The 214,860-nt window shown below is 60.3% G+C and overlaps 12 protein-coding genes across 35 annotated transcripts; 6 read left to right on the top strand and 6 right to left on the bottom strand.

The window, feature by feature from the left end:
* The first annotated feature begins 1,170 nt into the window (after positions 1-1,170).
* On the top strand, positions 1,171-17,326 carry LOC135190864 (uncharacterized). 5 transcript variants are annotated; one of them, XM_064172622.1, is made up of 4 exons: positions 1,171-4,429; positions 14,418-14,564; positions 15,232-15,304; positions 15,591-16,075. In XM_064172622.1, exon 1 carries the CDS (start codon positions 2,825-2,827, stop codon positions 4,013-4,015), a length of 1,191 nt encoding a protein of 396 aa, XP_064028692.1. In that variant the 5' UTR covers positions 1,171-2,824; the 3' UTR covers positions 4,016-4,429; positions 14,418-14,564; positions 15,232-15,304; positions 15,591-16,075. The 5 variants fall into 5 exon arrangements, with proteins under 5 accessions (XP_064028692.1, XP_064028688.1, XP_064028689.1 ...); XM_064172618.1 differs by lacking the exons at positions 15,232-15,304; positions 15,591-16,075 and adding an exon at positions 16,085-17,326; XM_064172619.1 differs by lacking the exons at positions 15,232-15,304; positions 15,591-16,075 and adding an exon at positions 16,082-17,326.
* A 3,805-nt stretch (positions 17,327-21,131) lies between these two features.
* On the top strand, positions 21,132-79,844 carry ARID1A (AT-rich interaction domain 1A). Its single transcript, XM_064172646.1, has 20 exons — positions 21,132-22,834; positions 44,743-44,955; positions 45,579-46,034; positions 47,361-47,474; positions 63,346-63,586; positions 63,916-64,005; positions 64,654-64,821; positions 65,531-65,846; positions 66,927-67,072; positions 67,159-67,268; positions 67,925-68,134; positions 68,946-69,153; positions 72,374-72,506; positions 73,195-73,367; positions 73,465-73,615; positions 73,714-73,848; positions 73,936-74,032; positions 75,740-76,613; positions 77,069-77,199; positions 77,891-79,844. Exons 1-20 carry the CDS (start codon positions 21,677-21,679, stop codon positions 79,613-79,615), a joined length of 6,849 nt encoding a protein of 2,282 aa, XP_064028716.1. The 5' UTR covers positions 21,132-21,676; the 3' UTR covers positions 79,616-79,844.
* Positions 74,867-139,346, top strand: NUDC (nuclear distribution C, dynein complex regulator). 3 transcript variants are annotated; one of them, XM_064172658.1, is made up of 10 exons: positions 74,867-74,870; positions 131,433-131,548; positions 132,296-132,373; positions 133,739-133,939; positions 134,657-134,740; positions 135,134-135,247; positions 135,765-135,959; positions 136,151-136,234; positions 136,768-136,886; positions 138,527-139,346. In XM_064172658.1, the coding sequence occupies exons 2-10, from the start codon at positions 131,453-131,455 to the stop codon at positions 138,576-138,578; spliced, it is 1,023 nt and encodes a 340-aa protein (XP_064028728.1). In that variant the 5' UTR covers positions 74,867-74,870; positions 131,433-131,452; the 3' UTR covers positions 138,579-139,346. The 3 variants fall into 3 exon arrangements, with proteins under 3 accessions (XP_064028728.1, XP_064028727.1, XP_064028725.1); XM_064172657.1 differs by lacking the exon at positions 74,867-74,870 and adding an exon at positions 131,039-131,042; XM_064172655.1 differs by lacking the exon at positions 74,867-74,870.
* On the top strand, positions 83,396-91,777 carry PIGV (phosphatidylinositol glycan anchor biosynthesis class V). 5 transcript variants are annotated; one of them, XM_064172653.1, is made up of 5 exons: positions 83,772-83,840; positions 88,242-88,393; positions 89,306-89,983; positions 90,191-90,460; positions 91,232-91,777. In XM_064172653.1, the coding sequence occupies exons 2-5, from the start codon at positions 88,307-88,309 to the stop codon at positions 91,538-91,540; spliced, it is 1,344 nt and encodes a 447-aa protein (XP_064028723.1). In that variant the 5' UTR covers positions 83,772-83,840; positions 88,242-88,306; the 3' UTR covers positions 91,541-91,777. The 5 variants fall into 5 exon arrangements, with proteins under 5 accessions (XP_064028720.1, XP_064028723.1, XP_064028719.1 ...); XM_064172650.1 differs by lacking the exon at positions 83,772-83,840 and adding an exon at positions 83,396-83,557 and having other exon boundaries at positions 89,306-90,460; XM_064172649.1 differs by having other exon boundaries at positions 89,306-90,460.
* Positions 92,174-106,417, top strand: ZDHHC18 (zinc finger DHHC-type palmitoyltransferase 18). Of its 8 annotated transcripts, XM_064172535.1 has the most exons (10): positions 92,174-92,458; positions 95,493-95,653; positions 98,002-98,151; positions 99,079-99,216; positions 99,629-99,677; positions 100,068-100,170; positions 101,552-101,661; positions 102,595-102,694; positions 104,811-104,902; positions 105,711-105,800. In XM_064172535.1, the coding sequence occupies exons 1-9, from the start codon at positions 92,202-92,204 to the stop codon at positions 104,850-104,852; spliced, it is 1,110 nt and encodes a 369-aa protein (XP_064028605.1). In that variant the 5' UTR covers positions 92,174-92,201; the 3' UTR covers positions 104,853-104,902; positions 105,711-105,800. The 8 variants fall into 8 exon arrangements, with proteins under 8 accessions (XP_064028605.1, XP_064028600.1, XP_064028599.1 ...); XM_064172530.1 differs by lacking the exon at positions 102,595-102,694 and having other exon boundaries at positions 95,568-95,653; positions 105,711-106,417; XM_064172529.1 differs by lacking the exon at positions 102,595-102,694 and having other exon boundaries at positions 105,711-106,417.
* SFN (stratifin) lies at positions 108,434-109,916 on the top strand. The gene has a single exon (XM_064172666.1). It carries the CDS (start codon positions 108,651-108,653, stop codon positions 109,614-109,616), a length of 966 nt encoding a protein of 321 aa, XP_064028736.1. The 5' UTR covers positions 108,434-108,650; the 3' UTR covers positions 109,617-109,916.
* GPN2 (GPN-loop GTPase 2) lies at positions 115,239-120,513 on the bottom strand. Of its 2 annotated transcripts, none has more exons than XM_064172615.1 (6): positions 120,412-120,513; positions 119,457-119,884; positions 117,861-118,017; positions 117,036-117,196; positions 116,270-116,400; positions 115,239-115,818 (listed from the first exon to the last, which is right to left on the bottom strand). In XM_064172615.1, the coding sequence occupies exons 2-6, from the start codon at positions 119,871-119,873 to the stop codon at positions 115,746-115,748; spliced, it is 939 nt and encodes a 312-aa protein (XP_064028685.1). In that variant the 5' UTR covers positions 119,874-119,884; positions 120,412-120,513; the 3' UTR covers positions 115,239-115,745. The 2 variants fall into 2 exon arrangements, with proteins under 2 accessions (XP_064028685.1, XP_064028686.1); XM_064172616.1 differs by lacking the exon at positions 120,412-120,513 and adding an exon at positions 120,306-120,405.
* On the bottom strand, positions 121,586-126,332 carry GPATCH3 (G-patch domain containing 3). The gene is made up of 7 exons (XM_064172654.1): positions 125,441-126,332; positions 124,386-124,801; positions 123,013-123,187; positions 122,639-122,698; positions 122,258-122,379; positions 121,981-122,108; positions 121,586-121,884 (listed from the first exon to the last, which is right to left on the bottom strand). Exons 1-7 carry the CDS (start codon positions 125,793-125,795, stop codon positions 121,680-121,682), a joined length of 1,461 nt encoding a protein of 486 aa, XP_064028724.1. The 5' UTR covers positions 125,796-126,332; the 3' UTR covers positions 121,586-121,679.
* On the bottom strand, positions 126,634-129,517 carry NR0B2 (nuclear receptor subfamily 0 group B member 2). The gene is made up of 2 exons (XM_064172667.1): positions 128,547-129,517; positions 126,634-127,848 (listed from the first exon to the last, which is right to left on the bottom strand). The coding sequence occupies exons 1-2, from the start codon at positions 129,070-129,072 to the stop codon at positions 127,568-127,570; spliced, it is 807 nt and encodes a 268-aa protein (XP_064028737.1). The 5' UTR covers positions 129,073-129,517; the 3' UTR covers positions 126,634-127,567.
* Positions 139,347-141,639: 2,293 nt separating the features above from the next.
* Positions 141,640-154,458, bottom strand: KDF1 (keratinocyte differentiation factor 1). 6 transcript variants are annotated; one of them, XM_064172661.1, is made up of 6 exons: positions 153,762-154,458; positions 150,536-150,937; positions 148,720-148,879; positions 145,774-146,881; positions 144,313-144,384; positions 141,640-143,745 (listed from the first exon to the last, which is right to left on the bottom strand). In XM_064172661.1, exons 4-6 carry the CDS (start codon positions 146,861-146,863, stop codon positions 143,663-143,665), a joined length of 1,245 nt encoding a protein of 414 aa, XP_064028731.1. In that variant the 5' UTR covers positions 146,864-146,881; positions 148,720-148,879; positions 150,536-150,937; positions 153,762-154,458; the 3' UTR covers positions 141,640-143,662. The 6 variants fall into 6 exon arrangements, with proteins under 6 accessions (XP_064028731.1, XP_064028730.1, XP_064028732.1 ...); XM_064172660.1 differs by having other exon boundaries at positions 153,771-154,458; XM_064172662.1 differs by having other exon boundaries at positions 153,976-154,458.
* Positions 154,459-175,814: 21,356 nt separating this feature from the next.
* On the bottom strand, positions 175,815-182,605 carry TENT5B (terminal nucleotidyltransferase 5B). Its single transcript, XM_064172568.1, has 2 exons — positions 182,197-182,605; positions 175,815-178,501 (listed from the first exon to the last, which is right to left on the bottom strand). The coding sequence occupies exons 1-2, from the start codon at positions 182,362-182,364 to the stop codon at positions 177,482-177,484; spliced, it is 1,188 nt and encodes a 395-aa protein (XP_064028638.1). The 5' UTR covers positions 182,365-182,605; the 3' UTR covers positions 175,815-177,481.
* A 6,538-nt stretch (positions 182,606-189,143) lies between these two features.
* SLC9A1 (solute carrier family 9 member A1) lies at positions 189,144-213,229 on the bottom strand. Its single transcript, XM_064172516.1, has 12 exons — positions 212,868-213,229; positions 196,126-196,586; positions 195,145-195,395; positions 194,462-194,679; positions 193,976-194,178; positions 193,353-193,442; positions 192,920-192,990; positions 192,509-192,682; positions 192,221-192,335; positions 191,690-191,791; positions 191,299-191,371; positions 189,144-190,229 (listed from the first exon to the last, which is right to left on the bottom strand). The coding sequence occupies exons 1-12, from the start codon at positions 213,190-213,192 to the stop codon at positions 189,907-189,909; spliced, it is 2,406 nt and encodes an 801-aa protein (XP_064028586.1). The 5' UTR covers positions 213,193-213,229; the 3' UTR covers positions 189,144-189,906.
* Positions 213,230-214,860: the final 1,631 nt, after the last annotated feature.

Genomic DNA, 214,860 nt, shown 5'->3' with positions numbered 1-214,860 from the left:
AGCCCCTCTCTGCCGTCCCGAGGAGAAGGTGGAGCCCTGAGCTGGGCGCTGCTATCTACTGAGTGTCAGTCACGTTAATTTCAAATTACTTTTGTACAGCTTGGTGTCAGAACGATTAAAGCATGGAAGGGAAAACTGAACTAGAGGGAGGGAAGGGGGAGGGCAAGAGAGAGACTGAATAATTTACCTTGCATTCACAGCAAGGACACTGCCACTGCTTTGGCTCCTCGACCCTGAGACGCCTGAAACTTTCCTTCCCAACTTGGCCTATGAAGCTAATCACAGAACCCCAGCAAGGAGGGGTTGGAAGGGACCTCTGCAGAGCACCCAATCCAACCCCCTGCTCCAGCAGCTTGCCCAGCATCAGGACAGCCAGGGGGGTTGGGAGCTCTCCAGAAGAGACTCCACAACCTCTGCTGAACTCTCTCCAGCAGTTCCCTGCCTTCCTTGAACTGGAGAGCCCAGAACTGCACCCAGTACTGCAGATGTGGCCTCAGCAGGGTGGAGTAGAGGGGGAGGAGGCTTGAAGTCAGAAGAGCAGCAAAGAGCTGTAAGACAACTTTTGTTGTTCAAAGACAGTTCGGGTAAGCCTTGAACAACCTGGGCTGGGGGGAGGTGTCCCTGCCCGTGGCAAGGGTGTTGGAACTGGATGAGCTTTAAGGTCCCTTTCAGCCCTGATCCACTCTGTGATGCCATGAAGCTCTGTTATCAGCAGGACTGCCAAGTTACTCCCAACTGCAAAATCTTTACACTGTACTGGCAATGAAATGGCTTTGGGTTCTGAGCTGTCTGCTGGCCAGGCAGCAGCGGGACTGGAGCAGCTCTCGGCCAGGATCATTGGGTTACAGCTCAGTGCAGAACCTGGAACTCTTCATGGTCCATGGTCACAGCCCAGAGCTGCACTGAGGGTCCCTGTGTGGGGTGCAGGAGGGACATCACCGCTCACACAGCGCTCAGGAGTGGCTCATGTGAAGGGATCGGCACTGGGGTGGCTGCCATGAAAACAAGAGGGCAAACCAGAAATGGCTGGGACTGGGGTTCAGGCTGGGGCTGGGGTTTCAGGCTGGGGTTCGGGCTGGGGCCAGGGTTCGGGCTGGGGTTCAGACTGGGGCTGGGGTTCGGGCTGGGGTTCAGGCTGGGGCTGGGGCTATGCTCAAAGGACGTTAAGGAATGGATCCATTTTCCTCCATTCTGAGCTGATTAAATCAGGGAGCTGTCAGTTTGCTTCCTCTCCAACCCCTGAATTTCCCCTTGCATTTGGGCAAGGAGAGTTTGAGTTCCTCACCTTAACCTTGGGCCTTTAGGCTTTTTAGGCAATTTTTTAGGCCTCTGATAATCCTCCCATGATAATTTCAACTCTGCAAAGCTTTTCAGTCCAGACTATGGAATCAGCTCTTTGTGGGCAGCCACTTTATCCCCTTGAAGTAGGCAGGATGATTTATTCTTACAGGACATGGAGACAAAGTGACATTTCCCCATCTCCTGCTATGTAAACACACAATTGCCATCACACAGCACCCGGCCGCAGAGCGCTGATCCAGCAGCTTTGCAAGAGCAGCTGCTGCTCAGCTTTCCCCAGGAGCTGCCTTCTTGACTGAGGGGGAAAGCACAAGGAAACAGCCCTAGAATCGAGGAACTGTTTGGGTTGGAAAAGCCCTCTACGGTCGTCCAGTCCAGCCATCAACCCAGCACCACCACAGCCACTAGCCCATGTGCCAGAGTGCCACGGCCACAGGTTTCCCCTCAGCCAAAGCCCTTCGAAGGAGCTGTGTCTGATTTGCTGGGTGGCAGCTCGGGGAGCTGCTGCGGAGTAACCAGAGAGCTCTTGTGGTTTAGTATTTTGGTGGTGGAAGGGAAGCAGTGCAAGGCTGAAGGAATAAACAAATCTCTTTACAAGATGTTCTGAACTGATTGGAGTGCAAAGGCCAAAGTAATACAGGTGCAACAAAGACAGCAGCTGAAAGGGAGCTGAGGTCCGAAGCAGAGCCCAGACCACCTTTGGTGCTGGAAGAAGGCAGAGTCCAGAGGTGCTTCACTCAGACCTGAAAAGCCAGAGGCTGCTCTGTCCAGAGACCCTGAGCCACCTAAGTTTAGATCAAAGCCTGATGCATGAGAAGCAGCTTTGAAGAGATCAGGAGGTCGAGGACAAGATTCAGCTGCAATTTGCATTTGGATTTTAGGTTACTAAACGAAGCCACCTACAGCTTGAGGAACCGTGGTGGGGAAACAGAGGTGCAGGGAAGGGGCCGGGCACCAGGGGCCAGGACATTCCTATGGAAGTGCTTGGCTGCTAACAGGATTTGCAGGCATCTCCCTGCTGCCGTGGAGCTTCCTCTTCCACATAATTTCATTACACGTTGCCTGCTTTTCCCGGGCGGCCTCAGCATCCCCCAAACCCAGGGATTCAGCAGAGGGAAAGCGAAGCCTTTGCATGTCAAAGAGTCTCGTCGCAACAGCAGAGAGGATCAGCAGCTCCACGTTTCAAGGGTGGTAACTCTGGGAAAGAGCAGAGCTGGAGATGAGCTTGTAAAAGGCATCAGGCTGGAGAGGGCAGAGGAAGTGAGCTCCAGCTGTGGGGCAGAGCCACCAAAGCCCACTCCCGATGGCCCATACAGCATTTACTTGCCCTTGCTTGTGTATCACAGGCGTTTAGCAGCCTGCTTTGCCCCACTGCTTTTGCCACTTCACCCTTTGTGTGCCTTGCGCACACGATGCACTTTCACTCTTGCTTCATCCAGTAACGCAAGTGCTTAAGAGCAGACCCCAAAGGCCTCTCCACTTTTAGCTGACTGCAACGGGAAGGACTCTCGGCCTGGGAACGGGAATGAGACCTCAGGCTGCCTGGAAGCGAAGGGCAGAGGAGCGCGTCCACAGCCCGGCAGAAGGAGAACCTTCTGCATTCCAAACACAAGCTGAAGGCAGGTCTGCGAGGCAGGCCGGCGGAGTCCTCACCCGGGCAAAGCTGAGAGCTTCGCTTCTGCCACCCGGAGCGGGAGCTCTGCGGGACCTCGAGCAAGGAGCTCTGCGCTGGGGGAGGACCTGGCTGCCAGGGCAGCCTCCGGGCAGCGCCCTGGCAGCACCGCTGTGCCCATGCGAGCCGCGGAGCGCAGCAGGCCGCGGGCAGCGGCAGGCTGAGCCGGGCCGGGCCGGGCGCGGCGGCAGGCAGAGGGCAGCAAAGGAGCTTTGTACTTTTGTGCTCGCCTCCGGTTTTGGTTTTTTTTTTTTTTTTTTTTTTTGTTCTCAGCTCTTTGCAGTTGGAGCTTTCCAGCCCGATCGTGCTAAACGCTTATGTACCAGTGTTTCCATTTACAAACTCGGCCTCCCCTCCCCCCGGGCCGCTCGGCCCCGCTCTCGCATTCACTCGCCGCTGCCGCTGCCGCCAGCCCTCTCCCGCCGGCCCACGGGGCCCGGGGCGGGGAGCGGAGCGCATTGCATCGCCTCCCCCATGCCAAGGACACACAGCGGGGGCGATTTCGTAGGGTCTTTGTCGTGTCTCTCCCCACACCCCCAGGCTGCTTCTCCTGCCTGCCAAGGCCGGCATGACGGCCTTTTGGTCCCCGAGTACCCCCGTCATGTTCTCCCACCCCTCAGCCTCGGGGGCACGGCAGGGCGATCCCGGGGCTGGGAAGCAGAGGGGCGAGTGCCCATCCTCATCCCCCCTGGCGGCTACGAGGGAGTTTATTCCTCACTTCTCTGCGCTCATCTGCACAGGAAGAGGGGGGTCGTGGGGTGTGGGTTTGAGGCTGTTCAGCGGCCTCGGGGAGCGCCCGGGCTGCGTGTGCTCGGGGTGCAGGGGCTGTGCCGTTGGGGGCTGTGCCGTGCAGCTCCCCCGCGCCGCCCGCTCCCGGCCTGGGACTCTTTCTCTCTCTCGGCCCCCCCTAAGCGGGAGTTTCCAGGAAGCGCTGCGAACAGCCGCAGCACCGCCCAGCCGCTCGCACAGCGAGCTCCTTCCGCCGAGACCGTGGCTGGAACACCAAGTAGTCCCAACCGCTTCTCCTCTCTCATCCAGCAGTAGGCTCCGTCCAGCTCCCCCTTAGTGGGACGCCGTTAACAGAAACGGGGAGAGAAACCTTTCCTCCTCCCGCCCTCACCCCGCGCCCCTGGCCCGGATAAGACAGGAGGAAGCGAGGGGGGAGGGGAGATGAAAAAACCCGAGCGCCGGCTCCGGCGGAGGGATCCGGAGGCGCGGAGGAGTGAGGAGGCGCGGGAGCTGTGCGCGAGGGAGGGGTGAGCGGGAAAACGCGGAGCGGAGCCGGAACCGCGGCCCCTCCCCCGCCCCGGGGGCTCTGAGGGGCGGCCGGCAGCGAGCCCGCGGCCCCCGCCCGCCCCCGCGCCGGCAGGGGAGCAAAGTTCGGGGAAACTTTCCCCGCTGGGTGAGGGTCTGGGGTCGTGCCTCAGCTCCCTCCCCGCCGCGGTGTCTTCCTGGCAGGTGAGCGCCCTCGAAACAGTTTCCACACGGGGCCCGAGGCTGCTCCTGTCTTCCCCCCGCTCGCCCCAGCTCGGTTTTCCTCCCCCTTTCCCGGGGACTCTCGTTTCTGTCAGCACACCTGGGCCGGCCCTCGCTGCCAGCCGCGGAGCTCAGGCTCCCTGCGCCCTGCAGATAAGGAGCTGGGCTCACCCCACCCCGCCGACCGTCACCCCGCGGCTGACTTTTGGCTCCCGCTCCTACAGGAGCAGAGCTGGCAGCTGCCGAGCTGCACCGCCACGTTTATGGAAGTTTGCCCCCGTTCCCTCCCCCATCCCCCACACCCTCCCCGGATGTTTGACTTCGCACAGGACCCCACAAATCTTGAAGCTGCGCCTAGGCGAGAGCTTCACATCCTCCCGTTAACCCTGCGGGGAGAGCAGGGCAAGGCACTGCGATCTAAGGCCTTAACCCCCCCAACCCCTCCCCCTATCCCAGTCACACAGGCTTCGTGTCCTCCTGTTAACCCTGTGGAGAGAGGACAAAAGCCAAACTATGATCCTGCGCTGCTTCCCCCATCCCGTTCCCAGCTACATGAGCTTCACATCCTCCTGTTAACGCTGAAAGGAGAGAACAAGAGCTGCTGCTGATTGTAAGGCCTTGCTCTGCTTCTCCCCACCCCCTCTGCCAGCCCCATCCCCCACTGCAGCTCCCATAGACTTCTATCCCTCCCATTAACGCTGAAAGGGGAGGACAGGAGCTCTGATGGGTTTTTCTCAGGCTTACTCTGTTTTCTCCCCCTCTACCAACCAATACCAGCTCCACAGCCGTGCATAAGTGCAGAGCGTGCATCTGGCTCTGCTAGCACATCGACTGAATGCCCTCTTTCCTCTGAGCTCCACAGCCCTGCCAGGAAAAAACCTCGTTCCCCTCCTTTTGCTTATTCATTGTAAAGGGTTGGTCGTGTGCTTTTTAAAACGTGTGATCTCTTGTTTTTAGAAGCATCTGTGCTTTAAGAATAAGGTTTTGTCTCCTGTCATCTTCAGTGTAGCTCTTCATAATAATCTCTTCAAGTGCTCCATTTTTGTCCTTAAAGTTCTATTTTATTACCTCTTCTGATCAGTGAAGGTCGGTTTAACCCTTTCAGTGTGAAAATCAGCAGCCACTGTAGAAAAAGGTTGTCTCTTTCTTTTCTAATCCATGGTTATGATAATATTTTATCGAGTGAAGGAAGGTTTTGGTTGTTGTTTTTTTTCCAAGCCAGTCCTGATGCTTGCTTAAAGAAGTGTGTGTGCTTCAGCACTGATTAAAGTCATGTATGAGTTAATGAGAAGCTTGCAGAGTATGTGAAGCAAGAGAAAATCTTTAACCAGCTCTGCTGTTCCTTCTACATACCACAAACTTGTAAGCTGTAACCAGGAGGTGGATTGAATCCGTGTGAAATGCTGCAGTAGGAGACTCTTGTCGTTGCATCACAGGTGGATGCTCGTTCAACTCATCTATTATTTGCCAAATACCTTAAAGTTAGGTAGGATTGGGTTGGGTTTTTTGGATTTTATAACATGTTTTGAGACTTTGCATTTCAAAGCACAATGAGAGGTGCTGCAAGCCTGCAGAGGATTATGTCTTGGATAGGGGTTTGTGATTTAACCTTTTTTTTAATCCTGTGCTAGCTGCTTCCCAGGTTAATAAATTGATCAGAGGAGATTCTTAGGTGCTGGAGGAATATTAGTGGTGGTTGTGGGACTTCTATTTTAGGAAACATTGTTGTAAGGAATAATATCAAGACTGAATCCTGCCTGCATTTAGGTCCAAATATAAAACACACTTTGGAAGGAGTCCCCAGTGATCACTGAGAGTAATTAAGTAAATATAAAACCTTTCACTTCACACTCCCCCTCCCTTTCCCCTTTTAAGACAGGCAAGTAACTGCAACATTGTTTTCATTCCACCATTTTCATTACGTGTCCTGATATTTCTTAATTGTGTGTTGCATCTTAAACCCTCCAGTGACTTATTTCTGTGATTTGGGGATATTTCTAGCCCATACTCTCAAAGAAGTCATCTTGCTGTGTCCCAACAGGAGCTATTAAGCAGTCATTCTCCTAAAGCAGGCTCAGCCACTGACAGCTTGGCCTTTCCAAACACCTTTTTTCTCCTGTTTTTTTTCCCCTGTAAATTTCATGCTTAATTCCTTTTTTCCTTACATTAAGCAAATATTTATTACTACCAGTTGGATTTCCCCCCCCTCCCCCCTTCTTTAAAAGAGCAGAGCCCTGCAACCATCCCTTCACACCCTATTGAGGAGATGACAGAGAAAAGGGAATGGAGGAGTCTTGTCTTGTGCTGGGGACGTAAATGCCATTTCCAGAAAACAATGCTGGAGGAAATGGGAATGAAAAATACATTTTGTGCTGGTGGGAACTTGTAATGAGGCTAAGAGAGGATTTGATGCCTCAGAAAAGCAATCATCATGAGGGAAGAAGTGGGACTTTATCATCCCTTTGTAAAAGTTCTCTGCCTGAATGGCCTTTTGGGGAAGAGAAATTTGGCTCCAGCCTGGTTATGAACATCTGTTGAATGGAATTTTAAAAAGGCACAGATTATAATCTTAGTTTCTGTGGACTGGTTAAGAAAATAACACGAAATTAATTTTTCTTTGCTAGCAAACTGCACAGACACTGAACCCACACTGCTGCCAGCCTGCTCTTGGAGATGGCTTCCGTACATCTCTCTGTCGAATGCAGCTCCTACCCCTTCCTCTAGATGTTTAATTCTTAATTTCCTGCTAAGCTTTCAAGTTGTATTTTTTTGGTAGAGGAGACTGATGATTTTAGTGTCTCAGCTCTGTATTCGAGGGGGGATTTGGAGAGCTGCTGGGGGCTCTCCAGAACTGTGGCCCTTGGCTCGGATTCACTTCCTGCCCACCCGGCTGCTGCGAGGTGTCTGTAAAGGCAGTTGCTTTGTGTCCACTGCCTCTGGTCAGGACCACTTCAGCAGCTATTTCTGAGCTCTTTGTGACCTCCAGTTACTCAGGGAGGTCTTCACTGCAATTTTCCCTCCTATTATTTTGCCTCTTTTGCAGCTTGATGTTTCTGCTCTTGTTTTATATTCCAAGTGAGGATCCTGTGAATGCTTCAGCTCAAAATTTAGGTCATCTCCGATGGAAGAGGGAAGACCTAAAAAGTGAAAATAAGATTCCACTGTGCTTTAAAAGTGACAACTCTTGGCAAAAATGGATGACCTGATCCATGTGTCCTGGCTCTTTGGGCTGAGGGGAGTGAAGGGGACATTTCTTGATTCCAGAAGGAAAGTGAAGTCTCCAGGTGTGGTTTCTTCCCTAGGTGTTTTTGTGGTCTCTCTTCATTTTCACACCTGCTTGGAGCTTTAATCACTGTATTCATAGGTTTGCCCTGGAAAAAGAAGAGGGTGACCTCTTTCCATCTGGAGGAGATGGATTTGCCATCAATAATTGTAAATGGACTTGGATGACTTAATAATGGTATTGATGCTTCAACTTTAGAATTCTGTGATTTCCCTGGGTTTAAAGAATTCTGCTCCTGGTCTTTTCCAGACTGGTAAGCTGAGATTTATTTCTTGCAAATGATCTCTTAGCATTGGGCTCCCATCCACGAAGTGCTGATGGTCCCCCATGAGCTGCTGAGTCATCAAAGGCCACACATCTTTCCCAGCAGCAGGCCTGGAAGTTGCAGTCTTCTTTTTTTTCCTGTAATTATAGACAAAGGTTTCTTTCATGGCAAAGAAGCTCAGGATGATTTCTGGTATCAGGAGCCCCTCAGTAGCAGTGCCTCTTGGGGTTATGTCTTCACATTGATTACAGTTTAGCAGTCCCTCAGCCTGAGGGTACCTGAGGGGACTTAGAGCCAACTGCTTGTTGAGAGGTGGCTGTTGCTGTAAGCAGCAAGCTGGGCTTGATAGATATCTGTTGCTGTTGCTTTTCTTGTTACTTTAGTGACTTCATTTAAATTAGTAAGGATCTTGTGAATCAGTTTGGTTTGTTTCCTGCTCTTGACAGCAGATATCAGCAGGTTTGTATTAAATGTGCTGAGCTTCACCTGGCCTAGATGTAAATAAGCACCTTGGTCAATGCAGGGATGTCCAGTTTCCTCCATTAACTCAGAAGAGATTGTCCCTTATCTGAATTGTTCCTCCATGCAGGAGAGAAGCCTTGCATAGCCAGATCCTCCTCATAAATCACCCAGACACACTGACCTTGGGGCAGAGAAGATGCAAAATGAGAATCATTATGATTTTGGCTCAGTGACCTTTGTGGTATTCTGCTCTGGAGATGTGCTTGGCATGGGACAGAGTCACCTGTCACCAAACACACCTTCAGAGAACCTCGGAGAGCTGTGGCTTGGAAGAGACCTTAAAGACCATCTGACCATCTAGTTCAAGTCTCCTACCACAGGCAGGGACACCTCCTGCTAGACCAGGGTGCTCAAGGCCCCATCCAATCTGCCTTTGAGTGCTTCCAGGCTTGGAGCCTCCACAGCTTCTCTGGGCAACCTGTTCCAGTGCCTCACCACCCTTCCAGGGAAGAATTTCTTCCTCGTGTATCATCTCAGTCCAGCTTCTTCCAGTCTGAAGCCATCACCCCCTGTCATCACACAAACATGGAGGGAGTGGAGGAAACTGAGAAGGTTTGCAGGTGCCAACAAATACATTCACCAAACACTCTTGGAAAGAAGCTGCTCAACCCCCAACTATTCCAGAGCTGGAGTCAGTAAGCAATGAAGACATTCTAAAAGAGCTAAGAGTAGAAAATATCCTTGTGTTGGATGGAGGCACAGTGAGCTGTTGAAGTTAGCAGAAAACTAAACAAGGAGCAGCTTGGTAACTAAGTGTTGTCATCACCAGTTTTGGAGGCTTCAAGCCTGGAAGTGTTCAGAGCCAGGTTGGATGTGGCCTTGAGCAACCTGAGCTAGTGGGAGATATCCCTGTCCATGGACCTGAATGGGCTTTAAAGTCCCTTCCAACTCAAACCATTCTGTAGGATGTACTGTAAGGACCCTTCACAACAGTCTCCACTCCCCTACTCACGGTGGCTCTTTCCTTCTAGATCAGAGCTTCCTGTTGGTGTTTGTCATTTCTGAGGAAGGAAAGTCTGAAACCCCTCAGCTCAGTCATTGCTTTGTCTCCTCAGCTCTCCCAGGGGTCTTGCAGGCACTTTCAGTTCTGCCTCCCTGTTTGATTTTGTGTGGTTCCCCATTATTTACATTTCTTCACATCTTTCCTCCTCCTACCATCTGCTACCTTGCACTTTGCTCCTCTCAGAAATTCAGCAACTGGTTTGCATCTGATGTTGTGCTACATCATTTTCTTAACATCTAATTAAAAAGGTCTGGAAGAACAAAGCAAATTAGAATTCCCCCTTTCCATCTGAGACACCTTAAGTGACTCAAATGCCTTGATACAAATGTATCTGTAACCAAAAACCTGCATGGTGCTTATCCAGAAGGTGTCTTGCCAGGCACCAGTAAGGACTGGGGCTCATCCCGCTGGAAAGCAGCTCCACAGAGACAGACCTTGGAGTCCTGACGGACAGCAGCTTCTCCACGGGACTGCAATGTGCCCTTGTGGCCAACCGGGTCCTGTTTATTCCTTGGATCCCCATAACCCTTATTTGATTCATGGAGTGTACCAGGGAAGATCTCTAGGTGATTCTTTATGCACTGCCAAGCTTTATGGCACAGAAGAGCAGCCTCCTCCCCAGATACATGCATTAAAAAGGTCCCCTGACAATATTCTTGAGAGGAAACTGGCCACTTGTCAGGTGGAAGGGCCCAGAGCTGCTGCTCTTCCACAGGTGCTGGCCATGGGCTTCTGCATGTGACACTCTTTGGTTTGCATTCTGCCAGGAAGCAGCTGAGGTCTGCAGGGGTTTCTAGGAATGCAGGTTTGTCACCCTGCGGGTTGGCTGCTCCAGGCCACCCCAGTTCCGCACCAGTACCCTGTGCTATCAGTCACTGCTGGCTGCCTACACCCAGAAACAGCACCACTGAGTAAACTGCTCCAGATAAATCCCACACAGGAGCAGCAGGTTGATCACATCTGACTGCTTCCCTTTGTGCAAAGCAGCAAAAGCCTGACAGAGCTGCAGAGCTAAATCTCTTCACCCAACTGGGAGATGGTTTCTAGTGGCCTTACCAGTTCCTTTTTCATGCAGCCCTGCAGCATTTGGCAAAAGAAGTTGTAAAGACAAAAATCACTGAATGGCAGCAGAAAAGGAATAGGAATCTGTCAGCTGACCCACAGATCCCTCACATTCCTGAGAATTCATAGACTCATGGAAAGGGTTGGGTTGGAAAGGACTTTAAAGATGATCCAGTTGCAACCCACTTGCCCAGGTTGCTCAAGGCCTCATCCAGCCTGGCCTGGAACACCTCCATGAAAGGGGCATCCACGACCACGCTGGGCAACCTGTTCCAGTGTCTCCCCACCCTCACCGACAAGAATTTCCCTGTGAAATCCCTCCCTATGCAGCTGAGCAGCAGAACATGCTCCACGGGAGAACTGCTGGGAATATTTTGAGAGGTAAATTAATACAAGAAAGAAGCAGGCAGCCGATTAACAGTGAAAATACCTTAAATCAGCATAACAAAGTGGGGTGAGTGTTCCTGTGCTCAGTGGAGTTAAATAGCTGTAATTAGATCAAACAAACGAGATTGATGTCTCATCCCTTTGTAGACATGGCCTCCAAGGTAGGTCAGGAGCTAAGTTCAGTGGAACAGTTTTAGCACTGCGGCTTTTATCTAGCAAGGCACAGCCACGCACTCACTGGAAAGTAAATACTGCTTGGCAGAACTGCTGAATTCCCCCAGAAAGAGTTCCTAGAGAAGACAGAATTCTTCCATAATAGCCTGAACTTCTGGCAGTAATCAAACTCACTCAGTTGATTTGATCATAGAATGGTAGGGTGTGGAAGGGACCACCAGAGATCATCCAAGCAGGGGCACCCAGGGCAGGTCACACAGGAACACATCCAGATGGGATTGGAAATTCTCCAGAGGAGACTACACAACCTCTCTGGGCAGCCTGCTCCAGGCCTGCAGCACCCTCAAGCCAAAGAAGTTTCTCCTCATGTTCAGGTGGAACCTCCTGGGTTCCAGTTTGTGCCTCTTGCCCCTTGTCCTGTCCCTGTGCACCTCTGAGCAGAGTCTGGCCCATCCTCTTGCCCCCCAACTTTTTGTTCTTAGTGAGCACTGATCAGATCCCCTCTGGGGCTGCTCTTCTGCAGGCTCTCAGCCTTTGCTCCTCACAGAGCTGCTTCAGGCCCCTCAGCACCTTTGGAGCCCCTGTTGGACTCTCTCCAATACTTCTCTGTCTCTCTAGGAGCCACAAACAAGCCATAACCATCAGCCAACTCAGAGTGATGCTGGAGGAGCTTGTGAAGCCCTTCCCACCCCAGAGTTCCCAATTCAACCCATCCAGGGTGGGAGTTTGGAGCCCGCAAGGTTTTCCTTGTGATCTTCCGATTTCCCACTCTTCCCAGTGCTGTCACTCGTGACACCAGCTCGGAGCTTCCACTGGGTTTGGGCTGGGTGAGCTCAGCCCTCTATTCCTTTACTAGATCTGGATTCTTACCTAAGCAAGCCAACAGATTTGTCTGCCATGGTTGCCCTTCCTAAACGCATCTCGCATTGTATCTCTTGAGTTCCCTCAACATCTTTCTCCCCTCCAGTTCTGCATCTGACTGAGGTCAGGCTAATTAGCCTCATGTTGTCCAGACCTTGCTTTCCAAGCTTTCAGTTTGATTTTGATGTTTTTTTCCCTCCCCATAGCAGGATGTCAATTTTAGATTATTTTTGAACTCTGAAAGTTGTTAGCTGTGCATCACAGCTCAACTGCTGTGCTTCAGGCTTTGTTTGCTGGGGTTTGTTTTGTTGGTTTTTTTTTTTTTTGGGGGGGGGGGGAGTTATAAAGAGATTCTATGTTCAGCCCTTGGCTCATCTTTGTGGCCCTCCTCTGGACCTGCTCCAACAGCTCTGTGTCCTTATGCTGGGGACACCAGAACTGGATGCAGTTGTTGTTTTGTTTTGTTTTGTCAGATATCCTCAATAGTTTTACTTGCAAAGTGTCTTTTAGGATTCTGCAGCATGCCTGGAGCTCAGGACTTGGTTTCCTCTAGAAAGTGACAAATTCTGAGCCATGCTTTGGTTTTGGTGAGAAGTGATGTGGTGGTTCCAGCCTTTATAAAGAGATTACAGCTCCAAGGTTTGACTCTGGGCCTGTTTTTGGTGTCCTGGGTAGCTGTTAGATGAAAATGACCTCGGTTCACAGCTCCAGTGCTGGGCTGCAGAACTGAGTGGAGCTCAGTTTGTTACACTGAGGTGCTCACTTGGGAAGTTCAGAGCCTTATTTCTACGCCATGTCCGTTGGAGCAATATCACAGGATGGAGGCCTTAAAACCCCCAAATGAGTCCCTGGTGGTGCTCCTGGAAAGTCCTAATGCTCCCCACGTGGCTTAGATTACAGAATTCAGATGCCGAAATATACACTGGGGGGGATGGAAGGTAAATAAGTAGATTTTTTGTCTGGCCTTTTGATGCAAGGTTTCCAGGCTGGAGCCCACCTTGTTTCCATGGAATACCACCATGGTTTTGTCCTAGTCAGTTGTCTGTCAGTGTTTTGTGCTTGCCTTTGTACAGCTGACACGAAGGGAGGTTACTAAGTGTTCTCCCCATAGCATCAATATTTAATGGTTTGTGTGTTCTCGCTCTGCGTTGTGGCTGTGCCTATGGAACAGCAACCAAAAACCTCCTGGAATCCTCTTCTGCAAGAGAGTCTCATCCCTTGGCTGAGTCACAGGGCTGAAGCAAGAAAGATGTTGTGGACCTGCACCTAGGATGCTTTGCTGACTTTGCCCAGTGGTGGGTTTAGAGCTCAGCCTGGACTCGGTGAACTTCCCCTGGAGATTTCATTTGCGTTTGATCAGAGACTTTTCCAGTGTGATCTGACTTGCCAGGACTGATGCACCGGTGCTGGATTTCCAAATCAAAACATCTTTAGCCCCTTCCAAGGAAGGTTGTCTTTGTTTTTGCAGACAGCTCCTCATGCTCTTCAGCCGCCCTGAGCGTTCTGGGCGGATCCTGCAAAGTGCTGAGCACACGCTTAACTTTAAGGGAGTATATGCCTGAAATCACGGGGCCGCTGATGCTTAAAATTACACAGAGAGGCTTAAGTACTCTGGTGGCCTGAGGCCAGTGGCTTTTGCATCTTCCAGGACTGAGCCCTAAGGAGACCACAGCCAGCAGCCAGGGCTGAATTTCCTTTTCTTTTTCCCCTTTTAAATATAACATTTAAAGCACAAATCCTGGCAGCTGGTTAATTAAAAAGACTCCTCTGAGCTGCGAGGGATGCACTGATGCAGCCTGGTTTCTGTCTCTCTCTCTGCTAGCACCCAGTTCACTCTACAGCGTTTAGTGCAGGGCTTGCAGTTTTCAGCCGTGCTCCGTTCCTGCCTCATCCTCTTCCAGCTTTTCCATCTGCTTCATTCTGTTTGGAAAATGGCAATGTAGAATGTGTTTGGTGTAACCTTAATCCTGACCAGCATCTGGGCTCCCTAGAAAAAAAAAGGAAAGAAGAACAAGCCTCTACTGCAGGGGAGGTTTCTGCCTGTGCTTCCCTGCTTCAGTGCAACAAAGTTGGGGGGAGGACACCCGAAAACAAGCACAGCCAAAGATGGTTGATGTTAAGGCCATGGACAGGAGTGTGTAGGTAGCAGCGTAGGGTTTAAGATGTTTCCCTGCTACGTGGCCAAGCCTTGGTGCTTGTGCTTCCTGCCTCACCTGTGTCCTGGGGGGTATTGTGGCAGAGGTGGAGCTGCTTTGCCCCATTTTACAGGGGAGGAGAGAAAAGAGAGAGGAGCTCCTCTCTTCTTTTTCCGTTAGTCACAATTATGTGAAAGTTGATGCCACCAAAAGCCCCAAGTGCTGAGCTGAGCTTGCTGGGTGATGCTTTCTGACATTTCCCCGTCGAATTGTTCCAGGCCTCTGGAGGTGCCCAGTGGTGAGCTGCTTTCATTAAAATACTCCAAAAGAATGTCCTGAAGACGAAATTTGGTGATCCAGCCGTGGCTCCCTCCCCTCTTCCAGCCCCCCGCGTCGGACCCGGGCAGAGCCAGGTTGCCCAGCAGGTCGGTAGAGCGCGGTGCCCGCCAGGCTGGCACCCCCGGGGCCGGGCCGAGGGTTGCACCCCGGGAGCTTCTCCTGGGATTTGGGCAGGGCCCAGCGTGTCGGGAGCCTTTGGAAACCCGGCTCTGGCTGTCCCCAGCACCCGGGGAGCGCGCAGAGGCGCGGTAATTGCGCGCCCCGCGGAGCAGCTTTGTGTTCAGCCGCACGTTGAAAGAGCCGCTCCTGAGCCAGTTCCGATGGCTGGGGTGTGACTCCTCATTACCCAGGATAACGCCTGGCAGCCAATTGCGCTTCCCAGCTCAGGTCCCGGTCCCCACCCCCCCTTTCCCATTTTTCTCCCCCGTTTGATTTCCCCGAGCGCGGCGCTCCCGGGGCTGCTCAGCTCTCTCCCCGAGCAGCCGCAGAGGTCGCTTCTGAGCACCATGAAAATGGCTTTTAGAATGTATTTATTTCCTTCCCCCGCCCCCCTCAGCCGAGGCTCTTAGTCCGTCACGGCCAGAGTGGGAAACACGTTTAAATCCCACACCGGGATTCTCCACGTGGAGTCTTGGCTGAGCTGCTGGCGCAGCCGCTGCCCTGCCCGGGAGGTGATGAACATTTTTCATCAAGCCTAGGACCCTGCACTAAACTCAAACTTGGGCAAAAAGCCTGCTCTGCTCCCCTCCTCAGAAAACTCCTGCTCTTTGATCTCAGCATCGTGTGGACCCATAATGAGGAGAATAAAAGTTGCGCTCCACCTCCGGTGGGTGAGGGCTTGAAGTGGTGGATGTTTGTCAGCCATTCGAGGGTTAATCCAGCCAAGTTCCCAGCGCTGGGGTCTATCCACAGGCAGAGAGGGAGCATGGGTGGCTCTGGAGGGGAGAATTAGCAGTGGACTGGGAGGACAAACGATTGCTTATGGGAACATAGGATCTGTCAGATGTCTGGATGCATTACATGGGGGCTCTATGTGTGGTTCTTTTGGTGGAAGGGGATTTGGGGTTTACTTTAAGGGGATTTTTTTTTAGCTGACTTCTCACCCTGCTCAGAAATCGTAGCCATAACCGTGCTGTGCTTCAGCACTTACTGGAGAGAAAAGGAAGCAGAGGAGGCAGCGGAGTAACCAAAGCTGCATCTGGTCCACCCAGCTTGCTGTGATGTCCAAGGGAAGGTGCCCCCCACCTCGAATGATTCAGTTTAAGCAGCCCCAGAGCACGCCTGATCTCCAAGGCCTTTTCCCTGCCGTCTCTAGGAGGCAGCCTTCAGCGAGCGAGCAGATAAAATCTTGGCAAAAAAAGCACTGAAGGATGTGAACCCCTTGGAAATTTCCACTTCCTGCACAGCAACGCTTGTCCTTGGGTCTCTCCCTCATTCCCATGCTCTTACCATGGGATTTCAGCCTGAGGCTACCACACCAACTTTCTAAATAAACCCCACGCTGCTGTGGCAGCTCATCTCGGCACCAGCTCTCCTCTTCTCTCCTCTCTTCTCGTCCTACTTCCCTCCATTTTATTTCTCCGCTGTTTTTTTTCCTCTTCAGCAGACTCCTAACTCTCTCCTGCTGAACTTGTCGGGAACAAAAGGCTCCGTTCCAGATCCAGCCCGCAGTTGCCGTGAGAAACTTCCTTGCAAAAAGCGCTGTCTGTCGCTCTGCTCAGCGCAGCTCAGCTCAGCTCTGCTCTGCCTCCCTCCCTGCCTGGGTAAAATGGCAGTGCAGGATCTCTATGAAAAGCCTGCCCCCCCCCTGCTTTACCAGCGCTGCCTCTCCCCAGCACCCCCCTGCCCCAGTCGTGATGCCTCAACTCCAACTTCTCTAAAAATACACTTTAGGAGGGCACAATATCATGTTTTAGATGTGTAATTGTTGTCTTCCTTTTTCTTTCCCCTTACACTCCATCGAAAAGAGCAGCTGAGGGTGGGAGAGGCGCAGAGGGCCAGCCCTAGCAGCTGGGGGTTTTTCTCTCGTTGCAGGCAAAGCTGCTGCTGTTTCCCCCCCCTCCCTTGCACAGGCATCACCAGTTCCCAAGTCCTTGAAACAGAAAGAATAGTTTTGCTTCAGTGGGAAAATCCAGGCCCAGAGTTGAGGGATTTCTCTTTGCGCAGCTTTCAAAGGCTTTGCTTTAACTCTTCCGAGCGGGGGTTGCAGTTGAAGGAGGTTGCTCTGCGAGCCCACCCAACAGCTCGCAGCTCTGGGGGGATCCGGGAGGAAATGAGACGGCTGGCTCCCGATCCGGGCTGGCTCCCGATCCAGTGCAGGGGTTTTTACAAGCTCCGCTCCGCGTTTTCTTTGAACCCCCCCCCCCCCGCTTTTTTTTTCCTCCTGCTCTAAGTAGATTTACTCTTCTTCCTCCAAGCGCTCAGCAGCACCGAGCTGGTGACCGAGGGCTGCTGCGGCGCTCGGTGTGCATCAAATCAACGCGGTGTGCCCCTTCCCAGCACGTTATCCTTGGCAGCTGTCCCCTTTGCCGACATCACTCAGTTTTGTCTGGATTGATGCTACTCCAGCTCCAGCTTTACTGGCGCTGAGAGCAGCTCTCCTCCACGAGTCCCGAATGATCACACATGTGCCCCCCCCCCAACTTACTCCTGCTCCACTTTGACCACGCTGGAAATGAAGGGTGGGGAAGGTGAAGAAAAGGGCCGCAGGGCAGTGACCCTCCCTGGGGCAGTGAATCCCAGTGGCCCCGACCCCGTTACCCACCCTCGGGGATGGCTCTGGATGCAGGGGGGATGCGCAGGAGCTCGCGCTGCGCGTCCTTCCCCTCCGTAAATCCGCTTCGCTTTTTGCTGCTCCCAGCCCGGGCCGCTAATAATGCATTTCCGTGAGCCAGGCCCGGTCCCCTTCTCCGCTCCTAACGTGCAGCCAAAGTTTTGCAGCTCCCTGTCAGATGTTAGCGGGAGGCTGGAGCAGGACATGGGCTGTGGCCCTTCCCTGCTCCCTTTGGTGGGAAGCAGCAAAATCCCGAGCACGATCCGCTCCTGCCGTGGAGCTGTGCTGCTGGCTGCCTCCTCCAGCGAGCTGACACAAGAGTTCGCTGAGCTGCTCCCGCAGCACGCAGCTCCCCTTCCCTGCCTGCCCCTCTGCCATTGTGAGGGAGCTCGTACAGTATCTCGATGGTTTCTAAGAGGCTAAATCAGCTTTGTCTCACACAATGCCGGCCCACAAATAGTTCCAACGCTGTTAACCTGAGAGGTTATGAAGCTGCCAGGAGAGTGCTTAACCCAGATGTGGCAGTGGCTAAAACACTGCCAGGCAAGGGCTGGGCAAACAGAGAGGTCTTCGCAGGAAATGTAATGCTCTGTAGCAAAACTCCTCTCAGATAAGCAGAGGTGCACCAGATAACCTTTTCTGACTCCACTCCACGTTTTGCAGCGTGCCCCATGGCTTGTAATCGATGGGTCTCTTGTTCTTGGGTCCAGCCTGCATATCTCAGCAGGCTGTGCCTCCCAGGGGAATGGAAGAGCATCCTCCTGCACCCCACCGCACGAACCCCTTCTCGGCCCCTTTCTTCCTCTAGCTGGGTTACTCCAGTCAGTGCTGGATGCTAGAACCTCTACCCAGCTCCTGATTAGCGAATCCAGTCCGCGTTTGTAGCAAGTTGGGAGGCAGTGGATAATGATAACTTGTGTGTGTGTGAGCGGGAGGCAGCGCGGCTGACTTTAGTCCGGTTTCCATGTCAACGATTCAGTCCATATTTGCCATCACACAGTTGGCAGAACCAGAGGAGAAAGGGGGGGGGGGGGGGCGACTACTCCTGTTTCTAGTACTCTAATCTAGACCAGGTTTCCTCAGCTGCCTCGGTGTTGGGTTAAATGGCATGGCCACCTTCGTGAAGGAGACTTCCACTCCGGAGGAGCCAGCCCGGTGGTGGCTGTGGCCTGCAGAGCCATGTGAGAGCGTGGAGCTGCTTCCCCAGCCTATCTGAGCAGGCAGGGGCCGAGCCTGGCGGGGAGGCAAAGCGTGCTCGGTGCTGGGGGAGGTAGGGAGCAGAGCTCTGCTGCCTGGCTGAGGAGCGAGCGGCGATGCCTGGCTGCGAAGTCTCCTGCAGTTGTGCCGTTCCCACACGGGCTGACACGGGTGGTGGGAGGATTTTCAGCTATTAGGTGGAAAAGCTGTTAAGAGCTGCACTGTCAGCTGCTTCCCAAGGCCCGTGGCTGGAATTTCAGCCAATGCCTCAGGACTGAGTGGAGTGCCAGGGGCTCGCCGAGGAGGCATTTTCCCTGGTCTGCTTCCACTTTCACCAGCATTTGGTGAAGTGTCTCCTGCTTGTGTGGGTGGCTGGGAGCCCAGGCTGCTCTGCACCGTGCCGTGGCTCTCTTGGAAGAGGAGTCCAAAAGGCTGACACGTGTCAGGAGGTTGTGAGCCTGTGGCCTTTACCTGGAGGCAGCTGAGCTGCAAGCTAAGCTCCTCAAGTGTGCTCATTAAACTGCTGCAGGGGCTTCCCTTCCTGCAGGAGAGTGGAGCTGTGGAGTTGGGGCAATGGTTGCTCAGGGTGGCTTGGGGATTAAATGGCAGAATTCTCACCAGCTGGGGGATTCTTTTGAGTTTAGCATCAACGAAAGACCTGAAGAGGAACATTTTGGTGCTGCAGTGAGTCAGAGCCCACCAGAAGCATTAATGAAGCCACTGGGCCTCCTTTGTGAGGATCTGGCTTGGTGGGCTGAGGGAGCTTCTCCTGCTGCTTTGTCTTTCTAGAACCCAGGGTTTGATCACGTAACAGAAGCACTTTGGTCAGCTTATTATTCTAGCACATTCTCAAACTCCTCTGGAGATTTGGTGCTTCCAGTGCTCTGTGGTCCACAGAGATATCAGCAGAGCCACAGAACCTCTTGTGTGAGATCCTAGAGCTGTACTGAGATTCCAGCCTTCGTGGAGGCCTTGGAAAAGCATCCCAATGCCAGTGGCATCATGTACTGCCCGTTCCTAGCAGTGTATGGGAGCTGTGGGGAGGGACCAGTGTGCTGAGGTGAAATCTGCTCCTTGTGGCCTGGCCCAGAGCAGGCAGTGGTGAGGCTGCTTTGCCCAGAAGTCTGCAGGGCACTTCAGTGGTCTAGAAGACATTGCAAATTTTGCTCTTTGTTGCCCTGTCCCACCCTCCCCTCCCACTCTCCAGCTTTGGCATCCACCCCTTTGTTCTGCCACTTGCATCCCGAATGATAAATATTTGTGCTTTAAAGTTTATAATGAGGGTGAGGGCTGAGCTGGCAGCAGCAAGTACCAAAACCTTTGGCTGGCCCTTGGCAAGCAGAGAGCACTGAGCATGAATCAGTCCTTTTGCACCTTGCCTCGCCTCTTGCTCCAGCCTCTGCTTCCCCCTGTCACCAGAGCTGTTCAGGTGGGATTTCTGGGGGTGTGCCCCACTGGCAGGCTGGGGCTGAGCCCTGGGGTCTTGTCCCTGCATGGCTGGGGGCTGGGGCTGCTTCTGCCCCCGTTTCTGTTCCCAGAGGATGTTCTAAGCTCCAGCCCTCAGAGGTGTCTCTGGACTCTCCACCCTTTGTTTTCTGCTATTTTCTTTTCCCTTAAAGTTGTATTTACTTAATTTTCACTTCTCCCAATATTTCCACGTTCCCAAGGAGGCACCCATGCAGGGTCAGTACAGGGGACCCAGGTCCAAACCCTCCTGTGGCTGCCCTCTTTGCTAGGCAGCTGTGGCCTCATTTCTGAAAGCCTTTTTTTATGATCAAAATAAACAATTCCTTGTTGCAGCTCTCATGCCCCTCTGCAGCCCAGCACCACCTGAAGCAGCAACAGAACCTGCTGGCTGTATCCAGGACAGGGCTCCAGGTGCTTCTCTTCTCCCTCCTGCTGCTCTGGGAAGGGCCATGAGGATAGAGGTGGGAATCTGGCTTTGAAAGAAGCCAAAGAAAGGTTGCAGGGGTATGGACTAGTTCTGAGTTCACCTCTGGGCAGCTGGGGAGCTTCAGCACCTTGTTGCCCTTTGCGATTGCTGGAGCATCCCGACCCATTGCTCAACGTGTTGTGTCTAGACACGTTCAGGTGGTTTTGCTTCTCCCCATCCAGCTGCCCCGAGGGAGTTCCTGGGTCTGTGCCCACTGCCCAGGCGTTGGCAGGAGAGGCAACCAGGCTTTCTTGGCTGCCCGTGTGTGCAGTTATAGTTCTGGCGCACGGCCAACGCCATTTCCAGAGGGACACAACCAGCCGAGAGGAAATGACAACTGCGAGGAGTTTGCAAAGCCCAATTCTAAATGGAATTTCTAGGGACAAAGCAGAGGCGCTGCGCTAGCCCAGGGGCCAGCGCCTGTCTCCCCGCCGACACCCCACAACCGGCGGCCGCCAACGTGGCCCTGAGCCCTCATCGCCCCGCCGGAGGACTCCCGCTGGAGGCCGTCGCCTCGCAGCCCCGGGAAGTGCCCCGGCGAGGTAAGCGAGGCCAGGCCGCTGCCCCTCCGCCGCCAGCCCCGGCCCGCTGCCGCCCCCTCGCCTCGCCGTCCGCCTGGCCCGGTGCTCGCCGGCCCGGCTCGGCTCCGCAGATCCGCTGCGGGTTTTGCGTGCGGCAGCCTCCGCCGCGCCGAGCCGGCAGCGGCCGGGGCCGGCCCGCTCCTCCTTTGTGACTGGGGGGGAGGCTCCCGTCCGGGCCGCGCTCCGCTCCGCTCCGGGTTTGGCAGGCGGCCGCGGCGCTGGGTAAAATGGCAGTGCTGAGCCTCGTGTCGGAGTGAGCCCCGCTCGGCGGAGCAGAGTCGGGAGCTGCCGCGCGGCTCGCCCAGCCCGGCCCCGCCGCCGCTCGGCCCGGCTCCGGGGACGGCGCCCGCCCGCCCGCCGTGTTCCCCCTCCCTCCCGCCTCTCCCACACCGGGAGCCCCGTCCCGGGTCCCCCCCACCCCCACCCCCCCCCCTCCTCCTCCTTCCCCCCCACTCCCTCCTCCTCCCCTTTCTCCGCCGGCTGCAACCGAGGAGGTACAGCGGGGCCAGGCCCCGGGAAGCCCAGCCCAGCGGAGCCCTCCCCGCCTCGCCAACCAGGCCGGGGGGGAATGAGCCCCCGCTGCCCTGAAGAGCCCGCCGCCGCCTGAGCGGGGAGCAGCAGAGCAGCGAGGCCTCACGCCGGCCGGCCAGGCAGGGAGCAGCTCGGGGGGGACCGGTCCGGGGGGGGGGTGGCTGGGTGGGGAGGGGGGGGATCATGGCTGCTCAGGTCGCCCCCGCCGCCGCCAGCAGCCTGGGCGCCCCGGCTCCATCCGAGCTGAAGAAAGCGGAGGCGCAGCAGCGGGATTGTCCCCCGGAGGAGGCGGGGGGTGAGGCGGCGGCGGAGCGCGGCGGCGGCGAGAAGCAGGCGGAGAGCGAGGGCCCCACGGGGAAGGAGCTGCAGGACGGGGCCGAGAGCAACGGAGGGGGCGCAGGGGCCGAGTCCGACCTGAAGAACTCGAACGGGAACCCGGGCCCCAGGCCCGCCGCTGCCGCCGCCACCCTGAACAATAACCTCCCGGAGCCGCCCGGTGGCGGCGGCGGCAGCAGCGACGGGGTGGGGGCGCCGCAGCAGCAGCAGCCGCCGCAGCAGCCTCCCCCTTCCCACCCGGCCGCCTTGCCCCCGCCAGCCTACGGCTTCGGGCAGCCCTACGGCCGGGGCGCCCAGGCTGCCGCCGCCGCCGCTGCTGCGGCCGCCGCCGCCGCTGCCTTCCACCAACATGGCGGACAACAAAGCCCTGGCATGGCAGCGCTGCAGAGCGGGGGCCTGGAGCAGTCCTACCCGGGGCCGGCGGGAGCCCCCGCGGGGCCGCCCCCTCCCCAGAACTCGCACGGCGGCGCCGAGCACGGCTTCCCCAACCACCAGTACAACTCCTACTATGCGGCCGGGGCCGGACGCAGCGCCGGTTCCTACCCGCCTCCCCCCCAGGCCTACGCCCTGAGCTCCCCCCGGGGCAGCGCGCAGAGCTCCGCTCCGACGGCCACCGGCACCAAGTCTCCCGCAGCCGCCGCCGTCGCCTTCCAGCAGCAGCGCTTTGGGGTCATGGGGCCCTCGGCCGCCGGCGGTGCAGGAGGAGGGGGAGCCACCCCGCAGCCCACGGCCACCCCCACCCTCAACCAGCTCCTCACCTCCCCCAGCTCCGCCCGCGGCTACCAGGGGTACCCCGGGGGCGACTATAGCGGCGGGCCGCAGGACGGGGGAGCCGCCGCCAAGGGCCCGGCCGCAGCGGAGATGGTCTCGCAGTACGGCGGGGGCAACAGTCAGGGCTGGGCCGCGGCGTCCGGCGGGGCCCCGCCGAGGAGCCACCACGCACCCATGAGCCCCGGGAGCAGCGGCGGCGCCGGAGCGGGACAGAGCCTCGGCCGGAGCCAGCAGGTAACGGCGGGGCCGCGTGGGGCGGGCGGCGCGCCGGGGTTGGGGTGGTGGTGGTGGTGAGACGGGACCGGACTGGGACGGGACCGGGGCAGGCCTGGGGCGGCGAGAGGCTCGGGGCTCGGGGTGTCGGTGGTGGGACGCGGTGCCTCTCCCGCGGGTTGCCCCCGCCGGGCCGGCACTGCCGGGGAGCTGCCATTGTCTGTGCTTGCTTGCTCGCTCGCTCTAAAATGGCTGCCTCGCCGCCTTCCCTTCCTCCCTCCCCAGCCTTTGTGCGAGGCTCTCGGAGAGCTGTCGCCGTCCTCCTCGCGGCCCCGGCCCGTTCCGGGGGGCTCTGGTGGCGGAGCAGGTCGGCCGCCCCCAGCGGAGGGCGGCGAGGGGCAGGCGAGGCCGGGCGCGGGGGTCCAGGGCTGCGGGCAGGCCCGTCCGGTCCATCGCGTGGCCCCGGCAGCGCCGCCGCCATCGGTGCCTCCGCCCGGCTCCCCCCTGCCCCAGGTCACCCCCGCTCCGGGGGGCCCGCACCCCTCGGTGAGCACCGGCGAGGTCGACTCGGGCAGCCGCGGCTCGATCGGGGCGATCTGGGCCGTATTCCTTGTGGGGCGAGCGGTGGGGGCCGCGGGGCTGGGGCGTGCGGCTGGGAGCGCTCGGCACAGAGCTCGGTGATGGGAGCAGCGAGTGCAGATCGCTTTGGTTTGGGATTTGAATTATGGAGGTAAAATCCTTCTGTCAAAGCCAGGAGACAGTTGGTCTTAGGTTGACATCCTATCTGTGATCTGATTGGCTCCGCATCTCCTGCTCTTGGCCATTTATAATTGCCTCTGATGTAATGGTACAACCATCCTGATGAGCTCATAAACTTCTACACTCGCCTGTTCCGCCGGCCCCGGACCCGCGCCGGCCCAGCAGCATCCTCCTCGCCCCGCTCCTCGTCCTGCCCCCTGCCTCGGAACCAGCCGTGACCTTGGGGCGGTTGGGTGGCACCGGCGGGAGCGCGGCCCCGGCCGGCCTGCCCTTGCTGCATTGTGCCCGGGACAAAAGCGGCGGCGCTGGCATTGCTGTGTTTGTACCTTGGGTTTGTTTCGCTGCTGGTGCTTCGTGCAGCCTGCGACCGGGGCTGTGTTGCGGGGGCAGCGGCAGGGCTGCCCCGCGCAATGGCCGTGCTGGCAGTTTTGGTTCTGTGGCTTTCCCCCTCGGTATAAATGGATTTCCTTGATGGAGCTGAGGATGGTTTTGTTGCTGCCTGATTTTTTGGTCCCTTCAAACCTAGAGGCTGTTTGGACTCTTTATTGGATGGAGAGTTTCGGGAGGAGGATCTGTGCTGCGTTACAGCCTCGAGGAGAAAGAAGCAACAAAACAACCAAAGCCAAACTTGTGGGAGCACTGAAAATGGTGAAATCTCAATTGACCTGCAGCGGAGCTTTGATAGTTGAACTTTCAATGATCTTAAAGGGCATTTCCAACCAAAAGGATGCTCTGATGTTAGCACAGGGCAGGCCTGAGCCTCCCTCTGTGTGTCTGGGGGCACCTCTGGACTTTGTGAGCCAGCGCTGATGTGTTTGCCTCTCCCGCAGAGAAAGGGACTCGCTGGAGACGTTCAGGTGCTGGTCGTGGTCAGGCTCAGCGGTGCCACAGCTTTTGGCTTTCTGGAGGACTGAAACTAGGGGAGAGGAGGCTGAGGGTGATGCTTGCCGTGGTGTGTGGAGTTAGCTGTCTGCTGGAGGGCAGGGAGTGTGCAGAGCAGCTCGGCCTGAGCATCAGGCATCTTAGGGCCGGGGAGCAGAGGGGCTGCTGTCCGAGCTGGGAACCTCGATTCAGAACTAACTTTCCGTGCACCTCTGAGGGCTGCTGTGGCCTCCTGCAGGACTCTCACCCTCCCTTCTCATCCTTGTGTGCTTTGCTCTAACTTCAGGCCCTGGCCGGGTGACATATGACACCGCCCAGTGTGACACGCAGCCTCCAGAGATTTCCTTCTTGCTCGGTGCTTCTCTTGTGTCCATCTGAGAAAGGTTTCATTTTGGTTCCTTGATTACCGAAGGCAAAGTCTCCTCCAGTGTCTGGGACTCCTCCTGGGCTGTCTTGGCTGTCAGGCGGAGATGCTGCGCTGGGAGGGAGCGGAGCTGAGCTGTGCTGCGCTCAGCAGGCTGCCGCCGCTCACTCGCTTGTCCCGGGTGAGGATTCCACCTCCGCGGGGCTGTGTTCCTGTGTCCCTGCAGCTCGCTCAGGCAGGTGCCACGGATGTGAGGATGTTTACTTGGAGGTGTTTTTCCTGTCCCCCAGAAACTTCAGTTTAGCTACAAGATGTGCTGGGAGAGGCTGTCAGGCTGAACTGTGCAAGCAGGGGGTTGCCACGCCACAGATCTGGCTGCAAGAGGGATTCTGGTAGGAATTGGTTTGAAAGGAGCTTGTTTGGTCTTGGGAAGAAGATTTAACTTGATGGTTTTGCTCTGTGTAGTCTGTAAACAGTTCCTGAGTAACCAGTCCCAGGCGCTGGAATTCTTAATGAGTTGTTCTGAGAAGGAGTTGAGCTTTAGGTTGTCCAAGTAGTCTATATGCAAAGTAACTCAACAACCACCCCTGAGCTGGAAACTGAGCAGCTCCCCCCAGAATCCTTGTGCCAGGCATTACTGAACTCAGACTGACAACTCCCGAGCTCAAACTGACAATTCCTTTTTGTCCTGCTGGAAATGAAAACCCAAACCCAAACCAGTCTTCATCTGGGGTGGTGGAAAGGCTTCTACCTGTCACCTGTGCTGCCCCCAGCAAATGGCTGATTAGTAGTAACACTCTGATCTTAAATTACAGCCTCTGCTTCTTGTGGATGCTGAGAAATGCCCAAGACCAGCAGAATTTAAAGCTTGGTGTCTTGTCTTTGTCTTGCACAGTGATGAGCAGAGTGGGTCCTTAGCATCTGTCTTCTGAGAAGCTCAGGGGGAGCAAGAGGACAGTGCAAAACTTGGGGAGAGGTTGGTCTGCTCTAGCAAGTGACAGGACAAGAGGAAGCAGCCTCAGGCTGTGCCAGGGGAGGTTTAGTTTGGAGATGGACGTTAGGAAAAACTACTTTGCAGAAAGGGTTGCCAAGCCCTGGAACAGGCTGCCCGGGGAGGTGGTGGAGTCCCCTTCCTGAAGGTGTTTGCATGGTGTGTAAATGTGGTGCTGAGGGCTGTGCCATGGCCTGGCAGTGCTGGGCTCACAGCTGGGCTGCCTGAAGTAGAGCTCTCCTCCAGCCTAAGCAGTCTGTGACTCTGAGAGCGAGAGGGGAGCGTGGAGCTGGGGCAGGGCGAGAGGGCAGTGCCATCCATCTGACCAAACACCAGGCAGAGAAGCATCTCTTGGGGCAGGCTTGGAGGAGATGCTTGGGAATCTTGAGAGAGTAAGGCTGAGGTGTGGGGGCCAGGAGGCAGGAAGATGCAGATGAGAGAAGAGCCTTTAGCTGTTGGTGCTCAGGGTGTGTGAATGGTGCCATGGGGACAGTTTGATCACATTGCTCATGCAGAGGCAAAGGAGCTCTTGGAGTGAACGTTGTTGGAGTGTTTCCTGTGGTGAGAGTGCAGAGACTTGCACAGAGGCAGACTCTGCTCTGCAGCCTCACTCACACCTTTGCTCGCTGGAAGGACCCAGGGCTGTGGTGCTGAGCCCCTCTGAAGACAGCCGTGCCCCGTGCTGGGCAGGACTGTGCCAGAGGACTTGGCAGCTTTGGTTCTGACTGCCCTTCCTAGCTGAAGGCAGTGCAGTGGGGTCGGGAGCTCCGGTGGCTGTTGGAGTGTGGGATGAGAAGGCTGTGGTTTGCTGTGGGAATGGCTTGGTGGGCACGGGGCCAGGGATCTGAGCTTTCACATTTTCCAGCCCTGCCATGGATTTATTCCCACCTCCTTTCCTCTCGGAGCGTGGAGCAGTTATTACCAATTTGCTTTCCCAGTGTCCTGGGACTTGGAGGAAGCTGCCTGGGGAAGGGACCTCCCTGCCTTTAGCAGAGGGCATTTCTCACTGTGCACACTGCTGCTGAAGGGAACAGCACCTCCTGTAAGAGGAGATGTCTTTGGATCACATTAAACATTGACATCTTGGATAACCTCCCCACGGGTCCACTGACACCTCTGGGCCTCCAGCAGGACTCGAGCGAAAGCAGTTGCAAAGCTCTGATTAAAAAGAAGCAAGCAGCTTTTGGGCCCCTTGCCATCCAGTAGCTGTTTTTTATTGACTTAGATCTTGACTTCAGCAAACGAGGCATGAAAAATGTTGTTGGAAATATGTTTTTTAAGACTAAATTGGCACCAACTGTCTCTGTGCTGACAGTGAGCTGCGATATCTTGGAATCGGAGCTGGAGCCCTGGCTCCTCTTGGCTCCTGTCTCAGGGTTTTCCTTGCTTGGCACTGTAATGTTAGGAGCTCTTGCACTGCTGCTCAGGTGTGGAGCATGCACCATGTCTTCCCAGCAAAGAGAAGAGTGGGACAGCTCTTTGTGGGGCAGGGTTTGCCTCTGAAGGAGTGATCTTGAGGCTCTGAAAAAGCAGGAGAATGGTCCTGGTTCGATGCTGTCCTCCAGAGGTGGTTAGTGCTGGTGTGGGTGCAGAGGGTGCTGCTGGCTTTGCCTTTCCCAACCGTTTGGAGTTCTCTAGGAGTTCCTCTTTGTGTTCTGGAGTACCATCTCCAGGATGCTTGGTGCTGAGGTGAGCAATGCTTCCAGGCAGGGTAAGTGTAGGATCTAGGACAGCAAACCTCAGTCCTGACTCGCAGCTTTTTCTCCCCTGCTCTTATCACCAGCAGTTTGCTGGGAAACCTGGGACAAGCTCCAGGGCTGCAGTGTGGTGAGATGAGGTTAGCAGGGCTTCAGTACCTGCCTGTGGCCAAGTGCAGGTGAAATGCTCCCTCAGTCCTCACTGCCTGGGCCCGGGAGGGGTTTCTATGACTTCTGGAGGGTTTGTGCATTTGCCTTGCAGGCCTTTGACTGTGAGCTTACTGCTTGCCTCAGGCTGCCAGCCCAGGCGAGTTCCTTAGCCTGCTGCAGCTCCTCTCTCCTGAGCAGCTGCTCCACAGGCAGAACTTCTTCCCTCTGCTGAAAGAGTATCAGAGAGTGAGGCAGGGGCGACCCTGGGAATGCAGTGCAGTGTGGTGCTGTGTGGCTCTGTCCTCCTGACTGCCTAAGCTTGCTGTGTTCATGGAATTCCTGAATGGCTCAGCTTGGAAGTGACCTCAGAGACCATCTCCAGCCTCCCCACCATGGGCAGGGACACCTCTCATCTTACCTGGCTTTGAGCACTCCCAGGCAGGAGGCAGCCACAGCCTCCCTGGGCAGCCTATTCCAGAGTCTCCCCACCCTGATACTGAAGAACTTCTTCAGCTCCAGTCTCACCCTGCTCTGCCTCAGCTCCGAGCCATTCCCCCTTGGCCTGTCCCTAGACACCCTCTGCAGCCTTCCTGGAGGATCCCTTCACCTTGAGAGCACTCTTCAGGGAGCACCACGTCCCAGGAGTGTTCCATGAGACCTCTGCGAGGGTCTTTCCTGCCAGCTGCACGGAGGAACCCAGCAGCAGCTTTTCTTCACTTCAGAGAGGCTGCTGCCCAAAATGAGGCTAAGAGTGCAGCTCTTCACTTGCTCTCTCACCTCTTGTATGGCTTGGGCTGGGGGAGCTTCCAGCCAAATGTGCTCTGTGCTTCTGTGACTTCTCCACCATTCCCCCCACCTCTTTCCAGAGGAACATCCCCAACTGCAGGCTTTTCCCTTCTGGGTGGGGACTGTGGGCTGGGTAATGACAGCATTAGAGGCCGAAGATGCCCTTTGCAGCTTTCACTCCTGGCGTTGGAAGTTCTCTGTCGAGTGGGTTTGGGTTGTTCTTTATTGTTCTGAATTGCACCTCCTGTGTGCTGGGTTGCTCTGGGGAGAAGCTCATCAGATGCCACTGCCCAGTGCCTGCCAAGAATGCTTGAAACTCTCCAGCAGTAGCAAAGCAGAAACTGAAGGCTTCAAAGTCTAATTGCGGAGGGAGTGACAAAGATAACCCTGTTGGTATTTGGCACTGCTGGAAAGGCCTTAACCCATCAGCAAGAATGCAAAATGCCATCTGCCCCTTTGTTCTGGGTGAGAAAGAGAGAGGGAAATTCTGCTTGGGGGGGGAAATGGCTTAGAGAAGTCCTGAGGAGGTTTCTGCGCTGGTGTCAGAGGCTCAGCCTTTAACTCATCCACCCTGGTGGAGCTGTCCTGGCTGCCTGCTGGACAGAGCTGTAAATCTCTGGCTGGGAGTGAGTGACAGGTGGCAGTGGAGGGGAAAGCCTCTTCCTTGGCAGGCTGGAGCAGAGCTGCCTGTGCCCGGGTGGCTGCAGAGGAGCTCCCAGGCCTTTGCGTTCCTGCTCTTGGTGCCTGGGAAAGCAGAGGAGGTGGGCACCTGAGGGCAGCCTCTGTCTGCTCTCTGTGGGCTCAGGAGACCCAGGCTGTGTTTGTAAATCGATTCCAGGAAGATTCCAATCATCAGTCTGATGCCAGCTTGGCTCCGATCAGTGTTTGTTGAAGTTGTGTAGAAGTTGGGTTCCAGGCAGCCCTTTGGCTTGCCCTGCTCTGTAGAGAGAGGAGCAACACAAGGTCTTGGGTTCTTACAGTGACTTTTTGAGTGGAAGCAGCTGAGATGCTGGTGTGGGAACTTGCCAGGGTGAGGCATGAGGGCTGGATCAGGGTGGAGAGTGCAGCCTCATCCTGTGCTGTAAGTGCTGAGAACATCTCCTCCCTAACGTTGTTAAGCCCCTTTAATGGAGCTGTGTGCTTAGGGGAGCAGCAGCCTGGCCTGCCCTCAGAAGCTGGTGGAAGGGAGGAAGCAGGACTGGAACAGGAGGGCTGAGCTCATTGCATGTTGTAGCAGCTCCTGTTGTGCCTTAATCAGATGCTAATTTGTGCCAACATGAGGATGCAGGAGGGGTTCCCGTTTCTCAGCTCCGCTGCTGTGCACCTGCACTGCCAGGGTCAGAGCTCAGCAGCTGAGTCCTGGAACTTGAGCATTTTTGAAGGGTTGTGGGTTTGGTTTTAGCTCCATCAAGAAAAGCACTTCCAGGTTTGCCAGGGTGCTCCTGCTGGAGTATTTCTGAGTTGAAGTGACAGCTCAGTAAGTATTTACACAGTGTGGGCATGAGCTTTCTGTAGCAGAGTGTAGAGGATGCTCCATGATGATAGATAAACTGAATAAAAGCTACTCCAGAGTTGCTCAGCAAATAATCCTTTTGCTTTCTGTGTGCAGAGGAAAATGATCACTGGAGCTGGAATCCAAGTTCTGATGCTTCATTGTTTTGGGGGGCGGCAAAAGGAGCAGAAGTGGGGAGGAGAAAGTGAAAGAGATTAGTTAATTCTGTAAGGATCTCTTCATGAGAGGGTGAAGGAGTGAGGATTTGCTGTCTTAATTCCTAGGGAATTCCCATGAAAACCCAGTCTGTAGATAAGTGTCAGAGCCACTGCTGCGCTACAGCTGCCGGCATGGTGCGGGCACCAGCGTGGCACAGCCCTGATGCCAGCTGGGCTACCTGAGGCTCTCGCAAGGACAAACTCCTGCTCACTTCTGCTTTGGGTTTTTTTCCTCTCCCTTTTCTCCTGGATCATTAAAATGTTCCAACTGCCCCAAAAAGCTGCAAGATTGGACGTGGGGGAGAGTGTTAAGAGGGGAGCTGTGAGGGACCCAACGCAGCTGAGCTCCTTTCTGCGTGGAGCAGAGCTCTGTGGGATGTGATGGTGACGTCCTGGATGTGGCTGGAAGGAGAGAGGGTTTCAGTGCTCACCAGACTCGGGCAGTGTTGGCTTCCCACCCTGAGAGATTCTGCAGCTCTTCTCAAAGATAAACTCTTGAAGGCTGAAGCACTCTGGAATTCCCTCCCTGGAGAATTCCTGTGTCAAACAAGGACTTCCCCTCCCTCCCCCCCTGCCCTCTTGAGCAATTTCATTCAGGTTTGACTAAGAGAAACCCTGAAAATCTCCATTTCCCCTCTGATGTCAGCACCATTCTGGCACCTTGCCTGTGAATAACTGCACAGGAATGTTTGAAATCCTGCACGCAGGCCACAGCTGCAGCTGCAGACACCACGGTGGGAGACCTGCTCTGCCCCAGCCAGGGCTGAGGTCTGGAGTGCCCTTAAACCAGTGCAGTAACAGGGCCAGGTCAAGTGGTTGGCAGTGGTTTGTGCTTTCTTAACAGTGTCAGTGCCCGGAGCAGTGCTTTCAGCCTGGGCATGTGGGCTGAGGAGCAGGAGGCGCAGGAGAGGAGAGGCTCTGAGCGTGGCCATTCCAGGCTGGCAGTGCCAAGCTGCCCCTTCCTGGCTTGGGTTTGGTGAGAGATGTGCAGTGCGGTCTGTGCTGCCCTGCAGCACCTCGCTGGTGGCTCAGTGCCTGCCCTGCCTTTGTTCCTCTCACTGAGCAGAGGTCTGGACCTGGACTGGAAGGGTCATTCAGGCTGCTCGAGGGCAGGCCCAGCTCTACCTGGGGACAAGGCAGGTAGAGACAAAGGCAAGGGAGCTGCCTCAGTCTGTTTCAGAGCTGTTACCCTTGGCAGCTGGCAGGAGGGAGAATGTCCCAACAGAAGCCCTCTTGACTGAGTGTCTCTTGTCCTGGTCTCTCTGGGAGCAGGGAGCAGAAGCTGCAGTGTGGTAACTGCTTGTAAACCTGTGGCTTCCTGCCTGGGCCCTGCGTCTTTGAGAGAAGTTTGCCAGGTAGTGGCAGAAGTCTGCCTGGGCTTGCAGGTGACTGCTGGGGGACTGTGTGGAGGAGGCTGGGCTGTCCTGCTGGGCCACCTTCCAGGCTCCTGGAGCTGACCAGGCTCCCTCTGGAGCTGTGTGGGATCCTTCCTGTAGGCTTCTTTGGAGTTGTACTTCCTAGCAGTCTGATGATGGATTTAAAGTCCAATGAGTGCAGGACTATGCACCCTGAGCAAACTCAGGAGGGACTCTGGTACTCATTAACCCAATGTAAATAATTAAACCAGTGCCAGACTGGAGCTGCTCCTCCCTCAGATGTTCTCCTCGTGAAATGGTTTGCAGGAAAGCTCTTAGCTCCCTGCAGAAGATCTGTGGGAAGAGTGGAAGTGCTGGGGCTAAAGTGACAGATTGGGTTTGCTGTTGAGTTAGAGCTCTCTGGCTCTGGAGCTGGCAGGGCTGGTCCCACTCAGGGGCTGACTGGCATCACACACATGCTGCAGAGCTTCTTCCTCAGCTCCAGTCTTAGCCTCCTCTGCCTCAGCTCCAAACCATTCCCCCCTGGCCTGTCTCTAGACCCCCTCAGCACAAGTCCCTCTGCAGCCTTCCTGCAGGATCCCCTCAGGTACTGGCAGCAGCTGTGGGGTCCCCCTGGAGCCTTCTCTGGAGCAGGCTGCCCGCAGAGGCTGTGGAGTCTCAAAACCCACCTGGATGTGTTCCTGTGTGACCTGCCCTGGGTGAGCCTGCTCTGGCAGGGGGGCTGGGCTGGGTGATCTCCAGAGATCCCTTCCAGCCCCTCCACTCTGTGATTCTGTGGCTTGTGGTGGTGCTTGTGCCAGTGCTGGGTGAGCTCACAGCAGAGGTGGCACAGCAAGCTGCTCTTCACCTCCTGCTCTGGAGCAGCAGTGCCACTCCTGTCTGCCTCTCCTGGGCTGTGCAGGAGGGACCAGCAGACTTCTCCAGCAGCCTGTGCTTTAAGGGTATGGCTGAAGAGCCTCCTCTGGCCTCCCTGCTCAGCTCCCAGGGCATGGCAGCGTAGCCAGGGCTTGTTTCCACGTTAATTGTGATTGATTACCTTGCAATCTAGGACAAGCTTTCCTTTGAAAAGCTGTGTGCTGATTTGGTGTCAGGAATGAAAATCAGATGAAGTGATTAGTGTTCTATGAAACATCCCAGAGCAATCCTGTGCTCTTTGGCTTTCGGCTGTGCCTTGTCCCTTAACCCTTGCCTCCCTTCTCCAGAGCAGGCTTCTCAGCCTCTTGTCTGCAGGCTCAGGAGGGAGCTCCCCAGGCAGGTTGCATCAGGAGCTGCTGGTGTGATCTGCTGCTGAGCCTCAGCGGCTCTCCTGGCACTGAGTGGGGAGCACATGTTCAGGTCAGCTCTCAACCTGGCCACCCTCTGCCTGGCAGTAAGCTGTTGTGAGGTGTCCCTGCTGCAGCCGTGGCTCATCCTCTCTTCTCAGCTGAGTTGTCCTCCAGTTTCTTGTTCTACCTGTTCCTGGAGGCAGGGAAGGTTTGCAGTGTGGCTGTTCCTCCTCCCCCCATGGCACTGGCACAGTGCTGAAGGTTTGTACCTCCTCAGCAGCTGCCAGCACACTGCCTTTAACTTGCCGGGCAGCTCCTCACCTCGTTCAGTGTGCTCTGGAGCGAGCTGGGGGTTCTGCACATGGGTGGAATAGAAGCCCAAGGGTAGAAGCCAGCGTGGGGCAGTGGAGCCAGGCCTCAGTCACCTTCAGCAGGGGCTGGGGGAGTTAGAGAGGTGAGAGTGACCTTGGTCAGTGTGGGGCTGGATTCCAGTGGGGCTTCACAGGCGTGGTGAAAGTGCATCACGCTCTTGTGAGACCTCCATCTCGAATGCTCTGTCCCCAGCTGTGGAGTGAGGCCAGAGGAGGCCACAAAGATGAGCCAAGGGCTGGAGCAGCTCTGCTGTGAGCACAGGCTGAGGGAGCTGAGGGGGTGCAGCTGCAGAGGAGAAAACTTCAGGGGGACCTTGGAGCTGCTGCCAGTGCCTGAAGTGCTCCTGCAAGAAGGCTGCAGAGACTTCTGCTGAGAGTGTCTAGAGACAGGCCAAGGGGTTTGGAGCTGAGGCAGAGCAGGGTTAGACTCAGGTCCCTTCCAAGCTGAGCCATTTGTGGCTCTGTGACAGTGCTGGCCTGATGAAGGCTCTCTTGGTGCCTTTGCTGCCTGCCGGGAGCCGGCTTGGCTGCAGCCCCCAGCTTTTTGCCCCAGCCACCTCTCCTCTGCCAGGGCAGCAGCTCTGCTCCCTGGGTGCGAAGAGATGCTTTGGACTGAATGCTGGAACTTGCTTGTTGCTCGCTAGGAGGTTCCCAAGTGCCTCCCTGCTAGGTGCAGATGGGGACTTGTCATTACTGCAACTCAATAGTTTTGGTTCCATGGAGCTGAAGCAGAGTCCTGAAGGCTGAGTTTTAGGGCTAAAATAAGAGAAGGCTCCATAAACTCCACAGAAATAGCAGCTGAGTTTGTCAGCTGCGGGAGTGAGAAGCCAAAGAACTTTTCTTCTGTTAGCAAAGCAAAGCTTCGCTGCCTTGGGCGGGACCCCTCCTGCGGAGCCCTGGGGCTGAGGGGCGCTGGACAGGGCTGAGCTGTGCCGAGCTGCTTCCTGGTGAGCTGACAGCAGGGCCGAGCCCAGGTCAGACTGCTGGGAAGGTCAGGACCATGTCCAGGTACTCTGAGGTGATTAGCAGATGATGGCCCCAGGGCTCCCGGCTGAGGTGAGGGTGAGCCTTTGGGCAGGGACAGCTGCCTGACCCCTGCAACCCATGCTGAAGCAGAGGTGATGTCCACCACTGACCTCTGAGTGTGAGCTCCGGGTCTGGGAGGCAGAGGTGGAGCAGCAGAGTTGAGTGCTGACTCGCCCTGAGCCTGATCGCCTCTTCCCCGGGCTGACTCCAGAGCTCTTGGATTGTTGCAGTGCATCCTACCTGCTCTGAAATGAACTCAGTTCTGCAGAAGCAAGGGAGAGCTTTGGTGCCTCTGACTGAAGCGTGGCCTGGAGACACTGCAGGCCCCAGCATGCAGCTCTTGAAGCAGCAGGCAGCTGCTCTGGACACGATGGAGCTCTGTGTGCTGAGACGAGCTGGGGTCCAGCAGCTCTGCCTCTGCTTCCCATGAGCATGGCTCTGTCCCTCTCCACCTCAGCACCGAGTTCAGTGGGAGACCTGGCGCCACTGGAGAGCTGTTGTGTTTTAGAGCCATGACCTGGTCCAGAGGAGTTCCTTGGGTGTGCCCCCCCAGCCTGCCATGGTAAGAGGTCGTGGGAACTTGTCTGGCCACTTGGGTTTGTTCAGGCTCCTGCCAGTGCCTGAAGAGATCCTGCAGGAAGGCTGCAGAGGGACTTTTGCTGAGACAGGCCAAGAGGGAATGGTTTGGAGCTGAGGCAGAGCAGGCTGAGACTGGAGCTGAGGAAGAAGTTCTGAAACAGGCTGCCAGGGAGGCTGTGGCTGCCTCCTGCTTGGAGGTGCTCAAGGTAAGGCTGGCTGGGGCCTTGAGCAGCTGAGCCCTGTTGAGAGGTGTCCCTGGGCATGGTGGGGGGAGGTTGGAGCAGAGGAGCCGCAGGTCACAGCTGCCTGGATGTGCTCACAGGGCTGCTGGAGCCCTCTCGGCCTTTCTCTGCTGCTTAGTGCAAGTATTTTGCATCTTGCTGGCTCTGGAGCAGCTGCTCCTGTACCCACTGAAGGAGATCACTTCAGTGGTGGTGACGCTTGGGTTACTTTTGCTGTTCCGTCCTCGCCCTTCTTCCTCTTGCCTTTTTTTCTGGCTTGCTGCTGGCCCAGCCCCGTTTCCGTGCCTCAAGAGCTTGCCTGCTCCTGCTTCTGTGTGAGCAGGCTGGAAGGAGAGACTGCACATCTCTGTGCTTGCCTCCAGTTGAGCGGAGCCAGGCGTAGGAGGTTGGCTAAACTTAAAGCCTGATTTAATATTCAGGAAGGAAGTTTATTTCCATCTTAGAAGGAGCACCACCTCATTACCACTGTGACATGTTCCTTGGGAGCAGCTCCCAGGGAGCCAAGGAGCAGCTCTCTTTACGTCTTGGCCTTGCTTAGCTGTTGGGAGGAGTCAGGCAGTGGCACTGGGGAGATGTTGTGGTGAGTTGGTTGAGTTCTGAGGGCGAGGGACTGGCTGCTTCCCTAACGATCTGGGTAGAAGGGAGTTCTCTTTTGATCCAGGAATGTAAGTTATTGGGGGTGGTGGAGACCACTTTGCCCATCTAAATAGCAGACTGCCTGTGCCATGCCTGGCACTGCTTGCGCCAGGCCTGGCAGTTGCACTCCTGCAGAGGAGTCCTGATCCTGCCTCAATTTTGACTTGCTCTGGTGAATGATGTTTGTCAGAGCCTCCTGCTGGGTTACCCTAACCATGGAAGCTGCCTCATCAGGGTCTGTTTGATAAAGAGGGAACTGCTTGCCCAGCAGGGAGTTGGGCTGTCAGATAGGGACAGCGTGTGGCACCCAGCCGCTGCTGTGCCACGGGCACCCAGCCTAGGCTTGGGCTCCTCTCCTCCCTGCCACCCGGAGTCCCTGCAGAGTGTGACCTGATGGGTCACAGTGTTTGGTCACATCAGTGCTGTGCTGGCCAAAGAGAGCTGGAGACAGAGGGAAACGAGTCCTCTGGTTGTTGCCCAGCTTCTGGGTGGTGAGGATCCCCTGTGCTGTCTGCACAGCCTGCAGAGGTGTCCCTGAGGACAAGGTGCTGGCAGAGCCTGGCTGCGGGCAGGGTTTGACCTGGCGCTAACCACAGGAAGGGTTTCCCCTCTCGCAGCTCAGCTCACCTCAGTGTTTGCAGCATCAGTCTTGTTCCAGGTCCTCGTCCTACATCTTTCCACTAGTCCAGAGAAGGGACCTGCTGCTGCGAGCAGCTCCCTGCCTGGGGTGCCGTGAGCATGCTTCTGCCTCCGAGCAGGTCCTGGAGACTGCAGGAAGCCAGTGGTGTGTTGTCTTTAGATAGGGTAGTGGTTGAAATATTCTATTGAGGGTCATGAGAGATACTCCAGGAGTGGTGTGATAAGCAGGGTGCCCATGTGTCAGAGACAGCAACTGGCTGAGGACAGGAGCTGTAATCCAGTGCCTCCATAAGCTGGATTTGTTGAATTGGTTAAGGAGGGCTTAAAGTCAGGCCGGGAAGGAAAGAGGAGATCAACAAATGCACTTTGCTTAAAACACAGCCAGGCTCAGCAGCTTCCCACCCTGCTCCTCTCAAACAGAACATACCCAGGACCCTGCTTGTGCCTGGGCAGGAGCCCTGGGCCCTGTTGGGTTGTATCCAGTGAGGGTTTGAGGTGGGGCTCCCGTTTTGCTTCCCCCCCAGCTCACCTCCTTTTGATTGATTTCTTTAGGGATCCAGTGTTCCATGGTAACATCCTGTAACAAAGCTCTGGTCAGTTTTAATCAATGTGGAGAATGTCAGGAAGAGTGGTGCTGAGGAAGGTCCTCTGAGAGCTGTGGACTGGCCTCTTGCTGGGAAATGTTAATGGGGTAATGACTGAACTGTGTTTAGCCAGGGAGCAGAGTTCACTCCATGCCTGCTGGGAGAAAACCTGCTCCTCATCCTCCACTGATCCTGGAACTTCAGATCCTGGATGGACAGAAAAGCTCCCTAAAGGAGGGAAGGGATCCTGCAGGAAGGCTGCAGAGGGACTTCTGCTGAGGATGTCTGAGACAGGCCAAAGGGGAATGAATGGTTTGAAGCTGAGGCAGAGCAGGATGAGACTGGAGCTGAGGATTAAGTTCTTCAGTGGGAGGCTGGTGAGAGCCTGGCACAGGCTGCCCAGGGAGGCTGTGGCTGCCTCCTGCCTGGGGCTGTTGCAGGCCAGACTGGATGAGGCCTTGAGCAGCTGAGTCCGATTGAGAGGTGTCCCTGGGCATGGTGGGGAGGTTGGAGCAGAGGAACTCTGAGGTCCCTTCCACCCTGAGCCATTCTGGGATTCTGTGGCAAGAGTGACATTATTTAAGATGCTTCCTGATTTGAGCCTCACAGGAGCTCCAGGTAACTCCTGGCCTGGAGCAGTTCAGCCAGGGTCCTGCTGCCTTGGTTTAAGCTCTTTGTGTTAGGAGATCAGAGGAATAGAAAGTGGCTGGGGTCAAACTCTGACCTACTGGCAAAAGTCAGAAGGCAAAGCAGCATCCCTCTGGTTGCAGAACTGAAACTCAGTTATTTGGGCACTTTGGCAAGCAGTAATTCAAACCCCTCTGGCTCTGGATGCTGCTGCTACATCACCTCTGGGTTGTGTACTCTGCTCTCGGACTCTGGGATCTGTGGAGCTGAGCCAGGTCTGTTCCTCAGTAGCTTACACCAAAGTTAATTTCTGCTGTGACTTTCCCAAGGGTGATGCTTGGAACCTTGAAACCAATTCCACAAGCCAGGGTTTGGCAGCCCGGGCTCGGAGGTGTGAGGCAGAGCAGCCCGACCTGCTCCACTGTTGGGTGGGCCTGGGGGCTCCTGCTGGTGCTGGGCAGTGCTGCATGCGTGGGCTGCTGCTGCCGAGGGAAGTTGGTGGATTTCTCAAGCTTTAAAAAGGGAGGGGAAAGAGAAAAAGGAAGTGAACATTGCTGCCATTCTTGGTAAAACAAACTGCTTGTGTCCTGGCCGGGCAGGATGGGCTTCAGTGTAGTGCTTACCAGGGGGTTTCTAGGTGTGTTAGCTTTTGGGGCCATCTTCACCCACTACAGGAGGATCTTTTTATCTGCATGTTAATTTCCCCACAGCCTCTCCCCCTCTCCCATCTCTTCCAGAGCAGACCACCCCAGGAAGAGAGGCAGTGAAGTGTGACCCAGTGCTGGCCCTTCAGAAGGCTATAAAAGGCAGAGGGTTCAGGCTGGGGTATTGACCTTAGCCCAGGCAGTTGCACCTTAAATAGATCAGATGAAAGAGTTGCTCGCTGGAAGACGAAGCTTGTTTGCTCTCCAAGGGTAACAGTTGTTAGCTGGAGCTCATTGCTCAGCTTGGGCTCTCCAGGCTGGTTACAGAGGAATTAGAGCTACTTGTGCATGGGGTTTCAGGAGATACAAACAGGACCAAAGTGTTTGAAGTGCCAGCTTCAGGCAGGAGAGGGACCTGTGGCTGGAGCGGGGCTTGCCGAAGCCTCTGGGGTTGCCCCTGGCCGTTGCTGTGCCGCCACTGCCCGTTGGTGCCCGCTGGCTGATGTCACAGCGTTGCCATGGTTGGAGGATGCTGTCGGGGACTCAACTGCCTCAGTCCTGCAGTTGGTGTGAGCCGTTGCAGCCTGGCTGCTGGCAGTGGGTCTGGCAGAGCTGGTGGCAGCTCCTGTTCACGATGTATCCTCTGCACCCCCGGTACTGGTGCTGCTTGGGTGGGCAGTGCCATGTCTATTACAGCCTGCTGACGGTGAGTGTCTGCAGAGCTCGGCTTGTCTGACCGGGGCCCTGCTGCCTGCAGGCTGGAGACAAAGTAGCTCTCACGGTGCCCTCTGAGTGTGACAGTAGGGCAGAGGTTCAGTCTAGGGAGAGGGTTTAGAGGTGGGAGGTCAAAACCCTTGTCCCTGGAGGCAGCCTGGACGTGGCCTTTGCTTCAGTGTGCCGAGTGGAAGGACTCTGCTGGCTTTGAGTTGTGTTTTCATAGACCCATGGAGTGGGCTGGGTTGGGAGGGACCTTTAAAGCTCATCCAGTTCCAATCCCCTGCCATGGGTAGGGACACCTCCAGGAGCCGAGGTTGCTTGAGGCTGCGTCCAGCCTGGCCAGCAGGCACCCACAGCCTCCCCGGCGACCTGTGCCAGGGTCTCCCCACCCTGACTGTCCTTCCCAAGCTGCAGTCCATCCCCTCTCGTCCTGTCTCCAGAGCCGTGCGGGAAGCCGCCATCCCCCCGGCGGGACGGCTCGGGCTCCGTTCCCCGGCAGCGTGAGGCGGGCAGGGCAGCAGCTGCGGCCTGGCTCCGGCCTCCCGGGGCCCCCTCGGCCGCTCTTTGTGGCCGCCGGCGGGCAGACAATGGCGGCGCTGGGGCCATGCGGCGCGTCCCGGGCGCGGGGCTGTCGCCGCGGGGTCTGTGCCCATCTGTTCGCGGCGCTGCCTGCGCTGGCAGGCGCGGGGCCAGGCGCTCGCAGGCAGCCAGCTCCGCGGCCGGTATCCTGGCACGGCGCTGCTCCGGTGCAGACGAGCCATGTGCCGCTGGCCTCCGGGCGTGCCGCAGGAAAAGTCGCTTCCTGCGGGCGCTTCTCGGGGGCGGCTCCGGCGGCGGGCCCGGGCCGGCCGTGCGCGGCGGGCGGAGGGCGGCGGAGGGCGGCGGAGGGCTGCGGCCGCCCCGGCGCTGCGTCAGCACAACAGAAGCACGCGGCCCGGGCTGCTGGTGTCATTCATTCGGTGCCAAGATTGCTTTAAAAAATTCCCTTGGCCCCGGTTCAAACAGGAGTACAGCTGGGATGTGTTAGATTTTAGGCAGTCTGCCCTCAATTTGAGATGAGTTATAAATAGCAGTGCCGGCTTCCTTAACTACCACTCTCCGAGGTAAAATGCAGGTTAATTACTGTGGGAATCAATTAGGGCTTCTCTCGGTTAAACAGCCAGGAATGCTTTTTCATTGGCTTTGAGCGTGAAAGAATGGACAGCAGACCTGGTCAGGAGAGGATTTGGGCTCCAAGGTGAGACCTCGGGGCCCCTCTGGCCACTTCTTTGGCCTTTCTGGCTCTTCCGGGGGGGCAGCTGAGGGAGGCAGCTGCGGCTGGTGCCTGCTCTTGCCGGGAGTGGGGTGGTGCTGGTTTGAGACCGGAGGGTCACTAATTGCTGTTCCTCCCTTTTCTCCCTTCCTTATAAACCCCAAACCTGTGCTAAGGTAACTGGGGCGAGGCAGAGCTGCAGTCCTCGGTACAGCTGCGGGGGGTTTGGCTCCTGCCTCTAGCCTGGGGTTTGCCTCTTCTCTTTCCTGGTTGTCTGTTGGGAGCACGGAGCGAGTCCCCTCCAGTCTAACCAAACTGTTCACTCCAGAGCCCAAATTCCTCTTCTGCCGGACAGAATCCGCAAGGACGTTTGCGGACTCCTCTGCTCTGCTTGGGAGCTTCGCTTGGTGCGGGGAGCTGGTGGCGCCCTGCAGCCTGGCTGGGGCTCCAGCTGCTGTTCGCCTGCAGGGGTCTGAGCCCCTCACACCCCACACTCTGCTCTGGGCAGCTCTGGGAGCCTACACTTGGAGCTGGCTCTGCGAATCCCTTTCCGTTTTCTCGAAAGCTGAGCAGTTGCTCGGCTTGGCTTAGGGTCACTTCCACTGCACACCCACCAAATGACTGCTTTGGGAAGCTCTGCCTGGGGACAGGGCTCTGTTTGGCCAAGTTTGGGTAGTTAGCAGCGTTCTGAGCCAGCAGAGACTGGAGCCTGAAGGGAGAATAGAGGCAATTTCTATGAATGCGAGGATGTGTAAGCAGGGGGTCTGGACTTCAGTGATCAAGGAGCAACACTTTCTCTCAATTATGTCTCTCTGTGGCGGGGCCTTTGCTTTTGAAGTGTAATCACAGTAATCTACTCCTGTGGTTTCCCATTGAAAGGATTTCCCATGTATCAGCCCACAGAAGAATCTCCAGCCTTTTGCAGGCAGACTTTGGTATTTCCTTATTTATCCTGAAGGGTTGTTGTGAGCCAGCCGGAGCCGGCAGCGCTTCCCCGCCCCTCTGCACCTCTGCTCCCCCCGCAGCCTCAGCCCGGCCCCCGGGCCCGGCCCTGCCTCGCAGCCTTTCAGCTTGGCTGCTCTCTTCTGGAGGCACCTGAAGTTAACCTGAAAGGATCGAGGTGGGAGATCGAAGGGGACTCGCTGATGGCAGCCGCTTTGAGCTGGAGCAGCACTGCTAGGACGGGAGCAGCCCAAGCCCTGTCGGCAGGAGAGATGTGAGTCTTTAGTGGGAGATCGGAAAGGAAGGAACAATGCATCGGAGCATTAGGGATGTCCAGGGCAGCCCCAGGGAGCAGGAATTAGCCTGTGGGCTTGCAGCGAGCCAGGAGTGGTGTAGGAAATCGTATCTTCATTAGAGATTAATTGGCATTTACGTGCCTGCTGTTTACAGAGTTTTATCTGCGAGGCTGTAATTTGCAGTGATCATCTTCAGGGTTGTTTTTAGCATCCTCTGTGTGCTGGGGCCTTGGGGAAGAGTGGCAGTTGAGAGTGCTCAGCGTGGAGGCACATCCTGTGCTCCTCCACTGAGCAGCAAGGTGACGACTTGGTCACATCCTAGAAGTTTGGGAGTCGTGTTTGGGCCTTTTTGCTTTCTCTCTCTTTTTCCCTAGGTGCTTAGCCAGTTCCACATGTTTCATAGAAGGGACCACAAGGATCGGCCAGTTCCAATCCCCCTGCCATGGGCAGGGACACCCTACCCTAGAGCAGGCTGCCCACAGCCTCATCCAGCCTGGCCTTAAACATCTCCAGGGATGGGGTCTCAACCACCTCCCTGGGCAACCCATTCCAGGCTCTCGCCACTCTCATGCTGAAGAACTTCCTCCTCACATCCAGTGTGAACCCACCCACCTCCAGCTTTGCTCCACTCCCCCCAGTCCTGTTGCTGCCTGACATCCTAAGAAGTCCCTCCCCAGCTTTTTTGTAGCCCCCTTCACCAAGTGTTTGGAGAGTTGTAGCACTTCTGTAGGAGGGATGGAGGAATGGATCTCTGCCGCATCTCTGTCCCTCCTGAAGATGTGGTTGGCTTTGTGGGTGGCCACAGGCAGGACAATCTGTGCAGGGGAGGGTGTGACAGATGAATTACAAACCCCAGACCACCGAGCAGGGAGGGCATTGGAGAAGCTGTTTGAGAAGCTGCCCTTGCTGGTGGGCTGCAGAGGTGAGGGAGGACCAGGAGGAAGCAAGTAACAAGTTGAAGAGCTGCTGGCATGCCGCATGGGGAGCCCCAGAGTGGCACTTTCACAGCTTCACAGGTTGCATGGGGTGGGAAGGGACCCTCCAAGGGAACACCTCCATCTAGATCAGGAGGCCCAGGGTCACATCCAGCCTGATGTTGAATGTCTTGATCAGGTAGAAGAGGAAGGAGATTTGTGTTTGGGAGGAGATGAGGGAGGGCTTTGGCTTACAAAAGCTAGGGCCTGGGAAATGCTCCTGGTGGTATCCTGGCACCTTGTTTCCCTGCCAGAGAAGATAATATGGGGAGGGAAAGGATGTCCCTAATCTGAGAGGTACCTAGGGGCAAGGCTCCTGGAAGCATTAGGGACAATGGCTGGAAAGACGTAAGCACAATTTGCAGGCCTGAGGGTGCAGGAGAGCTCCACTTGGGTGCTGCTGTTCAGGAGATCTGAGAGTTCAGACTGCAGCCACTGAACACAGACCCCTGAATGGAACGTCTGGGGCGCAGGGGTGCAGGGCTCTAGGGCTTCTCTGCTGAGCTCCTGCAGCCTCCGTCCATGGCAGCATCTCTGGTGGCTTGAACATGAGCCACAGAACTTCACTTTTCCAGAAGTGGTTCAGTGTCAGTGTGGATGAAAACAGGAGCAGAGGGCACAGCTGAGCATGGCAGAGCATCTGCAACCTGCCTTGCTGGAGAGGACCCCACTGGTGCCACACACGTGGTCACTTGTGAACAGCTTCACTGCAGGGCTGAACTGGAGCGGTGGAGGGGACCTGGGCCTGGTCCTTAGCTGATCTCTGCCATCCTGGTGCAAGTTCAGGAAACATTTTCCTCTAAGGGTGCTGGAGGCCTGGAGCAGGCTGCCCAGAGAGGTTGTGGAGTCTCCTTCTCTGCAGAGCTTCCAAACCCCCCCAGCCATCGTGCTCCTGGGCAGGCTGCTGCGGGTGCCCTGCTGGAGCAGGGGGGTAGCACTGGGGGAGCTCCTGGCCCCACTGCTGGCATTCTCTGAAGCTTGTCCAAGGGAGCCAAATCTGAGCTGCCTGGGTAGCCTTTCCTTACCAGAGCTGGGGGATGCTCTCCCTGCTGTCTGCTCAGCTCCCTGTCATGGCTCAGCTTCTGCTGCCCCACAGGACCAGCACGAACTGCCCACTGCTGCCCAGCTGGCTGCTGCTTGGCGTGGGCTGGTGGCTGGCAGGCAGCTGGGCAGGCAAAAGCTCTCGGGGCAGTGCTGGCTGCTGGGGCAGGAGGTGCCGAAGTGGAGCGCACTGCACCGAGCTGCTTTTCCTCCTGGGGAGGGTGGATTCTGCAAACCTAACCGAGCTCCTGCTCCGCTCTGCGGGACTCCTGCGGGTTTGCAGCGGGGTTTGTGCAGGCCTGCAGTGCCACTCCTCAGGCACCTGATCGCAGCGCAGAGAGGGTGGATCTGCGCAAATACCACCCCAGGGCTAGTGGCAGGAAGGAATGGTGTAATAGAGAGGCCATTGTCATGGAGATCTGGTGGGAAACATCTAATTGGTATTAGTTAGGTCATCTCATTCAGCCCAAGCGATGGAAGTTAGGGACTGTGCCTGGGATTCATTTAGAGGTCACTACAGCCAGAGAGCCTCGCTCTGGGGTGGGGCTGGGCTGACTGTGTTGGAGGCTGCCTTCTGAGGTGCTCTTTCCAGGAAATTGGAGCCTGCTGTCGTGGCCCCAGGCAGGGGCAGTCCAGCCGAGGAGATAGATGCTGGGAAGGTGCATATATTCACTCCTCTCACGGTGGCTGCTCTGAACAGGGACCTGACTGTCAAGGCTGACAAATCTCTGTTTTTTTTCTCTCCTGCGTGAAGAAATTTGACTTGGCAACCTTTATACTACCAAAGGCAGAGAGCAGACCTGAGAAATAAATAAATGGAAAAAAAGGAAAAGGGAAGCTGCAGCCTTGAGTGCTGCGAGTGTCAGCAGCAGTGCCGTGGTTCCCACGGCAGCCTGGGCTAATTGAGATGCAGAAGTGCAAATGAGCAGCCCGTGGTGTTTTGGGAGCCCTCGTTAGGTGTGATGGGAGCAGGGGTGCTTGTGAACGGTGAAATCTGCAGCCTGGATTCACCCTGGGGTGGACTGCCTGGATGGGAAGCTGCTGGCCACGGCAGAGACAAGCCACTCAGACTGATAATTCATCTTCCTTAATGATCCTCCTCCCCTCCTTCCCTGGGCTCTGGGCCACGAGAGATCTGGCAGCACAAAGTGACAACTTCTGGTTGGGTTTGTGCCTTGTGAAGCGTCTGGAGGTTGGGAAGGGCAGCAGGAACCCTGCTGGGATGCAGTACGGCTCTGTGGTATTTAGCACCCGAGAAGAGACAAAAGAGCTTCTGCTTCTCTGCACCTGCTGAAGGTCTCTCCTGGGGCTTGGGGGCAGTTGGGAATGGCTCCTGTGTGCAGCTGGGTGGACATTGTGTGTCTCATCTTGCTTTGCAGCCTTCAAGCCCGATGGATCAGATGGGGAAGATGAGACCTCAGCCCTACGGAGGAAGCAACCCCTACACTCAACAACAGGGACCTCAGGCAGGGCCCCAGCAAGGACATGGCTATCCAGGACAGCCATATGGGCCACAGACTCCTCAGAGATATCCCATGGGAATGCAAAGCAGGACGCAAAGTACAATGGGCAGCATCTCATATGCACAACAGGTAGAGCACCCAAGCTTCTGTGGTCTCTGTTTACAGCTGGGGCAGGCAGGAGAGCCACAAAGGCTGGGTTCACCTTCAGCCAGCCTGCACTTAGGGCTCCAGTGACATGGAGTTCTTCAGGCTCTCTGGATCCAGGTGGGATTGGTGGCCTGTGGAATCCCTGCTTCCAGGAGAGGCAGTGGCAGAGCACTGACTCAGGGGAAAGCCAAGCAGCAAGGAGAGCTAAGATATTCCTTCCGCCGTGTTCTGGTAAAGACACAGCTCTGCTTTACAGAGGAAATGGCTTCAGGTCACTTTGGGCTCTTACATGGTCCAGTGGCTGCTGCTGGGCTGCTTGCAGCATCCAGAAGGCTGTTTTTGAGGCAAGTAGCCTTCCCTCTCCATGCTCTATCACGGAGGGGTGGTCGGATAGGGATCCCTGAAGACTTTGTCATGGTGTCTGTTAAAATGCTCTTCCCACCAAAAAAAGTGTCATGCACAGGTGGCTTCTGCTGTGCCTGGGAAGGAGCTTCCAGTGCTTTCCACAGGTCTCTGATGTAGGTTTTTTATCTTCTTGAGCAGAATCCTTGTGTGTGTGTAAAACACCTCCCTAACTGCTCTGACTCTGTCCTCTTCTCCCACAGATTCCTCCTTATGGACAGCAGGGCCCCAGTGCATATGGGCAGCAGAGTCAGACTCCATACTACAACCAGCAGAGCCCTCACCCCCAGCAGCAGCCTCCATACTCTCAGCAGCCTCCATCCCAGACCAGTCACTCTCAGCCTTCGTATCAGCAGCAGCAGCAGCCTCAGTCTCAAGCTCCGCAGCTCCAGACCTCACAGCCTGCCTACTCGCAGCAGCAGTCCCAGCCAGCCCATCAGCAGTCCCCAACTCCCTACCCTCAGCAGCAGTCCGCAGCGCAGCAGCACCCTCAGAGCCAGGCCCCCTACTCGCAGCCGCAGGCGCAGTCGCCCTACCAGCAGCAGCAGCCGCCGCAGGCAGCTCCCTCGGCGCTCTCCCAGCAGCCTTCCTCCTACCCCCCGGCGCAGCCGCAGCAGCCGCAGGCTGCCTACTCCCAGCAGCGCTTCCCCCCTCCTCAGGTGGGTACCTGCTGCTTGCTTCCCTCCCGGGTGAGAGGAGTTTGGGCTTTTCTGGCCCATTAGGAGTTGGCTTTGGCCTCATCATGTGGTCTGGGAGTAGCTGAGTTCTTGCAGCTGAGCAGACTGGGCACAGAGGAGCTGGTGGCTGGGTTGTGAGATGCACCCCACCTTGCATGCCTGTCCCTGAGCCAGGCAGAGTGAAAGAGGCAGAGACGTGGTGCTGAGGGCCGTGGTTTAGCACCAGCCTTGTTTGAATCAGAGAATGGTTGGACTCATGATCTTAAAGGTCTTTTCCAAACAGGAGCATCCTGGGATCTGGGGGGTGGTGGTGAGAGGCTGAGACCACAGCCTTGCAGCAGTGCCACTGGTAGGCAGTGCCAGTCTGAAGGACTTCTTATTGGATTGGCTTCCATGGTGTAGTCTGTGGAAGTTCTCCAGGTGGCCTCCAGAGCTCTTTGAATGGAGTTTGCAGAGTGACAAAGATGGTGACAGAAGAGGTTGCTCTTAATGTGAAATGTGGTTTAGGGAGGAGAAATGAAGCAGCGAGGGCCTGGAATTGAAGCTAAAAGCACGAAGCAAATGCATTTGGTTTTTCTTAGCTATGGTCTTTGCTTCCTTCTGTCTCTGAGAGGGGCTTTTTGTAAAGGCCAGAGTGGCAGGACAAGGGGGGGTGCCCTCAGCCTGGGTTGAGATGAGACGTGAGGAAGAAATTCTTGCCCAGGAGGGTGGCGAGGCACTGGAACAGGCTGCCTGGGGAAGCCGTGGAGACTTCACGCCTGGAAGTGTTGGCAGCCAGGCTGGATGGGGCCGGTGGAGGTGTCGCTGCTTGCCGCAGGGGGCTTGGAGCTGGGTGATCTTTGAGGGCTCTCCCAGCCCAACCCAGGCTGGTTGGTTTCCAGCGAGGCCTAACGATGCGTTGGTGGCTGTGTGAGGGGTGCTGGGCCCTGCCCGCAGCCATCGCAGTGCGTCAGAGGCAGCGCGGGGAAAGTTGTTTGTGTAATGAAGGCCTTGGAGCTGTGGCCAGAGGTTAGAGGAGCAAGAAGCTAAGTGAGCAGTCTCCCAGGACAGTCCCTGCTCTTCAGGGTCTCTAATAAGGAGATGCAGAGAATTTTGCCATGGTTTTGGACCTCAGCTCCAAGGCTGAGCAGATTGGGCAGGGGGAGGCTGTGGAGCCGTGGTCCTGCCGGCTCCAGCGCTCTGCTCCCTCGCTTCCTGCTGTGGCCAAACAGAGTTCCTCCACCACGTGAGCACGCAGCAGAGCCCCCCCAGCAAAGCCTCTGCTTCATTCCCATTTCTGGGTTTCTCTGGTGTTTTCTGATGTTTCAGGAGTTATCTCAAGACTCGTTTGGGTCCCAGGCATCCTCTGCTCCCTCAATGGCTTCCAGTAAAGGGCAAGAAGAGATGAACTTGAACCTTCAGTCCAGACCTTCGAGCCTGCCGGTGAGTGGAGAGCTGATCTGGAAGGGAGCGGGGTGAGGGCAGTCAGAAGCACGGCAGGAGAAATTAGCACCGGTTGTATTCCACATGGAAATGGGAATGATGGAGGCTGCCTGTGCTTTCTACAAAGTCATTAGCTTCTGGCTTCCCACTGGAGAGTAAATGTAATTTACAGGAGAATGGATGCGAGAGCCAAGGTTAACCCTGAGTGCTCTGCTTCGCAGCTGCCGCTCCAGAGCCCTTTTCTGGGTGAGCTTTCTGCAGTGCCCCAGGTTGCTGGCAGAGCAGACCCTGACCTTCAGGAGGAGGTCTCTCATTCGGGTTTGACTTTCTTGTTCTCCAGCTCGTTGCTGCTCTGGTGGTAGCAGAGTGGCAGCACAGTTCCCTTTCTGGGTTGTTGGATCCTTCCACTGCTGATTTGAGCTTCTTTGGTCCACTTTACCTGAACAGTTGGTGAAAAAAGTCAAGTTTAGTAGCACCTGGAGCAGGGAAGGTCCCTCACAGGCAGCTCCTTCCTTGACAGGTGGAGGATTGTATTTTCTTTAGCATTCTGACTCTGCTTGCTGCAAAGGGCTGGGTATGAGGTCAGTTCCAGCAGGTTCTGGACCAGAAGAGTCTAACTTTGGGTTAAAACTTCATCAAGAAACAGAGAAGGGTTAAACTTTGGTTGGCACAAGTTAGTCTGGGCCTGACTTGGAGGGAGAGTTCTGAGGTGCTGGGTTCTTGATTTTGCTGATAATTGTGGTTGTAAGCAGTAGGAAGTGGGGGAGGTTTTGCTGCTCTCCTTTAGCCATTCCATTACTTTTTTTTCCCTTTAGCCCTGTCATTTTTTCACTCAGCCCCTGGCTCAGGCAGGCTTGTGAGCTGCAGCTGCATTGGTCAGAGGAGACTGAGCTGTGCATGGAGCAAAGTTATTTCTGCTCTCAGCAAGGAGAGCAGCTTTGCTGTGAGCCCCTTGAAGTAATTCTTATGGATGGTGGGGAAAATACGAAGTGATTCTAGCCCTGACTACCTGATGGGAGTAGTTGTGGGTTGCTTCTTTTTTCCCCCCATTTCTTCTATTTCCCTCTTCTGGACCCTGATTATAAAGGTTTAATTTGTTCTGAGGCCTGGGGGAAAAATCCTTTTAAATAGCATGTTTCTTTCCACTCTGCCTCTCCACAAGTTCTTCCATGTGACCCATCTGCTGGCAAGGAATGTAGGAAAAGTGAAGGCACTGAAGTAATTGAAGCAATTGCTGTAGCTGGGAACGGTGGGAAGTCCTGCTCCGTGGCATTGCTGATGGAGCCTCCATGAATCCTACCAATCAGTGCCCTCTGACTCAGATTATAGGAATTAGTTGCTCTGCTTAGCAGAAGTGGCTCCTTCTCAGCACCACGTGGGAGTTCGGTTTATACCTTGTGGTTAAATGTGTTTGGCCCCTTTCAAGTTTCACCTTTTGCCAAGCAGTTAAAGCAAAGAGATTCAGCTCTGCTGTGGGTGAAGGCACCTGGGGACCAGGGAGTGGGATCCAGCTGAAAAGGGTTAAATTGTGGGATCATGGAATCCTGGAATGGCTCAGCTTGGAAGGGACCTCAGAGCTCATCTGCTCCAACCTCCCCCCACCATGCCCAGGGACACCTTTCAACAGGGCTCAGCTGCTCAAGGCCTCATCCAGCCGGGCCTTCAGTACCCCCAGGCAGGAGGCAGCCACAGCCTCCCTGGCAGCCCTGTTTCAGAACTTCTTCCTCGGCTCCAGTCTCAGCCTGCTCTGCCTCAGCTCCAAACCATTCCCCCTTGGCCTGTCTCAGACACCCTCAGCAAAAGTCCCTCTGCAGCCTTCCTGCAGGATCCCTTCAGGCACTGGCAGGCATCTCTGAGGTCCCCCTTGGAGTCTTCTCTTCTCCAGTCTGCACAACCCCAGCTCCCTCAGCCTGTTCTTGCAGCAGAGGTGCTCCAGCCCTTGGATCATCTTTGTGGCCTCCTCTGGACTTGCCCCAGCAGCACTGTGTCCCCCTTATGATGGGCACAACAGACATATGCCCACCAATTTCTGACCAGGTACTGCAGGGGGTTACTGAAGAGAAATGCAGGGTGCAAAGCATGGCTCCAGCTGTGGGAAGTGGGCAGCTGCAGAGCGCACTGCCCTGGGAACAGACACTGATGCTGCCTGCTTGCTGGCTGTGTGGTTAGGACATCAGGTGTTCTGCTGCTCACCCAGTCCCGGGTGGCTTTTGGGCCTTCTCTTCCCTGGTAGGCAAGAAGTCTCCCTGCAGAAACTCAGCTTCTGTTGCTGTTCATGGTTCATAAGTCCTTGTTGTCTTCTTAGGGTCCTATAGCCACCAGCACCTCTGTCTCTACCTGAGAATTGCAGTGCTGCTGTGGGGTGGTTTGAAGGGGAGGAGCTCTGAGCCATGTGGAAGCCATCTCCTTGTTCAGGAATTGATCTCTTGCACAGCTTTTGGCCTGGGGATGCTCAGAAACAGGAGAGTTTGGTGGAAGGACGCTGGGGATTGCTTTTTGTCTTCCTTCTGTTGCTCGGTCTGGTCGGGAGGGCTCCTGGGTGCCTGTTCAGTTCTGCATCACTTAACAGAAGCATGGTTGGTGGTGGTTTCATGATTTTGTGGAGCTGTGAGCCCTCTGCCAAGCCTCAGTGGGCACTGTGGAGTAGCTCCCTGGGTATCTTGGAATCGGTGCCAATGGTGCCATGCATCATCTGTAATTAAAGAGCAGCTCCAGCAGAAGGAGCTTCCTGCCTTCAAGGTTCGTGGGAGGTGTTGGGTTCATGCTCCCTCAAGTCTTTGGCCTTTGCATGTGAGTGTTGGACAGCAGCTGTGGTGGTGGGATCCTGAGCAGCAGAGGGGCAGAGTGTTCCTCGGGCTGGCCCCATCCCCTGGTCACCTCCTGTCAGCTTCTTGCCACACTGATGCTCTGCCTGCCTTCAAGGTGTCTTCCCAGCCATGACTTTTGTGTCACTACCAAAACTTTGTCCTGATGATTTTGCCACACTCTGAGTGTGAGCAGCAGAAGGTTCAGATTCCTGCTTCATTCAGTGCTTCATCCACCAAAGGGTTTGGTTTTGCATTGCTGCTGCTGTAGCCTGCTCTGGCTCTCTTCCTGCTGTGGTCTTCCCTCCCTGAGGATGCTGAGGTGCTATGTTTTGGAGGAGGATGCTGCTGCTGACCTCCACTCACTGATCTCCACGAGGTGCTGCATCCCTGCCAGTATCCTGCCTGCTGCTTGCTTCCTCCAGCAGTCTGGGAGAAGAATTTCTCTGAAGGATTTGCTGCTTCCCTGGGGAGTCTCCATCAGGATTGCAGCTGAACTGAACTCCGATTGCTGAGTATGGGAGAAGTGAAGTGCAGCCTTCTGTGGCTGCCTGTAATAGAGGAGCAGGAATCCTTGGGACAAATCTGCTCCTCCCAGGAGATTCCCTCAGCTCTTCTCCTTAGCAAAGGGTTTTTCCTGGCGAGTTGGGCCCAGGTTATTCAGTGGCTTTACCTTCTGAGGCTTGGATCCTGAGTCTGTAGGGGTCAGATGTCTGCAGCTGGCAGTTACCTTCTGCTTGGACATGGAAGGTGCTGGGAACACGTAGAGGAGAAGCCAGCAGGGTGCTGGGCATTGCCCAGCTGGGTTTGGGTCACAAAGCAGCTCCACTGCAAGGCTCTCTGGAGTTTGAGGTCTGCTGGGAGGAGCTTTGTGTTTTGTCATGGAACATGCAACAAGGTCGGGCTGGATGAGGCCTTGAGCAGCCAAGCCTGGTTAGGAGGTGTCGCTGCCCCTGGCAGGGAGGTTGGAGGAGATGATCTCTGAGCTCCCTTCCGACCCAAGCTGTTCTGTGATCCTCTGCAGCGCATCTTGCCCCAGTCTGTCCTGTGGGCTGCCCTGGAGGAGCTGAGTGCAAGTTCTTGCTGTCTGTGAGGTGGGTGGGGAGCAGAGTGGTGAGATGGTGGTTGCCACCCCAGGCTGTTTGGACCTCCCCAGCCACAGCTGTTGGTGTCTGTGGTGTTAGGACTTCCAGGTTGGTCCCAGAAGCTGTTTATAAAGCAAAACTGAGCTGATAGCTGTGTGTGCTGCCTTGTGCTTGCTGTTCACTGGACCTTCTGGGATGTCTTCAGGAAGCTTTTTCCTACCTGTGGAAGTCCCAACTTCTGTGGGAGGCACTTCCAGTACTGCTTTGGCAGGAAAGTCTCTGCTTGAGATGAGGCTCCTGGCTGAAGCAGGACAGGTAGCAGCAAGGCTTTGGAGGTCCAGAAATAGTGATGTTGTGTGTTGAGTTGCTCCAGGGAAGGAAGCAGACTGGGGCAGAAGTCTCAGAACTCCCACCCCAGATTGTCCTCAGTTTGGGTCAGTGTAATGTGCAGCCTGAGGCAGAAATCTCATCCCTGTCCTGGGCAGCTTATTTTTATCTCCCTTTGTTGGGGGAGTTGTTTTAGTCTCAGTGTTGGGAACTTCTTTTGCTTATTCAGCTGCATTTCGTTTTGGTTCATCTCTGATTTTTCTCTCTGAGAAGTGTCTTGTCAGTGGCAGAGAGGAATCTAAGCAGCTAAAAACAAAACTCCAGATCCATCTTTAACTTTGGAACGTGCATTCTGCTGCTGGGGCTTGCAGCACGGATTTAGCAGAATCAGATTTTGTGGAGGAGGGAGAGGAATGAGGCTGCAGAGTTTGGGCTTGTGCAGGGAGAGCCTTTCTGTGAATATCCTCAGCAGCTGTGGGGTCTCCTCCTTGGGTTACCTCTCCCTTTCTTAGGGAAGGAAGGGCTGTGGGCACTGGAGGCTGTCACGGGAGCTCCGCTTGGCTTCTCCCTTCTTCCAGAGTGCTTCAAGTGGGGTAAAGTTGAGCTCTGTCAGCTGTGTCCTCTGACCTGAAAATAATCAATGCAACAGGCTGAAGCACAGCAGAAGTCTGCCTGGGAGCTGCTGTGGATGAGCAGGGAGGTGCAGCCCAGGAGATGAAGGCTTCCTTAAAAGTGCTTGGAGCTTAAAGTTAGTCATTTTGGCAATTTTTGGGGGGTGGGAGGAGGGGAAGAGAAGCTTCTCCAGTTGAACCTGCTGAGCACTTGAAGCTCTTCTTTCCTCTTCCACATGGCACTTCCTGCTCGTGTTTGGTTTGTATTTGGCCTTTTGAGCTTGGTTTATTGCTTGCCTTCAGAGGGGGATGAGTGCTGTGCGTGTTCAGAGCAGGGGAGCTGCAGGCTGTGGTGCTTGGGCATCGCAGAGGGTATGCAGATGAGCACTCCAGCACCTGGAGGCCTGCCTGAGGGGCCTGAACCCTGCTCCTGCAGAGATGCTGCCTGCCAATTTGTGCTGACCTGCAGGTTTCTGCCCCAAGCTGTGGTGACACAGGGCAGGTGGAAGGGTTCTGTTTCCTGAGCAGGGCTTTTCCCCGCGTGTGAGGACTCCGCCTTCCCTCCGATGTCTTTTTGGTGTTGCTAACAGTGGGGAGTGTTGGGGGCAGCTCAGGAGGCTGCCCTGGCCCCCAGCTGCTCCAGTGCTGTGGGAGCGGTCGGAGCAAGCTCGTCTCGAAGGTCCCTTCCGTCCCAAGCCATTCTCTGCTGCCTCTCCACGCCTCTGACCTGCTTCTCAGCGCCGCTTCCATCCTCCCAGCCCTGCGCCGGGCTGCAGCTGAGCTGATCCAGCCTGGTATCTGGGAGCAACCTCCCCGGGCAGGCTGCATCACCTCGGAGCCCTTGGCCCTCCCCGGGAGCAGCGAGGCCCTGCCGGAGCCTGCGCCCTGCTGGCCGGAGCCTGCCGGAGCCTGCCGGAGCCTGCGCCCTGCTGGCCGGAGCCTGCCGGAGCCTGCCGGAGCCTGCGCCCTGCTGGCCGCGGCCTCGCTTCCTGTGTCTGTTCTGGTCGGGAGCAGCTCTGCTCCGCTCGGCTCCGCTCCGCTTCCTGCCTGCACGCCCAGCGCAGCTTCCCCCGGCTCCAGCCCGCCCCTTCCCTGGGAGCGCTGCTGGGGAGATAGGAGCCGGAGACGCCTGCCTGGAGGAGGAGAGGGTCTGGTGGGCTTGGGCGGCTGGCAGGCCGGGCTGGGGCAGGACAGCAGGAAATCGCTGTGGGCTGAGCACCTCTGCCCTTGGAGCCCAAACAGCAGCCCCGTGCCCTGTCACAGCATCCTTGCTCTGCTGCTGCTGAAGGCGAGAGGTGATCCTGTGCTTCCCAGAGCGCTGCCCAGAGCCTCGCTGCCGCAGGGCAGGGAAATCAGGAGTTAACTTCTGTTTGCCTGCTGACTTGGTGCCACTGGAGACCCTTTAAAGCGTGCAGAAGCCTCTTGCCAGGCTGGCAACAAACCTGCTGTAGCTTCCTCCTGGAAGGGGCTACCAAAGAGCCAGGAAGGGACTTCTGACAGAGGCTTGTAGTGATAGGAGAGGGGCAAGGGATTGAGGCGTTAAGGAGGGCAGGTTGAGGCTGGGGACTGGGAGGAAGTTCTTGACAGTGAGGCTGGGCAGACACTGGCACAGGCTGTCCAGGAGGACTGTGGCTGTCCCCTGCCTGGAGGTGTTCAGGGCCAGGTTGGATGAGCTGGTGGAGGTGTCCCTGCCCATGGCAGGGGGCTGGAGCTGGATGCTCTTTAAGGTTCCTTCCAACCCATTCTGTGAGTCTTGGCATCCTCTCTGCCCTTTCCATCCAAACTGACCCCTGTTGGAGGTCCCACACCATGCAGAGGGCACAGGGTCCATGTTGTGACCTTCACCTGTGTGTAGCAGTCACAGGGACGAATGAAGGTGTTAGAGGTTGGCTGAGAGGCCTCTGAGCACTGCTGCACCTCAGCTCTGCTCTTACTGCCCTCCAGATGTGCTGGGCTGGCCTGTGTGGAGAAGCTCTCCAGGTGGTGCTCACCCATGGGCCAGGGCTCTGCTCTGCTCTCACCCTGCTGCAGCCACATTGCTCCCATGGGTGCCTGCACCCTGGTGGGTGCCAGGCCTGTGCTGGGCTTTCAGCCAAGGCCTGGTAACTGAGGAGTTGTGGAGTCATTTTTATGTCAGGTTTTACCTAGGCAAAGAGAAACCTTCCTTTGGAAAACAAAAGGTTGCACCTCCTGAGAGGAGCAGCAGAGACACCTCTAGGAATTGCCTCTCCTGTGCCCCTGATCTGGAGGGTGGCACAGGGCCTGCGTCCAGCCCAGCCCGGGCCAGGTTGCCATGGTTATGGCACCTCTCCCCGGGCACCTCGCTGCTGCTGCTCAGCACAGGGGCAGGACTCCCTCAGGTCTTCCCAAAGGTGTTCTCAGTTCCCTGTCCCTCCTGGGCAGGCAGCTCCTGGCCAGGGCTGCTTTCTCTCGAGGTGCCCCAGCTGGCAGTGCTGGGAGCTCGGCTGTAGCCCCTCCTGTGGCTCTGTTGCTGCTTCCCCACAGGCAGGATGGACTTGGGGGAGGAGCTGCCAGCTTTTAGCTGGCACTTGAGCAGCCTCTGCCAGCCAGAGCACTGCCAGGCTCACCAGGTTTGCAAATCCCAACGCTGGGAAAGCTTGGAAGGAAGATTTCCTTCCTCCCCCACCAGAATCTTCCTTCTGCTTCTTTAGGAGTGGATTCTGACCCTCTGAGTCGGTCCAGGGAGGCAAATAACAGCACTGAGGGCTGGGCTGTGTTAAAATGCAAAGTTCTGCCTGAAGAGAGCCTTCTTCATCCTGCCCTGATTCCAGACTGCTGCCTGCCCCTTGCTTTGCCCACCCTCGCTGGTGTGCTGGGCATGGTGGCACCAGCAGGTGCTGAGCTAAATGCTTCTGCAGTCTGACCTGGACACATCAGGGACTGGGAAGCACCTTCCAGAGGAAGCACTGCTGGGGGCCTGGGACATGCTTATGGCTGGCAGGGAGCTTCCTGCCTCTTAGGTGATTTAATGTTTCATAGGACCTGGGGTTCGTCTTCAGCCTGCTGGAGAATACTTCAAACACTTCTGGAAGGGAAGCAAAAGCTCTTTAGATAAAGGGACTGGGATCTGTGATCATGGAGGCACAGAAAAGATTGGGTTGGAGAAGCCCTCTGGGATCATCCAGTCCAACCATCAGACAAACTCCACCATGGCCACCAAACCATGGCCACACCTTTCTTAAACAGCTCCAGGGATGGGGACTCCACCACCTCCCTGGGCAGCCTGCTCCAATCCCTGACCACTCTGGCAGCAAAGAAATTGTTCCTCCAGCCTAACCCTTCCCTGGTGCAACTTGAGGCCATTTCCTCTCATCCTGTCACTTATTCCTTGGCAGAAGAGCCAAACCCCCACCTGGCTACAGCCTCTTCCAGGGAGCTGTAGGGAGCAATGAGGCCTCTCCTGAGTCTTCTGTTCTCTGAACCCCACTAGGTCCCTCAGCTGCACCCCAGTCCTGTTCTCCAGACCCCTCTCCAGCTTTGTTACCCTTGATCTGAGACCTGGTTTCTCACCAAGGTCTGGGGTCAGACCACCTGTTCTGATCCATGTGATGGACTTGCAGGTCTCACTCTGCCTGCATCCCCAGCACCCTCCAGAACACCAGCATTGCCGGGAGTATCCTCAGCTGCTGGTGCCTGGGGTCCTCCAAGCTTCCTTCCTGCAGCCTGTTTTTGGGTCCCTGTTAGCACTGCAGCTGAGGTTCTGCCATCCCATGTGGCTGCACTGCTGCAGGGTGGCCAAGCCAACTGCGCTGGCCCGAGCCCAGCTTCGCTGTCTGCCATCGGTGCTTGGAGCACTTTGATGTTGGATCCGCGCGTAGGTAACCCTGGCAGTGCTGCTGAGCAGCTTCCAGAGGGCGAAATGAAAACTCCCCTGGAGAGTTCTGCTGCTGCATGTCCCAGGCCCTGCAGGAGAGCTCAGCACCCAGCGCTGCTGCCCTGCCACGGGCGAGCTTTCCCTCCGGCATCTCCCTGTGGGGGTGAATCGTGGTCACTGCTGCTCCACTTCGTGCTGCACCTCCAGCTTCGGGCTCTCTGCTCTCCAGAGATGGAGAACGTGAGCGATGGCTGGGCTGGGGGAAGGGCAGGCCCCACCCCCCCCTCCCTGCTAGTTTATTCTTTTAATTTTTATTTGGAGGGGGAGAAAAGGAAGGAGGAGGCAGAGGGCAGGAGCAGGAGATGTGATTAAAGCTGCTGCCGAGCAGCTCCGTGGGAGTGCAGTATCGACCTGGGAGGAATCAATGGCTGCTGCGGGAGCGGCGCAGGCTGCGCTGCCAGCTCTGCCCTTGCAGGAATGTGGCACAGCCAGCGGCGCTTCCCTCGCCCATCCTCCCTCCTGGCTCCTGCCGTCCCCGCTCCCCACCAGGCTCACCTACATTTGCTGAGGTGGATTAGAGCAGCAGCTTTATTTTTGCAGCGGGGGTAGAACTGCGCCTGTGACACTGAGCCCCTCCTCCCGGCAGCCTCCTTTCCAAATGCTCTTTTTTCCTGCAGTGCAGCTACAGCCAGCAGCTTCCACCAGTTTGTCTAAGCCAGCCTGCGAGAGCTGAGCTTCTCAGCTGCTGTTCTGAGCAAGGAAGCTGCACGGAGCTCTCTTGCCTGTTCTAGTCCCCATCTTGGGTTTGTAATTGTTGGTGCTGATGCCTGAGAGGAGCTGAAGCTGCTGGGAAGGGAAGGGAACATGGAGTCCAGGTAGCAGAGGCTGAAGCCTTGCTAGGGTTGCCTGCCTGCTGTATGCTTTTGCGGGCAGGAGGTTTTCCCCTGGAGCAGTAGAAGTCCAGCACTTGTTTCCCTTTGTGCAAGGCCTGCTGGGGTGAGTGCCCTGCTGGAGTGGGGCTGGGAGGGGTTTGTGCTGGCAGGGTTTGTAACCAAGCTCTCAGGAGAGCTTGCTGCAGAACCCCAGCCCTGAGCCTGGCTCCTCACACGCAGGCCCTGCTCAGAGCAGAAGCTGAGCTTCCAGGGACATGTCCAAGGGGCCAAGCTCAGATTTCATTGCACAATGAAATTCCTTTGCTCTTCCAAGTGCTGATCTGGTCCTGCCTGGAAGGACTCTCCAAGAGATGAGGCCACGTGCTTAAAAAGCTCTCCTAGAACACACAAGTGTCCAGGGCAGCTCATGCTGGTGTGGCAGTGACCTTCCTCCTGGCTGTTCCCCAGGAGAAAGTCCTCTAAAGCCAAAGCTCTCAGCACCTCAGGGCTGTGGCAGTGAGGGGAAGCTGTGTGTGGGCACGGGGACAGCAGCTTTGTGCTGCCAGGCCGTGGGGATATTTGGGGACTCTTCAGTCATCTTGGGTGGCTTGAGAATGTGGCTGGATGTGCTTCCTGCCCCTGTGTGAAGCGAAAGCAGGGCCAGGGAACCTGGCAGCTTAAGAAGAGGCATTTCTGGGCTGTACCCCGGGCCTGCTGCAGCAGGACAGGGTGCAGAGCACACGGAGGAGTGTTCACAGCTTCTCCCCCTTCCCGTTCCAGAACTGTTGTAGGTGTGGTGAGAGGTTTCACTGGAGAGACATCCTGCACACACCATTCCTCTTCTTCATCTCCATCCCATGTGTGCACCAAGGATGGTGATGATCTGGGAGCTGCTTTAGGTGCTCTAAAGCTGGACTCCTGCGTCATGCCCGATGGGGCAAGGGCAGAGCGAGGTGAATGGTGCTCTGCTCTGGGACCACCTGGACATTGTGCTGATAGGGCAGGGCTTGGAAATCTGCTTGGGCCTTGGAATAGTTCACTTTCTTCTCATGGCCATGGCAGGTCCTTACATCCCCACCCAGGGTGGCCTGCAGCTGCCCACCAAACACTGCCAGGCAGTGCTCAGAGGCTTCCATGCTGGTGGTGGTCCTGACTGATGGGCTTTGGCAGAGTTTGAGGCCTGGCAAGTTGGAGTTGGGCAGGGGTGATGCAGGGCTTGCAGGAGTGTGGACCCTTCCCAGTGTGCCTCCAGTAACCTGAACCAGTTTGGGGACTGGAAAACTCCATTCTGGCTTTGATTCATCAGCAGGAAAAAGGTCTGGGGACAGCAGGTCCAAGGAGAAGGATGCGCTAGGTGTCTGTGCTGCCCAGCTCCAGCTGCTGCTTTCTCCTGGGAAGCCAAACTGGCAGAGGCAATTCAGTAAGTAGGAAGGTGGTGGCAGAGCCCTGTCCAGACTCTTCTGTCTCCTCTGTGGGAATCTCAAGTCAGCTTTGCCAGGTGTCTGGTCAGATGTGCTGTGAATGTGTAAGTGTGGTGTAAGTGGAGCACGCTGAGGTCTCTGGGCCACGCCGGGTTAGGAGGCAGAGTGCTTTGTGGAGCAGAAGATGGGAAATGAAGCTGCCTGTGCCGTGGAGGCAGGGATGAGCCTGGGCTGGGATGAGCCAGGCAGAGAGCCTGGGCTGGCAGGCAGCTGTGTGGTGCCCGTGGTGGAGAGCACTGAGGTATTCAGGGTGTGGAAGGGCAGGGCCAGCTCAGGACTGTGGAGTGTTGATGGTTCTTGAAAAGAAGCTGCAGAGAAGATGGAATTGTAACAGGAACCCTTTCAGTCAGGGCAGGGAAGAGGCTTTTTGCCTTTCAGGGGATAAATTCAGGCATTGTTCTCTGGTCTTGCTTCGAAGCATCTTCCTGGAGACAACTTCCCTTCCAGGATGTGAGAGCTCCACTGCATGCTCGTCTCCAGATCATCGTTTCCTTGAGTGCCATCCAGTGACCCGACGGTGCCTGCAGCCTCTGCGCCTTCGCTCTGCCCCCACGCTGCTCACATGCGCTTCAGGCCGGGGACGGGCAGAGCAGGGGCAGGCTGCAGTGAGCTCAGTGCTTTCTGGTCAGTCTTCCTGCTCTTCAGATCAGTGGGATGGGCCGGAGTGGAGGCTTGGATCTCTCCTCTGGGGTTTTGTTACCTTGATCTTGAGCGTTTCTCCTTGTTTCATCTCTGTTTGTTTAACAAATGAGCTGCTGGCAGATCCTGCTGCCTGCTCTCCTCAGCCTCTCTGCTCCGGCTCCCTTGTGTCGGCCGTGCCAGGGCTTGCAGCCCCAGCCCTGAGCTGGGTGATCGCCCCTGCCCCCCTGCCTCGGGGACCAGCTCCTCTGCTCCCAGGCCTGGCTGCGTCGCGGTGCGAGGTGGTAGCTGCTGAGCCCTCTCCTGCTGGCAGCGCTGCCAGGGCCGCCTGGCACGGCCGGGGCCGCGCAGCTGGAGCCGCTGTCGTCCCGGGGTCCCCGCGGGCTTCCGCTATCAGGTCACATCCCAAAATAACACTGGGCACTATTTCAAGTGAAGAAACTCAGGCTTTGGGGCTGCAGCCAGCCTGGAGTGTGAGATTCTGTGTGAAATAGTTGGAATCCCTCCAGCGTTTTTGATCTGCATGGCAGATGAGCAATAAAAGGCATAAAAAACACATTGGGAACACGTGAGGAGATCCTCCAGACCCTGACGTCTCCTCGAGTTGGCAGAGTTGCTGCTGTCGAGCCTCACCTCCTGTCTCAGCTCCACTGGCTGTGCTCGTGGGAGGAGGGAAGGGGAGAGCCTTCTCCTGCCTTTCCAGGTCTCCTCCCGACGCTCTGTGGGAGGTAAATAAAACCTCCCTGGCCCTCTCCTCTTGGGCTGGCTCCAGAGCCTGCTGCCGGCAGCAGCTCTCCACTATTTCGAGGAGGGTTTCTGGTTTTTAAAGGCTTCCCTGCTAGGGCTGCCCTGCAAGTGGTCTGGAGAGAGACTGAGGCTTCTTTTCCCCCCGGGCTGTGGTGTGCTCAAGTACCTGAGACAGTGGAGCTGGAAGGTGTCCTTGGGCTCCCTTCAGAGAAGCCAAAGCCCCACTCTGCCTCGGTGCTTGGCATCCTGAGCGAGCCCCTGGCTCGGTGCTGATTAGCTGCATGTGCTTGGGCATTCCAGGCCCTGCCTCTGCTTCTTGCCCTTGCAGGAGTCTCACTTCTGAGGAACTTAGTCCTGCCGAATGCCCTGCTCGGGAAGTGCTGCTCTGCCAGCACTGCTGGGGAGCTGCTGCAGTTCATAAACGTGGAGGTGGAAGTCACTTTATGAGTCCTTTGATTTTTATGGTCCTCTTCCAGTTCATGTCCTGACACCCAAGGAGGGTTGAGAGGAAATCCACTTGTAACAGCTTTCAGCTGATGGTGTGCACGGCTGCTCCGCAGCTCGCTGGTCTGCAGGCTGCTCTTGCCAGCCGTGAGGTCCCTGCCGGTGCGGCAGCAGTGCGGAGAGGCCCTCCCGGCCCAGGCAGCTCTGCAGTCACCTGCTTAATTAGAACTGAATGTTTGCAAATGACTCTGAGCACTCCGGCTGAGCTCTGGTGCCCAGGCCGGGTGGAGACTTCAGCTCGGAGATCCTTATCGAGCTCCTCAGGAGTTAATTTTCAAACAGTTCTAAACCTTGCAGAGATTTTCCTGCCTGCCCTTAGCCAGGGCCTGCCTGGTTCTGTGAGTATGGCTCAGCACACGGAGCAGAGAGTGACCTCCTCAGATCCAGGAGGGAAGCTTGCCTTGCTCTGGGGGAAGATGTCGCACCCAGCCGGGGCAGCAGGCAGCTGCCACCTTTCTCTGGCTCGCTCGCCCAGTGCCGCCTCCAGCGCCAGCATTCAGCATTCTGGCTCAGGTGTCCATTCTAAAAGTCTTCCTCTGAGCAGCTGCAGGCTCTGCCCCTCTGCTCTGGAGGTCTGACTGCCCTGAAGGGCTCACGGTGGGAGGGATTTAAAGCTGCAAAGGGCTTTAGTCTCCATTTCAGTGATGATAACAAATCAGTGTTTGGATGCATTTGATGAGTCAGACTAAAAGTACCTTCACGTATTTAAGGGGAATAAGGTCTGGGAGGGTGACAGAGCCCTGGGGCAGGCTGCCTGGAGAGGATGTGGAGTCTGGAGACATTCAAGACCTTCCTGGATGTGTTCCTGTGTGACCTGCCCTGGGTAACCCTGCTCTGGCAGGGGGTTGGTCTGGATGATCTGCAGGGGTCCCTTCCAGCCCCTCCACTCTGGTTCTGTTGAACCAGCAGCACTGACATTGGGTTTAGGTTGGACTGAGCTGGCTTCTGCACCTTCTAATCCTTCAGCATCTTAGGGGGGACTCTAGAGGTGAATCTCAGCCTGGTGGCTGAAGTTGGCTGCAGTGAGTCTCAGGCAGGGCAGAGCTTTGCTCCTGGTTGTGTTGGTTGCTGCCTCTCTACACCTGCCTCGGGTGGTTTCTGCAGCAGGAGTGTGGAGTTTGTCAGGGTTGTCCTGGGGAAGAAAGCCAAGCAGCTGCATAAAGCAGCAGTGCTCTTGGTGTTGCAGCAGGGAGGCAGTGACCATGGCAAGGGCTCTCAGACTCTATTTTTAGGCTTTTTCTGCAGTTTTTAGCTTTCAGTGAGATAAACCAAAGCTCTTTTTTAAAAGTTCCTCAGGAAGGGAATACTTCAGCAGTAAACAAATATACCTCTGAGACAGCAGTGCAGGAAATGGGCTCTGAGACAGGAGCAGTAATGGGAGGAAGGACACTGTCACCCCAGCAAGTGACTGCTGCTCTCTGCTCCTGTGCAGCATTTGCCATCACTTGTTAGAGCACTTTGATCCAGTTCCACTGCTCAAGCAGACCTGGTACAGCTGGTGCCCAGCTCTCACCTTTGTCCTCCTGACTCTGCCCTGCAAGTGTGATGAGGTGGTTTGGGATTTCCCAGGTTGGTTGCTGTGCTTCTCTAGGTCCAGTTTCCCACTTGCTGGGCCGTGGTGGCATGTGGCTCTCCAGCTGAGATGCTGGGGACGTTGTCAGAGCCTTTTCCCCTTTCCCACACCACCTGGCAGACAGGTGTGAAGCAGTGGCAAGGCTCCTGCTTGCTTCTGAAGGCTGATGACTTGGCAGTGTCTTGTCTGAGGTCCTTCTACCCAGCATGGAGCTGGGCAAGTGTTACCTGACCTGCTGCTGTAGCAGGCAGCATCCTGCCCTTGCAGGGTGTCCAAGGCATTTATCAGTTGGCTCAGCCCTTCTTGGTGGTGTTTCACACTAGGCTGGCTCTGTTGGTGCTGGCCAGCTGAGTTCTGTGCAGAGGGAGCTGATCTGGGGTGCCCTCAGGGACCAGAGTCTGGAACACTCTGAGCCAGGGCTGATTGCTCTGAGAGGCTAACAAAGAATAGGTGAGGTCCTGGTGAGCCTTGCTCTGCCACTTCTGCTCCTGCTGTGATCCTCTGAATCCCTGGCAGAGGTTTTTCCCTTGCAGAGTTACATCCCAGCTTTCCATTCAGGTCTGCCACTGCTGACTCTGCCTTGGGCTGTTTCTTGCTCGGTTACTGCAGGCTGAGCCTGAGGATCTGGGGCAGGTCACTAATTACGGGCTGGAACAGGAGGCCCTGTTGGGTCTGCACATAGCCCCCTGGAGCTGACCCCAGGTTTCAGCCTCACAGGTGATTCTTGGTGCTGTTGCTGTGCAGTCACTGCTCTGGCTTTGGCCTAAGCCTTAAGCTTCTTCAGGATGGATCCATGGAGCAGGAGGGAGGTTCCTAGCTGTGCCTTCAAGAAAAGCTGAGCTTCCCAGGCTGTTTCTTTGCTACCTTGGAAGAAAAGGAAGTGGCAACCCTGAAGAGTATTCCATGGTTTTCTTTTCAATCTCTGTTTACTTTGTTTTTATCCATCTCCAGTGAGCACTTTCCTGCTCACGTGAGCTGTATGCATTAATTATGGTGAGGCAGGAGTTGCTGTCTTGGAGGCTGAGCCATGTTTCTCTTCCAAGCCAAGATCACATGGACTTGTCTCCTCTGTTTGCAGTCTTGTTGATGCATTCTTTACTTGCTCACCTCTAAACTGAAGTAGAAGCAGCAAGCAGGAGAATCAGCCACTCATTGGGACCACCAGTGGGCACTCAGCGTGCCAGGGCCCTCCTGGGTTCAGGGCAGGCAGCAGGATGAGGCAGTTTGGCAGCTGCCTCACTCTGCAGCCACCTTTTGTTGCTGAGCATGATGTGAGCAGAGCTCTTTGGTTTCTGTTTGTGGAGTGCCAAAGGAAGAAGAGCCCCAGAGGGTGTGAGGGAACAGCTCCAGGTCTGTTTTATTCTTGCCTGATGTGTTTCTCTGTGTGTTGCAGGACCTGTCTGGTTCAATAGATGATCTGCCCATGGGTACAGAAGGAGCCCTGAGTCCTGGAGTAAGCACATCAGGGATTTCCAGCAGTCAAGGAGAGCAGAGTAACCCAGCTCAGTCTCCTTTCTCTCCACATACCTCTCCTCACCTGCCAGGCATCAGAGGACCCTCCCCATCCCCAGTTGGATCTCCAGCTAGTGTTGCTCAGTCCCGCTCTGGTCCACTTTCACCTGCTGCAGTACCAGGTGAGGCTACTTGGCAGATGCTGACCTTCTGGTGTGGCTGCCTCCTGCAGCTGGAGAGTGAGTGGCCATGGCCAGTGCCAGAGCTGTGTGGTTCTTGAGCTCCTGGGAGCTCCTTTGTTTGCTTTCCAGTGTCTGAGTTGGGGGGGGTGGCTGGGAGCCCAGCAGTGCCCTTCCGCTGGCTGGCCTTGACTGCTCTTCCTCTTCCTTTTCCTCACTGTGGCTGACATAACCTTCTCCTGGAGCTGTCCTCCTGGCATTGCATGCTGCTGCCTGCTGGGGCTTGTGGTGTGCCAGTCCTGTCATTAACCCCTCTCTTCTTTGTGGCGCAGGCAATCAGATGCCGCCCCGACCGCCCAGCGGCCAGTCGGACACTATCATGCATCCTGCCATGAACCAGTCAAGCATAGCTCAAGACCGAGGTGTGTGACCTGAGGTGAAAGATGTAACTGTGAGGCTGGATGTGTAACTGAAAATGACCTGGCCTGGTGACACGGACTCTGGGGGGGGTGGCATTTAAAAGCTGCCCCAGGTTTACCAGCTGCAAGTGTTGAGGCACCTTGCAGTGACTTCAGCTCTCGGTGGTTTGGCCTCTTGGTGCTCCATCTGAGCTGGTGGTTTGGCTCCTGGGATGTTTTCTCTGGCTCTTAACAAGCTCTTCTGTCTGAATGCTGTGGTCCAAGGTCCATAACTTTAAGCTCACAACAGTGCTGTGTCCTTTTACCTCTGAGAGGATGGGATCAACGTGGGGGAAAATGCAGGGAAGATTCCAGCTCTCACAGCTAAATGAGCCCAAGAGCAGCAGCAGCCCCTGGGGCTTGCAGAGCTGTGCTGTCTGCTGCTGTCACCCGAACCTGGGTGGCTTTTCTCTGGCTAAACCAGGAAATTGGATCTGTTATCTTAGCAGATAGCAGTGGCTCCTTCACAGCCATGCTGGAGATCTGGCCAGGCTGCTGCTGCAAGGGTTCTGTCAGCGTGTCCCAGGGGTTGCTGTGACCTAAGAATGTGGCCAGTGGCAGCTCTGGGTACTTGGCACTAACAATTGTCTGCTCCACTCTCCGGGTGCCCAGGTTACATGCAGAGGAATCCTCAGATGCCCCAGTACAGCTCACCCCAGCCTGGCTCAGCCTTATCTCCTCGTCAGTCTTCTGGAGGCCAGATGCACGCTGGCATGGGGCCCTACCAGCAGAACTCCATGGGGAGCTATGGACCCCAGGGTGGGCAGTATGGACCTCAAGGTGAGGCATGGTGGAAGCCGAGTTCAGCAAATACAAGAGGTCTTTCTCCAGTGTAGCATCTGGGCTCTGATAAACTTTTAGCTTGTCCCCTCTCAGTGTTTGAGTGACACAAGGCAGAGCACTCCTTAGGGCTGGGGGATCTGGGCTTTGCTCATGGTGAGATTGATGGAATCACAGAAGGGGTTGGGTTGGAAAGGACCTTGAAGATCATCAAGTTCCAACCTCTTGCCATGGACAGGGGCACCTCCCATTAGCCCAGGTTGCTTAGAGCCCCATCCAGCCCAGGGTGTTTGCAGGGCTACATCCAGACGTGGATGTCCCTAGGTTAGAAGGGAGGTCATGCCCCCAGTGCAAGCAGAGCCAGGTCAGGTCTCTGAGGAGAAAGAAAATGGGGGGGTGTAAGTTTTGGAAAGGGTTAAAGGGGGTTGTCTGGGGGCTTTCCTCACATTCTGTCCTGACCATTTAGCTCATTGCTTGGCTGAGGCTTTGGAAGGGTTTCAGGCAGCTTTTGGATCGTTGTTGTTCCTTGGCTGTGTCAAAACACATTTTGTGTGGCTTATCTCCAAGCGCTCTGACTTCTGGTGAGGTGTGAGCACTCCCCCTCAGCTCTCTTAGTGATCTTTAAATATTTGCTGATGGAGGGTTTTGGTGGTGATTCATGAACTGCCTGGTTGACTGATCCTGTCTTTCCCCTCTTTTATCTCCCTAGGAGGTTATCCCAGGCAGCCAAACTACAATGCTATGTCCAATGCCAACTACCCCAGCCCGGGGATGGGAGGAAGCATGAACCCCATGGGAGCAGGGAGCCAGATGCATGGGCAGACTGGTGTGCCACCCTACAGTGGGCTTCCTCCAGGGAGGATGACCCATGCCACCATGGGGAACAGACCTTACGGACCTAACATGGCAAATATGCCACCTCAGGTGGGGACAGGGATGTGCCCCCCGCCCGGGGGCATGAACCGCAAAGCACAAGAGGCAGCTGCCGCTGCCATGCACGCTGCTGCCAACTCCATCCAGAACAGGTGAGCAGCAGCATTGCCCTGCTCTCTGCCCAGGTCCCTTCCCTCTGGCATCTCTGGGGTTCAGAGCTCTGGGGTGCTGCTGAACCAGACCCCCTGGAAGGTTTGCTCTTCCTGGGCCCTCGCTCATCAGTCTGAGCCTTGCAGAGCTCGACCATGCAGCTTCTGGGACTCCTCTTTAAGGACATACTTGGGGAGAACTCAGTATGTGTAGATGAAATCTGTTCAAATCTGAGCTCATTTCAGTTGGTTTTGCTTTCTGCTCCTCTTTGTTAATGAGTGACTTAAAAGGCTGCCTGTGTGGCAAGGCCATAAATCCAGCAGCCTTGCAGCTGCATTCAGCTCACCAAGGCACTGCTGGCCCAGGCTGAGTAACTTCTTCCTTTTAGGGCCTTGATGAGCAGCTGTGGGAAAGCAGCTGGAAGTCAGCAGGGAACTTTGCAGCTCTTTTCTGTGGTTGGTTTGGGGTTTATTGCACGTTTCAGAGTAGGTGTATGTGGCCTACAGGAATGCCATGGGAGCCAGGAGCTGGCTTCCAAGCGGGGTTGCCCTGGTGGAGCTGCTGGGTTTGTTGTCTGGTGGCTGTGCCCTTCAGCCTGACTGCAGTCTGCCTGTTAGCCATGGCTGCAGGAGTGAAGGTGGCAGAGCCCTGTCCCTCTGAGGAGAGGCAGCTGTGGAGGAGGTTTTGTGGTGCATTTAAAGTAGTGTAGCTTGTGTGGGGAACAAAAAGGAAAGACAGAAGCAGCCTGAAGTGTGGCTGCAGCACTGCACAGCATCCAGGTCTGAATGCAGTGCTGGCAGATCTGTTCCTCCTCCTGAGGGCAACACAGATGAAGTTCTGTTGGAGGTGAAAACATTTCAGAACTGAACAGCTCTCAAAGATTTGAAGCCATTTTGCTCTTGAGGATGTGGCTGAACCCCTGGGATAGCCAAACTCTAACACAGGACCCAGTCTTTGGTCTTCTGCTTGAAGAGTGAGCTGGAGAAAGTCGTCCTCCAGCTCCCAGACCTGCTGCCTTAGGAGACAAGACCTTGCCACTGACTCTTTGGAGTAAGCATCTGTTTGTTCCTTGCCTTCTCTAGGCCTCCTGGTTATCCCAACATGAATCAAGGGGGAATGATGGGCACTGGACCCCCTTATGGCCAGGGAATCAACAGCATGGCTGGGATGATAAACCCCCAGGGCCCACCCTACCCAATGGGCGGGAACATGGCCAATAACTCTGCAGGTAAGGCAGTGCTGCCTGCTGGGCACTGCATGGCTTTCACTGTACTGCCTTGAAAATCAGTGCTGAAGGTTCTCTGAACTTCCTAGGGATGGCAGCAAGCCCTGAGATGATGGGGCTGGGGGATGTCAAACTGACACCTGCAGCTAAAATGAACAACAAGGCAGATGGGACACCAAAGGCTGAATCCAAGTCAAAGGTAAAATGGTTTGGGTTTTGTTGGCAGTGACTCTTGCAGGATTATTACATCTGCTGATGAGTAGTCTGGGGTGCAGGAGCTCCCCTAGAACCTCCTGCTGAAGTTCTCTGCTTTGGGAGTTCAGTTTTTAAGTGAGTTTGGAGAGGCAAAGCCTTCTCTGCCTTTCCTCCAAGTATGTCTGCTGGAGGTGGTGGAGGACTAAAGAATGTGCTCAGGCACTACATCAAAAGACAAGGGGGGAGCAAGGCGAGGTGCAGGAGCACAGGTTTTGTGTCCAAACACAGCCTTTGAGGATTGGGTGGATCAGGTGTGTAGGAATTGGTGTCTGGAGCTCAGACTTCACAGCCCTCACCTCTGCACTCAGGAATTCCCAGATCCCTGTGGTCTCAGATGCTTCTCTGTCAAGGCTCCTGGAGCTTGGGCTGCTGTCTGTAGCTTTTGGAAAGCTGCAAGCCCAGGCACTGTGTGCCCTCCCTGAGCAGCAGCTGCTGTGTGCTGCCTGTCAGAGGGTCCTTGCCTGGCCCTGCACTGAGCTGTCCCCAGGAGAGCAGCAGAACTTTGAACTCTTTCCCGACTGCTTTGAAACCATCTCAGATATGAACCTTCTGCTCCTGCGCTGCTCTTTGAGCTGCTCTGACAGCTCTGTCCTCTCCTAGAAGTCCAGTTCCTCCACTACAACCAATGAGAAGATCACCAAACTCTATGAGCTGGGAGGTGAGCCCGAGAGGAAGATGTGGGTGGATCGGTACTTGGCCTTCACCGAGGAGAAGGCCATGGGCATGACCAACCTGCCGGCGGTGGGCAGGAAGCCCCTGGACCTTTACAGGCTCTACATCTCAGTGAAGGAGATTGGAGGATTGACTCAGGTGAGTGTCCAGCAGCCAGCTGTGGTTGCTGAGGGCTTGTAGCCTGTCACAGACCGGTGGGCGGCACAGCCCCAGGCTGGCTTTGGAGCTGGGTGTGAGCTGTGGCTTCCAGCTGTGCTTGTTGGCTTGGGAGCCTGAACTTCAGCACCCCTGAGGTGAGCCCCAGGGCTGGGGGGAAACAGTTTGTGGTGAGACAGAGTCACAGAAACATGCAGGCTGGCAAAGCCCCTCAGGGTCGCCAAGTCCAACCTAGAACTGTACAAGATTCACCTAAACCATGTTCCCCTAAGCACCACATCCAAACCACCCTTAAACACATCCAGGGTGGGTGACTCCACCTCCCTGGACTGCCCTGACCTCTCTCCCCATGAAAAACTTCTTCCTATTGTCCAATCTAAACCTCCTCAGCCTCAGCTTGAGGCCATTCCCCCTTGTTGTGTCTCCAGTTACCTGTGCAGAGAGCCCAGCAGCAGCCTCTCCACAATGCCCCTTCAGGTAGCTGTAGACAGCAAACTCGGGTCAAGGAGGTCTTTTCCCTGCTTTGATCAGGGCAGAGGTTGGTGAGCCTTTGTCTTTGCATCTGGCTGTCAGCTGCCCTCATGCCTGATGCCATTTGCAACCTGCCCCTCTCTGAAAAAGCTTTCTGTGGCTGAGGAAGGAAGTCTCCTAGCTTGGGGTTTTGCACACTGCTGTTTCTGCTCAGGTCAGCCCTTGCTGCATCCCCTCTGTTAGCTGGGAGGTGTTCACAGCTTCTCAGAAAGCTTGCTGGAGAAGGTTTTGGGTTTAGAGCCTCTGGTTTGGTGGTGTGCAGGTCAATAAAAACAAGAAGTGGCGCGAGCTGGCCACCAACCTGAACGTGGGCACGTCCAGCAGCGCCGCCAGCTCGCTGAAGAAGCAGTACATCCAGTGTCTGTACGCCTTCGAGTGCAAGATCGAGCGCGGCGAGGACCCCCCGCCCGACATCTTTGCAGCTGCTGACTCCAAGAAGTCTCAGACTAAGATTCAGCCTCCCTCTCCAGGTGAGCTCAGCCTCCCTCTCCAGGTGAGCTCAGCCTCCCTCTCCAGGTGAGCTCAGCCTCCCTCTCCAGGTGAGCTCAGCCTCCCTCTCCAGGTGAGCTCAGCTGCTGCTGGCCGGAGGCGCGCAGGGAGCGTTGGATACAGCAGATCTCTGACACTGTTCACCTGACCCCGTGGGCTCAGACTGGTGCCACAAAGCCCCCTGGGTCTGTCTGCAACCAGGTCCTCCCTGGTTGTGCAGGGTAAAAACCTTTGGAATGTGGCAGTGAATGATCAGAATCATCAGGGAATGGCCTGGCTGAGAAGGGCCTTTGCAAGGTCATTCGGCAGCAAATGAGCAAAGAATGGATTGGATTGGAAGGGACCTTTCAAGGTCATCTGGGCTGCAGCCAGCACAGACATCCCCAGCCAGAGCCCCAGATCACCTGGTCTGGGATGGTTCCAGGCATGGAGCATCCCCCACCTCTCCAGGCAACCTGGGCCAGGCTAAGATGATAGCAGGAGTAAGTCACAGCCCCCTGGGATGGTTCACTTCTTGTGTCCCACCTCTGCACTAAACTTAAGAAAGGAAGATGTAAAAATACCTACACACAGCCCAGTGCTGACTGATCCACAGGCACCCTGCGAGGACCTGGTGGAGAGGTCTGGAGTTAGCCCTGCCAGGTGATCTCTGCTCTCTGCAGCAGCCTTTGGTGCCCCTGCTTAGCTCTGAGAGCCTGCTGGAAGAGTTGTGCTGATTCTGCCCCTGCAGGTGCTGCCTTCTGGCAGTAAGTACTTGCTGTGGGTGTGTGCTACTCTTCCTCAGGAGTTCCTCCTCTCTGTCCTCACCAGGAGGCAGTGAGGACATCCTGAGACTGCACAGAGAGTTGTGAGCCTGTCACAGTTTGGATGCTCTAGAGATGAGCCCCTGGAGACTGAGCTTGTGCTGTCTCAGCCTGGATGGGATGCTCCAGTTTCTGAATACTTAGCCAAATGCAGATTTGTTAAGCAAAAAGCAGAGGAGAAAGCATCCAGGCTGGCCCTGCCTGCTGCACTCTTCAGAGAGCCTCTGATGGTTTCTGTCTCGTTTGCATCGAGTTCAGTGCTTGCATTGCTGCTGGACTTGCCAACCCTTTGAGCTTGTTCTCCAGTTTTTCCTACAAGTGAGACCTTCAGATGCTTTTTCTGGTCAGGAGCCTGATCATGTAGGTGAAATAAAAACTTTTCCCTGCTTTGAAGTTCCTCTAATACTTGCAAAAACTGCTTTTTTGGATCTGAAACCTGGCATCACCTCTGGCAGCTCCTGAGGAGTGCAAGAACCGACCCTCCTTGGACTCAGCTCAGCCGTCCCAGCCCTGCTAAGCCCTCAATTGACATTCTCAGCCAGATGCTTTGTTGGCAGCTCCATTCATCTCTGCTCTCTGACAGTGGTGGTGTCTTAAACAGCTGCATCTTGTCTTGTCACCAGCCAGGAAGCTGTCCCAGGGCAGCTTCCCCCTTAGAGTCTTCTGCAAGATAAAAACTTGTGTGGCACTAGGCTGAGTTTGGCTGAACTGGACCACGGAGCCATCCCCACGTTCTTTCAAAACCTCTTCTTGCCCCCTGAGATGTGAGGCAGTGGAAAAAAGATGTTAAGAGAGGCATCTGGAGAGTGGCGAGGCTCCCTAGGAGCCTCTTCCAGCTCCTCCCAGCAGCAGGTGCCTGTCAGAAGAGTGCAGCACTGCTCAGCTGGCTGCAGCTGGCAGGGTGGTGTGTGGAGGCTGCGAGCTGCCCTCGGGGCTGTGGCACAGCTGATCCCTTCAGCACACCAGCAGGAGGGATTCTTGGGGCTGCTGTAGGATTCTCCAAGCACCACTTTGTGAGGCCTCGCAGGACAATGCCCTGGGCAGAGCGGGTGGTGCTGGAGCTGCTTCCCATAGCCCTCAGGAACCAGCAGTGCTTGCAGAAAGGCTTTGGCTGGAGCGGGCAGGGGGCAGCCAGGGGGGCACCAACGCAGACCTGCTCGGGTGCCTGCTGGTGACCTGCTGCCTGTCCCTGGGGAGGTGCCAGCAGCCTGCCATGGGATTCTGAGTGTCAGAGCGTGGAACTGGCCTGGCTCCAAGTGTGTGTAACTTTGTGAGTGGGAGTGACTGCGGCGGGTGGGGACAAACGCCAAACGGCAGCGGTGCGGGGAACGGCTCCAGGCCTCCTGCTGCCAGCGCCGGGCGGGCACCGGGGCGAGGGAGAATCCCGGGGGGAGGCGAGGGGAGCTGAGGAGGGAAGGAGAGCGGCGGGGAGGGCCCATGAATGAAGCTCCCTGCTGGGCTCTGCTCAGCCCTGCCTTCTCCAGAGACCTCCCCGGGCTGGGAGGGAGTCCTGGAGACAGAGGACAGGGTGCCAGGAAGGTGGGGTGTAAACAAACATGCCCCGAGCCTGACCTCGGAGGGTTTTAATGAATAGCTGAAATGAGTCATCAAGCAGCAGGGCTGAAGCTGAGGGATATCGGTGCTGGGAACTGATGGAAGCGTTAATTAAGAGCTCAGCTCTTGCTGGCTGTGAGGAGCAGATGAAGCCGGGAGCTGAGGCTGTCACCGGGACGCAGGGCCAGAGGAGTGGCTGGCACATGACAGGCTGCGAGCTGTGATGAAAGCTTCCTGCAGCAGAAAGCAACCCCCCTACAGAGCCAGGAACTGGCTGGACGGGTTTTGTCTTCAGCCAAAGATCCGGCAGCTCCGGCATTCCCTGTTCCAGGAATCCTTGGGAGTGGTGCTTGAACGAACCTGCCTGAGTTAACCCCTCTGGAAGGGCAGTGCAGACAGAGGAGCCTTGTTCAGAGACTGGGTGACTTAGCTGACATCCTGGAGTTGTCACCACTAGAGAGAGCATGAGACGTGCAGGAGGGGGCTCCAAGCTACCTCCTCTCCGGGTAGGAAGTGAGGATGTCACTTGGCAGGACGCACTGTGCCCTGCCACAGCAGCAGCCCTGGAAGCTCAGAGCTTGGCCAGCACCACACAGCCCACAGTGGTTACGAATGAGAACGTGACAGTGAAGGTTTCAGCTTTAGGTTCCTGTATGTGGTTCTCCTGGGAAGTCTGCCCCAGTGTGTCCCTGAAACGTTGAGCTCCTTCCACTTTCCCTGCCAGCTTCAGTCTCTCCTCCTTGAGGGACTCCTGTTTGTGTTCTTCTTGAGGCTGGTATTTTGGGAGGTTCTGGGTTGCCTCTGCAGGTGCAAAGCTGCTCACACCACATTTCTGTCGTTGCAGCGGGTTCAGGCTCCATGCAGGGCCCTCAGACACCTCAGTCCACCAGCAGCTCCATGGCAGAAGGAGGAGACTTGAAGCCACCAACCCCAGCATCTACGCCACACAGTCAGATGCCCCCTTTGCCAGGCATCAGGTAGGAACCACAGTGCCCTCTGCACCATGCTGGGGACAGGCAGCAAGCTGGGTTGTGGCCCCAGCTGGCAGGGGACTCTTTTTTGGTAGAGCTCCAGGGCTGGCTCCTTCGGTAAGGAGATTGCTCACAGCACTGCCTGCGAGTGGTCAGCGCTCGGGGGGTGGCATCGGGAGCAGCTCTTGATACCTCTCTGGGCAATAGCAGCACTTGGGAGGAGATCACAGGATCAGAGGATGTCAGGAGTTGGAAGAGACCCAAAGAACTCATCCAGTCTAACCCCCCCTGCCAGAGCAGGACCATGCAGTCTAGCTCAGGGCACGCAGGAGCACATCCAGATAGGCCTTGAAGGGCTCCAGAGAAGGAGACTGCACAGCCTCTCTGGGCAGCCTGTGCCAGGCTCTGGGACCCTTACAGCAAAGAAGTTGCCCCTTGTGTTGAGCTGGACCCTCCTGTGCTGCAGCTTCCATCCATTGCTGCTTGTCCTACCCCAGGCAGCAGTGAGCAGAGCCTGTGCCCCCTAATCCTGGCCATCCCTCAGATAGTTATAGACATTGATTAGGTCCCTTCTCCGTCTTCTCTTCTCCAGACTAAGCAGCCCCAGGGCCCTCAGCCTCTCCTCCCCAGCAGTGTGGGGAAAAGCCTGCTGAGGAGCACCGTGGCCCTCTCTCACTCTGTGTTTTTGGACCAGGAGTAACTCGGTGGGCCTTCAGGATGCCTTTGCAGATGGAAGCGATCCTGCGTTCCAGAAGCGGAACTCCATGACTCCCAACCCGGGGTACCAGCCCAGCATGAATGCCTCTGACATGATGGGGCGCATGTCCTACGAGCCAGGCAAGGACCCCTACGGCAGCATGCGGAAAGGTGAGGCTCTGGCGCTGCTCTCTGCTGCCAGCCTGCCGGCAGGCACTGGGCAGCCCTAGCAGACGGGACCCTGACTGCTTCTGCTCTCACGTTTCAGCTCCGGGAAGCGACCCCTTCATGTCCTCAGGGCAGGGCCCCAACAGTGCTATGGGTGACCCTTACAATCGTGCTGCAGGCCCAGGGATGGCTAACATGGCCATGGGACAGCGGCAACACTACTCCTACGGAGGTCCTTACGACAGAGTGAGGTGAGTGCTGCTGACTCCTTGCCGCTCAGCCTTTCTCTTGGAGCAGCAGGAGTGAACTTCAGAGGATGCGTTGGGGGTTTGTCTTTACCTCCGTGTAGGACAGAGCCTGGTATGGGACCTGAGGGCAACTTAACTGCCGGCACTCCGCAGCCAAACCTCCTGCCTTCCACCCCGGAGTCGGGGATGTACTCTCCCAGCCGCTACCCGCAGCAGCAGCAGCAGCAGCAGCAAAGGTCTGTGCAGAGTCCTGTCACAAACAGCTCTTGTGGAGGTGGAGCCAGCACCTCAGCAGACTTCTGACTCCTTTGTTTCCTCTCCAGACATGATTCCTATGGCAATCAATTCTCCACTCAAGGCACGTCCTCGGGCAGCCCCTTCCCCAGCCAGCAAACTACCATGTACCAACAGCAGCAGCAGGTAAAGGATCAGAAAGGGGCTGGTTTGATGGGCAGAGCAGAGCTTGATCTCTGAAATCCCTAGAAAGAGGATGGAAACTCTTTGGGCTGTGTGTGTTGTCCATGTGTACAGTGAAGGAGCTTGTCCAGGAGGCTTCCCCCCCCAGTTTCCAGATAGTTTGGGTAAGTTTTAGTGTTCCCAGCACTCTCCTGGAGAAGAGAGGTTGTGTAGCTTGCAGGCACACAGAGCCTGGCCAAGCAGCAGGAAGCTTCGTTGGGCTTCTCTGCGCCTCTGGAACATTCTGAAGCCCTTCACGTTTGGGTAACACTTCTGCTCCAAGCGATCAGATGAGTTTGGTTGGGCTAAGTCCTCGGTGGCTCTGGGGAGCTCTTCCAGGCTGGGTCATTCTGTGCAGCCCAAGGGCAGGCTCTTTTGTCTTTGCTCTTACTGAACCTGCGGACGAAGGCTCCTCCCCTGCCCCTCTGCCGCCTCCTCCCCGTTCTCAAAACCCCCAGGTTGGTTTTGGGGCAGAGTTTGAATGAACACCCATCTCTGTCCACAGTCTTCATACCTGACTTGCTCTTTGTATCAGTGCCAGGGCCCAGAAGGTTTTTCCTGGTGCTTTTGAGTCCTCTGGTTTAGGAGAGCATAGAGAGGGCACTCACCAGGCTGTGCTAAGAATAATTCCAACTGCTCTGCAGTTTGGCTCTGCAACCAGAGCCACAGGGCACTGAGCCAGGAGTTCCAGTTCCTCTGGTTCTTGTCGTCTTTGAAGCCCTACAGCCCCATCTGAAGCCAGTCATGACCGTAGAGAGCATGGAGCAGCCAGAGCCTGGACCCTCGGAGGCAAGAGAGGGCTTGGGCTTTAATTTTGGCTCAGCAATTGACTGTTCCCTCCATTTGCACTTGAAAGAAGTAGGGGGAGAACAGTTCTTGGTCCTTTCAGCGATCTGCAGATTTCAGACTGCAGCCTGCAGAAGCAGCAGGAACCAGCACAGTTTTCAGGTTTATCCTGTTTGATACTTCAGCAGAGACCTCTCTTTTGGGGAAGACCTGAGAGAAGTAGGGTCTGATAAAATTCCTGGGTGTGAAAAGAAACAGGAACCTGCACACAGCTTGGTTTGTGGTGAATGCAGAGCTGAGCCTTTTCTAGAGGCAGGCCCTTTCTGTGGGCAGATTTCAGCCCTCAGGGCATCCTTGTAGAATCCGCAAGGAAAGCACCCAGGCAGCCTCGAGGAACTGGCCTCGGCTTGTGGAAAGCTGCTGCAGGTCAGGTTGGACGTGGCTGATGAGGAGAGGAGGCTCAGCCTCCCGCAGGCCATGCTGTGGGGCATGTCCCCTGGCTCAGAGTAACTCTGCCTGCTGAGGCTGGGCTCTGATGATGACAGACTGCCCGGCTGGAAGGGCCCCCAAGGATCGTCTGCTTCAGCCTCTCTAGGTGATGGTGTGGTTGAAAGCAGCTGGCACAGCACCCTGGCAAGCTGAGCCTGATAACTGCCCGGTGCAGGGCAATCCACTGCTGCCCCTGGGAGATGGTTCCAGTGCCCATCTGTGCTCAGAGTGGCCCCTGGAGCCCAAGGGGCATCCCCGCAGCCGGACCTTGTGCCCAGCAGCCCCTGTCTCCTCTCCGAAGGCAGGCTCCACGCCGCCGGCAGCCGCCCCGTCCTGGCCGGCGCTGCGCTGCCCGCCCGGTAACGCGAGGCTGTCGCTGCCTTTGTGTCCCCGCAGAACTACAAGCGGCCCATGGACGGCAGCTACGGACCCCCCGCCAAGCGGCACGAGGGGGAGCTCTACAGCGTCCCCTACAGCGCGGGGCAGGGGCAGGCGCCGCAGCCGCTGCCCGCAGCGCAGAGCCAGCAGCCGAGCGCGCAGCCGAGCGCGCAGCCGGCGCCGCAGCAGGACCTGTACAACCAGTACGGCAGCGGCTACCCCCCCGCCGAGCGCCGCGCCGCCGCCGCGCCCCAGAACCAGTTCCCCTTCCAGTTCGGCAGGGACAGGGTCTCGGCCCCGCCGGGCTCCGGCGCCCAGCAGAGCCTCCCGCCGCAGATGATGGGGGGCCCCATGCAGCCCGCCCCGGAGGGCCCGCAGCAGGGCACCATGTGGCAGGGCCGCGGCGAGATGGGCTACAGCTACCCGAACCGGCAGGGCGCCGGCGCCGCGCCCCAGGGGCCTGCGTACCACGGAGTGACTCGGACGGAGGAAATCCTGCACTCGGACCAGAGGGTCAACCACGAGGGGCCGTGGCCTTCCCACGGCAACCGGCAGCCTCCCTACGGTCCCTCTGCCCCCGTGCCCCCGATGACGAGGCCCCCTCAGTCTAACTACCAGCCCCCCCCCAGCATGCAGAATCACATTCCTCAGGTATCCAGCCCAGCACCTCTGCCCAGACCTCTGGAGAACCGCACTTCTCCCAGCAAGTCTCCCTTCCTGCACTCGGGGATGAAGATGCAGAAGGCAGGGCCACCAGTGCCTGCCTCCCACATCACACCAGCAGCTGTCCAGCCCCCCATGATCCGGCGAGACATCACCTTCCCGCCGGGCTCCGTGGAGGCCACACAACCTGTGCTGAAGCAGAGGAGGAGGCTGACAGCAAAAGACATTGGTAAGAGGGAGCTGCTCTGCTGGTGTCTGCCCAGGGGTGGGTCTTGCCTGTGCTTTGCTGTGCCAGGTGGAAGGGCTCTGCTGGCTTGGAGTTACGTTTTCATAGAGCCATGGAATGGGTTGGATTGGAAGGGACCTTAAAGCTCAGCTAGTCCCAGCCCCCTGCCATGGGCAGGGACACCTCCACCAGCCCAGGTTGCTCAAGGCCTCATCCAGCCTGGCCTTGATCACTACCGCTAGGGAGAGGGCACTCACAGCCTCTGTGGGCAACCTGTTTGAGGTGCTTGCAGGTTAGCTGTGATTTCAGACATCACTTTGGCATTGTCTGGGGAGAGACTGCTGGAACTCGGAGCCTGTGCATCATCTCTGCTCTTCCTGGGTCCAGAAAGCAGTGTCAGGGATCCTGTTGCATTTTGCAGATGCAGGAGCTGGGAACCTCTTGTGTTTATGTTACAGGAACTCCTGAAGCCTGGAGAGTGATGATGTCTCTGAAGTCTGGGCTGCTGGCTGAAAGCACGTGGGCCTTAGATACCATAAACATCCTGCTCTACGATGACAACAGCATCGTGACCTTCAACCTCAGCCAGGTGGGTGCAGATGCTTTCTGCTGCAGGTCTTTGCAGTGCTGATTTTGTAGGGGTTTTGGTCAGCAGCTCCTACCCCTGTGGGGCTCTCCAGCATCCCTGTGCCTGTGGAGCACACCAGGGCCAAGTGGAACCTGGGGACTGGCCTTGTGCTGGTCACTCGCTGGGCATTGTAAGCGATGCCCTCATCAGGGTGCAGCCTATATGCTCTCCTGGGGGCAGAGGAGGTGAGTGGTGAGGGGAGGCCACAATGGACTTTGCAGCCAGAGCGCTGGGAAGGGCTGGAGGCTGCTTGTGGCTTTGGTTTCCCTTCTGGCCTGGCTCTGTCCTTAGGGACGCCCATGCTGAGGATCAGCCTTTGCCGTGTGCCTCCATGGCTGTTGAAAAGCTGCTCAACGGTGCTGTAAGGGCTGCTTTGCTGAGTGCTGCCCTTCCCCTCTCTGTGTGTTCGCATAAGGTCTGGGGGTGCTGCATCTGGGCTTGCCTTGGTTCCTGTTCTCAGAGGATAGGAAGCTCTCTTCTGCAGACAGCTTATTACCAGCTTTAAGAATCCACTAATTCCCAGCACTGCTTAAATTCCCAGCACTGCTTAAATTCCCAGCCCTTTCACACTCTGCTTTCTCAGCACTGGCCTGAAGTTGTTTTCTGATCACTGTTCCCTTCCTCCCCCTCCTGTTTTTCTCCTCTTTCGTAGCTCCCAGGTTTGTTGGAGCTCTTGGTGGAGTATTTCCGGCGCTGCCTGATCGAGATCTTTGGAATCCTGAAGGAATATGAAGTGGGAGACCCAGGGCAAAGAACACTATTAGACCCCGAAAGGTTCTGCAAATCTTCAGCTTCCTCTCACGAAGAAGGGGAGGAGGAGGATGAACCACGGAGCCTGAACTGTGAGGAGGATGAGGAGGACGAGGAAGAGGAGGAGGCTGCATTCTCAAGCAAGGACAAAGTACCCCTGGAGAGCAGCGAGGAGAAGCTGGTGAGCAAATTCGACAAGCTGCCGGTGAAGGTGGTGCAGAAGAACGACCCCTTCGTGGTGGACTACTCGGCCAAGCTGGGGCGCGTGCAGGAGTTCGAGAGCGGGCTGCTGCACTGGCGCATCGGCGGCGGCGACACCACCGAGCACATCCAGACACACTTCGAGAGCAAGGCGGAGCTGCCTGGCACCCACAAGCGGCCTCCCTGCGCCTCCGCCGCCAGGAAGTGCTCAGCAGCCGAGAGCAGCCCCGGCACGAAGGAGGGAGAGGCTCCTGCGTCCGACAGCTCCTCGGAGAAGAGAATCACTGCCACCATGGACGACATGCTGTCGGCGCGCCCCGGCGCCCTGGCGGGCGAGGAGGAGGAGGTCAAACCTTTGGAAGCGGCAAAGGAGAGCAGCAAGTTTCCCTTTGGCATCAGCCCGGCTCAGAGCCACAGAAACATCAAAATCCTGGAGGATGAGCCTCACAGTAAGGACGAGACTCCCCTCTGCACCCTCCTGGACTGGCAGGACTCCCTGGCCAAGCGCTGCATCTGCGTCTCCAACATCATCAGGAGTTTGTCGTTTGTGCCGGGCAATGACTTTGAGATGTCCAAACACCCTGGGCTGCTGCTGATCCTGGGCAAGCTGATCCTCCTGCACCACAAGCATCCAGAACGCAAACAGGCGCCCCTGACCTACGAGAAGGAGGAGGAGCAGGACCAAGGGGTGAGCTGCAACAAGGTGGAGTGGTGGTGGGACTGCCTGGAGATGCTGCGCGAGAACACGCTGGTCACGTTGGCCAACATCTCCGGGCAGCTGGACCTCTCCCCTTACCCGGAGAGCATCTGCTTGCCCATCCTGGATGGACTGCTCCACTGGGCAGTGTGTCCCTCAGCAGAGGCCCAGGACCCCTTCCCAACGCTGGGGCCCAACGCGGTCCTGTCCCCCCAGAGACTGGTTTTGGAAACACTCAGCAAACTCAGCATCCAGGACAACAACGTGGACCTGATCCTGGCCACGCCACCGTTCAGCCGCCTGGAGAAGCTGTACAGCACCCTGGTGCGGTTCCTCAGTGACAGAAAGAACCCCGTGTGCCGGGAGATGGCCGTGGTGCTGCTGGCCAACTTGGCACAGGGGGACAGCCTGGCGGCCAGAGCCATCGCCGTGCAGAAGGGCAGCATCGGCAACCTGCTGGGCTTCTTGGAGGACAGCCTGGCGGCCACGCAGTTCCAGCAGAGCCAGGCCGGGCTGATGCACATGCAGAGCCCTCCCTTCGAGTCGACCAGCGTGGACATGATGCGCAGAGCCGCCCGGGCCCTGCTGGCCCTGGCCAAGGTGGACGAGAACCACTCGGAGTTCACCTTGTACGAGTCGCGGCTGTTGGACATCTCGGTGTCGCCCCTGATGAACTCCTTGGTTTCACAAGTGATCTGTGACGTACTGTTCTTGGTTGGCCAGTCATGACAGCTGGGGGATCCCCCCCGTGTGCGTGTGCGTGAGTGGAGCCCCTAGGAACTGACTGTTGCCCTTTATTTATGCAAAACCACCTCAGAATCCACTGTCTGCCCTGCGCTGTCCTGCTTCTCCCCCGGGGCCCGACGGCCCCGCTCCCCTTTCCCCTCTCCCTCCCTTCTCCCTTCCGATTTGTCCTGAATCCCCTATTAAAGGAGACAAAAGTTCTGGCTACAGAGAAGACTTTTTTTTTACTAAGTTTTGATTTGAACCAAAGTTGCTGTCGTTTACAGTGAGTTTGGGGAGAAAGAAAGAAACTGAGGCGCGCCCTGCCCGCGCTCACCCCGACAGGCGCCACTTTCCTAACCGTTTTTAATGCTAAACTCTGAAGGACACAACAAACAAAAACCAAAACACAAAGCAACTGTGCTGAACTCTGCTGTGGTTTATCCTTTTGTACATTCACAACTCCTTGCAGGAACCAAGAAGTGAACCCAGTCGTGAACAGCCCCGGTCCGAGGGAGCCCCCCCCCGTGTGCAGTAGAGTGTTAGAGAGAGAGAGAGCTTCGTGTACTGTACACCTCCAGCTGTCCAAAACCATTGCTGTAAAGATGTCTCACACGGAAGAAAAAGAGAGGAAAAGGATAAAAAAAAAAGAGAGAGGAAAGAAAAAAAAAGAAGGAAAAAAAAAAGGATAAAAAGACAAAAAAAAAAAGAGGACAAAAAGTGAAAAAGGCTCAGCAGGAGCTGTAGTTTTTACAAATGTTTTTAGTTAATGTCGAGGAGAAAAAGGAGAGGAAAAAAAAAAACCAAGAAAAAAAAGGCTTTTCCCCCAAAGTATCATGTGTGAACCTACAACACCCTGACCTCTTTCTCTCTTCCTCCTTGATTGTATGAATAACTGCCCCCCCCGCCCCCACGCCCTGAGATCACCTCTTTAGAACTGGTTTTAACCTTTAGCCGCAGCCCTGGGCGCTGCCACCCGTGTACATATCTCTGACGTTGTACATTGCACATACCCCCGGGCCCTGCCCCTCCTGCCCCTGCCCCCAGCACCCCTTTCTAGTAGGAGGAGTTAACGAGTTGATGACCTGCGAAAGCGAGACACAATTATTTAATCTCTTGCCAGACATCCCCTCCCCGGAGGATGCTGTACAGGTCTCTGTGTATAAAGTCATTGCTGTCTCAGCAGCCAAGCAACTGAGAGTTTATTTTTTGGGGTTTGGTTTTTGGTTTGTTCTTTTCTTTTGTTTTTTTCTCCCTGTTTTTTTTGTTTGTTCGTTTCTTTGGTTTATTTGGTTCTGTTTTGCTTTATTTTTGTTTCTAAGGGAGGTGTGACAAAGCTCCAGGTTCAGTTGAAGTTCCTGATGAAGAAACACAATTGAGATTTATTTTTTTTTTGGGGGGGGAGATTCCTTTTTGGGTTTTGTTTTTTTTTTTTTTTCCAGTGCTGAATTCTGCATATTTGTATTTCAGATGATGTAGCTAAAAAAAAAGAGAAAAAAAAAAGAAAAAAAAGGCAAAAGCAAAAAGAAACTTGCTGTAAATTCCTCCTTTTTTCCTTTTTTGGCTTAATGAATATCATTTATTCAGTATGAAATCTTTATACTATATGTTCCACGTGTTAAGAATAAATGTACATTAAATCTTGGTAAGATGTTTGTAAGGGTCTTCTTTGTGAGCAGAGCGGGGAGGTGGCTCTAGGGCAGGGCTTGGTGTGATGATGATGATGATGCAGGTTAGCTCCTTCCTGACATGCAACACAGAGAACTCCGAGGTCCTGCACTGTCTGAGTATGATAAAGTCTTGGCTCACTCTGGAGAGACCTCAGTGCCGTGGGCTCTGCTTTCTGCCTGGGCACCCCAGCACTATGGTTTCTGGCTCTGCTTTCTGCCTGGGCACCCCAGCACTATTGGCTCTGGCTCTGCTTTCTGCCTGGGCACCCCAGAGCTCTGGGTTCTGGCTTTGCTTTCTGACACCACAGAGTTCTGGGCTCTGGCTCTGCTTTCCCTTTGCCTTGAGTTGGTGTCTTGGCTTAGTGCTGCTTCAGCTGGGTAGGAGAGGCTGTGCAGCATGAGGTGAAGCTGTGACAGGGTGAGGAAGGCTCAGGAGGCAGCTCAGCTCCCTGTCAGCATTTTCATTCCCCTCGCAGCTCTCACATGCCCCTGGAGCTGTGCTGTGCTGTGCTCCCCTGAGGTCCTTCAGCAGAGGCTGGGGTTTTCCATCGGGCAGGGCTCTGATGCCCTTCAGCAAAGGGCCAAAGTTCAGGCTCTTCATGTGAAAATCTGCACTTTGCCAGGCACTAGGAAGTGCTTTTTTCATTTGGCCTGAAGCTTTATCCTCAGATAACAATGGAAGCGAGGACTGCGCCAAGCTCCTCTGAGCAAGAGAGCTCATTACAGGAAGGGCTTTCAGAGGCAGATGCCATTATTGCTCATCAGATCACCTCGGTTTATCCCACTGCTCTTCTAGCAAGCTCTCACTTCCCAGAGCCCTTCCAGAGCTGCAGTCCTTAAACTTCAGGTTCCTGGAAGTCATTGTGCCAGAATCTCAGATTGGCTCTTTTCATCATCAGGAGCAGTTTGGCAAAAGGAGAGGCCTTGAGATGGGTTTGGTAAGGGACAGGACTGGTGCTGAGCTTCCTTAGCTTTGCAGAGTGCCAAAGTGTGAGCTGAGAATCCTGCTGGACCTCACTGAATTGAATCCAGCCTCTCTGAGCCTTCGGTTCTGTTCTCGGGGAGCTCTGTTTCAGGCTGGTTACATTCATGTAAAATGCCCAAATTAACTGCCCCCTTTTTTTTTTTTTTTAACAGAAAGGACCTGAGCAGCAAGGCCGAAGACAGGGAAGTGAGCAGCTCTCGTGCAGCCTCTGCCTTCTTGGGGTGAGCTGAATCGTAAGCAAATGCTGCGTTTGGGAGGGAGAGGAGAGGCTGCAGTGGTGCCAAGTACCCATTTCACCACTGTCTGTACAAATGGTTGGTCTGAGCGGAGTCATTCGGCTCCCCCAGCGCTCGCACGGCCGCAGACACATCCACCTCTGCCCTCTGAAGGGGTGAGAAAAACAGCCCGGACCCGGAATGAGGAAAATGAGCACAGGCAGCGTTCGGGGCTTGTAATTAGGAACTGTTCTGAGAGCCACTCCTGAGCTCCGAGCTCAGCTGGGCTGCCCAGAATGCAACTCCTTGGTGCTCTGACCTGGTTCATACCAAAGCTTTCCGTTTCTGCAGGCACTCCTGAAACCCCACACCTCTGCCCCTCACGCTGCATCCTTCCCACTTCGACCAGCGAGAGACAAAATCTGAGTTCTTCCCTAGCCAGAGCTCCTCAAAAGCACTCAGGAGAGTCCCTTCAAGACTTGGCTGGCACTGAGAGTTTCTCGGTCGTTCCTGACGTGGGGTAAGGTCAGGTTGGTACCACAGCAAGTTGGCTTTAGGCACAGAGCTGCTGCCGCCTTTGCCCAGACGCTGCCATGCTGGCAGCAGGGACGAGCCCTGCCCGGCTCTGCTGAGGCTCCGGGAGCAGGGCTGGGCGCCTGCAGCATTTGCTGCCTCTGTCATCTCGGGGGCGAGATCTCGAGGGAAGCCAATCCCCCTGGAAACAGTAATTAATACAACCCCTGCCCCTGGCCAGGCTGCTGCTGTGCTGCTGCTTAACGGCTTTGGCAAGAGGCTGCTTCGATCCCTGCCACTGGTCCGGGGTTGTGCTGGGGCAGCTCCAGGAGCAGCTGGCTCTGGGCAGGGGCTGCTGCCGCCTCCTGCAGAGGGCAGCTTCTGCTTCCTCCTCAGCGCCTCAGCTGCGGCCGGACCCGATTCGGCCGCTCCGGCCCTGCCCGGCAGCCCTGGCGGACACAGGGCCCCGGAGGCAGCCCAGGGCGGGGCTGTGGCGGCGGAAGAGAGCAGCTCCCTTCTCGCAAGATGTTTGCAGCTCAACTTGCCGCTCCCCGGCCGCGGGAAGGTGAGTGGGGCTGGGCGGCGGCTCCAGGTGCCTCAGCAAGGCTCCGCTGCTGCGCTCGGGCCGGGGCCATGAGGCCTCCGCCCGCCCGTAACAAAGATGGCGCTGCCCAGCCCTGCCCCCGGCCGCCACGTGACGAGCCGCGCGCGCAGCGCAGGAAGAGGCGTGGCCGGACGTGGCGGCAGGGGGCGTGGCGGTGGCGGCAGGGGGCGTGGCGGTGGCGGCAGGGGGCGTGGCGGTGGCGGCAGGATGGAGCCGGCGCGGGAGCCGCGCGCGGGCCGCTCAGGTGGAGGAGGGATGGGGCCGCGTGCGCGCTGCGGGGGGCGGGGCGGAGGCAGAGCCCGCCCCCTCCCAGCACCGGAGGCCCCGCCCCTCAGGACCCCCTCCCCACGGGGGTGGGGCCGCGGCCGGGCCGGGGGCTGCTGGGGCCGGGGGCTGTGTCCCGAGAGCTGGGGGGGGGTCGAGCGGCCTCGGGCCGGGGGCCAGCCCAGGCAGGGAGCTCGGGGCTGCGAGGGGAGTGCGACCGGCGGCTCCTGCTGCGAGCGGGAGCGGGACGGGCGTCGGCTGCGGTCTGCTGTTGCTTTCCTGACCAGCCCTGCGCAGGGCCGCGTAGGTAGTGAGAGAAATCGAGTGCCGGCGCCTCGGGCCGGTATCGGCGGGCTCGAAGCTTCCACTGTGGCCGGCTCGGGGCTGGCGGCAGCGGCCGGGGCACGTGGGGCTGTCCGCGGTGAGCCATGGCTTGGAGTGTCCGCCCGGTGGTAACCAGCTGGAAACAGCTCCTCGGTGTGAAGCTGCTGCCGAGCGCTGCGAGGGAGGTGGTTTGAAGCGAAAGAGGGAGACGAGGCTGGAGAGAAGGAGGAAATTTTCACACCGAGGTGGGGACTGCCTGGCCCAGGCTGCCCAGTGAGGTGGGAGCTGCCCCGTGGCTGGCACCATTGCAGGTCAGGCTCTGAGCGACCTGCTAGGGTTGGGGATGTCCCTGCTGAGTGGAGGGGTTGGACTGCAGGAGCTTTGAAGGTCCTTTCCAACCCAAACCATTCTGCGATACTGTTTCAGTCATCATCCAGCCTCAGCACATCGCCAGCCTGTTCCACCACCAAAGAGAGGGGCACAACTCCCTTCCAGTCTATCCGAAGGTCAGAAGCAGCAGAACCAGAATGTGCATCCCCAGCAGCTCCCCAGAAGCTGGTCTGGGTGTGGATGTGCTTCCCACTCCCTGAGTGGAGAGTGGAGGCTGGAGCCAGGCAGGGGCTGGGTGAGAGTTAGGGCTCCTGCCAGGACAGGAGCCAGAACCAGAGGAAGTGGCATTAAGTTGTGCCTGGGGAGATGCAGGTTGGACACGAGGAACAATTTCTCCTCTGAAAGGGTTGTGAAGGCCTGGTCCAGGCTGCCCAGGGCAGTGGTGGAGTCCCCATCCCAGAAGGGGTTTCAGAGCCGTGGAGCAGAGGGATGTGGTCCGGAGGTGCCCTGGCGGTGCTGGGTCAGTGGTTGGAGCTGGCGAGCCGAAAGGGCTTTTGCAGCCTGCATGGGTCTGTGGTTTCAGTGATCCAGGTCAGTTTGCTCCCCGGGTGAGCGTTTCCCGAGGTACCAGGGGTAGAAGCGTTCCTGTTTCTCGGTGCCGTTTTCCGTTCAGGCGGAGCCGCGCTGGGGCTGCGGCCTCCGGTCCAGGAGCTGCAGTGGGGCGGGGGTGCAGGCGGCTGCGGGGCTGTGCGCTCCCAGCCGCACGGCAGCGGCCCCGGGAGAAGAGGACTCGTGGAAGGCGGCGTTCCTTTGGCGCCCTGCTCGGAGCACGGGTTTGACTGGTAGCTGGCAGCGGCTGCGGGAGCACCAGCCGGTGCCCGGAGCGCTGCTCTCCGAGTGTCTCGGACGCAGCCTGGAGCTGGTTTCCCGACGGGAATGCCGTGCGCCGCTCGGAGCCGGTTGCCGGGCGAGGAGAAGGCTCCGTGGCGAGCGCCTGCTGCCCCCGGGTGGTCACGGGCGCCCACTGCAGCCGAGCGGGCCGGGCCGGGCCCTGCTGCCGCTGCCACCCTCGTTCCCTGCCTGCGTTCGCAGCCCTTTCTGAGCCCCGTTTGTGTCACGGAGCAGAGGGGTGCGCAGACACTGCAAGCTGATGGAACTAGGGGGGAGCAGTGAGGTCTCCCCTCAGCCTCCAGGCGGCTTCTCCCCAGCCCTGCTCTCCAGACCCTTCACTGCCCTCCTTGCCCTTCTCTGGGCCAGTTCCAACCCCTCAGTGTTGTTGTGAGGGGCCCAAAACTGAACCCAGGATTCAAGGTGTGGCCTCACCAGCGCCCAGCACAGACAACCCCTGCCTGGCTGCTGCTAGCCTTACTATGGCTGATCCAGGCCAAGGATGCTGCTGAGAAGACTTTGCATCCTCTACTGAACTATTTTTAAGCTGCTTCTGCCTTTGGTAGCTTTCTGCACCCGTGCAGGTGCCCACTCAGAGCCATCCCAGCTCTGCCACCTCTCTCTCTTGCAGAGGGAGGGTTGTGGGCTGCAGCTCTGCTGTTTCAAGGTGTGCTGCTTGGTGACAGGAGCAGGCTTTGTAAGGCTGCTGTGCTGGGAGCTGCCTTGGCACATTCACCTTCACAGGAGGCTTTCTCTCTGATTTATTATATTTTCCCCCCCAAAAAAAACATATTTAAAGCACCAGGATGATTTTTTTCTTCTGTGGTGCTTGAATAGGATTTGCAGCTGTGAAAGTGCTTTAATAGAATTTACAGCTGGGGCTGAAGTATCCCCTGCTTAAAATATCAGCACAGCTTGGTGAGGCAGGAGAATGTGCCTCCCACCAGTTGCTTTGTCTGTGGCTCTGAATGCTCTGGAGCCAAGAGGAGAATATGAGCAACACCCCCCCCCCCCCCAACTTTTGTATCTGGCTAAATAGGAAGTGTAATCCTGTGGTTAGAGACTGGAGCTATAAATGAGCCTCCTCGGGGCTGGCTTTTGCTCTGCTGATGAGTTGCTTTCTGCTCCCTTGTGCAGTTTTTGTCAGGTTTGGGGTTTATTTTTCCCTCCATCAGTAAAGTGGGGAAAAGGAAAAGGGTTTGGGGGTCATTGGGTGCTCAGTTTGGGGATCTGAGGCATTGGATCAGAAGGGTGGGAAAGGAGCAGGATGTGGTGTTCCTGAAACCTCGCCCTGGGTCTTGGCGCTGGAGGGCAGCTATGGCTGCGGAGCCAGTGGGAGGGATGTGTTAGCTCAGCTAGCTGCAGAGCAGACTCTGCCTGCCTCTGGTGGCCCTGGGCCAGCAGCTTTCCTAGGTGGTCCCACAACATCAGTCTGGGATATACAGAGAAGAGAGCAGTGAGGCTCCACAGAGAGGTTTCAGTCCTGCAGGTGAGATTTGCAGGGAGGCGGTGGACGGGAGCCACAGCACATGCAGCTTGCATGGGGGCAGATGCCCTCACTCCAGAGAGCTGCACCCCTGCCAAAGCACTGCAGAGCTGCGGTGGTGAGCTCCGGGCAGTGGAGTGTCACATCGTGGGGACGATGTCTCTGCACCAGGGCGGGGTCAGGGCATGCCTGCAGAGGTACCCTGGCCCTGTGGGTGGGGCAGCTGGATAAAGGCACTCTTGGCTTCCCAGGGGCAAACACAGGGCAGGGAGCAGAAGGGAGTGGGGACTGTGCCAGGCAGCACCCAGCTGGCTGTGAGCTCCAGCAGCAAACTGCTCACACAGATGTTACCCACTCAGAGCCCACACCTCAGTGCTGCCTCTGTCCCCCAAAAATGCCTCCCTGAAACACTGCAATCCCATTTGGCTCAATGACAGCCTGTGTGGAGATGCTTGGCAAGCTCCTGGCTTGAGGTGCTGCTGTTTGTGCTGAGGCAGCCACTGGGGAAGCTGCTGAACTCCTCTGCTTCTGGTGCTTACACTGGCCCGGGCAGAAATGGGCTGAGAGTGTGTGGCATAGCCTCTGCCCCTGCCTCCTGGGCAAGGTTAAGAAGTCAGGGAAATTTTCTTTCATAGGAACAATATCAAAGATATCTTCTGCTCATCTCCCAGGTCCCAAATGTTCACAGGGACTTGCAGCCCTTTGAAGTGCCTGAGTAAATAAAGGCCACAAAAATGACCTGAGGGCTGGAAGCCCTCTGCTGTGAGGCCAAGCTGAGAGTTAGGGTTGTTGAGCCTGGAGAAGAGAAGGCTCCAGAGAGACCTTCTGGTGGCCTTTCAATGCTTAAAGGGGCTGAGCAGAAAGCTGGGGACAGAGTTTTGAGCAGGGCCTGTTGTGACAGGACAAGGGCGGGTGTTTTGAACACAGGGGGATTCAGAGTGGAGAAAAGGAGGAGATTTTTGACAGTGAGGGTGGAGAGCCCTGTCTCAGGTTGTCCAGAGGGGTGGGAGCTGCCTCATCCCTGAACTATCCCAGGGCAGGTGGTTTGGGGCTCAGAGCAACCTGCTCCAGCTGCAGATGTCCCTGCTGACTGCAGAGGATTGGACTGGATGACCTCTAAATGTGTTTTCCAACCCATTCCATGATTCTGTGAATTTACAAACACATCTGGCACCAGAAATACAGAGCCACAGAATGGCAGTCGCAGAGTGTATCTGGCTGGTATCTCCATGGTCATCCAGCCTTGGACCCAGCACTGAAGTGTTGCCACTAAACCGTGTCCCTAAGCACCAGGGCTGCAGGCTGCTCAAGCACCCAAACACCTTTCTGTTTGTGCTCTCTCTATCAATTCAGGTTTCCAGAACCGGAGGAGCACTTCCTAACACCAGTGACCTACCGAGGCAACCTTCAAGCTGAGGATGGAGCTGTGGAGCTGGCAAGACCCCTACCTGCGGGAGGTGGTGTGGTTCGCACTGTGCTGCAGAGCTGCGACCCTCCTGCTGCAGGCAAGTATGTTCCCAAGGCCAGGGCACTGCCGTGTCTGTTGTGTGCTGCTCCAGGGCCTCTCTTCAGCATTGCCTTGTGCAGCAAGAGCTGCCTGGCTTCGCTTGACCAGAGAACCTCTGGGGAACCACAGACCAGCTGCATCAGGACCCTGTTTGCATGCTTCAGGTGCAGGAGGCTGCTTGTGGACAGCAGAGGGGATTAGCTGTTGGGGGTGAGAAGAGTGAAGGACTGGGGAGGAGCAGCTGAGGGAGCTGGAGATGCTCAGCCTGGAGAAGAGGAGGCTGAAGGGAGACCTCATTGCTCTCTACAGCTCCCTGAGAGGAGACTGGAGTCAGGTCGGGAATGGGCTCCCCTCCCAAGGAACAAACGACAGGACAAGAGGAAGTGGCCTCAAGCTGCAGCAGGACAGGTTTAGGTTGGCCCTTCTGGTGCAGCACCAGCCCGAGGAGGCTGTGCAGCAGCAGGTCCCCAGCCAGCTGGCAGTGGTGGCAGCCTCTGGCCACCCCTGGGGAGGGCTAAGCGGAGCCATCAGCTGCTGCGGAAGCTTTGGTGTCAGAAATGCCAGCGGCCTGCTCAGAGCAGATGTGTGCTCCGTGGCCAGGCAGCAGCTCTGGGGGGGAGTTTCAGTCTCAGTTTGTTCAGTCTTGGCCTCTTCTGCTTTCCCTGCCAGTGCTGAGTTCATGGCAAGGGACTGGTCCCAGCCCACGTGTGGTTGAGCTCGGATCTGATCTGAGGTTTGGGGGTTTTAAAGCATCTTTTCCTTTGGGCTTAGATCTCTCTCTTCTCTCCTCTCTTTCCCCTTCCCTCTCTTCTCCCACTTGAAGCTCAGGATTTCTCCTCCTGCTTTGCTGTCCTTGGTAGGTGCCAGGAAGATCTCTGCTGACCTTCAAACCTCTCTTCTCTCTCTCCAGGCTCTGTTTAACCTCCTGATCCCCGATCACGCCGCCGACGCCTTCTCCCCGCCTCGGCTGTCGGAGGCCGGCCCGTGGGACGCGGTGGTGGAGCGGCTGCTGGGGGGTCTGTCGCGCTGGGACGCGGAGCACTTCCTCTTCATCGCGGAGCGCGGGTACCTGTACGAGCACAACTGCGCCTTCCTGCCGCTCTACCCCCTCAGCCTGCGCGCCGCGGCCGCGGGGCTGCTGTGGCCCTTGGGCCGCCTGCTGCGGGCTCGCAGCCGCCTGCTGCTGGCCGCGGCGGGGCTCAGCTCGCTCTGCTCCGTGCTGGCCGCCGCTGCGCTCTACGGGCTGGGCCGCGCCGTGCTGCGGAGCCGCCCGGTGGCTTTCCTGGCCGCGCTGCTCTTCTCGCTCAGCCCTGCCAGCGTCTTCCTGGCCGCTGCCTACTCGGAGAGCATGTTCGCCTGCCTGGCGTTCGGCGCCATGTGGCAGCTGGAGCGGGGGCAGAGCTGGCTCAGCGGGCTGCTCTTCTGCCTGGCCTCGGGGGTGCGTGCCAACGGGCTCCTCAACGCCGGCTTCCTGCTCTACTCCCGCGGCAAGCGCTTTGCCCTCCGGCTCCAGGCGGCTCCGGGGTCTGTCGGGAAGCTCCCTCCACTGTGGAAGCAGCTCCTCAGCCTGGCGTCCTCGGCGGTTCTGGTGTGTGCTGGCGTTTTCCTGCCTTTTGCTCTGTTCCAGTTTTATGCCTACCTGAGGTTCTGTGAGCCTGGCACCGGCCCGGAGCCCAGCGTGCCCCAGCCGCTGCTGCAGCTGGCTCGGGACAGAGGCTATCGCCTGGCAGCCATGGACGGGGTGAAGCCTCCTTGGTGCTCCCAGCGCTTCCCTCTGGTCTATTCCTACATCCAGGACTCCTACTGGGACGTGGGCTTTCTGAGGTATTTCAAGCTCAGGCAGATACCCAACTTCTTGCTTGCTTTGCCTGTCACCCTCCTGGGCTCGTGGGCTGCCTGGACCTACGTCACTGCAAACCCTCGGCACTGCCTGACTCTTGGTCTAGAGAGAAGAAAGAGTGAAGAAGGCAAGCCCAGAGCTGGGTTTTGCAGCCCTGCTCTCTTCGTCTACGTGGTCCACGCCACGGCGCTGCTGGTGTTTGGGTTCTTCTGCATGCACGTGCAGGTAGGAGGCTGACAGCAGCACACAGGAGTGGCTCTGCAAAGCAGTGGTGATAGTGACAGTGACAGCCTGAAGCTGTCCCAGCTGCAGGACAGCGCAGGGTGGTGCAACCCAACAGCTCTGCCTTCTTTGGATCTGCCTCTACAGAGGGTTTCCAAAGCTCAGCTTTAGTTGTTCTGCTGAATTGGAGAGTTCCTGCAGAGAGGGTGCCAGGTGCTCAGTGTGACAAGGACACCCAGACGGGGATCAAAGGCTCCAGCTGGTGTTGGGTGGTGTTTGGTGTGTGCTTAAGGCCAGGCTGGCCAAGCCCTGCTCCCGAGTTGCTGGAGGACAAGGATTCTGTCATTGTCATTTATGCCATGCTTAACGGATGGCAGCAGAACAGTCCAGAGCCTGTCAGTGGTCCCCAGAAGCGTGTGAAGGTCATGCGTGGGACACGGTGACTGGCACCAAAGGTTGGGGGTCCCAGTAGAAAATAATTGAATGGTGACATTCAAATCTCCCCTGAAGCTGCTGCCCCTGCCCAGCTCCTGAGCTGGATGGTGACAAGGATGTCAGGGAGAGGGTTGCCATGTTCATCCAGTGTCTGGGGACCACTTGGCTGTGTGCACAGCAGAGCAGGAGGAGATGGGGTGTTCCAGTGCCGTGAATCCTCAGGCCGTGTCCCTGTCCCCTTCACCAGCAGTGTGAGGCAGCAGATGGCTCCTCCCATGCCTCGGGAGCAGGGCTGGGCACTGGGGGACGATTGACCTGCTCTTTGCCCACCATCCTCAGGTGCTGACCCGGTTCCTTGGCTCCTCCTCTCCCATCCTCTACTGGTTCTCTGCTCACCTGCTTCAGGAACACGAACCCTTGCTCCGGAGTGAAGGGACTGGCGATCAAACCGTGGCACCTCACACTGAGAAGTCTCTTCTAGCTTCACCTGATGGGTCCCGTTGCAGAGGGACACCTGAAAACCCCCTGGTGAGGCTGCTGCTGAACTATAGGTTAATCACCCCCCTCAGCAAATGCCTCCTTGGATTCTTCCTGTCCTATTGGCTACTGGGACTGATGCTGCACTGCAACTTCTGGCCGTGGACGTAGCAAGGGGACACATGAGTGCAGATGGGCAGTGGGGCAGAAGCACTCTCAGAACCAAACCTTTGTGTAGAAGCCTGACATGATGCAGTGGTGCTGCCCAGGGCAGTGCTGGAGTCCCCATCCCCGGGGGGGCGGTTCGAAGCCGTGGAGATGTGGTGCTGAGGGCCGTGGTTCGGAGGTGACCTGGCAGTGCTTGGGTAAGGGCTGGGTGAATTTAAAGGTCTCTTTTCACCAGCAGGATTCTGTCGCTCTCTGAGCTGCTCGGTCCTCTTCGCTTCCTTCCCTAGCGCTTGTTGCAGGCGAGCCCTGAGGGCACGCATGGGACTGGGAACAAGGCCTGGCTCTGGGGGCAGCGGTGTGAGCATCGCCCGCTCCGCAACAGACAGCGGGCGCGGAGCCGGGCGTCAGCCCCGGGCTCCCCGGAGTGGCAGAGCCCGGTGGGGCCGGCAGGGGGCGCGCCGGGAAGCGGCGGAGCGGGGCGAGGCGCGGCGGGGCCGGCAGGGGGCGCGCCGGGAGGCGGCGGGGCGAGGCGCGGCGGGGCCGGCAGGGGGCGCGCCGGGAAGCGGCGGAGCGGGGCGAGGCGCGGCGGGGCCGGCAGGGGGCGCGGGGCGGGGCGGACACGTCGGCGGGGCTCGGGGCGGGGCCGCGCCGGGCGCCGAGCGCCATGAAGGACTGTGAGTACCGGCAGATCCCGCCCGGGGTAGCGGTCCCGGCACCCGGTGCAGTCGCCTCGCCGCCTCCGTTACCCACCGGTTCGGAACGGCCCGGTGCGGCCCGTCGTCCCCGGCGGAAGTGGGAGGTGTTCCCGGGCCGTAACCGCTTCTACTGCGGCGGCCGCCTCATGCTGGCGCGGCACAGCGGCGTCTTCGCTCTCACGCTCGGCCTCATCCTGGCCACCAGCGGCCTCTTCTTCGCCTTCGAGTGAGTCCGCGCTGCCGGGCCGGGGGCTGCGGGGCTCGGGGGGAGTCCTTTTGGTGCGAGTCCCTCCGCTGGGTGCCCCCTCCCTGCCTGCCGCGGACCCTCTGGCGTCCCCTGTCCTCCGTGCTCGGCGCTCCTCTGGTGCCTGTCTCCACCCCGTGCTGGGAGTCCCTCTGCTGTGTCCCCCTCCCGTGTTTAGAGTCCTGCTGGTGTCCCCCTCTCCATGCAGGGGGTCCCGCAGGGGTCTCTTGAGCAGCTCTTGGCCCCTTCTTGTTGGGGGGCTCTGGGGTAGCTGGCATCCCAGCTGCACTCCCACGGTGGGAGGGGGTGGGCCGCCGTGCCCCCCACGGGACCCCTGCGCTTCCCTTCCCCCACTGCCCCCACGAGGCATTCTCCCTCTGCGCGGCCCCCAGACCCACTTTACAGGCTTTGGCTTTGTCTGTCCCCAGGTGTTTTCGTGTGGGGGGCAGGAGGGGCGGGCAGGGGTGGCCCCGGAACTTGTTTGCTCAGTCTGGCGCTGGAAGCAGTTCAGCAACCTCTCAGCGTCCCTCCCTGGCCTCTCAGCGCTCTCCCCCATCTCCCCTCCTGCTACCGAGGAGGGAACTCGTCCAGAGCTGCGGCCAGGAGACCCTCCCCAGGACTGTGGGACTTGGTCCGTGGCGGCAGCGGCAGTGCTGCTTCTGCTAGAGGGGCTTGAGAAATGGTGAGATGCTTTGGGGTCCCCCTTTGGGGGTCTGCAGCTCTGTCCCCCGTGTGCAGTGTCTGTGCAGGAGGAAGCTGCCTCCCCCGGACCCCTTTGCTTTAGGAGGCTGCTGCGCCCCAAGGGGGAAGCCAGGAGCAGCCTGGTATGTCCTGCGCTGCCCAGGGGAGCTCCGAGGGCTGCTGCCATCCTGCCTCTGCCTCGGGAGGGAAGGGAGCTCAGGTTCTCCTGCTGCCATGGCAAGGGTCAGGGTCGTGCCTGCCTCGGGATCACGGCGTCATCTCTGCCAGCCCCAGAGCAAAGCTGCCCAGGGCTGCTGGCAGCAGATGAAGGCATCTGATGGGATTAGAGCTTCTGCAAAGTCAGATGCGCTGAGCGGGGCAGGCAGCTGCGGGAGGCAGTCGCAGCATCCTGCCACAGAAGCTCCTGTCCTGGTGTCATCTGTGGCGCTCTGGCAGCTCTCTGCCGTGTCTGGAGCTAGCAGGCAGCACAAGGACTGCTCTGTGCAGGGCCAAGCAGCGGACATCTGCTGTGCCCGCCCTGCTTGCCTGCTCGCTCCTGCTTGCTCGAGGACATCCTGGGGCTTTCCCAGTTGCTGCTTCAGCAGCTCCCCGCACGGGTGAGGGTTTGCTGCCTGGGGAGCAGATGCCTCTCGCCTCTGCACTGCACTTCTGGTGGGGGGAGCGAGGGCCAGAGGTTGTCCTGGAGAAGGGGAGCCAACAAGCTCACATCTCTCATCAGGGACATGCATCTGTTGGAGAGGGTCCAGAGGAGGCCACAAAGGTGATCAGAGGGCTGGAGAACCTCTTCTGCAAGGCCAGTCTGGGAGAGTTGGGACTGCTCGGCCTGGAGAAGAGGAGGCTCTGGGCAGATGTTGGAGCAGCCTTCCAGTAGCTGCCGGGGCTCCAGGAGAGCTGGGGAGGGATAGTTCAGAAGGGCCTGCAGGGACAGGACAAGGAACAGTGGTTTGAAACTGGAGCAGGATGGATTTAGGTTGGACATTAGGAAGAGGTTCTTGACAGTGATGCTGGGCAGACACTGGCACAAGTTGCCCAGGGAGGCTGTGGCTGCCTCCTCCCTGGAGGTGTTCAAGGCCAGGCTGGATGAGGCTCTGAGCAGCCTGTGCTGTGGAGGTGTCCCTGCCTGTGGCAGAGGCTGGGACTGGATGAGCTTTGGGGTCCCTTCCAGCCCAACCCATTCTGTGCTTCAGTGGTTTCAGAGACATTTCTGTCCCTCTGCCAGGCAGAGGATCGAGGGGCTCAGGCTGGAGGGGTTTTGTGGCTTGGTGGCCGCTTTGTTCTGGGCAGCTGAGCTGCAGAGCTGAAACAAAAGTTGCTTAATCCTCTCGCTGGGCTGGCAGCAGCCCGCGGCCAGCGGCACTCCCGCAGCCTGCCTGCTGCCTGCGCTCCCTGGGCCGCTTAGAGCTGCTTAGAATAGCAAATCCCTCTGCAGAGCCAGGGCAGGAGGCTCTGCAGCTCCATGCCACGCACAGGCCTGCTCCTCGGCACCTTCTCCCATCTTGCTGCCAGCACCGGAGCTGCCCTGCGGGTCCCCCTCTGTTCCAGCACAGCCCCAGGCTGTGCCGCAGCAAGCCCGGGGGCAGCCGCGGTGGCTTGTCAGAGCAGTGTCAGTGCTGGGAGGTGTCCCCTTCCAAACATCTGGCACAGCATGAAGGGCACAGGGGGCACCCAGAGACAGCAGAGCTGCGCTGGATCCAAGCCAGGCTGCCTCTCAGCTTCACACACTGGACCAAAAGGGGTCACGGCCACACTGCTTTGATCCCTGCTGAGCCCTGGTGTTCCTCCGTGTGTTCTTGATGCTGCGCTTGGAGAAGGTGACCTGACTCTGGGGCAGCTGGAACTGATTCTGGGACCCCAGGAGGGCAAAGTGGCCTTGTGCAGGGGTTTGTATGGCTGTCTGCAGCAGCCCGGGCCAGTGGGAGGTGTACTTTGGGAGCTAGAAAGGAGCTCTCTACTCAGGGTGATCAGGTACTGGAGCAGGTTGCCCAGGGAAGTTGTGGATGCCTCATCCCTGGAAGTGTTTGAGACCAGGATGGAGCAACCTGTGGCTAGCAGGAGGTGCCCCTTCCCATGGCAGGGGGTTGGAACTGGATGAGCTTTGAGGCCTCTTCCAACCCAAACTATTCCATGGCTCAAGATCTTTGTGCTACAGACCTGGGCTCCCAAGTGCCATGCCAGTGTCTTCTGGGTTGGCTCTTGCTGTGCCAAAGGTCTCTGCAGGGCAGCAGTGCTTCACCCCAGCCCCCAGTGCAGAGTGCCACAGCTGTGCAGTGCTGCAGCCCAGGTCGGTAACTGTCATTGTGTTCTCTTTCAACAGCTGCCCCTTCCTTGCCAGTCACCTCACCTTGGCCATCCCCATCATTGCAGCCGTCCTCTTCTTCTTTGTCATCAGCTGCCTGCTGCAGACCAGCTTCAGAGACCCAGGAATCCTGCCCAGAGCCACCCCCAGCGAGGCTGCAGACCTGGAGAAGCGCATCGGTGAGAGCTGAGTTCCCTCTCCTGCCCGTGGGCCTCTCGGGGTGTGCTCAAGGGCTCCTTGGGGTCTTCTCTCCCTACCCCTTGTCCAGGGCTGGAGAAAAGGCCAAAGTGTCAGACTGTGAGGCTTGGCAGTGCCTCGCAAGGCCTGGCAAGAGGTGTGGTGAGCTCCTCTAGCCTGAGGGCAGGTCGGGGCTGCCCCAGCTCCTGCCCCCAGGAGGATACCAGAGTGGGCAGCAGCCCTGTGTGGAGCTCAGGAGAGAGCTTGTCCCTTTGGTGTCCCAGGGCTGAATGCTCCCCTGGGGACTGGGTGCCAGCAGAAAGCTGTGTGTCAGAAGCACACTGCCAGGCTCTTGGAGACACAGCAGCTGCCTGTGCTGCTCCGTTGTGTGTTGGTCACTTCAGGTGTTGCCCGTACTCAGGGAATCTGGCCCTGCACCTTCTGCAGAGCACAGCTGCTGAGAGTCCATTCAGGCCTGAATGCTTCTTGAGATCTTGGAACAGGCTGGGCTGAAAGGGATCCTCCAGTTCCAACCCCCTGCCCTGAGCAGGGACACCTCCCACTGGCCCAGGTTGCTTGAGGCCTCATCCTGCCTGGTCTGAAACACTTCCAGGAGTGAGGCTTCCACAGCTGCTCTGGGCAGCCTGTTCCAGTGTCTCACCACCCTCGTCCTGAACTTCTCCCTGATGTCCAACCTAAATCCACCCTGCTCCAGATTCAGTCCGTTCCCCTTTGTCCTGTCACCACAGGCCCTTGCAAAAATCCCTCCCCAGCTCTCCTGTAGCCCCTTCAGGTGCTGGGAGGTTGCTGGAAGCTCTCCCTGGGGCCTCTCCAGGCTGAACACCCCCAGCTCCTCAGGCTGGCCCCGTGGGGCAGGTGATAATTTGCCTGCTGGGCTGCAAGGGTTTCTTTCTTGTGAGGGTTTCTGACCTTGTGCTACTGTTTGTCCCCCTCTAAAGCCTGCAGTGTCACCCAGGTTTGGTGGTGGCCAAGCTGTATGCAGCCAGGATCAGGGCACCTTTGGTGGCAGCAGTGACTGCTTCAGCAAAGCTGATGGCAGGCAGCTTGAGCCTGCCCCACTGCAGACAGTTGTGAGGCAGGAATTCAGCATCTGACTGAAGAAAGGAGGTTCAAATACCAAACGTCCCCAGGGTGGTTCTCTCTGCTTCCATTTATCAGTGTCTGGAGCAGTAATCTGGCTGCAGATGCTGCCCAGTGTGCCAGCTGTTGCTCTTGATATAATCCACTCAGTATCCTCTTACCCTGCTCGCTGGTGCAGCTCTGCTGCTCAGAGTCGCAAAGATGCTCTTTGAGGAGTGACTGAAGGAGTCGGCCCCAAAGCTGCCTCTGTGTGCAGAGGTTTCCCAGCTCCTGCTTTTGGGGGTCCTCAAAAGCACACACAACTGTCCCTGAAAGTCCTCAGTTCCCACCCTGAGGAACAGGAATCCGACTGCCCTGCTGACTGCCCTCCTGCCCGTCTGAGCTGCAGGAGGGGATTGTGGACTGGATCCTGGGAGGAGGTTCTTTGCAGTGGGGGTGTGCCACTGGAGCAGGTCACCCCCTCCCTGGAGGTGTTCAAGGCCAGGCTGGATGAGGCCTTGAGCAGCCTGGGCTGGTGGAGGTGTCCCTGCCTGTGGCAGGAGGTTGGTGCTGGACTGTCGCTGCCTCATGCTCTTGTTGCCCATGTTCTCCAGCTCTTGCTGCTGCCAGGAACCTGGCACATCAGTGGCACCCTCTGGGTGGAAACAGCTGCTCTGTGCTCCAGGCCAGTGCAAGTGCAGGACAGAGGCCCCAAAAAAGGCCCCAGGCACTCTCATGGTGACTCCTCCTATCCCGTGGCACAAACGATGCATGAGCACAGCCCAGTCTGTCCTGCCTTGGCCCCTGGGCTGGGTCCCACTCCCTGTGCAGCTGTGGAATGCAGGTTGGGTGCTCGCACACTGCTCCTCCTCTCCTGCTGGGTTCCCACACTGGGTGGTATTGAAGGTCACAGAACCAAGCAGGTTGGCAGAGACTTCCAAGCTCCTCCAGCCCAACCTGTCCCCCAGCCCTGTCCAGTCAACCAGACCGTGGCACTCTAAGTGTCCCATCCAGGCTTGGCTTGAGCACCTGCAGGGACAGCGACTCCCCCACCTCCCTGGGCAGCCCATTCCAGTGCCAATCACTCTGCCAGCCCAGCCCATGCTGTGACTCCTGCTCTGGCTCAATGCCTCCCTGGAGGAGCTGAGACCTGCTGTCTGTGCTGCTCTGCCAAGCTGCAGATGGGCAGGGGGCAGCCGGGGGTGAGGTGGGGGTTGGGGGTGCAGGGGCCTGCCCTGCCGCAGCCTGACCCTGCCTCCTTGCCTCGCAGACAGCATGGGCACCTCCAGCTACCGCCCTCCGGCGCGCACCATGGAGGTGGTGATCAACAAGTACGTGGTGAAGCTCAAGTACTGCTACACCTGCAGGCTCTTCCGCCCACCCCGCACCTCCCACTGCAGCGTCTGCGACAACTGCGTGGGTGAGCGCCAGCTGCTGCCCGCCGCTGCCTGCCATGCCGCTGCCAGCCTGCCTGGGCTGCTGCAGCTCTCCTCGCCCCTGCCCCCTGGCTTGGAACCCGGAGGGCTTCCAGCTGCGTTCCAGCCCGACCCGTCCCGGGGGTCTGCAGGAGTGGAGCCGTGCTGGGGTCTGCCGCTCGTGCTGCTGCTGGACAGAGCTCTGGAGCAGGGTGCTGAGGTTGGAGCCAGTCCAGAGGAGGCCACCAAGATGCTGAGAGGGCTGCAGCAGCTCTGCTCTGAGCACAGGCTGAGAGAGTTGGGGCTCTGCAGCCTGGAAAAGAGAAGGCTTCCAGGATCTGAAGTGGGCTCCATGAGGGCTGGGGAGGGACTACTGACAAGGTATGGGAATGTTAGGAGGAGGAGGAATGGGTTTGAACTGACAGAGGGGAGACTGAAAGTGGATGTTAGGAAGAAGTGAGGGTGGTGAGTCTGGCACAGGTTGCCCAGGGAGGTGTTCCAGGCCAGGCTGGAAGAGGCCTTCAGTGACCTGTTCTAGTGGGAGATGTCCCTGCCTGTGGCAGGGGATTGGGACTGGATGAGCTTTGAGCTCCCTTCCAACCTAAACCATTCTGTGATTCTTCCCACTTGGAAGCAGCATCAGCGCAGTGGCTCAGGGCAAGCACATGCAGAGCTGCTGCGGGAGCTGCTGCCTTGCAGCTGCTCTCTTTCAGTTTCAGTCACAGTAGGTGTCACCAGTCACAGGGCTGCTGTTCAGTAGGGCTTGGCCTTTGATGCTAAAAGCAGACGTGGGCAGGTGGCAGAGCTCTGCTGGCACTGCTGCTCAGAGGGGTGCTGCTGCCAGGCTGCTGGGCCAGGGCTGGGTTTGAAGCCCTGGGCTCTGTGTGAGGTGCAGGTCAGCAGCAGTCCTCACCACCTCCTTTTTGTTTCAGAGAGGTTCGATCACCACTGCCCCTGGGTGGGCAACTGCGTGGGGAAGCGCAACTATCGCTACTTCTACGCCTTCATCCTCTCCCTCTCCTTCCTGACCGCCTTCATCTTCGCCTGCGTCGTCACCCACCTCACCCTGCGTGAGTACCAGGGCTCCTCGCTGCCCCTGTGCCCTGCCCTGCCCGTGGCAGCCTGAGGCAGCTGCTGCTGCACCGAGCCTGGGCAGGGGCTGGCTGCCTTCTCCCAGGCTTTTCAGTGCAAGTGTCCTGCCTGAGTCAGGCCTCAGCCCACAGGCGCCTGCAGATGCACCCTGCAGAGAGAGCTGCTGCCTGGCTTAGCCCCTCCAGAGCAGAGCTGCTGCTGGGTGCTTCTGCTCCTCACCCTGGCAGCCCCAAGCCTCCCCAGGCTGTCTGCACGCTGACACAGCCCAAGGCTGCAGGTGCTGCTCAGGCAGGTCCCTCTGGCCTGCAGCAGGGTGGCTGCGTGCTGGGGAGCCAAGCGTTGGCTGGAAGTGCCAGGCTGATGCTGTTCCTCTGCTGTTATGCTTTGCAGGCTCTCAGAGGGATGGGTTCCTTGCCACCCTGAAGACAACACCTGCAAGATATCCTTCTGGTGCCAGCAGCTGCTCGGCCTGGCAAGCAGTGATGCAGCCACACTGACCACGAAGCTCTTTGCAGGGCCCCCCTGGTGTCCTTTCACCATTTAACGTAGTACCCAAGCAGGGGTCAGGCATCTCAGCATCTGCAGATGGCATCACCAGACTGGGCAGACCTTTGTAGTTCAGCAGCAGGGCCCGAGGGTGCCTGACAGATTTGTTTCCCAGTTTAGGAGGAAAGGGAAGTGGCCAGAGCAGGCTGTGCCCTGCTGGGTGCCTGCGCAGTGGGACAGGGAGTGGGAAATTGTGGCCCCAGGGTGTACAGGGGCAGCGCAGAGCCCCCCGGGCAGTCCTGCTCTCTTCCCGGGGTGCTTTTGTTCCTTGACTGCTGCTCACTGTGCTGGAGTTGGTGATTTGCTTCTTCTCAGTCTGGTCTATTCTGGGCCTCTCAGGTTTTCACACTTACTTAGTTGCCTCCAACCTGACTACGAACGAAGATGTGAGTACCTGGCACTCTGCAGGGCTGGCCCTGCTCCCTCCCGGGCTCTGGAGGGCATCCTTGGCTGCCTGCCTCGGGGCAGTATCTCCATGCTGCCTGCACTGCCTGCCTCTGATAACCCCCTGCTGAGCCAGCAGTGCCCGGGCTTTGAGCCTGTGGGTTTTGGTCGCTGAGCAAGGGGAAGGCAGCATGAGGCAGTGCCACACGTGGTGCTTGGCAGTGCCAGGCTCTAGGGTCACACACTGCAGTGTTTGGAAGGCCACCTGTGGGGGCTTTCCAGCCTGCCTGTGACTGCTTAAATTTAGGGCTTGTGAGGTTAAAAGAAGCAGGCTGGCCCCGGGGTGCTGTGGGTGCCAGCCATGGGCTCTGTGTGCAGCACACAACCACAGGCTTCCTGCCAGCCCCTTGCTGCTCCCCTGGGCTCTGCTGCTTCCTCGTATCTCACAAGCAAGTCTTCAGACACCTCCTGAGATCCACCTCAGTCTGGTGGATGCCCCTGGGGACTCCAGGGGCCAAATGAGAATGAGTGCCCTGAGCAGGGCAGGTGGGGTGGAAGTGCAGAATCTGTCTGAGCCCCGGGGGCAGAGTGCAGCCTTCTGGCCAGCAGCCCCCGTGGCCCTTGCTGGGCCTTCTGGCACTGCAGGCAGCAGTTCTGCATCCCTTTTTTGGGCTTCTTTTTGCCTTTTTTTTACCTTTTCCTTTCCTCTCCACTTTTCTGTTCTGCTCAGAGGTGTTGCTAGACCTGCTCGAGGTTGCAGCCCAGAACTGAGTGCCAGTGGCCCTTGCCTCTGTGGCTGTGGTGCCCACCTTGCCAGCTTTGTGCTGCAAGTGGGGAGAGGAAGTGAAAACAAAAGGAGGAAATGCCCTGGGGAGTGGTTGCTGCAGGCAGGGGCCTGAGCCCAGGTACAGCATCTGCTGCGCACTGCTGTGTGCCCACGCTTGGTGTGAGCTGGGTTTTGAAACCAGAGCCCCAGTGGCAGCCACACAGGGTGGGGAGGTTGCCTCCTCCCAGTGCAGCACAGAATGAGAATCCTCTGCTTGGTGGTGCTTGGAGGAGCTGGAGAGGGGCAGTGAGCTAGAGCCTTGCCTAGCAGAGAGCGAGGAGGAGGCTGTGCTGGGGGTGGTGGCCCTGCAGGGGGTGCAGCACGGGGGGGTGCAGCGCAGGGGGTGCACAGCTTTGGGGCTTTCTGTCTGCAAGGAGCAGGAGCAGCTCAGTCTCTGGCTGCCCTTCTGCAGCCATCCTGCTTGTGAGAGCAGAGGGAGGAGGGGGCTGGCAGCAGGGGAAGCCTCGGACCCTTCAGCGGGGATTTGAGCCAAGGCCACTGCTGCGGAGCTGTTCCACTGCCACTTCTCTTCTGCCTCAGTCTCCTTTCTCTTTCAGATCAAAGGGTCATGGTCAAGTAAGAGGGGCTCAGAGTTTGCCAATCCCTACAGCCATAAAAGCATCCTCACGAACTGCTGCGCGGTGCTGTGTGGACCTTTCCATCCCAGGTAGGAGCCTTCGCCCCCCCCAGGCTGCTGTCAGCTGCATCCTGCCCTGAGAGGGCCCTTGGAAACGAGACCTTTGCCACAGTGCAGGGAGCCAGAGGCAGCACAAACATCTCTGCCTCCATGGTGAGGAGGAAACAGCTTCCCAGCCTTGAGACTGCTGCTTCCCAAGCTTGAGCTTGATGAGTTCAAGTCACAGCATCGTGGAATGGTTTGTGTGGGAAGGGCCTTTTAAAGGTCATCTAATCCAGCCCCCTGCAGTCAGCAGGGACCCCCTAGCTAGAGCAGCTTGCTCCAGAGCTCCATCAAGCCTGGGAGCAGGCCCGGGTGTGAGTGTGAACTACACTAGCTCCAGATGCACAGCCTGAGACACCATCCCCTGCTGCTGTGTGCTCCACATCAGTCCCAGCTGCATCCAACCCCCAGAAAAGGGCATCTCCACATGCCCTGGGACAAGCTGAGAGCCCCAGGCCAGCATGCAGGGCTCAGCTGCTGCAGCCAGCCTGGCTCTGCCCTCTGATTTTAAGTGCCCCCAAGTTTTTTGTTGGGTCCAGAGGTGGCAACACACCAGGGCTGGCATCCAGAGGTGGTCAGGCCATGGGCTCAGGGCCTGAGCTGTGCCCTGGGAGGCTGTGGCAGACCTCCAGTGTTCTCCTCTAGCTCTTTTCCTCCATCCTTGTTTTCCTGTTGTGAAGCTTTTCTCTGGTTCCCATTTGGGTTTGTGGTGACCCAAAGCCATTAAGTGCCTGCAGGCTGTGTGGTGGCTCTGTGGCAGCTCTGTGGTTTGCTGGTGGGCAGGAAGCTGCCACCCAGCAGCTCCAGCTGGTGCTCTGCTTAGCAGTGCCCACAGCAGAGCCCTCTCTGTGGCTCCTGGCTTCAGCAAGGCTCCATCTCCTGAGCTCCTCTGCCCTGCGCCCTTCCCCTTCTCTTTTCCAGTTTGATAGACAGAAGAGGCTTTATCCAGCCAGAGGTCGGGACCCCGTCCAGCCCCAAGAGTGAAATCCCCTCCTTTGGAGCCAAACCTGACACCAGCATGGTAGGAGGCATCCCCTAGCAGTGCTGTGACCTACCCAGTGCCTGCTGTGCTGCACCTGGCTCCAGCCACTGCCTTGCCCTCTTCCCATCTCCCCGGGCTCAGGAGGGACAGACCCAGAGCTGCCAGAGACTCACCTGAGCCACTTGTTGCCTTTTTTATTAATTTATTGCCTTTGTTGCTTGTTCCACTGTGATGTGGCCTGCCTGGGCCCTTGGCCTGCCTGGCCAGCAGCGTGGGAGACCCCCAGACGCCTGCAGAAAGCAGAGGGTCCCTGCTGCACCCTGGGGCCCAGGCGGCGTTGGGGAGCCAGCAGACCCCTGAGCCTGGGGTGTCTGCTCCAGGGTGCCGTTGCCTTTCTGAGATGGGCCCGGGCTGGGGGACTGGCAAACGGTTCCCAGTCTCAGGCTGGTGGAGGTGCAGGATCCCTGAAGCCCTCTGGCTCTCCACTGACACCTCCTGCTGGCAGGGCAGGGCTGCTCTGCTGCTCCGCGGCCAGGCCCTCGCCTCGGGCACCGCCAGCAGCTGCTGTGCCCTGGGGAGTTGGGGCTGCTCAGCTGGAGGGCTCCCGGTGGAGGTGGAGGCTACCCAAGTGTGCCAGCTGCTGTCGGCCCTGCCCTCTGGTGCTTGGTTTGGCCTCACCAGTCTGAGAGGCAGGAGTTAGGCTGAGCCCTGCTTCGTGGGAGGAAGCAGCAGGCAGTGCTCTGTGCTGCTTGGCAAGGCTGCAGGTGTTGGGACTGGGGGACTCTGAGCCCCGGGGGCTCACCCCCTTCCCAGGTGGGGTTTGGCAGAGGAAGCAGTGAGTGGGAGATCAGGAGATGTCCTGTCAATAGGAGACCAGGAGGCACCAGAGAAGGCTGTGAATCCCAGGGGGGCTTCCCAGGTGCTGCTCTCTGAGAACCTCACCTTGAGCTCTGGGTTTGGGTTTCTGGCTGGCAGATGAGCACCCTGCACCCTGCCATCCCCAGCACCCTGGGAGAAGTCCCCTGGGGCCTGGGCTCGTCCACCAGCAGCACTCTGTGTGTGCAGCAGCACAGCAGAGCCAGCTCTGTGCCACAGGCCCTGTCAGCAATACTTGAATCCTGTTCCTGGAGCTGCTGGATGCTTTTGCACAGTTCCTGGGTGGGCTTTTCGTCTGCGTGGGACTTCTGCTCGGTGCAGCTGGTGTGCATGTTGGCACCGGGGCAGAGGCTGTGCTTGGGGGCAGGATGCCTACCCAGGTTTTCCCACGGGTCAGACTCTTCTGTTTTGACCTCAGGCAGCACATCTCTGGGGGCAGCCTGTGCCCACCGCAGTCACCAGCGTCGTGCCCTGCACACCAGGAGTGACCACTCCAGGCTGTGCCCGGCTCTGGGGTGCACTGGGCGATGGCAGTGGCACGACGCTCCCCTGGCCTGCACGGGGGGCTGGGTGCTTGTTCGTGGTGGCCCCCAGCTCTGCCGTGCCCTTGCTGAGGAGCTGAGAGCCTGCTGCTGGCTGCTGAATTTCTGCCGGATCCCAGCAGATGGCCCTCACCACCCGGCAGCTCCAGCAGCCTCCAGCCCGCGGCTCTGCCAGCTCAAGTGCCCTGCTGCGCTCAGAGAGCCTGCCCTGCCCTGCCCTGCCCTGCCCTGCCCGCTTCTCCCTCAAGGCTGCCCCCCGTGGGCCTTATCTCTGCCTTTGAGGAGCCTCCTAGGGGCTGGTGCTGGGCAGTGAGGAGCAGGGTGGGAGTGGTGCCAGGGGCCAGAGGCCTGCTTGGGTTTATTTAAACTGATTTCCTTTGTTACTCGACATAATAAAGTTTATTTTTAAAGAGCTGCAGTGCTTGGGTTGTTGTTCTGCCCCTGCGGGCAGAGGAGGGCAGGTGCCTTGGTGTCTCGCATCTGCCAGGTGGCAGCTGGGCTCAGGGCCGTGGAAGCTCCTGCAGGAGCTGCTGCTCAGTGCCCATGGGATTGTCCTGTCCCCTGTCTCCAGGCCGGGCAAAGCCTCCTCTGCTCTCTGCTCCCCTTCCCCATCACCTCCTTGCTCTTTCCCCACCCACCTGGCTCAGGCCAGGGCTGTGCCAGGAGCTGTGGCTCCCCTGTGTGACCCAGCCAGGCTGGCAGGTGCTGAGGTGCATAACCTGTGGTGTCTTCCCCAGGAGGATGCCTGCCAGGACTTTGCCATTTCCTGCACAGCCTGACTGGATTTGCCCCTCCTTGGACCTTAGCCCTGCTTGCTGGGGGTTAGCTGGTAAGAAAGTGCTTCCTTCTCCCCAGCCACCCACCTCACCTCCACTGCATGACCAGCTCTGCCCATGGACTCCATCACCCTCCTCTTGTGTTGACATCTCTGTACTGTGTGTCTTGTCCATCCCGCTGGTGTGAGGGGCACTGAGCCCTGGGTTGTGCCATCTCGCTGCAGGGCTGTGTGGCAGAGGGGTTGCCCACAGCCCTGGTGAGAGGAGAGGGATGATTGCCTCAGTTCTGTGCTGGGGCTTGGTTCGAGGTGGAGCCACCCATGCTGTGTGTGGCTGAGGGGAGACGAAGATCTGTGCCATGCTGTGGTGGTTTGTGCCCGGCAGAGCTGCCAAGCTGGGGCTGGAGGAAGCCCCCAGCTGATACAGAGATTCAGTGTCTGAGTGAGCTGTGGCCCAGCCAGAGAAGCAGGAGCCTGCAAGGGAGTTCTGATCCGCTCTGCCTGGCTGATCCCTCTCCTCCCTCCCCAACCCCTCTCTTTTCCTTTCTAACCCCAGGTTCCTCCTCCCACATGCCCCTGGTAAGGTCCCTCCAGCACTTGCTGTGGCACAGCTCTGCTTCACTCCTGGGCTCTGGAGCTGCCCCCAGCAGCAGTGCAGGAAGGCTGCCTCATCCTCCCCACCCCTGCTCTCCTCCAGCCTGGACCATCGCTTAATGCCACCGAGCCTGGATGCTTCTCTCTGCTGCCTGCTGCTGCTCACTGGTGGATCTCTGGCACTAACCCTTTCTCTCTCTTTCTCTCTCTCTTCCTCCCCCTTCTCCCCCTCATGCTGGCTCACTGCCCTCTGCCTGGCGTGGAGCAGCCCACGGGAAGCCAGGACACGGCGGGCAGCAGCCGAGAGACCACAGCCATGACCACCACGAGTGCCTCCGCTGGCCAGGGCTGTGCTCCCTGCTCCCCACCGCCAGCGAGGAGAGCAAGAGGCCGAGCACAAGGAAAAACTTCTCCAGCCCTGCCGCGGGGCCCGAGATGCCCTCCCGTGGGCTGCGAGCTCAAAGCCATAGCGCTGTGACCCCCCCCAGTGCAATACCGGAGCGCTGCCGGCCCCAGCCGGACGGACTCACTGCACCAAGGCCGCCTGCGAGCAGCAGCTTCACCCCCCCGGGAAGAGGTCTTCCCTCCTGCAGCTGCTGGAAGGCAGAGAGCAGCATTCCAGAGGGCTTTGGGAAGCAGCAGGCTTCGCTCCAGGGCGTTTACAGCCGAGCTGGCAGCATCACCCTCCGAGCCCCACCAGCCCCTCTCCGAGCCGTGCCCGTGTGCCAGAGGCCCTGCTCCGGACGGCAATTGGCTCATGGGCAGAGTTCACCTTTGCGGCCCCCCCCCGGGCAGCTGCCCTGGCCCTGTGCTCTCTTAGCCTGGCTCCAGGTTTAGGGGAAGGGGCTCAAGCCCTGCAGCACCTTGAGCAGCGCTGCGGAGCCCAGCGCGGAGCCCGGCAGGATCCATCCCCCCCCGCCCCGTTTTATGCCTTTGACTTTTGTAACAGAGTAAAAGTTTCTCCTATTTACTGTACACCAGCGTCGGGCACGGAGGGCTCTGCGGGCACGGGGGCTCTGCTGGCGTGGGGGCTCTGCGGGCATCCGTGCCCCTGCCTGGCCGTGCCAGTGCTGCGTGGGGTGAGGGAACTGAGTGGGGTAATGGAAGGTTGCTGCCTCTCTGCTACCTGCCGTGGTGCCAGGAGCTCCCTGAGCCGGGCTGAGGCTGCCCTTGGGGGGGAACACAAACTGGCTACTGGACTGAGCTCAGCCTAGCCCCCACCCCGGGCTTGCCGCCTTGTGTTTGTGCAGGGCGAGGAGGTGTGTTTAAGGGGAGGGAGTGGGGGTGGGTGTACCTCGGACTGCCCCTTTGGCCTCCAGCCCCTCAATGGGAGCTGTTCTGCATGGTTGGAGCTCTGCAGGTCTCTCACCCCTGGTGCTTCATCTGCTGGCCCGAGGGTGGGAGACAGAGACAGTGGGCTCTGATGTGCCCTCTCCTCCAGCAGCTCCTTCTCCCGGCCCCGTGGGGTGCGACCTGCTCCCAGGGCGGATCAGGCTCCTCTGGGAAGAGCTGCACATGGCACAGCTCTGTGTGGGGACAGGGAAGAGCTGTGGGGAGGCTGGCAGAGCTGGCATCCTCCTGTTGCCTGCACATGTGAGCCCCTCTCTGGGCAGGGGTACCCCAGATCCGCCCCATGCCCAGAGACATGGCCGGGAGGGGATGATCAGCTCCAAATCTCCCCTTGTCAGGGTGGGCAGGGAGTGATTTGGAGGCTGGAGGTGTTCTGGCTGGCACATGACTGGCAAAACCGTCACAGACTCACAAGAAGATTTGGACTGGACCTTCAAGATCATCCAGTTCAACCCCCTGCCTCGTCCAGCCTGGCCTTGGACACCTCCAGGGAGGAATCCACAGCTTCTCTGGGCAGCCTGTCCCAGTGTCCCCCCACCCTCATAGGAATGAGCTTCTTCCTAATGTCCAATCTACTCCTGCCTTGCTCTGGTTTCTGTCTGTTGACTCATCCTGGCACTCTCAGCCCTGGTCAGAAATCCATCCCCAGCTCTCCTGTAGCCCCTTCAGGTCCTGGAAGGCTGCTGGGGTCTTTCTCCCACCCTCAGTCCCCACCACCCTTCATCTCTGTGGCCCACAAGTGAGGCAGGGTGGGGACGACAGTGCCAGGGTAGCACTGGGGGGCGTTCGCAGGGATGAGTAAAGCAGGGAGTCATTAAAACCCCTTTGTCACCTCGGCCCGGTGCCAGCAGCACCTGCCCCAGCCTGCCCTTCCCGCACGGCTCCCGCACAGCAGATAAGGCCTGGGCTTGGCACGAGCCAAGGCTCTGCCAGTGTGGCCAGGAGCAGCTGGCGTGTGGCAACAAGCTGGAGCAGGCTGAGAGTGAAACTGCAGCAACGCGGAGCACAGATCCTAATCGCAGCAGAACAGCTCCAGCACCCACAGCCAGCTTGTGGGCAGCGCAATGCCCCCAGAATAGGGCTCAGACCTCAAACTCCGCAGCGGCTGGGGAGGGCACACAAGTCCCTGGTGAGATGCTGGGCGCAGGAGGGCAGTTCTGGGCTGTGTAGAAGCCCCAGGTTGGACCGGATGATCCTTGTGGCCCTCCCGGCCAGATCATCCTTGTGGTTCCCTCTGAGCAGATGATCCCTGGAGCCCCTCCCAGCCGGATGGTCCTCGGGGCCCCTCCCAGCCTGGCGTTCTGCGATTCAGGTCCTGTGGGGCGGGGAGGGTCCAGGGTCCCCCTCTCCAGGGCGTTCAGAGGGTGGCTGGCGTGGGGCAGTCCCAGTGTGCGGCAGCTCAAAGCCCTGTGCTGGGGCGGTCCCTCCCCGGGCGCTTGCTGAGCCTCTCTGCCTCGGTTTCCCCACCTGTGGGAATCAAATACCTGCCCGGCCAGCCCCGGCAATTACCAGCAGTTAATCACCGCAGCAAAACGGCAGCGATAGGATTTTTTTGGGGGGGAGGGGAGGAGGAAACCTTTCTTATGCCCTGGCACACCTTGTGCCCCATTTCTCGGGAGGGTTGGGGGGTGGCAAGAGCTGAACTCTACCACATCTTTGCCCCAAACGGTACCCCACTGCCTGCCCCCCCTTCGATGGGCGTCCCCTAGGTGCCAGGGTGGGCGTTGGCTAGGGGAAGATCCCCAGGGCAGCCGTGGGTGCTGCACCCACTGCCGAGCCCTCCCCGGGGAGCCGCAGGGCAGGGCGTTGGCCACCACCCCTCGCCCCTTCCCCAGCGCCCGACGCCTGCGGGCAGTGGATGATTCACGGCAGTTTTCCTTTTAAGGCTGGGCTCGCTGGGGAGGAAGCAGAGGAGGAGGAGGAGGAGTGGGACACTCCTTCGCCCCGGCTGGCTCCTCCTGCTCTCGCTCGAGGCTCCGACGCTCAGCCAAAAACGAATCCCGGCGGCAGGGCTCGGCAGAGGCTCCGACGGCTCCAGCCCCGCTCCTCGCCCAAGCGTCTGCGCTGCGCCCGCGTCCCAGCCATGGCAAGAAACCACCAAGTGCAGAAGGCCAAGCTGGCCGAGCAGGCCGAGCGCTACGAGGACATGGCAGACTTCATGAAGGCCGTGGTGGAGCACGGGGAAGAGCTGTCCAACGAGGAGCGCAACCTCCTCTCGGTGGCGTACAAGAACGTGGTGGGCTGCCAGCGCTCGGCCTGGAGAGTCATCTCCAGCATCGAGCACAAGACCGAGGAGGGGGACGACAAGGCACAGCTGGTGAACGAGTACCGGGAGAAGGTGGAGAGGGAGCTGAACGGCGTCTGCAAGAGCGTGCTGGCCCTGCTGGACAAGTACCTGATCAAGAAGGCGAGCGACGCCGAGAGCAAGGTCTTCTACCTGAAGATGAAGGGAGACTACTACCGGTACCTGGCGGAGGTGGCCACCGGGGAGGACCGCAAGAAGACGATAGACAGCGCCCAGGAAGCCTACCAAGAGGCCATGGACATCAGCAAAAAGGAGATGCAGCCCACGAACCCCATCCGCCTGGGGCTGGCCCTCAACTTCTCCGTCTTCCACTATGAGATCGCCAACGCCCCCGACCAGGCCATCTCCCTGGCCAAGACCACCTTCGACGAGGCCATGGGGGACCTGCACACGCTCAGCGAAGACTCCTACAAGGACAGCACCCTCATCATGCAGCTGCTCAGGGACAACCTCACGCTATGGACAGCTGAGTGCGCCGGGGAAGACGGCGGCGAGGCTGGAGAAGAGCCCAAGAACTGAACGGCCCCCACGGGGCTGGGGACCGGCCCCACCTGCCCCCTCAGCCCCTTTGGCATCTCCTCATGTGGCTGATTTTTGGTTTGGTTTTAGGTTTTTTTTTGGTTGTTCTTGGTTGTTTTTTTGGGGGGGAGGTGTCTCAGCTCCCCCTGCCTGGATGCCAGGAGTGGGGGGGCAGGCCGTGCGTGGTGGTTGCTGGGTGGCTTTGGCATGGCCACCCCCTCCATCCTCCCACATCTTCCCTGTCCCCCAAGCTTTTGTCTGTGGGGTGGAAAGGGAAGGAGAGGGGGGAAGGAGAGGGCTCCACCTCGGAGGGCTGCCAGCCCAGCATGTGCCGGCTCCAAACCCACACCATTCCAGAGGGCTGGAGCTGCAGCGGGAGGAGGTGAGGGGCTGGGATGGGGTGAGAAGGGGGGTCCGGGCAGCCCCCCCATCCCAGGGTTCAGGGAGGGGGTCGCATGTTGCCAAAGCCTCTGTGCCTCTCCAATAAACCATCTCCTGCACGCCTGCCTCTGGTCTGCCTCGTCTCTCCCCCGCGCACGTGTCTGGGCAGCTCCCGCTCCGTGTCCCAGCCCGGCAGCATGGGCAGCAGTTGGGTCCCCTGGGATCTGCAGCATCACTCTGGCTGCTCCCAGTCCCTCTCAGCCCCTTGACAGGGTTTTGGGGTACCCAGCGAGCCCCAGCCCTTGGAAAAACCACAGCTGGTGGAAGGGCTCTGCTCCGTGGGTGAAGGTTTTGGCAGCCCCACGCGGCACTGGGTACTCCGCGGGGCGAGTCGAGATTCCCTACCCCGTAGGAGGGTGCCCCAAGCCCTCGGTGCAGATCCGTGGTGCTCCCAACTCCACCACCATGGTCCTTGTGAAGGTTTTTAGCTTCCCCCGTCAGCTCTTCTCTATGTCCAAAGTGTTGTGGGGGCCCTAAAGGAGCATTGATAGTGACACGGGGACAGCCCTGGGGTGTCCTCTGGGGTGGAGAGCTCTCCAACAAGGTCTGGACGTGCTGGAGAGGGACAAAGCTCAGCACTTCTGGCCCTGGCGTGCAGCCACAGAGAAGGGTGCAGCACAGAGCACAGCCCCCCCCTGCCAGCACGAGTTTCGACAAGAAGAAATAATTACGCTAAAATGCAGGCAGGGCAGGCAGGGCTGAGCTCACCACAGCAGGCAGGGCAGCACCGGCCTTTGATGGCAAGCGCCGGGATGCAGCGAATGCGGCGGGACTCAGGATGTGCCACCCTGCCCGGGGACACGAGGGGCGCGCCAGCCCCGACCCCCGGTCACGGGTAAACCCCAGCGCCCAGGGTGCCTCCCGAAACCAGCGTGAAGCCCACGGGACTGCTCCTCCCTGCGCGGCCATCGGCCGGGGACACGCCAGGGTCTGCCGAGGGAGAGAGCTGGCGAAACCAGAACCTGCTCACCTAGAGTGGCGCAAGCCAGGGGGCACAGAGCCCAGCCGAGGACACTGATCCCGGTGCCAGCCCCCCCCGGCCTCTCTGCATCCCCACCATAGCATCCCACGGCAGCCGAGGCGGCCGCGCCGTGGTCCGGGGCAGGTTGCGATCTGCTCGCCAGGGCCGAGCCGCGCTGGGGGCCGCCGGCGCTGTCGGGAGCCCAGCCGGTTCCCGGGGGGGAGGCCGGTGAGAGGCCCCGACGCTTGGCCTCCGCCTGGCCCTGAGCGCTCCCAGCCTGGGAACCGGCCCCAGCCCTGTAATTAGCGATCCGGGGCAGGCCGACGTGAAAAACCAGCCCAGGGCTCCGGCCGCCCTGCAGCCCGGCGGGCACCGCAGCAGCCCCGGCTGGTTGTACTGGGAGGGTCCGGGATGGGAGCTGGGGGATGCCCCTGCCCCGGGGGAGGTTAATGGGGGGATGGCAGGAGGACAGAGGGGGTCCCTTTGGGCTCCCACGAGTTAACCGAGTTCGCCAGCAGCCGGAGCGGCAGCCTGGCTGTGCCCTGCAGCAGGGGATGCTCCTTGGCCCTCCCAGTCAGTCCAGCAGCTTTTTGGAGCTGGGAAGAAGGCCCCCAGGAGACACACACACCCACACCCCCCCCAATGATACCTTCAGTGGGAGGGTTGTCTGCTGGGGAGCAGGAGGTGCTCCTCAGAGTCTGCTTGGATCCCCTCTTTTGTGTATGGTTGTGCGACCTGGATGGAAGGGACCAGGGTGCCGCTGGACACCAACCCCGTCCTTGTGCCCCGGCTGGGACATACGGGGAGGATGCCCGCAGAGTGCCTGGCACAGCACAGGAGGGGGCAGCCAGCAAAGGCCCCCAGCTGCGGTGTTTTAGGGTCTTTAACAGCAGAGGAGCCAAGCGCTGTCGGTGGTCTGGGGCCAGGCAGTGTCCCCCTACTCACACAGCCTGGCACTAGGAGCAGAGTCCTGGCACAGCCCACACACAAGGGCTGTCCCCACTGTGGCTGGTGGCCCCGGGGTTAAGGCTCCTGCAGCAGGTCTCTGAGGACAAGTAGGAGCTGCCACCCCCAGGCCCAAAAGGCTCTGCCAGTCCTCATTGGGGCTGGAGGGCTGCAGAACCCAGAGCCTGGCTTGTCCCTCGTCCCCAGGTGTCAGTGTCCCCTGCAGGGCTTCGTGCCTGGGGCTGGGGCTTGGCTGGCTCCCGGCCGAGGCTGAGCCACCGGCAGCACCTCCCTGGTGCGGCGGCACCGAGGCAGACAGCAGTGCTGGGTGGCTGCCGCGGCCGGCCCCGGGGCAGCACGGGGGTGCCAGCAGGGTGTGCCAGCCTCGGTCTGGTCTGGGGGCTCTTCAGAGGTCAGAGAAGCTTTCTCGAGCCACCACGTGCTGGGCACACTCAGAGTCTTCAGGCAGGAGCCCCCTGGCCCCTTCCTGGGGCAGCTGCTGTGGGGGGGTCACACTGGCCCCATCCTCTGGATTCCTCACCCCTGGAACCATCCCAGGACAGGTTGGTTGGGGCGCTGAGCAACCTGCTCTAGATGAAGCTGTCCCTGCTGACTGCAGGGGTGGGGCTGAACTAGATGAACTTTAAAGATCCCTTCCAACCCAAACCCTTCTGTGACTCTCTCAGCCTGTCTCGTCCATCCTACAGCCCTGCTGAAGCTCCCAGCACAGAGCTGAGCCCTGGCAGACTCCACTGCAATGGCTGGGGATGGCCAAAACCATTTGGTGTCTCCACACACTCGCCTAGGGCTGGCTGGACCCGACCCAGGCATTGTGTTCTGGGCGGTGGAGAGAGATCCTGCAGCTTCCTGGGGTTGAGCTACCTCTGGAGAGCTGCTGCCTGCCCAGCAAGCAGCTGTGGTGACATTTTGCAGGGTGGGATGTGCAACAGGGGCTGCAGTGTGGGGACCTGGACAAGACAGGGGTTGGAGCTGGAAATTGGGGAGGGGAACACAGCAAACCTCAGCCCAGTGGCTGCAATTTCAGGCTGATCCCTTTCACTCCAAAAAACATCACCTGACACATGTTCAGCCTCTCCCAGGAGGTCCCACTGGTGGTCAGAGTGGGCTCAGCCCCTCCTGGCGCCAGGCTTGGAGGGGCCAGGGCAGGTAGGACCAGCTCTGCAGAGAGCCTGTCCCCCCCACCCAGGGATGTGCCTCGGCTGGGGTGACTAATCCTGGCCCTTTGCCCTGCCTGATTGCTCAATGGCAGCGACAGAAGCCAAAGTGTCACCTCCCTCAGCTGCGGGGAGCCTCCCAGCGTGGGGACATGTGGGTGCAGGAGCTGGCTGATGGCACACTCGGGGTTCCCAGCCGACTGTACCCACTGCAGGGCCAGTTCCCTCTTCACCCTGACCAGGAGAACGAGGCTCAGCCCTGCCCAGCTGCAGATCCCAGCCCAGCTCCTGCTTTCCAAGCCTGGGCTGGGAAGAAGCCCTTGGAGTGCAAACCCTGCTGGGCTGGGGCTGTAGCACTTCCAGACCTCAGCGTTCCTTGGCTTGGAGCCCGCAGAGGTGCCCTCAGCTGGGAGGTGTCGCACCTCCCATGTCCTTTTCCTCCGGCAGCAGCAGCGCGGCAGGGTCGGGGCTGCAGCTAGCACCTGGCTATTGAAACAAAGCAGCCAAGCAGCTGCAGAGGCTTTGGCGGCTCCTGCATAACTCCAGCCCAGCCTTCAAAGCCCTTCTAAGCCACCCAATCTCCCAGCGCCACAGAAAAAGCTGCCAGCAAATCCACATGGGTATGACCCCAGCCCCACTGCTTCCCAGCAGCCACAGGCAGCAGAGGGGAGTCCACCAGACCCCAAGGCAGGGATGGAGTTTCAGCTCCAGCTGTGGTTGGATCAGCCTCTAGACCCTCAGGTCCAGAGAGCACTGAAGGCCACTGCCAGGTTGCAGCCAGGAATGCTGAGGGAGATCCCTGGGATCTTGGGGAAAGAGCTCAGACACTGCCAGCACCCAGGAATTGGACTTCTCTGCTGGACATGTGGGACCTGAGCTGCTGCAGGCACAAGGTTGTGGCTTGTGTGTGCATGGAGGCCTCCTGTGTTCTCCTGAGCTCCACATCCTGGCCACAAAGCTGTGAGGGGCAGGAGAATCCCATTTTAAATCCCTGCCAAGCAGGACTCCACTCCCAGCTTCCCTGCCTGCTCTGCAGTGGCTCTGTGCAGGAGGCTCTTGGCTTGTGCAAGCTCTTGGGCAAGCAGTGCTGCTGAGTCTGCAGCCAAAGCTGGGAGCTGCCACTCTGCCCTGCTCCCATCCTCCCTGGGAGCTGCTGGGAAGCACTCGGAGGCTCAGTGTGGACACTGCTGCTCACCACCCTGACCCTCCCAGCTCACTCTGCTGAAGGACACAAGCCTGCAGAAGGTGGGACTGGGGGCTGGGGGCTGCTGCCAGCAACCCGAGGAGCTGTAGCTGAGTGCAGTCACACAAGGAAGAGCAGAAGCCTCAGGACTTTTCCACCCCAGGCTGGAAGAACTGGGGCCTGGGAAAGAGAAGGCTCCAGGGAGACCTTGAGCTGCATGTCAGTATCTGCAGGGAACCCACAGGCAGGCTGGGGAGGGACTGCTCAGAAGGGCCTGTGGGGATAGGCTGAGGGCAGTGGTTTGAAACTGAAGCAGAGCAGAGTAAGGTTGGGCAGCAGAAGCAAGCTCTGCATGGTGAGGCTGGGGAGAGACTGGCACAGGCTGCCCAGAGATGTGTTGCGGTCCTGTCCCTGAGACATATCAGCCTGGATGTGACCCTGTGCATCCTGCTCTAGCTGGAGGTGTCCCTCCTGCCTGCCCTTGGAGGGTCCCTTCCAGCCCAGTGCAATCCACGAAGCTGTGATCTGGGCTCTGGAGAAGGCAAGCACAGCACAAGGATGGTGGCTGAGGCAGCCAAGGCAGCTGCTGGGTCAGGCCTTGCCTGCTGCAGCCTCCTGCTGACTCTCAGGGGCTTTCTTCATCAAAAGCCCCCAAAGGCCAGCAGCCAAATGCCTACACCCCCAGTGCCAGCACCCAGCCCCTGGAGAGACACACACAAGGGGTGACTTCCACAGCCCCAGGCACTCTTCCTCACCCCCTCCAGCCAGCCACTGCTTGCCCTGCTCAGGGGCAGGTGACAGAGGCAGGTAGGGTCCAGCAGCGAGCGCCAGCGCCCTGACCCTGCCAGCAGAGGCTGCTCAGCCCCAGGCTGTGGAGCACTCCTGGGTTTAGGTACTCAGGTTGGGCAGTCACAAGATGAAAGAGAGAGGAAGGTTTTGTTTTATTAAGAAAGAGTCCCTCATTATTTAGAAACAAACCAGCCCTGGTTTGTCCTCCCCGAGAGAGGTCAAAGGCTCCTTGGCCTCTGAGCACCAGGCCACACAAGCTCCTCCTCTGTGGGACACAGAACTTGTGGCTCAAGTCTCCCTGCAGCAGACAGCTCCAATTGATTTGTCTTTCTCCTCCTCGGGAGGAGTCTTGGCAGAGGTCAGTCCCCTCCATCCTGCTTCTCTCCTCCACCTGCCTGAACCCAGCTCGCTCCCAAGGGAAGGCTTGGGCTGGCCTTGGTGAGGAGCACAAAAGCACTGCCCTGTGCAGCTGGGCTGCAGCGGCAGAGGTCAGACCCTGCCAGGGAGGGAGTCCAGCAGGGAGCCCTCTGCCTGGACAGGCCTTTGCCTGGGCTGAGTCACAGGACGCTGAGGTGCTTCCAGCTGCTGGTAGGAAAAGCAGAGGTGTGGGAGCAGCGATGGCAGGGGTGGGTGTGTCACAGCTCCATCACCTCTTCCTCCACGGCTTTGTCCTGAGATTGCAAATACTTCTCCTGCACTGCAAGCGTGCTGATAAGGCAGTAATTAAGGAAAACAAGGGGCTGGGCTCAAACACTCCCTCAGCAAGGAGCTCTCAGTTCCCAGTGAGGAAGCAGCCCCACATTAGCCTGAAGGCTGGCAGCAAGCACAGGGCTGGCAGCAAGGCACAGGCCTGGCAGCAGCACACAGCACCTGAGTTATTTCTGGCTCTGGCTGGTCCCAGACCTGACAAGTGGAGAAGAACCAATTGTATGGTCTGGAGGAGATGGAAGGAACCAGCCCAGGTGAGTGTGAGAGAAAAGAAAGCTGTCAAAAGATTCCTCCCACGCTGACAGCATCGAGCAGCAGCTGTGGTGGCTTTGGGGTGCACAGGCAGGGCCTGGCTCCCTGCTATGGCACAGGCCATGGCAGCTGCTGCCAGCTCCACCTCCCGCCTCGGCCCCAGGGAAAGCGAAGTTAACACTTCAGTGCAGAAGGATACGAAGTGAAGTGGAAATCAGCTCCCACTGCTGCCGACATGAGGGCCTCCAGGCTCCTGTGCTCCTGCTCTCCAAAGCAGCAGCCGTTGGCCTTGTCCACTGCCTGCAGCACCTGCCGCATGCTGGCCTTGTCCTGCCGGGCAGCGCTGACACTGGCACCGCAGCCCCTGCCCGCGGGCAGCGCTGACACTGGCACCGCAGCCCCTGCCCGCGGGCAGCGCTGACACTGGCACCGCAGCCCCTGCCCGCGGGCAGCGCTGACACTGGCACCGCAGCCCCTGCCCGCGGGCAGTGGCTGCTGAAGGCCTTCACCGAGCACCTTCTCACGGGCTCTGAGCCACCCACCCAGTGCCCCCAGGGGCCAGGGGCACCCAGCACATGACAGGCTGCCAGCCTCCACCCTCCGGCTCCCTCTCATCACCTCTCAGCCCATTTGCCTTTGTGGACAGCTTCTGCAGCTCTCCCACCCAAAGCTTCTCATGCCTTGGTGCTCCCTCATTTAAAAGCCTCTCAGGTCACACTGCCCAGATCTGAAATGCAGGCACAGCTGAGCTGAGCTGAGCTGAGTGGAGCCCTAATTGCCCCCCCCGGGACACGAGGCCAACACAGCCCCAAGCCCCTCAGCCTCTGCCTCTCCCTTGGCTGCCGCAGATGATTTACAAGTCTGAGTGTGCTCCCCTGTCCTTCCAGCTGACCTTTCCAACCCTGACGGCTTCAAGCAGCTGCCATCTACACCTGCAGCACTCGTGTCCCCTCTGCCCCACCCACCTGGACGTTGAGTGGCACAAAGGACACCAGGCTGTACTCCTCGATCACCTCCACCAGCTTCTCGTTGAGGCGCCGATAGCTCCTGAAGAAGGGGTCAGAGGCCAAATGGTCAACCAAGTAAGAGAGGTCCAGGACCTCTGTGTAGTAATCCAGGTTGAAAGCTGCAGGGAAACACCAAGAAGGCAATTCCTAAATGTTAGCCATCGGGTGAGACCTGCACCAAGTCCCCAGCCAGCAGGGCAGGGGAGGGCTGCTCCCCCTCCACTCTGCCCTGGCAAGGCCAGAGCTGGACTGCTGGGTCCAGTTCTGGGCTCCCCAGTTCAAAAGAGACAGAGAACTCCAGAGACAGGCTCTGGAGATGCTGAGGGCCCTGGAGCAGCTCTGTGAGGAGCAAAGGCTGAGAGCCTGCAGAAGAGCAGCCCCAGAGGGGAGCTGAGCAATGCTCAGCAAGAGATAAAGGACCTGGGAGGGGGTAAGAGGCTGGGACCAGACTGTGCTCAGTGGCGCCCAGGGACGGGACAAGGGGCACCAGGAGGTGCCTCCTGAACAGGAGGAGAAACTTCTTTGGTGTGAGGGTGCTGAAGCCTGACACAGGCTGCCCAGAGAGGTTGTGGAGTCTCCCCTGGAGAGCTTCCAACCCTCCCTGTCCAGTCTGCTGCTGGGCAAGCTGTGGGTGCCCTGCTGGAGCAGGGGGGTAGGACTGGATGATCTGCAGAGGTCCCTTCCCACCTCCCCAGCCAGAGCTCTCCCAGCAACACAGCCCTAGCACCGAGGGGACAAGCAGCTGGCACAGCCCAGCCCCAGGGGTCTCCCCACAGGCCTCACCCAGCTTCCCGTACTGCTCGATCAGGTCCATCTTGGAGAGGACATTGACGTGGGGCAGCTCCACGTGCAGCATGGTGGAGAGGGAGGTGCAGAGCACAGAGATGAACTTGCCAGGGTCTGTGCAGTAGTGAGAATCCACCAAGTGCACTGCAGCCAGCTGGGACAGCCAAGACACAGAGGGACAGCATTAGGAGAGCCTGGGAGACGTCCATGCACCTGCCCGTGGGCCCCTCTGGGGCCTGGCTGCAGCGAGAGCCCCTGGCAGGGGAAGTGACCTCCTAGCTCCTGCAGCACCACCCAGCCTCAGGCAGGACTGCACACAGACACACGATGCCACCACACTGCACCCAGTGCCAGGCTGCTGGGGCACTGAAAGGGCTGTGGGGAGGCTCGGCAGGGTGCTGAGCTCCACCAGCACTACCGAAAGACACAAAACCTGCAGCTGCCCTCCCTCTTCTCAGCAGGAGACACTTCCAGGCCTGCCTGAGCTCTGCAGGTTTTCTGGGGGTGGGAGCTGGGCTTAGCTCCCCTCCTGCACGACCCCAGCTGCCTCCACTCCCACCTTCCCCATGGGAATGCTCCGGGGCAGGGAGCACACAGCAGCAGCAGCAGCAGCAGCAGCACACAAGGCTCTGCAGCAGGCCCTGAGACAATGCTTAATAACTCAGTTAAGAGCAGTTGGCTGCCCTGGGTTTTGTGCAGCTCTAGCAACGTGCTCTAAGATCTCTGCTCAGCTCCTGCCTGTTACACAACCTCACTCCAAGTCAGAGGCAGGCAGGGTTGAGTCACAGCTGTGCTTCTGCAGCACAAAAAGAGGCAGTCTGAAGCCTACAGGCAGGTGCTGAGTGCTGGAGGCAGCATCAGAACAGCAGTGGCACCACCTTCCTGTAGGACTGCCACCCCATGCCCGGGTATGTGAATGGAAGCCACAGCTAATGAGCAGAGGCCCAGTGCCCAGGCAAAGCAGCCTGCCCTGCTGGCTCACACCACACAGGCCTTGCTCATTCCTGGCCTGGCCCAAATGCAAAGCAAATGCAAGGCAAGCAAGGCAGCGTGGGGCTGGGCCTCTTCTCACCTGGGCCTCCTCTGCATCTGCCACTGTGCAGGGAAGCACAGAGCACTTACTGCAAGGTGCAGAGGGATCCAGCCTGGCTGTGGCAGAGCCAGGCAGGGCCTGAGCTGGCAGCTGAGGCTCTCAGTGCTGTGCACAGGGTCTCACCCAGTGCAGGAATGTTCTTTCCTGCTCCAAAATGCAGCAGGTGAAACACAGAGGGGCTGAGGAGAGCAGCCTGGAGCACGGCAGGAGCGTGGGGAGGGAATCCATGGCTGCCTGTGATGAGCCCACTGCATTAAAGGCCCTGAGCAGGTCACTCTTCTGCCAATCCAAGCACAAAGCAGAGCAGAACTCCCTGAGGAAGCTGCTTGCCAGGAAGGCCAAGGAGGCCAGCAGGGCAGGCACGGGCCCAGGGAGTGCTTTTGGCTGGAAAGGGCCTCTCAGATAACTCTCAGCAGCCACAGCCACAAGCTGGGACCATGCAGGGCACAGCTGAGCACCAGCACGTGGGGTGCCCAGGGCTGAGCCTGCCCCAGGCCTACCCTGAAGTTCCACTTGGCCAGCTGGGCGAGGACGTTCTTGAGGGCACGGTGGTGGGTGTAGAGCTCCACCTGGCCTGGGCAGTCGAACAAGAAGTAGTGGCCCCTGAGGGCTGCCAGCCTCTCCTGCAGCCAGTCGGAGTTGGCCTCCAGGTACTCCATGCAGTAGATGAGGCCCCCGTTGGGGCCCAGCCCCAGGCTCTCCATCACGTCGGGCAGGGTGATGAGCTGGGCGACGTCCAGGGCGCACTGGTAGGGCATGGCCTCGTTGGCAGGGTCCAGGTTGACCACGGCCACCCTGCGCCCGATGCTGCCCAGGAGCTGCTGCATGCCATGGCAGTAGGTCGTCTTCCCGGAGCCCGGGGGCCCAATCACCACCTGGCCGAAGGCCACCGAGCTGCCCCTGCTGCCCTCGGACATGGCAGCGCTGCCTGCGGAGGGCAGGTCCCGCTGGCACCTCACCTGCGGCCGCCCCGGTGCCAGCGGCGGGGCCGATGCCACCCTGCCACCCCCCCGGCACCGAGAACGGGCCCAAACCCCGACCCGGACCCAGAGGGCTGCGCCTGCCGGACTCGGGTCCCTGCCCCTGCTCTCCAGTGGGGTGAGCTGCAGCCTGGCTGGGCTCCTGGCACGGCAGTGCCCACGCACCGACCCCCGCGCTCCCGGCCCCCTCCCCACACCACTCTCCTCCCACTCACCAAACTCCCTCTCCCGTCACGTCCCACGGTCCCCGCACCGCCTCCCGTCGTGTGCCCTCTCCCTGCCTCTCTGCCTGCATCCTCCTTTCTCCCCACGCCCCCCGGGTCCCCTTCTGCCCCACATCTCCGCCTCCTTTCCCAGCTCCGTTCGTGCCTCACGGCCCCCCCAGCAGACCGCAGCGCTCCCGGCGCACGGCTGGCCGCGGACGGCAGAGCTCCGCCGCTCCCGGCAGGCCGCCCGCAGCTCCGCGCCCGCTCACCGCCCGCCTCCGCCGGTGCCGCCGGCGCTGGGCCCGGGTCGCCACCGTTGCCCGAGCAGCGAGTTCCGGGGTGAGGGAGGGCGGCTGCGCCCGCGGCGCCCCCTGGCGGCCGGAGGGACGCGCGGCGCCTCTGCCAGCCGGACACCAACGCCAGTGGTAACGGCCGCAGAACCCGGGGCGGGTCCCGCCGCTGCCGACAGCACCACTCCACCCCCACCCCTGCCTTCAAGACACACGGGAAGAACTCCCTGGATCCCCCCTGCCGCAGCCGCAGCCGGACCATGCCAGCAGAGCTCTCAAGCAATTCTCCCTTCAGCCTGCAGCATTGGGCCACTGGGACAGAGTGGCCTGTGGCAGGAGAAGGGCACAGGGCACAGCAGAGCCAGGAAAAGCAGCACCCACCGTGCCCGGCCCCAGGGAAACGCCTCCTGCAGGATTCCTCCAGAGGCTGCCAGGATTCATCTTTCATCCCGAGCAGTTTCTCCCAGGAGTGTGGGATTGTCACGCCCAGGCAGGCAAAGCTGCAGGCCAGCAGCGAGCTCCCGGCAGGGCAGCTCCTGTGCCACGCTGGCCCTGCCTGTACTTGCCCTTCCCCAGGTCTCAGGCAGCTACAAACCCTGAATTCTGGGTTTTTAGGCTGACCTAGCACCCCAGCTTGGTCGATCCAGGCTACAAAGTGCCCGTCAGAAACCACAGCCTCTCCCCTTCCCCGTGAGCGAGCAGGGCCAGGACTGCTCCCCCTTCGGTGCAATTACAGAAGCCCAAAACGGTAGGAGTTGGAAGGGAGCTCTGGAGCTCACCCAGTCCTACCCCTCTGCCAAAGCAGGGCACCCACAGCAGCTTGCCCAGCAGCACAATGCCCAGGGGGGTTGGAAGCTCTGCAGAGAAGGAGACTCCACAACCCCTCTGGACAGCCTGCTCCAGGCCTCTGTCTCAGCCTCAGATGGAACCTCCTGGGTTCCAGTTTGTGCCTGGCACCCCTTGTCCTGTCCCTGGGCACCACTGAGCAGAGTCTGGCCCCATCTCTTATCCGCCACCCTTTAGCTCTTGCTGAGCACTGCTCAGCTGCCCTCTGGGGCTGCTCTTCTGCAGGCTCTCAGCCTTTGCTCCTCACAGAGCTGCTCCAGGCCCCTTGGCAGCTCAGTGCCTTAGAGGACAAAAAGTCACTGAGGCATTTTTGTCACAAATCTTTCTTCCAAAAATAAATACCTGAAGAGCCTGCCCCAAACAGGAGCCCAGGAGCCAGCCTGTGCTGGTGAGGAGGCTGCTCAGTGTGCCTGGGCACTGGAGCTCTCCGCCCGCACGAAGGGCATGCCCTGCCTGTACTTGATGGCAGTGGGCGGCTGGCGCCTGAGCAGCTGGGCACCGCTGTCCCTCGGGTCGGGGTTGTCGTAGATGGTGGAGATGAGGATGGGACCTTCCTCCCGGCGCTTCTTCACCCTGACAAAGGTTTGCAGCTTCTCCCCATGGTACCTTGAGAGACAGCAAAGATTTGGGTCAGGCAGTTGGACACTCCAGCCTGGGCAGAGGTTCTGAGCACAGGCTGGCAGGGCAGGGGTGGGTGCTTACCCCAGGCCCCTCTTGCATCTGGGGTTCTGACCCTCGTTGTCCAGAGCTTCAGCCATGCCAGAGTTGCTGCTGCCCAGCCCCAGCCCCTCCGTCCAGCCCTGCTGCTCCAGCAGCTTCCTGCCAAAGCCCTGGGAGAGGAGAGAAAACCATCAGAGGTGCTGGACAAAGCCACCTTCATCTGTGTCCCCTCCCCACATCCAAGACCTCTCTTGCTCCTGACCCACATGCCTCAAGCATCACCAGCAGCACGGCCTGTGCTGTGCTCCCCAGGGCTCACCTTGGTGTACCTCTCAAAGCTGCCAATCTGGTGCCCCGGGGCAGAGGCATCCTCCAGGCCGCTGCGGCGCCGCTGCTCCAGCCGCATCCGGACCGAGTCCCGGGCATCCTTATCCCCTCCATCTAGGGAGAAAGGAGCAAGAGTCAGAGCAGCACAGCTCAGGACAGCGCTTTGCTGCCCTCCTTTTCCCCAGAGCACCAGCAGCAGGGAAGCAGAACCTGTTCTCTTTGGCAGCTCTCTCTGCCAGACAAGAAAATCATCATCTGAGGCTTGGCCACTTTCAAAGGGCGGCAGAGCCCCAGAGCTGCCCAGAGCATGGATCCTGCAGGGGCAGAATTTCCCACCCTGCCTGGCTCCCTGCAGGAGGCTCAGCTCAGATACCTCTGTCGTAGTAGATGCTCATGTCCACGTCCCAGTCGTCTGCAGTCTGCTCGTCAAAGTCTGCCAAGAGAAGGAGAGCACCAATGTGGGTGATGGTCCTGGAGGTCTGACCCTGAGCTGCCTGCTGCTGGCCCAGGGCCCTGCTTTCTCCAGCAAAGTGGGAAGGAAATGCTGCTGGAGACTGCCCAGAGCCCAGGCAGGAGCACTGCGGGGGGTCTAGTGCAGGTCCTGTGCCGAAGGGCAGGTTTGGAGAGCAGGGCCCAGGTGCCCACACTGCAGCTGCTGTGCCACGCGCCAATGGGCTCACTGCAGATTTACCTGCAGGGCTGTGCCAGCCCCCAGGGCTTGGGCAGCACCACAACCACCTCTGTTACCTCCATTCTCCTCCTGCCAGTACTGAGCATCGGTGTAGAAGACCAGGCCAGAGCCTCCCTTCTCCCACTTGAGCTCAATCTCCTCCTCGAAGAGCCTCTCCTTGCTGCGCTCCTGCTGGGTCACATCCTCGTGCAGGGCCTCGTGACGCTCCCACTCCTCACAGGTGTCCCTGTCCTGCAGAGGGCATGGGGAAGGGTGGCTGCAGTGCCACCAGCATGCACAGAGGGCACAGGGAAGGGTGGCTCAGTGCCACCAGCACACACAGAGGGCACGGGGAAGGGTGGCTCAGTGCCACCAGCACACAAGCTGCTGCCCCTCTCCCTGACCCTCCTGGCCCTGCCCTCTCCTCCCCACCAGCTCTGTCAACAGTGCTGGCCTCAGGCTGCTGTCTCAGGCACTGACAGGACTGGCACCAATGACCTCAGCCCCTGACTAATGCCATCCCCAGAGCCAGCAGCGGGGCGGGGGGGAGCAGCACGTCACAGCCAGGGCACCGTGCCCACTCGGATGCCCATGTAAGGAGCAGCTCTGCTGGGCACAATGTCAGCAGCAGCAACAAATTAATTCCACTCAAGCTGATCCCCACGGAGATTGTGTGGAGGTGCAGGTGAGCAGCTGCCTGGCACGGGTGCAGAGCAGGCTGGCAGCTGTGCTGCTGCCTGCCCAGCTCTGGGCAGAGCCCTCCAAGGAAGGCATTAAGCAAGGGACAGCCAAAAGAACGACCTGGGGAAGCAGGAAGCAGCCTGTGAGAAACCTGCAGAGGAGTCTGTTTGGTCTGAAGAAGAAAGGACTAAAAGAGCCTGGCAGAGAGGGAACAAAGAACTCTCTGTGCCCACTGCTGCCAGGGGAACCTGAGGGCAGCAAACGGCAGCGGAGATTTGGCAGCTCAGTGGGTTCTGCTCTGGCAGAGGGGAAAGGCCTGCCCCAGGCCTGCGCTGCCTGGGCAATGACAGAGGGCTGCGGGCACAGCCCAGACTGGCATCTGGCAGCTGGAGGTGCAGGAGAGGCTCCCGGGGCTGTGCAGCCCAGTCCTGCAGGAGGCTTTTGCCACCAAAGCCATTCTGCTCCCAGAGCACTCCAGGCCCCCGCCCAGGCAGCTCTCTGCTCCCCAGCCTCTGCCCATCTCACTTGCAGGGAGAAGCAGAGCTGGGCACCAGCTGCCAGGCAGCAGGGCTGGCACCTGCTCCCTCTGTGCCCATGCCCTCCAACCAGCCCAGGGTGCCCACAGCAGGGGCTGAGTGCAGCAAGAGGTGCCCCAAGCCTGCTCTAACTGCGGCTTCAGACAAGCCCCCGCGGGGGGCCTCGGGGCAGGCTCTGGGGGGTCTCAGCCTCCCAGCTCCGGGCCTGGGCAGGGCCAGAAAGATCCACTTACTTCATCCGAGGGTGACTCCTCTTCCTCCTCCTCCTCCTGCCCGTCTTCATCTTCCTCAGCTCGGGCGGGGTGAGCCAGCTCCGCGCCCGCCCCGGGCGCCTCTGCCTCTGCGATCTCATCCCCCGCGGCGGTGTAAACTCCCTCCCCCGCCGCCGGCGCCGCGCCCGGGTACCGGAAGGGCACAGAGCCGTACCGGCGGCGGCCCGGCCGCGGGAACTCCAGCTGCAGCTTCCTGATGATCCACGGCGGCAGCCTGCAGGCCCGGATCAGCTCCAGGAAGACCCTGAGCGGGGTGCCCACGTTGCCATGCGGCATGAAGGGAGGGGGGTTCAGCTCGGGCAGCCGCTTCAGCTCCGCCTCCGTCACCCACTCGCCCGCGGCCGCCTGCTCCCCGGGGCTGGGAGCTGCCTCCGTGCCTGGGGGGGACAAGGAAGGGTCCTGGGGACTGGCACTGCACCAGGGAGGGCTCAGCTCGGGGCCTCCCAGACCAACTCTTCTTGCCTCGTTTAGGCGGGAGGAGGCCGAGGGACACCTGAAGGGAGGCGGCAGTGGGGTGGGGGTTGGGCTCCCTATCAGAGGCGATAGGAGAGGAAATGGCCTGGAACTGTGCCAGGGGAGGGCCAGGGTGCACGCCAGGAACAGCTTCTTTGCTGCCAGAGCGGCCAGGGACTGGCACAGGCTGCCCAGGGAGGTGATGCAGTCCCCATCCCTGAAGATGTTCAAGCAACCTGTGCCATGGCACTGGGACCAAGGTTTGGTGCCCACGGGACTGGGGCCATGGGGCACGGGGGGCAGGGCGGTGCCCACGCCGGGGCTGTGCCGCTGCCCGGAGCTGCCCTGGGGTTGCCTCTCCCGCCCTGCCCTCCCCGCGGCTCCACGACACGGACCTAGCGCTGGGGAATGCCGTGAGGAGCCTCGACCGCCCTGGGCCGGCCGCTGAGCCTCTGGCGGGCGGCATCCGGTGCCCAGCGCAGCCCCCGGCCCCGCCAGGCAGCAGACACGGGGCAAGGCCCGGCCCGGCCCTCGCCCGGTGCCCGCCCGGTGCCCGCTCGTACCTGTGCCGGGGCGCAGGCGGACCCTGCGGATGAGGCAGCGGCCGGGCAGCGCGGCGCCGTCGGGCCCGAGCCAGCGCCTGCCCGAGTACATGCGGCGGAGGCGGCGGGCGCGGGCGGCCCGCACGGCCACCAGGCAGCAGCAGCTCCGCGGCGCCGCCGCACTGCCGCCGCACACCGGCGGGCGCTCGGGGCGGTGCCGGTAGTGGAAGCAGAGGAAGCCGCCGGCCTCCAGGAACTGGCTGAAGTAGGCGCGGAGCTGTGCGGAGCGCAGCGCGGCCGGGATGCCGCTCACCAGGCAGTACCGGGCGGCGGCGGCGGCGGCACCGTTACCGTCCCCAGAGCCGGGCGCCGCCATCCCTGCCGCCCGCGCCGGTGCGTCACGGCCCTGGGCGCGCCGCGATGACGTCGCAGGTGGCGCCGCCTGGTGGCTGCCTGGGGCACTGCAGCCGCTCTCGGCGCACGGTGCGGGCACATAGCTTGGTGGCAGCAGGAGGTGCCCAGGGCTGGGGGCAGGCCTCGGGCTGGACAGCCCTGGAGACGTGTGCAGGAGATGGCAGGACCTGAGTGAGCGCCACAGGCGCTGCAGACAGCCAGGCTCAGCTGGGCGCTGCAGGCCCCGGCGGTGCCAGGGTGCCCGCGGCGTCCCGGTGCCCTGTGCCCTGCTGCAGCTCAGCCCGGTGCGAGGGGTCCTGACCTCGCTGGGTCCCAGCGCTGCGCATTGCACAGTGTGGCCCCCAGTGGCAGACCTGATGGGCAGGTAGGATGCCAGACGGGAGCCCACAGCGACCTCCTGTGGGCGGTCTGGTGGCAGGGCGGAGGCTCTGGGAGCTCTCCTCTGTGCCCGGGGATCTGGGTGCCCAGATCGGGGTAGCTCTGGCAGCGGCACTGCTGGCACCCTGCGTGCCGTGACTCACACACACGTCACTGTGTGCAGGGCTCGGGGCTGCCCGCGGCTGGCATGGGCCTGTGGGAATCATCCATGACTCAGGTGGAAAACAGCCGTCATGGGGCTGAGCTCAGCTGGGGAGCTGCTGTCACCTTTCAGCAGTGGTGGGAGGCAGAGGACAGGCTGCCAGCACAGCCCTTCCTGCCCGGGGTGCTGCCCAGCACTGCCAGCACAGCCCTTCCTGCCCGGGGTGCTGCCCAGCACTGCCAGCACAGCCCTTCCAAAGGAGGCTTTCAGGAGCAGAGCATTTTGCTACAAAAGAAATAATTTACTGTCCCTTATGTACAGAGCAGAGGCAGCTGTGCCAGCAGGCACTGGTGGTAGCTCCTCGCAGGAGCTGCAGGCAGCAGGACAAAGCCCTCCAGGCCCCCAGTCCAGGCAGGGCCATTTGGTTCTGCCAACTCAGGTCACCTCTGCAGTGGTCACAGCTGAGGGTTCACAGCTGCAGGTGATGTGCAGGAGGTTCAGGTGCTCTCAAGGTAACCTGACGTCGGAACCAGAGGGTCTCCAAGGTCCTCTCCCACCCAAAGTGTGCTGTGATTTGCTGGCTCTGGGAGAAATCCTGGTGGGTTCCACGTAGGAACACCACATCTGGGGCAGACGAACCTGCACAGCCTGCAAGAGTCTGTCCCCTGCCTTCGGCCCTCTCGGAGCCTCAGGAAGGTCTATCATGAGTACCTCTCAGCCTTCAAGCACAACAGACAGAGCAGACTTCGCCCAGCCCTAGCTCCATGCTGTTTGCTCTCAGGAAGCAATCTCCCTGAGTCCTGTTCTACAGTGGGGCCAAGCACCACAGAACCAAGCTGCCAGCTGTGGCCAGATGGCACTGCCTGGAGTGGCAGCAGAGCTGCCACTGTGCTCAAGGGGTGAGGGAGCGAAAACGGGCCTGGGCTCTGACCTGACCAGCTCTGTGCTCTGGTCACTGCTGGCTGAGCTGCTCTAGGAGGAAGCCCTCTCGAGAAGGAAAGCCCTTAGCTGCAAACACACTCCCAGCAGGGCTGGAGCAGGAGTCGCTGGGGAGCTGTGCTGGGCTGGAGCTGTGTCTCTGTGCTCTGCAGCAGCCTGGCTGCACCCTGCAGCCCCGCGGGGCCCAGGGCGCTGGTCTTGCCGAGTCTGCTCCGCCCAGATCCACTCTGCTGGCCGGGAGAGGCGTGGGGAGCACCCCCGGGGCTGCAGGCGGCTCAGCGGGCCCCGGGCAGGGTCGGGGCCAGCTGCCCCCCGGTGATCTCGTAGAGCATCTCGGCCATGAGCTCCACGATGTCGGCGCTGCCGATGACAGGGCGGAAGAAGAGGTCTGTGACGAGGGCAGGAGGCATCGACTTGAGGGTGGAAGCGATCAGCAGGATGCGAGCGAAGCGGCTCTGGTCCTCGGGGTGCAGCGGCTGCAGCACCTCCTGCAGGGCTCGCTGCGCCTCCCGCTGCAGGCTCTCGATGTACAGGGAAGCTTTCAGCCCTGGCACGTCTGCAGAGAGAGAGGCCTTGAGCAGCCTGGGCTAGGGCGAGGTGTCCCTGCCCGTGGTGGGAGGCTGGAGCTGGGTGGTCCTTAAGGTCCCTTCCAACGCAGCCCAAGCCTGGCTGTTCCTCCTAGCATCCTGAGGTGAGGTAGGCTGGAAACCAGTCCTGGGTTTCTCCTGTTCCCACCCTTCCCCATATCCCACACAGGATCTCCCACTGAGACGTGCCCAGTGCCAACAAGACAGAGCTGGTACAGTGCTGCCCTTTGGGGGAGGAGCAGTCATGAACTGGGCAAGCTCAGGCTTTGCAAAGGGCATCCTGGAGTCCTCCACCAGCTGTGGGGCCCGCAGAGGGCTCTGACTTTTGCCACCCCTGACCTCCCTCCTCCCTGCATCCCAGCACATGGGGCTCAGTGCTCAGGTAACCAGCCCTGCCCACACTGTCTCCACGACAGGAGGAGTGTGTTTGGAGACTGCTTTGGGCACAAACTGGAGCCCAGGAGGTGCCACCTCAGCATGAGGAGAAACTTCTTTGGTGTGAGGCTGCTGGAGCCTGGAGCAGGCTGCCCACAGAGGCTGTGGAGTCTCCTTCTCTGCAGAGCTTCCAACTGCCCCTGGCCACTGTGCTCCTGGGCAAGCTGCTGTGGGTGCCCTGCTGGAGCATGGGGTAGCAGTGGGCGAGCTCCAGGGGTCCCTGGGCACTCACCAGGATTGAAGAGGATGGCTCCCTTCAGGTAGGCATATTCCTTGGGGCTGAGATCCAGGCTCCAGAAGGTGTTGAGGCAGCACTGCAGCCGCTGCACGGCAGCCAGCGTGGGCTGCGTCCGCTCGGGCTCCTGCCGCTGGCTCTGCCCGTCGAGGAGAATCTTCTTCAGCATGCTGGGGGCTGGGGTCTCCATCACCTCGAAGGTCACCATCTCCTGCACCAGCCCCAGGAGGAAGAGGGGCACCCAGCAGCTGCCCAGCAGCTGGAGCTGGTCCTCCCCGGGCAGCAGGTGGAAGGAGGGCAGGTTCCGGATGAAGCTGACGGTTTTGGCCAGCACTGCGCAGGCAGCCTGGCAGGTGGCGCGGGGCGTGCGCAGGCAGACGGTGCGGGGCTGCGGGCACAGGCAGCGCCGCTGCCCCGGGGCCCCCCGCCCGCGGCTCAGGAGGCTGTAGAGGATGGCAGTGCGCTTGTCCTCGCCGTGGCACTGGCACCTCTCACAGTCCATGGCCGTGCCGCTGCTGGTCATGGCCGAGCCGGGCAGCTGGAGCCTGGGCGAGAGGACGCAGCCCTGAGACCCCTGCCAGGCGCTGCGGGGCTGGCCGCGGGCTGGCTCCGGCTCTGGCGCGCACGGCGGCTCCGGGCGGCTTTATAGGGCCGGGTCAGTGGTGCAACGCCCCCGGCAGCCTTGACCGCCGCGGCCGGAGCGGCGCCGCCGGATTGGCTGTGCCCGCAGCGCTCCGGGCGCTTTCCTCAATGGAGCGGCGCGGGCAGGGCAGCGGCCGCGGGCAGGCAGCCAGCGGGCAGGGACCGCGGGCAGGGAGCTTATCACAGTGCCAACAGAGTCATTAACCTGGGCTGTGCCACGGCCCCAAGGCCCCGCGCTGCACCGCGCAGGTGTCGCTGCCAGCAGGTTCACACACGCAGGGTGCTCGTCTGGGGCCTGTGTTCGACGGCCTTGGAAAGAGCAACCTGGAAGTGCCTTTATCAGAGGCTGTTTGCTTAACCTTGCTGACAGGAGGCTGTTAGGGGTGAGGAAGAGCAATGCAGCCAACGGCAGGCTGCAGGGTTCAGTCCCAGCCGTGGCCCTTGGCCCACATCTCTCCGAGCAGACACAGGGCAGGGGAAGGGCAAAGTCTCAGATTTTCACCTGGAGTTGCTGAAAGTTTTTATTCCTTGACCGACAGAAATCAGCTGAGAAGCTTCTGGCAAGGCCACAGCTCCCCTCCTGGGCTCAGCCCTGGGCCCCTCACGAAGACATTGAGGTGCCGGAGAAGGGCAGGGAGGCTGCTGAGGGGTCTGGAGCTCAGGTTCTGTGAGGAGTGGTGATGGGACTGGGGGTGCCCAGCCTGGAGAAAGGGAGGCTGAGGGGAGAGCTGCACATCCTCCACAGCTCCCGAAGGGAGGCTGGAGCCAGGGGGAGTTGGGCTCTCCTCCAGGGGGGCAAGCAATAGGGTGAGATGTCCTCACATCGCAGTGGGGCAGGCTTAGGCTGGTGTGCTGGTCTGGAGCTACCTGGGCTATTCTGATGAGAGCAATCAGAGGGCAGGCTGTGAACAGAAGCCAGTGGAGATGTTCCTGCACCCACAGGCTTGCTGGGGCATGCAGAGACAAGGACAGACACAGAGCAGACAGCCCTGGGTGCTGGAGTCCCTCAGGGTCTGTGTTTCCTCCCTGGGCTTCTGCAGTTCTGCCTGGATCTGTGTGACCCAACCAACCAATCTCCTTCTAACTCCCCTTGCCCGTCCTCCCAACTCACCCAGCAGGTAAGGCAGGCTCTGGGATAAGAGAGGAGGGTGGAAAGCAGGTGGAAGGGTGGTTGGGAGCCCCTCCTGGGGCCTCTGATTTCTGGGAGAGGAGTTGTGTTTCTGTAGGACTTTTCACCTGTGTGTTTCTGTCCAGAGCTGTGCCTGTGTGAACTGCTGTAGCTGTCTGCTGCTGCACTGTGCTGAGCTGGGGACACAGAGCTTCAGTCCCAACCCCCAGCCAGCTGTGGACACAGAGCTTCAGTCCCAACCCCCAGCCAGCTGTGGACACAGAGCTTCAGTCCCAACCCCCAGCCAGCTGTGGACACAGAGTTTCAGTCCCAACCCCCAGCAGCTGAGTCCAGCCTGGCTGAATTCCCTGGGGGCGTCAGGGGAACTCCCAAACCATCCCAGCTGGACATGAGGAACAATTTCTGCCCCTGAAGGGTTGTCAGTGTCTGGAACAGGATGCCCATGGAGTGGAGCTCCCACATCTGGAGGGGTCTCAGCACTGTGCAGATGTGGTCTCCCGGCAGTGCTGGGTTGACAGTTGGGCTCCATCCACGACCCTGGAGGTCCTTTCCGGCCCTCACGATCCTGCGACTGCACCACTCCAGTGCCTGCTTGCCTGGGCGCAGCGGCAGCAGCCAGGCACAAGCCCCTGCCTCGGGGCTGGCAGCCACCTGCCTGCGGCAAGGGCAGCGCCAGCCTCGGCCCGTAAGGGGCACGCACGGAGGGGACGCCCGAGAGGGCTAAAGGAGCCGAGGGGGGGTGGGGGCAGAGCGGCTGCTCCCCGCACCGGGGCTGCTCCCCGCACCGGGGCTCCCAGCCTGCGGCGCCCGGCGAAGCACAGCAGAGTGAAGCGAGGCGAGGCCCGGCCCGGGCCCGGCTCTCCCCAGCGGCTCCCAGCCCTGCCCCGGGGCCCTCCGCGGAGCCTTCTGGAAGGGCCCAGCCGCTGCCATAGCAACCGGAACCGGCCGCGGGGCCCGCCCCCTCCCGCCGGATTGGCAGCGGCCGCCACCAATCAGCGCAGAGACCGGCGCGGGGGAGCGCTGGGATTGGCCAACGCGGAGCGGAGCGCGCCCGCGCGCTTCCTTTGGCGCTACTTCCGCTTCCGGGACAGCGGCGGGAGAGGGCTGCGGCGGCGGCGGCGGCGGCGGCAGGATGGGGCTGAGCGCGGAGGAGGCGGCGGAGCAGGAGGATCGCTTCGATGGGATGCTCCTGGCCATGGCCCAGCAGCACCAGGGCGGCGTGCGCGAGGTAGCGCTGCCGGGCCCGTGCGCGGGAGGGGGCAGCGGAAGCTTTCCCGTATTCCCGGGGAGGGGTGAAAGGGGAGGCGGAGCGGGAGCGGGAGGAGCGGTCGGAGATGGGGACAGCCCGGCCCCCCCGAGCCCCGGCCCCCCCGCGTCCCGGCCCCTCCGGGCGGTGCCCGTGCGGCACGTGTTCTCGTCCCGCCTCGCGGAGCGGCGGTAACGGCCCTGGCCCGCGGAGCCCGGGGGGCGCGGAGGATGCGCTGGTCCATCGGTGCGATGCCGAGGAGCCCCTAACGCTCTTGCACCCCCGGCTTCTGCCGCCTCAGGGATGCCCAGAGGTGGAGCTCCCCCACCCCGGTGACCTTTTCCAGGCCAGGCTGGGGCTGTCCCTGCTGCCTGTGGGGGTCGAACCGGAGCAGCTTTAAGGTCCCTTCCAGGCCATTGTGTGTGCATCTGTACACACACAGCCGCCCCAGCTCCTGCCTCAGCCTGGGCCAGCAGTGACCTTTACCCTGACCTGAGGAGGTTGCTTGCCCTTCCTCTGCATGAACCAGACAGATGCCTCCTGGAAGCTGGGACTGCGGGAGCTGGGAAATGCTCCTGGGACTGATCTCAGCAGGACCCTGGCACGGACAGGGAGGAGGAGCACAAAGAATGAAGGCTGCTCAGGAGACACGAGGTGGTTTGGAGTGATCTCGTCTCATTGCTCTTTCTTCTTCCCTCCCCCTGCTGCCCCCACCCTGTTCCCTGCCAGCTCGTGAACACCTTCTTCAGCTTCCTGCGGCGCAAAACAGACTTCTTCACTGGGGGAGGAGATGGAGTAGCAGAGAAGGTAAAACCCCAAATCCTCAAGCTTTTAGGTCTTCTGACTTTCATCCCCCATGTGTCTGCCAGGCTGAGACTTGCCTGCCCTGATAGTGCTGAAATCCCTCCCTAAAGCAGGGCGGTGCTGAGCTGCCCCTGGCTGAGGTGAGGCACCCCCAGCTGCCGCTCCACTGGGTGCTGCTGGCACAGGGCTGTGCCACGCTCTGGCCAAAGGCTTGTTTGGAAAGCAACTGTGTCAGACACACTGACTTAACGGTGGCAGACACTGCTCTGGAGATAACCCCCAGTTCCCTTGTTTGTTCACCTCAGAGGAGGCACAAAGTCCACATCTCTGCACCTTTGTCTCAGGGCTGTGGTGCTGGCACAGAGGGAGCAGGCTGGGAGCTGGTCTAGGTGGCCTGGCTGGCAGCTTGAGCATCTCCTGTCCACTGGATGTCTCCTGTTGTGGCTGCCCCCTCCCTGGAGGTGTTCAAGGCTGGGCTGGGTGAGGCTCTGAGCAGCCTGTTACAGTGTCTCACCACCTTCACTGCGCCATTTCTCCTCATCCTATCACTCCAAGCCCTTCTGAGCAGGCTCTCTCCAGCCTGCCTGTAGCCCCTTTGGACACTGCAGTGCAGCTCTGAGGTCTGCTCAGAGTAGAAAGGTTGCAGCAGGTCAGTGGCTTACTCTGAGGGGCAGCCTCCTACACAGATCTTTGCTTCCAACCCCACTCTGAGCTCCTATGCTGTTGTCCCTCTGAAGGGCCAAGCTCTCAAGGTCCCTGCTGCCAAGGGCTGTACTGCTCAGAGGGGAGGCTGAGTACACAGGCAGGGAGCCAGAGCAATTGCCCCATGCTCGATAACAGCAGCAGCGCTGTGCGGAGCAGCACGTATGGGGACTGCAGCCTGCTCCACAGCAGTGTGGACAGAGCCTGAGCAAGTGAATTGGAGCAAAGATGTCCCTCAGATGGAGCTTTCAGACAATAGCTGATATAGAATCACAGAGTGGTTTGGGTTGCAACCTGTGGATGTGTAAATCATGAGCCTGGATCTCTGTCTAGAGCCTGGGGAAGAGCCCAGCTGTGGGAAAGGTGAGAAGGGAAGAGCAGCCCCTTGGAGCCACCTTCTGTCTTCTTCTCTCCTAGGTGTGGGGGAGCTGGGCTAGGGACCTCCCCAGCCTGATGCCTTGCTCTAAGGCCAAAACAGAAGAAGTTTTCTTTCTCTCTTGCCCTATGGATCCCTACTGCCCTGGGCAAGGAAGAAAGGGGAGGGCTGCATCGCAGGGGCAGCACTGCAGAAGTTAGAGTCAAAGGGCAAAGGCCCAGCACCCACAGGACTGACAGATGCTCTGCTCCTCAGCACAAGCAGTCATTTTTTGCCCCCGTGCCTTCCAGCTGATCACAGACACCTTCAAGCACCACGACAAACTGGCTCAGAAGGAGAGGAAGGAGAAGAAGGCTCGGGAGGAGGCAGAGCGGCGCGAGAGGGCAGAGCGAGCTGCCAAGCTGGCCAGAGAGAAGCCAGAAGCCAACGAGCCCAAGATTAAGGAGCTCACAGATGAGGAAGCAGAGAGGCTGCAGCTGGAAATCAACCAGGTGAGAGCAGTGTCTGGTGCCTGCAGGCACAGCCTGGAGCAGAGCAGTGAGGGTTAAAGTGGCTCAGGCCTGTTCCTTTGCAGGCTGGAGCAGGTGGTGAGCTTCCAGATGGGGTTAGCCATTAACCACTGCATGTTTGCAAACATCTGAAGGGTGGGGGGCAAGAAGGGGCCAGGCTCTTGCCAGTGGTGTCCTGTGATAGGACAAGGGGCAGTGGACACACATTGGAACCCAGGAAGTTGCAGCTCAGCGTGAGGAGAAAGTTCTTTGTTGTGAGGGTGCAGAGCCCTGGAGCAGGCTGCCCAGAGAGGTTGTGCAGTCTCCATCTCTGGAGAGCTTCCAGCCTCTCCTGGCCACTGTGCTCCTGGGCAGGCTGCTGTGGGTGCCCTGGAGCAGGAGGTTGGACTGGGTGAGCTCCAGGGCTCACTTCCAGCCCTGCCATGCTGGGGATCTGGGATTTTCCCATGGATTCTCCCATAGCTCACTCTGCCTCTCTGCCTTCAGCAGCAGCCTCTGCCACAGCCTCGGGGATGAGAGGCCCAGGGGAGTGCTGCCCTCGGCCGTTCCTCTTTCCTCTAGCACAGCTCTGAGGGCTGAAAATTCCCCCTCGGGTTGGAATTCTGCTCTTTAGCCTCAGCTGAGGGGGCTGAGGCCACCTAGTGTCACCGGCCCGCAGTGCCAGCACCCGGCTGAGCCTGGTCCTTCTCTCCTGAACAGAAGAAGGAGGCACAAGGGCAGCCCAGCAGCGTCCCCCCGAGCAGCTCCAAGGAGGAAGGAGAATCTCCAGAGTCCAACAAACAGGTAAAGCTCAGCAAGGAGGACACAGCTGCTGGAGAGAGTCCTGCTGTGAGCGCAGGCTGAGGGAGCTGGGGGTGTGCAACCTGCAGAGAAGAAGGGTCTGGTGGGGCCTAGGCTGAAGGCAACGTGGGGACAGCTGTGAGGATTCCTGGGGCTGTGAGGGGATCTCCAGCCTGGCCCTGGAAGCTTCCCAAAGGCTTCCAAAGCAGGGTGGGTGTTTTTGTTTTTTCCTCTCCTGTTGTGACTGTTTTTACAGCACAGCCTCTCTTGGCTCTCCTGTGAACATCAAACTCCTGCACCTGGCCTGGAGCTCTTCTAACCCCCAGGAGCTGTTGGTGCAAGTGGAAGGGAAACTTGCAAAGCTTCTTTCTTAACACTTCACATTTTGTGGCTTAGGAAACAGATGATGAAGAGGAAGATGAGAAGGATAAAGGAAAACTTAAACCCAACTCTGGTAATGGAGCTGACCTTCCAAATTACAGATGGACACAGACCCTGTCAGAGCTGGATGTGAGTCTGGGCCCCTCTCTGTCAGAAAGACACCGAGGGGCTGGAGCAGGGCCAGAGAAGGGTAACAAAGCTGTGGAGGAGGAGCTGGGGGGACTGAGGCTGGAGAAGAGGAGGCTGAGGGAGCTCTCGCTGCTCCCTGCAGTTAATTGAGAGGAGGCTGCAGCCAGGTGGGGTTGGGCTCTTCTCTCTAGGAACAGGTGACAGGATGAGAGGAAATGGCCTCAGGCTGTGCCAGAGGAGGTTTAGGTTGAGCATGAGGGACAATGTCTGCCCCAGAAGGGCTCTCTGCGGCTGGCACAGGCTGCCCAGGGAGGTGTCAGAATCCCACCCCTGGAGGGTTTCCCAGAGGCAGAGCTCTGCTGAGGGCCATGGCTTAGGCCCAGCCTGGTGGAGTTGGGCACTGGTTGGACTGGAGGCTCTCCAAGGGCTTTTCTGAGGAAGGTAGCTCTGGGGGAGGGCAGCACAAAGGGCAGGGGAGGCTTTGCTGCTCAGCTCACAGCTGTCTCTGCTGGCCCAGCTGGCAGTGCCCTTCCAGGTAAGCTTCAGGCTGAAGGGGAAGGATGTGCTGGTGGACATCCAGCGGCGGCGCCTCCGGGTGGGCCTGAAGGGCCTCCCCCCTGTCATCGAGGGAGAGCTCTTCAACGAGGTGAAGGTGGAGGAGAGCTCCTGGCTGATCGAAGATGGCAGAACAGTCACCGTGCACCTGGAGAAGGTACAGCAGAGCAGGCAGGGAGCAGTCAGAGCTGGCTGGGCGGTCCCGGGGGCCCTGCAGCCCTGTCAGGTGGTGCTTAGGGTAGGACACTGCTGGAGGCTGCTCCTGGCAGCTTTTCCTTGGGACTGGGACACAGAATTCCTGGAGCAAGTCTCGGAGAAGTGCCACATTTGTGCTTCTGCTCCCCTCAGATCAACAAGATGGAGTGGTGGAACCGGCTGGTGTCCACGGACCCCGAAATCAACACCAAGAAGATCAACCCAGAGAACTCCAAGGTGAGAAGGCCTGGATGGGAGGGGACTTCTGGCAGGGTGAGAGGGGAGGGACTGCAGCTCGAGGAGGGCAGCTTGAGACTGGCGAGGAGGAAGAAATTCCTGACAGTGATGCTGGGCAGACACTGGCACAGGATGCCCAGGAAGGCTGTGGCTGCCTCCTCCCTGGAGGTGTTCCTGGCCAGGCTGGATGAGGCCAGTGGGAGGTGCCCCTGCAGGGGCTTGGGACTTGGATGAGCTTTAAGATCCCTTCCAACCCAGCCCATGCTGCAGATCAGAGAATGAAGATCCTGACCCAGCCTCTGTGGCCTTGCAGCACCAGCGCCAGCCTGGCCCCGCGCTGATGGCGCCGGTTCCAGACTGGTGGCAGCCTGGCCCCGTGCCGGCGGTGTCGGTGCTGTCACAACACAGGCAGCCCCAGAGGGCAGCCAGGTCCAGTTGGTGTCTGTTGAGCTCCTGCTGCAGGCCATGCGGGCAGCTCGCTGCGGCCCCTGGCAGGGTCCTGCTCCTGCTCTGAAGGAGCTCTTCTCCCGCAGCTGTCGGACCTGGACAGTGAGACCCGCAGCATGGTGGAGAAGATGATGTACGACCAGCAGCAGAAGTCCCTGGGGCTGCCCACCTCTGATGAGCAGAAGAAGCAGGATATCCTGAAAAAGTGAGTAGGCCCCAAGCAGTGCAGACAGTCCCAGGCTGGGCTGGGCTGGAAGGGACCTTCAGGATCATCCAGTTCCAACCCTCAGCCACAGGCAGCTCCACCAGCCCAGGCTACTCAAGGCACTCAGAGAAAGAGTTGGGTTGGAAGGGGCCTTGAAGATCATTCAGTTGCAAATCCCATGGCAGGGGGCTTGGAACTCAATGATCTTCAGCCTTGCACCAGCCCAGGTTGCTCAGGGCCTCATCCCAGCTGCCTTTGAGCACAGCCTGGCTGCCATCGAGCTGCCATGGGGGCAGAAAGGGCAACAGGAAGCCCTGAGCCTGCTGGAGTTGTCTGAGTTTGCTGATTTCAAGGCCAGGAAGTGTGGCTGGCCCTGGAGGTGCCATCTCTGCTGAACTTTAACATGCTTTGATTGTTCCCTGATCTCCCCCAGTAGCTCAGATAAGGCTCCCCTGCTCCACACCTGCCACCAGGAGAGCCCAGGGAGCTTTATGTCTTTATTGCTCTGTTTGGCCTGAACACACCTGGCAGGGAGATTTACCCAGGGAGCTCCCAAGGTCGTTTGGGAAGGTGTGGAGGTAACTCTGGGCCATGCAGCTTCCTCAGCAAGTGCAAAGCCAGGCCTTATCTCGAGGCTGGAGGGAGAGCTGGCATCAGCTCCTCTTCCTCGGCCTGTCTGCAGCAGCAGAAGCTTCTCTGCTCGGTGTGCTGAGCACAGCCTGGGCTGCAGTTGTCCTGGAGCACAGATCAGGCTTCCTCCGTGCCTGCCTCTGGAGTCTCTTCTCCTGGGAAGTCCACATCCAGAGGCTCTCCATGGCAAGGTCACTCCTGCAGTGCTCTGGGAGTTTGGCTTGAGCACAGCTGGTGAGAACTGGAGGGGAAGCTCAGACTTTGGTCAGGCCAAAGGAGGCTCAGTGACTTCCATCTGGGTCCTGCTGGCTGCCTGTGAAGCTCTGCTGGCTGCTAAACGAGGCCACTGGCCCCACAGGACAGGTTTCAGTGGCCATGGGAAGTGGCAGGGCTGTGGAGGCTTCTCAAGACCTGAGATGAGAGCAGGGAGCAAGGCAGAGGCCTGCTCTCAGCTGTGCCTTGTGCCTGAGGCCTCCACAGGACTGGTTTGTGTCCTGTGGTGAAGGATAGGGCAGAGGAGGCAGCCAGAAGCTGCTGATCACTGCTGATGTTTCAGCCACTTCTGATTGTGGCAGCCCAGGTCCAGCTGGTCCTGGCTAAGGGCTGCAGTACTTCTGACAGCCTGGAACCAGCTTTCCCTGCTCACGTCCTGGCACAGTGCTGGAGCTGTCCCCTCTGTCCCCAGTGCTGCTGGAGCTGACGAGCTGCAGGTCACAGTCTGCCCTCACGATCTCTGCTCTGCCCCAGGGCTGCTGTCACAGCTGCTACGTGTCGGCCCCGGGCAGCAGTCGCAGGGGGTGTGACCATTAATGGCTGTCATGTGCCTGCCGGGGAGGGTTGCTGATGCCACTGACCCCAGGAGAGGCCTGGCCCAAGGAGCTGAGCCAAGCAGGCCCTGCTGTGGAGAGGAAGCAAACTTGATGGTGCAGGGAGCAGGGAGGCCTTCACCCCCCGAGAGCTGCTGGGTGGCTGCCCCAGATGAGAGCTGAGCTCCTGCCTTTGCCTTGCAGGTTCATGGAACAGCATCCAGAAATGGACTTCTCAAAGGCTAAATTCAACTGAGGCCTCCCCTCCTCCCCCTCAGTCAGCCCACGGCCCGGGGCAGGATCTGTGTTGTTGGATGTCCCCACCCTGGGCAAGTGACCACTCCGAGCTCCCCACCCGAGTTTGTCCTGGGTGGAGCAGGGCAGGAGGCCACAGCCTGCAGCAGCTCCACTCAGAGCCATCTGTGACACTTCTTAAAGGGCAGACAGGAGACAGGGAGGGTTTGGGGCCAACAGAGGGGGTGAGGGCTGCAAGAGCCAGGCTGCAGAGGGCTGGGGGCACATCCTGGGTGTGCCACTTGGCTTTCTCTCCTGGCTCTTCAGAGCTGCTGAGCCTCTCTCTGCCATTTCAGTTGGGCAGTGGAGTACCCCTGGGGTGTTGCTGCCCTTCCCTTGCCTGTGCTGCTCACTCAGTTTATTTTGTACAGCAGTTCTCCTCCTGCCTCCTCGGGAAGGGGATAAGCAGCCTGAACCCCCCAGCTCCTGCAGCACGGAGACTCTGCTGCTGCCCTTGCCAGAGGGGGAGCAGCCCAAGCCCTGCAGGGCTCTGTCCTGCTGCAGAGGCTGCCCTGCTGCCCTCCTGCAAGGGAAGGCTGTGGGCAGGGGAGAGGAATGGGGAGGGGGTGTTTGGGGTGCTGGTTTTGCTGCGTGTGGCTCTTGCCTCTCCTCTTGCTGAGCTCTGCCAGGTGTGGCTGTTCTGTGCTGGGCTGCTGCTGGCAGCTGGCATCACTCTGCATGTTCCTCTCTGTGTCAAGCTGCAGTGCAACATAAAGTGACAAAAGCTGCAGCTGCCCGGGCAGGGTCTGTGGTCTGTGCTGTCTCCAGGGAGGGATCCATGCTGGCCTGGGAGCTGGAGGTGCTGCCTGCCAGGGGCTCTCAGCAGCCACCTCCTGAATCCCTCTGCTCTGGTCAGGGTTTGCTCCCCAGCTGTGTCCTGTCAGGAGTGCTGACAGCCTCCATGCCCAGGCTCTAGGTGACCCTGCTCTGGGGCGGGGAGGTTGAAGATCTCCAGAGATCCCTGGGTGGAGCTCCCCCCATGTAACCATAGCCCAACTTTTGGCCCTGTTCCTGTCCTCAGCCCCAGCAGGGTGGTGTTGAGAGAGGCCTGGCAGGGCCTGGGGTAAGGAGGAGTGGGACTCAAGTTCTGCAGTTCAGGCTGCCCCTGGGTTGGGGGTCACAGGCAGGAAGAGCTTTGGGTAGAAGCTGCAAGAAGACAGAGCTAAGGCAGGCAGGAGCCCCAGAGGAGCTGGAGGAGAAGTTCTGGGGCTGGTGTCTGCCTGCAGGAAGGTGAAGGCTTGGGTTGGTCACCACAACAAAAAGGTTCTCAAAGGCTGGTCCAGGCTGCCCGTGGCTGAATCCCCCTCCCTGGAGGGGCTTCAGAGGCAGAGCTGTGGTGCTGAGGGTCAGGGGCCAGCCCCAGCTTTGGTGTGGAGCTAGAGACTGAAAAGCCTTTCCCAGCCAAGCCAGCTCTGGTTCCAGGGAGGGAAAAGGCAGAGAGGGGGAGCAGGGCTGCAGCTGGAAGCCTCGGGAGCTGCCTGCCCGTGGCTGTGGGCCTGGCTCAGCCCAGCACTAGCCCTGGACTTCAGCCCCACAGCCCCGGAACAGAAGGTGTTGGTCCTGCTGGCCTTGTCCTCTGCAGCCACCCTGCTGCCACCGCTGTCCCCGGGCCAGGGTGAGGCTGAGCACCCTTTGGCTGCCAAAGGGCAGCTCCCCTGGCTTAAAGCAGGGCAGGGCAGCTGCAGGCTGGGCAGATGCAGGGTGGCTTACAGAACACCAAGCTCCAGCTCGGCCCAGTGCTGGAGCCCACAGCCCATGGCCTCCTGCCCTTGTGCCCACAGCAGGGGGGGCCTTGGGAACCAACCCCACGAACGGCCTTGTCCTGCCTCCCAGCAGATGCTTCCCTGCCCAGTGGCCTGGGGAGGGCTGTGCTGGAGGCCGGCAGGTGATGAAGGTCCCTTTGCTTTGCCAGGCTCCTGGAGGAGCTGTTTCATTGCTGCCCCCCCTGGAGCCGGCACTGCCTGGCCCCTGCCCACGGCCTTTGGAAGCAAAACCCTGCTGGCAGCCGAGCTGCACAGGGCTCAAAGGTTCCCTCCTCCAGCAGCAGCTCTCGGCCTGGCTCTAATGGATCTCACACTGGGGCTGCTGGCAGCTGGTCCAGAGGGCAAGGCTGCAGCAGAGAGCAACGAACCAGCAGCATGCCAGGGGAGGAGAGCCTGTGGGCAGGCCTCTGAGCCACAGCTCCTCTGTGGCCCAGGCTGTCAGGAACTGGAGTTCCTCCACCCACAGTCTGGCTTCTGAGCCATCCTGAAATAAGCAACTCAGCAGGCCAGGGTCTGGGAGGGGGAGAAGCTTTCTGCCATGCTCCCAGCCCTGCACAGCCACTGCCTGCAGCTGCTCTTCCTTAACCTGACCCCAAGGAAGCTTGGGTACAGAATCCCTGAATGCCAGAACCAAGGGGACCTCTGGAGCCCACCCAGTGCTACCCCCCTGCTCCAACAGGGCACCCTCAGCAGCTTGCCCAGCAGCACAATGGCCAGAGGGGGTTGGAAGCTCGGCAGAGGAGGAGACTCCACAACCTGCCTGGGCAGCCTGCTCCAGGCTCCAGCAGCCTCACACCAAAGAAGCTTCTCCTGGTCAGGTGGAACCTCAGCCTCCCCCAGTCCTCTCCCAGGGAGGGTGAGGGGAGGTCCATGGATCTCTGCAGGTTACCACTTGGGTTTCTTCAGGGAAATCAGAGGGTGCCAAACTGTACCTTCAAGCCACAGGGTAGGAGCTGGAGGCAGCCTCCCCTCCCAGGCAGATCCTGCCCCCCGCCATCAGGGGCAACCACCTCACCACCAGAGCAATCCTTGCATCTTCTGGCTCCACACCATAGCAACCACTGGAAATTCATCCCCTAGGCTTTTTCCAGGCTCTGGGAATGTCCAGGCAAGCAGGCACTTCCCCAGGGGCTGTGTGCCTCGCCCCATGTCCCATGCACCACCCCAGCCCCCTGAACCATTCAGCTCCCCTTGCCTGGGCCCAGGCTCGCTCTGCACTGGCCAGGCTGGAGGAAGCAGGAAGGAGCAGGCACAGCCAGGTCAGAGCACATCTTTCACTTTACCAGAACCACACTCGAAGGCCAAGGAGTGCAAAAGGACCCTGCGAGACACCACGGGGGCAGCAGCTGCAGGGCCACCAAGCTGACAGCCTTCCCCACTGAGGGTCTGGGGGGCCTGGGGGCTTTAGGTTCTTTGCAAGCTTACCCCACAAACCTTCATTTCATGCCCAGGCTGAACACTGCAACTCTGCCACTGCAGCTGGCAGCAGCAGCTGTTGGCAAGGCCCTCCTCACCCCTCCAAAGCTGCAGCAGAGCTGTGTCAGGCTGACCCTGGCTGAAGCTCTGCACTGCTCTGAGAAAAACTTGTCCCAGTCTGTCCTGCACAAACCAGCTCTGAAGCAGGAAGCCAAAGGGGTCTGTTGGCAGCTGTGGCATTCAGGAGGTGACCCAAACCAGCTCTGGCAGTCCTGGGCTGGCCTGGCTGCAAGTCCCTTCCTGCTCCCAACGAGTTCTGCACCAACAAACAGCTTTAAGAACAAGGCAGGGAGGGGAAGGCAAATCCCAGCTCCATTCTCTGCTTCAGTCTCCCAGGCTCTCCCTGTGGTGTCCCCAGGTGTGGCCTCAGGGATGTCCGTGATTTATGAAGGAAGCAGCTCACAAAGCCAGGCTCCAACAGGGGCTTGAGCTGCACCTTTCAAAGGGCCATGGTCAGTGAACAAAGCTGGCAGCTCAGGGCAGGATGGAATCCTCCACCACACCTGAGGCTGTGTCATCAAGGCACATTTCAGCTCAATGAAGGCACAAAAACGTTGCCCACACCACAGCGAGGGCACTGCTTTGGTCTCACTCTGCCCAGAACCCTCCCCCACCCTGGGTGTGTTTATTGCAGGGCTGGGAAATCCACCCCAGCCTTCTACTCGTGCCCAAGGGCACTCCAGTGCCTCACCGAGTCTCAGGGCTTCACCTGGTTACTTAGGATAGCCACCCAAGTGGCAGCACCAAGGAGCTCAGCTTCCTCCTGCTGCAGCCCTAAGGGTCACTGTGCTGTGCCCTCGGTACCACTAACCACAGCTGCTGCTGCTGAGAGAAGGTGCCCAGGGGCAAGGCAGGACCAAGCAGCTCCTCACAGACCCTCTGCAGAAGGCCTCAGGGGGCTCTCCTTTGCAAGGAGGCCACTTGTAGAGCAAAGGAGACAAGAACCCAACTCCTGATCATGAACACTTCACTCTGAAGGTCTCCCTCACCTGCCACGACCTGAGGTCAAAGCCTGCCCAGCTATCAGCACCAAGGGCTTGGCAGGTGAGCCAGGAGCTGACTGGCATGCAAGGCACAGGTCAGGAGGTGCAGCTGGGAACACCTCACAGCAGGCTGCAAGAAGTGCAAAGCTGATCCCCAAGGTCTGCTCTGGAGCCAGGAGCAGGGCAGCTGCCCCAGCTCCCCACCCCTCGGCAGCTGGCACCATCAAGAGGCCAAAGACTAAACAAAGCACTTGCCCTGAGCCTTCTCAGCAGGCAGCAGGAGGTGACCCCACCAAGGTCAGCAGGAGGAGGCAGAGCTGGCTGCAGCAAACACCAGGGGCAGACCTCAAAGCTTTTGGGCCCATTCCAGCCACGAAATAGAGATTCTGGTCCCCAGAAGCAGGTGCTGGGCACAACCACAGACACCACCCAGCTACTCCCTGCCCGAGTTCACCTCTGCAGTGCCAGCAAGCAGGAACTGCCCCATGGATGCTCAAAGCAGGGAGAGTGCTGCTGAGGCTGCTGAAGTGAAACGTGAACATGGAAACCAGAGGCACAAATCATCTGAGGCTTCCCTGCCCTTCTCCTCCTCTCTGGGCACACTGATGCCACCTCCCAGCTTCAGCAGCTCCACAGGTCACTTGCTTGATGTTCTTCCTACGTTGTCCCCAAGTGAATCAAAGCATCCAGTGAGATCCAGCCAGGAGAGACTTGGCTTCAACAACAGGTCAGGGGAGCCCAGGACAGGCACCAAGTGGCAGAGTTCACACTGAGGAGGGATCTGACTGCAGCTCTGGGATTCCTGCCTGCTGCTGGGGTCCTCCTCAACAATAGACCTGAAGCAGAGGTGCCCCAGACGAGTCAGTCTCTGTGTCTTGGAAAGAGGAATCTCTGCTCGTTGGAGAACCTTGGAGAGGGAAGAGAAGAGTTGGTGCCATTACACGAGGTGAAGCACAGCAGCTGAGTGCCTGGCAGGCAGCTGCCACAAAGGGCTTTGTGTATCAGGAGGGAGGAGGAAGCCACACAAAGCCCACGGGCAGGAACGGCCCTGCCTGTGCTGTAGCCACCTCGCAGGCAGCTCTGTTATTAGGGAGGAGAGAGCCAGGCCGTGGGCTGCTGCTTGGAGCGCAGCAGGAGGAGCTCAGGGGCAGCCCTTCACCCTCCCCAGCTTCCCTTTGGCACTGCTCCCTTTGTTTCCAGTCTAACCCAGCTGTGACCTCAGCTGGTCACACCCCAAAGGCAGCCCCAAACGTCGTGAAGACTGAAAGCTGCCAGGCCAAGCACTGTGCCCAGGCTCGGAGCACTCCACACTGGGGCTCCACTCCTCTTCAGACGCCCCCCCAACTCTGGGCAGCTCTTTGAGCTCCCTTCACCCCTGCAGCTCAAGAGAACTTCAGCCCCCGGGGCAGCAGCTGAGCCTCTGCGGGGATGCAGCCGAAGGCAGCGGGAGCCCGGGGGGCGTCGGGCGCGGTACCTGCGCTGCTGTGCCGCATGTTCCTGGCCAGCACATCCGCGGGGGTCTCCTCCGAGATCTGCACCGCCAGCTCTGCAAGGCAACCACAGGCCTCAGGCAGGGGCCGCTGCGAGCCAGCGCAGCCCCAGCCCAGGCACACACCACCCCGGGCTCACAGCGGAGCAGAGCTTGCTCTCCACTGCCCTCCTGACCCGAGCTGCATGGGCCCTGGGCACCAGGATGCAGCTGGCTGCTGCCCAGGGCAGCGCAGCAGGCACCTGGGGGCCTCTCTTGCTTCTGCAGCTCAGAGTCACAGAACGCAGCAGGTTGGAAGGGACCCTCGAAGGCCACCACGTCCCACCCCCTGCAGCAAGCAGGGACAGCTGCAGCCAGAGCAGGCTGCCCAGGGCCCCCTGAATGGGGAGCCTCCACCACCTCCCAGCGCAGCCTATGCCAGTGTCTCCCCACCCTCACTGTGGGCGAGAACTTCCCCCTGATGCCCTGCCCCAGTCCCACACCACTGCCCTTAACTCAGCTTCTCTCCCACCTCTCCTTGCCCCCCGTACTTGGCTTCTTCAAGGTCTTTCTACAACACTCTCAGAGCCTCTCTGGAGGTCAGGACTCCAGGCAGCTCCACCCAAGGAGGATGCCAACCCTGAGAGTCCTTCTCTCCCCTTTGCAGGGGTAGCCACTGCTGGTCCTCACCCATGGTGCAAGGGCAGCCTCAGCTCCACACAGGCACTCTGTGCTGTCACCTTAGGGTGGCACTGGCTAAGAGTGCAGGCAGCACAGGAGAGAAGAGCCAGCTCAGGAACTGGACATCCTCTGGCACAAGCCAGCCTGGCTGGTCCTACCAGTTCCCTTTGACTCATGGTCTCTGTGCTGGCTCGGAGGGGAGGATGAGAGCCAGCAGCACTGCACAGCAGCACTGCACAGCACAGACTTCCCTGGCAGGGAGAGATAGGATCAAGGAAGCCACCCCCATGAGTGCTGAGGGCTGGGGGTGGCCTCCAGCAGCACCTGAGGACCCCCCCACCCACGCCTCCCAGGGAAGCAAGCCTGGAGAAGGACATCAGCTGTCAACCCTGCTCAAGCACCAGACTCATGGCATGGGTTGGTTTGGAAGAGTCCTTAAAGCTCATCCAGTCCCAACCCTTGCCATGGGCCCCTGCACCTCCATTGGCCCAGGCTGCTCAGGGCCTCATCCAGCCTGGCCCGGAACACCTCCAGGCAAGGGACATCCACAGCCTCCCTGTGCAGCCTGTGCCAGTGTCTGCCCAGCCTCCCTGTCAAGGACTTCTTCGTCATCTCCAGCCTCAGTCTGCCCTTTCCCAGCTCCAATCCACTCCCCCTGCTCCTGCCAACCACCAGCCCTTGCCAGAAGTTCCTCCCCAGCCTCCTGCAGCCCCCTGGGCCACTCTAAGGCCTCCCCAGAGTCCTCTCCTCTCCGCAGCCCTCCCCGAGGGAGCCAGCCCCACGAACCATCCTGGCTGAGGACCATGGACTCCAGCATGGTCTCGTTGCCGCTGTCGGGCGCCTGGCCCCTGCTGGCCTTCTCCTCGTGGCTGTGGCTGGCAGGGAGGTGCGGCCGGGCCCTGCTCTTGCGGGTGCTGATGCGGATGATGCCCCGCACCAGCCTGCACTCAGCATCCTGCTCGTCCAGGTTGTAGTCCTGCGTGATGCTGTTGATGAGGTCCGAGATCTTGTTGGTCTTCTCCAGGAAGACAGTGTCTGAGGTGCACTTGGCCAGCTCATCGATCTGGTGCACGCTGAAGAGCTCTGTCAGCTTCCTGAAGATGAGGACATCGATCTGCCTGCTGGACATGGAGCCGTTCAGCTCGCTGATGTCCAGGTCGGACTCGTGGAAGGAGTAGTACTCCTCGGAGCTGCGCGGGCTGCTGGGCAGCGCTGCCCTCTCGGGGCTGCTCCGGGAGGCCTTCTCCGACAGCTGCTCCTTGCAGCAGGAATCCGACTCTGGCTGGTGCCCGGGGCTCCTGTGTGGGTAAACAGGGATGCCCTTCAGTTTCACGTCTGGGTAGCTGAAGCTGCTGCCCATGCTGGACTTTTTGATCTGGCTGCCGTTCTTCTCGGCGGGGGAGGCGCTGCAGGCGCTGCTGGGCAGCCGCCCCTTGCAGTCTCCGTTCTTGCCCTCGTCCGTGGAGGTCTCGGTGGGCCCCGGGTAGGGGACACAGACACTGCAGTCCTGGAAGCAGCTCCCACAGGTCACTATGCAACAGAAAACAGCCTTGTACGTGTTCCAGGCCTGGGCCAGCGAGGAGCAGCAGGAGCTGTGGCTGGGGGCGGCCTCAGCTGTGCCCGAGATGAAGGTGATGGTCTCTGCCTCCCTGCCGTTGGGCTCCCGCAGCTCGGCCCTGCGGCCCCTCCTGTCCCGCATCTGCTGGGCCCTGCTGCGGCCCGCCCGGGGCTCGGGCGTCGAGCTGCCGAACACCTCCAGGCTGACATCGCCCTCCTGGCACGGTCTGGGCCGCAGGGGCACAGCCTCCTGGCAGGACTGGTTCGGCTGGCGGCGGCTGTTCAGCTCGCGGGGGACTCCTGTCTTCCGGCCCAGCATGGCTCACGGCTCCGGCACCTGCACAACCAGAAGGGCCCAAGTCAAGTGGCTGCCACCAGCCTCACCCCGGGGAGCTGCTGCCAGCAGCGAAGGACAGAGCCAGCAGCACCACTCTGCGGCCCCTGAGCTCAGGCCAACACTGCCATTAGTTACACATCACTTGGCAGAGGACTCTGCTGCCCTCCCTTAGAGACACAGAACCCTCTGGGTTGGAAGAGCCCTTGGGGATCCTCCAGTCCAACCAGGCTCCAACTCTGCCCAGGCTGGGGCTGAGCCATGGTCCTCAGCACCACGGCTCTGCCTCTCTGAAACACCTCCAGGGGTGGGCACTCAGCCACCTCCCTGGGCAGTCTGTGCCAGGTTTTGAGAGCCCTTTCAGTGGAGAAGTTTCTTCTGATGTCCAACCCTAAACCTGCCCTGGTGCAGCCTGCAGCAGTCTCCTCTCATCCTGTCCTTGGGAGCAGAGCCCAATCCCAGCTGGCTGCAGCCTCCTCTCAGAGCTGTAGAGAGCAGTGAGGTCTCCCTCAGCCTCCTCTTCTCCAGACTGAACACCTCCAGCTCCCTCAGCTGCTCCTCCTCAGTCCTGCTCTCCAGACCCTTCTCTGGACCTGTTCCGGCCTCTCATTGTCCTTCTTGGGGTGAGGAGCCCAAACCTGACCCCAAGACTTGATGTGTGGCCCCAGCAGTGCCCAACACAGGGGCACAATCCCTGCCTAGTCCTGCTGGCCACTCCATTGCTGATCCAGGCCAGGCTGCTGGTGGCCTTCCTGGCCACCTGGGCACAGGCTGGCTCACCCCCAGCGGCTGTCAGCCACATCCCACACACAGGGGGTGCAGCCTCTGCTTCCCCTCCAGCTTTGCTCTCAGCAGATGCTCAGCTCAAAGGAAATGGGTTTGGAAAAGACTATTTTTAACACATCACAACCTCTGCAGCCTTCAGGAGAGGGTTGTTGGTACCCAGGCAGGTGAGGGAGGGGATGGAGCAGGATGATCTCGAAGGTCCCTCCCAGCACATTCTACCGTTCTATGAAATGCTAATCAGGCCAACAAGGAGCAGCAGGGAGAGCCCAGCCACAGCACCTCTGCTCCCACCCTGCTGCTCCGGGGCAGCTCGGGCAGCAGTTAACCAGCTCAACAGATCTGAGCATTGCCACTTTTCCCCTTTCTTGGAAGCAAAGAGGCCTGCTGGCCCCACAGGGAAAGAGACCCAGCCCCAGAGCAGGCAGCTCCAGCACCTCACTGCAGTCAGGAGCTTTGGTTCCATCAGCTTACAAGAACCCTGCAAGCAGTGCCTGTCCCAGGAGCTGCCTCTGCACGCTCCTGGCCAAGGTGTTACAGGTGCTGCAGTTTCAGGGCTGAGCTCCCCAGACTCAGCATTAGGAGGGAGGTTTGAGTGCACAGCAACAGGGATTTGTATCTTCCCCCTCCCCAGCTTCAGGGGTTTTGTGTCAGTCCAAAACTGAGAGACAAAAGGCACCGCTGGAGCTGGAGGGAGCACAGAATGGCTTCCTGGGATGTCTGCCCTCAGGGCCCCAGCAGGAGCCCCAGCACAGGAACCACCACGTACAGAGCCATGTTCTGAGTCCAGAGCACTTCTGCCAGAGGGAAGAGCACTCCCTCAGCCCTGCAGGAGACTCGGACGTTCAATCACCTGCCTGACATTGCACACACCTCCAGCTGCACCCACCACACCTCCCCTGCCCACCACAGCTCCTGTTTGGGACCATCAGATCACTCATCTGAAGAGCTCACACGAGACCCTCACCCACCAGTTTCTCCAGCAGAACCGAGAGGTGGACCAAAACCTGTAGCCACAAACCACCTGGAGTAAAATCCAGAGCTGAGCTGACACTCACCAGGTCGCTGGCAGCTTCCTCTGCGCTCACACAGGCACTGTGAACAGAGAAGATCCTTCTGAGGAGCTTCAGCATCTGCTTCTGGAGGGCTCACGAGCAGGCTGCACGACTCAGAGTTAGCCTGGGTCTAAGATCTTCATTGTTCAGAGGTCAGGAGGTCCTGCCAAGGGGTTAAAAAGCTGAATTCCTTGGTGAACCTACCCAAAACCACCACCTGGGCCTGCCCAGAACCAGACTGCCCCTGGCCTTAGAAGCTAGGGAGGACAAAGCTTTGAATTCAAAAGGGGCAGAGGACCTGCACCCAGGAGAGGAGGTCGACACAACTTCTCCTCAGCCTAGGGAGGCAGCAGCAGCACTCCACCACGGAGCAGGGAAACAAAGTTTGCCCCTTCCCTCTCACAAAGGAAGCACTGCAAGAGGCAAACCCCTCCTGGGCACCGAGCAGGGGCCCCTCTGCCTGCCCCGGGCGCCCTCTGGACGGCAGGCAGTGGGGAGAAGCCAGCAGCACAGAAGTGTCGTTTCCCAGCGGGGCCACCGACCCTGCCCGGCCAGGCCTGCCCTTTCCGCACAGCCTCACTGCGCTCCCGAGGGAGTCTTCGGCCTCTGAGAGCCAAACTGGCCCCAGAGAGCGCCAGAGGAAGCCCAGTCCCAGCCCCATGACAGCTCCTGCCGACACCACCCCCCAGGGCAAGGTTAGGGAAGGTCCCAGAGCGGCGCAAAGGGACAGAGCCGGGGGAAGAACGAAGAGCACAGACCGGTGGGGACGGCGGTAGCGGCGAAGCTGCGCCCAGCCCCGGTGAGGGCGGACAGGGCACACGGCCTGGGGGGCTCCGGAGCCGGGGGAGGCCCGGGGCGCACCGAGGTGAGAAGCCGGTCTGGGCCGAGGGACGGCACTCCCGCCGAGGGGCTCGGGCCGGCCGCGGGAGTGCTCGGGGTGCGGACGGCAGCAGCGGCAGCAGCCCCTGCAGCCCCTGCAGCCCCTGCAGCCCTTCCCGCAGCCCCTGCAGCCCTTCCTGCAGCCCTTCCCGCAGCCCCTGCAGCCCTTCCCGCAGCCCCTGCAGCCCTTCCCGCAGCCCCTCCCTCCCGATCGCGGCCTGCTGCTGCCCCCGGCCCGGCCCGGGCGGCCCGCCGGGGAAAGAGCCGAGCGGCGATGGGCCGGGGACCGAAGCCAAGGCCGGGGGCTAAGGTCGGAGCGGGCCCGGGCGCTCCCCCCACGGCGGCATCGCGGCCCCCGCCCGGCCCCGGTTACCTGCGAGCCCGGGAGCGGCGACCGGCGCGGCCCCGCCCCACCTGGGCAGGTGCGCCACGTGACCCGGCCCGACGGCGAGCCGCGAGGGACAGCGCAGGGCGGCCGCGAAGCTGCTCCGCACGGCCGCGCCTCGTCTGCAGGGACCCCGTCCCCGCGGGCCCCTGTCCCTCAGCATCCCTGCCACAGGGGTCCTGGTCCCCGCGGGCCCCTGTCCCTCAGCATCCCTGCCACAGGGGTCCTGGTCCCCGCGGGCCCCTGTCCCTCAGCATCCCTGCCACCAGAGGTCCTGGTCCCCGTGCACCCGTCCCCACGGACCCCTGTCCCCACTCTGCGGCGCATCGCTGCGACCCCCTGCAGCGCCGGGCGGCTCTGGAGCCCTCTGTTGCGGCGGGGCCGGAGGAGGCCACAGCAGTTCTGTGAGGGATGGAAGCCCAGGCTGGGAGGCCAGGCTGGGAGAGCTGGGGGTGTTCAGCTCGGGGGATGAAGGCTCCAGAGAGACCTTCTGGTGGACTTAAAGGGCTCAAAGGATTCCCTCCCCTGAGGATCCCTGCCCCAGACAGTCCTCACCTCCACGGAGGGACCTTCGTGGGGACTGATCTCACCCTGCCTGCCTGGCACCCTGTGAAGCAGCAGCATCATCCATCCCGTCTGCTGCTGGAGTTTCTTGCCCAGGCTCCCTTGGGGCCAGCAGCAGCATGTGCGGCACTGGTGCCGTGGGGGTGCCCGCTGCTCCCTGGGCACTGGGGCTGTGGGGCGCAGCTCCTCCTCTTTGCTCCTCCTTGCTGACTCAGTGCTTCTCTGCAGAGCTGCTGAGTCACTCCTGGGGTCGGGTCCTTGCCTAAGGTTTGCGGGAAAGGAAAGAAGCCAGGAGAGGAAGGCAACAGCAGGACAGGTGGAGAAGGAGCCTGGCAGGTCCCCAGTCACGCGTGGAGGATGTGGCTGGAGCATCTCAGACACAACAGCCAGATTCTGAAGGAAAGAGGAGAAAGAGAATCGGTGTAAGGATGGTGCCAGTGCCAAGCAGCTCATTCCTTCTCCACAGGGCACACAGGCAGCCTGCATTTGCTGCAGCCTCTGGCACAGGAAGGCTGTGCAGGATTCCAGGCGGCGTTCCCCTGGCCACGCTCTCCTGTGTGAGTAACTCGAAGCACTGCTTGCAGATGCAGCCTCTGCTCTGCCAGGTGCCTTCAGCACAGATTCCAGCCACGAAACCTCTCCCAGCAGTGCTCCATCAAGCCTGGCACTCCCAAGATCAGCTGAGCAGCACAGTGTGGCCCACTGAGTCCAGCACCACACTTAATGCCCCTCAGCTCCTGCCCTGTCCCCATGCCCCACCACCTCCCAGCCCAGCTGCCAGCCTGTGACAAGGTTTCAATCCCATGCTGCTGCTGCCAGTGTTGTTGGGTCCAGGACAGTGGAGTTAGGAGCTGGGCTGACTGGAGCTTAAAGCTGAGATCCTGGAGCAGGATTCCTTCCTCTAAACTGGGCCAGGCTGAGGGAGCAGCACCTGGGTTCCCCCTGCCCTCGTAACTGGGACACATGGAGAGAACCAGTGGGAGAGCTGCACCACCCTTAGTGATTTACTGCCTGAAATGAGGCTCCACGTTTCTGGACCACGTCCCAGTGTGGGGCTTTAAAGAGGCTGGAGACAAAAAGTCAGCACAGGAGCCTCAGCTTTGTCCTCCACAGGGCTGCCCTACCCAGGGCCAGAGCATGGCTGGCGTGGGGCTGGCTGCCAGCATCCCTGGGGAACCCCCAGGACCATCTCTAGGGGAATAACTGGGAGCATCCTCAAGGGAATAGCAGGGACTGGACCTGGGCTGGCTGCGGGGTGCAGCTTGGTGTCCCACCCTGGCAGTCAGTGACCTGCAGTGTAGGGTGCAGAGGGCAGCTGCCAAGGAAGGGAGAACAAGGCTCAGCTGGGCTTGTGCTTCAGAGAGGCTTCTGCTGGATGCTGCTAGTTCCAGGCTCTTCTGTTACATCACTGATAGCTCTTCAGCACTGGCAGAGCTGCCGCGGCAGCCAGGAGGGCTCCTGGGGCTCAGGCAGTGACTTACCCTGGGGGGCAGCTTTGGTGCTTTTCTCTTCTTTGCCTTTGCCAGTTTCTGTCTGCTCAGCTCCTGGGATGTGCCGTGCCTGGGACAGCCTGGGGACACAGCCGCTGTGGGAAGGGGCTTGGAAACGCCCTCGGCCTCACTGGCCAACAGCCCCAGCACATCTGGCTCCTTACGCTCACGCCCAGCACATCTGGCTCCTTCTTTCTTAAACTCACACCCGGGTGCAGCTGTTCCCTGTTTTAATTTCTTTTCCTTACCCTGGACTAGGGACTGGAGCTGTGAAGGTGATGAGCAGCAGAGCCCTGGGGGGTGGTGGCTGATGGAGCAGCTACCTGAAGAAGCTCCTCTGGCCTCAGTGACTCCAAGGAGTCTCTTTGTGGGAAAGAGGGAAGCTCACTGCAGGACAGATCCCAGCCCTTTGCCCCATTGGGGGTACCCCTGGGGGTTCAGGTTCCATCAAAGCAGAGCAAAGTGTCAGAGAGGAAGATGTGTCCAGCACCTGCCTGTGCCCATAGCTCCCTCAGGCTGGGGGCAGAGGGAGCAGCAGCAGAGCTCTGACCCTGACCCCGCGATGGAGCAGCACCCCTCAAATCCCCAACCTCCCCCTGCAGCAGCACAGAGATGCCTCACCCTGGGCTTTGGCTTTGCTGCAGCCCGAACTGCAGCCCGCAGCGCTGCAGAAGTATCGGGGCCGTGGCCCCAGCAGCAGGCAGGGGAGATGCGGTGGGAGCTGGGCAGGGAAGGGCCAAGCAGGCAGCGGAGGCAGGGAGTGGTGACGCAGCAGCCTCTGACGCTGCTCCGGTGCCTGGCAGCCCTGTGGCAGCGCTGGCAGGAGCAGGAATGCCACGCAAAGCACAAGGGATGGGGTGGGTTTTTGCCTCTTAAGGTAAGGGAAGCAGAGCTGCCACCAGCCCACACGGGGTGGGGATGACATCCTGCACAAGCCTGGATGTGGCTCTGCCTGGAGCAGCTTTAGGCCGGGTTTTGGTTTGTCAGCTCAGGCTTTTGCTCCTGGCTGAGGGTGGGATGAGACCTTGGCACCAGGTTCCTATCATCCTTTTTATCCTGTCTCTGTCAAAAGCAGGCTCTACCCCACGCACCTTCGTGATGATGCAGCCACTGAGCACGGCATCTCAGCTGGAAGAATCCCCAAACCCAGGCTCCTCGGGGGGGAGCAGGGTGGCAGCAGCCCCCTCCCACTCCCGGCCCCCTGCTTGTGCAACTCAACCCACTCTCAGCTCCATTAACATCGTGCTCAATGATGATGACGTTGGCTGGGACGTTGCTGTAACCATCATGCAACCAAGGACATCCTGTCCTGGAGCCACATCCCATGCACCCCACGGCTGGGACAGCTCCAGGCTGGGACACTCTCACCCAGCCCGGAGGGGACAGGGTGGGAGCTTACTCCTGTCCTTTTCCCTGCTGCAGGCTGGTGACGAGGCAGCAGCAACCCCCAGCCGGCACTGGCACCTTGAGCTGCTTCCCCCAGGGGCCGCAGACCTGAACCCAGCAGTTCCAGCAGCCCAGCCCAGCCTTCAACCCTGACCCTTCCCAGTAAATCCCAGTATCCCTTCCCAGCCCTTCCCAGTAACCCCCTCTCGGTTCAGCCTCTCCCAGTGACCTCCCAGTAACCTCTGCAGCCATTCCCAGTGATCTTCCCCCTTCCCAGCTCCTCATTTCTCATTGCCCCCCCTCGAAGGGGGAGCAGTTCTCCAGTGCCTCTAGCACCGTACCGGCCGTACCGAGCCTGGGGCCGTGCCGAGCCGCCGCACTGAGCACGCAGGAGCCGATGCTGTACGGGGCCATACCGGTGCCATGCAGTGCTGTGCCAAGCTATACCGAGCCCGTTACTGGTGCCATACTGAGCCATATCCAGCCCGGTGCCGTGCCGGTGCAAGGTGCCGGTGCTGTACTGGGCTATAGGGGTCCTGCTGCATCGAGCCATACCGAATCCGATGCCGGTGCCGTACGGGGCCGGATCGAGCCATACCTAGCCCGATGCCGGTGCCAGTGCTGTATGGAGCCATACTGAGCCCAGGCATCTCCCGCCGGAGCTGTACCGGGCCGGGCCGGGCCCGCTCCCGTTTCCGTTCCCTACCCGGTGCCGGTGCGGAGCCGGTGCCGGAGCCGCCCCCGGCGGGGCCGAGCCGCACAGAGCCAGCGCCGCCCCCGGGCTATATATCCACTCCGCGGCGCTACCTCGCTCCCGTTCCCATGGCGGCAGCGACAGCGGCGGATCCTGGTCCGACAGCGGGCGGCGAGCAACACCCCGACCGCGGCGGTACCTCTGCGGGCAGCGGCAGCGGCAGCGGCACCGGCAGCGGCACCAAGAGCAGCAGCAGCCCCGGGTCGGTGGAGCTGGCGGCGGCGCGGCGGAGGCTGGTGGCGGCCGAGTGTCGCCGTCGGGCGGCGGCGGAGCTGGAGGGCCGAGTCCGGCAGGTTCACTGCGCCCTGCGGCACGCCGAGCTCCGCCTGGCCGCCCGCGCCGAGGCCCTGGGCAGGCTGGGCACCAGCGTGGCACAGGCTCAGCTAGCGCTGGCAGCGCAGAGCCAGCGGCTGCAGAAGGGGCTCCGCCGCCGCCCCCGGCCCCGGCCCGCCGCTCTCCTGGCCGCCGCCCGCGCCCTCCGCAGCTGCGTCCCCTGGGCCCCGGCCCGGTCCCGCGGTAGCGCCTCACCGGCTGCCGCTGCCCGCCGCCTGCCTGCCTCCCCCCGCAGCCCGGCCTAGGGAGCGCCCTGCGGGGTGGGCACCTGGGGGCTTCGAGAGGGACCCTGCTGGGTTTGCGAGACCTCATGGGGTGGGGGCACCCAGCGGGGTCCGGAGCCCTCGGCCGGCAGACTCTGCTGGCACCTGGGGGAGCCAGACCCTGGGGGGGTCCTGGGCACTCCGACGGCTTGGGGCCCGGCAGGATCTGGGGCTCCTGGGAGGACCCTGCAGGGTTTGGGGGACTCCGTGGAGTGGGGGGACACAGTAGTGTCTGGGGACCTTGAGGGTGTCCTGAGTGACCTAAGAGGTGGAGGTTCTGCAGAGTTTGGGGCTTCTGGGTCCTGTGGGGGTGGGGGGACACCCTGTGGGGTAGTGGACCCGTTGGGGTCTGAGGACCTTGAGGAGGTCTTGAGGAGTCTGGTGGGCTGGGACCCTGTGGGATCTGGTGGTTCTGGAGAGCTCTGCAGGGTCTGAGAGACCCCATGGGGTGGGGGCACTCAGCAGGGTCTGAGGGCATCCTAGGGAGTCTGACGAGCTGGGACCCTGCAGGGTTCAGGAGCACCACATGGGGTGGGGGCACTCAGCAGGGTCTGGGGTCCAGAGGAGTCTGATGGCTCTGAGGGTCCCAGGTGGACCCTGTGGGTTTGGAGGCCATGAAAGGACCTTGCTGAGGTGTGGGGAGTCTTGGGGCACCAGCAGGACCTGGAGCCCTAAGGCACTCCTGGTGAGCCTCTTGGATTTAGGCTGCAGAGTATGGGGAGCCCATGGAGTAGGGACCTCAGCAGGCCTGGGGTCCTGGGGAGGGTTGGGACCCTGCAGAATTTGGGGAACCCCCGTGGGGTGGGGGGGATCCACTGGGGTCTGGAGTTCCTGAGGGAGTGCTGGGAAATCTGCTGGGTTAAGACCTGGTGGGTTTGGGAGTTCTGAGGGGACACGGTGGGTGTGAGAGGTCTGGGGGACCCTGCAGCATCTGGAGGACCCCGGGAGGGGGGGGGGGGCCTGGCAACAGGGTTTGCAGCCCTCTTGAGAGTGTGATGAGTTGGGGACCTGTGTGTGGGGGGGGGGATCCTGCAGGTTGTGGGGGGATCTGGGAGACCCATCAGGGTCTGGGGACTTCAGTGATGGCCTGAGGGGTCTTAAGGGGGAGACCCTGTGGAGTTTGGGGGTCCTTAATAGAACTTTGGGGACTGAGGCACTGTAGGGGACCCAGCAGGGTCTGGGGACCTTGGAGCGCCTTGAAGAATCTGAGATGGGGAGGGGAGGGTGGTCCCGGGGGACCCTGGGGGTTTGGGCTGCTTTAAGGACCCTGCAGGGTCAGAGGTCCAGATTGGCAGACTGGGAGGGATGTAGTGGGGTTGGGGGACCCAGCAGGGTCTGGGGTCCCTAGAGAACCTCGCCAGGGCTGGGGGTGTTTGTAGGAACCCCAACCCACTCGGGGGTCACTTCTCCCTCCCTCAAAGGCAGCAGGCTCAGGGCAGCCACTTTGGGGCTGTCCAAGCCCCACTGCTCCCCCAGGAAAGGTCTCCAAGACTCTGAGCCAGCAGGACACTGTTGGAACCCTGCTTTGTGCTGGGCTGTGACATTCGTGGGCAGATCGAGTGGCCCTGGGGCCACCCCACTGCCCCCTACCCCCTGATGGTGATTTTGGCTGCGGACTGCACACCTGCTCGGGAACAGAGAGCAGAAGAGGACTGATCCTCACCATGGCACCGGCGCCGTTTGCCTCCCACCAGGCTGCATCCTTGGGACTGCTTCGATGACGCTTGCAACCTCCTGCTTCCAGCAAGAGTCCTCGGACAGCCCAGAAGTCACCCTGCAGCAGAGCCTGTGGGCACCGGAGGGGTGACAGAGCAGAAGGAGGCCTCGGGATCAAGAGTCCCTCCCATCGCCGTTCCGTCGCTGCCCCCTCCGCCAGCCCTGAGCCGGCCTCGGGGTGGAGGGCTCAGACCGGACCGCAGCGTCCCTTTCCCACCAGGAACGACAGCAGCTCAGCCAGCACCGCTCCCCGTGAGCCTTCACCGGGCAGCCATGCCGCTCACCGTCGCTGATGCCGCCGCTCACCGTCGCTGATGCCGCCGCTCACCGTCGCTGATGCCGCCGCTCACCGTCGCTGATGCCGCCGCTCACCGTCGCTGATGCCGCCGCTCACCGTCGCTGATGCCGCCGCTCACCGTGGCTGTGCCGCCGGCGCCCCGTGGCCGAGCCACAGAAGCGGGGCCTGGCTCTGCCGCTCCAGGCTTTCCTTCCCAGCGGCTGTCCCCGGGGGCTGCACGGCTCCCTCCGCCCCGCCGGGCACCCTGCGCGCAGCTCCCCGCGTCCCTACTTGACTTCCAGTACGGAAAACCCAACCCACTGGGCTGGGGCGGGGGGAGGCTAGGGGCGGGAGGGAGATGTGCCGAGGCCCCCTCGGTGTGAGACAGCAGGGGCTGTGTGCCAGCGTCGCTTCTGCCTCTGCACCGCCTGCCGCCGGGCTGCTGCCTGCGCCGGGCTGCCCGTACCAGCCTTGGGCCGTCCCTACTGGGCTGCCCACACTGGGCTGCTTGCCCCGGGCTGCCCGCACTGGGTTACTCACAATGGGATGCCCACAGTAGGCCTCCCACGCTCCGGGCTGTGCACTGTGGGCTACCAGTCCTGGCCCACGCTCCGCAGCAGGGCAGCAGCAGAAGTAAACCTTGCTCTGTTTTATTCGCTACGTGCGTGTCCTTAAGTGCTGAAATGCAAGCAAGGAGGTGATTAGGACTGGGATTAGCAAATAAGCCCTGCTAATGGCTTGTAATTAACACCAGGGTGGATTTCTCTGGTTTCTCCTCTTCCCTCCTCCCAGCTGGGAGCCGCTGGCAGCAAGGTGCTGCTGTGGCTGGCCGCGGTCCCTGCCCCACCGCACATGTCAGTGCACAGATGTGGATCCGCACATGGTCTGCCCCGAAATAGCTCTGGAAGGTCACAAATAAGGTCCAGCTTGCTCCCGAATGTGTGCAAGGAATGGGGGACAGAAATCTTGGCGCTTCACGTTGATGCCCTGGGGCGGATTTGCCTTTCTCCTGCTTTCAGATAATTGCCTGGGGCTGCTACCCCGCCTGGAGCTCACAGATGCTCCAGCACCTCGCATCTCCTCCATGCTCCCTCATCCCTGCCCTCTCACCAAATCACAGCCTGCTGGAGATGCTCCCATGCGTGCAGAGCCATAATCCCAAGCAGGAGATGATTCTTCAAGCCAGGAGAAGAGGTTGCTGCTAATAGCAGCTTACAGGTCTCAGCCAGGAGCAGGGACACATTATCTCTCCCAGGCTTTCAATTAATGGTATGAAATGCACAGCTTGGGTTTAAATCTCTCTTTCCCCCCCCTCTCCCTGGTGATTATTTGCAAATCAGCTTTTGACCTGATTAGAGCAGAACCTGCTTAAAAGAACTGCAGGGAAGGACCTTAGTAAAAATATTTAATTCAACTCCATTAAACCAGTAAGGCAAAAATCACTCCAGATCCTCTGATGCAATGATTCCTCCTCAGCCTCTGGTCTCTCCTCACACCTGGTGCTCCTGCAGGATCTGCAGCTGGAATATGACATCACTTCACACCCTTATTCCCACTTCCCTAGCTGCTGGGGAGGCTGGTGGGGTTAGTGAGGCCAGGAGGGTTGGTGGTAGGGCAAGAGGAGACCCCAGATCTCCCCACAGCTCCCCGATGCAGAGAAATGCACCTTTAGCTGGGCTGGGGATACTCTGGGTGCACAGGGAATGCTGTCTTCAGAATTCCAAAGGGTGGGGAAAGGCAGCTGGGTCCTCTCCATCTTCTGGGGCTGGAAATGGTCCTTACTATTGAGTGGAGAGAGCAGCAAGGGCAATTGAACCTCATGGAAGGATGATGGGAGAGGGGTTGTGGCCACATCTGAGACCTGGATTTGGGAGCAGAAGGATAAGAGCAGCTGCCCAGGGTGATGCTGAAGCAAGAAGTGATACCTGGAAAATCCTCATCCAGTGGCTCCTGCAGCATCTGCAAGGCACTGCTGGTCCCCAGACCCTGGCACATGATGGAGATAACAGCAAAGTCCTGCTGGAGGGGCCTGAGACTGTTTGGGGCACGGATCTGGGGAGGGAGAATCCACACCACCTCCAGGAGAAGGTCAGAGGGAAAAGGCAGGGCAGCAGCCTGGTGCCTCACTGCTGCCTTCGGGAGCATCCCCTGCCCTGCACATGCCCTGCCCCTGCACGTCCCCTGAGTGCAGGACTTTACGTAACCCCCTGGCCTCTGCCAGGCTGCAATCACCTTACGTAAAGGGCACCCCCACGGGCTGGGGTTAGCAGATTATTGTGTTACCCTTTCTGGGAAAGAATGAAATGCCTGTGGCATGCTAATACCCCAACCCAGCTCCCCTCCTCGCTGCTCCTAAGTCCTTTGGGCGAGTCCCAGTGAAGCCTGTTGGCACGAGGCCACTGCCAGGGAGAGCAGCAGCAGTGCAGGCCCTGGTGGGCAGTGCCAGAAACTCCCCAGGAATGAAATTCTGCTGAGAGTTTGCTGTGAGAGTAATGGAAGGCGACAGAGATGGGGTGAGAGTGAAGGAGGGTCGACAGGGACAGCAGGAGAGTGATGGAGAGGGAACAGAGTTAGTATGAGAGTGGATGGAGGTAGGAGTGAGAGGATGGAGAGAGAGAGAGAGAGAGAGATGGAGTGTGAGTGACAGGGAGGGACCAGGGATGGGGTGAGGACGATGGAGAGGGGATAGGGATAGTGAGAGTGATGGAAGAGGGACGGGGACAGTAGGAGAGTGATGAAGGGAGGACAAGGACAGTATGAAAGGGACGAGGTGAAAATGATGGAGAGGATCGGAAAGTGACAACGCCAGAGCGAGGCAGGTGAGGAGAACAGAGCTGCCGCACCGAGTTGCCCGGGCCAGGTCTCAGCAGGCCACCTACGGCTGCCCGGAGCCTCTCCGCGGCGGAGCCGCAAGAGGGCGCTGCAGAGCCTGCCCAGCGCCGCGGAGAAGCTCTGCCACCGGCTCCGGGAGCGGTCCCCGGCGCTGGGGACCTCAGCCCAGCCTGGCTTCATCTCTCAGCATCCCCCGAGCAGGGCCTTGCCCTGGCTCTGGGGAGCGGGCTCCCGTTCCTGCTCCTTTGGAGGGAATTCTCCACAGTGAGGGCAGTGAACGTGCAGCAGCTTGCCCAGGGAGGTGGCAGAGGCCCCAACCCTGCAGACATTCAGGTCAAACTTGATGGGACCCTGAGCAACCTGCTCTAGATGTCCCTGCTGACTGCAGGGGGGATCGGGCAAGGTGGCCTGTGAGGGTCGCCTCCAGCCTAGTGCACTCAGTGATTGTGTGCCCCCTGCCACGCGTGCTGCCAGGCTGGCTGCCCTCCCTGTGCTAAGCTCATCTTGGTCCAGTTGTATGCCCACTAAAGCTCCTTAGGTCACTGAGCTGGTTAAACCTCAGCGATCACTTTGTTTTGCTCTGCAACTTAATGCACCTAATTCCTGCCCAGCTGACTCCTGGTGCCCAGCCCGCAGAGCTCCTGTGCCCATGCAGGAATGGGCATGGCCACATCACACATCTCCCCTTGCTCTTGTTCGGAGTAATTTTGAGTGTGGCAACCCCACATGGAGTGAAGTCCTGGGCAAAACCCTTGCCTGAGCCTCAAGGAATGAGTGGCAGTGTGTGGCATGGGCAGGATGGTGTCCTGTGTCCACAGCTCAGTGCAGGCAGGACCAGCCCTGGCACTGAGATGCAGCTGGAGATGAGGATGTTGCAGAGCTCAGGACCAGGGTGCAACCCTCTGTTCTGTCCAGGTGAAGCCACATCTGGAATGCTGTGTCCAGTTCTGGGCTCCCAATTTAAGAGAGATAGGAAACTACTGGGGAGGTCTCAGCAGAGGCGCCAAAGGTACTGAGGGGCCTGGAGCAGCTCCGTGAACAGGGAAGGCTGAGAGCCTGGGGAAGGGCAGCCCCACAGGGGAGAGATTCCAAGCCCACCTGGCCATTGTGGTCCTGGGCAAGCTGCTGTAGGTTATCCTGCAGGGGGCTGGACTCTAGAGGTCCCTCCCACCCCCCAGCATGCTCTGGCTGTGGGAAATGGAGGCAATGAACCTAGCTAGGAGCAGGCTCAGGTCTGTGGTTTCTCATGGCCTTTCTCCTTCCAGGAAGGCTGGGCTGGAGGAGGGCACTGGGCAACAGCTGGGACAGTCCAAGCTGTGATTTTCCAGGGTTCAGATATCTCTGCATCTCACCTGCCGCCCATGCTGAAAGGCCCCAGGAGCCTCCTGTCATGGAGCAGTGTCTCTATTTTCAGCCTTGGCTGCCCTAATCCCATTGCTCACCTCTGGCTGCACTGCAGCTGGCTCCATCCCAAGGCCCCCAGGTGCTTTGTGTGTCCAGCCAAGGCAGGAGCCAGACTCTTCTCCAAGGGCTGTGTCTTCAACAGAGGGGACCTCTGCTCCTCCTCCCCAGAGCTGATCCTCACAAGCCCCTTCCCTGCAGCTCTGGGCTGTCACCCCCACAGCAGCCAGTCTGCTGCTGAGCCCTGGCCAGGGCAGTGGTTCCCCAGAATAGCTACAGAACGTGTGCAGGGAAAGGGCAAGGTGCAGGAGGGAGGCTTCGCCCTGCTCACTGCCCCATCTGGCACGCACCGGGCACGGGCACCCCCTGGCACCCCCAATACCCACCAAATGAGGCAAACCCACCAGGAACCCAGCTCTGTGCCTCAGGTCAGCAGAGAGCCACCGCAGGAGGCAGTCCCTGCCCTGCACCTTTTGTTCCTGTCCCTGCTGGTCCTCAGCCACCCGAGGCGCCAGGAGTCCTCTTACCTGACCCTGCTTCGTTAGGGGCTGCAGAGAGATTAATTACCAAAGCACCAAGCACTGACCCCAGCCCTCTCGCCCCAGACTGCTGCCTCGCCCCAGAAAGGACCTGGGGGTCCCTGGGCTCTGCATGTCCCAAAGCCCACAGGGATCGCCTACAGCTGTGGTGCTGTGACCCCCAAATCCCAAACATACCGAGCTGAGGGGGGGGCTTCTGGAGAAGGGGCAGGAGAGGCAGTGCTGAGGCTTCACCTGTGAGATGGGAACACAGCCCAGTGCCCACCCCCAGGGGTAGCCCTCACATCGGTGTGTGTCTGTGGGAGAAAGAAGAACATGAAGGGGAAGTGGAAGGGGAAGAGGAAAAGGAAGGGGAAAGGGAAGGGAAGGGAAGGGAAAAGGGCACCCAACCCACATCCCTTCTCTCTCCTCCCTCTCCCACACCTGCAGGGATGGCAGAGCAGCAGCACCAGTGAGCTCACCCCCACACCATGGCATGGCTGACACTGGCAGCTCCAGTCTCTTCAGCTGGAAACACCCCCTGGGCAGTGCCCTGAGCCCATCACCCCGTGTGAGACCCTCGGGCACCAGGAGGCATCCCCCGGGTGCATCAGCCCAGCACTTGCCCAGGAGCCTGGCACTGCTGACGTGTGGCCAGGGTGACTCTGGGGACTATATCTGTTGGTGACAGGCAGGAAAGGAATCCGTGGAAGGAGGCCAAGCAGAGGCTGCTCTCAGCTCTCTCCAGCACCTCTTATGGAGAGGAGCTGAGGGCAGAGGGCTGGGAGCAGCTCCCGTTATGGAGAAGCCCTGGGGAAGCCCTGGCTCCAGCGGGCACCCGGCTGGGCCCCAGCAGCCTCCATCCTCCCCAGAATGACATAAGGGCAGCAACGTGCTTGGGGCATGCCCTAATCCATGGGCACAGCCCTGAGACACAGCTGGAAGCTGCCAGCTGTGGTGGATTTCACCCAGGAGATGGGGGCATCCCATGCCCGGGCAGAGGGACTCACTGCAGTAGAGCACCCAGAGACTGAGAAACCAGCAGGGCCACAGACGCCTTTAGGTGACAGCTGATGCCTCCTGGAGAGGAGAAGGAGGACGAGGAAGAGCTCACAGCAGGCACTGATGACCTGGCTGGGAGCAGCCAAGCCCTTAGCCTGGCCTCACCCTGGGATACCCAGTTAGTGCTGGCCCTTGATGCTCAGGGGTCAGCCACTCTCTGCCAGGGCAGGAGCAGAAAGACTTGGTGGGTGCTGGCAGGGTGCTGGGTGCTGCTGGGTGCCCCAGAGGGTTGGCGCTGGTGCCAGTGCAGCAGCCTTTGGCACAGGCTCCTTCCCTGATTTCCACATCGCTTCCAGGAAAAACTGGGTGGATGGGGAGGTGCTGCTGCCGGCGGCCCAGCCAGGAACGGCTGTGGAGAGGGAGCAGCGCTGGGCCCCTGTCACCGCCCCAGCGATGTCGGGACAGGATCTGTGTTCCTCAGCTGCTGTCTGAGCAGTGCAGAGATCACTTTGTGAGCCATGGAAAATGAGGCTTTGAGTGCTGCAGCCACGAGGGAGAGCCTCAGGGTCAGAACTCTGCAGGGAATAAGGCAGGGGGTGGGTGGGAAGGGACCTGTGGAGCTCACCCCGCCCAACCGCCCTGCTCCAGCAGGGCACCCACAGCAGCCTGCCCAGGAGCACAGTGGCCAGGGGCAGTTGGAAGCTCTCCAAAGGAGGCTGCACAACCTCTCTGGGCAGCCTGCTCCAGGCTCCAGCAGCCTCACACCAAAGAATTTTCTCCTCCTGTTCAGGTGGCACTTCCTGGGTTCCAGTTTGTGTCTGATGCCCCTTGTCCTGTCTCTGGGCACCATTGAGCACAGTCTGGCCCCAACCTCTTGCCCCCACCCAGGTCCTTTATCTCTGATCATGGCTCAGCTCCCCTCTGGGGCTGCTCTTCTGCAGGCTCTCAGCCCTAGAGCTCTCAGCCCAGGTCCTCCCTGCCCACCCAAGCCCTGGTGCCCAGCCCAAGCAATGCCCCTTTGCAGGGGTGCAAACTCCAAACCTCTTTCTGCAAACCTGTAGAGCATAAAGAGTTTGGAAGCTCAGCATAGACACAGGTCAGACCGAGTCTGGCTTCCCGGGAAGCTGCCCCCGGCGCCGGGGCAGGGCCAGCTCCTGCCCGTTCCCACGTGTTCCTGCGCTGGGCAAATATTTGCTTTGGAAAGCTCTGCCTTGCCCCAGCCCCGCAGCCAAGGCTGGCCCTGGCAGGGAAGCTGCTTGCACCAGGCACCGAGGATGGATCCTGCTCAGACCCAAACCTCTGCTCCTTACAGACAGGAAACCCAATGGGAGCTCTGGGAATACTCCGTGTGGACTTGGGACCTCCCTTGGAGCAGGCTGGGGAGGTGTTGTCACAGCCCATGGGGCTTGTGGTCTCCTCCTCCAGCCCCTCCTTGGCCACCTCCACGGCTGGGCTGTCACCTGGAGAAGGGGGCAGTGGGGGCAGAGAGGAGGCAGAACCACATCCTGCAGCACCCAAAGGTGCAGGGAGTGTGGGAGAGACATTTAGGGTGCTCAGGGCGGTTGGGTGTCTGTGGTGGGTTCAGCCCCCCCAGTCCTAACAGATGGGCTGAGGGAATCACGGAATCACAGAATGGTAGAGGCTGGAGGGGACCTCCGGAGTGGCCGAGTCCAGCCCCCACGAGAAGAGCCTGAGGCCCTCGGAGGGCACTCTCAGCCCCTCCGTGCTGCTTGCTCCCCCCCGCCTCTGCCTCTAGAATGCGCTTCTGGCCGCCGGGCAGCAGGAGAGGAGTCTGCGTTGGGCAGGGCTGGGGGCTCAGGGCAGGCATGTGGGGCCGGGCCCCGCGGCAGCAGCTCCGGCTCTGCCCGCGCCCCCCAGCCCTGGCCTCCGCCGCGCCGGGAGCCGCAGCAGCGCTGGCGGCAGGGACACTGCGCTTTGTTCGGCGGAATAAAGTTAGTGCTGTTACTCAGCCTGTCGCTATTCCAGCAATCCCTGCCTCCACATTCCTGCCCGGGGGCTGCCAGGAAAAATACCACCGCGGGGACACGCAGGGACAGGGGCTGGCAGCAGCGTGGTGCCAGGGATGGCTGTGGCACCGCAGCTCCGCCGGGCTGTGCATCGCATCCCGGCTGTGGGGTGGTGCCTGTTTGCCACCCCAGCAGCAGGGGTTGGGCGGGAAAGGACCTTCCAAGCTCTTCTAGCCCAAGCACTGCGATGTCAGCAGAGCCAGCCCCGACCAGAGCAGCTTGCTCAGAGCCCCAAACAGCCTGACCTGGGATGGTGCCAGCCATGGGGCATCTCCCACCTCTCTGGGCAACCTGGCACAGGCTCTCTCCACCCTCAGTGCCAAACATTTCTCCCTTCTCTCCAGCCTGAACCTCCCTCTTGGAGTTCAGAGCAACCCCACCTCGTCCTGCCTCAGCAGGCCCTGCTCAGCCTGTCCCCAGCGCTGGCACAGAGCAGCCTCCTGGCAGCAGCCAAGCCAGGAGCAGTTTTCCCATCTCCTCCTTCCTGCCTCACACCAGCCCCAAGACAGGAGATGCCAAGGTGGTGAGGACACATGTTTGGGCGAGGTGGTGGCACTTCCAGAGCCACAAAGTGGATTTGCAGAGCTCTGGCAGGAGTTACAATGGCAGAGGGCACGGTGAGGGAGGAAGGAGGCTGCCGGCAAGACCACGCAGCAGGTCCTGCTGGCACCTGCTCCCTGGGCACGAGCAGGGACTGTTAGCCAACAGCAACCCAGCAGCTTTGCCCCAGAGAGGGCATCCAATGTCACCAGGAGATGCTGTTCTGCCTCCTGGGTGCCCGTTCCCAGCACGGGACACCATGAAGTCATCCCACCCGCGCGAGTGGTGGCTCGTGGTCTCCTGAGTGCCCAAACAGCACCTGCAGGACACGGGACAAGGTGTGCCACCCTGCCATGTCCCAGAGCTGAGGCCTTATCGCTGGTGCCACCCATTTCCATGGAAAGTTCTGCTGGTGCCAGCAGGGCTCCCAGGGCTGCAGGAGACACCGGAGTTCCCCTGCTTGTTTTTTGTCCTTCCCCTTGCGATAGGCAAAGCCACAGCCCTGTCCCCAGGGCCCTCCAGCCCCAGGGACCTGCCACGTCCTTGTGCTGCCACCCAGCTATTGTCCTGGCTGGAAAAAGGTGGCTGCCCTGATAACCCCTCCCTGAGGGGCAAAGCAACCACCCCAAGCTGTGGCCTCTGCAGCTCCTGCCTGTTGACTACCAAGGGGCTGCTCATGGCTACCGTGGGCTGTGGGCAGGGGCTCAGCAGGACTGCAGACGATCCTGCGGCGGAGCCATGGGGCTGACAGGGAAGCTGCACCCTGCTTTTGCTGGGAAGGAGGACGTGGAAGTTTTGGGTGTCTGAGGTCTGCCAGGCTCTGGGGGCGATAGCCACAGGCTGCTCTGCCATGGCTCAGCACATCCAACTTGTCTGCAGCAAGGCCACTGCCAGGTCCTGCTGCAGGAATCGGTGACAGGACAGAGAGAGACTGGAAACTGAAACCCACCAGCGCCACCCTCCCGCACCCATCTCCTCCCTCGCACCGGGGGAGTCTGGACGGCGAGGGCTGGGTGTCGCCAGCCCATGTCCTGGCAGCATCTCCTGCCGGGCTGGCTGTAGGGCACAGGAGCCTTGCGAGAGCCGAGAATGGCTCCAGCTCCACCCTTCCGTGGGGGTGGTCCTCTCTCCTCCACCCCGGGGAGATAAGGGCATTGCATCCCCATCCCCATCCCCTCCTCTGCAGCCTGGGGTGCAGCCCTGGAGAAGAGAGCCGAGGGCCAGCAGCTTTCATCGGCCCGCCCGAGGGCCGAGCCGAAAGCCCAGGGCAGCGCACCCGCGGCTGGGGCTCCGCGCTACGGTGCCCGGCCCGGGAACAAAGGCAGCTCCGGAGACCAGGAACGTCCCTTCCCAGCCCCGGGGACATTAAACAAACCCCGAGAGTCCATTCTGCCTTTGTCAGCCCCGCAGGTCACCCAAGGTTTGATCTGCAGCCCAGCGCGGCCGACGGAAAAATTCGCTGCGAGGGTTTTGGATCAGGTCCCTGCTGCTCGCCGCGGGCGGAGCTGCTCCCTGCCGCCGGGCGAGCCCCCAGGAGCTCAGCACAGCACACCAAAGGCCCCCTGAAGGGCGGTGTGCTCCCCACTCCTCTCCTTCCCGAGAGCTTTGTAGTCCTTCCTCCAGCTGAGAAGCAAAGTTTGGAGCAGCTGCTGAGCCACGGAGCTGCTCTGAGCTCAAAGCCTGGAAACGCTCTGAAGTTAAGCCCAGGATGCTCCGTGGCTACCAGGGACAGAACTCTGCAAGCCCTCACTGTCCACTCCACCTCCAGCCCAGAATTTTAGTCCAAATCTCCCTTTGCTGCCAAACTTCTGGCCAAAGTGAAGCTGTGTTTGTCCCTGGGGGGGAGGTTCACAGCTGGCACTGTGAGGCAGGGTCCAGCTTCTGCAGGCTAAGAGTTGGGGTTGTTGAGCCTGGAGAAGGCTGCAGGGAGACCTTCTGGTGGCCTCTCAGAGCTCTGAGGAGTAAGCAGAAAGCTGGGGACAGAGTTCTGAGCAGGGCCTGTTGGGACCAGACAAGGGGGGATGGTTTCAACTCCAAGAGGGAGATTCAGGCTGCAGAGAAGGGAGAAATGTTTGGCACTGAGGGTGGGGAGAACCTGTGCCAGGTTGCCCAGAGAGGTGGGAGCTGCCCTGTGGCTGGCACCATCCTAGGTGAGGTGGTTTGGGGCTCTGAGCAGCCTGCTCTGGTTGTTGATGCCCTTGCTGAGTGCAGGGTTGGACTGGAGGAGCTTTCAAGGTCCCTTCCCACTGAACCATTCCATGATTCTCTGATTCTTTCCAGCATGAGCCTCACACAAGCTAGCCCCAGCCCTGGGCCATGCCATGCCAATCTGTGAGCCCAGGTGACAGTGGGCACCCACATCCCCTCATTGGTCCATGCACTACCTGCAGGCAGTGGCTCTGAGTGGCCCTGGAGCAGGACACAGCCCTCAGCTGGCCCAGAGCTGCCCCACAGGGGCTCAGGGCAGCTGGAAAGGGAGGGCAAAGGCTGGATTTGACCCTCCCCAGCCCGGGGCCAAGGGAGCAGGCTGGGGCACAGCACAGGGCATGGGGACAGCCAGGCCCTTATCTCTGGTGGCCTTATCACGAGCAGGACGCGTGCCGAGTGCCGCTGGGCACACACTGACCCTGCCCAGCCCCGGCAGCCCCAGCGACTCCCTGGGCTGAGGGCACCACGAAGCTCCCCTCTCCTCATCACCTCCTGTTGCCAGCCTGTGTGCTGTGAGAGGACAATTAAAAGGTCTTCCCTGGGTGTGACACACGGCATGGGGACTCCCAAAGCCACTCTGTCTGGGTTGGGAGGGTGATGCTCCCTTGGCACCCCCACTGGCACCCTGCTCCAGGCCATCCTGCTTGCATGGGTGCTCCTGGTGGGATGCAACTCCAGGGTGTGCTGGGCTCAGCTGTGCTCAGTGTCCCCTCCCAGTGCCCAGAGAAGTTCTGAATGCCTCACCCCCAGCAGCGTTCCAGGCCAGGCTGGATGAGGCCTTGAGCAACCTGGGCTGGTGGGAGGCATCCCTGCCCCTGGCAGGGGGCTGGAACTGGATGAGCTCTGAAGGTCCCTTCCCACCAAACCGTCCCATGGGGGTTCTGTGAACACCTTGAGCTGGCATTTGGGCTCTGCCACATGGCACCTTCCCACCAGGACACGCAGCTGGCTGCACCAGCCCTGGCATTTCAAGCTCCCCACGAGCTGCAGTGTGAGCCAGAGCCAGGATCAGCACAGCCCCTGGGGGCTGCCAGCTGCTGAGAGCCCTTCCCCTTGGAGCCCTCCTCCAGTGCTCACACAGGGCATCTCCTCACCCTTCCTGGTGGATCTGCCCAGCCTGTTCACACCCTGGGAAGCCTGGCTGAGGGCATGGCTGGATGAGGGAGACCCCAGGCAGTGTCCTGCTGTGCCAGGGGAAACCACTCTGCCACTCTTCCCTGCTGCCTGCTCCCACAGCCAGGTTTTCCCTGGAAGTGGCCCCCAGAGCCTGGCCTAGCCCAGCTGTGCAGGGCTTATCGAGCTGGCCCAGCTCCCAGCCACGCAGCCACCAGCAGGCAGGGCCAGGCTCTGCTCGGGGCTGGAGGGGCAGCCCCTCCCCGGGCACCCCTCCCCAGGTCCCCTGCACCCCAGCTGCTCTGGCAGGCTGGGTGCTCTCTCTGCATGGGCAGCACATTCACCACCATGCCTAGGCAGAAAACACAGGCTAGGAAAATCTGGGGCTGGCAGAGTTTGCGGCTGGAGGAGTTTAGGGCTGGCAGAGTTTGGGGCTGGCAGAGTCTGCGGCTGGCAGAGCTCTTTGCCTTGCCACGAAATGAGCAGGAAGAGACAGGATGAGGAAGAGGGTTCCAGGGCAGCCCAGCACAGCTCTCCTCAAAGGCAGATGTGCCACAGCTGGAACTTGCTGGTGAAGCTGAGCTTGGATCTGAGTCTGTTACAGGCGTGCCGAGCCCCTGGCACAGTCAGTGCCAGGGCACAGTCCGTTCCCTGCTCCTGAGGGATGTCCTGGCACAGGACGCAGGAGCTGCTGTGCAGAGACTGTATTGAGCAGTGACCACACTCCTCTGGGGGGGCTGCAGGGAGGAGCAGGCTCCTGCTGGCAGCTGCACCGAGGAGTGCCGGTGGAGCGCTTTGGGCACAATGACTCTTTGTTCACCAGTGTGGTTAGATGGTCATAATCCCCTCCCGTGATACAGTGACCCATATGCACTTGGCTGCTCCACCAAGACTGGTTACAGTCAGAGGGTACAGGGTTACTTGTAAGGCATCAATAGGTCAGCATACCATAACCTTCTAAGGGTCAGCCCTCCAGACCACCTACTCCAGCCCCCTTGGCTATCTAACTCTGCCCACTGCAGCTGTGTGTGGGGTGCTCACTTGTTTACAGTTTGATTTCCTGGGCTAGCAGCGTCCCAGGGCTGTTTCTCAGCACAGTTGCTCATGTTTATCATTTCTGTGTCCTCTGCTAACAAGAATTCTCCAACAGAGGAGCAAATCTTGTGCAGAGGATTAAGCTTCACCCTGAAGCAGCCTGGAGGCAAATGCAGGCAGAGATGAAAATACCACCCAGCCCAGCACCTTAGAGCCCACAGCCCTTGGCAGCACAAGCTGGTGGCTGGGGGAAGCCTTTTGGCCACCCCAGCAGCTTGCCAGGCTCCCCAGACCCAGGCAGGGCTGGTGGGACCTTTGCTGAGGGCAGCAGTTGGCACCCCCCTGAGAAGAAAGCAGGAAAGGGAAGGAGGCAGCAGGCGGCAATGGGGCTAACGAGAGGGTGGATCGCCTCAATTAGAGCATCAGGCAATAAGCCTGCCTCTCCAGGGGTTAGGGCAGCGACAGATGCTGTGGAGGAGCCTTCCTCCCTTCCTGCCTTCCTCCCTTCCTCCCACCCACGCAGCGTGCAGGAGCTCAGAGCCTTCGCTGTGCCCTGAGCTGGCGAGCAGAGCAGCTCCTGGCCTGCTGCAGACACAAGCCCCTGCACCCAAACACCCTGCAGCACCCTCACCTGCCAACGGCTGCCTTGGCACGGGCTGAACCCCAACAGCTGCTCCTGGGCAGACAGACTCCAGCCCAGCACCTCCCAGCTGCCAGCATGCCGGAGCCGGCAGCGTCTGCCAGCAGCTTGCCCAGAGGCAGGAGCTGACTCTTCCCAGCTGCTGGTGGGCTTGGACTTGCCTGGGATTGTGAGGGCCTGGACCCACACAACTGTCTGGGTTGGGAAAACTCTCAGACTGAGTCCAGCCTTCAGCCCAGCACCACCATGGGCACCGACCCATGGCCACAAGTGCCATGGCCACAAGTTGCTTGAACACCTCCAGGGCTGGGGACTCCAACACCTGGCAGCCTGTCCCTGAGGATCTGAAGGACTTTTCCAACCAGGTGGTTCTATGAACATCTTTTACTCTCCCCATCCCTAGGAGCAGAGAAAGAGCTGCTTGGAGACAAGGGACTGGAGGGACGGCAGAGAGGCTGGATTTGGATTTGGCACTGGAGAACCCATGGCTCGCCCAACTGGGAGCTGGCTGGGGAACAGAGCCTGTCCCTGGGGTCTCTCCTGGCCGCCCTGTGCAGCCCATGATGGCCTCAGGGTGGCTGGGCTGAGGCTGGCCCCCGGGCAGCCTGCCAGGGGAGAACAACTCATCAGCTAATTAACTACCAGGCAATTACTGCTATTAGCCATGCTGCCCAGCTCCAGCTCCCTGGGCACTAATGGGAGGTGGAGGGTACCCAGCCCCTCCCAGGCTTAGGTCACTCCTGACGTGGGCTGGGGGTGAGGATGTGGCTTAGTCACAGTGCCCTGTGCCCGCCGAGCACGAGCTGGAACCGCAGCACCCAGCCCCAAGCCAGCAGCTGGCTTCATAGGGTGCCCAGGGCAGGAGGACAGGGCACAGCCCCACAGCCATCCCTGCACCAGGCTTGGTGCCACGGGGAGGCCACACATGCTCTGCAGGTCCTCAGAGGTGGCTGTCACCACGGGAAAGGACTACGACCCTCCTGTGCCCACCACCCACAGTCAGGGCCCTGGAGCCAGCCCAGGATGGCAGCGCTGGGACCCTGAGAACATCTGAACCAGGGCAGGCTTCTGGGGGCTTGGAGCTTGAGGAGGGCAAATTGGGACTGGAGATGAGGAAGAAATTCCTCAGAGTGAGGGTGGAGAGACACTGGTACAGGGTGCCCCGAGAGGCTGTGCCTGTCCCCTCCCTGGAGGTGTTCCAGACCAGGCTGGATGAGGCCTTGAGCAACCTGTGCTGATGGAGCTGTCCCTGCCCATGGCAGGGGCTGGGGCTGGACGAGCTCTAAGGTCCCTCCCAACCCAGCCCATTCCATGATTCTATGAATGAAGCTCCTCCATGGAAGATGTGAGGAGCAAAGGCTGAGAGCCCTTGGGGCTGCTGAGCCTGGAGAAGACCAGCCCCAGAGGGATCTGCTCAGTGCTCAGCAAGAGCTGGAGGGCAAGAGGATGGGGCCAGGATTTTCAGGGCCTGATTCCCTCCAAGCCTCATTGTGGCAGCAAGAAAAGCCCTCTGTGAGGGGGGTTGCATCCTGACGCTCAGCCTTCGGGCTCAGGAGTACGCAGGGATGGTCTAGGGGGGGAGGAGGAGGAGCAGCGGCAGGAACTGGCTCAACACGTTCCACGGGTGGCAGCTGAGGCAGGGTGGTTAAGCTGTGTCCAGCCTGGCAGGAATGCAGGCAGCACTGCCCAGGGCAGCAGCTCTGAGTCAGGACCTGGCCACGCGGATTTCAAGCCCAAGCAGCCTCTAATTGCAGCTCACAGAGGGATGCTTAAAGTAATCACCAGTTCCAGCCACGCCAGGCTGCTGCTGCGGGAGCAGGGCTGCAGGGTCCTGCACCCAGCCCCTCCTTGGATTACAAGGCACAAATGTAGGCCACACAAACAGCCTGGGGAGGGAGCTGCGCTGCCGGCGGAGTGGCACCGCTCCGGCTGGGGGCTGGCAGATAAGGAGGCTGAATGCGCTGTGCTGGCAGGGGAGGACAAGGAGCAGCCACCCACCCACCCTGCTGCTGGCAGCTGGGTGCCCCAAAGGCTTAGGGGAGACCTTGCCACCATGGACAGGACAGGGAGGCTGCCAGGAGGATGGAGACTCCCTTTGGAGAAGCAGTGCCATGGAGAATGCAGGGGGTGATGGGGACATGGTCCTGCTGGGGGCATTCTGTTGGACTCCAGAAGATGTTTCCCCATCAGCACAGTTGGGTACTGGAACCATCTCCTGAGGGCAGCAGTGGATTGCCCTGAACTGGGCAGTTTGCAGGCTCAGGGTGGTGCTGTGCCAGCTGCTTTCAACCATCACCTAGAGAGGCTGGAGCAGATAATCCCTGGGGGCCCTTCCACCCTGGCACGCCGTGATTCTGTGAGGTGGCTCCATCAGTCACCAAAGAGAGCCCTGGCCAGGGGGAGAGGTGGGAAGGGCCACGGCAGCCTGGCAGCAGGAGGGGAGCTGCTGGCGCTGCGTGTGCTGGCTCGCAGGGCAGAGATAAGAGCTGACACATGGCCCCGCGCCCGCCTGGCACCGCTCCCGCCCAGCGCCTGCCTCCAGGCCGCGCTGCCGCCCACCAGCCCTCCTCCCTCCGGGAAATGCCACTGATTCCCTGTGGCATGGCTGGAGGGAAGTGCAGTGCGCTGGGGCTGGGGGCCGCAGGGACAACTCCTGGCCCATGCGATGGCTCAGCTGTGCAACAGCTGGAGGCTGCAGACGCAGAGCAGCTGCACTTTCCTGCCTCTAAACCCGCTCTGACCCGAGCTGAAACCCTGCCTGGCACACAGAAGCCTGAACCAGGACCTCCAGCAGCCAGGCACAGACATCAGACAGGAGAGGCTCAGCGACAGAGCTCAAGCTCCACACCACAGCTCCTCACCATCCGCCTTCACCCCACAGCTCAGCTGCTTCCCAGCCTCAGGCCCACGGCAAAAGGAACCAAGTTTGTGCCATCCCCCAGCAGCTCAGCTCCATCCCAGTCCCACAGCAGGAGCCAGCTGCCCTCTGGCACGTCCCTATCAATGGAGCATTTGTGTCGTGCTTGGCAGCGGCAGGCTGCGAGTGCTGGAGAGCCCAGACACGGCTATAAATGGCAAGGGGAGCAGCGGGGCCAGGCTGCTCCTGCCGTCTGAGCTCAGATGGCACAGCTACCACCGGCAGCTACCGAGGAGGAGGAAGGCAGGCAGGGAGGGAGGGAGGCTGCTCCCCTCACCAGAGAGGCTAAGCCAGACTCTGAATGCCAGGCTGGGTCTAGCTGCCCACCTGCATACAGATGGTGCCAGCCCCAGCACCGAGCTGACAGCTGAAGGGCAGCTGAAAGCAGGAGGCTGGAGCAAGATGCTGCTTGCAGCCCGGAGGCTGAGAGCAACTCCTGCCACGGCAGTGGTGCTGGAGCTCAGCCAGAGGCAAAGCTGCCACGGGCAGGGCTGCAGCCCAGAGCACTGCACTGCACACCCTGGACACGCTCTGGTGGCACCCTGAGTGGGCTCGGGCACCTCTGAGGGCACTGCTCCCCTCCCAGCTCTGCCGAGGTGCTGCAGGGCACGTGCTGTGCCCACACAGACTGCAGCGTGGGCTCCTCCACTCCTGACCACAGTTAGCTGAGCTGGGCACTGCCAGCACAACCCAGAGCAGTCTGCCGCGGGCAGCAGACCAGGCTCTAAATATAGAGAGCTGGGGCAGAGACACTGCCACCTTCCCTGTGCTGCCTGGGAGCAAAGCTTTAGAGCCAGGGCTGCGAGAAGCACTCAGCACACACTACCAGCACCACGGGCACATCCTGCCCTGTCCATCACCTCTGCCCAAAACACACCAAAGAGGCTCCAGGCTGTCAGAAAACAGTTGGGGTTTTTTAATCGACAGCCAACAAAAGAGGGCCCCAAATCCGGGAGGTAAACATTGATAGCTCCTTTCTGATCAGCACCAGTACTTTCCACCACCATCCCTTTGTACTGCCTGATCCGCCCAACAATGGCCAGAGGCTGTCAGGGCTTTTGCTGCTCTGCTCAGGGGGACAGATCCAGAGGCAGCTTATTCAGAGCATCAGCAGCCATGGAGCACCAGGCACTGGCACTGAGCAGGCAGCTGATGAACCAGGCAGCTATTTCAGAGCCACTCCCAGATGTGAGACACGCTCAGGGAAGGCAGCAGCTTGGTGAGTGCCAGCAGCAGCCACGCATCCAGCTCACTGCCAAGGGGCTGGGAGAGAAATCAGCTCTGCAAGAGCAGAGTCCTGCTCAAGCAGGTGGCAGGGACACCATCTCACCTGCTGCCAGCCCGGCAAGAACAACCTAGAGCAGTCATCAGAGGGAGATTTGGCTTCAGGCTGTGAACATATGGGGACAGAGCCAGGGAGTCTGCCCCAGAGGGGACTGGCACCTGGTCAGCTCCACTGCTGCAGTGGAACCAGAGCTGCCTGCAGCCCAGGCAAGGGGAAGTGAAGCTGCATCTTAGGCTGGAGGAGCCTGCACCCAGCTCCAGGCAGCTCCCAGGCATCCCTGGCCTGAACAGCAGCAGATTCAAGCTCTGCTGAGAGAGAAACCACTCAGAGCCTCTCGGCCTCCTCCTTCCCAGAGGAGCTGCCCTGGAGCTGGGCCAGCCACACACATCAGGCAGATCTTAACCACTCCAGCAACTCTCTGCTGTTCACGACCAGAAAAAACGAAGCCACGAGAAGCCATTAGCCAGAGCCTCCCAACCCCGCCGCAGCGAGCAGGGCTCTCTGCTCCCCACTGCCACCCTCCCCCCGCAGCAACTCGAGGAGCCGCAGGCGAGGGGGAGCTGCCCAGCACCAAAGAACAGGGTTATAAATAGAGACCTGCCAGCGCTGCCTGCCAGCAGCTACCTCCCCGGGCTCCTCCGGCTGCTTCGAGGGGCCAAGCAGCCCGGGGGCCCAGCACCGGGATCCCGGCTCGGCGCTCCCCAGGCGCGGAGGCTGGGCGCGGGCAGGGCAGACAGGCAGAGGCAGAGGCTTGAATACACTGTATTTATTGAAACAGATTCTAAAGAATCGAGCGAGTCCGTCGGGCCGCGGCCGACACAGTGGTACAGGTGTAGCAAAGACATTTAAGACAAACCCGAGAGTAGCTCCCGGAATCGCCCCGGGCCCTCCCGGGAGGCAGCACAGCACCGCTGCAAGGACTTGGAACAGCTGAGGCTCAGCCCGGCCCAAGCTGCCACCGCACACCAAAGTGCAATCCGCAGGGCAGCTGCCCCTGCCGAGCTGCTGGCTGCAGGGAATCCTTTGGACATCTTCAAAGGGAAGGAGGGAACCTGCTGGGATCCGCAGCCTGTCAGCACAGGCTACACCACCTGTGCTCAGCTGGGCTCTAGGATGCAAGAACTCAACAGCTCCTCCCTTGAAGCCGTGCGGGTGGCACACAGCAGCCCTGAGCCACTTTGACCTTGCGCTAGAAAAAAAAAAAGATCATCTCAAGCTCCCACCAGAGGGACTTCAGCTCTGGGCAGAGGGGAGGCACTGGGCTGCAGCTGAGCCTCCACACCAGCCCTGCCCATGGAGGCAGAGCTGCTCTGCAGGGAGAGTAAGACCTGGCATTGGTTAGACCTGGCTTAACTACCTGGTTAGTGCCACTGCTTTGGCTCTGCCTGGACAGGAAGCAAAGCTGCACCAACTGCAAACTGGTTAGTTCATGTTAAGTGCAAGAGCCCCCAAATGGCTCCCACCCCCACACCCCTTACTCCCAACTCCACACTGCCCCCAGCCCAAAGAAGGTTCCAGAGCTGGCTCTGCACATTCCAAGGATCTGGTCTTTATTAGAGCATTCCAACTGCCCAGCTGGTACAGGTGTCACAACAGTCCCAACAAACGCCCCGAGCTCCAGATGCTCAAGCACAGCACCAGCACTTCTGGGGGGGTCTGCTTACCTGCCCACCTCTGCCCCATGCTGAGCTCAGCTCTGAGATGATGTCTGGGGAGAAGGGGCACAGCAATCCTGGCACCTCAGCAAATGCTGAGCTCCAGACACCAGCCCAGCCAAAGCCACCCTGGACCAAGCCAAAGCCCTCAGGGCACCAGAGGGTTTGTCAAGGACGCAAAACTTTCTCCTAAGGCAAACTGACTTCTGGACCTCCCCTCCCCACCCCCTAAGCTCCATTTCTGGCTAGAGGATGAATGTCAATGCTCTGTGGCTCACAGGTGGCATCACACAGCTGCAACTAGGCTGCTGGTGAAGATAGGACCTGCCTGAGGGCTGAGGCAAGACCCCCAGCCAGGGAGGCTGGAGGAGCTCTGCCCCACCTCCAAAGAGGACACAAGGGCCACCACCAGCCCTCAGCATGGAGGCAGCTGGAGAGACCTGACCAGGGAGCTAACTGGTTTGTGCTTCAACCCTCAGCTCCCCAGGTGTCCCAGCTGGCCTCTGGCTTTGTGCATTACAACCCACACTGCATGCCAAAAAAAGAACCAAGTGAGCAGCAGCTCAGACTCCCCTAGAAAATACAGACCCGGGTTGGGCAGCCTGGGGCAGGCTCCTGGGCACATCCTCTGCCTCGGCACTGCTGTGCACAGCCACACTTTGGCACTGCAGACTTGGGAGCTTGAGCAACCCCAGCCGTGGGCCCCTGCTGCCTTTGCTCCAGAGCGTTTCCCACCATGCTCTCCCACACACACACCTTTGTATTTGGGTTTGGCTTTTCAGGAATCCACAGCCCACCCCTGCTGCTCCAACTCTGCTCTGACAGCTCTTTGCTACAGCTGGTCCTTCCCAGGCAGCCAAAGCCACGCCAAAACACCTCAGGCAGAACCTGCTTCAGCCAGGTCACTAGAAATGATCTTAAGACCCTCCCTGTTCCCACCCCACCCCCCAAAACACCCAACAGAAACATTTTTCCTCTCGGGACACTTCCCACTCAGGCTCTTGGGATGTTGGCCCCTGCAGAGCAGATGCTGAGGGTTACAGTACAGTTGTGTTTGTTACAGGCACTTAACAGGATTCTTTGGTCCTTCGAAGGAATTCCTCTCCTCGGGAAGCGCAGACCTGCACACCTCCAACACCTCCCACACAAACTCCAACCAGTCCAGAGCCCCTCCGGGGCAGTGCAGCTCTACCTCAGTGTAATTCTACAATCTCCCTCACACACAACCCCCCCTCCCCAGCCCTCCCCACCCCCCTCCACCACCTCCAGAATTCCACAAACGATTGAATCTTCCCAACAAAGGTCCAGGTGCATCCAGGCTCCATCCCACTGCACAGCGGATGGGGCTCGTCCCAGCCACCCCAGGAACGAGACACTCAAGCAAGAGTCCAGGAAGTTTCCTTTCGTTGCAGCTCCAGGAAGGTTTCTTTTGTCTTTTTTTTTGTCTTTTGGGTTTTTTAGTCTTTTCTCTCTTTTCTGCACCTCCTTCCCACCCTCCTCACTCCCCAAGGCAAGGAAATACCTCAGCAGAGGCCAGCCCCTGGCTCAGTTACAGGGCAGCCACGTTGGGTAGGGCTGGTTGCAGGGCAGGAAGGGCTGCACGTGGGTGATGTAGTAGTTGAAGTTCACCTCGCTGACATAGGGAGCTGGCTGGTAGAAGCAGGTAACGTTTGTGACCGTGGGGATGATGTTCTGCTCAGTCAGGACCCGCACAGCCAGCATGGCAATGAGGTTCAGGGTCTGCCTCCTCTCGTGTCCCATGAGGCAGACTGTGCTCTCATTGACCACCCTGTGCAGGGTCATCAGATAGTCATACCTTTTGCCCTCCATGCCCACGAAGTGGCTCTGCAGGTAGCACTCGAGCTTGCGCTGCTGCTCGCCGATGTCGGGGAAGTCGATGAAGAAGCGGGAGCACATGTAGCGCTGCAGCGCCTTCAGCTCCGCCTCCGAGCGCGGCTTGAAGCCCCGCACCAGCAGGTTGCAGTACTTCAGCAGCCCCCCCCCGCGGATCTCCTCAGGGCTCCTGGTGGCGATGACTCTGCTGCGCAGGTGCTCCATGGCCTCCTCGAAGTTGCCGTACATGCTCTCCCCGGTGACCGTGGGGTGGAAGTTCTCGGCCATGGGGTTCTCTGAGCACTCCCTGAACAGCAGCAGGGAGTCCAGGACGATCTGGAAGGAGTCCACGCTGAACTCGAACTGCCGCCGCAGGGAGTCCACGAACTTGAGCTCCACGTTCTTGCCGCTGTTGTTGGAGAGGGAGATGAGGCTCCAGCGGTCGCTCTCGTTGCAGACCTTCACCAGCTTCTGCACGTAGGCCTCCTTCAGCGTCATGGGGGTGATCTTGTCCTTGTTGACGCCCTCCGGGAGGAAGTCCAGCAGGCAGTCCATGACCACATCCTTCACCAGCTGGAAGACCTCTTCGCTCTTGAGGCGCACGCCGAAGATGAGGTCCAGGTCCTTGTAGCCCAGGCCACTGTCCTGGTGCAGCACGTGGCTGGCAGCGGAGCCGTTCAGCCGCACGTCGTGCACGGCCACCCCCTTCTGCTCCAGCCGGCTGCGCACCACCTGCGACACAGACACCAGTCAGCAGCCGGCACCGCTGCCTGCCGGCAGACAGGCAAAGGCAAAGCCACCCATGGGGAGCAGGGCACCTGGGAAGGCTCTTCCCCTGCACTAGAGGCCCCTGCACAGGAGCAGCTGCTCCTGCTGTGCTGGCAGCTCTTTGAGCCCTTCCTCCCCCACCAAAGCACAGAGCTCCAGCCCCCCTAGCTGCAACCAGCCCTCCCAGCCATCGAGCCGAGACCAGTCAGACCAGAGGCCTCCAAATGCCAGTCTGCAGCAGTCCCTGCTGATTTCATCAGGGTTGCTCTCTGCCCTTGGCCATCCTCTTCACCTGTCAAGATGCATTAAAGGCAGATCAAGATGTCAGAGGTGCTCCGCAGCCCCAGCCCGGCCGAGTCCTGTCCTGACTCGTAAGTGTACCCTAACAATTTCCAGTGTGTCAGAGCTTGGTGCTGCCCTTGGCATCCTATCAAGCACAGCAGGCAGCTTTCATCTTCAGGGTGTTACTCCAGAGATTTCAGTGCTGCCTGCTCAGGCCTGGCACACCCACCAGTACCTCCAGAGCTTTGTTCAGCCGAGTGAAGCTGAATCATTTGCCCAATTACCTAACACGCAGGAGGCTGAAGTAACCTCAAGACCATGAACTGAACCAGCTGGACACCAGCTTACAGTTTGAGTTTAACTGAGCTCCAAGATCCCAAGAAGATTAAGCTCACACCTTCCACCAGAGGCTCTTCCCTTCTCTCATCCTGCTTTGACGCTCCTCTCCAGCAATTACCTGGTGTCCCGAGTCCCAGCTCAGCCAGTGCTTGGAGCAAGGCTACAACTTGAAAGAGCCCAAGCTCAGGATAAAATAGGTAACTGGCAGCACTGGAAGCCAGTCTGACCAGGCTGTGCAGCCCTGCAAGGCTGTCCCACGAGACTCAAAGCTTCAGAGGGGCCAAGCCCTCCTCAGCTGACAGCTCTGGGTGACATCAGAGCACTGCAGCTCCGCGAGCCTCAGCAGCTCTGGAGCTTTGTTCAGAGGAACCTCCACCGAGGAGGGAGGGGCTGCAGCACATAACCCTCAGCACGTCACAGACCTCTTGGTGAGCAAGCTGAAGGCCACACCAGCGAGGCTCTGCTGCCTCTGGCTGCCCTCACGATCAGAAGACACCTGGGTGCCAACTGGTGAATGAGTCTGAGCTTGGAGGTTGCTAACCTTCGGGACGCAGCTTCTCGGCCGCTGTGTCCCCTGCTGCTGCCTGACACGAGCCACTGCTGCTCAGACCAGCAATGTGCCCGGGCTCCCTGCCAGCTGAACGGTGACAGTCACACACTAGGCAACAGTTAACCAGTGAGCCATTCACCATCGGGAGTCCCAAGTCCCCCCAGCACATCCAGCCCAGCTGTTTCCCAAGGCTGACAGCCTGAAAATTCAATTTGCTCCTAGAAGAGCACCAGGGTTATTCCCCCATAGAGAGCAAACATCACCCAGTTGACCCTGGGGAGTTCCCAGGGAGGATTTGCTGCCAGCTGATCAGTCACCAGAGTCACTCACCCCAGGCACAGCCCCAGCACCACTTGTGGAGCTGAGTTCTGTGCCATTAGGCTTAGAGAGGCAAGATGTAGGTCACAGAGGTGTCAAAGCCAGGCCCAGCTCTTTGAGAAGATCTTCTGCAGGATTATTTCCTAGCCCCAAAGAACATCTGCTTAAGGACCTTCTGGGCACAGCTCAGGACCCATAGCCTTTCAGACCCACAAGCTCCAGGCTTACTGCAGCTCCCTGGGCTTACAGGTCCACCCATGTGAGATGCAGTCAGGGAAGGAGGGAAGAAAAAAAACTCAACTGCTCAAGTCAGTCTTGGCCCAGATCTCTCAAACCACTCCAGCTTGCAGAGAGTTGTGAGCAGAGAGCCCTGCTGCCGCTTCCCTGAGGACAGCAGGCTCCTGCCAACCCGTCTCAACCCGAAGCACATCTCTCTGGCTTCAGGTATTTGGGCTTCCCCCCCCCCAGGGATAGATATTTCCAGGGTTAGGTAGCTGCTGACCTGCTTCCCAAAACAGCACCTCATGTTCTGTGTGGTTCAGCTAATTGAGTCTGACAGCAGCAACCTCTCCAGCAGCAGGCACTCAACAGCTGCCTGCCTTTCGCCTTACTTGTGCCACATTAGTCAGCCCTACAGCAAGGACAGCAGCACAGCCCTCAGCCACTCTGTCTTCCAGGTTGCTGGTGGCAGCATCCCCCCCACCAGCTCTGACAGCCAGGCACTGGAGCCATAGAATCAGACTGCTTTGGCTTGGAAGGGAGCTTAAAGCTCACTCAGGTCCAACCCCCTGCCACGGGCAAGGACATCTCCCACTAGCCCAGGCTGCTCAGAAAACCCAGCAGCAGTCACTGGTGGAACATCTGATGCCTCACCAGGCTGGGCTTTAACCAGCACCGAGCCTCCCTGGCCTTGCACAACCCAAGGGCAGTGCCCTGCCCACAGCTCTGCTCTGTCACTCACTCTGAAGGCTTCAGCAGCCAAAACTAAGCACTCCTGGCCCCGACAGATGCAGCAGGAGCTCGAGGAATCGGAGGACTAGCCGAGGCTTTCCTAGAGCAGAGCCTTTCAAACGCCACCTTTCTGTTCTCCAGGCTAAGTCCAAACATCTCCCTTGCAGCCCAGGCTCAGAGTCACTGCTGCCGAGCTCGCTGCGAGAGGCAGCTCAGCGCCAGCAGCCGTTCCAGTGCGAAGCTAACATGCCCGATTCTACATCTGATGAGTCATTACAGAGGAATGAAGTTGCCTCCCAAACATGAATATGCATCAGCTTATCCCAGCTGCATTGTTGGTTTAACATTAAGCAGGGTTATTACTTTATGGTTAAACTAACAGGAGCTCTTGAACAAGATCAGGGCCTCGGCATGGTCGGGAGCACACAGTCAGTGTGTCAAGAATCAAAGGACACCGACATCTGATCTGCTTCTGGACCCGATGCCTGCCTGCTACAGCACAGCAGCCCGGCACGGCCAGCAGCTCCCCGGACCCCTCTGCCACCTGCCTTTGGCAGCTCCCTGGGCACCGAATGACCTCGGGAGATGCAGAAGAACACAGGACGGGAGGAAGCAAAGCAGGGTCCATGCTGCAAGCTGCAGCGGTTCCAGGGAGCAGGCACAGACTTGCAGCACCTGAGCTTTCAGGGAAGCCTCTTCCCAAGGGGCTCCTGCATGATTTACACAGCCCTGCAGAACCATGCAGCAGGCACCCCCGGGTCGAGCAGCCAGCCCCACCGAGACCCTCAGCACCGGCACCCCCCGGACGATAGCTGCCGCTTCCTCGGTCTGTACACCTCCCCCGGGGCATCCTCAGGCCCGCCAGGACTCCCCCCCGGCCGGCTCGGCAGGGGCCGGGAGCCTTGCCCGGAGCGCTGCGGGCCGGCCCGGGGAGGGGGCAGGCGGAGGGTGCCCGGGCGGCTGGCGCAGGGCCCGGCGGCCGCTTCCCGCTGCCTCAGCGCTTTTATTTTCTCCCTGACCCCCGCGGGAGCAGGGCAGAGTCCAAAGAAGCGGCGGGGCCCGGGCTGCACCGCCACCCCCACTCCAAACCACCCCCCGGGGCCCACCGCGGCCTGCCAACCCGACCCCCGGCGGCCACCAGGGCCCACCTGGACCTTCCCAACCTCCCCCGGCCCTCACCGCGGCCCGCCCGGGCCCAGCGCAGCCCTGCGGGTCTCACCTGCACGATGGTGCGGGGCCTGACGGAGAGCGTGGGGAAGTTTCCTCGGCCGTGGATGGGCACAGCCTCGCCCAGGATCTGGTCCAGCCGCTGCACCTGCTCCCAGGTGAGGACGCTGAAGCGCTGCTCCGAGCCGCCCGGAGCGGGCCCTGCCGCCGCCGCCAGCATCGCCCTCCCCGCCGCAGCGCCGCCGGGAAAGGAGCGGGAGGCACCCGGAAACGGCCCGGAAACGGCCCGGAAGCGCCCGCGGGGAGAAGGCAGCAACCACAACGGGAGGGACAAAGACAAACTGCAGCGGCCCAGGGCAGCTGCGAGGGCTGCTTCCCGCGGGGGGCGGCGGCGAGGCGCGGTCGGTGCCCGAGGGGACGCTGCAGCGAACCGGCCCCGCCGCTCCCCGCCCGCCCGGCTGCGCTCAGCACGGCGCTGCCCGCGCCTCGCCGCTGCCTTATATGGGCCGCAGCGGCCGCGCCCCCATTGGCCTGGCCCCGCAGCCAATCCCTGCCCGGCCGCGCCGCCGCTCCGGCGCTCCCATAGGTCCGAGGTGAAGGATGGGCCTGGGGTAGGCACCAATCGAAGAGAGCGGGTAGGGAAAGTGGGCGTGGCCGGGCCATGGTGCCCCGCCCCTCCGCGGCGCGCGGCGTGCGGGAATCCCGGCGCTGATTGGGCCGCGCGTCGGTGACAGCGACGCTCCATTGGTTCCCACCGATCCCCATCGATCCTCACTGGCCCCCATTGGTCCCCGCTGATCGCCCGTGACTCCCATTGACTCTCATGGGAACCCGCCGACGCCCACTGATACCCACAGATCCCCATGGATGCCCAATGACCGGCACCTCACCGATGGCCATGTCCTGACACCCCATTGACACCCATGGCCAAGGTCTGAATCCCCACTGATGCGCAGAGCTTTGGTGCCACATTGGCAGCCCAAGGTCTGATATGGCAGTGCCACCCCACGTCCTGACACCCCATTGGCACCCCAAGGTCTGATACTCTGCTGACAGCTCCCAGCCCAATGACCCCCAGCCTAACACCCCCACCCAGGACCCTCTCTTATTCCCTGGCCACCAGTGTCCCCAGAGGCTCACCACATCAGCCACCTGCAGGGAGCTCTGGCTCCCAGGAGGCTCAGCGTGGCACTAGAGTGATGGAGCCCACCAGCTCAGGACCCTGATGCTGGGCACTCCCAGCCCTTAAAGCGCATCAGGTGGCCTCACTGCTGGCCAAGCCAGCGCCTCCTCCCCGGGCAGCCTGTCCCCAGCCACTGGCCACCCATTTCCTTTCATCCCAGCCATTCCCATGCCTTCGAAGAGTTCATTTCTCCACAGCCTTTAACCCTGCAGCCATCTCCGGGAAGGAGCTCCCCGCCGAGCCGGTGCCCGATGCCCCGCAGACGGGCGGGCACTGCTCCAGGCTCTGCATCTGCAGCCACCCCTTCCATTTCCCCAGTTCCTACTGGGAGCTGGAATCCATCCTTAAAAGCCTGGAGCCCTGCCAGGCAGTGAGCCAGCACTGATGGATGCTTTGCACCTCTGCAAGAGTTTGCAGCCAGAGCACCCCCGAAAGCCCCCAGACCCCCAGTCCTGCCCCACGCCAGAGCTCAGCCAAGCTGAGGTCCATCCCCAGACTGCTGCTCCATGGCCGTTCCCTATCCTCTCCTGCGTGCCAGGGGTCTGCTGCTGGCAGCTGGATCTGGCTGTGGGAAGAGCAGAGAAGTGATGGGAGGGTCTTGGGGCAAGGAGGTGTTCAGGAGCAGCCACAGCCGGGGGTACAAGGGGGCCCCCGAGTCCTGACGCTGAGCTGTAGCCCTCCCTGCTCGGGTAGCTTCGTGTGCTGCAGCAGCTCACTCTGGCTCACACTGGAATCGCTCTGTGGCTCCATCAGGCATCTCCACGAGGATCAAACGCTGCTCCAGGACCCCCCCCGCGAGGGTCTGAGTCGGGGTGTGGGAAGGGCTCTGCTGGGAAGTGATTTTCCAAGGAGCATGACAAAAAGTCAGGCAGCTGCCTCGGGTTGCAAAACCTCTCTGATCCTATCGGCCAAGGATCTGCATCGGGAAGAGTTTCCCAAGATCCCGAGAGAAGACAAATGGCTTTGGGGATCAGGATTCACCGCACTGCCCCATCCCAGACATCCAGCCGGGGGGCCTCAGCCCTGCGTGGTGGGGCAGGATGTGGCCATGTGGCCGTGGAGTCGCGGGGGTGAGCGAAGTGCTGCTGATCCCTGGAGGCGAGCTGGGAGCCTGGAAGGAGCTGGGAGTTGGGCACTGGTGCTGCCCGGGCCGCGAGCAGCGAAGCCGTGGATGGCTCTGGAGCGCACATGGAGGCCACTCCAAGATGCTGAGGAGCAGCGGCCGGACCGGCTGAGCTGCTCCTCCCCGTCCATCCCCATCCATTGTCCCGAGGAGCCGCCGGCAGCGCACCCAGGGTAGGGAACGGCAGCCAGGCTGCTTCCTCCCGGTTCGGCAGGGCTAGCCCGGGCCGCGCTTGCTTTGCTGGCAGTTAAGGACTGATCAGCGTCTGGGGTGCCAGGCGGGGCCTGCCCTGGCTGCAGGCACCAGGGCTGCGAAGCCCCTTTGGGCTGGGGGAGCGGGCAGGGGTCGGAGGCTTGCGGGTGTCATGGTCCCGCTCATCCCATGTATCCCAGCCCTGCCTGGGGGACTTTGGCTTCGCCCCACCGGGAAATCACCCGGGGAGGAGCTTGGGCGTGCCCTGACGTGTTCCCACCAGGAACAGGGCACCTCCCTGCCAGGGGCATGAACAGGGGCAGGGGCACGGTGTGGGCTGCTCAGGGTGGGAGTTGGGGGGCGAAGGATTGGAGGAGCTGGAGGAGTGGGCAGGGAGTGAAAGTCCAACCTGGAGGTGAAGAGAGCTGTTGGGGACTCACTGCCTGGCGTGGGACCGGCTCTGTCCCACCCGCCATTAAGCAGGGTGTGTGCCAGCTCCCTCGGCGAGCAGCAGGGACCAAGCCCTTCTCCTGGAGCCACCAACGTCACCCAGCGTCGCCCCGAGGGAGCAGCAGCTCTCTCTGCCAGGGTGGGGGCATTCCTGCTGCCCCGCTCTCACGGCAGCCACCCCCGGCATTGCCACCGTGCGCACGTCAGCCGCGTCCCAGGCTGTCCCCGAGCGCGCCTTGGCTGTCCCCGTGCCCGTGGCAGCTGGCCCCGGGCACGCACGCTCTGGCTGTCCCTTGCACACGCCGGGCACTTCTGTGCGTGGCTGGGCTGACCCACGCACAAACATCAGCTGTTTCCACACAGGATCGAGCTGTCCCCGTGCAGGTGCCACCCATCTCCATACCCACATGCCACCGTCTCCATGCAAATGCCCGCTGTCCCCTGCACGTATGCTGCCATCCCCGCACACATGGCACCATGCCCGTGCCTGTGCCCCTGTCCCCACGCACGTGCTGTCTCCCCGTGCCCTCTGTGGGTTTAGGAGGCGGAGTCCTCCCGCAGTGCTGTGCCCAAGACCTCCCTGGGCAAACATCACTCCCAGACACTTCCCGGTTGCCGCATCCCCCATCCCAGGGATGCCACCGCTGCTCGCCGCCAGGGCACCCACGTCCCTGGGACCGTGCCAGCAGCTGCCTCCATGTCCCCAGCTGGCCCCAGTCGCCGAAAGAGGCCATTGCAAGGTCGAATTTGGCACGGCTGCGTGGTGAGCATTCACTGCCTGGCATGAGGGGCTGCCACCCTGCTCTCAGCCCGGGGTCCTCGTGTCAGCAGCGTGGACCCTCGGGCTCCCCCCACGGCCCCAGCCTCTCCTGGAAGCGATGACACCAGGACGCCTTCGCCCCGGCGAGGGCCACCTCGGAGCCCCGAGATGAAAGGGAGCGCAGGATGTCATTACCGCAGGTGACACACGGCTGGGGAATGGCTCCTGTCACCTCCCCTGGCCGCTGCAAAACGCTGCCCGGGGAGCACGGAGCGGGCACGGCACTGCCAGAGCACGGAGAGGGGGACATGGCACTGGTATGCCACTAGAGCGAGGCGGGAGCAGGGCTGCTCCCTCGAAGCCGCCCAGAGTGTCACTGGCCTGGGGCGGTCCCTGTCCCTCCAGTCCCCTCCGTGGCCTGTGTGTCCCAGGCTCGGTGGCTCCCTGGTAACACCAGAGGCTGTTTTGCTGGGCCTGGCTTGTGCAGGCAGAGCTGCGACGAGGAAAGGCCTCCCAGTGCCACTGAGCAGAGCCTGGCAGGACCTCAGTCGGTCCCTTTGCTTCGGGGTCGTGGGCCCTGGGTGCCACCCGAGCACGGCAGTGGATGGAGGCAGCTCCAGCACGCCCTGGGAAAGTTGGGAGCTGTCCGGGAGCAGCTGCAGAGCCCAGGGCTGGGGACACCGCGGGTCGTCCCTTGCCAAGGGGTCTCGGTCCCTGCTACTCGTGCAGTGGTGAGGGGCCAGGGGGTCCTTTGCTCTCCCCCTGCTCCTGACTGTCCTCGGGGCAGACTCCTTCAGCTGCAGGGGCAGCAGCTCCTCAGCCCCCGTGGATGGGGTTGTGGGGATGGGGACAAACACACACAGGAACAAGGTCACTCCACGCAGGGTCCCTCTGTTCTTCCTGTCCCTAGTGCCAACCACCGGGAGGGAGCTGTGGGGGGCGCAGGGCTTGGAGGGGCTGCACATAGGGAAAAGGCTCAGTGAGGACCATAGGGAGATGGGGGCAGGCACTGGGGCACATCCACCCCCCAACCTTGGCACTGCTTTGGCAGTTGCGCGGCGCTGCCAGCCCACCCCTGGAGGCATCATTAGTGCTGCCTCATTCCGCAGTTGCTCATCCTCTGAGACAGGGGCCAGAATATCCTGGAAATGCCTGGGCTCGGGGAGCTCTCCCATTAAAGGCTGACCAAAGCCAAGGGCTGGCCACACATGACTCCTGATGACATCCGGGGCGCAGGGGAGCTGCTCGGGCAGCAGCTGGGGGTACCCCAAGCTCCTGCTTTGCCCTCCATGCCCGGGATGGGCGACCAGCACCTCTGGGTGCTTCCACCTCTTGGGTGGGGCCAGCCGAGCTGCTGCTCTCCTCCAGCGAGCACAGAGCCAAGACCCACAGGCATCTCCTGCTTTGGGGTTCCACTGCCACCCAGGCTGCCCCGGGAATGAGCCACCCCAGCCCCCACACAAGGGTGCACAGAGGGCATCCACCAACCCGGCACTGCCATGGGCTCCATGGCATCACCTGCCCCACGGCGTCGCCTGCCCCACGTCCTTGGCCAGCCTCATCCTGCCTGGGGAGCCCCTGGTGAGGGGGAAGCCCTGAGGCGTGGTGAGCAGGTGCCAGCCCGGGGGGGGCCTGGGCTCCAGGTATTTTAAGCAAATGAGCAAGAGCAGCCATGATGCTCCTGCTGCATGCCCAGGGGGTGACTCACAGCCCCCTTGGATCACAGCTTCGCTTTGCAGCCATGGAGCACTCCCGGGGCACCTGGCCAGAAGCGAGGGGCTCTGGCGGCCCCAGGGCACCCCTCCCCCGGCGAGGCCTTCTGCTGGGTGAGGAGAGGAGCAGGGAAGGCCTCTCCCGGGGCAGTTTTGTGCCAGGTGCAGCTCCCTCCCCAGGCACCGCTTTCAGCATCTTCCCTCTCTGGTTGTGGCTGCTGGTGGGAGCTGACTCCTCTTGGAGGGCTCCTGGGGAAACCCAGGAGGAAAAATCAGAGAGCTCAAACGTCCTTGAAACCCCTTCCCTGGGGCCAGAGCTACCAGACCACAGAACCCCACTGCAGTGCAGGCAGGGAGCTGGGACAGGACTGGGGCAGGCAGAGCTGTGCTAGGACACACAGCTGGCACTCTGGGGGCATGACGGAGCCATCCACGTCCCTGTGGAAGGATCTGACCTCAGCCTTCTGCCCCTCTCAGCACAGCCTCATGTCCCAAGAAGGGATGCAGGAGCCTGAGATCTGCTGAGGTTTTTCCCACCCAAGCTGGGAAGGGCTTAAGAAGCTCCCCCTGGCCTGGGCTCCTCACCTGCCCAAGCCACAGTGGGAAGGGGAGGGGCAAAGCCCCACCGCGACAGCGCTGCGGACAAGGACTCCGAGCCGCCTGCTCCAGCCGGGCCGGCAGGGCCCCGCGGCAGGGCAGGGGCCGCAGCCGCAGGAGCTGGGAGCACTCCGCGAAAAATTAACATTAATTTATTAGAATATTCATGATAAAAACAAGAATCTCTTTACAGCCTCTCGGGTTGGGTTTGCTTCCTCTGTGCACGGGAGAAATTTCATTGCTTGCTTTCTTCATCTCCTGGAGACAGAGCAGGGCAGGGAGGAGGCAGCGGCGGCAGCTCTGGCCCCGCTGTGCCAAAGCCACAGTGAGGTTGGTGCCCCGGGGTCCCAGGTGGGGCATGGAGTGGGGTGGGCGCTCGGGATGGGTGCCCACCAAGGCAGCGGGGCAGGAACGATGCCTGGCAAGGCACGGCACAGGTAGGGGGGAGCAGTGAGCACCCCCATGGTGTGGGAGAGGCAGCACCCATGGAGAGGGGTGGCACGAGGCGGGAGCTGGGTGGCACATGGAGGACGAGGCGACGCACCCGGGCACAAGGCAGGGCACCCTGAGCCCAGTGCCCCCTTTCAGCCAAACCCTGGGGGGAAGATGAGTCCTCGCAAGCTCAGGACCCCCAGTACCCCCTAGTCATCCCCTCTGGAGGGAGATCATTGGCCTCTGCCTGCCCAAACAAGTCCCCACGGTGGGTGAGCTGCTCCCCAGCTCCTCCCCAGCTCCTCTTGGTTGCAGTGACAAAAATAATCCCCCCCCCCCGTAGCAAATGCAACCCTCCCAAGCCCCCTCCCCACCCCCAAGGAGCTCAGATCCCGTCTTTGGTTAAGGAGCAGTGGGTGCCGCTGCTGCGCTGGCACAGGGCAAGGGGCAAAGGCTGGCAAAAGGTCCCCATGGGGACAGGTGACAGCGGTTCCAGGAGGGATGGAGGCCCCTGGGGCCCTCTCGAAGCAAGGGGGGACCTGGCGCCCCCTGCATGGCTCTAGGATATTTATTGAACAAGACCTGGCATGAAATGCAGGGCAGCAGGAGGCTCCCGGGTGGCAGCTGGCTCCGTGGGCAAGTGGCCAAGGCAGGGAGCAGCAGCATGAGACCAAGGTGCCCAGGAAGGTGCCAGGTGAGGTGGTGGTGCAGCAGCCTCAGGCAGAGCCTTGGCTCCCATCTTCCCATCTCTCCGCTCCGGAGCAATGCGAGAGGGTGGGAAAAGACAAGCCAGAGAGAGGCAAAGCTGTGGGGCAGCTCCCCCAGCGCCCACCCTGTGCCAGCCAAAGCCACCCCAAGAAGCCACTCGCAGGTCCTGAGTGGGCAGCCTCTGGGAAAGGTCCTCCCGGGGCTGTGAGGCACCTGCAGGTCCCAGTCCTGGGAGCTCGATCGTCCTTCACTCCCAGGCCACGGAGCCTGGTGAGTCCTGGGGGCTCCTTCCCTGCTCCTCGGGGCCAGCCCAGGGCTTGCTGGGCAGAGCTGTCCTGGAGATCCCAACCCATCCAAGGCGGCCTCCCCTTCCTGAATCCGGAGTGGAGTGACAGAGGAAAGAAAAAGGAGAGCAAAGAAAGAACGAATGGAGAGAGAGAAGCCGCGGAGGGGCAGGCTCCGGCCGCCGGCTGCTATTGGCCCTTAGGGATGAAGGGTTCCAGGGGGGAGGCTCCGGCCCCGGGATGAGGCTCCAGCTGCTATTGGCCCTTGGGGATGAAGGGTTCCAGGAGGGAGGCTCCGGCCCCGGGATGAGGCTCCAGCTGCTATTGGCCCTTGGGGATGAAGGGTTCGCCCTCCTCGGGCTCCGGCCGCGGCCCCGGGTCGCTCAGGCACCGCAGCATCCGCTGGTTGCTGGGGCTGTCGCCGGTCCCCGGGGTGAAGACATCGTCAGTACCGGGCGAGGAAGGCTCCTTCACCCGCATCACCAGCCCCTCCTCATCCTCCTCGGGCGAGGGCGGGAGGCCGCCGCAGCCCTTGGGCTCCTCGCTCGTCAGGTCCGCAGAGTCCGGGGACTGGGGCGAGGCAGGGTCGATGGTGATGATGGGCAGGTTCTCCGAGTCGGCCTTGGGCTCGTAGGCCAGGGGGTCTGGGGAGGCAGAGGAGGGTCAGGCAGGGCCCACCTCATGCCATCAGCATTTCAGCACCTGAGGGGGGCTGCAAGGAAGCTGGGGAGGGGCTGCTCACAGGGCCTGTGGGGATAGGGCAGGGGGCAATGGCTTGCAACTGGAGCAGGGCAGAGTCAGGTTGGATATCAGCAGGAAGTGCTGCACAGTGAGGTAGGGAGAGGCTGCCCAGGGAGGTGGTGGAGGCCTCATCCCTGGAGGCACTCAGTGTGAAACTTGCTCCAGCAGATGTCCCTGCTGCTGCAGGGGGGTAGGAGAAGACCACCTTTGGGGGTCCCTGCCAGCTCAAAAGCTTCTATTATTCTGGCATCACGAACAAACTGGGTCAGGATAAACTGGGGGAGGAGGGGCAGGGGGGTCTCAGGGACCCCCAGGTAATGCACCCTAGGTTTGGGGCTGGAGGCCTGGGCTCACTCCAATTTCCAAGCTTGCTGTTTAATTGCTCTTTGATCTCCACATCCCTACTGCAGCTGCTCCAGGCCTGTGTCACTTGTGAAGGGCAAAGCTGCCCTCTGCTGATTAGCTGCTGGCTCAGCAAGGGCCGGCAGCACTGGCACACCCTGGCACACCCCGACAGGCTGTCCCCGGAGCAGCGGAGGACATGCAGGACAGGAGGAGCCAAAGAGGGCGAAGCCAAACACATGATGGAGGAGCTGGCAGCCCAAGGGCTCCTTGGGGCTGGGCACTCCTGGTCCTCAGCCCTGCAGAGAGCTGCTGCAGGCACAGCCAGGAATGTGGCTGCGTGGATGGAGAGAGCTGAGCTCTGGGCAGATCCATGACTGGCCAAGCTCACTTCCCATGGGAATTGTGCTGGGAAGCCAGCTGGGAGGTTCTGCTCAGGCAGAGCCTGGGCTGGAGCAGAGCAAAGCCCTGTGCTTGGCTGCATGGCTGCAGGGGAGCGGGAGAGGACAGCTGGGGCAGGAGAGCTTGGGAGGTGCAGGACGATGCAGGGTCCAAGTGCTGGAACACCAAAGTGCTGGCGATGCCCAGAGAGGTGCCAGCAGCAGTGGTGCCCAGCCCTGTCCCACCTACCTGAGCCTATGCGTGCCCGGGACATGGTGGGGGAGTCCAGCTTGTGGGCAGGCACCGTCAGGTAGTTGTTCATCTGTAGGGGGAGCACAGGGACCAGCTCCATGGCGGTGACCAGGACAGATGGGGCAGGGGAGGCAGGGAAGGGATCCCAGGCCACAGGGATGAGCAGGATGCAGCAGCAGGATGCAGAGGACACACAGGGGCACCCTCCCAGCTCTGCTGCAAGGACCTGCTCAGAGCCTGGGGCAGTCAGAGGACCCCCATGGAGTGTAGTCACTCGCTGTGATCTGAACCTCAGCCCCCTCCCCATGTAGAATGTTGTTCCCAGGCTGGGAAGCTTCTCCCCCAGCCACCCTGTCCTCCCCAGTCTGCTGCAGCATCCCCTTGGCACCTTCTGCTCCAGCTGCCGAGCCTTCTGCCTCCGCAGCAGCATCTGGTTCCAGGCCTCCTCGTAGGGGTCAGCCACCAGCGTGTGCCTGTTGTAGGACCGCAGCTGGGAGAAGCCCCAAGAGAGGACACAGGTTAGGAAAGCTCTCCCAGGAAAGCCCCAAAGAGAGCAGCCAGGTTAGGAAACCCCCCAGGAACCCAAAGGAAGGTCATGGCACCACCTGGAGACGGATAGAACAGCCACCAGTGGGCAGGGCACATCCAGCCAAGCCTTGTGTGCTGCCAAAGTGACCAATCTTGACCCACCCTGGCCCAGCAAGGGTTTAAAGTTTGGCTCAGCCCAAGCTCACCTCCCCCCAGACTATCCCAGCCCCTTCCCATGAGGAAAAGCCTCCGGGAGCGAGACAGAGCAGGAACATGATGAGTAGGGGAACAGGGACAATGTGGGGGTGAAGGCCACAGCTGGCCCCAAAGGCTCCTGGTGGGAAGTGGTCCTGGCAGCAAAGGGGCCAGGCAGGGTGCGGGCACAGCTCACCCTCTGCCTGGTTTTCTGCAGGTTGTTGCGCAGGATCTTCCGGATCTCCTCCTCCTTGTCCTTGGACAGGGCCGGGAGGATGCGCTCCACGGGCAGGCTCTTGGGGTTGATGTTCCTGCGGACGAGCGGCGCTGTGACGGCGGCTGCCGGCCCGAGGCCACCAGCAGGGGGCGCCAAGCCCAGGGCGGCAGTCGCCGAGGCAGGGGCAAGCGCAGGGGTAAGGGCAGGGGCAGAGGCAGGGGCAGTTGCAGGGGTAGGGGCAGGGGCAGGCCGAGGCTGGCAGCTCACTGGATGGAGACGGTGGAGACGGCCGAGGGGATCTTGCCGATGCCGCCGCTCTCCACCAGCTCGATCGCCTGCTTCATCTCCATCTTGTGGTAGAAGGCGATGAGCTGCGGCTCCTTGGACCTCTCCCCCGCGATCAGGCACTTCTTGACATACTTCTTATTGAAGCGATTAAGCCTGCCCGAGGCCGTGGGGACAGCAGCAGGGACGCATCAGGACCTCCCCTTGCCCTAGCGCCCTCACCCTGCTCCCCATCCCTTGCCCAGGCCAGCTCAGTTCCCACCAGCACAAACCCAGGGCCATAACTCACCAAAGGAACCTGTGTGGGAACCACAAGTCCAGGGAGAAATGCAGCACAGGGCTGAGAAACCTGCTGGGTGCTGAGCCAGCCCCTTCCCCACCCCCCACACTCACTTGTCCTTCCAGTGGTGGTGCCCATAGTGACCACAGATATCCTCAATCCCCGTCAGAAGGTGATCCAAGAACTGCAAGAGAAGGTCCAAGACGTTGGCATCTCTCAGGGCTGTTGCCCACCCTCTCCCACCCCAAAACCCACGCTGAGACAGGGGTGAGGGCACGCAGGAGGTGCAAAAGCAGGACTGGGGGTCCAGGATGGACCTCAGGAGGGCTGCAGGGTCCTACACAAGCAGGCTGCTGAGCTACTAGGCACAGGGAGGAAGGTCGAGGTCAGTTGGGCACTGGACGACACAGATGGGGGAGAGCCCTTGCTCAGTCCCCCCTTACCTTGGGCACCTTTAGGGGCAGCTCCTGCTGGGCAAAGCGCCCTGGTTACAGCGTGGAGGTGGCAGAGGCAGAGAGCAGAGGGCCGGCGGGCGCAGGGGGTTACCTGCGTGTGGATCTCCTCGTTGATGGAGCGTTTGGTCTCCTGCTTCTTCTTGACCGCCAGCAGGTCCACCAGGGGCCGGATGGTCATGCCCTAGGGAGGGGAGCAGCCGGCTCAGACCTCTGCCCAGAGCCCAGCGGTGGCAGCAGGCTGGGTGCGGCACAGCTGCCACTCGGCAGCCTCCAGAGCTTTGGCAGGAGGGCGACAGCGAGGGGGCAGGGCTGGGGACAGGGCTGGGGGGTGCAGACTGGGGGCAGGGCAGGGGGCTGCAGGCTGGGGGCTGCAGGCTGCAGGGGGGCTGGGGACAGGGCAGGGGGGTGCAGGCTGCAGGGGGGCTGGGGGCAGGGCAGGGGGGTGCAGGCTGGGGGCAGGACTGGGGGCAGGGCAGGGGGCTGCAGGCTGGGGGCTGCAGGCTGCAGGGGGGCTGGGGACAGGGCAGGGGGGTGCAGGCTGCAGGGGGGCTGGGGGCAGGGCAGGGGGGTGCAGGCTGGGGGCAGGACTGGGGGCAGGGCAGGGGGCTGCAGGCTGGGGGCTGCAGGCTGCAGGGGGGCTGGGGCCGTGTCCCTCACTCGGCACACACAGGCGCAGGCTGCTCAGCAGGCCCTGCCCCCCGAGCCCGGCCCGACCTGCACGAAGACGGTGAAGAAGATGACGGTGATGATGGCGGTGAGGAACATGTCCCTCATGTCGAAGTGTTGGTAGTCCAGCAGGTAGCCCAGCGAGAAGGCGATGGCCCCGCGCAGGCCGCCATAGGCGATGATGAATTGGTCCTTGGGCGTCAGCTTCACGATGCGGAACTTGTTGATGAACCAGGTGAGGACCAGGACACCTGGCAGCAGGGCAGGGCCCGGCCTGAGCGGGCACTCCTGGGCACCCTCCAGCCCCAGAGACCTCTCCCGGCGGCACAGCTCCACCGCTCCTGGCCGTGGGCACGGGTGGGTCCTGTCCCACTCATCCGCTCAAGCCCAGGTCTGGCAGAAACGTGCCTCGACCCCACCTGACCCCGATGCCAGCCAGCTCCAGCCTCCCCAGCAAGGCAAACCTGGGTCTCAAGGCTTTGAGAGGTGCCCAGGACTTTCCCCTGGGGCTCTGCCACCACACTGGCACCTCACCTAGGACCCTGGCAATGAGGCAGAAGAGCAGAGTGCTGATGACGAAGGTCCAGTTCCAGTAGTGGTGCCCGGCCACGGTGGAGACGCCCAGGAAGATGAAGATGAGAGTCTCACTGACACTGCTCCACATCTTGAGGAAGTACTTGATGGTGGTGTGGGACTTGTGGGAGATGTTGGCCTCCACGTAGGGCCTCATGACCACGCCGGAGGCAATCAGCCTAAGGCACAAGGTCATGGTGGTCAGCAGCTGTGGGCGCAAGGGCACAGCCCCAAGCCCTGGCTGTAGGGCAGCATCCTGTGCTCTGACACCGACCCCAGGGTAGGACAGGGCTGAGGAGACACCACTGAAGGCCTCCAGAGAAGGACAGGGTGCTAGGGGTTGGAAGCGACCTCTACAGAGCACTGAGTCCGACCCCACTGCCAGAGCAGAAGGCACCAGACTTCTGCCTGCCCCTGGCAGGGCAGCAGCGAGCCAAGCAGCACCAACCCACCTCACCTGGAGTGCTGCATGCCCAGGAGAACAGGCAATGGGGCTGGCAGTGCCCCAGGACGTGTGGGACACCGCCAGGAGGCACCTCCCTCATCCTGCTCCCTGCACAGCCCAGCCAAGCACACCTGCGGCCGCAGGCAGGGCTGGCCAGAGCGCATGGCGCCCGCGGCGGGCACGGGAGGGGCCCACTCACGCCATGATGCCCGAGAGGTGGAAGAGCTCCGCGGACAGGTAGGCCATGTAGCTGTAGAGGAAGACGAAGAGCGGCTCAATGACGCGGATGTGGGAGGTGAAGCGCGAGGTGAAGGCGGCGATGACGCCGTAGATGACGCCCACGAAGACGCCGCCCAGGGACACCACGAAGAAGCTGAGGAAGCCCAGGATGATGTCGATGATGGTCACCTGCTCGAAGTTGGCAAACTCCTCAAAGAGGTGGTAGAGGACCTGGGGGGAGAAGGCAGAGCAGGGTTCAAGCTGCTCTGCGGGCAGGAGATGGCCTCCAGGCTGCAGGCTGAGGGAGCTGCGCTGGGGCACTTCAGCCTGCAGGAGCTGGAGGGGTGGCCTTGGCCCTGTGTCCTACGCTGCACTGGAAGGGTTGTGGTGAGCAGGCTGCAAGAGGTTCTCCTCCCTCTCTCCTCTGCCCTGCTGAGGCCACGTCTGGATTACTGTGTCCAGTTCTGGGCCCCTCAGCTCCACAAAAACCTCAGAGAGCTGCTTGAGAGAGCTCAGCAGAGAGCCAGAGAGCTTCTGCAGGCAGTGAACACATCCCTGTGAGGCCAGGCTGAGGGAGCCTGCAGCAGAGGAGCCTGAGAGCTGCCCTCAGTCCTGTGCTGAAGGTGTGCAGGGCAGGAGCCAGGCTCAGGGATGTCCAAGGACAGGACACAGAATCGTTAGGGTTGGAGAAGCTCTCTGAGATCATCCACTCCAATCAGCCCAGCACCACCACAGCCACAGGTGCCACGGCCACAGGCTTCTGCAACACCTCCAGGCATGGGGACTCCACCACCTCCCTGGGCAGCCTGTTGCAGTGCCAGCTTAGAGCTGCTGCAGTGCTGCAGCCTGCTGCAGTGCCAGCCCAGAGGTGCTGCGGTGCTGCAGCCTGCTGCAGTGCCAGCCCGGAGGTGCTGCAGCGAGGCAGAGCCCCTGCCCCCGCCGGGCCGGCGCAGGCACTCACGACGGTGACGGCGTCGTTGAGCAGGGACTCGCCGAAGACCAGGATGTGCAGCAGCTCGTTGATGTGGATCTCCTCGAAGACTGCCAGCACGGCCACCGGGTCCACGGCCGAGATGATGCTGCCGAAGAGCAGGTTGGCCAGCAGGCCGATGTGGCTGAGGCTGGGGCCGCTCAGCTGGCACACGGCATACATCAGCCCCCCCAGGAAGAAGGCGTTCCAGAGCGTGCCCACCACGGCGAAGATGAGGATGGTGCCCAGGTTCTCTGTGAACTGGCGCAGGGGCAGGAAGTAGCCTGCGTCCAGGATGATGGGGGGCAGGAGGAAGAGGAAGAAGATGTTGGACTTGAGGATGGGAGGCTCCTCGCCCACGCCCTTGATGAGGCCCCCAACCAGGAGGCCAACCACGATGAGCAGGCAGCTCTCGGGCACGATGCTGGACACGGAGGGGATCACGTGGAAGCCTGGGGGTAGACAGTGAGACACAGCTTGGCTGGGAGGCCACAGGATGCCCTCTGCAGGGCACTGCTGCGGGGCTGGGCACTGCTTCCCATCCCTCCCTGCACCCCCCGGGGCTGTTCTTTGTGTGCCTCAGTTTTCCCTCCAAGCCCACTTCGTCTCTGCAGCTTCCCCAGACCCACACAGCCTGGCACTGCTTGGCCTCAGGGCAGAAATGACAGCGAGGCCCAGCTCAGGGGGCAGCAGCCACCCTCTGGGCACCCGGAGGTCACTCATCCCCCCCCAGCCCCCAGGCCAGCTGCCTGCAGTACAAGCAGTCCCCCCAGGCTGCTCCTGGCGCCAGCTCTTCCCATCACACACGTGGGCACTGGCACTTCCCTGCTGTCAGACAGCAGCCTGCCCACTCAGGTGCCAGCTCACCCAGTGTGCCAGAGGCTGGCAGGAGCCAGTAGCGCAGTGCCTGTGCCTGGGTGTCCTTGATGCAGGGGAAAGGGAGGAGAGCTGCTGCCCAGGGCAGGTGAGGGTGGAACTGGAGGGCTCCTTAGTCCCCTTCTACTGCTGCAGGGGCGAGCAGGGAGGTTGCAGGCAGAGCTGCCCTGCTCCTGCTGCCTTGGGGTGCAAGGCAGTAGTGACCTTGGTTTCCCCTTTGACAGCACAGCACAGCACAGCACAGCACAGCACCCAGCACCCAGCACAGGGCTCAGAGGCCTCGCTGGGAGCTCACCCACTCACCAAGCCCCCCATAGCCCAGGCAAGGTGGGCATCTGCCACTGGGCAGGCAGCACAATGCCAGCCAGAGCAGCAGTGCAGCCAAGGCAGCGATGCCCACTGGGGTCCTGGGCTCCCTGGCTCCTCTCCCAGGTGTCCTGATGGCTGTTTGGAGTGAGGCAGATTTGTTCCCTGGCAAGGGACATGCATTAAAACCAGGAGCCCTGCCTTGGCATCCCCTGGTCCTTCTGGCTGGCAGCTCTGCCATCTGCACAGTGTTTCACAGCAGATTAACCCCCCCCCCCCGGCCTCTCCTAATGAGCCAGCACCCTGCTGATGATCCGGAGCTGCTCAGCACCACGGCAGCACCCACCCTGATCTCACAGTGCCCACAGCTGTGGCACGGCGCTGGCTCAGCCCTGCTGCCCCTGCGGCACCGCGGGGAAGGTGCTGCAGGGACAAGAGGCTGCTGCCAGGAGCCCTCCCTGAGGATGGGCACTGAGGCAGCTGTGCCCACGGCCACGTGCAAGGCCCCCGGGAGCAGGCTGGGCCTCAGACCCGAGTCACAGAATGGATCAGGGAACTCTTTGGACGGCAAAAGCCCTCCCAGATCCCCCAGCCCAGCCCCCACCCCAGTAGGCTCCTGCTGCAGCTGCTCTGCTGGGAGGTTCCCTGCCTGGCAGCTCTGTGCCACTCACCTGCCCAGGTACCTACTGCTGCCACCTGCCTGCCCCCAGACGTGGTGGCTCAGCCGCGCAGGAGACATCACCTCCTGCAGGGACCTGCACGTCCCCTCCGGCACCGGCCGGGAGGGAACAGAGAGACCCCAAATGCTCCTTCAGTTTCCCCTGGCAGGCAGCAGCAGCAGCTTCTTGCCGCAGCTGAGGGGCAGGAGCTGGGGTCTGAGAGGCCTCCCTGGCAGCTCAGGCTGCTCAGGAAGCAGTGCTGGAGAGGAGCAGTGCTGGAGAGGAGCAGCTGCAGCAGGCGGACGAGGCTGTGGGCACGGCGCTGCCAGCACCCCCCGGGCACACGAGTACTGAAGGGCAGGAGGCAGCACCACAGCTGCGGCAGGGATGTGCCAGGCACACGGAGCAGCCTCCCCCGCGGGCATCTGCCCACTCCTCTGAAACCTCACCAGGAGAGGAGTCCAGCCCAGCCCCGAGGCTGCGAGAGGCATCCACAGCCCCCCCCAGACATGGGGAAAAGAGGAACTCAGCACTGCCCTGGGCACCCTGGGCCAGGCCTGCACAACCCTCGGGGGGCAGAAATCGTTCCTCGTGGCCAACCTGAATCTCCCCTGGTGCCACTTGAGGCCATTTCCTCTCCTGTCACTTGTTCCTAGGGAGCAGAGCCCAATGCCAACCTGCCTGCAGCCTCCTCTCAGGGAGCTGCAGAGAGCAATGAGGTCTCCCTCAGCCTCCTCTTTCCCAGGCTGAACCCTCCCAGCTCCCTCAGCTGCTCCTCCACAGCCCTGCTCTCCAGACCCTTCCCCAGCTCCATTGCCATTCTCTGGCCCTGCTCCAGCCCCTCCATGTCCTTCTTGGAGAGGCTCAAAACTGACCCCAGGACTCAAGCTCCTCAGGTCCACCCCCAGCCTAGCAGCAGGATCTGGGCTGCTTTTCCAGGGCCCTGGCTGCTGCTGCCTGCAGTCCTGTGAATATCTGCTCCCAAGCCAGCAGCCTGGGAGAGGCTCTGGCCCGTGTGTGGCTGCCTCCTCCCGGGGCTTTGTCTGGGTTAGGCTGGATGCTGAGCCTGGCATTATGTAAGCTGCATCCAGCAGCATCTGCTCCTTCCCTGCCTAACGGCTCCAAACGCTACCACATCTCATCTGCTTCCACCCTCAGCCCGGGCAGGAAGAGCCTGAGGAGATGCAGAGAGCTGGGGCGGGGGGGGGAGGTGGCGGGCACCCAGCCCAGCCCCAGCACCCTTGTCCTGGGCAGTGCTGCTGCCAGGCCTTGCCAGGTCCCACAGCTCCAGAGACGCTTCCTGCACTGCAACTGGAGCAGAGGTGGTCTCCAGCCCCAGGCTGCCCACAGCCACTTGGGCACCCTCTGCCAGGGCTCAAAGGGGGGGATTAGAAGTGCTCAACAGCAGCTCTTGGTGTGGCTCTGGTGACACAAACCTACCGCAAGGGAGGCTGGAGAGAGGTTGGGGTCAGTCTCTATCCCCAGGGGACAAGCACTAGGCAGGAGGAAATGGTCTCAGCTTCTGCCAGGGTAGGCTTAGGTTGGACAGAAGAACAATTTGGCCCCAGTAGGGTTGCCAAGCCCTGGAACAGGCTGCCCAGAGCAGTGGTGGAGTCCCCACCCCTGGAGTGCTTTAGAATCTGTGGTGCCCTCACAGCTGAGAATGGCATCAGCTGCCCCCTCCTCCCCAGGCTGCAGGTTGGCATTGCCCAGAGACTGCCAGAGGCCTCATCCCTGGAGACACTGAAGGTCAAACCCGACAGTGCCCTGAGGAACCTGCTCCAGTTGGAGCTGTCCCTGCCCACTGCGAGGGGGTTGGATGAGATGACCTTCAAGGGTCCCTTCCAGCCCACTGCACCCTATGATTAATGTCCCTTCCTGTCACAGGAGGAGAAGGAGATGGAGGAGGAGGGAAGCAAACTCTCCCGGCTGTCGCTGGGCAGGCAGGGAGGAGGGGAGGGAGCACCAAGGGCTTGGCAGGCTCAGGGTTAAGCAGGATGCTCCTGCGGCTGCACTCCGGCTCCTGAGCGCCCACGCAGGATGCTGGTGGGAATGCCAGGGGAAAGGCAGGCTGCTGCCAGGAGAGTGCCCAAGAAAGGAGCACGGCTGCAGCAGCAGCCCCCCCTGCCAGGCTCCAGAGCTGCCCGGGGGCTGCAGGATGCAGCAGGCAGAGGTGCCAGAGCTGTTAGCCAGGGGCTCGGCAGCAGTGGAGGGAGGCAGCGGAGGGCTTGGTCTGCCTGAGGAGGTGGTGAAGCCTCCTGGGTGATGCTTGCTGCAGCTCAAAGGACCCATGGGTGCTGGCTTGGGCGGCAAGGGGGACCATGTGGACCCAGGGCTTGGGCGTGGAGGGTGCTGCAGTGCTGGAGAAGCCCCAGGGGAAGGCAGAGGGTCAGGCAGCAGGGGCGAGGGGCGCAGGCATGCTCAGAAGTCCTGCCCTTCTGAAGGACACTGCGGAGAGCACCGCAGGAGACTCTGCCTCAGCAGCTCCAGGGCCCCTCCAAAGGCCACTTTAACCCTCTAGGACACCAGGGTGGCAGGGGCTCACTGTGCCACAGAGAGGCAGCAGCAAACCCACCAGTGAGGGATGCAGGAAGGTGCAGACCCGGCACTGGGCATCATGGCAAGCCCTGGCACAGGGACACGCTGCTGGGTGAGCCCTGGAGTCACTGATGTGTCACCAGCCACGGGACTGGTCACCTGCAGGGCCATTGCCCAGCACCTTCCTCTTCTTCTTCCACTTAGAAAGAGCAGCAGAGCAGGGAGGAAGGCTTGGGCCTAGGCTCCAGGGTCTGCAGGGCACCAAGCCCACCCTGAGCTGGCGTCGTGCTCTGGATTTTGGGGTGGCAGAAGGCTGAGGGTGTGAGGCTCAGCCCTCGGCAGGATGTGACACAGGGACAGGATGTTTTGCAATCAGGTCCTGGGGGAAAACCCACCAGAGGCTCCCAGACTTCAGCCAAAATTCTCTCCCTCTGTCCCCTTCTCTCCCAGAAAAGGCCTGGACTGATCCTGCCCCATCCACGCCTCAGCTGCTGCTGCGCTTGGCCAAGGCTCAGCCCAGGCTCAGCTGCCTCCGGCACGGCCGTGCGGGAGGGCTCAGCCCTGCTGTGCAGCCTGCCTGGGAAAGGGAGCCGGACCCAGGGACCTGCCTGCAAGACCAGGGAGCAAGGAGCCTGGGCCCGGCACGGAGGCAGAGCTGCCCGCGGCTGGCACGGGCACAGCTGCCAGAGGCTGCCAGAGGCTATTGGGAGGTCTGGAGGGAAGGGGCTGAGAACTGAACTTGCTAGAAAGAAACTGAGCAGCTGATGGTCTGCAGCTAAAAATAGCGAGGGCACAGCTGGTGGCACCCTGCAGGGGGAGGGGGCAGAATTACAGCCACTGCTCCCAGGCTGTGCCCCCAGCCCCACACCAGGGCCGGGCACTGCCCGCCCCAGCAGCTCTGCCTCCGCCGCGGGGGGCCCAGGCCTCCCGAGCGCTCTCCTGCAGCCCCGGGGGCTGCTCTCAGCGCCTTGGCTGGGTCGGGACAAGCCTGAGGAGAGCTCCAAAGGCTCAGCGCCCGGAGGGGACGAACCGCGGTGGCGCTCCCGGGACGCCGCTCCGTGAGGAGCGAACTGTTTGTCACCCCCGCGGGGACAGATGGAGCTGCTCAGCACCGCCACGTCCCCCCGGCCCACCCAGAGGCTTCCTCCCAGCCTCATTATCTTCCTCTTGCTAATTACAAAGAAAAGCCAAGGAGCAGGAAGTTAATTAAGGATCCTGCTCGGTGGCTCCGGCGCTGAACGCAGCTCCCTGAGCAGCCTGGGCCGGGGGCAAAGCAGCACGGGGGGAACTGGAGGACACCTGCCTGGGCTCTGACCCAGCCTCTGCCGGGCACAGAGCTCATCTCCAAGCTGGGCTGCACACAATGTGCCCACGAGTCGCAGCACCACTTGCCACGGCCGCCAGGCCCCGCTGCCAGCTGCCAGCGGCAGGGGTCTGTGTTCTGCTGCTCCTGCCCCACTGCCCAAGCCCTTGCTCAAGCAGCCAGGTCCTAAGCACTGAGTCACCTCTTGTTCTCCCCCTCCTCCCCCACCCTGCAAACAAAGTCGGGGCAGATGGGGGCGGCTGTGCCAGGGGAGCAGCAGGTGCCCAGGGCAGCCCCCAGCTGGCTCCATCGTCAGGTGGCACCAACGCCTACGGCCGGGCAGAAGGTGACCTGCCTGGGCCCTGCCTGCCTGGCAGGAGATAAGAGCAGTGCTAGCACCAGCCCAGCCCAGCAGCGAGCCAGGAGCTGCGAGGCACAGCACAAAGCAGACCCTGTCGGGTACCGGCGGGCACCAGCCCTGCCGCAGCCTTGCCAGCCAGCGCCAGCCGCGGGCATTCCGCTGCGGAGCTCGCAGGGACTCCTGCAGGCTGCCCTGGGGGAGCTCCCACGGCACAGCCTGCAAAAAGCAGGTCCTGCTGGTGCAGCGCCAGGGAAGGGCTTTCACCCCCCAGCCAAGGGCTTCTGCACATCTCTGGCCCCACAGAGCTGTGCTCTGACCACTGCCCCCTGCAGCAGCCTCCTGCAGCAGCCTGCAGCCAGCTCCCTCCAGCAGCTCCGGAACTAATCCTGCACCCCGAGGCCCTGGAGGGAGCAGACACAGGTTTGCCTCTCCCAGACCTCACTGTCCCCTGAAGACCTTCAGGGAGCAGAGCCCAGGCCCCTGAAGAGGATGAGCAGAGAGCCAAGGGCTGTACCAGGCATTGCCTGGCTCCAAAGGGGCAGCCCAGCTTCACACCACACCAATGCAGCCCCCTCCCAGACACGGGCAGCACCAGCAGAGGAACAGCCCGGGACAATGCTGGCACTAGCAGGACCCCCCCAGGCTGGGGCTTCCTTGCAGGGCTGGGCGTGGAGGCACAGGAAGGTCTCCAGAAGACGAGCAGAGGCTGCAGAACACAACCAAAGCATCTCCACATCCTGGCAGCAGCAGGCTCAGGAGCTGCATGCAGATGAGCTCAGCTCCCTACCAGCCCTGACGGCCCCCAGGAGCAAAACCCTTCCCTTGCCAAAGGAATTATCTGCTCTGCCCAGCCCTGCTGCAAGGGCACGGAGGAGGAGGATGCTGAGCTGCAGCCAAGTGGAAGGCAGCTGCCACAGGACCTCAATGGCTGCAGAGCTGCAGCACAGGAGCACACAGATCCCCAGGCACGCAGGACTGCCGCGGATCTGCCCCTGCAGAAGCCCTCTGCACACAGGAGCCAGCAGAGCCTCCAGGAGAACAAGCTGAGCTCCTGGCCCTGGGGCACCAGGAGGGCTCAGCACCAACTCCCCCTGGAAGCAGCACAAAGCTTTAACCCCCCACAGCCAGCAGGGACATCCCAGCCAGAGCCCCAGGCACCCTGACCTGCAACAGTGCCAGGCGTGGGGCAGCTCCCACCTCCCTGGGCTGCTTCTTTGTTTGCAGTTTGCTCCATCCAGAGGGGCTTTGTCCCCCTCTACTCCTTGGCACAGCTCAGGGAAGCTCACCAAGACCTCCTCACAGCCCAGCCCCTGCTGTTCCCTGCAGCTCTGCAGAGCAGGCAGCAAATGCCCACACTGCAAGCACAGCAGCTAAACCCTGCTGCACTCACCCAGCAGCACTGGGCAGGAGGGCAGCCAGCAACGGCCCAGGCACTGCCTGTGCTGCCCCCTCCAACTCTGACAGCTACACCAACTGACGAACCAACCCCAGCCAAGCTGTTGGCTCTGCTGGGCTGTGTGCAGCAGCCTGCAGCAAGCTGTAATTGTGGTGCTGGAGTCCATCAGTGGGACTCATCCTGCTCCTCACCTGCTCTGCTCCTGGCCTGTGCTTTCACTTGTCCTAGGTCTAGATTTAGGTTAGGCCTGGGTTTAGGAACCAGCCTGCACATGCAGAACCTCCCAGCAGAGCTGGCCCTGACCTTGGACAGCCACTGCAGGAGCCACAGTGAGAGGAATTCCTTATCCAGGAAAGTCTGCCCCAGATCAGGAGTAGCAGCAGCAGGAGCAGCAGAAGCAGGACAGCAGCAGCAGTTGAGGCCTCCCTGACTCAGCCAGCCCTGGCTCAGCTGCAGGCTGGCTGGCATCAGCCCTTGCCCTGTCCCAACAGGCCCTGTCCCAACAGGCCTTGCTCAGAAGTCATTCCTCAGCTTTCTGGCTGTCCCTTTAAGTCCTGAGAGGCCACCAGAAGCTCTCCTTGGAGCCTTTTCTCTGCTCCAAGCTGGACACCCCCAACTCTCCCTGCCTGGCCTCCCAGCAGAGGCTTCCCCCCACCCAACACTGCTGTGGCCTCCGCTGGCCCCACTGCAGCAGGTCCCTGTCTGTGCTGTGCTCCAGCACAGAGCTGCCCCAGCACTGCAGGGGGAACTGCCCCAAGGGCTCACACTGCAGAGGTGCCCACCACAAGAGCACCTTTTGGGGCCAGCATCCTCCTCGCGTGGGCCACAGCCAGCAGCACCTTGGCTCGGTTGGGAGGTGCTGATGGACACTCTGGGGAGGACAGGGAGGAGAAGGTCAAGCCTCTGGGAGGAGAAAGTGCCCATAAAGCACCCCGAGGTGAGGGGACAGCAGTGCCTGGAGCTCCTCTCCAGCACAGCAGAGCCAGGCCGAGGCAGCTCTCACTCACTTATCTCCAAAGCACTCAGAAATTAACAGATCAATTGGGAGTCTTTCACGGAGCTGGTTTTAATTTCCTCCCAGCTGCGAGAAGGAAACGAGAGACAATAGACATTAAATGCACTTGCCCAAGTCCCCAAGTGCAGGGCGAGAGCCACAGCAGGAGCCAGCAGCTCCCCACGGCCAGTCCTGCCCTCAGATGCTGCCTCCCCTCCCCACCAGAAGCACAGCCAAGGACACTCTGCAAGGGGAGCAGGAAAGAGCTCCCTGCCGGCCCGTGGAGCCCACAGCCTCACTGCCACCCCCAGCCCCGTCCCTGCCCTGGAGACCACACTCCTCTAGCGGGCACCTCGCAAGGACACTCCCAAGCCACAGCTGTTTGAAGGCCTTGGGCATGCTCCTCACAGGGCATTTCCAGCCTTTGACAGCCTGAGATGATCAGATCCAACCCTCAGCCCAGAACCACCATGGCCACCAAACCATGGCCTCAGTGCCATGGCCACAGGCTGCCTGAACACCTCCAGGGATGGGCACTCCACCACCCCCCTGGGCAGCCTGTGCCAATCCCTGACCACTCTGGCAGCAAAGAAACCATTCCTAATCTCCAACCTAACCCTCCCCTGGCACAATTTCAGGCCATTGCCTCTCATCCTATCACCTGATACCAGGGAGCAGAGCCCAAGCCCACCTGGCTCCAGCCTCCCAGGCAGCTGCAGAGGACAATGAGGTCTCCCTCAGCCTCCTCCAGACTAGACACCCTCAGCTGCTCCTCCCCAGCCCTGCTCTCCAGACCCTTCCCCAGGTTCCCTGTCCAGAGCCTGAACTGCTCTGGAGCAGGAGGCACTAGAGGAGATGTGGAGCATTTGGTCACGCAGAGGCAGGCTCCAGTCACTCTCCCAGCTCCATGTCCCCAAGCATAGCACTGAGCAGAGGGCTCCTGCTGGCCCCAAGGCCTTGGGAAGAGTTAAAGCTGAGCCAGGCCGAGGGGAGCACAAACTGCCCAGGCAGAGCAGTGCCAGTTGCCCTTCCCAGGAAGAGAAGATTTCCTACGGGAAGACAAACAAAAGCTCTTCAGGAAACAACCTGTTGGGCTGCCTGGGGAGGGCAGGGGGGGTGCAATCAGCTCTGATCACTGCCTGGGGAGGGCAGGGGGGGTGCAATCAGCTCTGATCACTGCCTGGGGAGGGCAGGGGAAGCTGCAATCAGCTCTGATCACTGCCGGGCTCTGCAGGCACCAGTCCAGCACAGGAGCCTGGAGCCAGCAGCAGAAGCAGGCAGCTCCTTGGCCTCTTCCCAAAGCCACCAGGACGTGCAGCAACCCCCCCCCCAGCCAACCACCAGGCTGCTGAGACCCAGGAGCTGCAGAGCTGTCCCCAGCAGCCCCCATGCCAGCTCCCCAGCACCCCCCTGCGCTGGGATGCAGGCACTCCTCCCAGCAGTGCACAGTGCCAGGACAAGAGTCAATGGGCACAAACCTGAACCCAGAAGGTTCCACCCAAGCCTCAGGAGGAATTTCTTTACTTTGAGGGTGGCAGAGTCCTGGAGCAGGCTGCCCAGAGAGGTACTGGAGTCTCCTCTGGAGTCATTCAAAACCTGCCTTGATGCCATCCTGTGCAACCTGCTCTGGCACGGGGCTGGGCTGGATGATCTCCAGAGGTCTCTTCCATGCTGTGATGCTGGCAGAGCCTCCCTGGAGCAGACACTCTCAGCCTGTCTGTGGCATTCAGCAGACTGCAGAGGAGTTTGTTTGGTGCAAATTGTACCCCAGGGACCGAGGCTGCTGTGGGAAAGTGCTCCCAGGGGAAACTGAGGCAGCAGCAGGGCTGGGCTGCAGCAGCTCCTCTGCCTAGAGGCCTTCACTTGGCACAGCTGTGCTGTGCTGCCAGGAGCCTCCAGCACTGGGTGGGAAGCTGCCTTCTCTCTGAGATCATCAGATCCAACCTTCAGCCCAACCCTACCACAGCCACCAAACCATGGCCTCAGTGCCATGGCCGCAGGCTGCCTGAACACCTCCAGGGATGGGCACTCCACCACCCCCCTGGGCAGCCTGTGCCAATCCCTGACCACTCTGGCAGCAAAGAAACTGTTCCTAATCTCCAACCTAACCCTCCCCTGGCACAATTTCAGGCCATTGCCTCTCATCCTATCACCTGATACCAGGGAGCAGAGCCCAAGCCCACCTGGCTCCAGCCTCCCAGGCAGCTGCAGAGGGCAATGAGGTCTCCCTCAGCCTCCTCCAGACTGGACACCCTCAGCTCCCTCACTGTCCTGTGGAACGTAGCACAGCTGCAGGCCCTGCTGCAGAGGCATCTCACAGGCTTGAGAGAGACAGAGGAGAGGATTTCTCTGGCAGGAGCAGAAGAGCTGCCCCTGGGGTCCATCACATTGTGCCATGCTGGAGCCCAAGCCCCTTGGTGAGTCACTGCTGGCACCCTCTGGTCTCTTCCCGATGCAGGCAGCACTCTGAGCTCTCCAACATCCCAGTCAGGGACCTTGAAACACCTCCTCAGCTTCAAGCAAGCCTTGGGGCAGTCCTGCCCCTGTCCACTGCATCACACAGCGTGGGGAGGAACCCCCAGCCACGGGGAGATGTGCCCCAAAAGGTGCCACCACACCCAAGCCAACACAGCACCCGATTTGTTCTCCCTGCCCTCAGGTGCTGTGCCGAGCAGGCAGCAGCGTGTGCCCACATGCCTGTCTGCAGAGCTCCTGCCAGTGCTTCCCACACCTGTCCTCCTGCCCCAGCAGCCGGCAGAGCACAGCAGGACAAGGCAGGCAGGCAGCAGCCAGCACCCAGCTGGCAGAGGATGGCAGAGCAGAGCCAGGCAAGGCAGGCGCAGGCAGGAGGCGAGTGCCCAGCGCGTGGCGGGCAGGAGGCACCAAGGAGGCCCAGAGCAAGAGGCCATCAGCACCGAGTCCAAGCAAAGCCAGCACCAGCAGCACTCCCTGCTCCTCTGCTGGGCCCTCAGCCCTCCCAGCCCAGCTTCTGGAGCACCGAGGCTGTGAGCAGAGCTGCAGCAGCAGCTGCTGGCACTGTGCAGGGGCTGCCGCCTGGCAGCAGGGCAGGGCTCAGGGCAGACATTTGCCCCTCACGGCCCAGCCTCAGGGACACAGCTGGAAGAGCCCACAGAGCCTCTGGCAGCCTGCCCACCACAGCCAAGCTCTGCTGCCCCCAGCAAAGCCTGCCTGGCACAGCCCTGCCTGGCACCCCAAAGTCAGCCCTGAGCTGGCAGAAGGGGGACAGGGATAACCTGCAACACCCTCCCCATATGCCAGGCCCCACATGAGGCTGGGGCAAGGACACCTCTTCAAATGCTGTCCCCTTGCCAAGCCTCACAGGTGGCACCAAGGTCCCCAGGCTGGTGCTCCAGGGTGTTTCTGTCCTCTCAAAACCCAGCCCCTGTGCCCTGTGCCCCAACTCCAGCAGACTTCCACCCCTCCTCACCACCTCTTGCCCCAGCAAATGCTCCAGTCCCTGCCCCACAGCTCTCTGCCAGTCCCCTGGGCTGGTCCCTCCAAGTGCCCCAGTTCCAGGGGAGGGTGTGAGCTGCTGAGAGCCTTTGAAAAGCACCCAAGGGATGTGGCACCCAAACCCTGCTGCCAACCAGCAGCTGCCAGCCTCCAGAAACGTTTCTCTGGCAGTTCTGCTCCCAGGAGAGCAGGAACCACCTGGCCCTGCCCAGAGCCTCCACGACCCCCACATCCCCACGCCCCCCCAGTTTGCTCTATCACCAGCACGCAGGCAGCAGAACTTCCTTACTGCTCCTCCCCCGACACCAGCAGCACTGGGCACTGGAGCCTGGCACTGGGACGCCACAGAAACCATGCTGGGATGTGACCAAACCAGCCCCAGAGCAGCAGCACTGCCCACAGCTGTGGGCTCCCTCTCTGCTTGCCTGGCACAGGCTCTCCCCAGATCGCCTTCTGCCCCACAGCCACCCCAGAGTGATGCTCTGCCAGGGCCCACTTGGCACTGGCTGCCATGGAGGGAGGGACACCCCAGGCAGCAGCCCCCACCCAGAGCTGCAGGGAGGGAAGAGGAGGCAGAGCAGTGACTCAGGGACTGCTGCAGGCTCCAGGTGGCAGTGCCTGGCACACCAGTGAGACCCCCACCTAGGGAGACCCCATTGCAGCACTGCACCCAGCTCCAGGGGCACAGCACAGAGGGGACATGGAACAGCTGGAGAGGTCCAGAGGAGGCCACGAAGATGATCAGAGGCTGGAGACAGCTGGGCCTGTGCAGCCTGGAGGAGAAGGCTCCAGGCAGACCTCAGAGCAGCCTTCCAGCACCTGAAGAGGCTGCAGGAGAGCTGGGGAGGGACTTTGGACAAGGGCTGGGAGTGCCAGGACAGGGACAATGGCTGTGAGCTGGGAGAGTGGGGAAGAAATTCTTTAGAGTGAGGCTGGGCAGATACTGGCACAGGGTGCCCAGGGAGGCTGTGGGTGTCCCCTCCATGGAGGTGTTCCAGGGCAGGCTGGATGAGGCCTTGAGCAGCCTGGGCTGGTGGAGGTGTCCCTGCCCACGGCAGGGGTTGGGGTTGGATGAGCTTTAAGGTCCCTCCCAACCCATCCCATGAAAAGCAGGGGGAGAGCTCAGCCATGGAGCCTCATGAGGACCCTCCCAGCAGTCTCCAGAGCAGCCACGAAGAAATCAAGGACCCAGCACAGTCCTGAGCTGCAAGGAGGAAGGGGCAGACAGGACAAGCCCTGGTGGAGGGCAGGGTGGGAACGAGCCTGCTCTGCTCCTGTCTCTGGAAGGCAGGGCTGAGATGTGCCCTGGAGACAGAGCTCAGCCCAACTCCGCTCAGGGTGGCAGGAGCTGGAGTTTGCTGCCAGGCTCTGACCCCAGGCCCCAGCACAGGGCCTGGTAACTACTCTGGTGTTTACTCTCCTGACTCACTCCTTCCCTTTCCCCTGAAAGGAAAAATGTTTACAGTTGAACCTGAATTCCCCTGAAGCCTCCTGGAGCCATGTGAGAGGAAAGGTCAAGCCTCGGAGCCAGGAAACCAGGTTCTGGTGCTGAGAGACTTCCCAGCCCTGCCCTGCCCCTGCTCTGGGCACAGCACGGAGGGAAGCCCTGGGAGGTCCTTGCACAGCTCCGAGATGGGCACACAGGGCCTGGGCTTTGGCCCTGTGGGGAAGCTCTGAACTCCTGCACGTGGAGACCAAGCCCGGTTGCACCTCTCAGCCACTTGGGCTGGCAAAGCCAAGCCATCACCAGATGTGGTCGGCAGGAGGCTGGAGGGGCTCTGGAAGCCACAGCTGCAGCTGTCCCTCACCCCCTCCTCTCCTGCGTGTGAGCACTAAAGCAGCCAGCACCATCCCTGCCCTTCTCTGCCAGGCTCAGTGAAGCAGGCACTGCCCACAGGACCCATCCCAGGCAGCCAGAAGCCTTCAGGAGCCGAACCCTCACTCCTTCAGCTCCCCCCGAGCCCTAGGCAGGCTGCTGGGGAAGACGAATCGCCTGGAAGGGCCAAGCCCAGCACTCGTTTAACCCTGCAGTTGTCTAAAGCATCAAGAGGGGACACTGAGCAACAGGACAAGGGTCAGGCTGCATCTCCAGGCCCAGGGAAGAGCCCTGTCAGCACTTCTGAGCCCCTCTACGTGGTCAGGGTGCACTGTGCCAGCACACAACACCCAGGCACGGTTCGTGGCCTTGAAGATTCTCAGTGCAGCAGCCCCAGGGCACTGCAGGGGCATCTGCAGCTGGGGAAGGAAAGTCAGGAGATGCCAACCTGTCACCCACAGCATGGAGCCTGGGGGTGCTCCAAACCCTGCACAGTTTTGAGAGCCTCATCCTGCCATCCCGAGGGTACTGAGGGGAAGCACCGAGGCAGCGGTGCCCATCTGTGACGGAGCTGCCCCCCAGCAGCTGAACGAGGTCCCTGGCCCAGGGCTGGGATTCAGGCCCTGAGCAGCCTGTGCAGGCCACGAGCAGAGGCAGCTTGCACATTCAGCTGTACCAGCAGCTCAGGAGCCACCTGCCAAGGCACCGTGCCCATGCACTGCTGCCCCTTCCACACCCTGCAGGGGAGGCCAAGGGAAAGGCTGCCCCAGGAGCGCTCTGCTGCCGAAGCCCCTGGCAGAGGGTAGATCACAGCACAGAATGGAACCTAAGGGATGGACTTGGCACCTCTGGGGCTCTGCAGAGCACCTGCCACCTCCACAGGCCTTTTGCCAAGCTCCCAAGGCAGCACCAACCCCCCCTGCAGCCTTGCATAATCCCTGCCCGGCGCAGGAGCCCGGGGCTCAGCTCGCCGCCAGAAATAACTTCTCCTGCAACACCACCGAGCCCCAGCCTCAAGCAGGGGTGGCAGGACCAGCCTCAGGCAGCACCCCAGAAGACAGAGCGGGGGGACAGCCAATGGGCAGTGACACCCCCACGTCCCCCACCACGTCTGCCCCCAGGGAGCTGCTTCACTCTGGCCATTCTGTGCTTCCCAGTGGCGCTTTCCCAGAGCAGGGCTGCAGGGCTGCAGGGCTGCAGGGCAGCGCCGATAGCTCCTCCTTTTCTCCACCAGCTTCCGCAGACACTTCTGCTTTCATCACTCTTTGCGAGGCGGGAGGGCAGCAACCGGCAGCGGGGCAGCAACCGGCAGCGGGGCAGCAACCGGCAGCGGGGCAGCAACCGGCAGCGGGGCAGCAACCGGCAGCGGGGCAGCAACCGGCAGCGGGGCAGCAGAGGCCCTGCCACAGCCGCGGGCGGCGAGCAGAGGTCGCTTAACGTGCGCCGGCGGAGGGCCGGACCCGAGACTCTCAGGCTGCGCTTCCTACGCGGAGGCTCCTTCCAGCTCAAGGTGCCATGAATCGCCCCGGGCAGAGCTGGCAGGGGAGGAATCCCACGGATCCCACCTGGCTCCACTCTGCCCAGACCAGACCAGGAAGCCTCCAGGTCTGAAGGGTTCGCACCTAGACGTAAACATCCCCCCGAGGAGGGGGGTGGCAGTGGGGCTCTGCCTGCCCACGCAGGCTCACAGCAGGCTGGGAGACGGAGGGAGGGTTTTTGGGAGCGGAGGGCAGGGAGGATCTGAGCTGCTGGGGGTTCTCAGACCCCTCCAGGCCAGGCCAGGGCATGGTTCTCACCAGGCACCAGCTCCCAGGAGCTCCCAAAGCAAGGGTGCCAGCAGCAAGCAGCGCAGCTCCATCCGGCGCGCTGCCGTGAGCGGCACGGAACCGCTGATGGCCACAGGGGAGCACAGTGAAGGGGCACAGAGCTGCCCTCACCCCCTCCACCCCATCGCCTACTCCACGGCAGGAAGGTGCCACCTGCCCTTTTGGCTCTGCTACCCGGGATGGGCCCGGGGCCAGCTCGACCTCTGCACTGCTGGGTCCGGCAGGAGCGCGGAGCGGTGACAGCAGGTCAGACACTCTGGGGACAATTCCCCTGCTATGGATCCAGCCGCATAAGTTTGGCAAACACTTTGTCAACAGCCCCTGCCCTGGCACAGTGACGCTGCCCTGGATGGCACCAGGGTGACTTCTCGCATCCCTCTGGTCCCTGATGCTGCTTTATTCAGTGCCGGAACCCTCCGGAGGCTTTGCAGCAGAGGCAGCTGCCCAAGCTGCCCACCCCAGCTTGCTGCAGAGGGGGAGGAAGGGGAGGCTGAAGCCCTAGGAGGTGTTCAAGTGACTCTTCCAAGGTTACAAAAGGCATCCGCGGGGCAGAAAGGAACCAGCGAAACAAACCTGACACAGCCTCGCTGCTGCTGCTGCTGCTGCCGCCCGAGTGTCAAAGGCAGGAAAGCAAACCTGGTCCCAGAAGCGGATGGGCAGGGGCCAGAGAGCATCCACAGCCCCACTCCTGGGCAGTGGGACCGGCAGAGGGGTTGGGTGCCCCTGCCCCGGCTGCCAGGCCTCCGCAAGGACCCAAGGTCATGGGGAGAGCAGTGCCCACCCTGCCCCGGGGTGTCTGTGGAGGAGAATCTGCACTGGGATGCTGCAGGGGGTCCCCCTGGGATGCTCAAGAGAGTCTGTCCTTGGGATGTCCAAGGACGGTTTCACTCTGGGGTGCTCAAGAGGGCCCCTCCTTGGGATGCTCAATGGGGTCCCTCTGTGGGACGCTCATGGTGGGGGATGTGCCAGGGCATCCCTTCTTGGCACGTTCAGGGGTCTCTCCTTGGGATGCTCTGGGGGTGCCTGTCCCATTTAACCGGGGGTCCCTCTCTGTGATCCTCAGGACTCCTGCCCCATGAAGCCGGGAGACACTGCCCGGGGTGCTGGGGGGAGGTGCGGGGGTGTTTGCGTCTCTCTCCGGTGCCCCTTCCCTCCGGGAGCCCACCACAGCGCCACCGACCTACCCAGCTTCATGAGACAGGCCAGCAGGATCCAGAGGGAGATCTCGAAGGGGATGCGGATGTGGTTATAGTCGATGCCCAGCACCGGGAAGGCTTTGCGGGGCTTGGCGTGCCCCTCGCCGGTGCCGTTGGCCGGTTGCTTGTTCAGCGGCTGGATCTCCTGGGAAGAGGCGGGGGGCGCGGGGGTGAACCCCCCGAGTTCTCTCGCCGGCTGTCCCTGCAGGGGCCCGGAGGCCAGCATGCGGTTGGCCTGCAAGCCCTGAGCGGGCAGCGGCAGCCCCAGCAGCAGCAGGGCCCAGGGGAGGACGCGGAGGGCCGCGGGGCCCATGGCGGCGGCTCGGGCGGGCGGCGGGCGGCGGCTCGGGGCGCTCGGGCGGGCGGGCGGCGGCCGGGGCCCGCCGGCAGCGTGGGGCTGGAGCCGCCCCGCCGACAGCCGGAGCGCACTCGGGGCGGGCGCGGCGCCGGGGCACGGCCCAGCGAGAGAGCGGCCGGGACGGCCCCGGGGAGGGGCGGCGGCGGCGGCGGGGGCGGTGCGGCCGCGGCGGAGCGGGGAGGGGCAGCCGGGGCTGGGAGCTCGGGGAGGGGCCGGCGGGGGCGGGCGAGGGGCGGGAGGGAGCTGGGGGGGAAATGGGCTCCCGCCGGGGGCTGCTGCGGAGGGGCTCGGGGAGGGGCTCAGAGGGGCCCTGCGGAGCGGCGGGGCGCGGGGTGGCAGCGCCGCAGTGTGCCCAGCAGCCTGGGGGCGCACAGCTCGGGCAGCCAGCGGAGAGGAGCACCCCGGGCCGCTGGGCAGAGCAGTGCAGGCTCCTTCGGGCTCCTCGCTGCTCGGAGGGGGCAGCCATGGCCACGCTCAGCGTGGGGGCACCGCTGTGGGGACAGCTCTGGGGCAGAGGGGCTTGCAGGGGGACAGTGACTCCGAGAGGGACGATAACTGCAGTGACTTTCAGGCTGCTAGGCTTAGATTCATAGAATGGTTTGGGCTGGAAGTGACCTCAAAGACCATTTGGTTCTGATTTCCCCTGCAGGGACACCTCCACAGCACAGGCTGCTCAGGGCCTCATCCAGCCTGGCCTTGAACACCTCCAGGGAGGAGGCAGCCACAGCCTCCCTGGGCACACTTGTGCCAGTGTCTCACTGCCAAGAATGTCTTCCTCATCTCCACTCTCAGTCTGCCCTCCTCAAGCTTCAATCTGTTCCTCCTTGTCCTGTCACTCCAAGCCCTTGTGACAAGTCCCTCCCCACGGTGCTGTGGCCGAGGTCGTTGGTACCCTGTGCCCTTCGGCCTGGCCACCAGCGTAGGGTGAGTCACCAGGAAATCTGATGAGGCTCCTGATAAGGGCACTGGAGTGGCACTGAGGGGTTGCTTGGCACCGGGCAGCTGGGCTCAGCAGCAGCTCTCATTTCTTGGCTGCGGCTTGCCGAGCGTCACACGAGTGTGTGTGACCAGAGTGATCCCAGCACAGCCAGGGCAGCCTGCAGCCGATCCAGGGCTCCACCTGGGCAGCAAAGGAGCCTTTTGGTGAAGGTGCAGCCCCTGCACACTTGGTGTGTGGGAGGTGTGGGCCCTTGGCATGGCACTAGTGACGGAACGAGAGGAAATGGCCTTAGGCTGCACCAGGGGAGGGTTACTCTGCTGCCAGAGTGGCCAGGGACTGGCACAGGCTGCCCAGGAGGTGGTGGAGTGCCCAGCCCTGGAGGTGTTCAGGAAAGCTGTGGCCGTGGCACTTGGGGCCATGCTTTGGTGGCCATGGCAGGTTTGGGCTGATGGACTTGAAGGCCTTGGAGGTCTTCTCCAGCCAAAGCAATTCTGTGACACGTGGCAGCTGGAACTGGGGCTCAGAGGGTTAGCTGTGCTGGTCTGTGCTGGGTACGTGCAGGCTGAAGAGGGCATCAGGTCCCAGAGCACTGGAGGCTGGGCTCATTCCTGGAAAGCTGCAGGGAAAGTGGCACTTCACCTCCCCTAGGGAGGAGCAGAGCCCAGCAGCCTTCCTGCAGCTCC

This window comes from Pogoniulus pusillus, chromosome 37 (genome assembly GCF_015220805.1).
Source record: "Pogoniulus pusillus isolate bPogPus1 chromosome 37, bPogPus1.pri, whole genome shotgun sequence".
NCBI lineage: Eukaryota > Metazoa > Chordata > Aves > Piciformes > Lybiidae > Pogoniulus > Pogoniulus pusillus.
Note: the sequence above shows the minus strand (reverse complement) of the source record. Positions and strands in the feature narration are given on the sequence as shown.

Coding starts and splice junctions, on each gene's coding strand:
- LOC135190864 (XM_064172618.1), top strand. CDS start 2,825: ATGAGACCTCAGGCTGCCTGGAAGCGAAGGGCAGAGGAGCGCGTCCAC.
- ARID1A (XM_064172646.1), top strand. CDS start 21,677: ATGGCTGCTCAGGTCGCCCCCGCCGCCGCCAGCAGCCTGGGCGCCCCG. Junction 64,006..64,653: donor AAGCATAGCTCAAGACCGAG/GTGTGTGACCTG, acceptor CCGGGTGCCCAG/GTTACATGCAGAGGAATCCT. Junction 67,073..67,158: donor CATGGCCAATAACTCTGCAG/GTAAGGCAGTGC, acceptor TGAACTTCCTAG/GGATGGCAGCAAGCCCTGAG.
- PIGV (XM_064172650.1), top strand. CDS start 88,307: ATGGAGCTGTGGAGCTGGCAAGACCCCTACCTGCGGGAGGTGGTGTGG. Junction 88,394..89,305: donor CTGCGACCCTCCTGCTGCAG/GCAAGTATGTTC, acceptor CTCTCTCTCCAG/GCTCTGTTTAACCTCCTGAT. Junction 90,461..91,231: donor TCTTCTGCATGCACGTGCAG/GTAGGAGGCTGA, acceptor CACCATCCTCAG/GTGCTGACCCGGTTCCTTGG.
- ZDHHC18 (XM_064172529.1), top strand. CDS start 92,202: ATGAAGGACTGTGAGTACCGGCAGATCCCGCCCGGGGTAGCGGTCCCG. Junction 99,678..100,067: donor CTGAAGACAACACCTGCAAG/ATATCCTTCTGG, acceptor ACTGCTGCTCAC/TGTGCTGGAGTTGGTGATTT. Junction 101,662..104,810: donor TGTGGACCTTTCCATCCCAG/GTAGGAGCCTTC, acceptor TGTCTTCCCCAG/GAGGATGCCTGCCAGGACTT.
- SFN (XM_064172666.1), top strand. CDS start 108,651: ATGATTCACGGCAGTTTTCCTTTTAAGGCTGGGCTCGCTGGGGAGGAA.
- GPN2 (XM_064172615.1), bottom strand. CDS start 119,873: ATGTCCGAGGGCAGCAGGGGCAGCTCGGTGGCCTTCGGCCAGGTGGTG. Junction 117,197..117,860: donor CGAGCAGTACGGGAAGCTGG/GTGAGGCCTGTG, acceptor GTTTCCCTGCAG/CTTTCAACCTGGATTACTAC. Junction 115,819..116,269: donor GCTGATTTCCACTTCACTTC/GTATCCTTCTGC, acceptor CTGCCTTATCAG/CACGCTTGCAGTGCAGGAGA.
- GPATCH3 (XM_064172654.1), bottom strand. CDS start 125,795: ATGGCGGCGCCCGGCTCTGGGGACGGTAACGGTGCCGCCGCCGCCGCC. Junction 122,380..122,638: donor GAGCATCTACTACGACAGAG/GTATCTGAGCTG, acceptor CTTTCTCCCTAG/ATGGAGGGGATAAGGATGCC. Junction 121,885..121,980: donor AGATGCAAGAGGGGCCTGGG/GTAAGCACCCAC, acceptor CTGTCTCTCAAG/GTACCATGGGGAGAAGCTGC.
- NR0B2 (XM_064172667.1), bottom strand. CDS start 129,072: ATGACCAGCAGCGGCACGGCCATGGACTGTGAGAGGTGCCAGTGCCAC. Junction 127,849..128,546: donor AGCCATCCTCTTCAATCCTG/GTGAGTGCCCAG, acceptor CTCTCTCTGCAG/ACGTGCCAGGGCTGAAAGCT.
- NUDC (XM_064172658.1), top strand. CDS start 131,453: ATGGGGCTGAGCGCGGAGGAGGCGGCGGAGCAGGAGGATCGCTTCGAT. Junction 131,549..132,295: donor ACCAGGGCGGCGTGCGCGAG/GTAGCGCTGCCG, acceptor GTTCCCTGCCAG/CTCGTGAACACCTTCTTCAG. Junction 134,741..135,133: donor CTCCAGAGTCCAACAAACAG/GTAAAGCTCAGC, acceptor TTTGTGGCTTAG/GAAACAGATGATGAAGAGGA.
- KDF1 (XM_064172661.1), bottom strand. CDS start 146,863: ATGCTGGGCCGGAAGACAGGAGTCCCCCGCGAGCTGAACAGCCGCCGC. Junction 144,385..145,773: donor CATGGTCCTCAGCCAGGATG/GTTCGTGGGGCT, acceptor GTTGCCTTGCAG/AGCTGGCGGTGCAGATCTCG. Junction 143,746..144,312: donor CATGCGGCACAGCAGCGCAG/GTACCGCGCCCG, acceptor TCCCTCTCCAAG/GTTCTCCAACGAGCAGAGAT.
- TENT5B (XM_064172568.1), bottom strand. CDS start 182,364: ATGCTGGCGGCGGCGGCAGGGCCCGCTCCGGGCGGCTCGGAGCAGCGC. Junction 178,502..182,196: donor GGCCCCGCACCATCGTGCAG/GTGAGACCCGCA, acceptor TCTGTGTCGCAG/GTGGTGCGCAGCCGGCTGGA.
- SLC9A1 (XM_064172516.1), bottom strand. CDS start 213,192: ATGGGCCCCGCGGCCCTCCGCGTCCTCCCCTGGGCCCTGCTGCTGCTG. Junction 192,336..192,508: donor GTCTCCACCGTCTCCATCCA/GTGAGCTGCCAG, acceptor GCTCGTCCGCAG/GAACATCAACCCCAAGAGCC. Junction 191,792..192,220: donor TGCAGAAAACCAGGCAGAGG/GTGAGCTGTGCC, acceptor GGCTTCTCCCAG/CTGCGGTCCTACAACAGGCA.